Source organism: Dermacentor albipictus, chromosome 10 (assembly GCF_038994185.2).
Source record: "Dermacentor albipictus isolate Rhodes 1998 colony chromosome 10, USDA_Dalb.pri_finalv2, whole genome shotgun sequence".
Lineage (NCBI taxonomy): Eukaryota > Metazoa > Arthropoda > Arachnida > Ixodida > Ixodidae > Dermacentor > Dermacentor albipictus.
The window spans coordinates 11,427,864-11,667,515 of NC_091830.1; the positions used below are offsets into that span (position 1 = coordinate 11,427,864).

Here is a 239,652-nt window from a genome sequence, read left to right on the forward strand (position 1 = left end):
CAATATCCAGCTCCTGGTCAACAACACCCCGGTACCAAGGGTGGACAAGATCAGGATACTGGGTATGTGGATACAACAAAATGGGAGAAACACCGAAACAATTAACCGACTAGAAGCCACGACCAACCAAACATGCAGGCTTCTCAGGAGGATAGCAAACAAAAACGCGGGGATGAAAGAGGCAAACCTACTTAGGCTCGTTCATTCTTTCATCATTAGCAGAATCACCTACGCTATCCCGTACTTAAAAACAACTAAAGCAGAGAGAGACAAGGTAGACATTCTCATCAGGAAAGGTGTCAAAACAGCACTAGGTTTACCAGCATGCACATCAACCGAGATGATTCTGAACCTAGGAGTGTCGAACACCCTAGAGGAAATGTGCGAGGCGAAACTCACGGCACAATATATCAGACTAACTGGCAGCAAAACGGGCCGATCCATCCTCAGAAACCTGGGCTATCAAAACCCAGAATCACGTGATAGGATAACCGTCATCCCCAAAGAAATTGCTAACAAGTTAAGAATAACCCCTATCCCAAGAAACATGCACCCCATACACAACAAGGAACGCAGGAGAAGCAGGGTCCAAAGACTCCAAGGCTCCCTCCTCCAAAAACAAGGGGTAGTGTACACCGATGCGGCAGAATACCCAGAAGGGCATTATGCTGCAGTAGTAGTGAGCGACAAAGGCGAGCTAGTCTCTAGCTGTAGCGTACGACACTCTTCACCAGATGAGGCAGAGATGGCGGCGATTGCCCTGGCAATCACATACCCATCAACTAGAATAGTCATCACCGATTCTAAAACTGCAATCAAAGCCTATGACAAAGGTAAGGTTTCCAAAGAGGCCGGCAAAATTCTGCAAGCAGGCAAGGAGAACGTACCTAACGACCTAATTAGGATAATATGGGCACCCGCTCATAGTGGACTCACAGGGAACGAGATCGCCAATGAGGTCGCCCGAGGACTCACACACCGGGCCCCAGCGCAGGCAGATTACTTCCTGTCCAAAAAGCGAGAGTTAACCACATACAGAGAAATTCTAGAACACTACAGAATGGGGAGGAGAACTCTGCCTCCCCCCCATAGATCTCTCACAAAGCAGGAAGAGGTAATATGGCGAAAACTGCAGACAGGTACCTTCCCAAACCCGTATATTCTGCACAAATGGCATCCTGAGGTGCACTCTCCAAAATGTAAAAACTGTGAAGACATAGCAACGCTAAATCACATGCTTTGGGCTTGCCCAGCACTAAACGGCCTACATGGAAACAGAGAGTCATGGGAATCCTCCCTCCATAGCCAGGAAGAGCAAGCCCAAAAACAGGCCATCCGTCAAGCCCAGGCCGCCGCCGGAAGTCAACTGATTCCGGCCGACGTCTAGGGGGGAGGTAGACGGCGATAGGGAGAGCTGCGTCTCACCCGACCACCCATACTCTCTGACGGGTGTAAATAAAGTGCTATCTCTCTCTCTCTCTCACGTCCGAACGCTCCACAGCGGATGACACATGCGACGGACTCCATGCAGTCGAATTCTCCGGATTAATTTTGACCAAGTGACGCTCGTAATGGCCTGACGTGCTAGGCACAAGTCGGTATCGCCGGCATCACATACGCCCTCTAATGTGTCGAATGAGAGACACGTAAACGAAAAGCACTGTTCTGGTACCACGCTCTTTCGCTATTGCGTCTAATTCAACACACATGAACTACTCCGCAGTTTATCACCCGAGCAGATTCGTATTATGATGGTCACTCGCGATATCTTCCTCACTTTCTGAAGTTCCACTTATGAGTCACGTGAGTGGTCTCTGAAATCTTCTGTGCGCAGGTTGCCGACTACTTCCCGGATGCCGTCGCCGTGTACACATCCAGCGATGATCCTAGCCTGGAGTGCCTCTATGCCAACAGAACAGAATACATACAGAGGCAGAAAGCCGTTTATGTATGGACTTTGAAAGGTCATCGAGGCACGAATAAGTAAGTATTTCGCCGACTCCGCGGTAACGCCCAATGTGAGAAATGAGTAATATCGGGTTTAAGGATTTCTGTTTGCCCAAAGAAAATGTTGGGGTTGGCTATTTTACTTTAGCGTGAATCACTTTTCGTTAGCAGAGGCCACAAGACTGCTGTGATATCGACGTTTTGGTTTGAGAGGACGCCGACTTTGTTATACATGTTCGCTTGCGAAAGGGAAATAAATACATAAAGTCGCAGTTTCGCCAGAAAGGCAAAGTATCAATTGCGATAACAAATTAGTAGACAGACATATGAAGCAGTGGCGTAGCCAGAAATTTTGTTCGGGGGGGGCTAGGCCACTGGCCCAATATATATATATATATATATATTGCTCGGGTGCTCCTATTTAAGTACATGTAGAAGGGGAATTCGTTTTTCCCTGCAACCACGTCACCAAATTTGAGGAGGTTTGTTGCGATTAAAAGAAACGGTTTAATTCTAGTGACTGCTGGTTTCGAATTTTTCATTTAGGTGGTCAATTGTTTAATAAAAATTGGCCAAAATTGAAAATTTTCAGAAAACGAAACTATCAAGTTTAAAACTCCGTGACTTAACAATGAAAAATGACATCACAATTCTGTGAATTGCATCTAATAGTACATCTAGAGCGGACAAAATAGATATGCTACACATGAATCTCAAAAAAATTTAGTATTGTGGAAATACGGCTTTTGCAGAACCCTTGTACACAACGTAACCAATTCACGTAAGATACAAATTGACACAGCAAACTTGTCCGCTTTGGTTGTTATAATAAATGCCGTTTACAGAACCACAATATCTGTTCTTCATGCATAGCTATTAGTTTGTAAACGTCGTGCTTCTATTTTTTCAAACTTTCGAATTTTTCAAAATATTTTAAACAAAATTCAGGCCCTAAATCGAAGTTCTGTTTCCAACAGACACTAGGATTTAACTTTCTCACTCCAATGCAACCAATTTCAATAAAAGCGATTAGCAGGATTATCTCAGAAAAGCGTTTCTGCGTTTTACAAGTATTTGAATAGGCCGCGTCGGATTGGGCCCGAGCTAAAGCTTCCTCTTAAACAATTTATCGAGGGATCAAATACATGAATAATAACTGCATTGTCATTACCAAAGATGCTGCAAACGAATTCTTGAAAGCCACGCACTGTAAATACAAATAAAATATGTATTTCTTCATAAAATATTATACTCGTATGTGCCAAAAATTGTTCCCAACATAACTGACGTCAATGCTTCCATGTTTTTTGTCTATTTATTAAGTTAAGAGAATATCACACGAACTTTAGAACTATATCAGTTCGAAACCAGGAAAGCAGTGCATGCCGCTGATACGACAAATTAAAAGGCAATGAACTGAACAAGTTGAGGACAAATATGTTAATGAAGGTTGCTCAGTGGCTATGGTGTTAGGCTGCTGAGCACGAGGCCGCGGGATCGAATCCCGGCCACGGCGGCCGCATTTCAATGGGGGCGAAATGCGAAAACACCCGTGTACTTAGATTTAGGTGCACGTTAAAGAACCCCAGGTGGTCGAAATTTCCGGAGTCCTCCACTACGGCGTGCCTCATAATCAGAAAGTGGTTTTGGCACGTAAAACCCCATAATTTAAATACGTTAATGAAACTTTGTCATTCAAGAACCGTGCTTACATTCTTGTATATATGCAATGGCCAGTGAAAAATCTCAATGACGCTGTCGTTTGTTCCAATGTATTACGCAGGAGTAGCTGTCCCTTGTCGTGTATCGTGAGTAATTGCACCGAAGTTATAGTCGCGACAGAGAGCACGTATAAAAAGCAGGAGTTCTGCAAGACATATGAGGGCAAGTCAAATGAATGAGCCAACAATGGGGTGCTTTGTTTAAAAGTAGTCTTCATGAGAATTTAGACATTTGTCCTATTGTATAATGAGTCGCGTGATTCCCGTCTTATAAAACTCCTTGGGTTTCAAAAAGTCTGTATCTGGTTCCCTTGAGCTGTTTTTTCGTTTGCCCCAAAATGTAGAAGTCGCAAGGTGACAGGTCTGAGCTGTATGGCGGATGTTGCAGCGTTTCCCACTTGAACTTTGCCAGTTTTGTATTAACCACATAAGCGACGTGGGGACAGGCATTGTCGTGGAACAAGATGACCCCATTCGTCAATTTTCCAAGTTGTTCGTTCTTGATAGCGACACGCTGCCGTTCTGGCGTTTCACAATATCGGAAACAATTGATAGCCTCTCAAGATTTAGCAAATTCTATCAGTAATGGACCCTGTCGATCGAAAAAAAAGAAAGTCAAGAACACTTTTCCAGCGGAAATGATCGCCTTTACGTTCTTTGGGCGTGGTAAATTAGAATGTTTCCACTGTAAGCTTTGCCGTCGTGTTTCAGGCTCGTAGTAGTGGCACCAAGGTTCGTCCCCGATCACAGTTGCAAACAAGAAGTCGTCATCCTCATTGTGATACCCGATCAGATGAGTCAAGGCAGCGCGAAACTTCTCCGTCTTCTCGCGATGGATCAAAATCTTGGGGATCCATTGCGCACCAAAGCGCCGATAACCGAGAAGCTCATGAATTATGGCATGAACCGAACCGTGACTGATGTTCAGACGGTCTGCCAGTTCATCGATGCTTATCCTCCGTTCTTGTTTCAGCAGCTCATGAACCTTTGAAATTGTGGGGGGGGGGGGGGGGGGGTGATTGCACGACGGTTTTGGCCCGGTGTTGGAATGTCCTTGCAATGTCCTTTGAACCGTTTGCTCCAACGCTTCACAGTGGACAATGAAATGAAGTGTTCAACGTACGCGGCAGTCATATGGTGATTAATTTCTGTTCTGGAAACACCTTCAGCTGTCAAAAACTTCGCGACACCGAGCTGTTCAACTTTTGAAGTGTCCATTATGTGACGCAACCATATTCAACCCATGGTATGAGAGCATTAAAGAACATTTATCTTCACGCCTGCGTGTCACTTTTGTAAATGAGACATGCCGTTCTCCTACGCGCATGCCTCGCAGATAATGAACCGAACCATTATTGCGCGGTTAGGGTAGGCTCACTTTCATTTGACTCGCCCTCGTACATTAGAAATCCAAAGATACAATGGGATATACAAATGCGAAAATACGGCTTGATAAAGGACAAGAAAGTGTCACTGGAAACAAAGTTCACTGCATGTATACACAAAACCTCGCAACAAGATATTTAAGTATACGTATAAGTCTCCAATGAGTCTATATGTAAGAAGAAGTAACTGTATATAATGCGTCAAACAAGGCAAATAAACATGTTGCACAATCATAGATTCGCAGAATCCTAGATTCCGCCCTCATTCCATCCACTCGCCCCGATGTATTGCGCGCGACGGAAGGCGGCGCGCTTGCTTCCCGCTTTTTTCCTTTGCGCACACAAGACTGAGCCACCATCGTCGGCTCACCCATTCCACCTCCCCTCCTACGCTTTCACTGGCACATACAGCATGCAGCGCGTGGTCACGATGTTATCACCCTTGGACTTTATACGAAACATGAGGGCGACGGCAGGAGTGCGCCTGGAGTGTCCATATAATTGCTTTCGCAATTTTATAATAAACGTATCCGGCAAGTGAAGCGTCCCGTCGCCCATTACTTTCGGCAAAAGAAGTATCAAAATCGAACTTTCACCATGCGACAATTCGCTGCGCCGCAACAATGTATTTTTTTTTTCTGTGAGGCGGAGGCACCGAAATAAAATAAAACGCATAGGAAAGTATGTTGGCCAGAATCGAATGCCTACTTCGGGCACCTAATGGGGCTACGGAAGGAATACCGAATAAAACGTGAGACGCTTGGTCCACTGAGAACCATACGCATACTGCTCAGTATCCTACAGCGGCGAAACAAAACTTTCCGGAAAGGTTCCGCTCAAGGAATGCGGTGCAATCTTTCGAGTCCCCACAGTGATAGCGGCGAGCGACCATTGTTCTTTTTTTCTCGTCTGCTAGCCAGAAAGCGTCCAAAACTCTGTCCGGTGAAAATCCACTCGGCCAGAGCAAACCGAACGCGCACCGAAGTGCACCTCATGGTGGTCGGGGCCATACGAAAAAAACGTACGCGCTCTGGCTGGCTCTGGCAGCCCGCGGTACGGTAGCGAGAACAAAAAAAAATTGAAGAGGCTCAGTGTGGCCTCGCGAATAAAAGCCAAAGTAGAAAAAATAAATAAGAACGTAGTTACTTTGGCTGGCTTTAGTGTCTTGACATGGATGTTCTGGCGTAGGTTAAAAAAAAATGTTGATATTTTATGATGGGACATGACGGCACAAATGAACCGTCCCAACGCTTCGTCTCATTGGACCTCGCTGCCTGCTTTGTCAACTCGTCTGCTAGTGTGTTGATTTGGCTTGTCTCGTTGTATGTTCCGATGTAAGACTTTAGAAAAGTCAATAGACCTTTGGCGTCAAATGTTTATAACCACATCAAACCCACAAAGTTCCGCAATTGAAAATCTAAAGCACAACTTTGGAAATGTCAATGCACCTTTCACATCAAGAGCTTATGAGATTTACACCCATAAAGTTTCGCAATGGAAATCCATGCGCTCCATAGATTCCGTGGCCTCAGTGAGATGCCGCGGCGAGCCCGCTCACCATCAAAGCGCCCTTGAAACTTTGTGCTCGGATGGGACTGCTTGGCGTTGTGTGACTCCCGGTGTATGGGCGTTGCCATGAAATCCAGCCCAAGTTTGCAATCTTCGCGGTTAAATGTCTTTTCGAGCGTCAAAAAGACATTCTAGACAAAATCCAGAGTGATTTCCGGCGCCGGGGGTCGCTTTGGTCGGCGGTGCATGAACAGCACGAAAAAATTTCGGGGGGGGGCTGAAGCCCCATAAGCCCCCCCACTGGCTACGCCCCTGATATGAAGTAAGGATAGCACTTTTATCGGCCGAATCAATTTGTAAGCATTCGCTTGCTGCCTAAATTAACAAACATGGTGTCAGCGCACACAGGAAGCATGGACACATCGCACTCGATGACCGCGTGCAGTCGAGACGCTGGCGTGAACAAGCGAGGCAGCAGCAGCGAGCGAAGTGACCGCGCTGTCTATCGCTTCAGTGCAAACTGAGCGCCGAGAATACACAGCACGCACAATGCTACGAGCCGTCGACGCAACTGCCCCCAACGCAGATCGCTCTCGACATAGAGGCCGCGCCACCTCGCGCAGCCGCCACATGCACAGTTGCAGCCGGAGTAGAACGCCAACCCCCACTCCTCTAATACCTCCAATTGCCAAGTGTGACTGAAATTCTTGAAAAGAGATGAACCGTCTCATGGGACCTGTGAAATACAATGTTACATTTTTCCACGCTTGGGACGCTATAATAATGTTTACGGAAGTGGGACAACTTTTTTTGTGACGTACTTGTAAACTTGCCGGCTGAGTTCTATTAGAATTTCTCTACCTTCGAGCAGTTGTAGAATATAGAGTGCATAAGTCTAATATCTGCTCCCTGCCATTAGTATCATTCTTATTTTTTTTCTCTGTGTAATGTAATGAAACGTCTCGTGTTTTCCCTGGGAGCTCGAAGACGACGACGACGACTCGTGTTGTGATGGCGAGAGAGCTCGTGCTGTTCGCTCCTACTAGGTTTATAAATAAATACATAAATAAAGCATGTACCATACAAAACGGTTCAGTCGTTCCATTATGAGAGCGTTCCAGCATTTAGGATTGTTCGAGTTGTCAGATTAAGGTAACTCAATCTTGTTCCGCACGCTAGATTGCAATTTCAGAGCAAAAGCTACAGCTCGACATCACCTCGAAGACCTCACAAAGCGAAAGTGTAACGAAGAATGTTCGCGCAGTTACAAAAGCTCAGGCCACAACAGACGAATGCTGGAATTACAGAAAAAGATATTGTCACTTTGTCGTCGGAAATTCAGACTACGAGAGCATCAGCAAGCCATATCTCAATCACTCTTCAGCTTCACTATGATAAAGTTCATAGAACAAACGTGTCCCTAGTACGTTTGTTCTAATCATCGCGGTCCATTGCAGGGGAACTTACAAGGTGGAATTTCGCCCGGGTCCCTCGCCGGACACGGCAGTTGCCATCGTCAACGGCGGTCAGTGCGTTTGTTTACATCGTCACAACTTTCGTGTAGGCTGATATAGAAGTCTAAACCACTGTAGAATAGAATTTATTTACAGGAAGGACAGAGAGGTCGACCCAAACCGCTGTAACTGCACATAAAAGCCTATAACCACAGCGCTTTAACGGAGTACAGGGAATCCTTGAACAACGGGGAGAATTCCTAGAGTGGTATCGTACTCAAACTTACCATTTAGTACTTTCTTTTTTATTGCGATCGTCAAGGTACTAAGAAATGTGGCGTACTGAAATTCGCATCGATGTAAACCATTCCGAATGTATCGCACCCACTGAATTCCCTTTTCTATGTTATGTCAAGACCAATTTCGAGAACCAACTCGACGTGTGCCGTCATGCGTAGTCATGCAGACAGAGAGCTTGATTTCTGACATACAACGGTGACTCAAAATGACTTCCTGCGCTGTCCACAGGAGGACATCACAGCCTTAAATTACAGCCATAATACGTCTATACACAATTGACTTGAGCGTTGTAGATGTACCGAGATTAATCAAAGAAACATACCATTATTTTACACAAATCGAAGCCACAGATGTGCAGACTGCATGGAAACGGTACGGCTATAATTTTGTGGCGTAAGGTTATTATGTATACAATAACAATAACTTTTCTTATACTCACCGTGCAACTACCACTTCTTGTGAGACGCAGTCCTTCTTGCAATAAAATCGTCAGGAAGCGTGAGCACGCATGAACGATGGGGATGAATTATTTCAGTCCTGATTTGTTACACATACCACAAAGTTACAGGTGCACAATTGGCGACAAAAGCTTATGGATCGCAGGCTAAGAGAAAAAAAAAAGCTTAATATATAAGCAGCCTGGGTATGCAGCCGAGTATTCGCATTTATGGCCTGTAACACGTATACCATATGTGAAAGACAATGTTATACAGCTTCCAATTGCCTATACTGTTACACAACTAATTGCAAATTAAACGTTTTCTCAGATCGCGCAGTCTGTAAACTTTTTACACTGACTTCGCAATTGCTTCTGTTTTCATTATTATTGATCCTGTGCATTTTATAACAAGTGGTCCCATAAGGGTGTTTTATTGAAGGTCATCTTCATGAATGCTCTATTCCCATCTGTATGTCTATACAAGTTTATAATCAGTGAATGCATACTCACTTATATTCACCCCAGTCGGCTTAACCGCCATCATTTGCAGAGACAAGTTTTTTTAACGGAGATTCGCGTATTATTCGGTTTTAATGCATATTCGAAAACTTCAAATATCAAAACATTGAACTGAATGCGAATCGGAACACTAGCGTTGTACTATTCGCATTTAATAATTTTGAATACTCCTTCACCGCTATTTATTTTACGTCCTATTTCAGACATCTTTCGTCCGCACCTCGTGAAGTTCCAGTACACTAACAACAAGAACTGCAATATCGCCGCGAATTTTCCTTTCCATGGAGATGGTAAGAAGTCGGAGCCTTCCTTAATTAGCTTTCAGTTATACTAGCATCAGTAGCCGTTTCCATATGGTTTCTTTAAACATGAATTGGTAACGGGTATGCCATGATTGGTAAGTGGCAACGTATGTTCAAGAAGGAGTGTTAGTGCATAGCATTCGATAATGATAATTTATTTGAGATCGAATTCCATCAAGTTGTGCAATTAATCCCTGCAAAAATTGGAACATGTGATTGTAGTCAAGAAAAATATTATAGCAGAGCTATGTGACTTTGATAAATCAGCATTACGGAAAACAAAAGTGATAAATATAAAAATAAGTAAAATGCACCAAGAACCGGCGAAGGTGTAACACGTTACCGCCAAACCTGGTGACGCGCTTCACCATCTTGCCACTTTGGTAACTGTGACTACCGCTGATCACGTGATCTTTCCTGCTCCAACGTCGACGTTGAATGCACCTGGCTTTCACTTCACAGCGCACGTCGGCCGATGCACATTCAAACACACTTGTGCAATTTTCCTAGCTGATATCATAACTTGACTTCACAGAGCGACACGATAGCTTTCGCCCTTTTGAGGCTTGAGGCATTCCACTGGGCCACGAAAACTTTCTGGTCTTCAGTAACATCCTATATTCAAATTCAAATTTATTATCAACATATTTGAACACGGTTTCAATCTGTTGGCCAACCTAAGCTCATGGTGCTTGCCCGCGCGTTGGTCAGGCAGCTAATGTAGCACAACCGCAGAGTATCCCGTGTAGTGACAGAAATGGTTAACGCTATAAAATAGCATTATGCAATCATTTTACTGCAACAATAGGAAGAATAACATAAAAGTGCTTGTCAGCAAACTTTTGAGGTAAATATAACATATCAGACATGCAATAGCTAGTAAACAGCCACATTTTTTTTTCATTACGAACCATAATCCAAGCATTAGAAAACGCATGAGCAAATAGTAATAATAATAGTAATCAATAAATCAAGCGTTTATTCTACTACCCAGAAACAGCCACGGATCCTTCGTAGTGGCGCACGTAAAAAGCAATACGCGAGACAAATTGTACAGATAAGACAAATGGGGTAGACAAAACAATATGAGACAGAGAAACAAGTAGGGAAACAAGAAATGAGAAGGCGGCGTAAAAAGGAGTTAATGATATAACATGATTATCTAAATATAAATAAAACACAAGAAATTAACTCTGAAACATGCCACTGCCGGCAGAATACTGATTACACGTCTTTTTGGAGTCGAGCCATAGGACGTATGTCTGTAATGCAACACTAAGCAGAATAAATATAAAGTTGCTTCTCATCAAATCCTACAAAAATTTTTAATGTGTTGCATCGTTCTCAAACGTCTCACGGCTACTCTTTTTTTTTCAGTATGCATGTTGTGGGTCACCGGTTCAAGCAGGTTCTCGGTGCCGCAGGAGTGCATCGATCATTTCGAAGACATATGCGACACCGAAGTTCCCGACTACAATGAGGACATTTGCATCGGCGATCTTCGATAAGGCTGATTAAATGATGACGAGACGTCTCTGCTGACAAGACGTCTCTGATGACGAGACGTCTCTGTAAAGAATTCGGTGCTTCCAATTTTTTTTTTCGGAAAAAAGATGCCCCAGCTAGCCTTCCAGATTATACCACTAACCTTTTTTGAACTATATGCATCTTCCTGTACGTTAACTCAGCTTTATGTTTTGTGCTTTGTTATCAAGGGTTGATTACGTATGCATGAGTTAAATTGACCGTAAGAATTTCGTGCCTTTGTTTTTGTTAAATGCGTCAGGATTAGTAGTGTCAAAGCGGAAAAAAAAAGTAAAGTTTGTGCAAGTTGTGGGAGCCGGTCACGAGAGGTGATGAGCGAGCTTAGAAGAGAAGAGCGGGTACGGAGCAGACACCGTCATTTATATATATATATATATATATATATATATATATATATATATATATATATATATATATATATATATATATATATATATATATATATATATATATATATATATATATATATATATATATATAGTGCTTCTGACGGTGGCCTGCTTCGGACCATGGTCAGCGGCACTTCCATCCTCGAATCAAGGGACCTCCTGTACAACAGTTTGTAATGTGATGAACACAGTTTAAGCCATGCATCCGGGACCTCAAAGAGGCGCGACGTAATGCTAACGCATCTCGCTCGCTGTTGCCGCTAAATCGCCACTGAGTTGTTTTTCACGGTCTTTATGAAGTCGTATATCGCAGTTTAACACTCGTCATTTCCTTCTCGCAAATTTTAAGCCCACTCCTTTCTGCGCATCTAAGTAAGCTATTCACAAGAACGTTCTGACCTTAAAACTGTTCGTAATACCACCATACCAGCTTACAAAAAAAAAAAAACTTTCCAAATCTGGCCCCTGTCTTCCAGTTATTGTTAATTTATGAATGAACATCGCATCAATTGTCAGATGGACATGCATCCGTCTGACTCACTTTGAAGGCAACATTCCTGAGAACACGACGATGAAGATCTGATGATAGAACCCACATAACGTTAGCATTGAAAGTGTGCTCACCTTGTACTATTGAAAACTACCGCAAGCCATTTGCGCACCGAAGACAGCATTCACTCCCAAAAGAGAGCCTTAATTAGCCCGTCAGAAATTATTTGTTATAGTTCATGGTGCGGCACATCTGTTCGGCGAAAATTCGCAAGGTGGGGGAAGTTTCATGAAAGAAAAAATTGCCATGCGACTAAGAGTATCACGAAGCTACGAAGAAACCGCTATACATCTAGAAATGCTGTGAAAGGCTGGCGCGACTTTCACACCAGTCTGTTATTAGTTACTTCTGAATAGTGCTGTTTTGGGAATGTAATTTTTGTCGTGCGCGGTAACGTCATGATGACTTTGTCGTGTCATTGGCGTTTGGTGTACTTTGGTATGTTCTTTTTTCGTATCAGTTTATTATCATAATAACTTTTCCTCGCTAGTGACCTTTCATGTGCGCCTTGCTTGGAGTCATTTCAACAACAGCAGATGGCATACTCGTGATTGTCCTAGGTCATGCACCGACACCGCATTATGCGTGATTTGTATCGATTTGTAATTTTTATTAGCTGTCTGCGTGTTTGTAGTGTGCATCTAACATCTTTCTTTGACTCTAAGCGATTGTGAAAGCTTTTGACGATTTCTCTTGCTTTCTATTTATATTGTTCTCTCCTCTCATATGTGCTGTGTGTTTAGACACGATGTTGGGATAAACCGGGCTCAAAAGAAGCCAAACTTCCTATGCTGTCGCAGTCAATAATAACAAATAAAAGACATACGGGTACCTCAGAAAGTGTTGCTGTCGAAAACTTTGTTCTAGTTCTGTAATCAGACATGGTATCAAAATTTCCAGGGCGGTTGCTTTACAACATGAGATAACCAGCAGGCTAGCAGATAGCAGAGGGAATTAATCGAAGCGCAGTATCACTAACTACGCGGTACTGGTGTACCGGGTTGAAAGGATGTTCCACGCATGGCAGTACCCGCTTTGGTTCCTCAGTGACTATGGTGTTGAACTGCTGAGCACGGAGGTCGCGGAATCGAATCCCGGCCACGGCGGCCGCGTCGCAATGGGGGCGAAATGCGAAAATACCCGTGTACTTAGATCTAGGTGCACGTTAAAGAACCCCAGGAGGTCAAAATTTTCAGAGTCTTCCACTACGGCGTGCCTCATAATCAGATGATGGTTTTGGCACGTAAAACCCCATAATGTGATTTTTTTCTGATAAGAAAAAAAAATTTCCTAGACCGCCCGAAAACTACCGGTTTCCCCGCGGTCACGATAGTGTCAAAGCGTAACAAATAACATCCCTACAATATCTGAAGCCACAAACAAGAAGGTTAATAAACAAGTTCATATATTACTGGTCAATACACATTTTCGTCGTTCTGTCCTCGAACGTTACGGTTGTTTCTAGTTTCTAAAAACCGCAAGCGGCTCCCATAGAAACCGTGCAAGTCTGGAGTACTAGATGCTTGCCGCATGAGCGGAAAACCACCTGGCAAAGCCTTTCTCTTTCCTCCTCTCTATGATGGATGAATGGATGGATGCTATGAGCGTCCCATTTGGAACTTAGAAGAGCTTGGTCGGTTGCCCCACCAAGCTCTTGTTATTATATTGCCTCATATCCTACCTACGTAAAAAAATAAAAAAAAAAAAAAGAAGACAGGGCGTATTCCCATAACCAAGCTTTCTGAACCCCTAGTGAACTTTGTTGTTGCACGCCTCCGTTGTTTGTCGTTTCCCTACATCCACCGATTAAATCGCCGCTTACTAATTTCTCCTGCGGACATGTTTACTTTCCCCCTGCTCTCGCTGAACCCAAGGGTTTCAAGGAGGCCAGAGATACCTAAACCAACCACTGGGCAGCTATCTTCACATTCTAAAACATGATCCATCCTTTCCCTAGCTTTACCGCAGGATATGATAGGATAGAATATTCTTCTTCGATGGCCTTTACCACACCAAGCACATGCTTCTTCTTCCTTCTTACGTCTCACTTCAAAAGTGCGTGCTCTAAATCATCCTGATCTCGCTTCGAAAAGTAATCACCTTCAATCTGAGTTATAAATTGTTTCTTTCCTGATTTCGTTTTTTTTCCTCTTAACTAGTTACTCGTAGCAGGTTTCTTTTCCATTGCAGCCACCCATGATGTTATCTCAGCCTCTCTGACTTTCCGCTTGACGTTCTTTGTCGCCGTGTTGCTCACCATACAGGCCGCACACTTGCCGTTAAGCTTCCTAGTTCTTTTCCTCCACTGTGAATCAATGTTATTCCTGTACGAATACCTGAACGCTCTTATAGTCTATTTACCTTCTTCCGTATTCCTCAGTCAGTCTTCATAATCAATTTTACTGCTAGCTTCCCTCAATCAAGACTTGTACAGCTCATATCACCCTCCACACTGCAACTTCATTTGTCGCCTTCCCGTGAGCACCCAATGCGAGGCGTCCCGTTGAGCTTTGGTTACCATCGAGTCCTGATTGTACTCCTAATTTCAACCCCTGATCACAACAGACAGACAGACAGACAGACAGACAGACAGACCAATGTTACTAGACTAGGTTCAGTTGTCAAACTCTCCGTAGGCGCCGTACATCGCGGGTGGCCCCTTGTCTTGGTTTGCCGCCAGAGGGCGGGAGCACCGCAAGTAGCTAGCTCTACGCGGGCGCAGCTCTGCGTTGGCGAAGGGGCTCGAGTCCTCAGACTTCGCAACTTACGTACTCAGCAAGTGTTTTCACCGATGCGTCTTTAAATGTTTGTATAGTCTCGCGTTTAGGAGATTGATTTAAAAACTTTACGTAGCTGTGAAAATGCTGCTGCGCTGCCCCAGAGTGCGCTGTGGAGTCCTTAGTCCAGGGCCGCAGCAGCCCCGGCCGTCCACTGCGCTCTATATTAATCAGCTGTTGCTGATGAGTAGCTGTAAGTAGCTGATTAGTAGTTGTAATCAGCTGTTGCTGCTTAGTACTAATTAAATATTAATGCGAACGCATGAGGCGATGTTAGCGCGACCACACGATGGTCCAAGAAAGTCACGGGAGCCCAAGCGAACCAATCGAGGCAGTTCACGAGGCAGGCGCAGTGAATTAGGTGAAGTTAATTAAGGCACAGTTAATTAAAATAGACAGACATGCAAATATGGGAGAGGCCTTTGCCCTGCAGTGGGCGTAACCAGGCTGGTGATGATGATGATGATGAATTAAAATAGAGTTAAGGCCTGGACCTTTGGTGGTGGCAACGAATTACATAAATAGATTAAATAATTTTTTTTATTTAGTGAATTAAGAAGTACACTAACAATTATTGGATAATTTTTAATTAATAATTAATTAACTACGCATTACCTAACTGGGCGGATTTATAATAATTTGAATATCTCAAAGCTACGGCAAACATTACCTTGGTTGTGCCCAGCTACGCGGCATTCGCATATTTTAAAACTCTGGCTGAAGTTAGCTGGGACACACGGTATATACACACTCTCAGCACTTCATTTCGGGATCAAAAAATGAAGCTAGCACTATTTCTTTCATCAGAGCACCGCATTCACAAGTGCAATGTTGAAACCTACGTGAGCTTTGCTCCCTTGCGAGCAGACTTGCACATTCAAAGTAAGTTATCGCTGCAGGAACGGAGCATATATATGCATTCGCGTCACTAAATAAAATTGGATGATACGGCCCGTAAACTCTTCAAAACGCACACGGCATTTAAAACGCATAGGACTGTCGCAAAAATGCACCGAGACCGCAGCAAAACACGCATATATACAACGCGCCAAAACACATAAACAACGGACAGTGCTTCGTCGCCCTGTCCGCGCCGTGCTGACCGAGCAAAGTGCGACAGCAGCGCCACGAGATGCGAGGATCGGTGGTGGGTCCACGCAGTCACGGGAGTTTGAAAACTGAACCTAGTCTAGTAACGTTGAGACAGACAGACAGACAGACGGACGGACGCACGGAACGACCGACCGACCGCCCGACAGACAGACAGACAGACAGACAGACAGACAGACAGACAGACAGACAGACAGACAGACAGACAGACAGACAGACAGACAGACAGACAGACGGATAGATAGATAGATAGATAGATAGATAGATAGATAGATAGATAGATAGATAGATAGATAGATAGATAGATAGATAGATAGATAGATAGATAGATAGATAGATAGATAGATAGATAGATAGATAGATAGATACTGTGGCTTTATTTAGATATCGATATCGGGCGGTCACAACCCTGCGTCCTAGCCGGAATAAAAGAGAAGAAAACGTTGCACACACACAACATATACGTCACAGCGCGGGAGTACTGTGTCCACGAGAGTGTGGCATAGTCAGTTCGAGTCTAGTGGCGGCGTATTGCCATTCACCATTTCAGAGAGTCGTTGCTTAGTTGCTGTCACTTCAGCGTTCGTCTCGTCCGTAAAACCGAGCGCCTGTGCCAGCGTAACGCCCCTTCCTGGAGTCGGCGAGAGGCCGGTACAGCCCAGGATGAGGTTCTCCGCAGTTTCCTCGCCCACGCCACACATCCTGCACGTTGTGCTCTGGAGACCCGAGTCGAAGCGCTGCCGGTAGGCAAGAGTGCGTAGAGCTCCCTCTCGTGCCTCGAAGAGAAGGCTGCTGCCCACGCCATTGTCAAACAGCCGCTCCATTCGAATTTCCTGCTTGGAACTCCTGTCCAACTCAAGCGTCCGCTTCACCTCCATCGTCTGCCTCCACATCTCCCTTTCTCTTCGCGGACCTGGGTACCGGCAGCCAGGGCCCACTTGCTCTCGCTTGTCTCGCTCACAGGGTTGGAGAAAAAGCCGTATCGCTCGCACAGATGTTTCAGGCGCTTGATCCACCTGGTGTGCACCCCACAGCGATGTAGGTGGTCAAAGACTCACCGGGCCCAAGGATGGCATTGCATCAACCGGAGTCTCCCATCGTATGCCACCTTGCTTCGCGCCTCGTGCGCCTCGAAAGTCGACCACCCGAGGTCTACCTGGATGGCCTCGTTGGCAACGTTGCCATGGCTTCGTGGTGCCAGCCTGCCCACCGCACGCTGTGTGTGTTCTAGCCATTCACGCGTCGGTGTGGTCAGACAGATGATGACATTGGCAAAAGTTAGCGCGGGCACATGCACCATCTTCCACAGCTCCCGAACCATGAGGAACCGGTTACATCCCCAGAGGCTTCGCCTCCGGAGGATATTCCCGGCACGTGTCAAGCTCTGTTTAAGGTGGTCTTCGTGCTGTTCTATATAGTCCGCACCATCGCCAAAGTGGACACCGAGGTATCTGTATCTGGCCACCACAGCCAGAGCCTTACCACCTGGCAACTGCAGATCTTCGATGGCAGCAGAGCCAGCGAAGCACACCACGGCCGACTTTTTGGCATTGAAGGTCAGCTTCAGCTGTGCCATACTATTAGCACAGATTGTGAGCAGTGCCTGCAGTTCTTGCGCTGTGTTAGCCAGGAGCAGTATGTCGTCCGCAAACACCAGTGCCGGCATGTTAGACTGTAGCCTTATACCCTCGCTTACAGAGGCCAACGTGAAGCCCAACTTCGATGCTATCAGTTGACGCTCCACTGGGGCTGCGTAGAGCATGTAGAGTTAGGGGGACATTGGACAGCCTTGTTGTAAGCCTTTCTGCAATGGCACTCCCTGGGATGTCACCCCATAGATGCCGGCCCTAGCTGTGTTGTTGGTGTAGAGGCGGCGCAGAATATTCAGCCATATTGGTGACATCTCTAGACTCTCAAGGCGGGTGAAAAGCTCTCCATGTGGTATGCTGTCATAAGCCTTTGACACATCCAATAAAGCGCACATTAGGCCACGTTCTTCCTTCCGCGCAATATCAGTGCACTGGCTAAGCACGAAAAGATTGTCCTCAAGCAACCAACCCCACCGGAAGCCGTTCTGAAGTTTGGTTAGGTTGCAGTTAGTCTCTGCTCAACCGCTCATCCACGTCTTGATTACCTGAGCAAACACTCTGTAAAAGACGCTGGTGACAGTAAGGGGCCGGTAGTCGCGAATCAGGCCTGGGTCTCCACCTCGCTTTGGCACAAGGGTCACCTTTCCCCGAAGCCAATCTCTAGGCACTGGATCTCCTGCCAGGATGCCATTGAAGATATCGGCCAGTTGATGTCTCGTCTGGGGTCCCGGGTGCTTGATGACTCCAGCTGGGATGTTATCGAGACATTGTGCACTGTGAGCGCTAATACAACAGATGACTGTATCAATGGCTTGTCTCGACACCGTCCACAGCCCTAGGTCGCTTGGTTGCATTGGCGAATCTTACCTGCCTCCTGGTCCACCGTAGGGATCATTAGCTGATAGGGTTCGGCTGTGTACAGATAACGGAGGTGCTTTGTTAGGAGGTGCGCTGGAGATCGTACATTTTCTGTCCTGAAGTTTCATCACGGATTTCGGGCTGTGCTGCTTTCCTATCCATGGACGATACGTATGCCCAGAATTTCGCTGTTGCCCCTCGCCCTGCTACTAATATCTCCTGGAGCTTGCGATGATCCACTTCGGCTATCTTGCGCAGTGTCAGTGCCTGCATTTCTCGCTTACACCGAAGGTATTCTAGCCAGTGTTGCTGGACGTCCTCACTGCCTAACGTCTTCACAGCATTGTGGTGTTGCCGGTTCACCAATCTTCGGGCTTTGAAGGCTGCCTGCACTTCGGCGTCTCACCAGCTCTTTCTCCGAAATCACCCATGAGAGCTGACACGCTTTTCATGTTTGCACATGATACGCCAAAGTTCCGAGATGAATGCCTCGTAGGTCTCAGCTACCTTGCGCCGCTCACTATTTACAGGTTGCCGCGACTAGCTCGTGGGCTGCGCTGGGAAGAAACCAAGTCGACACTTGGTGCGGTTTCTTCTTTGGCCGGTGGTGCCACGGCGATGGCACGAAGTCTAGCCGAAGACTGTTGTGGTCGCTGCCCAGACTGTGAAGTCCCTCTTCATCGATGTGCATTGAGTGTAGTAGGCCACTCAGGTCGTCAGAGAGCAGTGCGTAGTCAATGCAAGTGCGGCTTCCACGTGCACACCAGGTGAAAGAACCAGTGCAGTCTTCCATCATGTTCGCTATGTCAAGATGCAGGTATTGTGTCAGAGTTTTTATGAGTGTTTCATTGTGGTCATCATATACATCCAGGTCCTGTATGTGGCCGTTGAAATAACCCAGCAGCAGCACTTGTTTGTTGAGACCCCATCTTGCAACACCCTGTACAGTGCAGCGCATAATGGCAGAATTCTCGGAATGTTGGGGAGGGGATACCCCTAGGTAGACTACGCCCAACATCACTCGAACATCATGTATACGTCCAGACACCCATGTACGATCTGTGCATGAGTCCGACATAGGCGTTAATGTGCTGTCATCTCGCCACAGGAAACCCACCCCACCACCTTTCCGGGACGCACTGTCACGGTTAGACCCAGTCCAGTGCCATCGAGTGTTAACTGGGGTTTGCTCCAGGCCTCGCAGGTGTGTCTCCGCAACACCAAAAAGCGCCATGTCCTCCTCAAGCAACACTTTGTACAGCTCTACCCATTTCGAGAGCCGGCAGCCACCATATAGGTTCAGGGACCCCACTGTCACTTTCTGTACCTGCTTGTGGATTCGCCGCTTAAGACGACATGTGGCTCCAGTTACAAGACCCACTCTCGTGTTTATATTCGTCCCAAAAGTCACCGCTTGTTGCAAGCACCGTCGCATGTCGATGGAGGTGCTTTGGTTCGCATGCTGCTGCAACTGTGCTTTTCTGGGCATTTGGTTGCTCATTGGGGTGGCCCAGTTGGCGTTCAAAACGCGCGCGTCCCAACCCGAAACCGGAAGAAGTTATTAGACCCATCCGTTTGGTGCGCTACAGTCAATTCGACCGCTGGCCTCTATGGGAGTGTCCGCTCTTGTTGAACGTCTTTCTCATATGAGGCGTTGCTTTCTCTATTTGCTGTGCCGGCGCATGCGTATGGCAGCGAGCAGGCTATGGCCGCGGTCTGGAAGCCACTGCGCTGGAGAACCACCCGTTGTGTTGATCTTCACGTTTATCGTTGTGTGTCACCTGGACTGGGCCTGGCACGGAAGTTGCCATGTCGAAGGGGTCCGAAGCTTACATCGTTTTTAAGCACCTCCAACGCCCGCAAAAGTGGGGAAACACTTGGACTGGCTACGTAGAATCGCAAGAGAAGTACGACGAATTCGTGTCTGCTCTAGCCGCCTTCGGCATCTCATTCAAAACCTTGAGAACGAGGCCCTCGCTCAGTGTAAAAGGTTTGTGATGTATCGTATACTGTTATTGGGTCTGTTGTGCGTGTGCTTCCGCCCCTGTTGCAAACGCGCACTCGCGGATCTGCGATCGTGTGATCGTGATCGTCTGATAAAACTCAGCGCGTGCGTTTTAGTGCATCACTGTCGGTAAGAATGTTTTCCGACCAAGACGTTTCGACTAGTTGCGTGGTATTTCTTGGGAAGCTTGGCAGCGCTGATTCCCCACTGTTTATTTCTAGGAATCCTGCGAGTTTTTGCACAGAACACACGCGTGTATAGTGAAAAATCATGACGTCATTTGTTAGGTGGCGCTCATGCATGGTAATTCAAGGAAGTCCGGTTGCGCTTATCAGATAAGAGAAAAACAGTGCTCGCACTCCTTTGCCAAGCTTCGTACGCATGTTTACCATGTCAATCACGTATTATGTTTGTTGGTCTCTAAAATTGCTGATATGACAATGCTTTGAGTGAGTGTAGGGGTGCAACAGCACTCCTTTTGGCAAATAACAAGCCAACCAACAGTAGATCTCTTCGAAATTGAGGTCTGGAAGTTAGCTTTGCATGTTGTTGCATAATGTATCTCCGTCCTTGTAGCACTGAACAGTTCCCGGGTACATTTGTATGCCTGCAAACCTTCCAAATTTTTTTTTAAAGTTTACACCTTTGAGCTAGGTTTGCGATTTTTCAAATGTTGGATCACATTTTACGAAAACTAAGTTCTGTTCATAAACTTGGTAAGGTGGAAGCTTGGGCGAGTTGGTGATTCAATATCGACATGCTTGCACAGCGCAAAAGACGAGGACTGAAGGAAGAACGCAACACAGGCACCTGTGCTGTGTTCTTCCTTCAGTCCTTGTCTTTTGCATTGTGCAAACGTCGATACTGTTCACAAAAATGTTTTGCTAGCTGTACCCTTAATATTGGGTGTCTTGCGATAGTGAAGGCATGCAAGAGCTGTACTTTCCTTGAGCAAGTTCATTTGGACAAGTCTTCAAAGCAGGCAGAACTGGCAATATCAAAGTCACTGAAAAAGTCACTCTACTCTAAACATAATGTGTTGCTTGCTAGTATTTGCCTCGGCCAAATTTGTTGCTGCTTGTGTGCTGTGTTTAAATGTAATTTGTCTTTATTAAAGCATGTGTGTATCCTCGAAAAGTTGCGTGTTCAGAGTATGCTCTTAAAAAAGAGATCTGTTCTGTTCTCCCCTTTGGTGTAATGTCCGTAAAATTTTACAAAATTTGGAGTTTGTAGGTATGCATTTGCTGATGCATAAATAGAAAACATTGAATGAAATTTAGCCAGGTTGTCTGTCAATACAGGGAGGCTCCTGCTGTGCACTCAGCGTGGTGGTGTCTCCATAAAGGAAGATGTGCCGTTCAAGGTTGTGGAGAGTAAGAAGAGAGGCTGCATTTTTCAAAAGTGCAGCGAGGTAAGCCAAAGAAGTTGCAAGCAGTTGCAATATATTGCAGACATGTTGCATTGGCCAACTACTTATATGTTCAAAATGCATCCATAGCAGCACAAAACGTTGCCACTAAGTTGTTGATACATGTCAGCTATTTTGCCAATATTATGTCAGTGGTATAGCCACGAACAAATTAAACACGAGCTTTAAAGTTGAACACCTTTCACAAGTGATCACTTGAGAATATGGTCTTGCACCACTGCTTGTCCAGTTGGCGAACTTGGTATAGGCCTCACACCATGCTTGTGAGCTTATATCATGCTGATATTACATGTATTGAGAAAAGCATAAATGAAAAAATGCATTCTACTTAGCTCTTACTGTTCTTGTTTCAATACACCTTTTTCAAATTCAGCTGTATGCATGCGCCTACGCTCGGTACCAGCTGCAGCCAAGCTGGGCTGCCATTAATTATCGCAGGGCGCATATGTGAAATGAGTGCATAATCCACGGCAATTTTCTCGGGAACTGAGCAGTAATTTCCCATGTGTTCTGTGCTACAATATTGGTTGACAAAACACTTGGCCATTTCTTGGGGAACACTACAAGCAGTTTTTTTGATGGAAACAACACATCGAACTAATGCTCGAGTGATTAGCTCAGCGTTTGCAACAGGCCTCATGACGGACACTTGCTGTGATGTCAATTACACAGGCTAGCATGGAATGTAGGGTGTTTTTGCCGTGGGGTGTGCACTGTCAAGTTACAAAAAATTGTTCCGTGTTACCAGTGAGCCATCATGTGATTCTTGCCGAGTACGGGCCTGTGTTCTGATAACAGCACGGCACTGGCACTGTAAACATTCGAGCCACACTTGCCACCCTATGACTGATTCTGCAGTCCTTGCGCAGTTTTGTTGTTGTGGTATGTATATAGCAGGGTTGTTACTTTTGGCTGACGAATGTGTTACCGCATGCATTGCAAAAACAGCTGTATGATTATGTGGGGCCAAACAAAAAAAACAGGAATGTCGCCACACAGTCCATTGGAATACATTGCACGAGACCAAAGCGACAGACTTGCGATGGTGAATTATACGAAGCTCGAAGCCCCCCCCCCCCCCCTTTTCTTTTTACCAGTGAATAAAGCTTTACTCGCCTTACCCAACGTACCATGCCATATGTGACATCCCGGGAGAGAAACAACACTTACCTTGCAGTGCAGAACCTTTGCAAGTTGTGCATCATGATGAGCTGTTTGCAGTGCCTGCTCTTCATTGAGGGCAAAGATGTGCATGCGTGTGTTAACTGCCTTGTTCGTGTCGAGCCACTCCAATCAACGCACAAGTTTATCCTGAAGAAAGTTCCAGCTGGTGATGCATTTGACAGTCACCCGCACTTCAGTAGTTGGATCAAAGTACTGGCGAAGCTGTTGCAAGAACAAATGCTGGCGTATCTCTAAAGTATCTGCTGAATGCTTTCCTGCCCATCACATTGAGCATGTTGCCTTCACATCAGTTAATGGAAAAAGTGTTATTGCCACACATGAGCAAATACACATGCTATAATATAGGTAGAATAAGAATCTACTTCAACAAAACAAGTGACAAAAAATAATAATAAAAACGCAGGGACGTCGCAAGAGACTTGGTCAAACGCTACCACTGTGTGGATCCGAGAAGTGGCGGGAGCTCATGCATCTTGCCCGTCAAATTGAGCTGAAGTGGTGCCGCTAGAGGGGTCGCTTACTGGAGAAAGGTCCATTGTTCATGAAGGTACACTAGAATTTGGTTACACCAGATGGATGTTTGTGCAGATAAGGCAGTGTTGGTAGACACACTGACGTAGAGTTGAAGGGACTTAACGCTGCCCTACCCCTTTCTATTTCACTGTACCATTACTTGTGTGGCAGGCGTCATATACCTCAACAGCGCACAGGGGGAGAATAAAGGGAAACCAGATGCATTTGTGGTTTTAAGTTTACTGTTAATTCTGATCAGACCACTGTGTGCACCACGATGTGGTATGCACACAGCTTCTCGGCAAGAACGCTAGTGTTAGTGCACACAGTGTTCATGCCAACAGCAGAAGGCAAAAAGCTGGTGTGGTCAGAGTGCGACCCCGAAAAGGGCATCTGTGCAAGAAGTGATGCTTCCTTTCCCCATAAATAAATAAAATGCTAAACATTGTTACTAGATTTGTTCCTGGAGTTGCTGCGAGTTTTCTTAGACGTGGTGAAAAATGACCCGAAGTTGGAAAGTTTGACATCTGAGAAAGGCAGTCCCTCAGCGCAGTATGGAACATTGCTAAGTTACTGATCACCTGTGATAATGAGCCCACAAATCTCTTCCTCCTGGGTTTTCTGGGTGTGCTTAGCTCAAGGGTTATTGAAGCACACTCTTAGAACCATTCAGCACAGAACTTCATGCCCATCTATACCTTTCTTTCTTATTGAGGAGTGTTCTGGAAAATGCATAATAGCATGCTAATAAAAGCAGCATTATATGATGTGCACAATACTTAATACTGCCTCATTAACCCTTGAAGTGCCTTGCCTGAGATAATTCAAGAGCTTGAAAAATCTGTAGACTACTTGTGCCATCTACTTGGAAGTTAGTTTAACTTTTGTGGTATGTTTTGTTTTTCTAGGACAGATGGCGCAACAGAGTTTAATTGACTGTGAGTGTTGCTCACGTCTGTTGTTTTCGACATAGAGAACCACACAAAAAGCCTACACATTCTTTTAACAATGCAGAAATTCAAGACCTTTTTATGAACTTATTCAAAGGACTTAGCGTGTTTACTCGCATAATGATCGCACTTTTTTGTCAAAAAAATTGCCGCAAATTCAGGGGTGCGATCATTACGCTGGTTAAATTTTCCGCGAAACAAAATTTTGAGGACCGAAAACGCGAAACGGCAAGTTTCATGTCAGAATTTTTATGATGGCTATCGTAAACATAAACAAACATAAAAGTTGAGTAAGGCTTACCTTTGTAATAAACGCACACATTACGTAGGCACTACATGAATTGCACATTGCCCTTTTATTTTATTTTTCAAATTGAATAAAGGGCGCCTCACTTTATTCCAAGTCTGAATCTTCGCCGTCATCGCTGTAAGCTTCAATGTCAGAACCGGCAGTGTCGTCGCATCTTCGCATTCCCACAGGAAGTCGTCTTCTGTCCCATCCAACGCGTTGGATATGCCTGTCTTCTTAAAACTCTTCGCCACTACCTCATCGGAGATACCGCTCCAGGCTTCGATGTTCCACAAGCAAAGCACCTACACGGACAGTCTTCTGATTTTGCCGCTCGGCGTCAAATCTTGTTCGCCTGCCGTCATCCACTCTGCGTACAGTCTTCAAACGTTGTCCTTGAACGGTTTGTTCAGTGGCACGTCAAGAGGCTGTAGCAGCGGCGTCAGAACCCCAGGGATGACTGCAATGTCCGTGCATAGCTCCTTAAGCTCAGCTCGAACGCTATCCACAAAATGGCCTCGGAAACTGTCCAACACAAGAAGCGAGGGAAGCAGAAGCACTCCTGGTCTTCGTCCCCAAACATTCTTAATCTAATTGACCATGAGCTCTGCTGTCACCCACCCTTTTACTTGAGTCAGGATGTGGATGCCAGGGGGAAGTTTCGCTTCGGAATAGTCTTCTGTTTCGGTATGACGTATGGTGGAAGCCTCCACCTGTCTGCTATCACTGCAAGCATTACGGTGCCTTGAGCTTCTCAGCGCCAGATGTCTTCATGAGAACAATCCGAGCACCCATCTCATTGACTGTTTTGTTTCGGGGCATGTCGAAAGTCAACGGAGTTTGGTTGGCGTTCCCTATTTGCGAAAAGAGGACGCGGATAGGAGCTGCTGGCACAACGAGATCTGCCACCTCAGTGACAGTCCATTTCGTCGCATGAAGTGAGTCGTCCAACCGGAGCTAGTGCGGAAGTCTTTTGTGACGATTCCCAGCTTCCTGGTCAATGCACACACCTGCATCTAGCATTATTAATGATATTGCACAACCATCTTTGTTCAGGTCCTTCACGTATTCAAGGACCGCCTCCTCAACATGAGGGAACTTGGCTGTTTTGGGCTTGCAGAAAGCTTGGCACTTCCTGTCAGTAGCCATCAGCTGCTCACGCTGTTTTTTCCAGTACTGTATTTGGATTTCATCGAAACTGAAATGACTATTGGCAGCACGGTTGCCGTGCTCCAGCACGTTGTCAACAGCCTTAAGCTTAAACGCGGCCGTAAAACTCGCATGCCGTCCCATGGTGAAACGGCACCAACACAGACAAATAATCACAATGCACACGGCCGCCTTGAAAAATGGCGAAAACGCGGTGTCCGTGGAAATGTGTCGGAACGCATTTGCTGTGGGAAGACAACACGACAACCAACAGGTGGCTGCCACTGTAACAGTGAGAGACATAAAAACAAAAATGGCGAGTGACGGAGCAAGCCGAACGTGATTTTTTTTCCTCGCGAGTACATTACGTGCATTGAAACAGCTTCTTCGGCATCAGTAATGAATAAGATTGTTAAATTGGCAACCATTATAGAGCCAACAAATAATAAAGCCAAGGCAAGTCTGGTTGTAGATCTTTTTTTTATTCTTGAAGTGCAGAAAGTGATGAAGGGAATGAAATGGGCATCTGCTTAAGAATCTGTTTGGTGCATGCAGTCTGCTCGGTAAGCTTTGAAGAGTCGTTTGCGCAGCATTTGACAGATGGTAAGCACGATCATCATCAGCTAGACTTGGCAAACAACATATCGCTGCGGCAAGTTCGGGCTGTGATCATTACGAGGGAAAAAAAAAAACGAATTTTGTTAGGAAAATTCAGGGGTGCGATCATTATGCGAGTGCGATCATTATGCGAGTAAATAGGGTATATTTTGATTACTTGGTCTCTTCAAGGTACAGTGACAGCAATGAGAAGGCCACGACAGCAAAGAGAAAGGCATGTCTTGCAAGGAACCACAATGCTAATTAAAATAATAATTTACACTTTTTATATTAGCTTTTTTTTCAGTTTTGGAATATAATATTTGTAAAATGATCTATTGCATATCCTCATTAAAAAGCATTTGAGTTTAAGGCCTGCTGATGTGTTACTTAGGCAGGAATTGGCTTTGTTGCACTTTACCAAAACACCCAGCACCCACTATGTAAACACAGCAGAGATTCATTGGGAGATAGAGGCTTGAAGTAATAGAATCAAATCAACTCCCTGAAGCGGTAGTAAATATAGCCGAAAACAGTGTCTTCTTTTCATTATTGTAACTTATAATGGTCTATTTCATATGTTCTTTTACTTTGTGTTGGGTGTAGCGTTTAATATTGCATTTGTATTTTGTATCGATCCTGTATTGATTACACAATTAGAAATTGTTCTGTATATTGATTGTCGATCTATGTATCTAATCTATGTTGACTTTGTATATGCACCCCCTCCCCCTGCAGTAATGACGCAGGAATTCTATAAATAACAATAAAAAGAATTATATGCTGCCCAGACAAATGAAGCCTCCACTTGAAACCCACGTTCTGACAAGGGGACTTATTATCAGAGCAGCAACAGTTGTTGCCATAATTCAAAGGGTTGGCCACCGTTGACCACAGTGTGAAAAGGCATATTACTGTCCTGCGAGCCTACGAAGACCTGATCAAGGCACTGAGAGCCTTGCACAAGCCTTAATTAGCCTGATTCTCTGTCTCTTGATCTTTACATGGTTCTTTTAGGTGCCTTGTTTAACGTGGTCGTGTTTATGTTAGCACTGCAAGGCCAGTGCAACGAACCATAAAAGCAAAACAAAGAACTCTCAGTAAACCATCGTTGCGATGAAGCCTTCAGAAAGTGTTTGGGTGACATTTTGTTTAAAGTAGAGAGGCTCTAAATGAGCCATAGTAGGATAAGAGCTTGTAAAATGAGGCGCTTTCCTGTAGTGTAAAACGTATCCCAAAACACGCATGTGCTTGGATGTGGAGATAACATAGCAGAAATTCTGCCAACATCTCTAAGCGGCTGCCTCGCCTGTTGGCTATCAGCTTGCAATGAAGTTAGGCACAGGGAATTGTTGCCAAGTGTACGAGTGATCTTCACAGCACTATTTCCCTCTCCTGTTTGAAACAAAGAAACACACCGGGTCACTATGCTTGATATGTATGTCCTCCCGTACAGATTTTCCACTTTGCAGTTCGTATAGTGTGGTCTGACACTACTGCACTTCGAATAAATGGATCTAAAATGCATTCACTACAATCGTGACCCTATGAAAATTTGAATTCAGCAGTATTTTGGCTCAAATGATTTTGTTGTAGCAAGGGCTTACTGTACCTTAGCTTTTGTGGCGATTGGCCTCATTTTCTGGCATAATGATAATGCATGTCAACTCTGTTCATACACAGGAAGAAGCAACAAGTGAGTTGGCAGCCACCTTGACTGAAGACCCCGAGTCCCCAGGCGCAAGGAAGGGCCTCTGCCCTGCAATGATGTTCGTCAAACAAATTGAGAGGTACCCAGAATTCCGGGTAGGTAACAACACTAATATTCTGAAATATATGAAAACGGTTTCCTATTTAAAAGCCAACTGCAATGAAATTTTGGACTGCATGAAAGAAGCCTAGTTTTAGATTCTACTCAGTTACTAGCACCTCCTGTGCATCATTTCAATTTGTCAGTGGTGTGTATGGGACTTAAGGGAACCAGGGACTAGGATGATGGGTAGATAAAACGGTGTTGGGTGCGGCTGTACGAGCTTATGTCTTGCTGCCACCTTCCACATAGTGTGGTCGTGGTTCTGGCATTTTTATGTCAGCGCTTCCAACCACACACCCTTGGCTACAGCCATGTGTGAATGCTTGGCAAGCAGTAAGTTATGTATCAAACACCCATAACGGGTTATGTAGATATAGAGGCATCTCATCACAAGCCCATAACACAGATAGTTTAGATATGGAGTAGACTCCATGTGAAATTTTACATTTGAAATGCGAGTAAGTACGCCAGAAAAACGTTGCCAATCAACAGGTGCAACTATCCAACAACTTGTTAACCAACAGCTGCACATAAAATCTGCTTAGGTGCTATTTCAAGGCTGTTAATACGAAAATTAGGCCACTACCTGTCCTTCACCTCTTCCAAGATTGCATCCGACACGGCATGCCTTCGTCACATCCCCTTATGCATTACCAACCTTGTGTCTCCCTTCTACCCCTTGTACATCAGCGCTGTAGACTTGTATCGGAGAGGTGGAAGGGAGAGGTGCACGCGAGGCCAGCAATGCATAGGGCGATGCGATGAAGGCGTGCTGTGCAGGGTGCGTGGTAGGTGGGTCAGCCAAAGGTGTGTGGCACATAGGAAGATGCGGTGGCTCGCGTTTTTTTTATTGCAGTAGCGTTCTTGTAACACTTCATGAACATTACGGGGGCTATTTGTCTATTTATTTATCTATGTGTGTTTTTATATAACTGTTCAGGAACACCTTAGACTTCAGAAAACCAAAGGACCAGGCAGGATTTCGTAAAGGCTACTCAACAATAGACCATATTCACACTATCAATCAGGTGATAGAGAAACGTGTGGAGTATAACCAACCCAGATATATAGCTTTCATTGATTACGAGGAAGCGTTTGATTCATTCGAAACCTCAGCAGTCATGCAGGCATTACAGAATCGGGGTGTAGACGAACCATATGTAAAAATACTGAAATATATATATAGCGGCTCCACAGCCGCCGTAGTTCTCCACAAAGAAAGCAACAAAATTCCTATAAAGAAGAGAGTCAACAGGGAGATATGATCTCTCCAATGCTATTCACAGCATGTTTACAGGAGGAATTCAGAGACCTGGACTGGGAGGAATTGGGAGTAAGAGTTAATGGAGAATACCTCAGCAACTTGAAATTTGCTGATGATATTGCCTTGCTTAGTAACTCAGGGGACCAATTTCAGTGCATGCTCACTGACCTGGACAGGCAAAGCAGAAGGGTGGGTCTAAAATTAATCTGCAGAAAACTAAAGTAATGTTTAACAGTCTCGGAAGATAACAGCAGTTTACGATAGGTAGCGAGGCACTGGAAGTGGTAAGGGAATACATCTACTTATGGCAGGTAGTGACCGCGGATCCGGATCATGAGACTGAAATAAGAATGGGCTGGGGTGCATTTGGCAGGCATTCTCAGATCATGAACAGCAGGTTGCCATTATCCCTCAAGAGAAAAGTGTATAATAGCTGTGTCTTACCTGTACTCACCTACGGGGCAGAAACCTGGAGGCTTACGAAAAGGGTCCTACTCAAATTGAGGACGACGCAACGAGCTATGGAAAGAATGATAGGTGTAACATTAAGGGATAAGAAAAGAGCAGATTGGGTGAGGGAACAAACGCGAGTTAATGACATCTTAGTTGAAATGAAGAAAGAGAAACGGGCATGGGCCGGGCATGTGAGGAGGGAAGATAACCGGTGGTCATTAAGGGTTACGGACAGAATTCCTATAGAATGGAAGCATAGCAGGGGGTGACAGATAGGTGGAAAAATGAGATTAAGAAGTTTGCAGGGACAACATGGCTACAATTAGCACATGACCGAAGTACTTGGAGAAGTATGGGAGAGGCCTTTGCCCTGCAGTGGGCATAGCCAGGCTGATGATGATGATGATATAACTGTTCTCCCACCTGCCTGGGTCACTGGGTAGTCCATGGTCGAAGGGCTAGTGCATCGGGCTGCTGTGCTGAAATAACAGGGTCCGAAACCAGCCGTTTGACCCACTTGGGTCACTGAGTATGTGTCAACGTGTACATCCATGCTGCTCTTCAATGAACCCCTTTCACGCCAACGTAGGTCACGGTAGCTGGGGGACTGGGTAGGCACTGCTGTTCGAAGAAGCTCTTTGATGCCGACTTGGAGCACTGGGTGCATGCCACAGGGTTCCTCGCGGTCTTCAGTGAACCTCCTTGATGGCAGCTTGGGTCATTGGGTGCATGCCAGTACGTGTATGCTGCTTTTTAATTAATGTCTTTGACACCAAATTGGATAACTAGGTATGGGCCATTGGGAATGTGCCACTTTACAGTAACAAAAAGATCCCTTAAGTTTCTCCAACGTTGAGCAGAATCGAGTCCCCATCAGAAGGGGTTCCTGAAGGACAACGACTCGACACGTTAGCAGGCTGCGCAATAACACTTCCCCTTTCTGCATTCGTTATGCTCCACTGCACGGAAAATGTGCTTCTCCACATAACAGAACTATACTGCTGCATAGTGGAACATAGGGAATTGATCATTGCATTTCGAGGTGAGATTTTCAAATTCCTGAGCATTTCTGTGGTTACCCAATGAGAAAACTGTCCATCCGTCCTTCCTTCGCGTAAGACGATTGCTTTCAAGATAGAGCCAGCCAGCTGTGGAAGACGACAACGCGCGAGCAGTAGCAAAAAAATTTTGGGGTGGGCCAACTGGAAATCAGGGGGTTGGCGATGTTATGTTTGGGGGTAGGCCAAGTTCGAATTTGACGGTTGGCCAACTTACCGTATTTACTCGAATCTAACGCTCACTTTTCTTCCACTAAAACGGGTTCAAAAATTGCGTGCGTGTTAGAATCGAATACGACCCTTAATCTGCGTTAACATATCACCATCAGCATATCAAAATCGTCGCCTCGTGTGCGCTTTGAGTCTAGCCGCCGTAGCTTTTTCCATGTGCTGCAGTACGGGTGCTTAGGCAATGCTTCCTTTGGCTTAGGTTAGTGCACCGTCCATCTTCCCGTTTTCTGCATTTGCACCATCAGCATGGAAGTGCCGACTACAAAGACATGCCGAGTTCATCATGATGCCGCAATTAAAAGGAAAGCGATCACGTGTGCTGAGGTGGACGGAAATTGGGCCGCATCACGGGCACTCGGAGTTCCCGAAACTTGCGTGCAGGACTGCCGCAAACAGGAGAGGCGTTCTTCGCCGGTGTCTGCTACGGATCGTGCAGCCGTGCGCAGCCCCTATCTTGAAAGCGATCTGCTATGAAGACAAGAGTCTGCGCATTTAGGCACTCCATGCTGTGTTCTTGTTGCTTAGTTTGCCTTGAAGTGAGAGGTCGTACAAAGGTCGATTCCCTCTCACCTGCTACTGCACTTCCTTGCTCCAGCGTTTTGATAAAGTTTTTCCGCGGTCATTGAGTGAGATGTGTTCTTGTTTGCTTGTGCGCTCGTGACACCATGCTTGTTAATTTAGCTAGTAAGCAAATGTTTAGAAGTTTATACAGCCGATAAAACTACTATCCTTACTTTTCGTATAGCTGTCTACTAGTTTGCTATCGTAGTCGATGCTTTGCCTTTCGGGTGAAACTGCAACTTTTTTTATTTATCGCAACTTTAGTGCATTGGAAGTAAATCTTTGTTTTTTTCCCAATTAGAGAAAGTTGTATTTATGTATGAAAGAATGAGGTGTGCGGTACTGTAAAGGAGTTTTCTTTTTTTAGGTAACGGCAAATGGGTGTGCGTTACACTTAAGAACATTCCTTTTTTTTTGGTCGCGAAAAACGGGTGCACGTTACAATCGAGGGCGCATTAAAATCGAGTAAATGCTGTAAATGTGGGGGTAGGCAAACTTGAAATTTGAGTGTGGCCCTACTTGAAATTTTGGGGTGGCTCAATGTTTAATTGAACGCTGCTGAGTGTCCTTTGAGTTATGAACACCCTTGCAGGCAAGTGAGTGCGTTGAGACGCTTGGCACGTTTTCATTGGGCCTTACCAAGGTGCAGTCGGAACGCAGCTGAAAGCTTGTGTGGTCAAAGAAAGCGCGCATAATGAAGGCTTGTGTGAGCGACAGGGAGGGTGACATGGCTTCACTGCGATGCACTCGCCCCTCGTGCAATGATTTGTGCGCTACTGCGGCAGCTGGTGTTCACTTTCGACTTCTCTGCTTCGTCGAAGCGCACTCGTGCCTGCAGTCTCGGCTCAATTGATACAACTGCATTGAAGGGGTTGGATGTGACGAGAAAATTTGTCAATTGTCTACTATAGCCTAAGCATTCTTTGCCACCGGAAAGGCCATGAGTAGACGTTTATACGCTAGGAAAGGCAAGTAAGCAACACTAAGCAAGAACGAAGTCACAGCCAAGCCAAACAATGCTTATGCTCTAGTAGACAATTCTGAGAATTTCTGTAATTTTTTTCCTCGCGAATATCGAATAGCACAATATTCAAAACTACTATTCATAAATCCAAATATTAGGAATTGAACCCCTGACCTTGTGCCCAGCAGCGCAATGAGCCGTTGCATCAAGTGGCAGATAAGAGATAAAAAGAGGTGCACGCATAGCTAAGTATGGCACACATTTAATATAAATGTCAGATAAGTATATACATATGCTCCTTAAATACATACCCTTTCTCTTCCAGGGGTGCATAAAAAAAAGCTTGAGTTTAGAAGGAAGAACTGGAATTGGTCATGTCATGCAATGTACAGAGCAGATGACTGGTCAGATCTCTTAGAGTAATGGAACCGGTGCCAGGAGACAGCATATATAGTTGTAGATTCTCGAGGTTTAGATGGGAGTGATGAAATCGGGAAATTTGTCAAAGCAGAATACAGTGGGATGATGCAAGATAATAGCTAGCTGGAGCTTGCTGGGAGACTCCCTTATCTTGCAGCAGACCTAAATATATTCTAATGATGATCAAAAGAAACGTAAAGCGCATAGAGTGCAAAATGTGTTTCATGCTGGCATTTACACTGCGCTGATTTGTGTTCCCTCTGCCGTAGCAATTTTCAAGCAGGCAGCAAAACTTAGCAAAGTTGTGTAAGGTGTTACATGTTCACGAGCATGAAAAAATGAGCACAAAGTTGGACAAAAACAAAGGCAATGTGACAAACGCTCGTCTTGTCAACTTCCTTGTTTTCTTCCTGCTTTAGGCAATGCGAAGGCAGTGCAATAACTAGGCAGTGCAGTAGTTAGGGTTTATGATACAGAAAGGCAGGCATGCGAAATATGTTCTCAAGAGCAGTGAGAAAGTGTCTTTCATGACGGCCTTTCTATACCCACAAATACTTACCAACTTTCTCTGCCTTCTGTCATTCTGATCATCGTGCATAACTGTTTTGAATTACTTAAACACAGCAGCACATTCATTGTCGCGTTCTTTCCTTAAAGGGACACTAAAGGGAAACAATAAATCAATTTAGATTAATGGAGCATTGTTTCAGAACTCTGCAGGCAGTCATTTCAAAAAAAATAGTTTGATTATTAGATGAGAAAATGAAGGTCCAAGTTTCAGTATTTGAATTTCGCGCCGAAACCTCAGCGCCGGTACGTCAGCGTGACGTCAGGGATTCCAAAGTATGTTTTCGCATTTGGACCGCCTTGGCCGAATAAAGGTTCCGGAAACTTGCCACATTTAATATCTGGTTCCTTTAGAACACAATGTAGTCAATCTGTACCGCCATATGTATTTATTAGGCCCTAGAAGATGCCATCAAAATCCAGGACGTCACAGCCTCCAGGTGCGGGAACTTAAGTAGGCGTCGCCACCCGTATTTCGTTCTTGCGCTTTTTCTGGCTTACCAAACGTCTTATCGTTGTAAGAGTAGTGTTTTTGGTGTTGTAGAAAGGTAATTTACTGATGCAGAAGAAATCATTTTTCACTTTAGTGTCCCTTTAAGGAAACTCCTTTATGTAGATATCAACCTCCATCAGCACTCAGACAAGGCTTGACATCTCGGCTGTATTATTCATTTCCCACGCTATGTACCCCAAGTCTCTCTTTGCTTCGTGCAGGTTTACCTAATGAGCTTCCTTTCTTCCCACTTCCCACAAATATCCCTCGTGGAAAATATATTTTACAAACTGCGTGGAAACGGACCAAACTGATTTGCCACCTTTTTCACTATAGCTGTTTCCAGACTTCGCAACCATTTGGGCTTCCGATAGGTCTGCACTGATTTACGTAGTTCCCAGTCTCTTCATAACAGGCTGCTGTTGGCTTGCTGCTTTGATTACCATGTAAATCATGATCATCAGCCCATACAGTTGAACCCACTTATGACAGTATTCAAGTGCCACAAGAATTCCATTGTTATAACCGATAACTGTTATAACCGGGTTGCATGAAAAAATCTAAATAGGGGGATGGCAGAGCTGATGTGAGAAAACTATAGTGGCGGGGAGGCAAGTGCTCCTCTCCACCACATTCCTCAATCCCGCTTCTGATTGTGTTCACTTGCTTAACTGCTTCCTGGGCGTTCTGATCGTATGAAACAAGCCGCGGCTGTCTGCGTTAAAGAAAGGGACTGCTATAACAACTGCAAAGGGGTGTGATGGTTGACAAGCGATATGCGAGCACTGCTGAGGCATCATTTTGGTGGCCCCAAAAGGGGCCTTTTAAATATTGCGAGAAGGCTGCCACGGCAGCCTGTCAGCTTGAGAAATCCAGAAGAAACGCTGAGGAGATATCGCCACAAGCATCTCGCCACGTACTTCTCACTGGCATGCACGAGAAAAGCTTACGTCTATAAGCCTTGCATGCTTTACGCAAAACTTGCCGATATCCTTCTTCAATGCGCACAGGTGCTCGACGTTGTGCCACAGAAGGTTCGTCGTGAAACTGAAGCTCTGGAGGGACTGAATCATCTGCCAGGCTTCCTGTGAGGACAACATTGAGGCAGCCTGCACTACTGCATCATCGCTGCCTTCGTCGCCATCACTATCTGAAGCAAGCACGTTCGCAACGATTGCATCATTGGTTAGAAACACATAGTTTCCCGTGCGCTTTCTTTTCACCGGCAACGGCGTGCATTGCCTCTGATCATCGGGCGGATCAGCCATCTTCTGTTTCGGCGGCGAGTCAAGCGAAGCTGAGAAACCGCATGGCCAGGAACGATTTCAATGCAGCCAACAAAGACGAATGCGATCGATCAAGTTGTTTGCAGAACAGCGCTCACCAGCGAGCAATAGATAAACATTCCAGCGGCACAGTTGGCATGGTCCATTCATGTTTCAGAGGGCGGGGCGTCGTAGAGCTATGGGTGCAGCCCATTCGTGTTCGCAGGAGTGGAAAGGCGACGGGAAAGAGCCACATGGAGGTGGTTCAAAAATGAGCGCGTGGCGGCTGTTGGAGTGACGGCCCATCGTTGAGTGGCTCAAATTGCTCATTTTTTTTTTCTTTTCAAGAATTTCGCATTTCACTACGTTTTGGCTTGGACACCCAGCAGCCAGACGTCATCGCTATAACTGATAATGCGGCATCAGGGCATTGTAGTAAGCGGGTTATTTCACCATGGAATACGTACAAAAGTTGACAGTGCGGTAGCTTCTTATGGTTATAACGGATATATTGTTAAAACCAGTATCATTATAAGTGGTTTCAACTGCATTTATGTCCACTGGTGATCCAAAGGCTTCTTCCGGGGATCTCCAGTTAGCCCTGCATTATGCTAGCTGATTCCAAGTTACACCTGCAAATTTTCCTAATTTCATCACATTCCTTATTTTCCGGCCGTCTTCAACTGCGCTGCCCTTCTCCTAGCACCCATCCTTTAACTTGGGGCAACACCTTTCACAGTGCAGTGACAAGTTGCGATCGCCTTCATTGTGGACTAGGTTATCGCGCTGTCTTTGACGGTTTTTTGGGAATCTTCTTGTTTGGCCTATGTAATTTCTGCTACATGAGAGTGGGATCCAATAAACTTCATGAGTTCTGCCCAAATTTTTTTGCGACCTATGGTTATGCCATCAGAATGGCTGTGGCCAGCGTCTCATAAAGCCATGTCCATGTTGTAAAGTGCTTTTAATGCTGTTGGTATTCTTTGGAAACTTCACCCTGTTTCTGTATTTCTCAGTGTATCTATGTATATATATGTCCGCAGCTTAACTCTTTCCCACCAACTTGGGTTATTGGGTAGCCTATGGTCAAATGAGTGGAGCATCAGGCTGCTCTGCTGAAAGAACTGGGTTTAACACCATATGGTGTACCAAATTAGGTCACTGGGTATGTAACAGCAAGCACGTGGTGATCTTCAGTGAATCTCTTCGACACCAACTTGAGTCACTTGGTATACCCTACCAAATACTTGCGACTCTTCACTGAACCTCTTTGGGGCCAACTTGGGTCACTGGGTATAGTTCACTGGATGTGTGGTGCCGTTCATAATAAGCAGTATGTAACACATGCCACCAACCACAAGATAGATTGCTAATCGCATTAAAGTCGCCAGTCATCTCTAAAGGATGGATGTGCTACCAATTCCTTTAGGGGTGTTCCTGTCTTTACTGTTGCATACCCAGTGACCTAATTTGGTACACCGGTTGGTGTTAAACCTAGTTTCCTCAGCAGAGCAGCCTGATGCTCATTTGACCATAGGCTACCCAATGACCCAAGTTGGTGGGAAAGAGGTAAGCTGCGGACATATATATGCATAGATACACTGAGAAATACAGAAACAGGGTGAAGTTTCCGAAGAATGCTAACAGCATTAAAAGCACTTTACAACATGGACATGGCTTTATGAGACGCTGGCCACAGCCGATCTGATGGCATAACCATAGTGGACAGAGAAATGTTGTTTTAATGCATTAGCATTCTTAGGGTGCATATGCACTTTCCTAGGGCTATCTATGTCTGTTCATGTCTAACCGTTTTCTCACCTACCTGGGTCCATGGGTAGTCAGTTGTGGAATGGGTAGCGCATCGGGCTGCTGTGCTGAGGTAACAGTGTTCAAGAACAATCATCAGACCAATTTGGGTCACTGTGTTTGTGGCAGTTTGTACATATGTGCATCTCTTCAATGAACCTCTTTCACGCCGACATGGGTCACTGTAGACACGGGACTGGGTAGGTGCTGCTGTTTGAAGAAACTATTTGATGCCATCTTGGGAGTACTGGGTATCTGCCACTCGGTCTGTGCTAGTCTCCAGTGAACCTCTTTGATGCCAACTTGTGTTGCTGGGTATGTGCCAGTAGGTGTGTGCAGCGCTTCAGTGAATGTCTTTCATGCCAACTTGAGTAGCTAGGTATGTGCCACTGAGAATGCGCTACTCTACAATTTCGAAAAAGGTCCCTTAAATTTCCTTGATGCTGAGCAGAATCAAACCCTCATCACAAGGGTTCCTCAATGGCAGCAACCCAACGCATGCGCAAACTGCGCCACAAATACACTGGGTATGTGCCACTTTCAATGAACCTCTTTCAAGCCAATGCTTTAGCGAGCTGCGCCATGAATGCACTCGGTTTGTGCCACGCTTCAATGAACTTCTCATCAACTTGGGTCGCCGATCACATGCCACTGAGTGTGCAGCAAGCGAGGGAACAATTCTCAGCTTTCGCAGGCAGTGGTGTGCCATGCTTCTCGTCTTGGAGGCCGAGCGTGGACTTCTCGGCAGTGCCATTAAATGCTGCAGCGTCTCTAGAAAGAAGCATCAGAGAGAAGCCATGTCGCCGCGTGGCACATTTCTCGGGAGTTCACACGCACCGGTGCACTGTGCATTTCAGAAGCCATATGAAGGCTTTGCAGCAGAGGTGCTAGATGGTGCCTAGTGTTATTAGGGAAGTGCGATAAAGGAGACCCGCTGCAGTACATGCCTTCTACATAACGCATTTCAGTGGGGGCAATACATTGTGTCGCTATATTGGTTCATTGCCAACGCATTACCATCGACAGTCATCATGAGATGGGTTCTGCCGCAATTTTATTTGGTGTATGTAGAATGCCAGTTCTGTGTTTTTTCGTTACCTGAAGGGAGCTGCGGGTGTCAGGGACTGCACATACACATCCAGGACATGATGCCAATGCTACAAGTGTGATTCAAGCTTCCATATTATTGCCATCAGAATAAGATGTGTCAGTATTTAGAAAAACTAGCCTGCAGTATGAAGTTTGGGAGATAAATGCATGAATTAGAGTATTAGAAAATTGTGTTTTCCTTGTACTAGCTTCATGCTGCTATCTAGTGGATGTTTCTCTGTGTGTTAGGTTGGAGTGTTAGTTAACTGATAACTTGCAAACAAAGTTTGAAAATTGCATGACCACGGTTTTGTTGCCAGGCTTGCGTGTCGCCACAATGCATTATGCGTAGCTTAAAGGAAGTGATTATTATGTGAAGTTTCACAAAAACAAGAAGTTTGTGTCGCAGCCTCATATCATAATCATTTCTCATTCTGCCTTTTTCAGGTGCCCTATTTAAGCCAATACAGTACCAGACGGGGACGTGAAGCTGCTGTATCGACAACAATATCACGACTGAAGCTTGCTCTTAAGAAAGAGGCAGCTGGGAAACCTGTGCTCAGGCAGCGTCGCATTTACATCACCATGGATGACCATACGTGCCATCACCACCATGGTAGCGATTCCATTTGTGAAGAACAGCCAGTGAACACAAACGTATTGCAGAACAAGGCGGAGATGGCACAGCCCAATCGGACATCAACCAGAAAGATCGGGAGCTGCTTGACATATTACGTTAAAGAAGTTCTTGTGGCTGATAAGCCGAATCCGAGGATCAGCTCCGACGATTGTTATGCTACAAAACGAAGTATAAATGATCACATTCAGAGAGCCCTTCGAAAGGAAGGGTTTAGTTCCGTTGAGCAAAAAGGTATCACAAGGTGTGTGGAAGAACTGAATGAGAAATCGCCAATGACAAGCCCTCTTTTTTTTACTTATGAGCAGAGAAGGAGGAGGGAGTTGCAGAGACGGAGAATAGAGTTACAGAGTGACAGTGAGCGGCAAGCTGTGCAACTCGACTGCGATGTCTTAGCGACAGTTGCAAGCGAATGTAAAACGGCACTGCTGCATTGCGCCCACACAAATTTCATGAAGAATCTCATGCTCAAATATTTTGAAGTAGTGGTATGTATGGAAGCTGTGTACGACAGAACCAATTATGCCCTGCCAGTTTTTCTTATTTGTTTCAAGACACCAAGCTCTTACGCCGTGGTCGGGGCATTTGTCATTCACTTTGAGATGGCCGACTGCATAGAGGAGATGCTTGATTTGTTGAAGGCCAGTGACTCGGACACTGTCAGTACAAAGTTTTGGGTAGTCAAGCACAGCCAAGCGGATATCCGTGCATTTTCTTCCAGTTTTCCAAGAAGCCATCCTCTTTTGTGCAATTTCCACCGAGAACAAGCATGGAGTGGGTGGCGATCCGAAGAGGCAAGCATTGCAAGCAACATAAGCTTAGTTAAGAAAATGCTGCAGGAAGTGGCATGTAGCAAGAATGAGGATGGACGCAAGTTGGTAGTTGAAGCTTTGGAGCAGTCTCCCTATTGGCAGGAAAATAAGAATCTGCAAGAATTCATATGCCAAAAATGGTTGTTGGTCAGGGAAATATTGGCAAAAATGCACAAATATGCTTTTCGTTTTGACAACACAGACGAGGATTCGGAGACTAAAAGTGGAAAACTACAAGCTTGTTTGACACAAGGTGGTAGTCGCCATGAGGTTCGGGGACTGGTTCGAGTTTTTGCCAAGATGATTTCTCCAGAAAGTGAAGTGCAGGCTTTGCAGGTCAGCACGAACTCTCTTCCTAGCTACCCTCTCCTCCACGACACTTTACCCAAGTTTCTCCATGGCAAAGCTTCTACTGTGACGAAACAAATCATGGAACACCTAACGAGAGCTGCTAACTACAGAAGGTCAGAAATTAAGCCAGGCAAAGAAGAAGGTACATTTTTTGTCCAATCGACTGCTCAGAGTAGCAGCTTTGATGAAGTGAACATCAATGTTCCAAGCTGCACTTGTTCTTACTTTGTACAAAACGCATCGCCGTGCAGGCACTTAGCGGCGGTCTTATTGCTTGACGAGGGTTGGGACTTCTCACGCCTGCCGGCCGCTTACAGGAATGAGCCACATACGAAAGCCCATGCAGATGCTGATTGCGCATCACAGCAAACAGTGTCCAAAGCATCAGAAATGGAAGTTTGTATCAACGTTGAACAGAATGAGCCACATATGACAGCCTATGAATATGCTGATTCCACGTCACAGGAAATAATTAGCGAAGCATCACATATGGAAGTTTTTATTGAGGCTGAGCCAAATGAGCCACATATCACAGCCCAGGAAGATGTTGATTCCATGTCACAGGAAAAAATTAGTGAGGCATCACAAATGGAAGCTTGTATGAAGGCTGAGCCGAATTATCCACACGCTGCAGCCCACGAAGATGCTGATTCCACATTGTGGGAAACGATTAGCAAAGCATCAGGAATGGATGTTTGTATCAAGGTGGAGCCAAATGAGCCAGATATGACGGTCTGTGAAGGCTCTAATTGCACTTCACAGGAAATGATTAGCAAGGCATCAGAAATGGAACTTTGTGTCAAGCTTGAGCCAAATGAGCCACATATGACAGTCTATGAAGGCTCTAATTGCACGTCGCTGGAAATGATTAGCAAGGCATCACAAGTGGAAGTTTGTGTCAAGGTTGAACCTAATGAACTAGATACGAGAGCTCACAAGAATGTCGATTGTGCATCCCAGGAAATGATTAGCAAGGCATTGGAAATGGAAGCTTGCGTCAAGGTCGAACGGGGTGTACAGCCCACAGAATTTCTATTTGAACGTTGTACTGAAAGGCACAAAGTGGAGGTCTTCCGACAGAGTACGTCTCGCACAAAGTCACAAATTGGAGCTCAAATAGAGGAGATAGATTCTCTGCTTTGTTATGTACATGACAATACCGTGTTGCAACGCGTGCTAGACAAGTTCAATCAAGTAGGAGCACTGGTGGAACGAAATGTGCCTGGATGTAGTGCAGTGAGGATAGAGAGAGAGACAGATGAGGGACACAGTAGTAGCAAAAGGAAAGGAGTAACTCCGACAGCATCAATAAAGAAGAAAAAGGATTACAGCAGGCCAGTCCACAGAATGAGGTAACTGTAAGTAAGGACACGTGGAAAATTTGTTTGCATTATGTTGTGCACTCACAATATCATGCATGATTTTCTGCATAATAATTTAAACACGTTGGTCTACATCACATGAAATATTGATTCTGGTCGGCCAACGCAGGTTTTATAGATGCAAGACACTGGGCTCTCTTCTCATGCTGATTTCACTGGAGAATGAATACTTGTGAAAATCCGTGTTATTAGCCTCAAATAGATTTTCTCTTTGCTTTCAAAAATCCAACACATGAACAATGACTATGTTCTTCATGCCCTTGCCTTTGCTCCATCAGACTTCTCCACATTCCTGTCACCTTGTGCTCCAGCATGGAGCTTGTACTGCACAGTGTATGCTGTGTACAGCTATGTTTTTGCTTGTTAAACTGTTCCCAGTGACTGTCATGCTGTGTACCTAGCCATAAGGAAGTAATGGCCGAAAAGTTGTTCATCTTGAAAATGCCACTGTGGCTCATATAAAAACGGAAGTGCTCATTTAACATGCGTGGAAGTCTACCTAGCAGGCAATTGCTGGGAGCCATGTAATGCCAGCATTTGTTTGCTAAATGGTATGTTCCTGTGATGCGCTTAGGCAAAGTAGAATGTACACTGAACTTCAGAATGGCATATTGGTATGCAGATTGTCAAGCTTTGAGGCCACATGTGTGCTCCGCATGTGATGCACTTGCAGTTGGAGGCCATGAGAAACTGAGTGTTCACAGCTCAATCTTAAAGTCCACCAGAAGTCTGTCAAAATATTGCAAGAACAAGTTTGCATTTCAAAGGGTACAGACTGGCATAACACAAATGAATATAGATAGTGGGTGCTTGTATGCTGTCTAACAGAATAAAAAGAACAAAAACAAAGATATGGCATAGGAACAACATTAAGTGCAGGTTATGGTTCTCCCTTGTCTGATGGCACAATTATTAAGTATAGGCAAAATATACACTTTGAAAAGTCAATTGATGGAAAATTATTTAAGTGCTTGTAGACCGTGCTCTGTTAGACTGTTGGTTGTATTAGAATGTAGAGAGTTGAAGTTCCTGGAAGCATGTTGAACTGTACTCTCTTCTGTGTTATTTCTTTCTCCTTTTCTACTTCTTTTTTTTTCGTAATTGACATGTGTCAGTGTGGAAAGGCTAACTTTGGCTCTTTTGTGGATAGTACTACCTGCATTTCCACTGTTTGTAAAATTTCAGTTGCAAGTAAAGGCTTGTTGCATTTTATTTGTTCATCCTTATCTGTCATGTAGCTCAGCATGTAAATTAATATTTGAAAATAATTGTAGCATGCTCTTAACTTTCAGTTCTTCTCTATTTCCATTGTCCTTCTGGAGTTTGAAGTGCATACCAACCTTGTGCTTGGCATGTATTTCTTGCACTGTTCAGAGTAATGCATTATTATCTCACAACAGATAGCAGCTTAGCTTGTAGACAAATTCTTGTATATTATTCTTTATTAATGTACGTCTGTGCAAAACCCCATGTAAGCAACATTATGTCATGCAAATGCATTGTTCATTAGTGTCGTCGAGCGTACCGCACACTTCAGAAGATTCGCGGAAACTGAAACAGTTTACGAATTCAGCTGTTCATACTTGGTTTGTGATAGTAAGAAAACTGAACATCGTTAAGCACTTTATTAGTGTACATCATTGTGACCGTGGCACAGCAAGACTGTAGGGGTGAATATTTTTTATTAGCCAAACTAAGGTACATACACATAACTACAATTATACGTACTATTCTACATACCTTACACTATATTTCCACATAGCCCCCACACCGGTTCAGGCATTTGTTCCATTGCAGCACTAAATTTGAGAAGCCCCTGTGGTAGAATTCATGACGCATGTGGCCTCCCCGAATGCTCATTGTCATGCAAGTCATCGCGGCCTTTTGTGAGCTCAGAACACCACCACCCCCCACTTCTCAAAGTGAGACACCCTTCCCCATACATGGGCTGCATCTCCCTGTGGATTTCTATGGGTGTTCCTCCCTTTCACCATAGAAAACAAATCCCACTTCGTTGCTCGTACACCATGGACGTGTCAAGCACAACTGCCATCTTCACCAAGACAGCAGTACCATGCTACAGTGCTGTGGCATGGCGCTGTCTCCCTTGAATCCATAGGATTCAAGGGAGACTGAGACAAGTTAGAAGGTTGTGTACAGATGCGTCGAGTTGGTAGCGTAGGTCCTTCTAATCATCAAGAGACAGATTAGACTGCTCTGCGTAAAATTCGATAATTTATTATTCGGTTTTCAACATCTGCATTGTTAGCAATCACAGCGTCACCACTTCCTGTGTTTTCTGCTGCCTTTGCTCATTTTAAGTAGAAAGGGTGAGTGATGTCACTCAAGTGAGCAGTCTGATTGCCTCCCCACACAGCGTCATCAGGAATGCTTTAAACAAGCAATGCCATTAAAGCTTATATTTAATAGCATACTTAAACATACTAATTTGCTTACTTGTTATATTAGACATGTCAATGTTTATTGAAACCAATCGCACACTTCTGCTGAGATTGCAAATCATCCGCTACTCGCCTTGGATACAGCTCGGCTAGGGACGGACGGAGCCCACATCGATATCTCGTAGTACCTAGGCGAACACAAATCTTGAGTACAGAAAGTCCCCAGATTTCTCTCTCGCAACCACTACACATCATGCATGCACAGAAAGAGTGGTTGATTCCAAGTTTGATGTGCTCGTCGTCTAGCCTCCACAAGCGAAAGTCCCTGCTTTCTCCCATACCGGAGCCCGAGTGGTCGCGTGATGAATACGTTACACCGTCGTTCTTTTCAAAGCGAAGCAGGGCGAAGCTTTCTTTGCCTCTTTCTTTGACCTTTCCACTGCTGCTGCTGGTGGTGCTGTGGCTGCCTTGCAAGCCACAGAAAAGATGACATGAGAAGGCAGGGAAACGCTAGTACTACAGACACGACAGTAGTTGCAGGTAACCTGAAGGTATGGTACGGTGCGTTTCTGCTATTTCTGAAAAATTGACATCATGCGAATTTGTCAAGCTGACAATTGACATAGGGTGTGCAGACGCAAAGCCACACTGAAGCACCGTAGGGTCCAGGCGAGACTCCGCACACGCCAAATTAACACTTCTGTGCCTGCCGCGTTAGCTTTGCGGCTACGACATTGCTCAAGGTAACGGGTTTTATGCTGACTGCTGCCACATTTTGACGGGAGTGAAATACAAAAACAATTTTAGGTGCACGTTAAAGAACAGTGTGTCAAGCTTTATCCGGAGTCCGCCAACACGGTTTGCCTATAGCCTCATAATTCAATTAAAATTTAACACTTTTGCCACAACGCGATGTGCCATGTGAGGCAATAATAATGCTTAACGCTTTCAGAGATTATGAACAAGGTGCCTAACAATGCCTCAAGCAAACACGTCTTTCCCCGTGTGTGCTACACACAGACAGCAGCCGTGCGGCCAAAGTAGCATTTAACGTCAACTCACAATTCTCTTATTGGACTGAACGCTGAACAAATTAAACATTCCCTGTCAACATCACCGCTAATTATCCATCAAAGCAAACAACACAGAAAGCTTCACTTACACTGATTCCCACATAGCGTGGGATCCTCATATCTTTTTCTCATGTTTTTGCCGAGTGGCGCACTTCACGAGAGCACCTGATTAGCGGTATTAGTGCTACAATTACGAGCACTGAGGCAGATGCGAGACAATGAAAGAGTATGATTGTGGCGCTGGAACATGCTGAAAAATGTCGTACGAGGGTGAATCAGAATGTCTTTGCCCCTATATTTTATTAGCCAAAATAAAGTAAATACATGTAGGTACAAATACACATACTATTCAACGTACCTTACACTATTTTTCCACATAGTCCCCAAACTGGTTTAGACAATTATCCCATCGCAGCACTAAATTTGAGATGCCCCTGCAGTAGAATTCGTCTGGCAAACTGTGGAATCACCGTCGTACTGCTGTCCTGACTTCGTTGCATGCGAATCGCTGTCTTGCCAGGAACTTCTTCAGTAGACTTCTCAAAGCAAAACACCTTTCCTTATACATGGGCAGCATTTTTCTGTGGGTTTTCATGAGCGTTTGTTCCTTGCTCCTTAGAAAACAAATCATACTCATGTTGCTCATATGCTGTAGATGGGAAGCACAACACGCATCTTCAACTGCCCACAGCACCGTGCCGGGGAGCTGCGAGCAGGTAAGGCCGGGCTGGTCCAAGAAACGTCCACCGCTAGGAATGGATATGTTCACTTTGCACTTACAGCCGTAACTTGGCAAAAAAAAGTGTGAAGGCTTTCGTATTCGCCCTCGGGGTTTTATTCTGTGCGCGCGACTGCACGATGTGAAACATGACAAACATGAAACGGAAGTGCATATGTTTTAGCGCAATAGCGTTAAGGGCCTCGTGTTGCGGAAAATCCGGAGTTGGACGTCAGATCGGAAAAGATTTTCGAACCACCCATACCCAGGCCCTCCATGTGGTGTAAGGAAGTTACTAAAATAATTGTATTTCTCAGGCTAAAATACGTAGAAAAATCTTGGTGCGACTTGCGCACAACCTGCAGACGTGATAGCGTCGGATTGTAGTTTGAATATATGAGAAAACAATTGTGTTACGTGAAAACTCATCAAAACCCTTTTCCAGCGTTTCTACCTTTCATATACCGGCCACGGCGTCCGCTATTTGCGCGCGCCGGTGCGTGCTCGGAGTCGACGGAGCGGCGCGCCCGTTTCCTTGAAACACTTGCAGATGGCGCTCGCCACCGCCGCCCACGCAAGGGGCCGCGTTTCTACCAGAAAGACCGCATTCGTGCAGCACTCGCCGCGAGCGTTTCTCGGTAAACATCAAGGTTACACACGCTGCAGTTGCCGGAAACTGAGCACAGTTCAGGTAATCACGGCTGTGAAACTGCCCGTCAAAAAAAAAGCAGTGTATAGAAAATAGCTCGTAATGTCACATATATGCAGTTAATAATATTAGCGCGTCCACTAACCAAAAAAAAAAGCAATTTCGCCTGAAAACTAGTGATAGCGATAGCAAAGTATTAGACAAGTACTCGAAGGTTCGTAGTTTTATCGGCCGCGTAAGTTGGAGCAAACATTCGCATATATTTAACAAGCATGGTGTCAGGAGCGCACAGAGAAACATTAACAATTCTCATTCGGTGACGAACAACACGCTGTTACTGTTCTGGCGTGATGAAAAGCGCCGGCAGTGCGGAGGGAATAAGATCAGGCCACCTCAAGCACTAGGCGCGCGGGAACACTGCGCACATGGACAAACCAGCCATCTGGGCTCGGCCAGCGTTTGCGCACGCCGCAGATTACCTCCAAGGTACGGCGCGTGAGCCGCGTTTGAGCTCATCAGCGCAGCTAGCTGGCAAACTCACCAGAGAAATAGTGGAAGCTGCAGAGATTGAGAATAGGGATTGAGTTAGTTGCCTGTCGGTATGTCTTGCTGGGCTGATTTGTTTGGCCCTTCTCCCCTCCTTTCGTGCGGTGATTACATATATATATCCCGTCTTTTTCCTTCGTCGTCCGTGTGCTTCTGCGCTACTGTGTAAATGATGCCGTACCGACTACCAGGCTAGAGTAGGAGACGCTCACGTGCATCTCATGGCGCACACTCGATCGCGTTACCATCGACATTGGGCGCGCGGGATAACGCTGCTCACCAACCCACCGTCGCTATCGGCTCACCCTAGCACGCTTTCCCTCGCACCCGCAACGTTGATTGGCAACTCCAGAATTGTTTACTTGTGCTGGCAATACTGTCCGAATAAAGTTGGTTTCGATATCAAAGGCCACCGTGGCACTTTTGCTCGGTGCCGTGCTCAAATTTCTCGGTAGATTGTGGCATCGAATCGAGGTGTTTCCTGGAAACCGAAATTTTCCTCGCACCCGATCACCTCGTTTTCATCTGTGTCAAGGATTTCTGCGATAAAATCGCGAAAATAAAATTACGCTGTGTGTGCAAAAGCGCGGCTTGCTCAGCAAGCAGGACCACGCTATTATTTTAATGTATGGAACCTTTCAAGCGTGCCGGATGTGGAAGGAAGCCAAGTGTTTGTGCGGAATGGGCGTCTCTGAAAGTTGCGAGCACATGGACGTGGCATCGATCCACTGCTACAGGTAAGACACATGACTGTTTTCGACCTTCATAGGCAACTCCTCGCTTCGACTCCTATTGCAGTATGTCACGGCACGCCACAGTATATAGGCGGAAACGTCTGTCGTTCTTTCAGAAGGTAAATACGAATATTGTGCAGCTGATGTAACGTGTCCAAGAGCTGTTAAGTTACCATGGTCAGGGTCTTTCGGGATGAAAGCAAATGAGAGTTCCGTTTGCGAGTGGGAGTGCACCTCTCTTTCGATCCAGGAGATGAGGTCGTGTAAGTTCGATGACTGGCGCTTGTTCACGTGCTCGCCGTGGGCAGTGTGTGAGGTGCAGTCCGCGGCCACAGCAGACACTGGCCGCCCGTAGGTCGTCCAGAACGCCGGCGAAATGTGACAAGTGAATAACCACTAATCGGCTCCAGCCGCGTTTCTTCCAACAGATCCCCGAAATTTAGCGATGGTTCGGGCAAAGTAATTTTCGTCAGTGTAAATGGCTGCGAAACGATCGAACCACTTGAAACAGAATTTAGTCGCGCACACCGAGTCGGGAGGCAATTAAACTATTGGCGGCATGCGCAGTTAGAATGCTCTGAAGCTAGGACGATTGCAGCTGGTTCCCAAATTTCATTCGAGCAAATTTATGAACGGACAACTCGCGGCGTTGAATAAACGCGGCGTCTTCTGCTTACACTGCAAGACTAAAGCATGTTATCAAAACCATATATGTCGATTCATGTTGTCCTAAACTTTGCATAACTTCATTCCACTACAGCGGCCGGCATTCGGCGTAAGTTTATGGCGTGTAAAAGGTTGCTAAGCCAGCTGCTGACGAAGCTCGTGCCGTAGCTGTGTCTGTATCACAGAAAGTAAAGCTAAACGGTGTGAGGAAGGAAGTGGTATAAAGCTTCGTGATGCGATCATTTACTGCTCCCACAATGAGCGCGCCCCAGCGTTCGATGGGATGTTAACAGTGAAACAGCAGGGGCTTCGCTTTCCTTATATATATACTGCATGTAACGTTTTTATGGCAGTTTTAAATTCTGTAATCTCCAATCGAACTGTCGCCGGCCGAATAAAAATATTCAGCTGCTATTTAACGGTGAATGCGAGAGAAATATGTTAGCTTGAATGCGTCATGAGCTCGTAGTAAAAAAAAAAAGGAAAGAAAAACGTACTCCGCATATTTGAGGCATTTCCAGCGCCTCAGGGCAAAAATGAACACCGTAGAACACAGAAAACACGGCAGGACATGCAGGGCGCTCGTCTTCAAATATTTTTAATGGCATATATAAAGTTACATCCTATCGAAAGTCAAGTGGCAGTATACTCAAATGCCCTGAAGTACTGCAATTTCATATACAAGCTTTTTTTTTGCGTTAAAGACCCCGTTAAAAAAAATTTCCTTTGGGATTTCAACAAAACAGCGTTTCTCGTGAGCGGCAGTCCTTGTTCTTGTACCTGGAACCAGGTTTCCCTCATTCGTTCTGACCGGTCTGCTGCTTCACAACGTCGATGGCGACATTGTGCAAGAAATCGTTGCTTCTGTATCCAATTGCAAAGTCTGCGTGACCAAAGGTTTTCTGTGGAACCACCTGATGCAAGATAACCCTCGATCCGAGTCTGGCGACCAGTTCTTCGACGTTACGCGAGTCGGCGATCAGATCGCCCTCTGACGAGAACAACGCCCATGGAGTTGTGATGCGTTCCAACGGGTAGGCCGGCGGTTTCGCCTGCGCATGTGTGTGCAAAATAAAGCATGCCGACAACAAGTGCACTATAGTGTATGGTTTAAGGCGATTTCGTGCTTACAGTCGATAAAGATGTGCCCTATTACGACACTGCAGGAGCTGTACGCAAGTAGTGCGGTCATTTCGCAGTGCAGTTGTTCTTGATCCCGTGCCACATTCTACGGAATAACTACTTGTGAACGTCGCGCACGCAAGTGAGTGAGAAAAACTTCATCAGAACAATTCGCGTCCTGCGAACTAGTGGGCAGGGGCACCCGCCTAGGTTACGGCCAAGAGTTCTTGTCTCCCTACGGCTTCTTTGGCCGGCTGGACTGTCCAGAGTTGGCCTTCTAGGTTCGAGCTAAGCAGCGCGGCCTGCCATAGCACGCGGAGGCTGTCGGTGGAGGTCTCGCTCTCATTATCGTGTATTAGTCCGTGGCATTCCCATAGCATGTGTTCTAACGTGGCTCTGGTGCCACAGACTTTGCATCTATAGGTTGTGTATCTCTCTGGATAAATAGCGTGCATTAGTAGCGGACTCTTCTATGATTTGGTTTGTAGTTGTCGCTACTGCACAGCTTGCGATCTGTGGAATTGAGGGCGGGGTGGTGGATAAATGCATCTTACATCTTGTAATGGTTAGTTGTGTTGAACCTGGTCATTCTGTCTTTCCGTTACCACACCTCGGAGGGCCCTGTCGAGGGTTCTACGTTCGTCGCCGCTCGGAAAGACCTCGAGCTGCGTTGTGTGCCGCAGCGTTAAGATTGTCCTGTCCCGTTGAGGCGGGGGTGTGGGCTGGTAACCGTAGAATTTGGATGCATCTGTCTTCCCTCGTTGTTTTCCCTTTTGTGAGTACGTTTAGCGCCTCAGGTGAGATCCGGCCTTTCGCGAAGTTACGTACTGGCGTTTGCGAGTCGCTGATTATATAGTATACGTTGGTTTGTGCGTTCGCGTACGTCAAGTCTGGCATTAGTTGAGCACCTTTGTGCTTTCAGTGTGTGACGTACTATTTTTTGGTGGCGATCGCGAGCGAAGCGCTTTGGCCGCTGGTTGCAGAAACGTCTCATTCCGCTCACCGTGTGGTAAAAAGAGATTGAGGTCTGCAACATCGCCAACGTAATAATTACGTCAAATTTTACGACATATATGTGTAACAATGTTACATTGAATTACATCACAGATAACGATATCTTTCATATGTGACGCTCTATTTTTCACTCTCTTGTCTTCAACTGCTTTCACTGCATTGAACTACACGGAGTATAGGGCTTAGATATGTAGCGCCCTCTACGCAGAGCACAAAGGTGACACAGGCGCACATGGCGCTAAGTTTTAACAATGATGTACTCTGTCAATCGGAAGTTAGCGTCGTGTGTGTGTACGTGTGTGCGTCTATGTGTGCCCGTAAGTATTATGGCGTGCCACTAAAACTAACCGACATGCAACGCTTCTCCATTTAACGAACACTGATATAACGAATTGCCGTATATGCAAAAACGTAAAGTAAAATTTTGTTGTTCAGTCTATTTTTGTGGAGTATACGTCTTCTGTAATGAAGGCGGAAGTGTTGTAATCGACGCGACGTTCAATTCACAAGAATGCCGCTTGGAATTTTTCCCTTGTGTGTGAGCAGCAAACATAGTTCATCCTGTGCATAGATTCATACATGTCGGGGCATGCAACTGTGGAGAAGAAGTAAGAAAGTGCAGGCAGGCCACAAATCGAAACAATGGCAACTGTGTCATGGCATACACAAAAACAACGTCCCGACAGAGCTGAACCTACCTATAAGCACTGCGTGTGGCTGGCAAGAATCTATGGCCTCGATTTTCGAGCGTTCGTTTAAGTATTAAAATTTTCCACCGTTTAAGGTTTAGTTTTATTTTTGCGCATTGGTGTTCCGCTATTTTGATGCTTAGTTCCCGCCCAGCTAGACAAACGCAAGAAACAGTTATGATTGCGTGCTGAGGAGTAATATCACGAAGTGCAGTCCTACTCTTTTTAGACATCATTTGTCATGGTTCTACACCTCAATGCAGTCTGCTCGTTCAAGCTTTATTTAGTTATTGTCTTTATCCAATCAACGTTGAATATCGTCCATAGAATTATTACATGCCTGGAATATGAAGATTGAAGTCCAGCACTCGCATATACAACATCTAAGAGGGCATAGTCCAATACAACGGTACTAGAAACGATAGCAAAATTATTTCTAAGAAATGTCAAGATGCAGTACCACCAATCCTTTTAAAGGGACCATCTTATTCGCATTCAGACTTACATAATTTGAACTCATCGTCAACTTCGTATGAAAGAAAGCTAACGTGTCTCGAAGCAGGCGCATAGAAGTAAAGAAATATTTATGTAGCCTTGTCAGAACTGCGCCCGTAATCAGTCAAGAAATACCGATCTGGTGTTCCCTGTAACATTGACCCGTTATGGGGCTCGTTGGTTAAACTTGGCCCTTGCGCCAGAGGAACCTGCAAATCATCATCGAAACTGGGCCGTACTGTGCGCGGTGAAGAAAACCATAAATTCGGCTTATGAGATCGTCGCATTGAACTATAGTTAGTACGGGTTAATTTCTGTATCACTGCACGGAAAAACAACGGCACAGAGAAGACTCACGAAAACCGATAATACAAGCGCTCGTGCTGTAGATCGTGTCTGTGCTATTTGCTCGGGGTGTGTTGGGGAGATCAGGAAGACTAGCAATAGCTAGTGTCCGTTTAACGCAGACGAGCTTATGCGCAAGAACCTATGGCAGCACGTCTGTTTTCTCAAGCACTAAGAGAAAATATTAATTGCCCCGTTTACCTGATTGTACCGCTCGCGGTTCTCCTTGGCGCCATAATCGTACATAACGAAGTCTTTGGCCTTGTACACCTGTAAATGCAGCAAGTGAAGTGCAGTGGTATATCAACCGGATGTGCTTCATGATCCATTCGCGTGCCCGATATTCTATATCGTCACTTTCAATACTTCTTAGTTTCTTATTAGCTAGTCGTACGCGGCAAGTACATTGGTATCTGCTTGCTTGATCACACATGATCCGATGTCACACATGTATGTTTTTCGCAACCTTTAAGGCCCCACGTTCTAGTTGTAGCATCCGTCAAGAGAACCGGAACCTGGGCAAGGTTGGTGTGCACAAAACGATCTTCAACACAAAACGCTAACGGTCAAGGAACGAAGTGAATGAAAGGTACCGGTGCTCGCCTGCGTAGTTAATAACTCATCCTCTGCTTCCTAAAAAAAATCCCCTTAGCAGATAACTAGATTCCGCTTGCTCTGGTGGGTGGGTAACTAAAAAAGTCGGGCATCAATTACATGAAATATCGCATAAATATTTCAGATAGCTCATTTGCGAATTTGCACCAATTGGTCTTTCAGTTCATTGCTTGGGATCACACGTTGTACGTAGAGAACTCAAACCGCGGAGAAGAGTTAAGCCTCGTCCATTTAAACAAATAACGAGATTAACGTATGTTTCGATATATGTGCCTTGAGATCGCGCTACGAAATTGATTTTTACTGGGTTCAAAATTTTTGCCCGAAGAATATGACTTCAAAATTGACCGACTTCAATCCCGTAGTTGATGACGGTGCCCTAAAGTGAATTAACTAAACTTTCATCTAATTGAGCAGTAGTAATCATCTAGCTGCAAGTTGTGAGTGATCCTACTAATACCATCTTAAAAATCGAAACTGCACCAGGTACCACCAGTAATCAAAATGAATACGTCTAGAATAACGAAAACTTGAACATGTGTTATAAAGCTATGATAAGCGCAAGCATATCCGCTTTAAACGGGCTTATATGTCGTTATCTGAGTTGTATTAATGCCAATATGGTACTATAGAGACTCGGGTAGGAGTTTGTTCGCTTTTTGTGTGCAATGACACCACTGAAAATGTACAAAATGTGAAAAACTATATTGTCAGTTGATGAAGGCTGGCGTACTGTTTTGCGACTTGAATGCACGTGACGCCGGAGTGACGCACAGCCGCGTGACCTTTTGATCCTTGTTCTAAATAATTCCACAGTCATGATATGACACCAGCTGTTCTGTGTATACTGAGCATGTGCGGAAGGTGCTTGAGGCCGATACACTGCTCCAATTATGGCGGCTGAACATGGTCGCACAGCGAAGTCTGCAGCAAAAGCAGCTGTGGCGGTATACCATGTATTTCCTTTCTTAAAATAAGCATCTTGAAAATTGCTTTCTTTCTTTTTTTAACAAAAGTTTTTTTTTTTTTTTAATTTGAGCTTTCCCCTAATTTCGCCAAGTGTTGCAGTTTGCGAATATGCTAGCCGGTGAGCTTGCTATGCATATCCACTTCGAACAGATTCTGAGGCTGGAACCAATTGCAAGCGAAGCGCCGTCGAACATGCTGTAAGGATGCACAAAACACCGTTTATGTATTGACGCACACACAAAAGAATACTTTGATGGCAAACCTACGCTTTGGGGATGAATATCTCGAAACTGGGGCCATCCTTGAAATTACCACGCAGCTATCGTGCATACATCCGGCAAGGTACTCTCCAACCGATGAAGCGAAACTACGTTTGTGAAACAAACCAAAATATTCTATGGCAGGGGAATTTCAACAACTTAAAAATTGCTATTCGAGACAAATAACACAATGTGAGCGCTTGCAGCACATTGAACATTGCTTTTTCGATGCCTGTTTGAAAAAGCAGGCGTGAGGGCAAGATATTGTGTTGAGAATACACACATATATATATATATATATATATATATATATATATATATATATATATATATATATATATATATATATATATATATATATATATATACATATACGCGGCTAAGAGCTTCGCGTCAGCGAAGCTCTTAGCCGCGTATTCTCAAGATACGATCTCAGAATAGCCCACGTGCCATCCAATAAGCTGAGAAATCAGCTTGTGAACGTAAAGGATCCGCTTGAAAGCAAGAATTATCCCGGTGTCATATACAAGATACCATGCGCAGACTGCAGTTGCAGCTACATCGGTGAAACGGGAAAATTCACGAGAAGATTAAAAGAGCACCAAAGGGACGTCTCCAACAAGAAAAAAGTATCGAACGCCCTTGCCGAACACGCCGATAATCGCAGTCACCGCATCGATTGGGAAAACGCTGCTATAATAGCTAAGGAAAAGAATTCGATGACGCGACTCTTGTGAGAATCTTTATTTACTCAAACTACTGACAACAATATCAACAGGACTGATGGAAATCTTCCTGCTAACTACACCCGTTCCCTACGTCACATTTTGGCATAAAAACGACTTGCGGCTCTTGCCCGCTGTTAGTGTGATCAAGGAACCCGTACGGGTCCCGAAACGTCTCTGTGTGTTTTTTCACCTTGACTTGGTCAGTGGCCGTAATTTCTTCATCATGGCGTAGTATATACACGCACTTCTCCAATGGCCGGGCCTGTCTACGACTTGCCATAGTGCAAGTTGGTCGAGGTGCACCTGAAGCAAGTGCCTGGTATTGCTCAATGACAGGCACATGAGGACGTAACGAAGTGCATGTGCAGTAACCTGTCTCGACATTTGTCCCTTTCTTCGTCAGATGGCGCAAGAAGGCAGTTTATTTTAGAGTTACTGTATATGCTACCGTACAGTAACTCTAGTTTATTTGCCACAGTGCTCACATACCCGCAATTTGTGTGCGCCCCTTCGTGTACGTCGGCGGTACCGAGTGCAGGACAGACCTGAACTTGAAACGCGGTTGACTCCTTTAATTCTTCATTCTGGCCAGTTCCTCCGCCGAGAAAACCAGATCATTATGCCTTCTACATACATGCCGCGTGAATTACCCTTAGCAATCATCAGGGCAGATGTCAAAAGGCACGAAGACGGCTGTATGGAAGAGAGAGCAGATGCGAGTAGCCTATGTTATTGCTGAAATTAAGTAAACTTGGGTGACTCGTGAAAATGCGCTGCAAGTAAATGGTTTTTTATAGCAAAACAACGGGTGCCATTAGAAAGGGAAGGGAAGCCTATAGTCGGAGGTCGAAGGGGAATATAGATGGAGTGATGAGTTTAGGGAACGTGAAGACGTAGGAGAGATTTGGCTGACGCAGGACGGGAGTGATAGGAGTTCGCTGGATGATGATTTGGTCAGCGGACTGCCCTGATTTCCACACTAAAACAAGCTGACGATGATGAGGACGAAGAGTTAACACTTTACGGTTTCCTACGAGGGAATACATGTGCTCTTGTCCGTATATAATGTGCCTGCTCCCTCCCCGTCATGTTAATCCCGGTGATCCTTAAGAAGGGCGACATGGCGACTTCGAATCAATGCAAGACACAGGCTTCAGAGGACACATGTATTGAAGACATTGTGGCGTATATACTATTTATTAGTGCAAATAACCATGTTTTACGAAAGATTGAAAGCTTTAATATGACCACTAGTATACCACGCTATTCCTTCCGAGAAATTTGGCGTAGCCGAATAACTTGTGCACGCGTCCACGACGAAACCGACGAAAGAAGTGTAGATGTGAATACTTTTCAACGTCATTAGGACCCGCCGTGGTTGCTCAGTGGCTATGGTGTTGGGCTGCTGAGCACGAGGTCGCGGGATCGAATCCCGGCCACGGCGGCAGCATTTCGATGGGGGTGCAATGCGAAAACACCCGTGTACTTAGATTTAGGTGCACGTTAAAGAACCCCAGGTGGTCGAAATTTCCGCAGTCCTCCACTACGGCGTGCCTCATAATCAGAAAATGGTTTTGGCACGTAAAACCCCATAATTTAATTTTTTTAAGTCGCTGCCAAAACGCTGGAGTGAGAAACGCGGCACCAGCAGCAAGCGAATCGACCTTCGCGCTGCGTCTCGCTTCAACGCGATCTAAGCGGCGAGAACACAGCGCACACGAAGCTATCAGCACTCGGCGAACTCCGTCGCCATCGTAGATCGCTTTCAAAACAAGGCCCGTGAAGGCGTGCCATAGGCAGCCCACACCGGAGTTGAACGTCGCTCCCCTCTTCTCTCCGGTAGCTTGCGCGCGTCTTAAGACGGCGCGCTTCCTTCCCGCTGTTGTCCCTTGCGCGCACGAGATGGCGCCATCATCGTCGGCTCACCCTCGCACACGCACATTCAGCCCACGGCGCGCGGCGACAACGTTATCGCCATTGCAGTTTATACGGAACGTCACCGTGACGTCAATGGCAGAAGTGCGTCTGGAGTGTCTATATAAGTGCTATCGCAATAAAAATCTTTTTTCGGTTTAATAAGTTCCCGTCAAAATTGGTGATTTAGGTAGTTCAATCAGCGCCTTAATCTTACGGGAGTCATCCGGGCCTGTAGAGCCAGTTCATCTTCGGCGGCGCAGCAGGGCGAAGTCGAAGCCAAGACGAAGAACGCCGCCAAGGTGGATGCGAGGCGCCGAACAGCAGCCATGGTCGAAACTCCTGCTCGAAAGTTTCTGCAACAGGATTTATAGGCACTCACGTAATTGACACAGTGGCGCTTTCCAAAAACGCACGCATGTGGGCGCGTGCACTCACGTGTCAAATGCATCCGCTTTCGCGCTATTCTGGAAATGCAGCCGACCCTGTGCCGTATCACACGCGGCACTTCTCGACATCTGGTACGCAGCGAATAATTGGTGTTTTTACGTAGGTATTTACGCATTCTGTCTGCAATCTATGTGTGCGCGCCGCAACTGCCCCATGCGTTAATTCACTGGTGTTTTAGACCCTGACCGGAATTCGGCGCCGAGATCTGTTGTGCAAATCTGTTTCATCTTGCGCTATAATAATTGCTTTAAAGCTTCCCAACGCTGTGTCGCTCAGTCGTTTCCGACACCTGCAGATGTACGTGCTCTCCTTCAGTTTTTGAACGGAAACGACTTTGCACCTCTCTCAATTCACCGCCTACCACAGCGTACAGCGTCATCCGGAGGCTCAATTGATCTTAGCGAAGCAATCGTGTGCTGCGGGTATAATTGCCCCACACTGCCTGGGAGGGCGTCTAGCCTAAAAAGTGGAGGACAGCTGTTCGTCTTCCCGCGTATTTGACAGCAAAATATGCATAAACTGCTGCAGCTACTTTAAACACGTTTCGTTCGGCCCTCGCAATCCGTTCTTTTTATTGTTCGCGCATATCTTTCGTCTTCCGCCGTACCATTGTGATGTTATAGTTTATTTATTTATTTATTCATTCATTCATTTACCCACAGAGCCACGAATGGAAATACACGGGGGGAGATATGGTACAATGAATGGAAAAGAACACACACACACGCACACACACACACACATCTCTTTATTGAATGAAAAGGACAACGTACGCCTGCGTCCGTCAGCTAAAAGATTGATAAATACTCTGGGCACTTGCAGTGTGTGAAAAATAGCAATCTTTATTTATGTAGGTGTCCATGCTCCGGTACAAAACTGCAATTAAGTGGTGACCATGTGGAGCTGGATCCGGCCTTATGGAAACACAGCCGGCTCATCAGTCACAAAGTAGGAGCTGAAGAGAACACTAATGCTGACATTAGACGTCATTGTTAGAACTTTATTGTGGTTAACCAGTGACAAAGGCATTGCACTAACTATTGAAATGGTGTATTAATACGCAGCGCTCATGTGGTGAACAGAAGAGAAAAAGGCGAGAAAGATATTTTTAGGGGAGTCACGAATGCCTTGATCAAGCTGCTTAGTGAAATGCTTATTATTAGTGTAATGTCAGTGCACTCACTTTCTTAAGTCTAACGTTAACTGTAGCTTACAGCTTCTTTCAGTGCAGGTACTTCTTTACTGGAAACAACGTCCGATTTATCAAATAATGTTGGCATTTGGTATAGTTTTACAAGTTTTGCTGTTGTCATTTAGTCTTTTCTGAATATGAAAGATCTCACTGAATGCATGTGTATCAGAGTTTGTCCTCCATCAGGTTTAATGGTACATTTCACGTCCATATAGCCACCACACCTCCAGAACCACAGGATACTCCACATGGCTCATTGCACGTGAGCACCACGACTTCAACTATTTTCATGAGGTACATAACTCATCATTCTGCGCACTCTTGTTACTAGTGCATTCGCCAGCAGCTACTGTATATGTGTCTGTGCATTTGTATCCCCGTGCAGTGGCTAGAGCCAGAATAATTCATATGATGCTCAAAGATGGCACAAACGCTTGGTGCATCACAGACTAGTGCGAGCAAAAGAAGGACATGAAGAAATTCCTTCCTTTTATACCACATAGCACTGCACCTGGCAGGCATGAGATATTTTCACTATGTAAAGACACTTAGCTAAAGCGGTGAAATTGGTATGCGATTTCCTGGTTTTAGTCCCTCCTGACATCGAAGTTAGGCCTCCCCTTGTGCACGAATAAATGTGCAAGCACTCTTTCTGCCTACTATACCAAGTCTAACATTCTGCGTGACAGCATTTTTTGGTATTCTACATTCATTGAAAATGAATTTCTCCACTTAGAAGAAGCCTAAACTTTTACTTTCACACTGTAGGTCACTGTATAAAGCAAAAGCTCTTGAGCCAAAATAAGATTTGTTGCACAAATGTTAACGTGCCTAAACAGGCAATGAAGTGTACTTGATTTTTACGATGCCATTGATGGTACGCTTGCACTATTTCACATGCGCAAACTGAACAGCATATCCAAACAAGGAAATGGCTAGCACATCACAGGTATGTCGAGTCTCGCGCTATATGCAAACTTTAAGCCGTTTACGTTTGGGATTTGGGATGGCTGATGGCATCCCGGCTCATCATTTCACCCTTGTAGTGGCAGCAATGACACTGCATATGAATACAGGAAGAGCAGTTTTATTGGACCGTGATAGTTTACGTGTACCTATCTCCAAGCACAAAGGTGTTTTTGCACCTGTGTCGATATGAAGCCACTTTAGCTGGTGAGCAGTGTGCATGCACATTGCACTGGATTCTTTCCTTTGGGAAGTCATCCTCATATTGTACAATGTAGTGAAGGTGAAAGCCTTTAAACCGAAGTCTGCCCTTGCGTTATTATTTACCTTTAACGTACTGTTGTTAACAGAAATGGTGTCTTACGGTAAGCCAAGACGGCTGTGAACGTTGCAAAGTAGTGTCAGGCAACCTTTGATCATCTTTAGCATAAAACTGTAGAAAGCTGCTTTTTGGTTTATATACATGAAATCAGCTGAAAAGCAAGCTAAACAGGCTAAAGGCTGGCTGATTTTACAGCTCTACATAGCCTTTACTGCTTAGAGTAGGAAAGCCACATTGCTCATGGGACTTATAGCAGTGGCATGCAGATTGACATAGCTATTATCTGTAGTATATTGCGTGTGCATATAACCTTTCTTTGAAAGATATGTTTAGTCATTTTTCTTTAGCATTACTTGTCAGGACATGCATAACCATTTACATTGCTTGGTGTTCAAATAAGACAAGTGAACACTTTCTGCATGGTAACTTTTATTCAATGAAGTATGCAGTGGTGTTAACTTATAGAAGAGTACACAATATCAAAATTATTCAAGTATTTAGGCGGAATGTTCAAAAGATGATAAATGTAAGTGGACTAACAAACTGGACTGATAATGTAAGGCATTTTCAAGATACTTTCTTGATGGCCTAGTTTCTACAAGGTATTCTAGAACGAAAACAGTGCAAACTGACTGGAAAAGGAAATGAGACAGACACAGCACCGACTTGTGACGTCCTAGTGACGCCGCTGTGTGAAAGCGAGTGTACTGATGTTACACGAATAATAAACATGATTTCACTACACAGCTAGATGAAGGCATTCCTGCCTCATTTCAAAATATCCTTCTCACCTTTTCTCTCCTGTTCACCACATAAGCGCTGCGTATTAAGACATCGTCTCAATGTTTCGTGCAATGCCTTTGTCACTGGTTAACCACAATCAAAGTTCTAACAATGAGATGTAATGTCAGGATTTGTGTTCTTTTCAGCTTCTACTTTGCCAGTGGTGAGCCGGCTGTTTCTACAAGGCCGGATCCAGCTCCTCAGCGTGAACACTGAACTTCAGTTCCTTTCAGGAGCATGGGCATCTGCATCAAAAACCTTTCTATCTTTTAAACACAGGTGCCTTGAGTATTTATCAATCTTTTAAATCACAAACACAGGCGTACATTATCCTTTTCACTCAATAAACATCTGTAAAAATCAACAAAAAGCTTTTGAACATGTGTGTGTTTTCTATCCGCAATCACTGAGAATCTTCGGAAACTGCATAATAGAGCTCCTTGCTGTATGCTTTGCCGTAGTGCATAATTGTAACGCGGACAAGCATACGGATTGTATTGCGGTGAAGCATACAAAAAACTTAAAGGGGCTAATGTAACGGGATATAGTGCGACAGTCGCCGCCGGCGCTCGCCGTCACGTCTTCTGTCACAGTACAAACACAAATACGCCTAATGAATGCGCTGGCAGACCTTCAGAGATATTTCGTGCGTGGATGTAGTGATTTGAGCGCTACTGTCGCCCACCTAATTCAGCCCGTATCTAGGATCGTAATGGGAAGTGGTATGCGTTCCTTAATTATATCAGAGTCCTTCCATGTAAGGACTTTGATTATATACAAGCCTACACGCCGCTCGGAATAACTGTGGCCCTGTACCACGTAGTCGATCAGTGTTGTTGTGCAGCTTTCACAGTGGTCTATACACGGCAAATGAAATATTGCATGACCGACGCTCAATTTTCTTGCCCTAACATACAGGACACGAAATATGTTTCAATCCATCGAAGCATTTTCGTAAAAATCGACGCGGTATAATGCTTTGTCAGTGTTGCTGTACAACTGGCACAATGATGTACGGCTAATAAAGTGCTTAGCGACGTTCAATTTCCTTGCTTTCACATGCAGAGTATTAACAGTTTATTTCATATACATATTCCGTTCCCGCGAATCTGTGCAGTATGCTCAACGACGCTAACGAAACGATGAAACGGCACGATGTAATGGTTTGCCTGAAGTCATGCAAGAAGACGCATCACTTCCAAACATATTCCCCTTGGGTCTATCAGAACGCACTGTGCTCGCAACGAACTCGCCTCAAGTACGGCTTCATCGCCGCGCCAACCTCGCATTTCTATCTCGTAACCACTGCACCTAATGCACGAGCAGGGAAAGTGGTTAAATGAATTTTGATGTACTCGTATGTACACGCCGTTAAACGCCTTGCATGACCGTACAGTTATAGAACAAAGAACCAGCTAATAACTCTATCTGGCTGCTGATGCTGATCGCAGGTAAAGTTCATGCCCGGCTAATGGCGCCCTCGTCGACGCTGGAGTTTAACCTGCACGGCTGCTACGCCGTATAAAACTGCCACGCCACCACACCGCAACACAGCTTGCGACCTTGCCAAAAACAAAAAGTGCCAGTAGTGCATTTCTTCGAGGATAGCTAGCGCTACTATTAAGAAACCAAACACGACCCGTATCCTAAACCCGAAAGCGAGATCAATTCTTGAAACAAGTACTGCGTATTGGACTAAACGCTGAAGAAATGAAGCATTCGCCGTCGACATCACAGCTAATTATAAACCATCAAAGCAAACGGCACAGAAAGCTTTGCCTACATCGATTCCCAAAGCACGTGGGATCGCATATATTTTTTCTCACGTTTTTGCTGAGTGGCGCACTTCACGAGAACATCTGATTAGCAGTATTAGTCAGTGCTACGATCACGAGCACTGAGGCAGACGCGAGACAATGAAAGAGCATGATCGCGGCGCTGGAACAAGGTGGAAAGTGACATACAAGGGCGAATCACAAATTATTTGCCCATATTTTTTATTAGCCAACATAACATAAATACAAGTAATTATAACTGTACGCACTATTCTACGTAGCTTATAAGATTTTTCCACATAATTCTCACACCGGTTCAGACAATTGTCCCATCGCAGCACTACATTCGAAATGCCCCTGTAGTAGGATTCGTGCGGATGACTGTGGAACCACCGTCGGACAGCTGTCCGGGCTTCATCGTTGCACGTGATTCGCTGTCTTGCCAGGAACTTCTTCAGCGGACTTCCCAAAGCAAGACATCTTTCCTTATAGGTGGGCTGCATTCTTCTGCGGGTTTCGATGACCGTTCGTCCCTTGCTCCACAGAAAACGAATCACATTTCGTTGCTCGTACGCCAAGGACGCGCGAAGCACAACCGCCATCTTCAACCGCTGACAGCAGCGCCGTGCCGTGGAGCTACCGGCAGATAAGGCCGGGCCGATCCAAGAAAGATCCAGAGCTGGGAATAGATAAACACTTCGCATTTACAGCCGGTACTTTGGAAATAAGGGGCAAGACTTTCCGATTCGCCCTCGTAGTTTCGTTCTCTGCGAGCGCGACTGCACGACGCAGGAACAAACAGACGAAACGGAAGTGCATATCTTTTGCTACGGCACTAAGCAAAACAAAAGACGCGGACATTCGTTTTGTATGCTTTATTATTTCTCTAAACCTTAATTCGTCTATTGACGCAGCAAAGTTAACAAGTAAGTGACGTTGCCTTGAATAATTCTCGAAGTCACGTGTCTTGGAGTAACGTCACAACACTGCCATGTACGTAGGCGCACTTGCGCGACTGACGTCGACTCTGCGGTTGGGAGCGTGGTGCCCGCGAGGGAAAACGGGGTTTGTTTGAAGTTTGAGCTCTTTCTGCGCCGCATCGGGATGTAATACTCAGCAGACACGATCGTTAGCGCACATTCTAGGCACCGGGCTTGTCAGCTCGAAATGGCCCCACCTGGTGAGGTGCCCTTCAAAACGGCTAATTTCGCCGTACAGATGCTGTTCTGTGTATATCTTTATCACTGATTTTAAGATGAAACCCGAACGTCCGCAGATATTATGGGAGATCATGATATTGCTCTTCTGGTATCCGCATATCAGGACGTTGATATAAAAAAAAAAGGTTCCGAAGCAACTGGTAACGTAATGAACACCATTTTTGCGCACCATTTACAGGGGGTAGCCCGTCATTTGATAGCATTGAAGAGGTTGTTTACGATAGATTGGATTATAATATTCTGCTACACTCTACGTTTAGCGGAGCAGCCGAATTGGCGATGATGACGTTCCACGGGGTCGCAGTTGAGAACATCGCGCCACGAAGTTCATGGCCTCAGAGATGTAAAATTTATCGGTGGGCCCCTCCCCCCCACCGTTTCCTTTAGACGTAGTAACATGGGAAAAATTGGCTATGTAGAGCCCGTTATGAAAAAGAAAACGACTATCAGCAAGCGCTATACCCTCACGCACACGTGCTCAAAAGGGTGTTTCTGTGGGCGCCAGCAGAGCCCAGGTAATCACGGCTGTGACATCAGCCAGTTAAAAAAGAAAGAAAAAAGCAGTGTATAGAAAATAACTCGTAATGTCACTTATAGGCAATTAGTAACATTAGCGCGTCCACTAAAAAAAGTTGGTTTCGCCTGAAAGGTGGAGTTTGGATAGCGATATCAAGTATTAGACAGCTACACGAAGTATAAGGTTCGTGCGTTTATTGGCCGTGTAAATTGCAGCAAGCATTCGCTTATAATTAACAAGCATGGTGTCACGCACTCACAGGCAAGCATTAACAGGTCTCACTCGATGGCCATGAACGCTCGCTCCTACTGCTCAGGCGTGATGAAAAGCCCCGGCAGTGTGAAGGGAACGAGAGCAGGCCACCTCAAAGACTAGGCGCGCGCGAACATGGCGCATATGAAGCAAGCAGCCATCTGGGCTCGGCCGGCCTTTGCACCCACCCTAGATTGCTTCCAAGATGCGGTGCGTAAGCCGCGTATGCGCTCATCAGCGCAGACAGCCATGCGCAGCCACCCTTACCAGCTCACCATAGAAATAGTGGAAGGTGCGTAGATTAGGAATAGGGATTGTGTCAGTTGCCCGTCAGACTCCTTATATCGGAGAAAGGAATTTTTTTTACTGCGTTGGCTGCCGTTGTCAATTGATCTTGATGGGTTGATTTGTCTGTGTGTTCCTTCTCCCTTCCTTTTGTGTGTTAACATTATATATATATATATATATTCCAGAAAAAAAGCAGTTCTGGGTCCGGGTAAATATTCACAGTGAAGTAGACGCGCGTATGAAGCGGTTTATTGACGTTTCGGCCGGGGTCCGAAACGTCAATAAACCTATTGGGGTTTGTTAACCGACCGGGGTCCGATTCTGATGAAGGCCGGACCCCGGCCGAAACGTCAATAAACCGCTTCATACGCGCGTCTACTTCACTGTGATATATATTTATATATCTGCTCTCGTGCAATAAACCCTCAGCGATGTGTCCTGTCTTTTTCTTTCGCCGTTCATGCGCTTCTGCGCTACTGTGTAAATAATTCCACTCCAACTACCAGTCGTATACTATAGGAGACGTTCACGCGCATCTCCTGGCGTGCACTCGCTCGCATTACCTTCAGTGTTAGCCCCGCGGGGAAGCGGCGCTCACCAACCCACCGTCGTAATCGGCTCATTTTAGCACGCTTCCCCTGGCACCCACAGCGTAGGTTGGCAACTCCAAAACTGTTTGCTTGTGCTGGCAACACTCTCCAAATTAAAGTGACTGCGATATCAAAGGCCACGGTAGCACTTTTGCTCGGTGCCGTGCTCAAATTTCTCGATTGTGCCATCGAATCGAGGTGTTCCCTGGAAACCTTGCAGCCGATCACCTTGTTTTCATCTGTCTCAAGGATTTCAGTGATAAAACCGCGAAAATAGTTGCGCTGTGTGTGCAAAAGCCCGGCTTGCGCCGCAAGCCAAATCACAGCTTTTTTTTTTTAATATGAAGAGCCTTTCAAGCTTGGTGGATGTTGAATTAGAAGGCGAGCGTTTGTGCGGAACGGGCGTCTCTCAAAGGTGCAAGCACTTGGACGCGACGATGATCCACTGCTACAGGTAAGACACATGGCTGTTTTTGACATTCATAGGCAACTCCGGTGCGCTTCGACTCCTATTGCAGTATGTCACAGCACCTCACGATGTATCGGCAGAAATGTCTGTCGTCCTTCAGAAGGTAAATACGCATATTTTGCAGCTGATATCGAGGCCAAGAGCTCTGCAGTTACTATGGTCTGTGCCTTTCGGGATGAAAGCAACTGAGTTCCGTTAGCAGTGGGGGCGCACCTTTCTCTTTCGTTCGCCGATCCATTCTGATGAGGTCGTGTGAGTTCGATGACTGGCGCTTGTTCGTGCTTGCCGTAGGTAGTGTTCGAAGTACGGCCCACTGGCTTGCCAAAACAGCAGACACTGGCCGCCCGTAGGGAGTCTAGAACCCCGGTGAAAGGTGACAAGTGAATAGCAACTAATTGGCCCAAGTCGCGTTTCTTCCAACAGGTTTCCGAGATTTGCCAGCCGTGGTTGCTTAGTGGCTGTGGTGTTGGGCTCCTGAGCACAAGGTTGCGGGATCGAATCCCGGCGGCGGCGGTCGCATTTCGATGGGAGCGAAAGGCGAAAACACCTGTGTGCTTAGATTTAGGAGCGTGTTAATGAACCCCAGGTCGTCTAAGTTTCCGGAGTCCTCCACTGCGGCGGGCCTCATAATCGGGAAGAGGTTTCGGCACGTAAAACCCCATAAATCAATTTTAATTTGCGAGGTTTAACGATGGTTTGAGCAGAGTAATTTTTATTAGTGTAAACCCATGACTGGGAAACGATCCGCTTGAAACGAAATTTAGTCATGTACAGTGAGTCGGTAGGCAAACTCCTGGCGGCATGCGCAGTTAGAATGCTCCGAAGCTGGAACGGGTGCTGTTTGCAGTTGCTCCAAAATTTTTTCCGAGCCAGCAAGCACAGACATCTCACTGCACTAAATAAAGAAACGGCCTTTTCTGCTTACAGCAAAAGACTCAAGCATGTTATCAAAACCATCTAGGTATGTCGCATCGCGGCGTAATCTGTGTCGTAATCTGCTTCAGATCCTTTCGAGCTGGTTATCATTCACTGCTGCGTGGCTTCGAGGAAAATCACAGCAGCGAGAATATTCTCGTTGCTTGAAGCATTAGTAACACTGAAGCTTGAGCTGAAAACTAAACTAACACAATCAAATTAAGGTTAAACGTACATCGCTAACTTCTTCAAATGCCTGCCTAGGCGTAAGTACACTGCGCGATTTGAAACCTCAGCAGGTATGTAAAATATATAAAGGAACGGAATCGTCTGTTCGCGGGGAAGAAATAAGTCTCGAGTGAAGTGTTTTTGCCACTCTCCAATGCACGTCGTCGGCTTTGTTTAGGAAAACAGTGAAATGATACATTGCTGTCTTTCCTCGTACTGCTATGTCACGGGTACAAAGCGAAAGTCTCGCGAGAGAGAGAGAGAGAGAGAGAACTAAACATTTATTTTTTGAAACGGTAATCCAAGTCAGAACCCGGTTCACCCAAGGTGGGAGGATTCCTTCTTCCAAGAACCCTCTGGCTTGTTCTACCTCCTTGGCCTGGGCGACGAGACTGCGTTGGTGGGCCAGGTCATCAGAGGAAAGCTTGGCCTCCCACGATTCCGTTGTATGGATTTGCGGTGAGTTGGGGCACTCTTCTTGTGCTATGGGGCGGCCTTCTTTTGAGTCGTCTTCAGGAGCTTGTGAGGTAGGGTCTGCAGATGTGTCACGCAGTGGGCAATCCTGGACCATGTGTTGCAGGGTGTCTGGGACATCGCAATGGGGGCATGTGTACGAGTACTGCGTAGGATATAGTCATCATTATTCCATGTAAGTAGCTGTTTGTCTGTAGGCGGCGCAGGATGACTTCTTCCTCTTTGCTCAGATTCTTGTGTGGTGAAGCGTACGTTTTGCTAAGTCGGTGGTGTTACAGAAGCTCCGAGTACTTTAGGGCGATGTCATCAACGTTGGTGGCTGGCCTAGTGTGGGATGGCAGAAAAGCCCAGCTGGTATGCTCGCGAGCAGCGGCATGTGGCGCCTCATTTCTTGTCATGCCCTGATGGCCTGGAACCCAGTTTATGTGGGTGTCGGGGAGCGGGACGCGTGCGATGTGATTTCTAAGTATTTTGAGTGTGGTTTCTGATATGCGTCCTTCTTGATAGTTGTTAGCTGCTGCTTGGAAGTCTGTTAGGATTACTGCTACTTCAGGGCAAGTTGTTATTACTAGAGCGATTGCCGTTTCCTCTGCAGTCTCGGGGGCTCTTGCTGGGATGGTGACAGCTGCAAGTTCTTTGCCTTGGTGATCCGTGACGCTTAGAGGAAAGGCGTTTCGTTTAATAAACCGGGCAGCATCGGTGAACCTCGTATCAGGGTCTCTCCCGTATTTCTGGCTGAGTGCGCTGCGCGGATTCTGCTTTGCCGACGCTCCTTATGGTAAGTCGGATGCAATTGGTATTGTGCCGTGTATACATGCAACGCTGATACAGTCCCGCACCGCAGGTGGGATTCTTGCTTTCTGGTCCGTGTCTGCAATGTAGCTTTCTCTGTAGTTGAGATAGCGCAAAACTGCACGTCCGGTGGGTGTGAGCTTGAGCCGCTCTAGTTGGCTGATTTTATGAGCCTCAACAATCTCTTCCCACGTGTTGTGGACGCTGAGCTTGAGAAGTTTCTCCGTTGATGCCATGGGTCGGATGGTCAAGGCTACTTTGATTGCCTTTCGAATGACAACATTGACTTTCTTGATTTCAGCCGGCTTGAGCGTCAAGTAGGGAGTTCCGTAGGTGACACGGCTAGTTAGGAGAGCTTGAATTATGCTCAGTGTGTCGTGCTCCTTGAGTCCGCTTCTTTGGTTTGTGATCCTCTTGACGAGGTGCGTAACTTGTGACAGTGTGCATTGGAGACGCGGGAGAGTGGCCGCCCCTGATCCGTCCTTGTTGACGTGGAGTCCAAGTAGGCGAAGAGAGTCGACTGTAGGGATCTTGGTTCCGTCGAGCGAGACGCTAGGATCGGGTGCGATACAATTGGGTGGTCTTCCTCGTGTCCGTGCTCTCAGGACCTGAAGCTCCGACTTTTCGGGTGCGCATTGGCGACCGCAGTCTCGGAGGTATCTTTCGATAGTATCGACGGCTTCTTGTAGACTGCGTTCTTGTTGAGGTGCTTTGGCCCAGAGCGCGATGATGGTGTAAAGGGCATGGCATAGGTTTGCGATGGCGTTCAGTTGTTTCGCTAGCTTGATCATTGCGATATTGAAAAGGAGGGGAGAAATAACTGATCCTTATTTGGTTCCTTTGTTGGGTAGCCGAAATTTATCACTGCGTAGGTTGCAGACGCCTACTGTTGCGGTTCGGTGTGTCAAAAAGCTGCTGATGTATTTAGAGATTCCGGCTCCGCAGCCTGTATCTTCGAGGTTGCGGAGGTAGTCAAGCAAATCTTATTTGAGGAGCAGGAGCACGTCCTGCGTGGACAGATGCTATCTGAATCCGAAGATGGTGTGCGGCAAGTGTCCGTTGTCCTCGAGGTATGGTGTTAATTGGTCGTGCACCATGTGCTCGAGGAGTTTACCCACGCAAGATGTGAGGGAAATGGGACGGAGGTTTTCAATGCGAAGGGGTTTGTTGGGTTTGGGGATCATAGTGACATCCGAATGCTTCCAGGCTGCTGGTAGGCCCACCTTTTCCCAACAGTCATTGTAGTACTGTAGCAGTACTGTAGTGACAGATTGCGCGAGGTTGCGCAGGAGCTTATTAATTATTCTGTCCTTGCCTGGACTGGTGTTTCTAGTGAGTTTGGCCAAGGCTGCGTGGAGCTCTGCCTGGGTGAAAGGTCGATCGAGATCTGGGTTTGGTGCACCGTCGTACGTCTTTCGGCTCACTGATGAAGTGGGCTTGTCGCTGCTAAGTTTTTGCTGAAGCTCACGAAGGAAATCATGCTCCGATCCAGCGTGATTGTGGATCAATGTGCGCAGATCTTGCCTCTGTTGCGTTTTGGTGCGATTGATAGTTAAGAGAGCACGTAGGAGATGCCAGGTTTTCTTGGTGCTCAGTGTTCCTTGTATGCTGTCCCAAAAGGTGTGCCAGTTTTGCTCCGCGTAATCTTGGGCCTGTATAGTGAGAACGACGATTCGTTCGTAAGCTTTCTATTGAGCTTTCGTCTCTTCCATCTCTTCAGGAGGCTTCGTTTGGCCTCCCAGAGATGAAGGAGATGCGGGTCGACTGCGGAGGTGTTGGTGTTTAGTTGGATGCTCTTGGTGTGGTTTTCTGCGCTGATGTGAAGGCCACACCAAGAGCATCCAACTAAGTCTCGACAACCATTATATGGGGGGGGGGGGGGGGGGTTAATCCGCGGCGGCTTCGCGATAATTTGGGGACTACCAGGCAAATTTTCAGCCAATGGCGTTATAGAAGGACCCGTTTCACTTGAAGCCTGAACCTAAATCACCGCTATCTGGCAAGCAATAAGGTGGAGTCGCGAACTCGACGCCGTTGGATTTCATGCGGGAGCATCACCGCAGCGGCAGGAATTCGTCTGGAGCGTCCATTTTGATACTATCCCAACAATGTGGTCGGATGAACGATTGGAGTTATCTTAGAAACTGCAATGTGGGGACATTTTTCTTCTATGCGACTTAAGTATTGAGGCATGCAAGCTGCGTCTAAGCGCATAGAACATGCGTTCAATGTATTGGTTGGGCGAAAACCGTGAAATACATGTGCAAATAGGGAACGAATAAGACCAGAATGAGTGAATATTCAACACGAAAAAAATGACAGACAGAACAGAGAGATATAATCAGAATTTAAATGTCGAACCATTTGACCCACCATGTACGTCGACCTTGTCTTCTTTGGCGTCGACACTTGGTTGACTCTTTCTTTCTTAGCCTTTTTTTCTGGATTTGTGCGTAAGTTTGTGTATGTATCTTTGATGCATGACTCTTCCTTTCTTAATTTTTTGACGGATGTCTGCGTATGTTGGGCTGTGTATCTCTGATTTTCGAAGCAAAGGAAAAGCTGTCTAGAGATTTCCTTTCGCCAGTTTGGGCTTCTAAGTTCGCCAGTCATTCTTTCCCTCAAGACGTTTCTACAGCGTTCAGCCACACGGACGCGCTTGTTAAGAATTGCACAGTATTGAATTATTGTCTGCAAATCGTTTGCATGCTGTGTCACCTTTCGTGCTATTTCGTGTCGCCTGTTCAGTGCGAAGAGAATTCAGCCCCGTTTTCACTAGCCGGCTATCAGCTCTACCTTTCAACGTTGCCGCACAGTAACTGCTAAGACAAAGTGTGCACTGCATAGTGTGTCACCTGCACGACGTGCCATCAGAACCATGCAGCCTTTGTTCATTATTAGAACATTACCTTTGTTCTGTCCAGCTACGTGGAATTTGCATATTTTAAAACTCTGGCTAAAGGTAGATTGGACAGCCTCTCTCTCTCTCTCTCTCTCTCTCTCTCTATATATATATATATATATATATATATATATATATATATATATATGCCATGATGTCATGACGGAGAACTCCATGTCAGTTTTTTCTTTTTATGACAGTTGTCTGTAGTCTCCAAATCAGGTGACGCCTGCCGAATAAAACATTCAGTGTCGCTTTTAACGCTAAATGCGTAAGGAAAGCGTTAAACATGTGTTGCACCTCTTTGGGGTCCGGGATCCAAGTTGGAGCCGCTTTCACCACTGCAAAGCATTCTAGGGGAGCTCACTTGACCCATTTCCTGCGTCTTTGCGGAGTCAAGCGCAACTCACGATGGTCGAGACCACCTTCACTTGCTCTATATATACGCCTCTTTATACATATAGATTTTTTCTGCTTTGACACTCGCAATGAACGCATTAAAATATATAGTTTCGGCCCCAGAGCGATGCTCTTGATCTCATTGGACGGTGTTTTAACAGATAAGTTGGTGTGATATGTTGGCGTGGCGTAGCACTGAACCAATCTCCTGCTATAGGTAGAAGGAGCCGGCAGCTTCCAGGCTTCTGACAATGCTGGCGTAGGTAGTCTTCATGCACACAGACACGCTCACACGCTGGGCGTAGACGCGACAAAGTGGTAACCGTGTTTTTTTGTTTGTTTTGTTTGTTATGTTGTACCTTGCGCGTGTTCAGCGCGGACTTGGGGGACCTCGTTTTCATGAATGAAGTTCAGTTGTTAGTCCAGCCACCTTCCTGTCACTTTGTCTATCTCTGCTTCTCGATTTTTTCTACTTTCAAGTTTGCTGGCATTCTCATATTATAACCATGTACCAACTAGCCCAACAAACCACTCTCATGAGCTTTTACCATGGCCGGAGGGCAGAACGTTCGCTCTGTGGTCTGGCTGCACACCGGACCGACTTGCCGAAGCCTTGACGCTTTGCAGCTTTTTCTGTAGCGCAAAAAGCGCGAGCACGTAGAAGAGGAAGCAGACAAACACAGGCGCTAACTTCCAACAACTTATTTCCGAGCCGGACGCCACTTTTGTGCTTGTGCTCATTGCGCAGCAGGAAAAACTGCAAAATGTTACACCAACAAGCCGAAATATCTACACTGAAGCCTTTACGGCGAGTCCGCTTGGCTTTGGCGTTCTTGCAGCCGAGCGTACTGCGAAACTCTAAAGACCCTCTAACCCTTGGCGTATGCGCGCCGTCGGTAGCGGGACAGCGGGACTGTGGTGGCGGCTCTGACCGTGTGAATACATCACAAGTGTCCATATAATCGCTGTCGCAGTAAAAAAGGTAAAAACAAATGTACACGCATATCTTAGGCATTTCCAGCGGCTCAGAGGAAGAACACCGTAGAAGAACAAAGAAAACACGGCAGGACATGAAGGACCTTCGTCTTCAAATACTTTTATCAGAATTTAAAGTTACATTATAACAAAAGTCAAACGGCAATATACTCAAATACCCTGAAATACTGAAACTTTATATGTAAACTTTCTGTGTTAAGCACTCCGAATAAAACGTCTCCTTTGGGACTCCAACAAAACAGCGTTTCTCGTGAGCGGCAGTCCTTCTTCTTGTACCTGGAACCAGGGATCCCTCATTCGCTCTGACCAATCTGCTGCTTCACAACATCGATGGCGACATTGTGCAAAAAGTCGGTGCACTTGTATCCAATAGCAAAGTCTAAGTGACCAAAGGTTTTCTGTGGAACCACCCGATGCAGGATAACCCTCGATCCGAGTCTGGCAACCAGTTCTTCGACATCACGACAGTCGGCGATCTGGTCGCCCTCAGACGAGAACAAGGCCCATGGAGTTGTGATGCGTTCCAGCGGATAGGCCGGTGGTGTCGCCTGCGAATGTGTGTGCAAAATACCGCATGGCGGAATCAGCAAGTGCAGTAGTGTATGTTTTAAGGCGATTTCGTGCTTACAGTCAGCATTCGACATAACTGTATCGCGTTTCACACTTATATAGAAGACAACGCCGAAGAGTCTGGCTAAGCTAGCCTCACTCGACAGAGTTCCGGCGTTAAATGCTGACAGGGTCAGTTTCCATTGGCGGCCTGTCCGGACCCAGAGATTCTTAGCACACCCTGCTGCCTTACAGGTCTGACCGCCGCCTTGGTCAGTTGCTCCGCACCTGCTGAGGACTGAAGGCCGTGGTTTAGTTGTTGTAGTCATTTGGGAGGGGGTGGCCGTGTACTGCACCAGGGAGGCCAATTCCTGTTCTGGGGAGGGAGTGTCTTTGTTGAAGCCAGAGAATTAGTCTTAATTAATCAACTTCTTGAATATAATATTCAAATAAAAAGTGCCAATGAGAAAATTGGTGAGCGGCATGAAAAGTCCCGATAGAGCTCTCGTGAAAGAGGCCCGCAACTACACGCAAGATGTCTCGAGTGGCCAATCGGGCGGAAATTGCGCGCGCATTTTCGGGCTTAGCGACGGCAAACAAGACTACCTTGGTTCTGTCCACCTGTGTGGCATTCGCATATTCTTAAACTCTGACTAAATTTAACTGCGACACCCTGTATATAATAACGTAAAGCAAAATTCTGTTGTTCAGTCTTTATTATTGCTGGCTATGTCTCCTGTAACGAAGCCGAAAGCTGCAATCGATCCAACATTCGGTTCACAGGAATTCTGGTTGGAATTTTTCAGCAAGCATAGTTCATCCCGTGCATATTTCAGCCTTTAGTGATATACAAATGTGGAGACGAAAAGAGGGAGGGCAGACAGGCAGGCCAGGAAGGGAAACAATAACAACTGTGTCATGGCATACATAAAAAAGGAACGTCGCGACACTGTTGAAACCTGCCTATACGCACTGTGTTTCATGGGAGAATCTGCGGCGTCGATTTTCCAGCGTTCTTTTATGTACTATACGAATAAAATTTTGCATCGATTAAGGTTTCGTTTCATTCGGAGGCATCGCTGTATCAATATTTTTATGCTTAGTTCCCGACAAGCTAGACAAACCCAAGAGACTGTTATGATTGCGTGGTTAGCCGCAATATCGCGAAGTAGACTCCTACTGTTTCGACATCCCATTGCATGGTTCTATGTCTTAATGCACTCTGCCTATTCAAGCTTTATTTAGTTATAGTCTATAGCGAATCAATGATCGGTATCGTTCATAGAATCATTACATTTCTGTAATGTTTACAATAATGTCTAGCCCTCGCATATACAACATTTAGGAGTGCGTGGTCGAATACAACGGTATCAGAAACGACAATAGCAACATTATTTCTAACAAATAAGTTAGCAGGTCAAATACCTGTAGTATACGCGTCATATGGACTACAATATACACGATGTGCGTAATGCGAAATGTCAAGATGCAGTACCGCCAATCCTTTTAAACGGAACATCCAATTCGCAGTCAGGCTAACATAACTTGAGCTCATCGTCAACTTCGTAGAAAAAAAAAAGTTGACGAGTCACGAAGGTAGGTGCGTATTAGTAAAAAATAGTTATGGGGCCTTGCCGAAAGTGTGCCCGTAATGAGTGCAGAGATACTGATCTGGTGCTCTTTCGTCAAAATTGGCCCTTGCGCCACAAAAACCTGCAAATCATTAACACGCATTAACCCGTACAGTGCGTGGCGAAGAAACCGATAAATTTGGCTTAGGAGTACGTCGCATTGAACTAGGTAGTACGGGTTCATCACCGTATCACTGCACGGACAAACAACGCCACAGAGAGGACACACGAAAACCGATAATACAAACGCTCGTACTGCCGATCTTCTCTGTGCTCTTCGTTCGGGGTGTGTTGCGGAGATCAGGAACACTAACAATAGCTAGTGTCCGTTTAACCCAGATGAGCTTATGCGCAACAACCTGCGGCAGCACGTCAGTTTTCTCAAGTACTAAGAGAAAATATTATTTGCCCCGTTTACCTGATTGTACCGCTTAAGGTTCTCCTTGGCGCCATGATCGTACATGACGAAGTCTCTGGCTATGTTCACCTGTAAATGAAGCAAGTGAAGTCCAGTAACATATCAACTTGAAATGCTACATGCTTCATTGGCGTGGACGATATTCGATATCATCACTTTCAATACTTTTTCGTTTCTCATTAGTTAGTTGCACGCGGCGAGTACATTGGCATCTCCTTCCTTGATCACACATCAGCCGATATCAAAGATATATGTTTTTTGCAACATTTAAGGTCCCACGTTCTAGTTGTAGCATCCATCAAGAAAACCGAAACCTTGCCAGGGCTGGTGTGCATTCTCCTTGAGCACAAAGCGCTAACGGTCAAGGAACGAAGTGAAGGAAAGGTACCAATGTTCGCCAGCGTAGTGAAGAACTCCCCCTCTGCTTCCTAAAAAAATTCCCCTTGGCAGATAGCTAGACTCCGCTTACTCTGGTGGGTGGGTTACTGAGGAAAGTGGAACTGAATTTTATGAAATATTATATAATTTTTTGATAGCTCATTATAAATTTCAACCAATTAACTTTTCAGTTCAATACTTCGGAACCACATTGTAAATGGAAAACTGAAGCCTCGCAAAACATTTAAGTCACGTCCATTTGAAACAAATCACGATATCAACGCCTGTTTCGATATATCAGTCTTAAGACTGTGCTACGAAATTCATTTTTCCTGGGCCCGAAATTTCTTCCCGAAGAATGTGACTTCAAAATTGGCTGCCTTCAATTCCGTAGTTGCAGTGTGCCCTAGTGTGAATGAACTTTCAGCTAATCGAGCAGTGGTAGTCTTGGACCTGCAAATTGTGAGTTATCCTAACAACACCACCTGAAAAATCGAAACTGCACCAGCTATCACCAGTAGATAAAATGAATACCTTTAGAATAAGGAAATCTTGAACATGTATCATAAAGCTATAATTAGCGCAAGTATTCACTTTAAGCGGACCTATGTGCCGTTATCTGAGTCATGTAAGTACCTTAAGGTGCACTATAGAGACTAGGACAGGAGTTCGTTCGCTTTTTGTGTGCAATGACACCACCGAAAATGTACAAAATGTGAAAAACTACAGTGTGGTCAGTCGACGAAGGCTGGCGCACTGTTTGCCCACTTGGATACACGTGGCGCTGTAGTGCCGCACAGCGGCATGACATGTTGTTCACCTGTGCTCTAAATAGTTCCATAGTCATGATATGACGCCAGCTGCTTTGTATAGGTAGCATGCACAGTAGGAGCGTGGTGAACCGGTACACTGCTCCAATTATGGCGGGTGAACGTGGTCGCACAGCGAAGTCTGCAGCAAAAGCAGCTGGGGCGATTTACAACGTGTTTCTTTTCTTAGACTAAATACATTAAACATCCCTTGACATAATAGTTCTGCGGAGACACGCAACGTGGAGATAAGTAATGATTAAGGGAAAATCAGACATCCACCCGATCGTAGCAATTACTACAAAAGAAACGCAAACGGGTTCCTCGAAAGAAAAGCCTCGCAGTTGAAGAAAAATTCGTCCTGGTCCACCACTACAACCCGGGACCACACCTTTCCGGGCCAGCCGCTGTACCATCTGAGCTAACCAGGCGGCGAGCGGATGGCAGGGCGAAGTCGAATTTGTCAACAACTTGAAGCAAAGGAAAGAATTTGAGATAATAGTTGTGACATAATAAATCCATTGTGGCATTTACCAACTTTCCTATTTTAATAAACATTTTTTAATCTAAACTTTCCACTAATTACTTTACGCCACGTGTTGCAGCTTGCGAATATAGCAGCCGGTGAGTTTGCTATGCACATATCCACTTCGACCGGATTCTGAGCATGCAAGCAATTGCAAGACAAGCACCGTCAAACAAGCTGGCAAAATGCACAAAACACCGTTTTGTGTACTGACGCACACAAAGATACTTAGATGGCCAACGTACGCTTTGGGAATGAATATCGAGGATCTGGGGCCAACCTTGAAATTACGACGAAAGTATCGTGCATGCACCCGGCGAGATACTGTCCAACCAATGAAGCGATACTACATTGGCAAAACGAACAAAAATACTCTATTCCTCACAGGAGAATTTCAGCAACTGAAGGAAAGCTATTCGAGACAAATACCACACTATGAGCTTTTGCAGCACACTGAACACAAACTTTGGGATAATGGGTTGAAAAATTGCCTGTGGTTTAGCTCTGGTTAACCGTAGTCGAATTGCGAAAGCAAGAGCTGCATGGCTGTGCTTGTGGTTTCGAGTCTTGCACGATCTTCCTCTGTTTCCTTGGCACGTCGTCTACCCAGCGTCTCATTCTGACGCTCTCGAGAACTCAAAGAGGTCTCTTCCGCAGTTGAAGAGTCACTCCGGGACGTGGCACGACTTCTTCTAGCAGCATCTTCGTTACGACGCTTCCCGAGTCGTGCGGCGCGTTCTTCTGGCGTCTCTTGAGCGCGTTGTCTCTTCCTCGCTTTGTATTACGTTGTTGCGTCTCTTACGCGCTCTCCATAACGACTAAATTCACTGAGGCGAAGCGCATAAATATATATATACCCCCCCCCCCCCCGCGAGGCGACAGCTCCTCTCCCTCCAACCCAGTGGAGCACATCTGGTGGAGCGAGTGGCGACGGCAGCGGCGTCGACGACGGCGCCATCTTTTGTAGCGCGGCTGAGGCGTTTCTAGGCACGGCACATGGCATACGGCATACGGCTGCCTGCATACGGCATACGGCACGATCAGCCGAAATGGCTCGTTGGCTGGCGCAGCCGAAATATTTCTATATAAAAGCAGGTGTAAGAGCAAGATATTTTCTTGATGCTATAAAACAAACTCTTGAATATAATGCTTGCTGCCAATGTGGTCTACTGCAAAGCGGCTTACCTGGTAGAAGTGCAGGAGGTCTTGTATAGTTGTTCCGATGGGATAGTGGCCTAAGTACATGGGGACTCGTGTCTGAAAAAATGACAGAATAATTCATTTTGAGTTCGAGCACACGGTAAATTACCCTGATCAAACGTCAATAGATGAAAACTCCTTTCAAAACATTTTCATTGTGGCTGTTCTAATGGCGAAACTTCTGAATCGAATTTATTACGAACATTTCAAGAAGACGACCCCCCCAAATTTAATCACATATTGAACATTTTGTCGCCTCTAAAGCAGGATGACATACGAAGTTTCTATGGAGTTCGTTTGGTAAAAGAATAAGCAAAAAAATCGGCTTACATACGGTATTGCTCATTGACCGGCACATGAGAACGAAAGGATATGCACGTGCAGTAACCTGTCTCGACATTTTTCACTTTCTTCGTCAGAGGGTGCAAAAAAGGCAGTTTATATATTTGCCACAGTGCTTGCATAACCGGCAATTCGTGTACGCCCCACCGTTTGCATCGGAGGTACCGGGTGCAAGATAGACCTGTACTTAAAACGCGGTTGATTCCTTTAATTCTTTATTCCGGCAGTTGCTTCGCCAAGGAAACACCGTGATTATGCAGGCTACACGTATGCCGCGGGAATTTCCCTTAGCAGTTATCATGATCGACAGATGTCAAAAGGCATGAAGACGGCTGTGTGGAAGAGAGAGCAGATGGGAGTAGTGTATGTTATTGTTGAGTTTAAGTGAAATTGGGGCGAATCATGAGAAGGCGCAGAAAGTAAATGGGTTATTAGAGCAAAACAACGGGCGCCAACAGAAAGTCAAGGGAAGCCTAGTCGGAAGCCTCAGGGAAATGTAGATGCAGGATGCGTTTAGAGATCGTGAAAGCGTAGCACAAATTTGGCTGATGCAGGACGGGAGTAATAGGAGATCGCCGGAGGATGAGTTCATCAGTGAAGTGCCCTGATTTCCACTATAAAACAGGCTGCCGATGGTGAGCACGAAGAGCTGAAACTTCACGACTTGCTAAGACAGAATGCATGTGCTCTTGTCCTATATACAATGTGCATGCTCACTCCCAGTCATGTTAATCCCGGTGACCATTAAGAAGTGACATGGCGACGGCGCACAGAGACCCCTACTCACGTACGCACGTGCTATGTCGTGCGGCATGCCACAGGTTTATCCTTTCAACGAGACAACCAGGTGCTCGCCACTCAAGTATGTTCCTTCGTAGAGTATTAGAACTGGAATGCAACTCCTCCCATCTCCTTCCCGATTTTGCGGCTAGCGCAATATTATTATACTGCCACAGTCGGCTATACCATCGCTGTATTCATGATTAGATACCATACAACATAGTTTGAATGACAGGCTTCACAGGACACATATATTGAACACACTGTGACGTATAAACGATTTATTAGTGCAAAGATTACTGTTTTACAAAAAAGGTGAAATCCTTAATTTGACTACTGGTATATCGCGCAATTCTAACCGAGAAATTAGGCGTAACCGAATAATTTGTGCATGCGTCTACGAAGAAACCGAGGAAAAAAGTTTATATGTGAATACTTTTCAACGTTGTTAGAAGCATAGCACATGGTATTCATACAGCCCCTCGTTAGCTCGAGTATACTAGCGTATGACACAAACATGATAGTGATAATTGGCGTAATAATATAATTTTTAAAGGCTTCTACAAGCAACTAAAAAAAGAAAATAAACCAACCCCAAAAGTTTTCAAAATCGATGTGAATGGTGCTCGTTTCACCACATGTGTTCCGCTTACCTCGTTCACTTGATAAGGACTGCTGAAGAGCGTCGCAGTGATGGACAATGAGCACACTTCTCCACTCAAAATCTCGCACAATTTGACAAGAAGAACTGAGAGGCCCTCAGACGCCTCCAAGTAGCCAGCCCTGGAGACGGGGTAGAGGGCCTGCGCCACATTCAGATGCGGTAGACAATGTATATCTATATATATATTTTACTTTGACGACAACGTTACAGGGGCTTAAGTGACATGCAATAACGTATGACTAACTACCATGGCTAACAGCGTAACGAAGAATCAAAATCAAAACGATGTTTTCTTTTCTTGGTATTTAGATAGGAGCTGCTGAGCTAAGGCTTCCACTAGTCTTGCACAGCTCATACGTCTTGAAGGGGGCAGCAATTGTCTCGACATGCTTAATAGACTCGCAAAACTAACCCTCCTGACCACTACCACGCAGCGCCGCGGTCGCCCTTAAACTATTTTCTGCCGTGACGAAGACTGACGTACTGACTCGAAAGGAACAAGCCAATAGAGGCCATTACTAATGATCGATAAGTGAAGACAATAATAGGAAGTTTCGGACTAGGAAACCCACGCTGGAGGTGTTCAATCCAGCGACCGCTTTGCCGTTCCGGATAAACCATGGTGTAAACGTCTTTCAGGGCACGTGATTCTCAGCTCGGGTTAGCATCGAGTGGTTGCACTGCATTTGCGGCATCAAAATGAAATTTCGGAACTAGTGCTTGACGAAAAAGAATCATGAAGCATTGCAATACGTGTACTCCTTGCATGTTTCAACCCCTAGGTGAAAGGCAATGATGGCCAACTCATCAAAACTGAGAGCTGGGCTAGTTGGTGTGGTTCGAGCCTAACAAGAAAACTGCGCGCAAAACACGTAGACGAACTAGTGTTAGTGTTAGCTTGTGTTTGTTCTTTCTCTCTCGCTTGTCTTGTTTCTCGCGCAGTTTTTTTTTAAGTTGGAATAATTGCCAATGAGGTCAAAGCGAAACCGACGCAAAGCACATGCCGTCACGAGCCAAGGTAATCCAGACAAAGGTACGCTAGCCGAAATGTTCCCGCTTTAGGATTTAGCTCTCGCATCGACAACCGATCTCGCTCAGTCTTCATAATTCACGTGAGTTGAGAACAAGACGTATGATTTACAGATATACCGAAGAGGCTTGTCTTGCCGGAGCTTACGAAAAGCGAGCCATTCTGAAACGTTCTGCAACGTTCATAACAACGGAGTTTGCATAGCCCACGAAAGTAGTAAAGAAGGACAGAGACGAGTAAAGAGGGCCAACTTGCAACTGATCCTTATTTGTGGACGAGCATCCTATATATGCGCGGCAAACGGGAAAACACACAGAAAAGGGGGATACGCCGAACCTCCACATCATTGATAAGTCCGATCACTTCACGTGCCAACGATTGCACTGCGCTCGGCCAGAAAATATCATTCAGGTCGTGACAGAGCAAACAGAGGGATGGTTACGCAGCTGTCACCTAGATTGTGAATGTGCTCAGCTTCTATTATTTCTTGGCTTAACTGCGACTAAACTCATCGCTCGCGCTCTTTACCTGCGATTCTTACTCGTATCTGTCCACCCTTTCCTACATTTGTGCGCTACGCATTCTCCGACGTTATGAAACACGACCAACTCGCCCAAACCTCTACCCTGGTACACTGCAAAGAACGTTTCCCCACTTCGTTGGGTGCCGCCATCTTTGTTTATGCGAAAGTTAAGGGCACCCACACTACATATCAAAATTTGGGTTAGGGAGGCAAATGTACTCGAACCCATGTAAGAGGTTCATGTTTTAATTAACGATATACATGAGGAACTCACAAAAGCAAGTGAAGAAAATCGCACAGTATTGTTTCAATGGATACCTGGCGACCGCAAAATCCCTGGCGATGTTGCAGGTGATAAGGCAGCTTGAGAAGTGCATGTAAATAACGCCACACATTGTCTCCCTCTAACACAAGGCGTATTGAGCCGCATACTAAGACAGATATCAGCGCGTGGTTGCAAAGTGTCATGGCTTGATCAAAACTCGAAATCTTCAGATTTATCTCACATTGACCCATCACTTCAGCTGATAGTGCGGAATGCACTTTCGACCACACTGATGAAGATGTAGAGCATCATCTCCTAGAATGTCCACGACATGACACACACAGACAACGCATGGCACATGATTTAGTGGCATTATATCGCAGGCCGTTTAAGCTCAGGAAGATCTTAGGCCCTTGGCCAACATACCCATTCCAAAACGAGCGTTACTGGCCCTTCAAAGGTTTCTAGAAGCGAGCAATATTCTCGGAAAGTATTGAGTAGAGTAGTTAAATGTGAAAGCGCGTTCGATCTTTTTCTTTTACCCGACTTTGGTCAATCCAATGCCTGGTTTTTTGTAACTTCATAAGAATATAATCTGTGATATCGTATTCTCTAAGTGACCGGACTCTGTGGTACCTTTAGTGCACATATGTGACTGTACTTTCTGTTGCTGTGTTTCTGAGTTGTCTTTCAGTTTTAGTGTGGCATTAGTCTACTTGTGTGACTTGACTTTGTGTTTTTATGATTTGGAAAGGTCTTTAAGTTATATTGTGACATAGGTGTGCTTATGACTATATTTGTTAGGATTTATTTTTCTTAAATCCCTATGTTAAAAGGAGTAGCCGGCGCCTATTAATGGCGACATCTCCTAAATACCATATAATAAAAAAACGAGGTTCACGTTTGGCGAATGCGTGTTAGAAATGCTATTCGCTAGATGCGGCCCTTGGGTTTGCTATTCAGAAAAGTGCTTAATAAGCGAAATTCCGGGATCGAAACAGAGTATGCAGAAGTTCAAATAGAAAAGAATAAATAAAAAGAAAGCTCAGATTAGGGTTCTTCAATCCGTTTGGCAATCGCAGAAGCAAACGTACATCCTCATGAAGTAGGTGACGTCGATTTTTCGGCGCTCGATTTCGCAAACATTTTTTCCATTCACTGCACTTTGAACGAGTATCAACGTTTTAGCATGTTCAAAAAACGTCAAGCTAGGAGCTGACTCTCTGTGAATATATGAGCTGGGATATATTCTCCAATTCATCGTTTAGCATATCCAGAATAAAAGTTCTTTGGTCCTAAAAGCGGGTGCCAGTCTAAAGTCTAGCGTGGAGTGTGTGTGTGTGTTTTTTTTTCTTTTTTTGTTGTCGTAAACGCCATCGATCATTTACATCCAGGGAACAACCCGCTAGAGCCCTCCATGTATGTAAATGATGTACGGCGTTATAAAAAAACGGCGATTCCAGAGTTTACTTGATTCATTTTTTTGATTAAAACCCGTGGCGTTGTGACATTGATTATCACTTCTGATAATTGGTACATGCAGGCCGTGCGATAGCTGCACTCCACTCCTCAAAGCACTCACCGTGAGTAAAGGTGCGAGGGGTATCACAACCAAAAGTGGCGGCTTCACGTGAGAGAGGTTAGCAACAGGACCGTATGCGAGAACCAAGTCGACCTGTAAGCGCAACAAAAACCGACCTTGTATTTATTGAAAGCCGCTTCCTTCGCCCAGACCGTGGTCAGTTACCAGTGGCATGAGTTTATGCGAGTACTTTAGTGTTATGGGCGTTTTCTAATTGCGGCGGAAGCTATAATACTAGTTAGCAGTAGTGGTTAACAGGTGTGGAAAGCAAAGGAAGTATCTAGAGCCAGCGTTGTCACATAAGCACGTATCTACGCCCTCACGTAGTTAGGTCCCCGTGTCGAAATGTTGGTTAGACATTTCTTTACTGAACGTTCAGCAAAGGCAGCATTATTCAGTAGCTTGAGCACCCATTGCAGCCGTGATAGAATCAACAGCAGCTGTCAGCCGTGGTAGTAGAAGAATTAGTTGTAGTTCAGGAACAGTAGCAGAAACAATTTTAGTTCAATAGTAGTAGTCGTAGTAGTAGTATAATCAGTTGCAGCAGGATAGTTAGTACCATAACGGGGTGCATCATGAGAGCCTAGTGCCTGTTACGTTTTTTTAACGTTTAGATAACCGGCCTTGCTTAGGTGGTGTGTTCTTAATGCGAAGCTATTCGGCGAACCCCCTTAGACTTTAAATCAAACCTTCGACGAAAACTCATCTGGTCGGGATTACTCATAGTCAAGAGTAAAATGGACGCCGAACAAAAACCTTAAAAGAAAAGAATCCAAGACGTTTCGGCTCTAATACGGGGCCTTGTTCACTAGGACAACGTTCACAATTACCAGACTTTCCTGATGGTCGCTGTGCAGCGAGCCGCTGCTTCTGCGGCTTTACTGCTGCTTCGGCCTCACCGAATAGCTGACGCACACGGCGACACTCACGTAGTGAATAGGCTGATATGTGCCTCATCTCTACTTTCCTTGCGAATGTGCCAGGGGCCGTGTCTGCCCTCTATGGTATTACGAAGCAAAACAGGAAACGTTAGGGGAATAGCCTCAATACAGCAAGCATACGCCTTTAAGCGGATAGCTTCTTTATGAAAGGGGAGCTTCCTGTTGAAACAGAACTTTGATTAGGACGATTTGTTTCATGGTCGAATGGGTGAGAAAGTAGCGATCAAAAGCACAGGGACAAAGACACATAGCACACATGACGGGCGCCCGTTATGACTTTGATTTGGACAATTTCTTTCACGGTGAATGGTTGGGAAAGCGGCGCTCAAAAGCACAGAGACACACATACGGTAGTACAGATGATGGGCGCCTCTTCTGACTTTGATTTGTAGGAGTTGTTTCATGGCGAATGGAAAGCAACTCTGAAGAGCACAGGGGCAGATACACCTAGTACACATAACGGGACCCCTTATGAGTTTGGTTTGGTCGAGTTTCTTCATGGTGAATGGTTGGGAAAGCGGCGCTCAAAAGCACTTGGACAAAGACACCTAGAACACATAACGGGACCCCTTATGACTTTGAGAGAGAGATAGAGAGAGATGCAAATGAGAGAAAGCAAGGCGGTTAACCAGAGTAAAAACCTCCGGTTTGCTACCCTGCACTAGGAGAAGGGAATGGGGAAGCAAAGACGGAAAGAAGAGCGGGACAAGAATAAAAGCGTGGGGAAAAAATATAACGAGGGATGGAATGGGGTCATTATAGCCTTTCTAATAAGCCACTGTCACGTAAAAAGGTCAACGAAGCCTTAACCGACTTTCGCTACGACGACAGTTCATGTCGGCATTCCAATACTGACTGTTCTGAAAGTGGCCTGTCGTCAAGTCATGCCAATGCGGCGGCTAGTGGCAGCAGGTGCGCGCTGTATTGAGGAAAGTGGCAAAGTACGTGTTCGATAGTCTCCTCGCCGCCGCAGTGACTGCAAGCCGCGCTGTCGTCCATACGGACTCGGAAGCCGAAAGATCTTGTGTAGGCGGCACCAAGCCACAGTCGGCAAAGTACTGCTGTTTCGAGTCGAGAGAGTCCAGATGGGAGTCGAAGTCGAAGGAATGGGTCCACTCGGTGTAGACGTGTATGCTTCAAGCTTGGTGTGTTCCATGAAGTTTTGATGGCTTCATTTGCAAGCACAAGTATTTTCATTGCAGCGTCTGTTCTTGAGAATGGAAGGAATGGAGTCTTGCAAGCCTTCCTCGTGTGCAGATCGTGCTGCTGCGTGGGCATGTTCATTGCCCATTATGCCACAGTGGCTTGGAATCCACTGTAATGTGATGTGTCCTTGCTCGACGAGGTGGTGCAGCAGTCTTATTTCTATAACTAGTTGTTCGTGGGGTCCTTGGCGTAAGGCAGAAACGAAACAATGAAGAGCAGCCTTGGAGTCACCGAACACGCTCCATTCTTGGGTAGTCCTTCAGAAATTACACGACGTGCACAAAGAATAGCAGCAAGCTCCGCGGCAGTCGTTGTAGCCTGGTGAGATAGTCGAATCTTTATGGTGGAGGGTTTTGCAGGAAAGATCACCGATCCTGCAGACCCATTCACCGTGGTTGAAGCGTCAGTATATAGATGATGATGCTCGTTGTACGTCTCGTACAGCAGGAGTAGTAAAAGCTGCTTGAGTACTGGAGACGAGACTTGCGCTTTTCTTCGTATTCCTGGTCCCATTAGTCGAACCTTTGCTTGAGCCAAGCACCGTGGTGGAATTGGAACTTTCGATGGAGCTGTATACCCTGATAGAACGTATGCACAATAGGACAGGACTGTTTCACAAAAGGAAGCACGTGGTCGATCTTCTGGAGTGAGGCTAGGTGATGGGCAGGGGCTCGAGCAAGGTGTCTTACGTGTGCTCTGAGCGCTTCAGTGACTATATCGGTTTTGGCTGGGAAATCGTGTGCAATGGAAATTGTTTCAGCCATTGACGAGCACTGCGGCAATCCAAGACACACTCTAAGTGCCCGGGCCTGGACGCTTTCGAATGTACGGATATTACTTCTGCAGGTGTTGGTCAGCACAGGCAAGCTGTATCGCAAATACCCAAGAGCGTTCTGCACAGTTGCATCATTGCATGTACTGAAGTACCCCAAAGAAACTTAAACGCATTAGAAATATCCATCAGGCGCTCCTTTAGGTAGGCCACATGAGGACTACAGCAGAGGTCACGATCAATGATTACGCCTAAGAATTGGTGCGTCCTGACATAAGGTATGCTTTGACTGTCGATAGAGACATCATATGATCTCATTGGCTTCCGGCTAAACGCGACCAATGCGCATTTTTCTGGCGAGATCTTGAGGCCTTCTTCATTTAAGTACGCCGATGTTGACGTGGCAGCTTTTTAAAACCTGGCGCATACTTGCGGCCGTGTCACACCAGATGCCCAAGGGTAGATGTCCTCGGCTTACATATATAATTTAACTGTGTTCGGAAGTCGCTCCACGAGACAGATGAGTACAAGGTTGAAAAGCGTGGAACTCAAGACACCGCCTTGTGGAACTCCATGGTGCGTGTAACATTGCGAGGTTGGGCCAGCTTCAGTGTTAAGAAATAGAGATCGCCTATGTAAATAACTGCGTGTCCAACGATATAATGGACCACCTAGGCCCACCGATTCTAATGCTTCAAGTATTGCGTCATGAAGAACGTTGTCGTAGGCTCCGTTTATATCTAAGAACATTGCGACAGATAACCTCTTACACGACTTTTGGTGTTGAACATAGGTTACCAGATCGATAATGTTGTCGATAGAACATCGGTGACGTCGAACACCAGGCATGCCGTCCGGGTAGATTTTGTAATGTTCAAGGCATCACTCAAGTCTGACGAGGATCATTCGCTCCATTACCCAACGCCACTTGCCAGCGCAATTGGTCGGTATGAAGTAATCTCTAAGGGAGACTTGCCAGGCTTAAGAAGCGCTACCAGGCGGCTGATCTTCCAATCTTGAGGAACTTTGCCCTCCTGCCAGGACTCGTTATAGATATTAAGGAGCGCACTTCGTGCCCGTTCACCAAGGTGACATAGCATACTTTAAGATATGTCATCCGGACCAGGCGACGACGACCGATTACATAGGGCCAGCGGCGCGTCAAGCTCTTGCGTCGTGAAAGGCAGATCCATGCGTGAATCTCGTGAACCTGGAATAGAGTTCAATGTAAGCGAACCTGTGCGAGTTGGCTGGCCCGCAATCATAACACAGAAGTCTTCCGCCACATCAATGTCTTATCGGCGCTGGAATAGTGCTAGGACCTGAAACGGGAAACGCTGTTCCGGAACAGAACGTAGACCTCGCACAGTTCACCTTGTTTGAGATAGCGGTTTGCGACGATCTGGCGACGCACAAAATTTCGACCACTGCTGAGCCTCTAGTTTATCCATGCGGCGTTGTATCTTCTTTTGCATTCGCCGGGCTGTTCTTGGATCCTGAATTGAATTAGTGCGTCGATATCTTCTTTCAGCATGATGGCGAATCGCACGAAGCCGCTCCAATTCCAGGTCGAATTCAGAATACCTTGGAGAACACGTGAGTGTGCGCCTGGCTGTCTGCGCCATTTTCTTGATAGCTTGTTGGAGTCCACAAGAGAGGCCTTTGTGACAAGCGTCCTCAATCTGTGATTTAGAGACAGTCCAATCTATTCTTCGCATTGTGGTGGACGTATACGTGTTGGACATTCCCTTGATCTTGAGGTAAGTGGGGATGTGGTCACTTCCGTGGGTTTCAATGTCCAAAAACCACTTAACATGTGTGGCGAGGTGGCGGGAGACGAAAGTCAAATCTAGGCAGCTGCTGTACGTTATTCCCCGCAGAAATGTTGGATTCGCGTCATTCAGCAGGTAGAGACCATTGTTGGAAACGAATGAAGCTAGTCGTCGTCCCGCCGCGTTAACCTTTGAGCTTCCCCAAATGATATGGTGTGCGTTAAAGTCCCCGGTGATAATCCATGGACCAGGTTGTGTTCTTAAGATGTCCTCTAGTCTTTTGGTGTCAAATCGACTTGATGGAGACAGATACACCCCCAAGAGTGCAAAGGTCACTGTCCTATGTTTAAGTTATGCACACGTACTGATTGTCGTCATGAGGTTGCACCGGTTGGACGACGTAATTGACTTCCCGGCGAATAAACGCGACAACCTTGCAACTTTTGATGTCGATTGATGAGAATATTGTCTCGTAGCCGGATAGTCTTATCGGGTGTGATAATCTTGGCTCACAGATGACAATGATTGGAAATCAGTTAGTGAGAACAAATTGACGAAAATCAGCGATGCGATATCGTAGACCTCGCGTTCCACTGAAAAATCGACGCTTCTCTGACCTCCTTACGAAATGACTGGTGATTGTCAGTCATGGTTTCACTCAAGGCTTGCTAGGATGGGGCTCAGCGCGTCGAGCACTTGTAGCCCACTTCGAGCAGATGGAGTGTCAATGCTTGTCAACATGGCGCTGATGCCATTCACAATGGATCGCATTGCCGGAACCATTTGGCCGTCGACTGTTGAAGCCTCACCAACAGAAGCGGGCTTCGGTGGGAGCATCAAGCGTAGAGGCTCTTTAGAAGATTGAGAGCTTGCGAGCCACTCTTCCATGGGGGCCACTCTTCCACGGGGGCAGCCTTTTCCGTCTGAGGCCTCCTTGTGCTCTCGGGCGTTCTATTCGAATATGATGGCGGTTGGCGCTAGTGGTGCACGAACTCCACCCTGTCTTGAGCGTTTCCATCGATGACGACGTCGACGCCGGATATTTTCGGAGGCTTCTCTATGGGTTCAGTTATCTCTGACCATTTGCTTCACAACTTCGAACTCTTTTTTGATTTTTGGGCATTCTTTAGATGTCGCTTCATGGGTGTCTTCACAGTTGCCACACCTAAACTTTGTTGCACGGCAGACATCTACCGTTTGTGAATCCGCCCACCGGGGCCACATTGTGAAGTTTGCACAGGCGCCCTTAACATGCCCGATCTTGAAGCATTTGTGGCATTAAAGCGGCTTTAGGACAAACCGCCGTACGACATCTCGGAAGTGACCGACCTTTACGTGCGAAGGGATGGAATCCCCCTTGAACACTATCTTCACACAACGGCTGTTGCCGAGTCGGCATACGTGCGTGACGACCACTCCTTCGTGTGCCGGTTTGATCAGAATTGACAGGTCTGAGTTCGAAATAGCCAAGTGAACATCGTAGATCACACCTACAGTGCAATCCCCATTCATAGGTATGACTGGTCGTACTTTTATGTTGCCCGAATCTACTATCTGTCGTAGCGTCTCCAGCATGGTTCGACGGGTTGTGTCGACAGCTAGATCATTCTTTCGTGTGTTCAGCCGGACTTCCTTGATTTAATTTGGCGCCTTTCCCTCAAGGAAAACAGAGAGAGCTTGCCTGTTCAATACTCGAAGGTTGACGGAAGAATCCACTCGCATGAAGAGGATGGTGTGCGGCCAGCGTTCGCTGCCTGCCTGCATGGGTGGCGTACTCGCTGGTGACGACTCCTTGATAAGCCTCCTTTTAGCCCTTCGGCTTCTCACCGACACGAAGCTGTCATCGGATGAGTCGTCACCTATGATTGAGTAGACTTCTGTGTTTTCGCTGGTGCTGGACCAGGTGCCTCGTTTTCTTGAGGAGCTTGTCAGTGTAGTTCTCTGGCCAGACGGGCGGGCAATAGGCTCTGCCTCCATGGCCACAGGAGTAGGAGTCTCTCTTGAGCGTTCACTGGTGGTTGACCAGATGCCTTGACTCATAGAAGAGCTTGCAGTTGCAGACTTCTGGCAGCACGAGTCTGCGGAACGTGCCGCGTTCATCGCCTCAAGCCAGGACGCGGAAAGCGAAGGACTGATGAAAATTTGACGGAAACTGGCTAGCTGGGACAGGTGCATTCTAGCAGTGAGTAACTTCGTCCTTCATGGTGAATGGTTGGGAAAGCAGCGCTCAAAAGCAAAGAGACGAAGACACCTTCTACACATAACGGGAACCCTTATGACTGATTTGGACGAGTTCCTTCATGGTGAATGGTGGGGAAAGCGGCGCTCAAAAGCACAGAGACAGAGACGCGTAGTACACATGACGGGCACCCGTCATGTTTTTGATTTGGACGAGTTCTTTCATGGCGAATGGTTGGGAAAGCAGCGTTCAAAAGCACAGCGACAGACACACATAGTAGACATGATGGGCGCCCCTTATGACTTTGATTTGGACGAGTTGTCTCATGGCGAATGGTTGAGAAAGCAGCGCTAAAGAACATAGGGAAAGATAGACATAGTACACATGACGGGCGCCCGTCATGTGTACTATGTCTATCTTTCCCTATGTTCTTTAGCGCTGCTTTCTCAACCGTTCAAACTTCCTGTCGCGCACCGAGAGCTGGGAAGGACTGGGCGGATGTTTATTGAGCTCTGAGAACCTGGTCTTCTTCGCAGTGCTACAAGCCAAGTTGGCAGTTCCAGAGCTCCGGCGCTCCGGCCCTAGCTGCCGCTGACGTGGGTGGAGGTGGTTACGCTGATAATGGACCACTGATACACCTGCTAGGTCGATTTTCCGGGCTTTGGCGCGTCTTCTCATCATTTCCTCGCGGAATGAATTGGCCTGATCCAATAGGGAATAGTGCAATTGAATAGTGGGCCGACTCTCAAAACAGCATCACAGCGAAATTATCCCTTCCCGGCGACTATGAATACATGGTCGTGTTGGTCACGTGGTGAAGGTCCCCACCTCTTGCGGTGCAGGCATGTGGTGACTGCTGCAAAACGCTGTATTTGAGTGGGATTTAATTAACCGTTTCACGAAAAATTCGCTTCACAGAAAGATCTCGTATGCGCGTTGGACCTGCATAATGTTTTCACAATTTCTCGCACATCTCACACATGGTCACCTTGTCGTTGTACTCCGGCCGCGTGGACAGCAAAACCAGAACACTGGTGACCCCCTGCGACAAAGTGACGATTGTCAGCCTCTCTGCACCGGTAGCGTTGATCACGTGATCGACTCCGGCAGCAATGTCGTAGCGTCCCATCTCGTCGAAACTGCGCGTCGGAATTTGAGAATAACGCGGACACATGTTACGCCGCCCTGGACAAGGTAGCCCGTAGCATTATTTTATCTTTCTATCCGGGTGCTAATTCAGGTTCAACCTCGGCAAACATAAGGCAATGCGTTCTTGATATGCTGGAGTGATGCTTAAGAATTTTATATTTCATTAAGGTAGGTAGGTAAATGGGGTTTAATGCCGCAAAAGCGGCTAAGGCTATGCTGCGCCAAACACGAGGTGTTTTGAAATCCAGTTTATGAAGGAAAAGGCTTTGTTAATACTCTATATTTTATGTAAAAAGCCAGTGTCATCTAAAAATTTACGGACGTCACATAATGGGACTAGCGGATCATCACCTAAAATTAGTGCAGGGCATAAAGGTATGTGTAGTTGATATGATTTGTGCAAACGTGCTCGTCTGTGTGTTTCAATATGCGTACATGTGAGTAATATGTGCATAACAGTTAGTGGCTCTTGACATTTCTCGCAAGCTGGTGTGTCTTCTTTAGTAGGTAAATAATTGTGTGTGAGGTGTGTGTGCTCAATGCGTAGTCGTCATAAAATTACTTCGATGAACTGCTCCTGATGATAACATGACTTCCACTCCCCAACTATGCGTTTAGTGGGATGTAGCTTGTTGTCGGCACAACGGTCCCATTCGCGTTGCCATTTTGCCGATAAGGCTTTTCTAGTCGCATGGATGCTATCTTTGTATGGAAGTGTTGTGTTTGTTATTTCTTTGTACGCTGCCATCGATGCAGATCTATCAGCTGCTTCGTTACCCGGTATCCCAACATGGCTTGGAACCCAGCAGGAACAAATTGACAAGCGGATTTGTTAAGCGCCACCATGTTTAGCATGTCTCCTATCAGGGGTTCACACTCAGATTTCAGCTGTAGAGCCTTCAGTGTGCTTAAAGAGTCAGTGTATATGAGTGCATTTTTGGGTTTATCAGTGATAATCTTTTTAACGACACCCCATATAGCGTAAACTTCGGCCGTGAAAACAGAGGCGTGTTGTGGCAATCGAATACTTGTTTCCCAATTTTCCGTTACGCCCCACACACCCACGTGATCTTTTGGTTTAGAGCCATCAGTGTAATATTGCATGCTATTTTGATATTTGTCCTGAAGTGCACGGAATTCTTGTATAATGTCTTCGTGTGGGATGTCTCTTTTCTTTAGGTGTGTTAACGTCCAATCACACAAGTGTGTGAAATCGTACCTCGGGGCCAACCATTGTGGTTTTTTGGCAACCTGGAGCACTTCGTGGGCAATGTCATAATCCCAACAGTATTGCTCATACCGCAGGACAAGTAGCCTAATCATGTTCGGTTTCTTTGTATAGTGTAAGCGTGAGTTACATTGTGTGAGGATCTTGTATCATATGTGTTGCAATGATGACTGAATTCTGAGTACGTAAGAAAAAGTGAGTAATGCTGTGCGTTGCTGTAAGGTGGGTTCATTACACTCGACGTATAAACGTTAAATAGGTGAAGTTCTGTAGGCACCACTTGCCAGTCGCAGTCCAAGGTTATGTACTGGATCAAGTCGTTGGATGTAGGACTGTTTGGCTGAGCCGTAAACCACGGAGCCGTAGTCTAAAAGGCTACGAACAAGAGACCGGTAAACACGTAAAAGGCACGTTCGGTCGGAACCCCGGTGCTTATGAGATAAAACGTTGAGGATATTTAGCGCTTTATTTGCTTTAATCCTTATTGCTTTTATGTGAGTTAGGAAGTTAAGTTTGGTGTCAAAGGTTACTCCTAAAAACGTATGGTCTTGTTTCACCGGCAGTATGGTGTCGTTCAATTTTAGGACTTGATCGCTGTGTAGCCCTCGTTTCTGAGAGAACAAAACAGTAACTGTTTTCTGTGTGGAGAAGCGGAAACCATTTTTGTTAGCCCATTGTGTAAGTTTATTTATTGTCATTTGAAGCTGCCTTTCACAGGTTGGCAAATTTAAGGTGCGGCAAGCCTCTTGGAGATCATCTACGTAAACAGAGTGCATAAGAGACGACGGTATAATCCTATTAACTGAGTTCATTTTTACTATAAGCAGTGTCGTGCTGAGAACACAGCCCTGTGGAACGTAATTTTTCTGCGTAAATGTATGAGAATGTACTGTACCCAGGCGTACCTGAAATGTTCTATTAGACGTAAAAGCAGCTAGGCAATTCAGCATTTTACCAGGGATACCGAGGTCAGAGGTCTCTTAAGATTCCATATCTCCATGTGGTATCATAGGCTTTTTCTAAATCGAAGGAAACTGCAAGACAGTTTTGTTTGCGTAAAATGCATATAGAATTTCATGATCTAGATGGGCAAGATGGTCAGTAGTTGAAACACCCTTTTAATATCCACACTGGTGGGGATCTATGAGGTTTCTTGATTCTAAAATAAATGAGAGTCTTATATTGATAATGTTTTCATATGATTTTACCAAACAGCTTGTGAGGGCAATGGGTCTGTAACTGCTTGCGGATGTTCGGGATTTACCGGCTTTTAGAAATGGATCTACTATTGCTGTTTCCCACTCTTCGGGCATTATACCAGATTCCCAGATTATGTTGAAACATTTAACGAGAGCATCATGTCTGAGATAGATGAGCTAGCATGGCGTAGTGAATACGGTCGTGACCTGGCGCTGTTTTTCCCTGCAGAAAAGACTGTTTATTTCTTGTTGTGTGGGGGGGAATTGTACGCTTCATTTGACGAGCCAGTAGTGGGCAGCTTCTGTTTTTCAGCACACTGCTTGTGCTGTAAACATTCCTTTGTATAATTCCCTGAACTGGATAGATCACAGAAATGTTCGCCAAGTACATCTGCCTGTTCTTGTATTGTTGTTTGTGTGTCTGGACTTGTAAGTAACGGTATTGTCTAAGATGAGTAATCTCCCCGAAACTTTCCAGCCTGTTCCCACATGCGTTTAGACGTGACTGAACTGTTTATGGGCGATATGTATTTCTTCCACGATGATTTTTCTGCCTGCCTTCTGATAAATCGTGCCTTGGCTTTGGCCTGCTTAAAGCATAAAATGTTGGTATAGGTGGGGTCTCTTCGTAACATACCCCAGGCCCTATTTTGAAGCGTTTTTGTTTCTGTGCACTCAGGAGTCCACCAGGGGAATTTTTTTTTTGCGCACAAGGCTGGATGTTTGAGGCATTGCCTTTTCTGCCACTGAAATTAAAACCGCAGTGAACTTCTCATTAATTTCATTTACGCTGAGTTCATTTAAAGAGACTTTGAGTTTTGCATGTTTCATAAAATGCGGCCAGTCGGCAAGATCTATTTTCCAGCGACGTGGCTTAGAGTTTATGGTAGGTAATGTGGATGGTAGCTTGATAAATGCCGACAAATGATCACTTCCATATGAAGTGTTACGGACTTCCCACTTAAAATGAACCCCACACTACACTTTCTGAACCCCACACTTAAATGAACCCCACACTTTCTGAACCCCACACTAGCCTCTGGCTATGGGTTCAGTCAGTGTCTGATAAGTTGTATGGCAAGAGTAGAAATAAAAAGAAAATGAAAAAAAAAATCGCTAAAGACAAACAGTGAGCAGTAGGCTAAATCTAGACAGCTAAATTTGCGTGAGCTTGGTGAAAAAACATGTTGGTGAACCCGAGTTTAAATGACATATGCTGTTAGACAAAATAAAATATTCGATTGCTTGCCCTCTTTCGTCTGTTCTCTCGCTAACCCAGAGGCTACAATGGGCATTAAAATCTCCTACTGAAATAAAAGGCTCCGGCAACTGGTGTATTAGATTTTCAAGTTGTCTAGTAGTAAAATGACTATGGGGTGGGATGTAAAGTGAACAGATGGTGATGGTTGTATGTGATAGAACGGGGACGGCGACAGCTTCGAAAGAAGTAGTCACCTGAACATCTCGAGTAGGGGTGCCGCCTTGAACGACTATGGCGACTCCTCTTGACAAACAGCTAGAGTGTTCGCGATCCCTTCGGACAACGGTGAAACGTTTGAGAATTTTACTATATTCTTGCACCGAGATTCGTTTCTTGAAGACACACTGCAACTGGCGGAAAAGTGTTGATAATGTCTTTGATATCACCTATATTGTGTATAAGAACTCTGCAATTCCAGTGTACAATAAAAAGCCATGGTTGTAAAATGAAAAATGCAGTGATGTTTGCGAACTTAAAAATTAAAGGTTACATGCGATATGGGACAGTACACGTTTAATGGGCGGTAACCGTTCAGGTTGCCTGCCCCTTTTTCTGTATACTTATAAGGACCTTGTTCTTCTTAGAGCGCTCAGAAGAGCGCTGTTCTTTTGGCGTCAGTGACGCCGGGGTTTTGGTATCGACCTCCATCGCCTTCTCTGAGGCGCTGGATGATCAAGAGCCAGGCGCCGAGACACGTGCCTCGGGGTTTAGCATTCTGTTTAGTCTTGGGACCTGCGGAAAAGCTGCCTGCAGGGCCGTCTTGGATGATGGTGTAGCAGCACTAGCTGCTGCCACCGAGGGGGCGGATGGAGTTGCTACAGGACCACTGACTGTGACCCCTGTAGACTCCTGAGACCGATGTGGGTGCTGCCCCCTGCCGCGCCACATTGGCTTAGCTTATTTGAGGTAAGAGTGAAAACCTCTTCCTTGCTTCGAAAAATGAAATCTTCTCTTTTACTGTGAGAGCAATCACTTCCTTCTCCTTCTTCCAACAGGCACATGATCGTGAATACGGTGGATGATCCCCTTGGCAGTTAACACAGCGTGGGGGAGCGTTGCACTTTTCAGATGGGTGATCGTCGGCACTGCATTTCGCGCATGCTTCTTTGCCTCTACATGATTGTGATGCGTGGCCGAGCCTCTGGCACTTAAAACACCGCCTTGGGTTCGGTATGTATGGTCTGACATTTATGTTTAGGTATCCTGCGTCGAGAGAGGTGGGGAGAATGCTAGTACCAAATGTGAGGATCACATGTTTGGTGGGGAGTTGTTCACTGTTTCTTGTGATTGTGATTCCTTGAACTTTGATCACATTTTGTTCTTGGGACCCCTCGAGGAGTTCCTCGTCACTCAAGCTGAGAAAATGTTCCTCAAAGATAATGCCCCTGCAAGTGTTTAATGAGCGATGGGGAGAAATTTTCACTTTGATTTCATCAATACTGGCCAGTTCGGACAGCTTTTGCACTTGTTCTTTGTTCTTCAATTAACAGGTCTCCTCTGGTCATTTTTGAGGTTTTATAGTCATTTCCAATTTTTTCTATGAGGCATTACGCCACCAAGACAGGGGATAGCTTACGCATACTTAGTGTTCCTTCACCATGCAAGACGTGGTAACGTGGACAGTTGTCTGGGTCGGTTCGGAGGGCAAATTGAAAAGGTGCATCGGTGCGGTCTCTTTTCAGAAGCCGATCTGGAAGTCGTGGGAAAGCTTTTGCTATAACATGGTTTCAAAATTCGGTGGCGGTAGTAGCCACCCACCACCGAGCCCAACAAGGGGACGCTACAGGTTGAGTAACCTGCGCACGCCAGCTATGCACCGCCACCATAAGCTAATGCATATAACAAAGACTGGATATACTACACACGGTTAAGCCTTGCCACCAGGAAATTCGGAAGTAAGAAGTGAAAAGAAGACAGGAAAGATGAAAAGGCTAGAAAGAACGACGAAGATTGAAGAGAAGGATAGGAAAAGGTGACTGCCGATTTCCTCCAGGTGGGTCAGTCTGGAGATGCCGTATATGTGAAGCCGAGGTCAAAGAGGTTTGGTAGCTCCGCCGGGGGGCTTTAACAGTCCAAACACCCAGCATTGGCTAAACCCCCAGGATCCCCCTTTCCCCAGACACGGCTAAGCCGCGCATGGTTGCACGCGGGAGGGTCCAACCCTCGTATGCTCGGGTACGTGGTGTCGCAACACACCAAACGCCTGCTTAGGCAGACGGCCTGCAGGGTATAGTTCAATAAGCTAATTTGTAATTAATCATTTGATTTACTAATTACGTATTATCCAAAACAATATTTAATTTATTTCTTTTACGATTCTACTTTGCGTGGCCATAAATAAAGTGAACAAGAACAATCTTCCTTCATTCGGAACAGTGTTTGGGTTTCTTGGGGTTAAAGGAGCAATGGCATGTGTTTTGGAAGTTAAAGAAACTGTAGCACACGCTCTTCGCAAGCGAGAGGATGTCGCTTGGTTAATATAAAGGTCGAGAAACAGTTCCAAGATATTTCAATTTAATACGAAAGCTTGCTTCAGGATAGCAGCCCTATCGTTATCCGCATTATCGCAGCGTGAACGGCCGCAATATGTTTAAAAAAGATGTGTGGCGAGTTGATATTCCATGCTGACGAAGAATTTCGTGATACACAAGCGGTGATAAATAATGACGTCGCGAGCGCAGAGCTAGCAAGTGTAGTTAAGGGGCGCATTTGATCGCAAGTTTGAGGGTGCATTCCTCGAAAAATGGTGTCGTCCACAGAATTCCTTTCAAGTGTATAAGCATTAGAATCTCACCACGTGCAATTTGTAAATTCCAATGTGTGCCGTAAGCTAATTAGGTAGAAAGCTAATAAGAGAAGTTTATTGTTAATTATTCCAGTACGCATTTCGATTTAGCGTGCAGGTAATATCCGCCTCTTCGAGTGGACCAGTTCAAGGACTAGATTAGTGCTATTTGCCTCAGGGAATTCTTAAAAATAGCTTAACTTATTCTGAGAAGCACCCGGTACATCAGAGTTTGTTTCCACGAACCTGTTTTTCGTTATATGCTCGTGTCGTCATTTTCTCTTGTGCCTTGGGTACTGGGCTATTTTTTGTCCGAGTTAACTGTCTCGTCGTTGGGTTTGGTGCGATTATGTCAATCCGCGTCGTAGTCTCACCCCGTAATAATTATGCCATAGCTTCGTCCCCATTATGGATCGTACAAACACACCACGCCTTGCCTGAACTTCCAGTATTCAGGGTCGTTCTTGGAGAGGGTCGTGTGGTTAGAGTAGCGTTCCGCTTCCCTCGTGTTCATCGACCATACGTCGAAGCCAGCGTCGACGAATAGGAAGCCTGCAAATTTTTCATTTCATCCAATAATCCAGCAACATTTTTAAATTGGCAGTTGTGCCCCAAGGCGAAGCATTGAATCCGATAGCAAGATTGAGTGTTGGACTCGACCTCGTCATGTAGTGTTCAACCGAAACGCTTCAACCAGAATAATTTTTCTTCGCTTGCTGCAGTGAACCGACAGTATTGTCGGTTCCATGTTTATTTAACCACTTCTGCTGCCAATTATTTCTACTCAATTTGGAGTTTAGATCCGGCAGATTTTCTGAACATTCAGAAACTTAAAAGGCAGCAAAATAGAATATATATATTTTTCAATTCTTCAATTTATAAAAAACGCGTATTCCATGCGCGGCTCTAACAGTACCTCGAATATGAAAGCGTCAACTATATGACATGTCTACGAACTAGCCAGGCACATGTACAGCCAACTTAAGAGTACGTGCCTGTTGTAATATAATATCGGAAGCACTGAAAGAAGTTAACTCACTATGTCGAAAAGAGCAAACTCCCAGGCGTCCAGCTTACGAATTCTTCCATTAGAACCATTTCAAAGAACTATGCTCACATTTTTCAAGCTTGCAGCGAGAGGTCAATCACAAAATTCAAGCAACAATATTTCATAATTAAATTAAGTCCTGTTGCTTTTGATGCATATCGTGATTCTACAAAGGGTGCATGAAGAGGTCGAGCAGTTTCCAGCGGCCTGCGATGGGTAGTTAAGAAACCATACGTCCGAGCCGCTAAAGAGCGCTGGCAAAAACAGCACGGGGTGGCGGCTGGCCCCGTTCTGCTCCTCCGCAGCCGTTGTGTTGCCCTGGCGTCCATGCGGCACCCTGTCCACTTCCAGGACGTAACCGTCGTCCGTGGTGGCATAGCTGATTTCGCAGGGATAGTCGAAGTATCTGATCAGCTCGCACTGCGATGAGGGTTGGGGGAGAGGAAATCGTGCAGCAACCATCGACGACGACGTTCATTGCAAGCAACAGCAGGAGTCAACGAACGAGTGAGAGAGTGAACGAGAGGGCTAGAGAGAACCAGGAAGAGAAAGAGTGAGAGAAAGCGAACGAACGAGCGACCGCTTTTCCGGCCGAATCAGAACACCGACCACTGAGCATAGGCCGCCAACCACGAGAACGGCCGAAGGAGCTCTAAAGAAACGCTTTGTTTTAAAATATATGTAAAGCAATAGCTCGATTTGTGCACCTGTCTGTGATGACACAGTTATACAGCTTGGAAAATAATTGCTGTGCAAGGACTTACACAAAGGCAATGCAACTCGCACAGTAATAGAGGTTGCGTATTGTCAACATGCACTTGACGACGTTTCGGTGCTGTGTGATTTTTTTACTGTATTTCTGAATATTTGCAGCGCAAGAATTTGTCAGTATTTTGAGCCGACTATCCCAACGCCAAACCATTCCAGGTTGCGCAAGGTGGCCACTTTGCCAGGAGCCCAGGCCAGTAATCAAGTTATTAAACCCGCAAGGCCAGCCAACTCGTAATGAAGGAACTCTTAAATAAAGGTTTAGTTTGCGGCCAACTACGATTATTTGTTGCAATGTATGCGAAACACGGAAAGGCTATAATTACACGATTACTTGCCCCACTCACATGCAATTTGGTTATTAGTAGAGAAAGCCGAATTTTCTTGACAGTAGGAAGCAAAGCTTTGAAGTATGGCACCACGAGAAATGATAAATCTTGAAAATGAGATAGAAGCACCACGTTTGCAAATCCGTAGCTAAAAATGGCTGTGGCTTAGGTAAGGTTAAGCCCAGGATGCGAAGCATACTAGCCTTTATTTTAGTTGTTGAACCACTGTTTAGCCTGGTGAACTGCTGTTGCTTGGCTATATTTGGTTCGGCTAGACGAAGAAACAACTCTGGCATTACTGCTTCGCCTTCAAGAGTGGAACGCGATAGCGTTCCCGTCGACCCGCCAAGGGGTGTAAGACAATGGGCTACAGGGCAGCGACTACGCGCCCCGCATTGGACGCGGTGAGCGTCGAGCAAAGCAGCGTTCGGCGCGGCAACGAAATGTGCGCCTGAGCAAGAGACGCACGCCTTAGAAACAGCTCGTTTCTAAGGCAACACCGCATTCACTAGAGGCGCTTTTGTACCGCTTTGAAGCATCGTACTCGTGGCTCAGTGGTAGCGTCTCCGTCCCACACTCCGGAGACCCTGGTTCGATTCCCACCCAGCCCGTCTTGCAAGAGTTGAGCCAAAGCCACTTCTCCTCTGTCGTGACGTCATGGTGTCACGTGGTTTCATGGTCACCGCCGCGCCTGAGGAGCTGGGTTGAGCTCTCGTAATATGCTTCGCATAAAAAAACGATCTAAAATTCACAGGGTCGCTGTGTAAGCTCTCCATGTTAGAGCAACGGAAGAGTAGGGATGTAATGTGAGTTTACAACACGCGTTAAATTGTAACAATGTTTACGAGCGTTTCGCAAAGCTCGCGCACTACATGTAGTGCGATGTTTCAGAGCCGTGTGCCAGTACGGTCCGCTTGGTGCAGTTTAGAAAACTTCGATATTGAGATTGGTTGCTTACTAACTGAGTTGTTTGTTGCTTTAGTTTGCTTTATAGCGATAGCAATTACAAGGACACTCCAAGCCCTATTCCGCCGTCGTTGCCGGCGTCGGCATCACCGTGATGTTCAGTCTGAACTACAAATGCGATGACATCGTGGCCGCGCTCCTTATGCTGCGGGTGCGAGTTATGGCTTGCGAGGCTGGGCCGAGGATGGCGGTTCCATCTAGCGAGCAAGGCGAGGAGTAAGCGCGCCGTCTTCCGTCGCGCGCTTGACACCGGCGGTGGGGGAGGAATGCGTTCTACGCCGGTGGTGGCTGCGTAGGACGCGGTGGAGCGCCTCTGCGCGCACCCACACTGGCCCTGTCTTGAAAGCGAGACTGAGCCACCATCGTCGGCTCACTCTCGCATGCTTTCACTCGCACATTCAGCACACGGCGCGCGGCGACGATGTTATCGCCATTGCGGTTCATGCAGAACGTCACGGCGACGGCAATGGCAGAAATGCGCCTGGAGTCTCCGCATAGTCAGGGTTGCCAGACGGCTCCAAAAAAATGTAACCAAATGATCTCAATATGTAGCCCAGAAATAACCAGACCCAAATTTTTCGTCAGCGATGAGTAGCCAAAGACAGAGCCAAAACGTTTTATCATGTTCTGCAGGTGTTTTGTAGATGTTGTAGATGGTGTAGAAATCTCACCGCGTATTTCCGGCTCCAATATTAGTTCCGCCGCATGCAACCAGCACAACACTGGCCTCAAGATTGGCGGAAAGAATTTTAGTGAGAGCTGCCACTCACACATGGATTTGGACACCACTCATTGTTACAATGAAACGAAGGATTTCTTTTCTATTTGCTCATGACGTTATTCGTATTTGCTTAACCACATTTTGAGCTAACTTTAGCTTGCGCCTCGCAGTACCTGGGGAATTTTTCTATAACCGTCTGGCAGAATATTGCCAGTCCCAACCTCGAGGATCAGCTTCAGCTTTTCACGATCGCGCGCCCAAGAGGCGGCCCGATCTCCAGGCATTATTATAGGGGTGCCTTTCCTAAGCTTGCCTAACAAGAAAAACATGTTATTTTTCTTCCACTCTCTCTCTTTTTTTTCCAATTTACTTGGAAGCAGCTTGACGATGTTAGCAAATGCTGCTTCTTGGAGGCGCAGTGGACTCTGGAGAAAACTTGAAACCATCTTGAAACTTGAAGCGGCAGTTGGGACTGCAATTCACCATTGGGTGGGAACAAACAGAACGACCTGCTGGCCCATAACAGAAGAGGCGAATTAAAATGCATGGCTTTAATTTCCACCTGCATTACGGCGTGCGCAATAATTCAGGTGGTATTAGTACCCAAAACAGGGTAACTGCGCAATATTTAAACAAGAATTCGCTGGTACGATTCGTGCAACATGAATATGTGTATGTAAGTTTCTATGAATGCAGGCACGAATGCGTCTGTTGCCAAATTTCTGAAGGGGGCTGTGTACCGTACTTTCAGTGCGACTTTTAAAAAAATAAAGAAATTCAGTTCCACTAGGGAACACATAAAATGGATTTATATCGGACGTGCGCGGCTGTCAGGAAATTAAGTACAAAGTGAACCCCGCCATCTATAAAATCAGTTCGTAGAACACTATGTGTACCTTCACAAACTGGCAAGAAGTCTTTGCCCATCCACAACGGCGATGTGTGGAAAAATTATAAAACATAGATGCAACGTTACCGCAAGCACCTGTCACGCATATCGAACGGAATTTTTTCTCATCACAGCTGGAAAATACGCGTGAGCAAAGTACAGTTTAATTACTAGTAAGCCGAACAGAGCGGAATTACTACTATTACTAGTGTACGTGTGTATAAAAAAGTAATGAATAAAGGGAAGATGAGACATCCACCTGTTCGTAGCAATTGCTACAAAGGAAACCCATACGGGTTCCTCGAAAGAAAAGCCTCATAGTTGAAGAAAAACTCGTCCTGGTCCGGGACTCGAACCCGGGACCACCGCCTTTCCGGGGCAGCCGCTCTACCATCTGAGCTAACCAGGCGGCTAGCAGATGGCAGGGCGAAGTCGAATTTGTCGACAACACGAAGCAAAGGCAAGAGTTCTTCAACTATGAGGCTTTTCTTTCGAGGAACCCGTATGGGTTTCCTTTGTAGCAATTGCTACGAACAGATGGATGTCTCATTTTCCCTTTATTCATTACTTCTCTCCACCTTGCGGGTTTCCGCAGAACTACTACGCCAAATAAAAAGTAAGCCATAACCGCGATTACTCGTATGCGCAAAGTTTAAAGGGAAAAAAGTTCACGCAGGAGTACGGTATGAAAACCGACGAGTTATCACCTTGACGTTGGCAAGCCGATCAGTCACCGACCTTTGGTGAGCAATTGCTTTGCCGTCATCACTGTGGACGAACATTGTTTTCCATATATTTACAGAGCCTATCATTCTAATAATATGCAACGTTCAAGAAATACCATGAAACAATCTCAACGTTCACGTGATATGTAGCTGCTTGACGAAAGCGAAGAACAAAAAAAAAGCCTTGTGTAGAGTCCCAGTTGATACTTCCCCCACTGGAGATTTCCACAAAACTGATTAAATATACAATCTAGCCCCATCTGAATTAATTTCCACTGCCACTTGGATCATATAGCTCTAATTGCAGAGTTAAAATGCGACCCAAACTAGCTGAAAATCTTTTCAGCAGTCCCCAAACTCTGCCAGACTAAACTTAACGTCAACGAGAGCTTGCATTTGTCTCATTCTGCATTCGGTTTGTCAAATCAAACTCAACGAAACCTGTCTCAACACGCCTTCGACGGCTGCGTTCGAAAGAGGCAGCTCAAGTGGGGACGAAGCAAGCTCAGACAGAAGGGGGTACATTAGATTTCCGAAACTGCTTTTTCCGTTCCTGATGCTTGGGGATGCTTGATGATACTAGAACAGAAAATTTCATCTTGATCGACAGTCGAGAATATATTGCGTTTTGCTGAGCACGTGCTTAAAGACTCGAACTGTCGCATTTATCGTTTGAAGCGACTTGCGGGGTTTTTTTTTCGTAAGCTTACTGAGTAAATAAATGACATGGTGATTTGCGGCAAAATCAAGCAACAGGCTTTGCGGAATCCTTGATAAACATTGAAGGACCACGGGCGAAAATTACTCACACTGACATGCGTGCGAATACTTGATCCGTTGTGTAAATCCACATAATAGTTTGCTGTATAGCAGCCGGCACGGAACACGTACTCAGCAGTGTCGGCCTCACCGTTTTTCTTACTGAACCCCGCGTGCACCGGATGCACGTGGCGCCGAAACCAAAAAAAGAAAGTTAGGGAGGGGAGTTAACGCTTGAATGACATATAAAAATGGCAGTCATGATTTTATGCCATCCTCCCAGCGCCGACATTACCTAAAAGCATGGCCTTCGAGATTGCCTACAAATCTTTGTAGCAGCAATGAGCTTTGGGTTTGTTTTCGTAAACCGGCGTTCCCGAATTTTGTCAACGTTGGTGCGTCCTCGGGACTCGGAAGTCCTTAATGCAAAAATATCCCAAATACAGTTATGTAGCCTACTCGTATTTTTGACGCCAACACGTATATAAGGCAGCCCTATTTGGCTGTCAATAGTCCAATCTCTCAACCCTGCCCATAATTGCTATCGCAATATAAGGCTTTTTGGTTCATGTGAATTCCCGTCCAAATTGGCGAATTAATGTGTGTTAGAAGAATTTATCAAATACTCTCAAGTTACTTCCCATTCTAAATATTTTTCGGCTAACAGTACGAGCTGTGGATGTAGTGAGTACACATGTCCTTCAGAAAAACATATGTTAATGATGTACAGTAAAACATTCCTTACACAAACGTAACGAGACTTTTGACGGAGTACTAAAGTTCTTATTTAGACATAAGCTAGAAGATATGCTAAGGGGCACTTAAAATATTCTATATACAAAAGTAAGAAGGTAGTCTTTTAACGGTGTATCTAAAACATTCTATATACAAAAGTGAGAGCGAAGTCATTCAACGGTGTGCTTAAAGTAGTCTTTATACGTATGTAAGAAGGAAGTCGTTAACGGTGTATTTAAAATATTCTTTATACAAACGTAACAAAGAAGTATTTTGACAGTGTATGAACAAATGTTACTAGAATGTAAATGTAAATAGACTGTCAGTAAAGTAAACTTTACTGACATTTCTTTACTTTACTACAATTCGTAAATTGCAACACGTGGCTTGAAGTTTCTGCAAGCTAGTTTCTGTAAGCTAGTGGATTATGCATTTCCGCTCTTTGTGCAGGTAATATCCGATCCTTCGAGCAATTCATTTTAAGGACTATAATTGTGCTATCTGCCACATGCAATATTTTAAAAATATATTAGGCCTAAAAAAATGGTTGTGGCTTAGCTAAGGTTAAGTCCAGGATGCGAAGCATACTAGCCTTTATTTTAGTTGTTGAACCACTGTTTAGCCTGGTGAACTGCTGTTGCTTGGCTATATTTGGTTCGGCTAGACGAAGAAACAACTCATGCGTTACTCTGCTTCGCCTTCAAGAGTGGAACGCGACAGCGTTCCCGTCGACCCGCCTAGGGGTGTAAGACAATGGGCTACAGCACAGCGACTACGCGCCCCGCATTGGACGCGGTGAGCGTCGAGCAACGCAGCGTTCGGCGCGGCAACGAAATGTGCGCCTGAGCAAGCGACGCACGCCTGAGCCTTAGAAACAGCTCGTTTCTAAGGCAACACCGCATTCACTAGAGGCGCTTTTGTACCGCTTTGAAGCATCGTACTCGTGGCTCAGTGGTAGGGTCTCCGTCTCACACTCCGGAGACCCTGGTTCGATTCCCATCCAGCCCATCTTGCAAGAGTTGAGCGATAGCTACCTAGAAAATCAGTCTCTGTAGCACGCCGCAACCTTCGCTTCTCATTCCAACGAGCAGCTCTGTCTCCAGGAGGCATCTGACCTCGTAAGTGTCCAGCAGAGGCAAGCGCAGCTGCTTATATACCGCCGCGACGCCACGAGCGACGGCGCGAGTTGGAGCCCCGTTTCTCCTCTGTCGTGACGTCACGGTGTCACGTGGTATTGAAGGCGACACCGCCGCGCCTGAGGAGCTGGGTTGAGCTCTCGTAATATGCTTCGCATAAAAGAAAGAAACATACGGTACACCGCATAGCTTGACCCAGCTGCTGTCGCCGCGGACTTCGCTGTGCGACCATGCTCATCTGACCTAAATAGAAGAGTGTCCTAAAACCGCGCACATGTCGTTTTTAACACGCGGCCTAATTTTGTGCAAAACGAGAGCAAGGTGAAAGCAGTAGTTAACGTTTCGACAAGTGGACTTGTTTTTTTTTTCAAAGTGCAATTGTGGAAACGTTGGCTCCTACTTTCACCTTGCTTTCGTTTTGCTCGTTGTCGTGAATATCCATCTCCCGCATTCCCCGTGGTTTCCCTGTTCTAATTTTCATTAAAGGTATTGTTTCTTAATTACCGGTGGGAGCTGGGGTGGTGTCGCTATTTTGGTGGTGTTACCAGGATAACTCACAATTTGCCGCTACAGGATTAGTACTGTTCGATTATTTAACAATTTAATTTATTCACCTTAGGGTGCATGCTGCAAATGCGCAATTGAAGCCGCTCAATTCAGAAGTGCATTTTCGGGCAGAAATTGCTAGACCCGTAAAAAGACTAGTTGCTAGCACAATCTGAAAACAGATAGAGCAAAACAGGTATTAATCTCGTGATTTGTTTTGAGTGGACGTGACTTGACAGTTCTCTTCGGCTTCAGCTCTCCATTTAAAAAGTGCGTTTCGAAGTACTCAACTGAAAGGCTAATAAATTGGTGGACATTTTTTAAGGAGCTATCTGCAAGATCTACGCGATATTTCATGTGCTTTATGTCAGTCTTTCTGTATAAACCATCCACCAAAGTAAGCGGAATTTATTACCTGCCATGGGCATTTTGTTTAAGGAAGGAGAGGGGTAGTTCTTCACTACGCAGGCCAACACCAATTCCTTTCCTTCACTTCGTTACTTTACTGTTAGCATTTCCTTCCGAGGATGAACGCACACCAACCTGCCCAGGTCGGTGTGCATTGCAGTATGCAGCATATCGGGTTGATAAAAAAGAACACTTGATAAAAATAAGAACATTGGAAGATCTGGACAAGATACGATAAGGTATTTGACGGTCTTTCCTTCGTCTATCGCTGTTATGACGAACTAATCTAGCGCGACATGTCATCAAACATGTGGCTATTATGATGCAACTTCTTTCCGACACCTACAAGTTCCGCAGATGGAAGGCAGCTTTCCTTGCTTCATATTAATGTGCGCAGTTTAACGAATTAAACTGAGTCGATTGATACATTGCTGGATGACCTGAATCATCAGTTTGAATTTTTGTGTTTCACTGAAACGTGGCTCTGTGATAAATCTGCTAATGTGCATTTTCCTAGTTACACGTGTGCTTCTGTGTCACGAAGTGGCAAGAGAGGAGGGGGCGTTGCAATATATGTGCAAAATAATTTTCAGTTTGAAGTAATATCCGAATACTCGCTTGTAGATCATCACTATGAAAGCTTACTGATAAAATGCACCAATTCGATGTTACATGTAATTTACAGACCTGCTTCTGGTAATGCTAATGAGTTCCTTGCATACCTTGAACAGATTTTGCATTACCTGCTATGTATTGGTCTCGCCGTCATTGTTACCGGCGACTTTAACATCAACTTACTCTCAGAGGACAGCAATAAGCAACGTCTTATCGACACATTTTATTCTTTTGGTTGCCAAAGTGTCATTGATGTACCTACTAGGGTGACCAATAAGTCTGAAACTTTGCTAGACCTGTGCTTTACAAATTACCGTGTTGCTCAATCAAATGTTGGTGTATTAACATCACAAATAAGTGATCATTTGCCCATTTTTATGTTTTTCACGCCGCACTGTTCCCATCAAAACCGCTTCAAAGACCATTATCCTTTCTTGTATAGAAAAATAACTGGAGACAAAATTGTATTTTTTCGGCAGCTTGTTGAGGAAGCACCTGGAGTACTGTACTACAAGAGCCTAACCCTGTCGTGGGATATGACACCTTTACAGAAAATGTCAAAGGATTTTATGACTTAGCATTTCCTCTTGTTGAATTTAAGAAGCATAAGAAGTCCAGAAAACCGTGGATTGACGCTCCCTTATGAAGCCCATAAAAGAACGTGATAAGCTGTTTGCCTTGTTCATAAAAACAAAAAACATTCCTTATTTACAGCAATATAAGAAGCTCAAGAAGAAGTTAAATTCCGATTTAAAGCGAGCTCGAGCCATCTACTATGAAAACAAGTTTAAAGATGTTTGCAATAATTCTAGAAAAACTTGAGGATGTGTCAAAAGCCTCACGTCGACAGAAACGACCAATGATATTTCGGAACTCATGATACAGGGTGCGCATTACTCAGGTACGGCACTTGTTGACAAATTTAATGAACATTTTTTAAAAGCCGGGATATCTGAGAACCCCGACACAAGCAACACTGATTGCACGTCATACATTACGCGTTGTGCTGTGTCGTCGATATTCCTCGCTCCCGCTGCTGAATTAGATATTCATAATCACCTGCAGAAAATTAAAAAAATGATAGTGCATGTGGCATAGACGAAATAAAGCCTCAGCCTATAAAAGCGACTTCTCATATCATAGTTCGGCCACTCTCTTACGTATTCAACTCAATTCTTTGCACCGGAACGTTTCTTGATAAACTAAAGATCGCAAGGGTGACAGCAATTTTCAAAGGAGGCGACAAAGGCGACCTTGGCAATTACCGTCCGATCTCAGTCTTGCCGATATTCTCAACAGTTTTTGAACAGGCCATTTATTCTAGGTTTTCTAAGTTTTTTCAACAAAACAACATAATAACTAAGCAGCAGTGTGGCTTTCAAAAACTAAAATCTACTGAAGCGGCCCTATTGGAAACAAAGTATAAAATTATTGCCAACTTCGAGCAAAAACTGTTTACTTTAAGCTTGTTTCTTGATTTCCGTAAAGCATTTGACTCGGTAAAGCATGACATCTTATTAGACAATATGTATAAGCATGGTATTAGAGCAGTAGCTTTAGATCTGGTTGAAAGCTATCTTAAAAATCGCGTTAAATACACTGCCATTAATGACTTCAAATCTGGGATGGGGCATATAACATGCGGCGTTCTTCAGGGGTCAATTATTGGGCTGCTTTCTTTTCTAATTTATGTAAATGATATCGTAATGTACCACCCACTCCACATTTAACATTATATGCAGACGACACCAGCACTTTCTTTTCCGGCATGGAAATAAAATCATTACATGATCAGGCTAACGATTGGCTGCAGGAACTGTCAAAATTAACAGTTTAGAATTAAACATAAAAAACAAAGTATGTTATATTTAGACCTCGTAATAAGCGAGCTCCTGACGAGAACTTTCTTCATTTTCGTAATCAAGTAATCGACCGAGTTAGATCATACAAATTTCTTGGTATTTCTAAGTTTTGAATGTGCATCAGCTTTCGCATTTACGGTGACATCAGAACAGCATTATCTTGGATGTTGCCGATGTTCCGATGTCGCCGCTCGGATGGGCGGGGTGATCCAATGTCGCCATTCTTCTTAACAGAATTGTAACACGATACGTAAGAGCATAAATCCATTGCGAAAGTTTAGGTTATTCTGATGAATTTACCCTCTTAAATTAATCTCTTGTGTCGCGGATAAAAAAAAAACTCTGGAGGCATCTCCTGAAATAAACCAGGCTGCAGCGATCTTTTTAAGAGGCCTGTCACCAGGGCACGAAGCAAATTTAGGTTATGTGCTGAAGTCGTTACGTGCCCTCTAAGGAGTGTCATACCGCAAGAAATATTCAAATTAGTTTATTAATAGCAGAGATACAAATATTTGTAGTGACGCGAATTCACGATTTCCGGAGACGAGTGTCCCCACGAATACAGACACTCTCTCTCCACTTGTCTCGTGTAGCCACATGCACATGAAAATTGGATTTCACCGCTCTTTCTGTGCATGCGTGAGGTGCAGTGGTTACGAGAGAGAGAGATCTGGGGACTTTCTGTCCCTTCACATTTGTCTTTACGTTTGCTCCATTAGTCAGTGTCCGTCCCTTGCCAAGATGGCAACAGAGAACCGAGGGTATCCGTGGCTGGCGCGGCGAAGAAGCCGTATCTGAGGTTAGTTTGTTGTAACGATGGCATAATAAATTCTGATAATCCCAGGGGGTTACGTTTGTAAGTAAGGTGTCTTGCAAAGCATTAGTGCATCGAGCCGATGCCTTGTTCATTGGTGTCGTTGAGCATACCGCACAATTCAGGAGATTCGCGGGAACGGAAACATTTTACGAATTCAACTGTCTGTACTTTGTATGTGATAGTAAGAAAACTGAACTTCGTTAAGCACGTTATTAGCGCACATCATTGTGACCGCTGTACAGCGACACTGGCAAAGCATTACACTGCGTTGATGTTTACGAAACCGCTTCGATGAATTGATACACATATGGTATCCTGTATGTTAAAGTAAGAAAACTGAATGTCGTCATGTAATATTTCGTAGCCGTACATAGACCCTTGTGAAAGCTTTACAGCTACATGGTACATGAAAGCTGTACATGTAAAATATACAGCTGTACAGATTTCATGTATATGAAAGCTACCACGTAGTTGATGTACAGCTTTCATATCACAGCTTTCATCTACAGCTTTCATGAAAGCTGTACATGAAATCTACCACGTAGTTGATGTACAGCTTTCATATCACAGCTTTGATCTACATCTTTCATGAAAGCTGTACTTCAAAGCTTTGGTTTGAAAGCTGTACATCAACTACGTGGTACAGGTTCGTAGTTATTCCGAGGCGTTCGTGCGCTTGGAAATAATCAGTGTCCCTCCACGGAAAGACTCAAATATAATTAAGGAATGCGTACCAATTCCCGTTAACGATTTCAGACACGTAGCGGGCAAGGTTGGCAAAACAAGAGCTCAAATCACTGCAGCCTCGTCCGAAATAGCTATGAAGGCCTGGCAGCACATTTATTAGGTGTATCCGTGATTGTGCAGTGTCGGGAGACGTCACGGCGAACGCCGCGAGTATCGCACTGTATCCCGTGACAGTGACCCCTTTGCATTCCTGGTATGCTTCACCAAACCCCAATGCATTGCGACTAAGCTCACAGTAGGAGCCGGCATTATGCAGCTTCCGAAGCTTCTTCTCTGTGACTGCGGATAGAAAACACACACGTTCAAAAGGTTTTCGTCGATCTTTACATCTCTTTATTGAATGAAAAGGACTACGTACGCCTGTGTCCGTGAGTTAAAAGATTGATGAATACTCTTGGCTCTTGCAATGGCGACCCTGTGGAGCTGGATCCGGCCTTATCGAAACACAGCCGGCTCATCAGTCACAAAGTAGGAGCTGAAGGGAACACTAATGCTAACATTATACCTCATTGTTAGAACTCAAATTCTGGTTAACTAGTGACAAAGGCACTGCAATAAATATTGAAGTGGTGTTTTAATACGCAGCGCTTATGTGGCGCACAGGAGAGCAATAGGCGAGAACAATGTTTTGAGATGAGGTAGGAATGCCTTCATCTGGCTGTCTAGTTAAATGTTTATTATTTGTGTAACATCAGTGCACTCACTTTCTTAAGTCTAACGTTTACTGTAGCTTACAGCTACAGTCGATGCAGGTGCATCTTTGCTGGAACCAACCTTCGATTTATCAAATAATGTTGGCATTCTGTCGATTTAAAGTCCAGGGTTTGACGAAAACTCGTCTGGCGAGGAAAGAACATGGCTGAATAAACGTACACTCGCCAGCTGAAAAAAGATGCCAACTTCGAGACTTGAGGGACGCAACCTGTCGAATCTTCGTCACGGCTGACCGTCCATGCTTTTCGCGAAGGGCAATGAAGTCTAGGGTTTGACGAAAACTCGTCTGGCGAGCAAAGAACATGGCTGAATAAACATAGACTCGCCAAGTGAAAATTCAGTTGGCGAGCGTACGAGTGTAGTTGGCGAGTGGCGAGTGGCCAACTCAGTTGGCGAGTGCACGTTTATTCAGCCACCTCTGCAGTTTTACCAGTTTTGCTCTTGTCCTTTCTGGATCTGGAAGATCTTACTGAATGCATGTGTATCAGAGTTTGTCCTCCATCAAATTTAATGACACATTTCACCTCGAGATAAGCACCACAGCTCGATAACCGCAGGATACTACTCATGGCTCAGTTCACCTGAGCGCTTTGAATGCAACTATTTTCATGAGGTACCTAACTCCTCCTTTTGCGCACTCTTGTTGCTAGTGCATATGTACTCAAACTGCTACTCAACACGTGTCTGTGCATGTGTATCTCCGTGCACTGGCAACTGCCACAATAATTCACATGATGCTCAAAGATGGCACAAACGCTTGGTGCATCACAGATTAGTGCCAGAGAAAGGAGGATATGGGCAATTCCTTCCATTCATACCACATAGCAGTGCACCTGGCAGGCATGAGATATTTCTACTGTGTAAAAGCACTTAGCTAGAGCGATGAAGTTGGTATGCGATTTCCTAGTTTTAGTCCCTCCTGACATCGAAGTTATGCCTCCCCTTGTGCACGAATAAATGCGCTAGCAGTCTCTCTGCCTACTGTACCAAGTGTAACATTCTGGGTGACAGTACTTTTTTGTATTCTTCATTGCATTAGAAAAGTGAATTTCTTCGCATAGAATAATCCTGAACCTTTACTTTCACACTGTAGGTCACTGCTTAAAGCGAAAGCTGTTGAGCCAAAATAAAATTGGCTGCACAAATCTTAACGTGCCTAAACAGGAAATGCAGTGTCCTTGATTTTTACCATGCCATTGGTGGTACGCTTGCACTATTTAGCATGAACAATCTGAACAGCGTCTCCAAACAAGGAAATAGCTTGCGCATCACAGTGATGTCGAGTCTGGCGCTATATGCAAACTTGAAATAGATTATGTTTGCGATGGCTGATGGCATCCTGGCTCTTCATATGACCCTTGTAAGGGCAACAATGGCAATACACATGTATAAAAGAAGAGCAGTTTTATTGCACTGTGGTACTTTATGTGTACCTACCTTCAAGCAGAAAGATGTCCTTGCACGTCGCCTGTGTCAAGTCAAGGCGGCCACATACTTAAGGCGGGAGTGCGATTTGCGTCGTACACATTTAACGGCAGGACGCCAAGAGATACGATCACCCACAATTAACCCCAAATAACGGTGTTGTCGCACCCAGTTTATAGGCGTTTTTTCAAGATGCAGTCGGCTCATTGTTCGATGAGCGCGTTGTTTAGGGTGATATGCTATTGCAGCCGACTTAGCAGGCGATATGAGCAGGTCAATTTCTCCCAAGTACTCCGAAGTAGCGTTGATAGCTCTTTGCAAGCTTGCACGAAGCGGCCGATCTCGAAGATAGCGCAATGCCGGGCCTACCCGCGGCGGAGGTGCAGTTCCCGATGAAGGGGCCCACATACACAGCTTCGCGGGTCATTTTTCACAGATTGGAAGGGTAGTGAGATGTTTCTTACATCTTTTACTTCGGTGTTTGCGTATGTTTATGTGTATATCTCTGATTTTCAAAACAAAGAAAAAGCTGTCTAGAGATTCCCTTTTGCCAGTTTGGGCTTCTAAATTCGCCAGTCATTCTTTCCCTCAAGGCGTCTTCTACAGCCTTCAGCCACTCGTACACATTTGTTTATAATTGCAGCGTATTGTATTTCTGTCTGCAAAATGTGTACATCCTGTGTCGCCTTTAGTGCTATTTCATATTGCCTGTTCAGTGCGAAGAGAATTCAGCCCCGTTTTTGCTATCAGGCTATCAGCTCTACCTTTCAACAATGCTGCAGCGTAACTGCTAAGACAAAGTGTGCAATGCATGGTGTGTCACCGGCACGATGCGCCGTCACCACCGTGCATCGCACACTACGATTTTCTGAGCGCAGGAGGAAGACGAAGTGCTGACAGGAGGAAGACGAAGTGCTTCTCTTGCGGAACACATCTCGCCCGTCTCTGTGTTTTTCTGGACTTCTTACTGCACCTGTGGGGTCTACCGCCCCCTCCATCGCGGTGATGGATGTACAACACCCCGAGGATCCTCCCGGTTCCCGTTCACCCGCGGACATCGGTTCGAGGAAGCGAGGAAGTACGTCAAGTGGTAGCGAGGACACAGAGCTGTACTGCGCATCAGGTTACGAGTCCTCGGAGGACAGCTTTCGACTTGTCCAGTACCGCAAGGCCAAACGAAGAATTATCAACTCATCTTCGGCGTCCAGCTCGAACACTGTGAAAACAGCTCCTCAGCGATGGCCTCACTCCATCCTGTTTGTGCCACAGAACGCTACCGACAACCTGCGCATCCTGAACAGGCAAGCACTCTCCATGTATCTAGAGAACACCGTGCCAAATGAGATCAAGGATGTCAGGATAAATACTAGACGAAACATCCTGGCAATCGATGTGATGAACCCAAGTGCACTGACCATACTACAACATGTAACGCAGCTGGGAAACATCAAGGTCCGATCCATCGTGCCAACGAATGGTGCCACAATAACTGGAGTCATCTATGACATTGACAATGAAATATCTAATGCAGACCTCCCAATTCTCATAAAACCAGCAAGCGAACACAACGTGATTGTGCATGTTGGTCGCCTCGGCAACACACGTTGTGTGAAGATAACCTTCAAAGGCGACTGCCTTCCACCCTACGTGAAGGTCGGCCACTTTCGCCACCAGGTTCGACCATTTATTCCAAGACCAATGCAATGCTTCAATTGTCAGAAGATTGGACATGTGAAGGGTGTTTGCAGAAATTCGGCCGTGTGCCCTCGATGTGCCGAACCCCATTCAGAAGACAACTGCAGCGCAACCACGTTCAAGTGTCCTAACTGTCAAGGTGATCACTGCGCCTCTTCCAAAGACTGTCCCCAGATCAAGAAAGAGTTCACCATTCTTAAGCAAATGGTGAAAGATAACTCTACCCACAAAGAGGCCGCTGAGAAAGTACGGCGAAGACGACGTCACCGACAACGGTCTTCACGGCGGAAAACATCAAGCTTTCAGGAAAAGTCCCCTCGTCAAGCATCATCATCAGCGGACGTTTCCAGCACTCCGATCACCAATGTTGGAAGGGAGCAAACTGCCAGATCTCTCTCCACAAAGGAATGGCCGCCACTTCCGCGTACACGACCGCCAGAAGAGCCGCAGAAGAAGCCGCCCCCAGTACAGCAAGGCGCTGTATCCGAGGAGTCGCGGCAAACAGATGAGCAAGTGATAGCACTTATTAGGCCTTTAATGAATGCCATTCGCGTGCTGCTAAGCAACATGCACACACCGTCTGCCAGAAGTGCGCTTCAAGTACTGGACGCTCTGAGTCCGGTGCTTGCAACCCTTGAGTAGATCATGGCTCCACAGGCACGGTCTTTTAGGGAAGAGGTCCGACAAGCAGCTATTTTCCAGTGGAATGCCCGCGGACTCAGACCGCGCCTTTCGGATTTCCGTCGCTTCGTGTTCGCCAATATGTTTCCCATTATCGTCATTTGCGAGCCGAACTTATCGAACAAAATCAGGCTTTCTGGATATGAATCATTTATGTCGTCAGCTGTTTATGAAAACAGTAAGGTTTTGGTGTTCATTCGCCGTGACCTCACCTACACTCATCAGCCTGTACCACCTAATGACAGTAATCAATATATATGCCTAAACGTAAGGCAAAAGAATCTGGCCTTCACTTTTGTAGGCGCCTACCTATCTCCGTCAAGTCGATTTGATTACAAAAGGCTACGAGACATCCTTTCCTCAACTTCCAATCCCTGGGTCATCACTGGAGATTTCAACGCCCATCATACACTCTGGGGAAGTCCGATCATCAACGCAAGAGGCAGAGCTCTGGTATCTTTCGCCTTCAGTAATGAACTTTGGCTGCTGAATGATGGAAGTCCTACGTTCTTACGTGGCTCCACGTACAGCAGCTGTCTTGACTTGGCTTTCGTCTCGCGAAGCCTAGTCAGACGTGCAGGGTGGTTTGTGGACATAGAGACGCACGGAAGCGACCATATCCCCACGTACATCAAGATCAGAGGATTGACCGCTTCCAAAATACGGGATACGATCCAAAGAGTGGACTGGCCTAAATTTCAGTCTATTATGGAAGAACACTGCGACGCCAATCCATCTTTCGACTTGGAAGAGGCAATCAAGAGCGTGGTGCAAGACACTATGCGTACTCTAACATGCTCCTCGAAACTTAATGATTATGATGTGGAACTAGAACGACTTCGAGCAATCCGACGACGTGCTGAACGAAGATACCGACGTACGATAACAATGGACGATCTACGGACCGCCAGGCGCACGCAAAAGAAGATACAGCGCCGGTTAGACAAGCTCGAATCGCAACGTTGGGCTGCCTTCTGTGAGTCGCTAGATCCACGCAAGCCTTTATCGCAACTATGGAGAACGGTGCGCGGACTGCGGACACTTCCCGTACAGCGATTCCCATTCAAGGCACTTGCCCTCTCTCAAAAGAGATCGGAGATTGACGTGGCAGAGGATTTCTGCGCCAGATTATCCGGCCAACTCACAGCTACCAACATTCCATCGCCTTCGAGCAGCTGTCCGCCACCACGTGATCACCGGTTGGATCTACCATTCTCGATCCACGAACTTAAGGCAGCATTAGCTTTGTGTAGCCGCACATCATCGCCAGGACCTGACGGAATTTCCTACCGAGCTTTGTGTCACCTGGGGGAGCGAGCGAGAGAGGTTCTTCTTGAGGTGTACAATGAATCTTGGAGAAATGGCACGTTACCAACAACCTGGAAGACAAGTCGCCTTGTTCCACTGCTGAAGCCTGGCAAGTCGCCGTTGGAGCTCTCCTCATATCGCCCGATCGCTTTGGCGAGCTGTGTGGGCAAAGTATTGGAGAGGATGATCCTAGGACGCCTGGAGTGGTACTTGGAGTACCACAACACCTACCCAGATGCCATGGCGGGCTTCCGACGCGGTCGATCATCGATCGATAACGTCGTCGACCTGGTCACCTACATTCAACATGAGAAACGCCGTAAGCGTCTCTGCGCATCCTTATTCCTCGACGTTAAAGGGGCGTATGACAACGTTACGCATGAAGCCATCCTCTCTGCTCTCGCAGAGGTAGGAGTGGGTGGTCGGATGTTTCAATGGATACGGAGCTATCTATCCATGCGATCCTTTTTTGTAAGCACCGAGGAAGGCCATACTTCTCTACATTATAGCTACCGCGGCGTCCCCCAGGGCGGTGTACTTAGCCCCGTGTTATTCAATCTAACACTAATTGCTCTCCTTGAGGACGTGCCAACCACAGTCAGGCTATCAATGTACGCGGATGACATCTGCATATGGACATCTGCAGTAACACGCCTACAGCTGCGAGCGAGAATTCAGAAAGCCGCGACACAAACTGCTGTCTACCTCCGTAATCGAGGCCTCGAAATTTCCTCCGAGAAATGCGCACTGGTGCCATTTACGCGCAAACCCATGGCAAACTACAGTGTAACGATAAATGGCCAAGTAATACGACGGGTCCGATCGTACAAGTTTCTAGGTGTCATAATCGACAGGGACTTGTCATGGAGCCCACACATATCTTACGTGAAAAAACGGTTGACAGGCATATGCCACCTGTTCAAATTTTTCGCTGGCAAGACCTGGGGAATGTCGCCTAGTGCCATGTTACAACTGTACAGGGTGCTTTTTCTGGGATTTCTGCGATACAGCTTGCCAGCAATAAACAACACAGGCAAAACGAATCTACGCACTATACAAAGTCTTCAGGGTCAAGTGCTCCGGATCTGTCTAGGCCTGCCTCAGAGTGCTTCAACAGTGGCTACGATAGCAATCGCTAGAGACCACTTTGTCAAGACCCACATTGAAATTGAAGTACTCAGGACCCATATAAGGCATCTAGCCAGGACTCCTCGTCACCATTTAGCCTTTCTACCAGCGGACAGGCCACACACATCTTTCAGCCAAACGATAACTGCATATGATGAATCATTGCCAGCTTGTTTCACTCCGGCTGCGAGACCTTCGATCCCTCCATGGTGCCTCGCTCAGCCGAAAATCAACCTCGCAATACCTGGTATCTCGAAAAAAGCTGATCTGTCATCACCAGCCCTTAGACAGCTCACGCTACTATATTTGTACGAGAACTACCGTGACTCTACGCATATTTACACTGATGGATCTGTCCTTCCAAGCAGCTCCGCGGCGGCAGTCGTCATACCAGCGAAAGCTACAACAATCAAATTTAAGACGACCCACGCGACAACATCGACAGCAGCAGAGCTCGCAGCGCTCTTTACTGCTCTTCATCACATTGGTGATGAACCGCCACACAAATGGACAATATTCTGTGACTCGAAGGCGGCACTGCAGTCTCTACTGTCACCTTTACGACGCGGACCGCACGAACAACTAATATTCCATATTACAGAGACATTACACCATATAAGTGATGCAGGCCACGACATAACCTTTCAGTGGCTTCCAAGTCACTGCGGGATTGTCGGCAATGAACGGGCGGATCACGCTGCCCGCTCAGCCCATACTGAGGAGTGCCACGTCCCCATTCCTCTTTCTAGAACTGACGCTGCACGGAAGCTCCGCCTACTTGCTCGGCAGTGCACCGCGTCGCAATGGAATGAGCCACATTTAAGAAATCCGCGACTGCACTCGCTTGATCCAACATTAAGTCTTCGAGCGCCATCACAGCTTCGCCGTAGAGACGCCACGCTTTTATATCGACTTTGGTTGGGCGTTGCCTTTACTAAAGCCTATGCCTTCCGCATAGGGATGACCGACACCCCAACCTGTGACCACTGCGGCCATGACGAATCAATTGGCCATATTTTGTGCACCTGCCCGCAGTACAGTCCACAGAGGGCATGCCTCAGCCAGGAACTAGACCAACTGGACGACCAACCGCTATCCGAAAAAAGAATTCTGCAACATCGAAAGGACCTACCGTCACAGAAGAAGGCCGTGCAAGCGCTTTTGCGCTTCTTGCGATCTACCGGCCTGTGTGAACGACTTTAACTGGAACGCCTTTTATGTGTGTGTCTCCATGTGTGCGCGTTCGTTTTTTTTTTTGCGTTTCCCTCTCTGTCATTTTTCTAACCCCTATCCCCCATCCCCAGTGTAGGGTAGCAAACCGGAGACTCATATCTGGTTAACCTCCCTGCCTTTCCTCTTCATTCTCTCTCTCTCTCTGAGCGCAGGCTCTTCATGTTCTCCTACACTTTGCGTAATTTCGTTGAACTACAGCGGCCTACATTCGACGTAAGTTTATGTGCCACGTGAAAGGTTACTAAGCCAGCTGCCGACGAAGCACGTGTCGTAGCTGTGTCTACATCGCAGAAAGCAAAGCCAAGCGGTGTGCGGAAACAAGTCGCGCACAGCTTCGTGATGCGTTCATTTATTGCCTCCACAACATGTGCGTGCCGTGTACTGCGGTGCTAAAGGGAAACAGCAGCCGTTTCGCTTCCTGCGAGAGGATGCGACTATAGAGGGCGTTCCAGCTAACTTTAGCCAGATTTTAAAAATATGGAAATGCCACGTAGCTAGACCTACCAAAGGTAACGTTGTTTTATGTCGGTCGATGATGCTCAAACTATGTTTTTTTCATGTCGCCTAAAGAGATAGCTAGTCTTAATGATTTATTAAACTTCACAAATATTACAATTAGATTAAAAATGTCAAGGAGAAAATTGTAGAGAGTGACATGAAAAACTACCGATACAGCTTTCTGTTGCTCAATGCGTGCTACCTCAAAGCGTTTCTCCGATCGTGAAAGAAGCCCAACGAATACCGGCGAAGTGCCTCGAGCGGCCAGTAGCGCGGCAATTTTGCGTGAAAATTTTGCGAAAGTGTGCGAGGGTGAGTCGGCGGTCGCTGTTTAATTTTGCGCACGCACGCAAGGAAGGAAGGTGGGGAGGAAGCACGCTTTCTTCCGTCGCGCGCAAGGCTCTGAGAGAGGGTAAAAAGTGTGGCCGCGTTCTACTCCGGACGGCCTCAGCGACCGCGCGCCCCTGCAGGGGGTGAACATCTCGGAGGCCATCTGCGACGAGGACAGATCCCGCCGTGCGCTCTATTTTCGCGGCTTAGTTCGCGTAGCTGCGAGAGGCAGCACGAAGGTAAATTCGCTCGCGGCTGCTGCCGCGCTTCCTCACTCCAGCATTATCAGAGCTAGTTTGCGCGGTCACCTTGTGAGATGTGTTCATGTTTCCTTCTGTGCGCGTAACACCATGCATGCCTGCTAACTTATTTATTATGCCTCTATATGTTTACAAGCTTATACGGCCGGTCTTACTTCGTATAGATGTCCGCTGATTTGCTGTGGCAATGTTGCAATCATTATGCTTCGCCTTTCGGGCGGAAGTCCGACCTTTCTCCTTACGCTATGCACTAAGCAGACAGAAACTTGAACGCACGGAGGAACGAACTAGGGTCATCCCTACGTTGACGTGACCGGGAGCGTCGCAGGGGTGTTGTAAGCGTCACACCTCGATGCTGCGCACAAGATGACGCCGACGGGAAACCTTCATCGTTAGCGTCCAGTAAAATATTAGGCAACGTTAGTTCACTGCCCGTTCCGCTATAAGAGCAATGCATACACGCAGCGTCTCAGCAGGGACGCTAATGTGTGTGTTTTAATGCATTCGCATTAAAAGTATCAAAGTGGTAAAAAGTGTGTGTGGGCGGTGTGGGGAATAGCCGGTTCATGTTAGAGTATATAGGGGATATGTATAGTGCAACTCACGTTGGCATTCTCCGGAGTACCGCCATTTGCACTTCGCTCACCGGTGAAGCACGGCGTGTGTTGAGTGAGGTCCCGAACACTTTGCTTTGCAAAGTGGTGAACGCGGTTAAATAATAAATCCGGGAACTCAAAGAAGTGCGACGTGATGCTGACGCATTTCTCTCGCATTAATCGATGCATCGCTGCTGAATGTGTGCGTGGGGGAGTGGGGAGGAGTAGGTGGGCCAGAGAGAGAAAGAGAAGTGATAAAAGAATGCAGAGAGATTAAGCAAGCCGAACCCGGTTTGCTTACCCACGCCGCCTGTACCATGGGCGGAAGGCAGAACGTTCGCTCCGTGGTCTGGCTGCACACCACGCCGACTCAGCAAAACCTTGACGGCGCGCCCACTTGGCTTTATCGCTTTTGCAGCCAATTTACTCCGAAATATTAAAGACCCTGTAACCCTCAGCGTATGCGCTCCGGTGGTAGCGGGATGGCGTGACTACGGCGGCGCCGTTGACTGCGTGAATGCATCACGAGCTTTCGTATAATTGCTCTCACAGTAAAAAAGAGAAAGTAAAAAGAAAACGTACACCACGTATCTGAAGCATTTCCAGCGCCTCAGATGAAAAAGAAGCGCCGTAGAAGAACACAGAAACCACGGCAGAACATGAAAGACGCTCGTCTTCAAATACTTTTACTAGCATTTAAAATTACAACCTATCGTAAGTCAAGCGGCAATATACTCAAATACCCTGAAGTACTGAAATTTCATATGTAAGCTTTCCGTGTACAGCACTCGGAATAAAACATTTCCTTTGGGACTCCAACAAAACAGCGTTTCTCGTGAGCGGCAGTCCTTTTTCTTGTACTTGGAACCAGAGATCCCTCACTCGCTCTGTCCAATCTGCTGCTTCACAACGTCGATGGCGACATTGTGCAAAAAGTCGTTGCTTCTGTATCCAATGGCAAAGTCTGCGTGACCGAAGTCCTTCTGTGGAACCACGCGATGCAGGATAACCCTCGATCCGAGTCTGGCGACCAGTCCTTTGACGTCACGCGGGTCGGCGCCCTGGTCGCCGTCTGACGAGAACAAGGCCCACGGAGTTGTGATGCGTTCCAGCGGATAGGACGGCGGTGTCGCCTGCGAATGTGTGTGGAAAATAGGGCATGCCAACATCAACAAGTGCACTAGTGAATGTTTCAAAGCAATTTCGTGCTTACAGGCTGCATTCGACATAACTGTGCCCCGTTTCACACTTGTGTAGAAGACAACGCCGCAGGAGATGCGCGCAAGTAGTGCGGTCATAAATGTCTTACTCCGCGCGTTCCACGGTGCAGTTGCTCTCGACCCCGCGACACTTTCCAATGAATAACTAATGCATATATCACAACTTGCGAACGTCGCGCAAGTCAAGCCTCGCATTGTTTGAGCACCTTCGGGCTTTCAGTATGTGATGTACTACTTTTTGGTGGCGTTTCGCGAGTGGTGCGCGGCGGCCGTTGGTCGCAGGAACGTGTCATTCCGCTCGCCGTGTGGTAAAAATAGATTGAGGTCTGCGACATCTTCAGTGGCGTCACATTTTGCGACATAAGGGTGTCGCAATGTTACATGGAATTACGTAATAGATAACGATATCTTTCTTTCATATGCGACGCGCTATTTTTCAGTCTCTTGTCTTCAACCGATTTTACTGCATTGAACTGCGCGGAGTACGGCGGGCTTACATGTTGCGCTCTCTGCGCAGGACACAAAACACGCAAAATGCCTCGACCGGTCAGTCGCGCGGAAGTTCTGTGTGCATTTACGGGCTTCTTTCGCTCTCGGAAAAACACTTTTGTGTAGCGCGTATTAACCAACAGAAACCTGTGCCGGAAGTTTCTCATGCCGCTCTACAATTTTCTCATTAACATTTTTATCTAATTATAATATCTGAGTAGTTGATTAGTTAAGACTAATTATCTAATTAGGCGGAATGAACAAAATAGTTTCAGTATCTCCAAGCGACGGCAAACAACATTACCTTGGTTCTGTTCAGCTTCGCGGCAATCGAATATTTTTAAACTCTGACTAAATCTAGCGGGGACACCCTATACAATAACGTAAAGTAAAATTATTTTGTTTAGTTTTTGTTATTGCTGGGTATGTCTACTGTAACGAAGCCGAAAGCTGTAATCGATGCAACGTTCGGTTCACAAGAATTTCGGTTGGAATTTTTCAGCAAGCATAGTTCATCCCGTGCATATATATTCAGCCTTTAGTGATATACAACTGTGGAGACGAAGTGAGGGAGGGCAGGCAGGCCACGAAGCGAAACAATAACAACTGTGTGATGGCATGCATAAAAGAAAAACGTCGCGACAAAGTTGAACCTGCCTATACGCACTGTGTGTGGCATGGAAAGATCTGTGGCGTCGATTTTCGAGCGTTAATTTAAGTACTATAGGAATAAACTTTTGCATCAAATAGGGTTTCGTTTTATTCGTAGGCATCGCTGTTTCAAGATTTCTACGCTTATAGTTCCCACCCTTCTAGACAAACACAAGAGACAGTTATTACTGCGTGGTTAGGCGCAATATCACGACTGTATCGACATCCCATGGCATGGTACCACTCCTTTATGCAGTCTGCCCTTTCAAGCTTTATGTAGTGTTAGTCTATAGCCAATAAGCGTTCGGTATCGTCCATAAAATCATTCCATTCCTCGAAGGTGAACAATAATGTCCAGCACTCGCAAATACAACATATAAGAGTGCCTAGTTGAATACAACGATGCCGGAAACAACGATAACAACATTACTTCTAAAAATAACTTGGCAAGTCAAATATCTGGAGCATACGCGTCATATAGACTACAATATACACGAGGTGCGTAATGCGATATGTCAAGATGCAGTACCGCCAATCCTTTTAAAGGGAACATCCAATTTGCAGTCAGCCTAACAAAACTTGAAGTCGTCGTCAACTTCGTAGGAAAAAAAAATAAGGCTGACGTGTCACTGAGGTAGGCGCATATTAGTAAAAAAATATTTATATGGGCTTGTCAAAAGTGTGCCCGTAATGAGTCCAGAAATACTGATCTGATGTTTCCTTTACCATTGGCCCGCCGTGGTGCTCTTTCATCAAACCTAACCCGTCGTGGTTGCTTAGTGGCTGTGGTGTTGGCTTGCTAAGCACGAGGACGCGGCATCGAATCCCGGCCATGGCGGCCGCATTTCGATGGGGGCGAAATGCGAAACACCCGTGTACTTGGATTTAGGTGCACGTTAAAGAACACCAGGCGGTCCAAATTTACGGAGTCCCCCACTACGGCGTGCCTCGTAATCAGAAAGTGGTTTTGGCACGTAAAGCCTCATAATTTAATTAATTTTTTTTCGTCAGACTTAGCGCTTGCGCCAGAAGAACGTGCAAATCATCACCAAGCATTTAACCGTACAGTGTGCGGTGAAGAAACCCATAAATTTGACTTAGAGGTACGCCGAATTGAACCCGTTGGCACGGGTTCATTGCCGTATCACTGCACGGACAAACAACGCCACCGAGAGGACACACGAAAACCGATAGTACGAACACTCGTATTGTCGATCTTCTCTGTGCTATTTGTTCGCTGAGTGTTGGGGAGATCAGGAATACTAACAATAGCTAGTGTCCGTTTAACGCAGACGAGCTTATGCGCAAGAACGTAAGGCAGCACGTCTGTTTTCTCAAGTACCAAGAGAAAATATTAATTGCCTCGTTTACCTGATTGTACCGCTCAACGTTCTCCATGGGGCCATGATCGTACATGACAAATTCTTTGGCCTTGTACACCTGCAAATGCAGCAATGATGTCCAGAGACATATCAACGGGAAATGCTACATATTTCATTTCTTTCACGATATTCGATATCATCACTTTAAATACTTTCATGCGAAGCATATTACGAGAGCTCAACCCAGCTCCTCAGGCGCGGCGGTGTCGCCTTCAATACCACGTGACACCGTGACGTCACGACATAGGAGAAACGGGGCTCCAACTCGCGCCGTCGCTCGCGGCGGTATATAAGCAGCTGCGCTTGCCTCTGCTAAGACACTCACGAGATGAGATGCCTCCTGGAGACAGAGCTGCTCGTTGGAATGAGAAGCGAAGGTTGCGGCGTGCTACAGAGACTGATTTTCTAGGTGGCTTTAGCTCAACTCTTGCAAGATGCGCTGGGTGGGAATCGAACCAGGGTCTCCGGAGTGTGAGAGGGAGACGCTACCACTGAGCCACGAGTACGATGCTTCAAAGCTGTACAAAAGCGCCCCTAGTGAATGCGGTGCTGCATTAGAAACGAGGTGTTTCTAAGGCTCAGGCGTGCGTCGCTTGCTCAGGCGCACATTTCGTTGCCGCGCCGAACGCTGCGTTGCTCGACGCTCACCGCGTCCAATGCGGGGCGCGTAGTCGCTGCGCCGTAACCCATTGTCTTTACACCCCTTGGCGGGTCGACGGGAATGCTGTCGCGTTCCACTCTTGAAGGCGAAGCAGAGTAACGCATGAGTTGTTTCTTCGTCTAGCCGAACCAAATATAGCCAAGCAACAGCAGTTCACCAGGCTAAACAGTGGTTCAACAACTAAAATAAAGGCTAGTATGCTTCGCATCCTGGGCTTAACCTTAGCTAAGCCACAGCCATTTTTTCGTTTCTCATTGGTTAGTTTACGCGGCAAATGCATTGGCATTTACTTGCTTGATCACAGATCAGCCGATATCACAGATGTATCACAGATGTATGTTTTTTTGGAACCTTTAAAGTCCCACGTTCTAGTTGTAGCATCCGCCAAGAGAACCGAAACCTTGGCAAGGTTGGTGTGCATTCACCTTGAGCACAAAGCGCTAACGGTCAAGGAACGGTGTGAAGGAAAGGCACCGATGTTCGCCTGCGTAGTAAAGAACTCCCCCTCTGTTTCCTAAAAAAAATTCCCCTTGGCAGATAGCTAGATTCCGCTTACTCCGGGGGTTGGGTTACTGAAGAAAGGCGGACATCGATTACATGAAATATCACATAATTTTTTTCGGATAGCTCATCAACAAGCTTCCACCAATTAGCTCTTCAGTTCTGTGCTTGGGAACCCACGTTTTAAATGGCGAACCTATGCCGCACAGAACAGTAAGGTCACATCCATTTAAAACAAATCACGTTATTAACGCCTGTTTAGATATATCTGTCTTAATAGTGTGCTACGAAATTAATTTTTGCTGGGCCCGAAATGTTTGCCTGCAAAATGTGACTTCGAAATTGACTGGCTTCAATTCCGTAGTTGCAGCATGCATCCTAGAGTGAATGAACTTTCAGCTCATCGAGTAGTGGTAATCTTGCATCTGCAAATTGTGAGTTATCCTAATAATACCATCTGAAAAATTCTAACAGCACCAGTTACCACCCGTAGTTAAAATTAATATCTTCAGACTAACGAAAACTTGAACACGTGTCATAAAGCTATGATAAGCGCAAGCATCCGCGTTTAGCGGGCCTAGGTGTCGTTATCTGAGTCGTGTAAGTACATTAAGGTGCACTATAGAAACTGTAACAGGAGTTCGTTCGCTTTGTGTGTGCAATGACACCACTGAAAATGTACATGTCAAAAACTACAATGTTGTCAGTCGATGAAGACTGGTGCATTGTTTGGATACACGTGGCGCTGTAGTGCCGCACAGCGGCATGACCTGTTGTTCACCTGTGCTCTAAATAGTTCCATAGTTATGGTATGACACCAAGTGTTCTGTATAGGTAACATGCACGGCAGGAGCGTGGTGAACCGGTACACTGCTCGAATTATGGCGGGTGAACGTGGTCGCACAGCGAAGTCTGCAGAAAAAGCAGCTGGGGCGATATACAACGTGTTGATTTTCTTAGACTAAATACATTAAACATCCCTTGACATAATAGTTCTGCGGAGACCCGCAACGTGGAGATGAGTAATGACTAAGGGAAAATCAGACATCCACCCGATCGTAGCAATTACTACAAAGGAAACGCAAACGGGTTCCTCGAAAGAAAAGCCTAGCAGTTGAAGAAAAATTCGTCCTGGTCTACCACTAGAACCCGGGACCACGCCTGTCGGGGGCAGCCGCTCTACCGTCTGAGCTAACCAGGCGGCGAGCGGATGGCAGGGCGAAGTCGAATTTGTCAACAACTTGAAGCAAAGGAAAGAATTTGAGATAATAGTTGTGACATAATAAATCCTTTGTGGCATTTACCAACTTTCCTATTTTAATAAATATTTTTTTTTAAATCTAAACTTTCCGCTAATTACTTTACGCCACGTGTTGCAGCTTGCGAATATAGTAGTCGGTGAGTTTGCTATGCACATATACACTTCGACCGGATTCGGAGCATGCAACCAATTCCAAGACAAGCACCGTCAAACATGCTGGCAAAATGCACAAAACACCGTTTTGTGTACTGACGCACACAAAGATACTTAGATGGGCAGCGTACGCTTTGGGAATGAATATCTAGAATCCGGAGCGAACCTTGAAATTACCACGAAAGTATCGCGCACACATCCGGCGAGATACTGTCCAACCGATGAAGCGAAACTACGTTTGCAAAACAAACCAATATATTCTATTTCTTACTGGAGAATTGCAGCAACTGAAGAAAAGCTATTGTAGACAAATAGCACACTATGAGCTTTTGCAGCACACTGAACACAGCCTTTGGGATTACTGATTGAAAAATTGCCTGTGTTTTAGCTCTGGTTAACCCTAGTTGAATTGCGAAAACAAGAGCTGCATGGCTACACTTGTGGTCTCGAGTCTTCTTGCACGTTCTTCATCCGTTTCCTCAGCACGTCGTCTACCCAGCGTCTCATTCTGACGCTCTCGAGAACTCAAAGCGGTCTCTTCCGCAGTTGAAGAGTCACTCCGGAGACGTGGCACGACTTCTTCTAGCAGCATCTTCGTTATGACGCTTCTCGAGTCGTGCGGCGCGTTCTGCTGGCGTCTCTTGAGCGCGTTGGCTCTTCCTCGCTTAGTTTTGTCGTTGTTGCGTCTTTTTCGCGCTCTACATAACGACTACATGCACTGAGGCGAAGCGCATATATATATATATATATATATATATATATATATATATATATATATACACACACACACACCCCGTGAGGCGACACCTCCTCTCCCTCCACCCCTGCGGAGCACATCTGGTGGAGCGAGTGGCGACGGCAGCGGCGTCGACGGCGGCACCACCTTTTGTAGCGCGGCTGCGGCGTTTCTAGGCAACGGCAGCTCACGGTCGTTCGTCGGCCACGGCATATGGCATACGGCATACGGCTGTCTGCATAAGGCATACGGCGCGACCAGCCGAAATGGCTCGCTGGCTGGCGTAGTAAAGCTTTCTGTTTGAAAGCAGGCGTAAGAGAGAGAGAGTGAACTTTAATAAGCACCAGCAGTTTAGTCGGCTAGCTGGCCTAGGCCTCCCACGATGGGACCTCGAGGTCTTGCCTCTTCGCCGCTTGGTAGGCCCGCTGCGTCGCCCAGAGTTGGTCGTCGAGGTGGGAGCTGCGCAGGGCGGCGTGCCATCTCGACGAGAGGGTCACGGGATTAAGGTCTTGGTATTGGTGTTTGCACTCCCATAGCATGTGGGGGAGTGTTGCCGATTCAGTTTTACAGACCTTGCACGTCTGGCTCGGGTAGATGTCGGGGTATATAGTGTGATAGCGTGTGAGGGAGGGGTATGTATTCGTCTGTAACAGGCGAAGGGTGGTTGCCTGTGCCCTGTTTAACTTGTGGTGAGGGGTGGGGAAGGTTCTTCTTGCGAGGTAAAATGACTTTACAAGGTCACTGTATCTTGTAAGGCGGTCGCGTCCGGCGGGTGCACCTGCACCGTCTCCGGCACGGTTGACTAGTCCTCGTGCTACGGAGTGTGTAACCTCGTTGAGGTTGGTGAGGTGCGGGTGGACAACGCCGGCGTGTGCTGGGATCCATACGAGGGTGATTTGATTTTCAGACGAATGCGGGGCTTGTCGTAAGATACGGAGTGATTGATGAGAAATACGACCTTTGATGTAGTTGTTGACTGCTGCGCGAGAATCGCTCACTACGGTGTGACAAGCTGGGTCAAGAGTGGCCAGTGCGATGGCCACTTCCTCGGCCGTCTCGGCATTTTGGGTAATGACGCTGGCAGCATGTCGGAGCAAGCCGCCTGCTGTGGTAACCGCCGCAAAGCGCCGTCCATCTTGGTACTCAGCTGCGTCGACGAAGGTGACGCCCGCGGTGTTGGCGTAAGCTTTGATGAGGGAAGTAGCTCGTGCCTTCCTGCGTTCTTTGTTGTAGTCTGGGTGCATGTTTCTCGGAATAGGGTCGGCGTGTATTCATTGCTGAATGTCGCGTGGTATTGGGTGTTTGTCTCCATGTTGACGGCGGTAGGTGATATTAAGCTTGTTTAGAATGCTGCGGCCCGTTTCCGTGAGAATAAGCCGCTCTAGTTGAGATCGACGTTGGGCCTCGATTAACTCGTCTAGCGTGTTGTGGATACCTAATTGTAGTAGAAGTTCCGTGCTGGTGTGGTTGGGTAGTCCCAAGGCCTGCTTATCCTCTAATGATGATGTCCAGTTTAGTCTTCTCAGCTTTGTACCAGTTGAGAAAGGGCGCAACATAAGTAATCTGACAGACGATACAAGATTGGACAAGGCGGATGAGGCTATCTTCCTTCATACCCCTCGTCGGTTGGTCACTCGCTTCAGCAGTCTGGATTTATTGGCGGTCTGTCGAAGGATCTTCGAGATAGCCGTAGAGTTAGCTCCGTTGGCCTCTATGGTCATACCAAGAACACGGATGCAAGGGACCACGGGTAGAGGTCTGCCATCCCTCAGGTTGAGCTCTTTTCCTCGTATTGGCGTTTAGTTGTGGAGCCCCGCGGGGGGCGTCCACGGAGTGTGGGGCGGTATAGGAGAAGCTCCGACTTTTCAGGGGAACAGCGGAGTCCAGTGCCTTCAAGATAATTTTCTACGACGTCAATGGCGTCTTGTAGGGCAGTTTCGATTTGGCCGTCATTGCCCTTTGCAGCCCAGATTGTAATGTCATCGGCGTATATGATGTGTTCAATGCCGTCGAGTTTTTGTAGTTCTTGTGCTAATCCAAGCATAACCAGATTAAACAGTATTGGGGAAATGACAGAGCCTTGCGGTGTGCCCGTGCTGCCGAGGGAGAGTTCCTCTGATCGAATGTCTCCGACCGACAGGAAGGCCTTCCGATTGGATAGAAAGTCACTTACGTAGTTGTAAGTGCGTTCTCCAAGATTGAGCAAGGAGATGCGCTCAAGGATGGTGGAGTGCCTTATATTATCGAAGGCGCGCTCGAGGTCGAGGCCCAAGATCGCCTTCGTGTGACGGGATTTGCCATCTAGAATTTGATGCTGAAGTTGGAGCATAGCGTCTTGGGTGGAAAGATGCTGTCTAAAGCCAATTATCGAGTGGGGATAAGCACATGTGTCTTCGAGGTTAGTGTTTACACGGGTTAGGAGTGCGTGCTCCATGACCTTGCCTACACATGAAGTTAGTGATATGGGCCGGAGATTGGCGAGGCTAGATGGCTTACCGGGTTTGGGGATGAGACTTACTTTGGCTGTTCTTCATGTCGGGGGAATGGATCCCTGGCGCCAGCAGGTGTTGATGTATTCGGTGAGTTGTTGCACCAAGGGGTCATCTAGATTTCTTAGTGTTTTATTCGTAACACCATCTGGGCCAGGTGCCGAACGGCTGTTCAGCTTATGTAGGGCAGCATGAATCTCTGCCACGCTGACATCTTCATCAAGGGCAGAGTTGGAGGTCCCTGTGTATGGGCCGTGAGGTTGAGTGGGCCCAGATGGGATGTGCTTTTGACATAAGCTATTCTTAACATGGTCCTGGCCATGCGTCTTGCTCTCTGTGAATAAAAGCTTGGTGAGGCGATCTTCTTTATGTGAGCGGGTGGTGGTGCTATCAATCAAATGTTTGAGGATTTTCCACGAGCGGGGGTGGTGGAGTTGCCCGTCTAGAGAGTGACAGAGCTCTGTCCATTGCTGTTGACTTAGAACTCTGCAGTGTGCTTCAATTGAGTCTTCTATTGAGCAGTTCCTTCCATCTATAGAGGATGGATGATTTGGCCTCGATAAGGTGGGCGAGTCGACTGTCCATGAGCTCAGTCGGGGCGTCTGTTGTGACAATGCGGGTGGCCGATTTAGTATCAGACAGTAGATCGCATGACCATGATTCTATGTCGGTAATGGGAGTGTCCGTCATTGCTGTTACACGGCGTTTACGGAACGCATCCCAGTCCGTCCAAGTAAAGTCCCTCGTTCTTCTCATAACGGCTGTTAGGTGTGGGAGAGTAATTTCGATGATGCAGTGATCACTCCCGAGGTCGTGTTGGATGTTACGCCAATGGGCGTTGTCTGCGTTTTTGGTGAAATTGAGGTCTGGCGTCGTGTCTCGTTCAGTAGAAGTGCCGAGGCGAGTGGGGAAGGCTGGGTCAGTAATGAGTGTAAGCCCGAGATCATGGGAGTCTTGCCATAAGTTACGACCTGCAGCAGAGCTGTGTCTGTAACCCCATCCTGTGTGCGGGAGATTGAAGTCACCTCCGATGATAAGGGGGCTGCTGCCTGCGATGTTAAGAGCAAGATATTTTCTTGAGGCTATAAAACAAACTTTTGAATGTAATGCTTGCTGCCGATGTGGTCTACTGCAAAGCGGCTTACCTGGTAGAAGTGCAGGACGTTTTGTATAGTTGATCCGATGGGAAAGTGGCCCAAGTACATGGGGACTCGTGTCTGAACAAATGACAGAATAATTCATTTTAAGTTCGAGCGGACGGTAACTTACCCTAATCAAACGTCAATAGAAAAAAATTCCTTTCAAAAGATTTTCACTGTGGCTCTTCTAATGGCGAAACGTCTGAATCGAATTTATTACGAATATATCAAAAGACGACCCCCGAAAATTTGATGACACATTGAATATTTTGTCGCTTCTAAAGCATCATGACATATGAAGTTTGTATGGAGTTCATTTGGTAAAAAAAATGGCTGTGGCTTAGCTAAGGTTAAGCCCAGGATGCGAAGCATACTAGCCTTTATTTTAGTTGTTGAACCACTGTTTAGCCTGGTGAACTGCTGTTGCTTGGCTATATTTGGTTCGGCTATACGAAGAAACAACTCATGCGTTACTCTGCTTCGCCTTCAAGAGTGGAACGCGACAGCGTTCCCGTCAACCCGCCAAGGGGTGTAAGACAATGGGCTAAGGCGCAGTGACTACGCGCCCCGCATTGGACGCGGTGAGCGTCGAGCAACGCAGCGTTCGGCGCGGCAACGAAATGTGCGCCTGAGCAAGCGACGCACGCCTGAGCCTTAGAAACAGCTCGTTTCTAAGGCAACACCGCATTCACTAGAGGCGCTTTTGTACCGCTTTGAAGCATCGTACTCGTGGCTCAGTGGTAGCGTCTCCCCGTCTCACACACCAGAGACCCTGGTTCGATTCCCACCCAGCCTATCTTGCAAGAGTTGAGCCAAAGCCACCTAGAAACAAGCGCAGCTGCTTATATACCGCCGCGAGCGACGGCGCGAGTTGGAGCCCCATTTCTCCTCTGTAGTGACGTCACGGTGTCACGTGGTATGGCATAGGTTCAAAGGTCATTGAAGGCGACACCGCCGCGCCTGAGGAGCTGGGTTGAGCTCTCGTAATATGCTTCGCATAAAATAAGCAAAATGAATCGGCTTACGGTATTGCTCACTGACCGGTTCATGAGAATGGAAGGATGTGATCGTGCAGTAACCTGTGTCGACATTTTCCACTTTCTTCGTCAGAGGGTGCAAAAAAAGCAGTTAGTTTGCCACGGTCCTCGCATAACCAGCAATTCGTGTACGCCTCTTCCTGTACGTCGGCGGTAACGCGTGCAAGATAGACCTGAACTTAAAACGCATGAAGACGCATGAAGCCGTCGAAAGGCATGAAGACGGCTGGATGGAAGAGAGAGCAGATGTGAGTATTCTATGTTATTGTTAAGTTTAAGTGAAATTGGGGTGAATCATGAGAAGGTGCAGAACGTAAATGGGTTATTAGAGCAAAACAACGGGTGCCAACAGAAAGTTAATGGAAGCCTAGTCGGAAGCCTCAGGGGAATGTAGATGCAGGATGCGTTTAGAGATCGTGAAAGCGTAGCACAAATTTGGCTGATGCAGGACGGGAGTAATAGGAGATCGCCGGATGATGAGTAAATCTGGGAAGTGCCTTGATTTCCACTATAAAACAGGCTGACGATAGTAAGGGCGAAGAACTAACACTTCATGATTTCCTACAACGAAATACATCTGTTCTTGTCCCGTGTGCAATGCGCCTGCTCCCTCCCCATCATGTTAATCCCGATGATCCTTAGGAAGTGACAAGGCGATGGGGCAAGGAGCCCCCTACTCATGTACGCACGCGCTATGTCGCACGGCATGCCGCAGATTTATCCTTTCATCGAGACAACCATGTGCTCGCCACGCAAGTATATATGTTCTTAGAGTATTAGTACTGGAATGCAACTCCCCCACCTCCTTCCCGTGTTTGTGGCAAGCGCAATTTTATTATACTGACACAGTCGGCTATACCATCGCTGTATTCGCGATTAGATACCATACGACGCTTTTTGAATCAATGCAAATTTCAAGCTTCACAGGACACATATATTTAACGCATTGTGACTGATAAACTATTTATTATTGCAAAGATTCCTGTTTTACAAAAGGGTGGAAGATTTAATTTGACCACTGGTATACCGCGCAATTCTAACCGAGAAATTTGGCGTAGCCGAATAATTTGTGCATGCGTCTACGAAGATACCAAGGAAAAAAGTGTATACGTGAATACTTTTCAACGTTGTTAGAATCATAGCACATGGTTGTCATACAGCCCATCGTTAGGTCGAGTATACTAGCGTATAATACAAACAGTGATAATTGGCGTAATAATACAATTGTTAAAGGCTCCTACAGGCATCTAGAAAAATAAAACAAGCTAACGCCAACAGTTTCCAAATCAGTGTAAATGGCGCCCGTTTGACCACATGTGTTCCGCTTACCTCGTTCAGTTGATAAGGGCTGCTGGCGTGCGTTATAGTGGCGGCCAATGAGCACACTTCGCCAGTCAAAATCTTGCACAATTGGGCAAAAAGAACTGAGAGGCCCTCAGACGCCCCCAAGTAGCCAGCCCTGGAGACGGGGTAGAGGGCCTGCGCCACATTCAGATGCGGTAGACAATGTATTTAACTTTGACGACAACGTTACTGGGGCTTAAGGGACATGCAAAAACGTATGACTAAATACCATGGCTAACAGCATAACGAAGAATAAAAATCCAAACGTTGTTTTCCTTTCTTTGTATTTAGATAGGAGCTGCTGAGCTAAGGCTTACACTAATCTTGTAGAGCTCAGACGGCTTGAAGGGGGCAGTAATTGTCTCGACAGACTTAACAGACTCGCCCAACTAACCCTCCGGACCACTACCACGTAGCGCCGCGGTGGCCATTAAACTAAATATTTTCTTCCATGACGTAGACTGACGTACTGACTCGAAAGGAACAAGCCAATGCGGGCAATTAGCAATCAACACAAGGCGTATTGAGTCGCATACTAAGACAGATATCAGCCCGTAGGTTGCAAAGTGACGTGGTTTGATCAGAACTCGAAATCTTCAGTTTTATCACACATTGACTCATCACTTCAACTTAAAATCCCGTCCATGTTAAATACAACCAGAGCCTTTGAAACGCTGATTCACAGTCTGCGGCTCGGTAGCGCGTACGCAAAACACTTTCTTAAATAAGTTTCAAGAGCTGATAGTGCGGAATGCACTTTCGGCCACACTGATGGAGATGTACAGCATCCTCTGCTACAATGTCCGCGACGCGACACACACAGACAACGCATGGCACATGATTTAGTGGCATTACATCGCAGGCCGTTCAGGCTCAGGAAGATCTTAGGTCCTTGGCCAACATACCCATTCCAAAACGAGCGTTACTGTCCCTTCAAAGATCTCTAGAAGCGAGCAATATTCTCGGAAATTATTGAGTAGAGTTTAAATGTGAAAGCACATTCTATCTTTTTTCTTTTACCCGAATTTCGCCAATCCAATACCTGTTTCTTTTTTGTAACTACACATGAATGTAAGCCGTGATTTCTTATTCGCTAAGTGACCGGACTTTATGCTTACTTTAGTGCACATATGTGACTGTACTTTGTGTTGCTTCGGCCACGGCGGCCGCATTTCTATGGGGCGAAAACACCCGTGTACTTACATTTAGGTGCACGTTAAAAAACCCCAGGTGGTCAAAATTTCCGGAGTCCTCCACTACGGCGTGCCTCATAATCAGAAAGTGGTTTTGGCACGTAAAACTCCATAATTTAATTTTTTTGTGTATGTGTTGCTGTGTATCTTAGTTGTCTTTCAGTTTTAGTGTGGCATTAATTTACTTACTTGACTGGACTTTGTGTTTGTATTATTTCAAGCAGTCTTTCAGTTATATTGTGACATTAGTGTGCTTATGTTACTGGAATTTCGGTTGTTATTATTTCAATATTTTTCTTAGGATTTATTCTTTATTCTTTAATCTTTACGTGAAAAGGAGCAGCCGGCGCCAATTAAAGGCGACATCTCCTAAATACCATACAATAAAGAAAAGAAGTTCAGGTTTGGCGAATGCGTGTTAGAAATGATATTCCCTAGACGCGGCTCTTCGGTTACCCTGTCACAAAAGTGCTTAGTAAGCCGAGTTCCAGGATCGAAACAGCTTATACAGAAGTTCAAATCGAAAAAAAATAGAAAGAAATCTCAGATTAGGCTTCTTCAATCTGTTTGTCCATCGCAGAAACAAATGTACATCCTCATGAAGTAGGTTACGTCAATTCCTTGGTGATCGATTTCGCAAAACGTGTTTTCCACGCACTGCACTTTTCTATCAACGTTTTAGCCGTTTCAGCAAACATCGAGCTAGGAGCTGATTCTCTGTGAATATTTGAGCTGGATTATATTCTCCAATACATCGTTTAGCATTTCCAGAATAAAGGTTCTTTGGCTAAAAACCAGATGCCGGTCTAAAATCTGGCGTGGAGTGCTTTTTTTTGTCGTAAACCCAGGTACGCTTATCACGCCATGGATCATTTACATCCAGGGAACAGCCCGCTAGAGCTCTCCACGGATTTAAATCATGTACGGCGTGATAAACAACAACCCAGCGATTCCAGAGAATATCTGATTCATTATTAGACTAAATGCCGTGACGTTCTGACATTTATTATCACTTCTCATAATCGGTACGTGCAGGCCGTGCGATAGCTGCACTCCCCTCCTCAAAGCACTTACCGTGAGTAAAGGTGCGAAGGGTACCACAAGCGAAAATGGAGGCGTAATATAAGAGAGGTTAGCAACAGGACCATATGCGACAACCAGGTCGACCTGTAAGCGCAACAAAAACCGACCTTGTATTTATTGAAAGCCGCTTCCTTCTCCCTGACCGCGCTCAGTTACCCATAGCATGAATTTCTGTGGGTACTTTAGTGTTATGGGCGTTTTAAAATTGCAGCGGCAACTATAACACTAGTTAGCAGTAGTGGTTAACAGCGGTAGAAAACAAAGGAAGCATCCAGAGCCAGCGTTGTCACATAAGCACGTGTCTACGCCCTGAGGAAGTTACGTCCCATTGTCGGAACGTTGGCTAGACGCTTCTCCACTGAACTTTGAGCAAAGGCAGCAGTATTGGGTAGCCTCAGCAGCATTTGCAGCCGTGATAGAATCAATAGCAGCCGCCAGCCGTGGTAGTGGAAGAATTAGTTGTAGTTCAGTAACAGTAGCGCAAGCAATTTCAGTTCAATAGTAGTACTAGTCATAGTTGCCGCACGATAGGTAGTATCATCACGGGATACATCATGAGAACCTAGTGCCTGTTACGTTTTTTACACGTTTATATTCGCGGCATTCTTTATGTGGAGCCTTATTAATGCGAAGCTATTCGGCGAACCCTCCTCCACATTGAAATCAACATTTCCACGAAAAGTCGTCTGGTTGGGATTGCTCATAGTCAAGGGTATTACGGACGCCCAGCAAAAACATTAAAAGAAAAGAATCCAAGATGTTTCGCCTCTCATACCGGGACCTTGTTCACAATGACCAGACCTTCCTGATGGTGGCTGGTTATGCGAGGAGCTGCTTCTGCGCCTTTACTGCTCGCCGAATAGCTCATGCACACGACGACACTCACGTAGCCTATCTGCTGATATGCGCCTCATCTGCACTTTCCTTACAAATTTGCTAGGGGCCAGGTCTGCACTCTATCGAATTACGATGCAAAACAAGAAACGTTAGGGGAATAGCCTCAATACAGCAAGCATACGCCTTCAGGCGGATAACTTCTTTATGAAAGGGAAGCTTTCCGCTCAAGCAGAAGTTTCATTAAAACGATTTGTTTCATGGTCGAATGGTTGAGAAAGTAGCGCTCAAAAACACAGGCCCAGAGACCCATAGTACAAATGACTGGCGCCCGTCATGACTTTCATTTGTACGAGTTGCTTCGTGATGAACGGTTGAGACAGTTGGCACTTAAATTGAGGACGACGCAACGAGCTATGGAAAGAAGAATGATGGGTGTAACGTTAAGGGATAGGAAAAGAGCAGATTGGGTTAGGGAACAAACGCGAGTTAATGACATCTTAGTTGAAATCAAGAAAAAGAAATTGGCATGGGCAGGACATGTAATGAGGAGGGAAGATAACCGATGGTCATTAAGGGTTACGGACTGGATTCCAAGGGAAGGGAAGCGTAGCAGAGGGCGGCAGAAAGTTAGGTTGGCGGATGAGATTTAGAAGTTTGCAGAGAGACATGGCCACAATTAGTACATGACCGGGGTTGTTGAAGAAGTATGGGAGAGGCCTTTGCCCTGCAGTGGGCGTAATCAGGCTGATGGTGATGATGATGGATGGTTGATAAAACAGCGCTCAAAAGAAAAGGGACAGCGACACATAGCACACATGACGGGCGCCCGTCATGAGTTTCATTTGGACGAGTTGCTGCACAGTGAACGTTTGGGAAAGCAGTGCTCAAAAGCACAGGAACAGAGACACATAGTACACATAACGGGTGCCCCTCATGAATTCAATTTAAACCAGTTCTGTCATGTTGAATGGTTGGGAAAGCAGCGCTCGAGCGCACAGGGACACAGACACCCAGTACACATGATGGGCGTCCGTTGTGGCTTTGATTTCGACGAGTTTCTTCATGGTGAACGGTTGAGCAAGCAGCGCTCAAAACCACAGGGACAGATACACATTGTACACATGACGGGCGCCCATCATGGATTTGATGAGGACCAGTTCTGTCATGCTGAACCGTTATGAAAGCAGCGCTAAAACCCACAGGGAGAGATACACATAGTACACGTGACGGGCGCCCGTCGTGGCTTTGATCTGTACGAGTTGGTTCATGGCGGATGGTTGGGAAAGCGGTGCTCAAACGCACAGCGACAGAGACACATAGAACATGACGGGCGCCCGTCATGTGTACTATTTGTATCTATCCCTGTGTTCTTTAGCGCTGCTTTCTCAACTGTTCAAGCCTCCTGTCGCGTAACCGATGGATGGGCAGGACTGGACGGATATTTATTGAGGTCTGAGAACCTGCTCTTCTTCACAGTGCTACAAGCCAAACTGGCAGTTCTAGAGCTGCTGCGCTCCAGCCCTAGCTGCCGTTGGAAATAGTGGTCATCGAGGGGGTTAAGATGATAATGGACCACTGATACACCTGCTAGGACGACTTTGCCGGCCTCTGGCGCCTCTGCTTGTCATATTCTCGCAGAATGAAGTGGTCTGATGCTATAGGGAAAAGGGCAATGAAGAAGTGTGCCGACTCAGAAGACAGCATCATAGCGAAATTATCCATTCCCGGAACTGTGAATCCGTGGTCGCGTTGGTCACCTGGTGAACGTCCTCGCCTCTTGCGAGGCAGTCACGTGGTCACTGCTGCAAAGCGCTGTGTAGAAGTTAGATATTTGTATGGGATTTGATTACCCGCCTACGAAAAATTCGCTTCACATGAACATTTCACATACGCGTGAGATCTGCAAAATTTGTTTACAGTTTGTCGCACATCGACCACGTGGTCACCTTGTCGTTGTACTCCGGTCGCGTGGACAGCAAAACCAGAGTAGTGGTGACCCCCTGCGAAAAAGCGACGATTGTCAGCTTCTCCGCACCGGTAGCGTTGAGCACGTGATCGACTCCGGCAGCAACGTCGTAGCGTCCCATCTCGTCGAAACTGCGCGTCGGGATTGGGAATAGCGTGAACACAGTTACGCCGTCCTTCACAAGGTAGCCGGCCTATACCCATACCTACGAAACATTGTGCCATGAGCAGCTGTCCCTTGCAGGTTTTCTATATCCCCCCCCCTTTCTTATGATGTTTCTTCAATAAAACAATTTACAGTGCTTGTATCCGGGTCCTAATTCTGATTCCAGCGCGGTAAGCATAAGCCACTACCTATTCAGTAGCGTTGGAGTGATGTTCATTAATTTTATAGTTGAGTAAGCCAATGTGTAAATAATTCATTTCTTAATTACAGTTTATCTCATGCAAAATTTTATTGCTTTCTTTTACTATTGTACTCTGCGCGGTCAGAAATAAAGTGAACAGGTACACTCTTCCTTCATTAGGAACTGTGTTTCGGTTTCTTGGGTTTAAAGGAGCAATGACATGTGTTTTAGAAGTTGAAGAAACTGTACACATGCTCTTCGAAAGCGAGAGGATGGCACTTGGCTGATATAAAGGTCAAGAAACAGTTGCAAGATATTTGAATTTAATACGAAAGATTGCTTTAGAATGGCAGCCCGATCGTCATACGCATTATCGCAGCGTGAACGGCCTCATAATTAAAAAAATATATGTGGCGAGTTGGTATTCCATGCTGACGAAGAATTGCGTAATACGCAAGTGATGATAAATAATGACGACGCGAGCGCAGAGCTGTCAGGGGGAGTTAGGGGGTGCATTTGACCGCAAGTTTGATGGTGCATTCCTAGAAAAATGTCATCCACGGAATTCTTTTCAAGGCTATATGCATTGCAATCTCACCGGCTGCAATTTGCAAATGCGATTGTGTGCCGTAGGCTAATTAGGTAAAAAAAGCTAATTAATGAATTTTCTTGCTAATTATTCCAATACGCATTTCTATTTAGCGTACAGGTAATGTCCGCCTCTTCGAGTGGACCAATTCTGGGATTAGATTAGTGCTATTTGCCACAGGCGATTCTTAAAAATAGCTTTGTCTTCTGAGAACCACCCGATATATCGGAGTTTGTTTGCACGAACCTGTTTTTCGTTCTATTCTCATGTCCGCCTTTTCTCTTGTCCCTTGGGTACTGGGCTATTTTTTGCCAGAGTGAACTGCCTCGTACCTGGATTCGCTGCGATTAGGTCAATCCGCATCGTAGTCTAACCCCACAGTAATAATGCTAGCCTCGTTCCAATTATGGATCGTACAAACACACCGCGCCTTGCCTGAACTTCCAGTATTCAGGGTCGTTCTTGGAGAGGGTCGTGTGGTTAGAGTAGCGTTCCGCTTCCCTCGAATTCATCGACCATACGTCGAAGCCAGCGTCGGCGAACAGGAAGCCTGCAAATTTTCATTACTTTGTCCATTATTCAAGTAACAATTGTTTAATTGTCATTTTCGCCCGAAGGCGAAACATCGAATGCTTTAGGAAAGTTTAGCGTTTGACTCGACCTCCTCATGCAAGTTTCGATTGAAACGCTTTAAACAACATCATTTTCCTTCGCTTGCTGCAATGAACCGACAGTATGTCGGTTCAGCTCTTATTATACCACATGTGCTGCCACTTATTTCTGCTTTATTGAGAACTTAGTTTCACAACATTTTTTGAACATTCTGAAACTTATACACACACACACACACATATATATATATATATATATATATATATATATATATATATATATATATATATATATATATATATATATATATATATCAATTTTTCAATGAGTTTGGTCAAGTAAATAACAAACGCGTAGTCCGTGCGCGACTCTCTAACAGTACCTCGGCTATGACAAAGTCACCTATAAGCCATGTCTACGAACTTGGAAGGCATATGTACAGCCAGTCGAAGAATACGTGCCTGTTGTTAAACACAGTCGGAAGCACTAAAAGAAGTGAACCCGCTATGTCACCCCCCCTCCCCCCCCCCCCCAAAAGAAACAAAAGCAAACTGCCAGGCGTCTAGTGTACGGAACCTTCCATTGAAGGTCTTTTAAAGAACTTTGCACATATTTTTCAAACTTGCCGCAACGGGTCAATCACAAGTTTCAAATTGCGTGTGGCACGTTTTAAGCGTCACTGTTTCATGATTAAGTCCTGTTCCTTTCGATGCCTATCATGACCTATACAATTCTACAAAGCGCGCCTGAAGAGATCGAGCACTTGCCTGGGCTCTGCGAAGGGAAGTTAATGAACCATATGTCCGAGGCACTAGTGAACACCGGCACAAAGAGCACGGGGTGGCGGCTGGCCCCGTTCTGCTCCTCCGCAGCCGTTGCGTTACCCTGACGTCCGCGTGGCACCCTGTCCACTTCCAGCACGTAACCGTCGTCCGTGGTGACGTAGCTGATTTCGCAGGGATAGTCGAAGTATCTGATCAGCTCGCACTGCGATGGGGATTGGGGGAGAGGAAATCGTGCAGCAACTATCGACGACTATTGTCATTGTAAGCAACAGCAGGAGTGAACGAACGATCGTGAGAGAGTGAACGAGAGGGCTAGAGAGAGCCAGGTAGAGAGAGAGTGAGAGAAAGCGAACGATCGAGCGCTTTTTCTACCGAATAACATCGACCACTGAGCTTAGGCCGCAAACCACGAGAACGGCCGAAAGAGCTCAAATAAGAACGCTCCGTTTTAAAATACAAGTAACACAATACTCGATTTGTGACCTCTTTGTGCTCACAGAGTTATACAGCTTGGAAAACAGTCGCTGTGCCAGGACATACCCGTAGATAATTAAACTCACACAGTAATAAATGTTCCTAAAGGGCAAAAGGCACTTGACGACGTTTCGGTGCTTTGTGACTTTTTTACTGTATTTGTGAATACTCGCAGCGCAAGAATTTGTCAGTACTTTGAAGCAACTAGCCCAACGTCAAGCCATTCCGAGTGGCGCAAGGTGGCCAGCTTGCCGGGAGACCAGGCCAGTAATCAAGTAATTACGCCCGCAAAGCCTGCCAACTCGTAAAGAAGGAACCCTTAAAAGAAAGGTTTAGTTTGCGGCCAACCAACTCCGATTATCTATTCAAGTGTATGCGAAACGCGGAAAGGCTATATTCACATGACCACTTATGAATGAATGAATGAAGTAACTTTATTTTGGTCCAGAGAAGACGCAGGGGAGACCCCGCGCCACCCGGCTAGTCCCACGTAGGGACCGCCAAGCCGAGCTTGACGGCCCGGTCGCGGGCACTCTGGACGGCCAGGGTTTGGTCGCTGAGTTCGGGGCTGCCCAAGAGCGCAGCCCACCTATCCTCGCTGAAGGAGGAGCCGATGGCTTCACACCCCCACAACACATGGTCCAATGTTGCCCTTAGTCCACCTTACTGTTCCACACTTTGAATATTTAAGCCTGAGAAGATTTACCATAAAAGGCATGCGCTGTTGATGTCTTGTTTCATGACATTTGTTTGCGGACTCTCTCAAAATTCCGTGCGATAACAATTCGAGAATAAAAGACAAGGTATGAGCAACTTTGGCAATATAACCCGCATATACCGCATGTCCATAACAAGGCGTGACATACACATATACCTAAGTATGTATGGAAATTTTCTCTCACGGACAACTCCACCGGCGCTGGCGCGGGCTTTTCTGCGACACGGGGCCCTTAACGCTATTGCAAACGCTTTGTACATGTCGGAATTCCGCTTAAATGTCGTAGGCAATGAGCTAGCGCAAATACAGCGGTCGAAGCGCACGAAGAGCGATAGTACGACGTAAACTTCGCTTTGCGAACACGTTCTATGCGCTCAGTGCAATTCCACTATGCAAGCCTTATGCTCCTATTCGAGACGTGGCCTCTGAGACTGCACAACTTCGGAGGCCACACTAATGAATACGCCGGGAAGGGGTCTATCTACGAGCAGCTAAATAGACGACGGCAGCCAGGCGTCTGACTTCCGCTCACGCTGCTTTCGAAGGAAACCTGCAGAGCAGTTTTTTTTTTATATTTTTTAAACGACAGCTGGATCGCGTGACTTGACGCTCTGTTCTGTCAGGGCTCGTCAGACCGGAAGCCGTAGACGGTTTGCGGACAGTCCGGGACTGCATAATCGAAGAGGCCCGCGGATTATCCCTTTTGTAATTAAATCTCGTTACATTTGGCGGAGGTTACTCGAATACAACTGCGCTGCATTACACAATCCCATTACACAGTGCACTGCATTTTTCCGGGCGCACTAATGGGACACATCGCACGCTGTTCTTTAGCGCTGGGTGCCGTTCACATTTCCAGCTAGTTTGCATATTTCATTGCGATTGCCGTTCCTGAAATCACCGTTAGCAAGGTCGTGCTGTCATCTACGCGCATGTGCGGTCCAGGCGTGGAGGATTAGGTCTCCACCGTCGCGCAGCACACTTGCCTGCAAAAGCAACGATGCCAAGTGCCGTCACCCCGGACTCGATCGCGTTTGCTGGATCCAGGGCAGCGTTCTGGCTTCCGCCGATGCATGGAATGAGCCTTTCGCGCAAACACATTAGCGTTCCTGCTGACATACACTCGTATCAGTGGAACGGAGATTAACGTGAAGCTAAATCTGTATAATACTTTACTGCGGCGCTCGTAATTGTTAATAGTTTTCATTGGGCCTCGTCTAGTGTCTGCTATGTATACGCCACTGGCCGCAGTCTTATCGCGCTAGCGTTATAAAATCCCTTCAGCGCAATATAAACCCTTTTATCGCTTTCCGTAGGACTGTCCATTTTATCGCTGTAGCAATTATACGGCACCAAGGGTGAGCTTTCGACGTCACGAGATGTTCCGTGTATATTTAGGTATATGTATGCTATGAGTTTACTTATGCTATATGTGCAAGAAAGGTGCTGAACAATTCGACCGCAAAAGTTGCTGAGATCAGGTCTTAAGTTCTTGATTGAATTAGACTTCAGGTTTCTTCAGAGTGCAGCGCGCGAACGACAGTCAAGAAAAATTTCTTCCGCATTTCAACCTTGTGAATCACTGAAGTGCATTGGGCGAACCAGCAAGACATATATGAAGATGGCGTGCTTAAGAATAGTGTTATGGTGTCTAATGAATGATGGGTTTGTAATGCTTTCGGACGGGTAAGGGCAGACGTTTCCAGCAAGTCACACGTTTGAATTAATGAAATATAGGGGCTTTGCTTTGGTTTTCCTTTGTTTGTTAACGAAAGAAAATGTAAAAACGCAAAACACCTATATTCTACACATGACGCGACGTGGGCACTGGCAACGTCACATACCGGACGCGAGAAGCAATGCTATTGTCTTCGTTCCTCGGCGACAAACCATCCGATGGACACGCGCCAATCTCAGAGGCTCCCGCGAGCGAATGAAACCTCCTGGAAGCCTCTCGTAAAACTTCGCGGCCAGCACGACACCCGCGAACGAAAATTTCCCAGCGCGCGCATTCGGTCAGATACGATACGAAAGAACGCGTTCTGCTCCTAAGTCGCAGTTTTGCCCGAAAGGCGAGCCATCGATAGCGATAACAAATTAGTAGACAGCTGTGCGAAGAGAGTAGTTTTATCAGCCGTATAAACTTGCAAACATTGGCTAGCTAAATTAACAAGCGTAGTTTTACGCGTGAATAAGCAAACATGAACACACCTTATTCGATGACCGCGCACACTCGCTGCCAAAGCGCCGGCGTGAGAAACGCGGCACCAGCAGCAAGCGAATTGACCTTCGTGATGCGCCTCGCTTCAACGCAAACTAAGCGTCGAGAACACAGCGCACACGAAGCTATCAGCACTCGGCGAACCCTGTCGCCATCGCAGATCGCTTTCAAAGCAAGGCCCGCAAAGGCGCGCCATACGCAGCCGACGCCGGAGTTGAACGTCGCTCCTGGCCCCGGTATCTTGCGCGCGTCTTATGGAGCAATTCTCGGTGTTGCTCTTGCAATTAGATACGCCGTCCGTGTTCCTGAGGAAGTGCATATATTGACGGACTCGCAACAGGCATGCCGGGAGTTCCTATCGGGACATGGCATCCCGAGAGTGGCGCACGAAAGTCTCAAACAGATGCCGCAAAATGCACCAACCACACCTCCCCGCATCCACTTACTCTGGACCCCTGGTCATACCTCGCTGCCGGGTAACGAACGCGCGCATGCGGTTGCCCGAGAAATTTCCCACCGGGCGGCTAGGCATGGTGAGGCGACTAGTTCAGAGACGGGGGGGATCCCTTGCTCCGTTAAAAAGACATACTCCATCATTATACACGCAATCGTCGCACCCACGCCGCACCACCACCGTCCTTCTCGCGAGAAGAAGCAGTGTCATTACGCCAGTTACAAACCGCTACTTTTCCAAATCGTGTCTCTCTCAATAAATTCTACCCACACTGTTATGCAGATCGATGCAGCTCGCCCACAATCTTCCACGTCACGACTGAGTGCACTGCAAATTTCTTTCCTCCCTTGCCAACTCTCCTTTACCCCCTACGCTACAAAGAGCTGTGGGACGGTGCTCTCCGTGACGAACCTCCAGAGGTCCTCCGAGCTGTAATACAATGGGCTCGAAACATCGCCGGAATCATCTTAGGGACCCTGGACTGAGGGTTCCTCCCACACTGCTCTCTCCGTTCAAATATTAATAATAAGGATCTTTTACTCTCTCTCTCTTGCGCGCGTCGGAAGACGGCGCGCTTCCTTCCCGCTGTTGTCCCTTGCGCGCGCGAGATGGAGCCACCATCGTCGACTCACCCTCGCACACGCACATTCAGCACACGGCGCGCGGCGACAACGTTATCGCCATTGCAGTTTATACGGAACGTCACCGCGACGTCAATGGCAGAAATGCGCCTGGAGTGTCCATATAAGTGCTATCGCAATGAAAAGCTTTTCGCTATGATAAATTCCCGTCGAAATTGGCGAATTAAGCAGTTCAGTCATCGCCGTCTTACGGGAGTCAGCCGGGCCTGTAGAGCCAGTTCATCTTCGGCGGCGCAGCAGGTCGAAGTCGAAGCCAAGACGAAGAACGCTGCCAAGATGGATGCAAGGCCCCGAATAGCAGCCATGGTCGAAACTACTGCTCGAAAGTTTCTGCTACAGGATTTATAGGCGCTCACGTAAGCGACCCAGTGACCCTTTCCAAAAAATGCGCACATGTGGGCGTCTCTCGCATGCGTCCGGTTTCGCGCTCATTCGATATGCAGCCGACTCTATGCCGTATCACACGCGGCACTTCTCGACATCTACAGCTGGTGCGCAGCGAATAATGCGTATTTTTACGTAGGTATTTATTCATTCTGTCTGCACTCCATGTGTGCATGCCGCAACCGCCTCATGCGTTTATGCACTGGTGTTTTAGACCCCTACCGGCGTTCAGGCCTGAGATCTGTTGTGCAAGTCTGTTTCGTTTTGCGCTATATTATTCGCTTTAAAGCTGCCGAACGCTGTGTCGCTCAGTCGTTTCCAACACCTGCAGATGTCTGTGCTCTGCTTCAGTTTTTGAACGGAAACGACTCTGCACATCTCTCAGTTCGCTGCCTACCACAGCGTCATCCGGAGGCTGAATTGCTTTTAGCGAAGCAGTGTGCAACGAAACGCAATGGAGTTCTGCAGATGTATTTGCCCCTCACTGCCTGGCATGACGTTTAGCCTAAAGAAGTGAGGGACAGCTGTGCATCTTCCCGCGTATTTGACAGCAATATATGCATACACTGCTGCGACTACTTTAAACACGTTTCGTTCGACCCTCGCAATCCGTTCTCTTCTGTTTTTTTTTATTTTTATTTATTTTATAAATATAACCACCGTGTTGGCCGAAGGCCGTTACATGGTGGTTGCAAGACAAACGAAACAAGATAGCAGTGCTGCCGCAGCCTAGAACAGCCCAAATAAAACATATACACAGGAAAAGACACAATACAAATCAAGATGAAGCAAAAGACAAATAACAATAGAGTGGTATCAAATGTACTACAGTCGCTGGAGTAATCATGTGTAATACAACTAGGAACATAAGTTAGACAAATTACCATTATTAAAGCAGCAGCTATGTACTTCTAGCCGAGGAAAAAAGTTTTGTTAGTGTGGTTTCAAATTTATTTAGACGGTCTACTGTTAGTAATTCATGTTCCTCTATTGTTCCGAGGAAAAACGAGTACTTATGTGCATCCATTCGTGCTGAAATGGGTTGAATTTTCTCTAGGTTGCTGCTTCGTACTGTTCAAGACAGACGCTGTTTTATGTACTGCTGTGTATTAAGGTTAAACCAGCTATGGCGAATCAGATAATGAAATATTAGTCTAGCTATCTTTCTGTGTTCTGAAAGTGGAGGTAGGTTGAGCTTCCTGGGCATTTAAGTTACGGAGTCGGTTGAACGGTATTTTGTCATGATGAATGTTGCCGCTCTTCTTTGAAGTTCTTCAATTCCATCTACCAGGTTTTTTAAACGGATTCCACACGACGCTCGCGTACTCTAATGTGGGACGAACAAGCGTTAATTATGAAGCTAATTTAGTTTGTTGGGGAGCAAGTTTTAACTTTCGCCTCGAGTACCAGTGCTTTTTTCCAGCTGATGAGCATATGTTCTTTATGAGTGCTTTCCAGTTGAGGTCGCTCGATATAGTAATTCCAAGGTACTTAATGTGATTTTCATGGCTTATGACCTTACCATCTATCCCATAATCGAAGGAGTGTATATTTTTTATCTTGTTCGTTACCCTTAAATACATAGTCTTGCTGTAATTTATTTTCATTTTCCACTTATTGCACCAGTCACTAATACTTCTTAATGCGGAATTTAAGGCGATCTGGTCATTGCGGCTGGATACTGTGGTATACATTAAGTAGTCGTCCGCAAGAAGTCGAACTTTGATAACGGGGTTAATCTGTGCTGCAGTGTCATTTATATAACTGAGAAAAAGGACAGGGCCCAGCACCGATCCCTGAGGGACTCCTGACGTTACAGGCAACACTGCGTATTTCGCACCTATCACTTCCACAAACTGTGTTCTTACTAAATATCACTGAATCCATTTGACAATGTTAATGTTAATGCCGAGACTAAGCAGTTTATCAAGAATTTCTGGTTGTGGAACGCGGTCGACCGCTTTTGAGAAATCGAGGCAAACGGCATCTAACTGACCTATCTTGTTAAATACGCTTGAAAAATCATGTGTGGTTTCAGCGAGTTGGGTAACCGTTGATGATTTTTGCCTAAAAGCATGTTGATTACGAACAAGGATATTAGCATTTTTGAAGTAATTGAACAAGCTTTTTGATATTACATGCTCCATAATCTTGCAGCATGTGGAGGTAATTGGAATGGGCCTATAATTTTCGATGCTGTGTCTGTCGCCGGATTTATAGATAGGGACAACTCTAGCTGTCAGCCAGTCAGATGGTAATTTGTGCTGGTTTAGGGACGCCGTAAAAATGATGGAGATACTTAGATATCCATTACGCATATCGTTTTCAAATTTCATTTGGGATACCATCAGGACTAGCTGATTTTTTTGTGTCTATGTTAAGGAGTAGTGCAAATATTCCCTTCTCAGCGAAAATAACGTCTGGCATAAGCAACCTACCCTCGACGCGATTCTCGTCAAGGTCAGCGGAAGGTGGCTCCGGTGGAGCGAACACAGAATGAAGATATTCATTATATTTTTCAGCAATTTGTGTACAGTCGTTAATTATATTGCTATTAATACAAACACATCGTATGTGTTCGGGCGACGGGGCAAGGTGACGCCAAAAAAGTTGTGGTGAATCTCTCATGAAAGTGGGTCACGTCGGCGAGGAGAAGTGTTCCTTTGCCGTCACGAGCATGTGCTTAAGGTTTTGGGAAAGCTGCAAAATCTCCATTTTGTTCTCTTTATTCCTACTTCTGCGTCTTATTCTTCGTTTAAGCTGTATTATATTGCGGTTATCCAAGGATTGCGCTTTTTACTGCCTTGATTCGTTTTGGCACGAACTTTTACAGACAGTAGTTCACCGTATTCCTAAATCTATTCCACAAGATGTTGACGTCAGTCGCCCCATCGAACGAGTACAGTGACATTTCAAGGCAGTCCAAGATGCTAACATCTTCGGCATTACTATAATCTCTTATACAGATACTTGGTCTCTTTGAATTCTTTGTCGGGAGGGCTTCTTTTACACAAATCAAAACCAGTTTACGATCAGAAATTCCGTCTTTGATGGTAACGCTACAATATGGTACATTGCTTAAAATGAGCACGAGATCAAGTAAGGATTCCGAGGTCTGTGTAACTCTAGTACTATCAGGAACTATTTGCGTGAGGTCGTAACTGAAAATGAAGTTTAACAAACCTTCACAATGTTCAAGATCTGTTGTGCCCACTGCAACACCAGCCCAATATATTGTTCGCGTATATCTTTCGTCTTCCGCCGTGACATGGTTATATTTATTCATTTATTTATTTACTTATTTACTTATTTATTTATTTATTTATTTATCACTTTACCCACAGCGCTGCGAATGGCAATACACGGGGCGGGGGGATATGGTACAATGAAGAGAAAGAAAATATAGGCGAATTGTCATGTGCATAAAACATTGCGATAACACACACATGAAAACAAACACTAGCACAATAAACTATAGGAATAGAAAGCAATAATTTCAGCATAAACATAAACATACGTCACAGAGCCTGGGAATCACGTAGTAATTAGAGCATAGAATACATTCTTTGTGTTCGATAGAATTCACTTTCACATTAATTACATTGCCCACGTAAATGCGCTACTAAAGCAACAAGAAAAAGTTATCATTTCTAGTGGAAGTGGCAACTTCTCGTGGTAGTTACACGAAAAGTTACACGAGAACCCGTGGTAGTTACGTGGTAGTCTCGTGACATATTAAATCTTACAGTTTTACGCCTTATCTCTTCGGTTTTGTTAACATGGTCTCGTCGTAAAGAAACATAATCAGGAGGAAGTAAGTTCGTTTCACGCCGTATACCTGTTTGAGAATGAAAAATGTCATGCAGAAATTTCAGTCTTAGCATTTTCCTACGTTTACCAAATGAAATCCAGCCAAGGTTCTCCTTAGTACGCGTTACACTGAAGTGTCTCGCGTAATTTGCGAAAACGTATCGAACCCCTAAATTTCGCACTCTTCCTATTCTCTGAATGTCATTTTTTAGCCAGGAATGCCACACGGTACAGGCATATTCAAGCGTGGACCTAATATGGAATGGGAACAATAGCTGTTTAATTTGTGAAGGAAACCGCTTGGTATTTCAACGCAGGAAGCCTCGACCTCCGGCATGCTTTGTCTTCAATTTTTTCAATGTGGCGGGGCCATGATAAATCGGGGGTAAACCCATACTATCGAACAGTCCCTATTCTATTACTTTATTATTCTTATTGCAATGGTGGTCGCCCCTGTTGCGATACAGTCTCCGAGCTCATGCGTTCTATACATGGAGTGTAGCAACAAGCAGCACATGTGCACAACATTTCAGCCTATGCATTAACATGATAAACTCAGAATTCATTAAGACAACTAATTCATCAAGACAACAAAGCCCTGGTGTTTAACACATGAAAAAAAAAAGTACTCAAGGCAGTCCAGTCAATGATGCCCAGTCAGAGCCTTCTTCACTCACTACGTATCGCACACCTGTGAAATGAGTCTAGAACCAGTTTGGGTGAGTGTGCTCTTGAATGAGGATGCCCACCTATGGCGCTATGACACAAATTAGCGTGGAACGCGGGACTCAATATTATAATAGCGCGCAAACGACCAAATAGGCACGTGACCCACGATCCCATGGACACGCACGATAAGCTCAGTCCCAAACCCGTGTAGTCCGGACAGTTTAGGGACGTGCGTGACGAAGCACACGAAGGCCTTCAGCGGCTCCGCTGCCTCTGCGCTTCGGGAAGAGCAGCCCTCCCCAACGAGGGGAATAAAAGGCAGGCGCCGAACTTCCCCCGGATTCGGTCGAGTGGAGGCCGTACATTCTTCCCAATAAAAAGGTTTGAGTAGGACGGATTTCATTATTTGCAAATGATTTTTCTCCAAAGCTTCCGGGATGTCCCGAAAGCCTCTGTGTTTCTGTGTTGTAGCCGAATTCCAGGCAGAATTTCACAAAGAAGGCAAAAAACAAAAACGAACAAAGACACGGCATAGTAACATGATTAAGTGCAAATTATGGTTCTCGCATGTGTGATGGCACAATTTTTAAATATAGGCAAAATACATTTGAAATGTAAACTGACGGAATTTTTCTTCGTTTTAAGAGCTGGTAGATCGTGCATTGTTGGACTATTGGTTGTAGTAGAACGTAAACAGTTGAAGCTCCTGGGAGCACGTCGAACTGTACTCTCTTGTGTGTTCTTTCTTTCTCCTCTTCTACTTCTTTTTCTTAATTGGCATGTGTCAGTGTGGAAAGGCTGACTGACTTTGGATCTTGCGTGGATAGTACTACCTGCCTTTTGCACTGTTATTAAAATTTCACTTGCAAGTAGATGGATGGATGGATGGATGGATGGATGGATGGATGGATGGATGGATGGATGGATGGATGGATGGATGGATGGATGGATGGATGGATGGATGGATGGATGGATGGATGGATGGATGGATGGATGGATGGATGGATGGATGGATGGATGGATGGATGGATGGATGGATGGATGGATGGATGGATGGATGGATGGATGGATGGATGGATGGATGGATGGATGGATGGATGGATGGATGGATGGATGGATGGATGGATGGATGGATGGATGGATGGATGGATGGATGGATGGATGGATGGATGGATGGATGGATGGATGGATGGATGGATGGATGGATGGATGGATGGATGGATGGATGGATGGATGGATGGATGGATGGATGGATGGATGGATGGATGGATGGATGGATGGATGGATGGATGGATGGATGGATGGATGGATGGATGGATGGATGGATGGATGGATGGATGGATGGATGGATGGATGGATGGATGGATGGATGGATGGATGGATGGATGGATGGATGGATGGATGGATGGATGGATGGATGGATGGATGGATGGATGGATGGATGGATGGATGGATGGATGGATGGATGGATGGATGGATGGACGGACGGACGGACGGACGGACGGACGGACGGACGGACGGACGGACGGACGGACGGACGGACGGACGGACGGATGGATGGATGGATGGATGGATGGATGGATGGATGGATGGATGGATGGATCAGGGACTACCAGGCAAATTTTCAGCCAATGGCGTTATAGAAGGACCCGTTTCACTTGAAGCCTGAACCTAAATCACCGCTATCTGGTAAGCAATAAGGTGGAGTCGCGAGCTCGACGCCCTTGGATTTCATGCGGGAGCATCACCGCAGCGGCAGGAATTCGTCTGGAGCGTCCATTTTGCTACTAACTATCCCAACAATGTGGTCGGATGAACGATTGGAGTTATCTTAGAAACTACAATGTGGGGACATTTTTCTTCTATGCGACTTAAGAATTGAGGCATGCAAGCTGCGTCTAAGCGCATAGAACATGCGTTCAGCGTATTGGTTGGGCGAAAACCGTGAAATACCTGTGCAAATAGGGAACGAATAAGATCAGAATGACTGAATATTCAACACGAAAAAAAATGACAGACAGAACAGAGAGATATAATCAGAATTTAAATGTCGAATCATTTGAACCACCATGTACGTCGACCTTGTCTTATTTGGCGTCGACACTTGGTTGACTCTTTCTTTCTTAGCGTTTTTTTCTGGATTTGTGCGTAAGTTTGTGTATGTATCTTTGATGCATGACTCTTCCTTTCTTAATTTTTTGATGGATGTCTGCGTATGTTTGTCTGTGTATCTCTGATTTTCGAAACAAAGGAATAGCTGTCTAGAGATTTCCTTTTGCCAGTTTGGGCTTCTAAGTTCGCCAGTCATTCTTTCCCTCAAGACGTTTCTACAGCGTTCAGCCACACGGACGCGCTTGTTAAGAATTGCACAGTATTGAATTATTGTCTGCAAATCGTTTGTATGCTGTGTCACCTTTCGTGCTATTTCGTGTCGCCTGTTCAGTGCGAAGAGAATTCAGCCCCGTTTTCACTTGCCGGCTATCAGCTCTACCTTTCAACGTTGCCGCACAGCAACTGCTAAGACAAAGTGTGCACTGCATAGTGTGTCACCTTCGCGACGGGCCGTGAGAACCATGCAGCTCCCTGGACGATTGTCTCACTGCAGACATTTCATGTTGTCCTATACTTAACGTAACTTCGTTCCACTTACAACTGCCTATATTCGACATAAGCTCATGGGTCGCGTAAAAGGTTACTAAGCCAGCTGTCGACAAAGTAAATGTGGTAGCTGTGTCTCTATCGCAGAAAACAAAGCTAAGCGGTGTGCAGAAAAAAGTCATACAAAGCTTCGTGATTCGATCATTTATTGTCCCCACAACATTCGCGTGTCCCCACCGTCCATCGAGGTGCTAAAGTAAAGCAGCAGGTGAAGTGCTAAAGTGAATGTGCTAAAGTGCGAGGTGCTAAAATGAAGTTTCGCTTCCTGTGAGACGACACGACTGTGTATACAGGGTGTCCCAGCTAACTTTAGCCAGAGTTTAAAAATATAGACTTGCCACGTAGCAGGGCAGAACGAAGGTAACGTTATTTGCCGTCGCTTGGAGATACTTAGATTATATATTCATTGAGCCTAATTAGATAAATAATTTATGAGGTCTTACGTGCCAAAACCACTTTCTGATTATGAGGCGCGCCGTAGTGGAGGACTCCGAAAATTTCGACCACCTGGGGTTCTTTAACGTGCACCTAAATCTAACTACACGGGTGTTTTCGAATTTCGCCCCCATCGAAATGCGGCCGCCGTGGCCGGGATTCGATCCCGCGAGCTTGTGCTCAGCAGCCCAACACCATAGTCACTGAGCAACCACGGCGGGTCCTAATTAGATAATTAGTCCTAATTCATTAATAAATTTCTGAAATATTATAATTAGATTAGATGTGTCAAGGAAAAAACTGTAGAGAGCGACATGAAAAACCCCCGATACCGCTTTCTGTTGCTCTATACATCCTACATAAAAGTGTTTTTCCGAGCTTGGAAGAAGCCCACAAATACACGCGAAGTGCCTCGAGCGGCCAGTAGCGCGGCAATTTTGCGTACATTTGCGGGCTTCTTTCACGCTCGGAAAAACCCGTTTATGTAGCACGTATTGAGCAAGAAAAAGCTGTATCAGGAGTTTTTCATGTCGCTCTACAAGTTTCTCTTTGACACTCTTCATCTAAATATAATATTTGATAATTAAGATAATACAACGAGGCGTAATGAAAAAAATATAGTTGATGTAGCTCCAAGCGACGGCAAATATTACCTTTGTTCTGTCCAGCTACGTGGAATTTGCACATTTTAAAACTCTGGCTAAAGGTAGATTGGACAGCCTCTCTCTCTCTCTCTCTGTATATATATATATATATATATATATATATATATATATATATATATATATATATATATATATATATATGCCATGATGTCGTGACGGAGAACTGCATGTCAGTTTTTTCTTTTTATGGCAGTTTGCAGTCTCCAAATCAGGTGACGCCTGCCGAATAAAACTTTCAGTGTCGCTTTTAACGCTCAATGCGAGAGGAACGCGTTAGGCATATGTTGCACCTCTTTGGGGTCCGGGATCCAAGTTTGAGCCGCTTTCACCACTGCAAAGCATTGTAGGGGAGCTCACTTGACCCCCATTTGCTGCCTCTTTGCGGAGTCAAGCGCAACTAACGATGGTCGGGACCACCTTCACTTGCTCTGGTTATACGCCTCTACCACGTGACCGGGATTTTCGGATTTAGAAACGCGGGGTAGTGACCACATCCCCACCTATTTGAAGATCGAAGGTTTGACTATCTCCAAGTCTTCCAGAACCGTCCAGTGCACCGATTGGCCTAAATTCAAAATAATAATGGAAGACTTTTGTCGTGACGGCACCTCCTATAACCTACAGGGCGCAATAAAGGATGCCATACAGACAACCACGCATTTGCTTTCGAAGAGTTCTTCCCGCACCGATTTCGACATCGAACTAGCGAAACTTCGAGCGACTCGCCGTCGTGCGGAACGAAGATATAGACGCACGAAGTCAAATTATGATTTGTGTCGGAATTATGAGCTGTGTCGGAAAAACAATGGAAAGAATGATTTTAACACGTCTGGAATGGTACTTAGAGTACTATGAAATCTACCCAGATGCTATGTCCGGCTTCAGACGTGGCCGTTCGTCAACAGACAACGTTGTTGACTTGATAACATTTGTGCAACACCAAAAGGCCCGTAAGCGACTATCTGCTGCTCTGTTTCTAGACGTTAAAGGGGTTTATGATAATGTCACCCATGAAGCCATCCTTAGCACGTTAGAAGCCGTCGGACTTGGTGGTAAGATGTATATGTGGGTGTGCAGCTACTTACAGAGGAGACCATTCTATGTAGACACAGAAAATGGCCCGACATCCGAGCATTACGGCAGCCGAGGAGTCCCTCAAGGCGGAGTGCTTAGGCCGACTCTTTTCAATCTCACCCTCTGTGGATTAGTTGACAACCTGCCAAGCACCGTACGCCTTTCCATCTATGCGGACGACATCTGCATTTGGACATCAAGCGTGACACGACTACAGCTTCGCGCTCGGCTTCAGAAGGCTGCCACAATAACATCTTGCTACCTTCGTGAACAAGGACTCGAAATTTCATGCGGAAAGTGCGCAATGGTGGCATTCACGAGGAAGCCAATGTCTGGTTACGGCGTATCTATTAACGGACGACTTATACCATACAGCAGAAGTCACAGATTCTTGGGAGTCGTAATTGACAGAGACCTGTGTTGGACTCCGCACGTCAATTACGTAAAAAAGCGGCTGACTGCTATCTGTCACCTGTTCAGCTTCCTTGCAGGAAAAAGTTGGGGAGTATCTGTACACGCTATGTTACAGCTGTACATGACGTTGTTCGTTGTATTCCTGCGATACAGCCTGCCTGCAATATCCAACACCTGCAAGTCTAACCTGCGTGCCAGCTGTACATGGCGTTGTTCGTTGGATTCCTGCGATACAGCCTGCCTGCAATATCCAACACCTGCAAGTCTAACCTGCGTGCGATACAGTGTATTCAAGCCCAAGCCCTTAAAGGGAAGCTGAAGCGGTTTTCAATTTCCATGAATTGCTGGGATTGGGAAGAACAGACCTAATAATTTACGGTTCCGAAATTTTTTTCTTCGTTTTGTTAATATAAGGGCGGAAATCGCTTTCTAAATCACCCCCGGGGACACGCCCCCATCGCTTCCCGGAGCGCCGGGTGAGGAGGTTTTCAGAGGAGAGAACCGGCGAGAGTGACGTCACTGGCGGGGACCGAGCTGCCGGACCGGCGTGCTGGCATGCGCTGCATGCCTCTTTCCGTCCTGCGCTTTACTGAACGACGCTACGAGAGATTTGCCGCCGCCGCCGCTCACGTTTGTTTTGCGATTTTCGTAAACTGTTCTTTCCTTCTGTGCTGCGTGAGTGCCTACAGCCAAGGGCGCCCAACATGCCCTCGTTCTGTGCAGCAATCGGATGCACGAACACACGCGGGCGAGACGATGTGGTGTTTCACAGGTTCCCGAAGCACAAGAAGCTTGCAGCGCAGTGCTGTGAGGAGAGATAAGTTCGTGCCGACGAAATCAACTGTGCTGTGCTCGGACCGTTTCCGCGATAGCCGGATAGCCTTACGACAAATGCGGAAACGCGTTGTTGCTAGCGTTGCTATACTCCGTTTCATACATCAGGTGCAACGCTGTGGAGGCTTGAGATACTTCTTGCAGTGGCTGCGTTCGCACTTAGAAAAAGTTCGGTGTTTCTTGACCCGATTTTTGAGAAAACTTTTGATATATAAGCTCAGTTCTGAATGAAAAAAAAAGAATTTACCCATAGAAACAATCCGTGTACTTATACGGCTGCTAACACGTTCTTTTAAATCAATTTTCTTTTCGGCATTCTTTAATTGCAGCCCGTCGCGGCAGCTTCACGTGCATGCTCGCGCGAGCAAATGCCGCTGGCACGCTGCGAACGATAGACGGAAACGCGCGCAGTAATAAATTTTGGTAACCGGACTTCGTGCGTAGCTTCCACAGCGTTGCACCTGAGGTATAAATTGGAGTATAGGCTTGCCTAGTGACATTCGACGTACGGTTGCAGTTATCATGTTTACCACACGGCGGTACTAAAACTGCCTAATATCTTTATGTGAACACTAGCATGGAGCGCGCGTACCGATTCTTGATCGAGCCACAATCGCAATGTCGTCGAACCATATTCTGAATATTGCACATATAATCCCCCTGACCATCTCGATCTGGATGTGTATGCTAAGCAACTTCCATGATTGTACCTCGCAGCACTGCATGTGCGCGCTTTGAAACGCGGCACTTATGTTCGCGATCGTGTATCAACGCTCAGAAAACCACGGGACTTCAGACAAGAAGCGGCAAGGTGCTTGACATCGGGGAATTGTACCCGTGTTTACAATATAATGAGAAGTTAGTGCTTCGGCATTCTTCCAGCAGCAAGTTCCCAGTGACACTTTAGCGCATTTTTTCTCCCGTCATTGGAACGTGCAGCTACATGAAAAAAAAAAAGCATACGTAACAGCTAAGATTTCCAGCGCGCGAGAAGGTGTACACATCGCTCTCGCTTTTGGCACACTCAACATCGTCGTTGCCGCCGTTGCCGCCATCGTTTTCCGTATCGGCTGTCGGTTCGAACATGTACGGCGAAAATACAAGCTGTCCGAGACAGCGAGAACGTTCCATAATGCTTACAACTCAGCTATGCAGCCAGAACAGAACAGCGTGCTACGCTCTCAAACGGCGGCGCCGACCGGCGACTGCCGCCACTGACGTCACAGCGGCTCCGACCAATCACGGGCAACAGCGGCGTTCGCGCGATACCCTGAGGCGCTGGTGCGCGTTTTCATGAAAAAACAGCCGCTTGCGCTTGTTTCCGCCCTTTTTGAACGAGATATTCGTGTTCGGGGGACTCAAAACCGTAGAATGCCGCAGAGAACTCATTTTTTTTTTTCGAAAAGTGTTTCAGCTTCCCTTTAAGATATGTCTTGGGTTACCACGCAGTGCGTCAACTGCTGAAACCATTGCCCTTGCGCAGGACTACCCAATCACTACGCACATTACCGTTGAGACAATGCGCATGCATCTCAGGCATAATACCAGGACCCCTTCGCACCACTTGGCGAGCCTCACAGCTGCAAGGCCCTGCTCGACATTTAGCGGCATTGTCAGTGCACATCGTGCGTCGTTTACGTCAGGGTACGCACCTGCGGCCAAGCCAGCGTTTCCTCCGTGGTGTTTGAGCCGTCCACAAGTACATCTAATGATTCCAGGACTACAGAAGAAGACAAATCTACCGGCCTCTGCTCTAAAACAGTTGACCTTACTTCTTTTGCATGAAAAGTACAGCAACCACGTGCACATCTATACCGATGGATCAACTACGTCGTGCAGTTCCGGTGATGCCGTGGTGGTACCAACGCGACGAATGACACTGCGCTTCAAGACATCGCATGTCACGACCTCAACGGCGGCAGAACTAACGGCCCTGCGTCGAGCACTGGAATTCATTGAATCTGAAAGAGCTAGAAAATGGGCTGTGTTCTGTGATTCAAAACCGGCATTACAGTGCACGCAGTCAGTTCTCCGACACGGATGCCATGACCAACTGACATACGAAATCGCGAAACCTTACCATCATGTCCAACAAAAAGGTCACGAGGTCGTTTTTCAATGGGTACCTGGTCATTGTGGAATCAGTGGCAATGATTCCGCCGATAACGCTGCTCGTACAGCACATCATGAAGAGCAGAGCGTTCCAATTCCGCTTTCGAGGACAGACGCCGCTAGGCAGCTTCGACACCTGGCACGCAACCTCACACTGACCGAGTGGAACTCGCCAAATTTACGACTTACACGACTGCATCGACTCAACCCCTCCCTGCAACTACGGCCTCCATTCGGACTTCCTCGACGTGAAACTACGCTTCTCTGTCGCCTTTGGTTAGGAGTTGCCTTCACAAAGGCATACTCTTCGTTAATTGGAGTGACTGACAGTGGAGCATGCGAGGTCTGTGGCACGGAAGAAAACATCGACCACCTGCTGTGCCACTGTCCACGATACACCCCTGAGAGACAAGAACTTGCCAAAGCTTTTCGAAAACTGGACAATCGGCCGCTTTCTGTGCAGGTGCTGCTGGAACACCGCCCCCATCGCCCGTCGGCCCATAAAGCGGTGAAGGCACTTTTGTGCTTCTTAAGGACAACGGGCTTGTGCGACCATTTGCGACTGTCAATGCAATTTCTGTAAGGCCACACACGTCATCGAACTCACTGCAATTTCCTTCCCTCCTCTCTCTCCCTGTTATCTTTGTTTCCCCCTTTCCCATTCCCCCTGTGTAGGGTAGCCAACCGGACGTGATTCTGGTTAACCTCCCTGCCTTCTTCTTATCTCTTTCCCTCCCCTCTTATACATATAGACTTTTTCTGCCTTGACACTCGCAATGAACGCATTAAAGAAAAACCAGTTTCGGCCCCAGAGCGATGCTCTTGATCTCATTGGACGGTTTTTTAACAGATAAGTTGGTGTGATGTGTTGGCGTGGCGTAGCACTGAAGCGATCTCCTGCTATAGGTAGAAGGAGCCGGCAGCTTCCAGGCTTCTGACAATGCTGGCGTAGGTAGTCTTCATGCACACAGACACGCTCACACGCTGGGCGTAGACGGGATAAAGTGGTGACCGTGTTTTTTTGTTTGTTATGTTGTGCCTTGCTCATGTTCAGTGCTGACTTGGGGGATGTCGTTTTCATGAATGAAGTTCAGTTGTTAGTCCAGCCACCTTCCTGTCACTTTGTCTATCTCTGCTTCTCGATTTTTTCTACTTTCAAGTTTGCTGGCATTCTCATATTATAACCATGTACCAACTAGCCCAACAAACCACTCTCATGTGCATATACCATGGCCGGAAGGCAGAACGTTCGCTCCGTGGTCTGGCTGCACACCGTGCCGACTTGCCGAAGCATTGACGTTTTGCAGCTTTTTCTGTAGCGCAAAAAGCACGAGTACGTAGAAGAGGAAGCAGACAAACACAGGCGCTAACTTCCAGCAACAACTTATTTCCGAGCCGGACGCCACTTTTGTGCTTGTGCTTATTTCGCAGCGGGAAAAACTGCAAAACGTTACACCAACAAGCCGAAATATCTACACTGAAGCCTTTACAGTCAGTCCGCTTGGCTTTGGCATTTTTGCAGCCAAGTGTACTGCGAAACTCTAAAGATCCTCTAACCCTTAGCGTATGCGCGCCGTCGGTAGCGGGATAGCGTGACTGCGGTGGCGGCTCTGACCGTGCGAATACATCACAAGTGTCCGTATAATTGCTGTCGCAGTAAAAAAGGTAAAAATATGTACAGTGCATATCTTAGGCATTTCCAGCGCCTCAGAGGAAGAAGAAACACCGTAGAAGAGCAAAGAGGAAACGGCAGGACATGAAGGACCCTCGTCTTCAAATACTTTTACCAGCATTTAAAATTACATCCTATCAAGGTTGACGACTGGGCGTGTTGGTATAGCATATTGGAGGTTGGAATGCGCAACAGTTTGACGATACACACAGAAGAGACACCCACCACAGAGCGCTACTTGCAACTATCGTTTTATTCCCTTGTCAGTGGAATAAATACAGGAAGATACTCAGGGGGGAGGGCGGTAGCGACAAAAAAAAACAAAAAAACTAAAATAGTTTTGACAAATATTGCCATCTACCAATGCCAAGCCGGCTTTGTCATGCGATCGTTTTCGCTGCACTCATCAAAAAAAACCCGGATACGAAATTTCCGATTAGCGCTTGAGGAAATCTAATTCCTTTGCACTAAGGGAAACTGAGGGCCTGCTCACGCACATACTACCCAAACGCGCAATCTCAGCAGCTTCGATTATCTCCCGCGTTATTTGGCTGCCATCTTTGCTCACAATATTACAATTCTTGAATAAGGGCCGACATCCGCAATCTCTACAATGTATCCCAAGGTGTCCGGCGACTCTTCTTGAAATGTTATAATCATGTTCCTTTAATCTTTCGTTTAAACATCGTCCAGTCTGTCCGATGTACTTTCTGCCGCACTGAAGTGGAATGGAATATACCACTCCCTCAGCGCAGTCGACGAACTTCTTTCTGTGTTGTGTTTCACAACCTCGTTTCTGTGTGGCACCTGGGTTAACCTTTGCACACATGCTCAGCAATTTCTCCGGTGCGGAAAACACCACTTTTACCTCGCATCTTTTACCAATTTTCTTTACTCGGTGCGCGATCGAATGAATGTACGGCATCACCACTATTTTTTGTCGTGTAAAGAAAATTGGTAAAAGATGCGAGGTAAAAGTGGTGTTGACGTCACGTGAGTCACTAGTGATCACCTCATTCGATGTTGTGATGATGAGCAGGTTGTTGCTTTTCAAAAGTAATTTCGTTTGATATGCAGGTCGGCAAGTTACGAGAGTGCACGGTTGGGTGAGAGCCGTAATGACGTCACGTGAGTCACTCGTGATCACCTCATTTGACTTTGTGATAATGAGCAGGTTGTTGCTCTTCAAAAGCCACTTCGTTTGATACGCATGTCGGCAGGTTAGGAGAGTGCATGGTTGGGTGAGAACCATGATGAAGTCATGGGAGTCACTAGTGATCACGTCATTGGCTGTGTGATAGTGAGCCGGTTATTACCCTTTATAAGCCACTTCGTTTGATATGCATGCCGGCAGTTTAGGATAGTGCATGCGTGAGAAGCGTGGTGATGTCACGTTAGTCACTATTGATCACGTCACTTAAATCATTTATAGGGAGCATGTTTTTGAGCTTTGAAAGCGATTTCCTTTGATATGTTAGTAGGCAGGTTAGGAGAGGTGCGACGGCGGTGGCGTCGAGCGAGTCACAAGTGAGCTAATTATGTCACTCAAGGATAAGCTGTTACATTCTCAGAACCATTTCATTTGGTACGCATGACGGAAGCATAAGAGTGCATACATAATACAAGATTAGTGAGGTATATTGAATCGCTTAGTGGTTATGCCAAGTGCCTGAGTTAATGGTGAGCAAGTTTTTACCCTTGCGAACAATGTCGATCGATATGCAAGACGATAGGGAAGGAAATCGCATGTCATGATCGCAACCCAAGTCGCGTAATATCCGTCACGATTGTGCCTCACCTATGTGAGTCTCTTGTCACTCGGAAATGCGACTTCAAAAGGAGGAAATGAGCGAGCGGTATAACACACGGAAGTGTTTCTGAAGCAACCATGACAACACCGGTAGCGTGGAAACTGAGCTCCTATAGTGCTGATGCCAATATAGCGATCACATCAATGAATAGACGGCATTCATGACTCCTGTTACGAGCTCTTCTGCAAGAATGATTGGTTTCTCAATCAATTTCCAACAGTATTAAATTGACTGGCACTGGGATTAAAATGTGCGGCACTTGGATTAATATGGCTGGCGCAGGGATTAAATGAGTTGGCACGCGGATTAATTCGGATGGCGCTGGGATTAAATGTGGTGGCGCCTGGATTAAATTATTCGCACTGGGATTAAAAATGCTGGCGCTCAGATTAAATTGGCTGGCACCTGGATTATTTTCAAAGGCGTTTGGATTAAACTGAGCGGGAAAACCTGTATTATGTCAAGGGATGTTTAAAGTATTTAGTCTAAGAAAAGAAACACGTGGTATATCGCCCCAGCTGCTTTTGCTGCAGACTTCGCTGTGCGACCACGTTCACCCGCCATAATTGGAGCAGTGTACCGGTTCACCACGCTCCTGCCGTGCATGCTACCTATACAAAGCAGCTGGCGTCATATCATGACTATGGAACTATTTAGAGCACAGGTGAACAACAGGTCATGCCGCTGTGCGGCACTACAGCGCCACGTGTATCCAAACAATGCACCAGTCTTCATCGACTGACAACATTGTAGTTTTTGACATGTACATTTTCAGTGGTGTCATTGCACACAAAAAGCGAACGAACTCCTGTCCTAGTCTCTATAGTGCACCTTAAGGTACTTACACGACTCAGATAACGACACATAGGTCCGCTTAAAGTGGATGCTTGCGCTTATTATAGCTTTATGACACATGTTCAAGATTTCCTTATTCTAAAGGTATTCATTTTATTTACTGGTGATAGCTGGTGCAGTTTCGATTTTTCAGGTGGTGTTGTTAGGATAACAAACAATTTGCAGGTCCAAGACTACCACTGCTCGATTAGCTGAAAGTTCATTCACACTAGGGCACACTGCAACTACGGAATTGAAGCCTGCCAATTTTGAAGTCACATTCTTCGGGAAAAAATTTCGGGCCCAGCAAAAATGAATTTCGTAGCACAGTCTTAAGACTGATATATCGAAACAGGCGTTGATATCGTGATTTGTTTTAAAAGTTCGTGACTTAACTGTTTTGCGAGGCTTCAGTTTTCCATTTACAACGTGGTTCCGAAGTATTGAACTGAAAAGTTAATTGGTGGAAATTTATTAATGAGCTATCAAAAATTATACAATATTTCATAAAACTGAGTTCCTTTTTCTTCAGTAACCAACCCACCAGAGTAAGCGGAGTCTAGCTATCTGCCAAGGGGAATTTTTTTAGGAAGCAGAGGGGGAGTTCTTCATTACGCTGGTGAACATTGGTACCTTTCCTTCACTTCGTTCCTTGACCGTTAGCGCTTTGTGCTCAAGGTGAATGCACACCAGCCTTGGCAAGGTTTCGGTTCTCTTGATGGATGCTACAACTAGAACGTGGGACTTAAATGTTGCAAAAAACATATATCTGTGATATGGGCGGATGTGTGATCAAGGAAGGAGATGCCAATGCACTCGCCGCGTGCAACTAACTAATGAGAAACGAAAAAGTATTGAAAGTGATGATATCGAATATCGTGCACACCAATGAAGCATGTAGCATTTCAAGTTGATATGTTACTGGTCTTCACTTGCTGCATTTACAGGTGAACATAGTCAAAGACTTCGTCATGTACGATCATGGCGCCAAGGAGAACCTTAAGCGGTACAATCAGGTAAACGGCGCAACTGATATTTTCTCTTCGTACTTGACAAAACTGACGTGCTGCCATAGGTTGTTGCGCATAAGCTCGTCTGCGTTAAACGGACACTAGCTATTGTTAGTGTTCCTGATCTTCGCAACACACCCCGAACGAAGAGCACAGAGAAGATCGTGAGTACGAGCGTTTGTATTGTCGGTTTTCGTCTGTCCTGTCTCTGGCGTTGTTTGTCCGTGCAATGATACGGTGATGAACCCGTACTAACTAGTTCAATGCGACGTACTCCTAAGCCAAATTTATCGGTTTCTTCACCACGCACTGTACGGGTTAATGCGTGTTGATGATTTGCAGGTTTTTCTGGCGCAAGGGCCAAGTTTGACGAAAGAGCACCAGATCAGTATCTCTGCACTCGTTACGGGCACACTTTCGGCAAGGCCCCATAACTATTTTTTACTAATACGCACGTACCTTCGTGACTCACCAACTATTTTTTTCTACGAAGTTGACGATGAGTTCAGGTTATGTTGCCCTGACTGCGAATTGGATGTTCCGTTTAGAAGGATTGGCGGTACTGCATCTTGACATTTCGCATTACGCACATCGTGTATATTGTAGTCGATATGACGCGTATACTACAGGTATTTAACCTGCTAACTTATTTGTTAGAAATAATGTTGCTATTGTCGTTTCTGATACCGTTGTATTCGACAACGCATTCCTAAATGTTGTATATGCGAGGGCTGGACATTATAGTTAACATTCCAGAAATGTAATGATTCTATGAACGATACCGATCATTGATTCGCTATGGACTATAACTAAATAAAGCTTGAATAGGCAGAGTGCATTGAGGCATAGAACCATGCCATGGGATGTCGAAACAGTAGGAGTCTACTTCGCGATATTGCGGCTAACCACGCAATCATAACAGTCTCTTGGGTTTGTCTAGCTGGTCGGGAGCTAAGCGTAAAAATATCGATACAGCGATGCCTGCGAATGAAACCAAACCTTAATCGATGTAAAATTTTATTCGTATAGTGCATAGAAGAACGCTCTAAAATCGACGCCGCAGATTCTTCCATGCAACACGCAGTGCATATAGGTAGTTTCAACTTTGTCGCGACGTTTCTTTTTTATGTATGCCATGACACAGTTCTTATTGTTTCACTTCCTGGCCTGCCTGCCTGCCTGCCTGCCCTCCCTCACTTCGTCTCCACATTTGTATATCACGAAAGGCTGAACTATGCACGGGATCAACTGTGCTTGCTGAAAAATTCGAACCAGAATTCTTGTGAACCGAATGCTGGATCGCTTACAGCTTTCGGCTTCGTTACAGGAGACATAGCCAGCAATAATAAAGACTAAACAACAGAGGGTGTCCCAGTTAAATTTAGTCAAAGTTTAAGAATATGCGAATGCCACGCAGCTGGACAGAACCAAGGTAGTCTTGTTTGCCGTCGCTAAGCCCGAAAATGCACGCAGAATTGCCGCCCGATTAGCCGCTCTAGACATCTTGCGTGTATTTGCGGGCCTCTTTCACGAAAGCTGTATCGGGACTTTTTCATGCCGCTCACCAATTTTCTCATTGGCACTTTTTATTTAAATGTAATATTCAAGAAGTTGATTAATTAAGACTAATTCTTTAGCTTCAACAAAGACACTCCCTCCCCAGAACAGGAATTGGCCTCCGTGAGGCTAGCTTAGCCAGACTCTTCGGCGTTGTCTTCTATATAACTATGAAACGGGACACAGTTATGTCGAATGCTGACTGTAAGCACGAAATCGCCTTAAAACATACACCAGTGCACTTTTTGATGTCGGCATGCCTTCTTTTGCACATGCATGCGCAGACGAATAAAGAAAATCGCGCACCGAGTTAAGAAAATTGGTAAAAGATGCCAGGTAAAAGTGGTGTTTTCCGCAAAGGAGAAATTGCTGAGCATGTGTGCAAAGGTTAACCCAGGTGCCACACAGCAACGAGGTTGTGAAACGCAACACAGAAATAAGTTCGTCGACTGCGCTGAGGGAGTGGTATATTCCATTCCACTTCAGTGCAGCAGGAAGTACATCGGACAGACTGGACGATGTTTAAACGAAAGATTAAAGCAACATGATTATAACGTTTCAAGAACAGTCGCCGGACTCCTTGGGATACATTGTAGAGGTTGCGTATGTCGGTCCTTATTCAGGAATTGTAAGATTGTGAGCAAAGATGGCAGCCAAATAACGCGGGAGATAATCGAAGCTGCTGAGATTGCGCGTTTGGGTAGTATGTGCGTGAGCACGCCTTCAGTTTCCCTTAGTGCAAAGGAATTAGATTTCCTCAAGCGCTAATCGGAAATTTCGTATCCGGGGTTTTTTGTGATGAGTGCAGCGAAAACGATCGCATGACAAAGCCGGCTTGGCATTGGTAGATGGCAATATTTGTCAAAACTATTTTAGTTTGTTTGTTTGTTTTTTTTGTCGCTACCGCCCTCCCCCCTGAGTATCTTCCTGTATTTATTCCACTGACAAGGGAATAAAACGATAGTTGCAAGTAGCGCTCTGTGGTGTGTGTCTCTTCTGTGTGTATCGTCAAACTCTTGTGCATTCTAACCTCCAATATACATCCTATCAAAAGTCAAACGGCAACATACTCAAATACCCTCAAGTACTGAAACTTTATATGTAAACTTTCTGTGTTAAGCACTCCGAATAAAACGTCTCCTTTGGGATTCCAACAAAACAGCGTTTCTCGTGAGCAGCAGTCCTTGTTCTTGTACCTGGAACCAAGGATCCCTCATTTGCTCTGACCGATCTGCTGCTTCACAACATCGATGGCAACATTGTGCAAAAAATCGGTGCAGTTATATCCAATAGCAAAGTCGAAGTGACCAAAGGTTTTCTGTGGAACCACCCGATGCAGGATAACCCTCGATCCGAGTCTGGCAACCAGTTCTTCGACATCACGAGAGTCGGCGACCTGGTCGCCCTCTGACGAGAAGATAGCCCATGGAGTTGTGATGCGTTGCAAGGGATAGGCCGGTGGTTTCGTCTGTGCATGGATGTGCAAAAGAAGGCATGCCGACATCAAAAAGTGCACTAGTGTATGTTTTAAGGCGATTTCGTGCTTACAGTCAGCATTCGACATAACTGTGTCTCGTCTCATACTTATATAGAAGACAACACCGAACAGTCTGGCTAAGCTAGCCTCACGGAGGCCAATTCCTGTTCTGGGGAGGGAGTGTCTTTGGTGAAGCTAGAGAATTAGTCTTAATTAATCAACTTCTTGAATATTATATTTAGATAAAAAGTGCCAATGAGAAAATTGGTGAGCGGCATGAAAAAGTCCCGATACAGCTTTCGTGAAAGAGGCCCGCAAATACACGCAAGATGTCTAGAGCGGCTAATCGGGCGGCAATTCTGCGTGCATTTTCGGGCTTAGCGACGGCAAACAAGACTACCTTGGTTCTGTCCAGCTGCGTGGCATTCGCATATTCTTAAACTTTGACTAAATTTAACTGGGACACCCTCTGTTGTTTAGTCTTTATTATTGCTGGCTATGTCTCCTGTAACGAAGCCGAAAGCTGTAAGCGATCCAGCATTCGGTTCACAAGAATTCTGGTTCGAATTTTTCAGCAAGCACAGTTGATCCCGTGCATAGTTCAGCCTTTCGTGATATACAAATGTGGAGACGAAGTGAGGGAGGGCAGGCAGGCAGGCAGGCCAGGAAGTGAAACAATAAGAACTGTGTCATGGCATACATAAAAAAGAAACGTCGCGACAAAGTTGAAACTACCTATATGCACTGCGTGTTGCATGGAAGAATCTGCGGCGTCGATTTTAGAGCGTTCTTCTATGCACTATACGAATAAAATTTTACATCGATTAAGGTTTGATTTCATTCGCAGGCATTCCTGTATCGATATTTTTACGCTTAGCTCCCGACCAGCTAGACAAACACAAGAGACTGTTATGATTGCGTGGTTAGCCGCAATATCGCGAAGTAGACTCCTACTGTTTCAACATCCCATGGCATGGTTCTATGCCTCAATGCACTCTGCCTATTCAAGCTTTATTTAGTTATAGTCCATAGCGAATCAATGATCGGTATCGTTCATAGAATCATTACATTTCTGGAATGTTAACAATAATGTCTAGCCCTCGCATATACAACATTTAGGAGTGCGTGGTCGAATACAACGTTATCAGAAACGACAATAGCAACATTATTTCTAACAAATAAGTTAGCAGGTCAAATACCTGTAGTATACGCGTCATGTGGACTACAATATACACGATGTGCGTAATGCGAAATGTCAAGATGCAGTACCGCCAATCCTTTTAAACGGAACATCCTATTCGCAGTCAGGCTAACATAACTTGAACTGATCGTCAACTTCGTAGAAAAAAAAAGTTGCCGAGTCACGAACGTAGGTGCGTATTAGTAAAAAATAGTTATGGGGCCTTGCCGAAAGTGTGCCCGTAACGAGTGCAGAGATACTGATCTGGTGCTCTTTCGTCAAACTTGGCCCTTGCGCCAGAAAAACCTGCAAATCATCAACACGCATTAACCCGTACAGTGCGTGGTGAAGAAACCGATAAATTTGGCTTAGGAGTACGTCGCATTGAACTAGTTAGTACGGTTTCATCACCGTATCACTGCACGGACAAACAACGCCGCAGAGAGGACACACGAAAACCGATAATACAAACGCTCGTACTGCCGATCTTCTCTGTGCTGTTCGTTCGGGGTGTGTTGCGGAGATCAGGAACACTAACAATAGCTAGTGTCCGTTTAACCCAGATGAGCTTATGCGCAACAACCTGCGGCAGCACGTCAGTTTTCTCAAGTACTAATAGAAAATATCAGTTGCGCCGTTTACCTGATTGTACCGCTTAAGGTTCTCCTTGGCGCCATGATCGTACATGACGAAGTCTCTGGCTATGTTCACCTCTAAATGAAGCAAGTGAAGCCCAGTAACATATCAACTTGAAATGCTACATGCTTCATTGGCGCGGACGATATTCGATATCATCACTTTCAATACTTTTTCGTTTCTTATTAGTTAGTTGCACGCGGCGAGTACATTGGCATCTCCTTCCTTGATCACACATCAGCCGATATCAAAGATATATGTTTTTTGCAACATTTAAGGTCCCACGTTCTAGTTGTAGCATCCATCAAGAGAACCGAAACCTTGCCAGGGCTGGTGTGCATTCACCTTGAGCACAAAGCGCTAACGGTCAAGGAACGAAGTGAAAAGGTACCAATGTTCGCCAGCGTAGTGAAGAACTCCCCCTCTGCTTCCTAAAAAAATTCCACTTGGAAGATAGCTAGACTCCGCTTACTCTGGTGGGTGGGTTACTGAAGAAAGTGGAACTCAATTTTATGAAATATTGTATAATTTTTTGATAGCTCATTGATAAATTTCCACCAATTAACTTTTCAGTTCAATGCTTCGGAACCACATTGTAAATGGAAAACTGAAGCCTCACAAAACAGTTAAGTCACGTCCATCTAAAACAAATCACGATATCAACGCCTGTTTCGATATATCAGTCTTAAGACTGTGCTACGAAATTCATTTTTGCTGGGCCCGAAATTTTTTCCCGAAGAATGTGACTTCAAAATTGGCTGGCTTCAATTCCGTAGTTGCAGTGTGCCCTAGTGTGAATGAACTTTCAGCTAATCGAGCAGTGGTAGTCTTGGACCTGCAAATTGTTTGTTATCCTAACAACACCACCTGAAAAATCGAAACTGCACCAGCTATCACCAGTAAATAAAATGAATACCTTTAGAATAAGGAAATCTTGAACATGTGTCATAAAGCTATAATAAGCGCAAGCATCCACTTTAAGCGGACCTATGTGTCGTTATCTGAGTCGTGTAAGTACCTTAAGGTGCACTATAGAGACTAGGACAGGAGTTCGTTCGCTTTTTGTGTGCAATGACACCACTGAAAATGTACATGTCAAAAACTACAATGTTGTCAGTCGATGAAGACTGGTGCATTGTTTGGATACACGTGGCGCTGTAGTGCCGCACAGCGGCATGACCTGTTGTTCACCTGTGCTCTAAATAGTTCCATAGTCATGATATGACGCCAGCTGCTTTGTATAGGTAGCATGCACGGCAGGAGCGTGGTGAACCGGTACACTGCTCCAATTATGGCGGGTGAACGTGGTCGCACAGCGAAGTCTGCAGCAAAAGCAGCTGGGGCGATATACCACGTGTTTCTTTTCTTAGACTAAATACTTTAAACATCCCTTGACATAATAGTTCTGCGGAGACCCGCAACGTGGAGATAAGTAATGATTAAGGGAAAATCAGTCATCCACCCGTTCGTAGCAATTACTACAAAAGAAACGCAAACGGGTTCCTCGAAAGAAAAGCCTCGCAGTTGAAGAAAAATTCGTCCTGTTCCGGGACTCGAACCCGGGACCACGCCTTTCCGGGGCAGCCGCTCTACCATCTGAGCTAACCAGGCGGCGAGCGGATGGCAGGGCGAAGTCGAATTTGTCAACAACTTGAAGCAAAGGAAAGAATTTGAGATAATAGTTGTGACATAATAAATCCGTTGTGGCATTTACCAACTTTCCTATTTTCATAAACATTTTTTAATCTAAACTTTCCACTAATTACTTGACGCCACGTGTTGCAGCTTGCGAATATAGCAGCCGGTGAGTTTGCTATGCACATATCCACTTCGACCGGATTCTGAGCATGCAAGCAATTGCAAGACAAGCACCGTCAAACATGCTGGCAAAATGCACAAAACACCGTTTTGTGTACTGACGCACACAAAGATACTTAGACGGCCAGCGTACGACTTGGGAATGAATATCGAGGATCTGGGGCCAACCTTGAAATTACCACGAAAGTATCGTGCATGCATCCGGTGAGATACTGTCCAACCAATGAAGCGACACTACGTTGGCAAAACGAACAAAAATACTCTATTTCTTACAGGAGAATTTCAGCAACAGAAGAAAAGCTATTCTAGACAAATACCACACTATGAGCTTTTGCAGCACACTGAACACAAACTTTGGGATAATGGGTTGAATAATTGCCTGTGGTTTAGCTCTGGTTAACCCTAGTCGAATTGCGAAAGCAAGAGCTGCATGGCTACGATTGTGGTTTCGAGTCTTCCACGTTCTCCCTGTTTCCTTGGCACGTCGTCTACCCAGCGTCTCATTCTGACGCTCTCGAGAACTCAAAGCGGTCTCTTCCGCAGTTGCAGAGTCACTCCGGGACGTGGCACGACTTCTTCTAGCAGCATCTTCGTTACGACGCTTCCCGAGTCGTGGGGGCGCGTTCTTGTGGCGTCTCTTGAGCGCGTTGTCTCTTAATCGCTTCGTTTTGTCGTTGTTGCGTCTCTTTCGCGCTCTCCATAACGACTAAATTCACTGAGGCGAAGCGCATGTATATATATAACCTCCGCGAGGCGACACCTCCTCTCCCTCCACCCCTGCGGAGCACATCTGGTGGAGCGAGTGGCGACGGCAGCGGCGTCGACGACAGCGCCATCTTTTGTAGCGCGGCTGAGGCGTTTCTAGGCACGGCATATGGCATACGGCACACGGCTGCCTGCATACGGCATACGGCGCGATCAGCCGAAATGGCTCGTTGGCTGACGTAGCCGAAATATCTCTATTTAAAAGCAGGTGTGAGAGCAAGATATTTTCTTCAGGCTATAAAGCAAACTTTTGAATGTAATGCTTGCTGCCAATGTGGTCTACTGCAGAGCGGCTTACCTGGTAGAAGTGCAGGAGGTTTTGTATAGTTGTTCCGATGGGAAAGTGGCCCAAGTACATGGGGACTCGTGTCTGACCAAATGACAGAATAATTCATTTTGAGTTCGAGCGTACGGTAACTTACCCTAATGAAACGTCAATAGAAAAAATTCCTTTCAAAAGATTTTCACTCTGGCTCTTCTAATGGCGAGACGTCTGAATCGAATTTATTACGAATATTTCAAAAGACGACCCCGAAAATTTGATGACACAATGAATATTTTGTCGCTTCTAAAGCATCATGACATATGAAGTTTGCATGGAGTTCATTTGGTAAAAAAAATAAGCAAAAAAAAATCGGCTTACGGTATTCCTCACTGACCGGCTCATGAGAATGGAAGGATGTGATCGTGCAGTAACCTGTGTCGACATTTTCCACTTCCTTCGTCAGAGGGTGCAAAAAAGGCAGTTAGTTTGCTACGGTGCTCGCATAACCGGCAATTCGTGTACGCCCCTTCCTGTACGTCGGCGGTAACGCGTGCAAGATAGACCTGAACTTAAAACGCGGTTGCTTCCTTTAATTCTTTATTCCGGCAAGTTCTTTTGCAAGTAAACAGCATGATTATGCAGGCTACACATATGTCGCGGGTATTTCCCTTAGCAGTTATCATGATCGACACATGTCAAAAGGCACGAAGACGGCTGTATGGAAGAGAGAGCAGATGTGAGTAGTCTATGTTATTGTTGAGTTTAAGTGAAATTGGGGCGAATCATGAGAAGGCGCAGCAAGTAAATGGTTTATTAGAGCAAAACAACGGGCTCCAACAGAAAGTTAAGGGAAGCCTAATCGTAAGCCTCAGGGGAATGTAGATGGAGGATGCGTTTATAGATCGTGAAAGCGTAGCGCAAATTTGGCTGATGCAGGACGGGAGTAATAGGAGATCGCCGGATGATGAGTAAATCTGGGAAGTGCCTTGATTTCCACCATAAAACAGGCTGACGATAGTAAGGACGAAGAGCTAACACTTCATGATTTCGTACAACGAAATACATCTGTTCTTGTCCCGTGTGCAATGTGCCTGCTCCCTCCCCATCATGTTAATCCCGATGATCCTTAAGAAGTGACAAGGCGACGGGGCAAGGAGCCCCCTACTCACATACGCACGTGCTATGTCGCGCGGCATGCCGCAGATTTATCCTTTCATCGAGACAACCAGGTGCTCGCCACGCAAGTATATATGTTCTTAGTGTATTAGAACTGGAATGCAACTCCCCCACCTCCTTCCCGTGTTTGTGAGAAGCGCAAATTTATTATACTGCCACAGTCGGCTATACCATCGCCGTATTCGCGATTAGATACCATACAACGCTTTTTGAATCAATGCAAATCTCAAGCTTCACAGGACACATATATTTAACGCATTGTGACTGATAAACTATTTATTATTGCAAAGATTCCTGTTTTACAAAAGGGTGGGAGATTTAATCTGACCACTGGTATACCGCACAATTCTAACCGAGAAATTTGGCGTAGCCGAATAATTTGTGCATGCGTCTACGAAGATACCAAGGAAAAAAAGTGTGTACGTGAATACTTTTCAACGTTGTTAGAAGCATAGCACATGGTTGTCATACAGCCCATCGTTAGCTCGGGTATACTAGCGTATAATACAAATAGTGATAATTGGCGTAATAATACAATTGTTAAAGGCTCCTACAGGCATCTAGAAAAATAAAACAAGCTAACGCCAACAGTTTCCAAAATCAGTGTGAATGGTGCTCGTTTGACCACATGTGTTCCGCTTACCTCGTTCAGTTGATAAGGGCTGCTGACGAGCGTTATAGTGGCGGCCAATGAGCATACTTCGCCAGTCAAAATCTTGCACAATTGGGCAAAAAGAACTGAGAGGCCCTCAGACGCCCCCAAGTAGCCAGCCCTGGAGACGGGGTAGAGGGCCTGCGCCACATTAAGATGCGGTAGACAATGTATTTAACTTTGACGACAACGTTACAGGGGATTACGGGACATGCAAAAATGTATGACTAAGTACCATGGCTAACAGCATAACGAAGAATCAAAATCAACACCTTGTTTTCTTTTCTTTATATTTAGATAGGAGCTGCTGAGCTAAGGCTTACACTAATCTTGTAGAGCTCAGACGGCTTGAAGGCGGCAGTAATTGTCTCGACAGGCTTAACAGACTCGCCCAACTAACCCTCCGGACCACTACCACGTAGCGCCGCGGTGGCCGTTAAACTAAATATTTTCTGCCGTGACGTAGATTGACGTACTGACTTCAAAGGAAGCAAGCCAATGCGGGAAATTAGCAATGATGGATAAGGGAGGACAATAATAGGTAGTTTTGGACCAGGAAACCCAAGCTGGAGGTTTTCCATCCAGCGACCGCTTCACCTTTCCGGGTGTACCTTGGTGCGGTCGCCTATTACTACATGTGATTCCCGGCGCGCGTTAACATCGCGTGCTTGCACTGCATTTGCGGAAACAAAATGAAATTTTAGAACTACTGTTTCACGAAGAAAATCACGAATTATTACAATACGCGTACTTGTTGCATGTTTCAGCCCCTAGCTGAAAGACAATCATTGCCCACTCATGAAAACTGAGAGCTGGGCTAGTTGGTGTGGTTCCATCTTGACAAGAAAACTGCGCGAAAAAGACGCAGACGAGCTAGTGTTAGTGTTAACTAGGATTTGTTCTTTCTCTCTAGCTCGTCTTCGTCTTCCTCGCGCAGTTTTTTGCTAAGGTAGAATAACTGCCAATGCTGTCAACGCGAAACCAACGCAAATCACATGCCGTCACGAGCCAAGGCAATCCAGACAAAGGTACGCGAGACCAAATCTTCCCACTTTAGGGCTGAGTTCTCGCATCGTCAACCGATCTCGCTCAATATTTGTAAGTCACGTGAGATGAGAACAAATCATATGATTTACAGATGTACCGGAGAGGCTTGTCTCGGCGGAGCTTACTGCAAAGTTCATAACGGCGGAGTTTGCGTAGCGCACAAAAATAGTAGGTTAAGGATAGAGAAGAGTAAGGAGGGCTAACTTCCATCTGATCCTTATTTGCGGACGAGCATACTACATATGCGCGGTGAACAGGAAAGCACACAGAAAAGGGGGATATGCAGAACCTGCACATCATTGATATGTCATATAATTTCACGTGCCCACGGTTGTCCTGCGCTCGGCCAGGAAATCTCACTCAGGTCGTGACAGAGCGAAGAAAGGGATGGTTACCCACCTGTCACTTAGATTGTGAATGTGCTCCACTTCTATTATTTCTCGGCTTAACTGCGATTAAACTCTTCACTTGCGCTCTTTACATATGATTTTTACTCGTGCCTGTCCTCCCTTTCCTACTTTCGTGCGTTACGCATTCTCCGACGTTACGAACCACGACCCACTCGCAACAGCCTCTACCCTGGTATACTGCAAAGAACATTTCTCCACTTCGTTGGGTGCCACCATGTTTGTTTATGCGAAAGATAAGGGCACCCACACTACATATCAAAATTTGGGTTAGGGATGCAAGTGTACGCGAACTCATGCAAGAGGTTCACGTTTCAGTCAGCGAGATACTTAAGGAACTCACAAAACCAAGTGAATAGAATCGCACAGTAATGTTCCAATGGACACCTGGCCACTGCCGTATCCCTGGGGCTGATGAGGCAGCCAGACAAGTGCATCTAAATAACGCCACACATGGTCTCCCTCTAACACAAGGCGTATTGAGCCGCATACTAAGACAGATATCAGCCCGTGGTTGCAAAGTGATGTGGTTTGATCAGAACTCGAAATCTTCAGTTTCATCACACATTGACCCATCACTTCAACTTAAAATCCCGTCCATGTTAAATACAACCAGAGCCTTTGAAACGCTGATTCACAGTCTGCGGCTCCGTAGCGCGTATGCAAAACACTTTCTTAAAGAAGTTTCAAGAGCTGATAGTGCGGAATGCACTTTCGGCCACACTGATGGAGATGTACAGCATCTTCTGCTACAATGTCCGCGACGCGACACACACAGACAACGCATGGCACATGATTTAGTGGCATTACATCGCAGGCCGTTCAGGCTCAGGAAGATCTTAGGTCCTTGGCCAACATACCCATTCCAAAACGAGCGTTACTGTCCCTTCAGAGGTTTCTAGAAGCGAGCAATATTTTCGGAAATTATTGAGTAGAGTTTAAATGTGAAAGCGCATTCGATCTTTTTTCTTTTACCCAAATTTCGCCAATCCAATACCTGTCTCTTTTTTGTAACTATACGTGAATATAATCCGTGATTTCTTATTCGCTAAGTGACCGGACTTTATGCTTACTTTAGTGCATATATGTGACTGTACTTTGTGTTGCTGTGTATCTTAGTTGTCTTTCAGTTTTAGTGTGGCATTAATTTACTTACTTGACTGGACTTTGTGTTTTTATTATTTAAAGCAGTCTTTCAGTTATATTGTGACATTAGTGTGCTTATGTTACTGGAATTTCGGTTGTTATTATTTCAATACTTTCCTTAGGATTTATTCTTTTTTCTTTAATCTTTATGTGAAAAGGAGCAGCCGGCGCCAATTAAAGGCGAGATCTCCTAAACACCATACAATAAAGAAAAGAAGTTCACGTTTGGCAAATGCGTGTTAGAAATGATATTCCCTAGACGCGGCTCTTCGGTTACCCTGTCACAAAAGTGCTTAGTAAGCCAAATTCGAAGATCGAAACAGCTTATACAGAAGTTCAAGTCGAAAAAAAATACAAAGAAATCTAAGATTAGGGTTCTTCAATCTGTTTGGCCATCGCAGAAGCAAACGAACATCCTCATGAAGTAGGTTACGTCGATTCTTCGGCGATCGATTATGCAAAACGTGTTTTCCATGCACTACACTTTTGTATCAACGTTTTAGCAGTTTCAGCGAACGTCGAGCTAGGAGCTGATTCTCTGTGAATATGTGAGCTGGGATATATTCTCCAATACATCGTTTAGCATTTCCAGAATAAAGGTTCTCTGGCTAAAAACCGGATGCCGGTCTAAAATCTGGCATGGAGTGTTTTTTTTTTTTGTCGTAAACCCAGGTACGCTTATCACGCCATGGATGATTTACATTCAGGGAACAGCCCGCTAGAGCTCTCCATGGATTTAAATAATGTACGGCGTGATAAAAAAACAAAACGGCGGTTCCAGAGAATATCTGATTCATTATTAGACTATATGCCGTGTCGTTGTGACATTTATTATCACTTCTGATAATTGGTACGTGCAGGCCATGTGATAGCTGCGCTCCACTTTTCAAAGCACTCACCGGGAGTAAAGGTGCGATGGGTATCACAACCGAAAGTGGCGGCTTCACGTGAGAGAGGTTAGCAACAGGACCGTATGCGACAACCAGGTCGACCTGTAAGTGCAACAAAAACCGACCTTGTATTTATTGAAAGCCGCTTCCTTCTCCCTGACCGCGCTCATTTACCCGTGGCATGAATTTCTGCGGACACTTTGTGTTATGGGCGTTTTAAAATTGCCGCGCCAGCTATAACACTAGTTAGCAGTAGTGGTTAACAGTGGTACAAAACAAAGGAAGCATCCAGAGCCAGCGTTGTCACATAAGCACGTGTCTACGCCCTGAGGAAGTTACGTCCCCTTGTCGAAACGTTGGCTAGACGCTTCTCCACTGAACTTTGAGCAAAGGCAGCAGTATTTGGTAGCTTCAGCAGCAATTGCAGCCGTGATAGAATCAATAGCAGCCGCCAGACGTGGTAGTGGAAGAATTAGTTGTAGTTCAGTAACAGTAGCGCAAGCAATTTCAATTCAATAGTAGTACTAGTCATAGTTGCCGCACGATAGGTGGTATCATCACGGGATACATCATGAGAACCTAGTGCCTGTTACGTTTTTTTACACGTTTAGATTCGCGGCATTCTTTATGTGGAGCCTTATTAATGCGAAGCTATTCGGCGAACCCTCCTCGACATTGAAATCAACACTTCCACGAAAAGTCGCCTGGTCGGGAATGCTCATAGTCAAGGGTATTACGGACGCCCAGCAAAAACATTAAAAGAAAAGAATCTAAGACGTGTCGCCTCTCATACCGGGACCTTGTTCACAATGACCAGACCGTCCTGATGGTGGCTGGTTATGCGAGGCGCTGCTTCTGCGCCTTTACTGCTCGCCGATTAGCTCACGCACACGACGACACTCATGTAGCCTATCTGCTGATATGCGCCTCATCTGCACTTTCCTTACAAATTCGCTAGGGGCCAGGTCTGCAGTCTATCGAATTACGATGCAAAACAAGAAACGTTAGGGGAATAGCCTCAATAAAGCAAGCATACGCCTTCAGGCGGATAACTTCTTTATGAAAGGGCAGCTTTCCGTTCAAGCAGAAGTTTCATTAAAACGAGTTGTTTATATGGTCGAATGGTTGAGAAAGTAGCGCTCAAAAACACAAGCCCAGAGACCCATAGTGCAAATGACTGGCGCCCGTCGTGACTTTCATTTGTACGAGTTGCTTCGTGATGAATGGTTGAGACAGTTCGGACTTAAATTGAGGACGACGCAACGAGCTATGGAAAGAAGAATGATGGGTGTAACGTTAAGGGATAAGAAAAGAGCAGATTGGGTAAGGGAACAAACGCGAGTTAATGACATCGTAGTTGAAATCAAGGAAAAGAAATGGGCATGGGCAGGACATGTAATGAGGAGGGAAGATAACCGATGGTCATTAAGGGTTGCGGACTGGATTCCAAGGGAAGGGAAGCGTAGCAGGGGGTGGCAGAAAGTTAGGTGGGCGGATGAGATTAAGAAGTTTGCAGAGCGACATGGCCACAATCAGTACATGACCGGGGTTGTTGGAGAAGTATGGGAGAGGCCTTTGCCCTGCAGTGGGCGTAACCAGGCTGATGATGATGATGATGACGGATGGTTGATAAAACAGCGCTCAAAAGAAAAGGGACAGCGACACATTGTACACATGACGGGCGCCCATCATGAATTTGATGAAGACCAGTTCTGTCATGCTGAACCGTTATGAAAGCAGCGCTAAAACCCATAGGGAGAGATACACATAGTACACGTGACGGGCGCCCGTCGTGGCTTTGATCTGTACGAGTTGGTTCATAGCGGATGGTTGGGAAAGCAGTGCTCAAACGCACAGCGACAGAGACACATAGAACATGACGGGCGCCCGTCATGTGTACTATTTGTATCTGTCCCTGTGTTCTTTAGCGCTGAATTCTCAACCGTTCAAACTTCCTGTCGTGTAACCAAGGGATAGGAAGGCCTGGACGGATATTTATTGAGGACTGAAAACCTGCTCTTCTTCGCAGTGCTACAAGCCAAACTGGCAGTTCTAGAGCTGCTGCGCTTCAGCCCTAGCTGCCGTTGGAAATAGTGGCCATCGAGGTGGTTAAGATGATAATGGACCACTGATACACCTGCTAGGACGACTTTCCCGGCCTTTGGCGCCTCTGCTCGTCATATTCTCGCAGAATGAAATGGTCTGATCCTATAGGGAAAAGGGCAATGGAGAAGTGTGCCGACACAGAAGACAGCATCATAGCGAAATTATCCATTCCCGGAACTGTGAATCCGTGGTCGCGTTGGTCACCTGGTGAACGTCCTCGCCTCTTGCGGGGCAGTCACGTGGTCACTGCTGCAAAGCTCTGTGTAGAAGTTAGATATTTGTATGGGATTTGATTACGCGCCTACGAAAAATTCGCTTCACATGAACATTTCACATACGCGTGAGATCTGCATAATTTGTTTACAGTTTGTCGCACATCGACCACGTGGTTACCTTGTCGTTGTACTCCGGTCGCGTGGACAGCAAAACAAGAATGCTGGTGACGCCCTGCGACAAGCCGACGAGCGTCAGCCTCTCCGCACCGGTAGCGTTGAGCACGTGATCGACTCCGGCAGCAACGTCGTAGCGTCCGATCTCGTCGAAACTGCGCGTCGGGATTGGGAATAACGTGAACACAGTTACGCCGCCCTTCACAAGGCAGCCGGCCTATACCCATACCTACGAAACATTGTGCCATGAGCAGCTGTCCCTTGCAAGTTTTCTATACCGCACCCCCCTTTATGATGTTTCTTCATTAAAACAGTGAATAACGCATGTATACGGGTCCTAATTCTGCTTCAAGCGCGGCAAGCATAAGGCAATGCCTAAATGGTAGCGTTCTTGATGTGCTGGAGTGATGTTTAAGAATTTTATGGTTCAGTAAGCGCCCTTGTAATTAATTGTTTGATTTACCAGTTACGTTTTATCTAAAACAACATTTCATTGCTTTCTTGTACGATTGTACACTGCGTGGTCAGAAATAAAGTGAACAGGTATAATCTATAATCGCGCTACCATACTCCCCTTGAAGATGCATTACCAACAAGCCCACATTGCAACCCTCGTGGTATAATCTTCTTTCATTAGGAACAGTGTGCAGGTTTCCTTGGGTTTAAGGAGCAATGAAACGTGTCTTGGAAGTTTAATAAACTGCACCATGCGCTCTTTGCAAGCGAAAGGATGGCACTTGGGTAATATGAAGGTCGAAAAACTCTTGCAAGATATTTCACTATAATACGAAAGCTTGCTTCAGAATAGCAGCCCTGTCGTCATGCGCATTATCGCAGCGTGAACGGTTTCGAAAGCAAAAAATATATGTGCGCCGAGTTGGTATTCCAAGCTGATGAAGAACTGCGTAATACACAAGTGATGATAAATAATGACGACGCGAGCGCAGAGCTAGCAAGTGGAGTTAAGGGGTGCATTTGATCGCAAGTTTGGTGGTGCATTTCTCGAAAAATGGTGTCGTCCACAGAATTCTTTTCAAGGGTATATGCATTAGAATCTCACCAGCTGCAATTTGTAAATTCCAATGTGTGCCGCATGCTAATTAGGTAAAAAGATAATTTGTGAATTTCCTTGTTATTATTGCAATACGTATTTGTGTTTAGCGTGCAAGCAATGTCCCCCCTCAGCGAATGGACCAGTCCAAGGAATAGAATTCTGTTATTTGCCACAGGCGATTCTTAAAAATAGCTTACGGTATTCTGAGAAGTACCCATTATATTCGAGTTTTTTCCACGAACCTGTTCTTGCTTCTATGCTCGTGTCCTTGTTTTCTGTTGTCCCTTGGGTATCAGGGCTATATTTCGCCAGAGTGAACTGTCTAGTCGTTGGATTCGGTGCGATTAGGTCAATCCACGTCGTAGTCGAACCCCGTAATAATAATCTTATATCCTCGGCCCCATTATGGATCGTAGAAACACATCGTGACTTGCCTGAAGTTCCAGTATTGAGGGTCGTCCTTGGACAGGGTCGTGTGGTTAGAGTACCGTTCCACTTCCCTCGAGTTCATTGACCATACGTCTAAGCCAGCGTCGGCGAACAGGAAGCCTGCAAAATTTCGTTACATCGTCCATTAATGAAGTAACAATTCTTTAATTGGCATTTTCGCCCGACGGCGAAACATTGAATGCGATAGGATGGTTTAGCGTTGGACTCGACCTCCTCATGCAGTATTCGACCGAAGCGCTTTAAACACATCATTTTTCTTCGCTTGACGCAGTGAACCGACAGTATGTTGTTCAGGCACGTACTCAAGGGCCCCCCCCCCCCTCCGAAACTAAGTGGCATAACCCCCCCCCCCCCCGAACCCGCGCCGCCTCTCCTCACACACATTCCTAAAGCGCCACCAAATCAAACTTGAGACTTCACAGCTAATCGGCGGTCAAAATTTTGCTGCCTCTTTCACTCCTTTTAGATGGCAGTAGTTTGGCATCTCTTGGCGTCTGAAGGCCAGTTTTCTCATCGATTCGGTGCCCGCGCGACTAACTCGAGATGCGTTCAGTTGTCATCATCTATTGCAACGTGCACGCGCACCACTGTTCCATGGTTATTTGAACCTTCTTTGTTTATACTGATCCACGGACCAGGAAAGCGATTGAATTCGTAGTCGGCTGGTCTGCATGCTCGTGGAACGAGTTGCGGCCGGAGACAAAGCCAGTTGCGTTGCCAACAATGCCAGTCGCATGCTTGGTTGCTTAAGGCGCAATTTCTCTGTGACACCACCCTCATTAAAATTTTTACTCCATAAATCGCTCATACGCGCAAAGCTGGAATATGCATCCTCGGTGCGGGATCCCGGTCTTGAGTGTATCATTCAAACTTTGGAATCAGTGCAAAATCGCAGCGCAAGATCATACTTCACAACTACTCTCGTCTGTGTAGTGCGCCCACCATGAAAGCTACTTTGAACCTTTCTCTTCTTTCCTTACGAAAAAAAGTGCCCCGGTTATCACTCTGTTACAAAATTTGTCATAATTGCCATCCTAAATAAGTCCTTATATCAGAGCTAGAGTTCATTTTATCCCGTGGAGATCACCTTCATAAAGCGGGCGTCCCGTTTTCTCCAACTCGTATTTTTACTCATTCAATCCTAAGACAAATGAGGATTGAAACTGCCTGCCCACCTCAATTGCCGCAATTACCGACACTGACGTGCTCAAATCTCTTATTGAAGTTATTGTTTATTTTCAGTAATTTGCATTTTGCTGCAACATAGTTAACTGTTGTTTCTGTTTTTGTTTTCTGTATTGCCGAATTTCTGTGGTATAACATTTGTTTTTCATGCATTCCACTCCCTTCTGTAATGCCCACGGGTGCGGAAGGTATCTAAATATATAAATAAACTTTTCCTTTTGCTTCATTATTTCTTCGAGTGACGGCTCGCCGCGACGCTGGCATATCCTCGGAACCATATACCCGCGAAATAGATTAGATAAGATGGAAAACAAAATCTCGCGAAACAGCGTCCATGATCAAACCCTGCAATAACCGTTAAACCCATAAGGAATATGAATGTCACCCGTTAACTCGTCTGGTTTTTCTCTACTTGCACAGCACTTTGCATGCAAAGGTTGCAACTGGAAAAAAGAGTCGCAAGGAGTTGAGAAACTAAGCGATCTACTCAGGGAGAGAGCTGAAGCACCAGCCAAACAGGAACGAAAAACAAAAATTAACAAATTTACCCTTGGCTTGTGAAATTATTTATGGATGAACATCTTTTTATTTAAATAGGAAGTAGAGAAAACGCCGCCGAAAGTGAAGAAGAATTCCGTGGGTGTTGAATGGCGCTTCTACAGCTATCAGTCTAACCTTTTGACGTAGCCACTTCTCTGCTATGCTTATGTGGGTGTTTTTCTAACCTTCCGCGGTGGGCGCAGTACGTCTAGAAACGCAGCGTCCTGCGCTCTACGCGGTTGTACGGCACTGGCAGCCACGCATCGTTACGCAACTTTCCAAGTAAAGATACGAGTCTCTTTTGGCACTTAACTTGGTAGAGCAATAAACGAGGGATCCCAAAGAGCTCTTATTGTTCCGCAAATATATATTTCTCTGTATTTCTCCAGAGAAAATTTTAAAAACGCTGCTAGAAATCCTTATTTTACACTTTCGCTTGTTTACTTGTTCTTGCCAGTGTTCTTCCTGCGCTTCTTTCCTGCACGAGTCCACTTGATGTGGTTCCTTGTTTGTCAATAAAGGAGATGTCTATCTCGCAGGCGTATACCTGTGAAATACACGTTATTTCATTTTTCCTTTCCGGGTTTACGTGTTCTTATGGCGAACGGTGGGCATTATTCACATTTGCCCTAGCAAAAGTAGCCTCCCCCCCCCCCACTCATTTGTACAGAAATGTTACCTTGGGTTGGCCCCCCCACTCCCGAAAAGAAATCTTGGGTACGTGCCTGATGTTGGTTGAGTGCTTACTTAACCACTTCTGCTGCCAATCATTTCTACTCTATTGGGAGTATAGTTCCGCCACATTTTTTTGAACATTCAGAATCTTAAAAGGCAGCAGTATAGAATATCTATATCTTTAAATTATTCATTGAGTTTGGTCGCGCTTATAACAAACATGTACTCCATGCACGGCTCTCTAACAGTACCTCGGATATGAAAACGTCAACTATATGACATGTCTACGAACTAGGCAGGCATATGTATATCCAGTTTAAGAGTACGTGCCTGTTGTAAGATAAAATCGGAAACACTAAAGGAAGTGAACCCTCTATGTCAAAGAGAGAAAACTCCCAGACGTCTAGCGTATGAAATCTTCCATTGAAAGTATTTCAAAGAACTTTGCACATATATTTCGAACTTGTAGCAACGGGCCAATCACAAGTGTCAAGTTGCGTGCAGTAAGATTCCAGCCTCACTATTTCACAAATAAATTAAGTCCTGTTGCATTCGATGCCCATCATGATTCTGCAAATGGTACATGAAGAGGTCGAGCACTTGCCTGGGGCCTGCGAAGGGTAGTTAAGAAACCATACGTCCGAGCCGCTAAAGAGCGGCGGCACAAACAGCACGGGGTGGCGACGGGTCCCGTTCTGCTCCTCCGCAGCCGCTGCGTCACCCTGCCGTCCATGTGGCACCCTGTCCACTTCCAGGACGTAACCGTCGTCCGTGGTGGCGTAGCTGATTTCGCAGGGGTAGTCGAGAGAGAGAGAAACTTTTATTTATAAACGATTTACGTGCAGTGGTCGGAGACCCTTTAGTCCAAGGCCCCGCTGGCCTCGGCCGCCCGCTTGACCTGTGTTATGTAGGACTGTTGTCCCGCCAGGTCTGAGCTGGTTAGCTGTGCCTCCCATTGCTCCATTGTGTGGTGTGTTTTATCAAACGGGTGTGATTCACAATCCCAAGTAATGTGTTGTAGTGTTGGTATGCCTCCGCACCACGGGCAGTCGGGCCTGTAGCGAGTGGGGAACATGGCATTCTGTAATTTAAGGTGGGGGAATACCCCAGTCTGAATTTTGCGCCAGCTGGCGGCTTCCTCTCCACTGAGTTGTGGATGAGGGGGAGGGTACTTTTTTCTAGTTGCACGCTGATGAGCGAGAATCTCCCGGGCATTCGTTGGATAGGGGTCATTGCAGTGGCTACCTGGGACCGTGCCAGTCGAGTCGGCCCGGTTAATAATACCTCGGGCTAGCGAATCGGCCAGTTCGTTCCCCTCAAGGCCTGTATGACCTGGACACCATAGGATCCGGTGATGATGGGCGAATTTCGTCGGTATTATTGAGTGACATGTTTTGGTCACGTGGCCCTTGAGAAAAAGGCGACATGCTTCTTGTGAATCTGTTATTATGGTGACGCTCTTTTGCGTGCGTTCCGCGTGAGCGAGGGCCATTGCCACGGCGAAAGTTTCGGCAGCCGCGGGAGTACCTGCCCTAACGGAAGCCGTAAATGGTTGCCGTGCTTTCGTGTCGATGATTGCCACTGCGTACCTCCTGATGTTCATTTGGGCATCACTGGCGTTCGAGTGCACGTTCGAATACGCGGCTGCGTCTGTGTATATTGTGTTGTACGTGGGATTATTTTCATACATTGTTCTAATATGTTGTACACGTGCTTTTCGCCTTGCTTTATTGTATTCAGGGTGCATGTTTTTGGGTATGGGTGCGACTGTTATTCGAGCTCGTGTTGAGGGTGGTAGTGGTAATAACTGTTCGCTGATAAATTGTGGGTGTGGGGAAATACGTACCCTTGTCAGTAGGGCCCGTCCTGCGTGAGTGTAGCTCAAGCGTTCCCTCTGGGAGATTAGTGTGGCTTGTTTTAGTTCTTCGAATGTGTTGTGTACTCCTAAGGCTAGCAGGCGATCTGTGGGCGTCCCCTTGGGTAGTCCGAGGGCCGCTTTATATGCTGATCTTATTATAATGTCGACCTGCCTTTCCTCCTCGCGACTAAGGAAGTGGTAGGGCAGGCCGTACGTGACTCGGCTTATTACTAGTGCTTGGACGAGCCTCAGCGTGTCGTGTTCTTGCATGCCCACTTTCCTATAAGTTACACGACGGATCATTTGCGCAATGTTATTTGCGGTGGTTTTCAATGTTTTGATGGTGTGGGATGCGTTTCCGCTGCTTTGGAGCCAGAAACCCATAATACGCATCGCCTTAACTTCTTGGACCGTGTGTCCTTCCACAACGATGTTGACAGGCCCGTTGGATATGTAGCCCCTCGAGTGTACCCGAATGACCTGCGATTTTTCGGGGGCACATTTGAGGCCACTACTCCTCGAGAATTTGTCTACTTCCTCGGCTGCTTGCTGTAGCACTTGTTCTTTGTGTCCCATAGAGCCCCTTGCTGCCCATAGCGTTATGTCGTCTGCGTACAGTGTGTAACCCAAATCGGGGATTTGGTCCAGCTGTCGCGCCAGGCGACACATCGCCATATTGAACAGCAAAGGTGAGATTATTGCCCCTTGGGGTGTTCCTCTACTGGGCATATTGAACTTTTGGGAAGTGATTTGACCGATTCCTATCGTGGCGGTGCGGTTGGCGAGAAAAGCCCGCACGTAGTTGTACGTTCGTTCTCCACATCCCGTCAATTCGAGTTCCTCCAATATTGTTTTGTGCGAAACGTTATCAAATGCGCCCTTGAGGTCTAGTGCGAGCACTAGCCTTTCCTCTCCGCGGGCGATGTTAGCTATAACTTCTTCTCTGATCAGTAAGAATGCGTCTTGACAGGATAGCCCCGTACGGAACCCTATCATGGTGTTTGGAAACCATCTTATTTCTTCGAGGTACCGCTGCAGTCTTGTTTGTACTACTCGTTCGTACAGTTTACCCAGGCAGGACGTGAGAGAAATGGGCCTCAGAGCGCCTATTGAGGGGGTCTTTTTAGGTTTGGGGATCATGATAATTTTAGCGTGTTTCCATTCCGGGGGCAATTGGCCTTTGAGCCAGCTCTCGCCGTTGAATACTTCTGTGATTTTAGTCAGGACTCCAGCGTCCAGGTTCCGAAGCATCGCGTTCGTGATGGCATCAGGGCCAGGAGCCGAGTTTTTGGCGGCTGCTTGAGCTGCCTCAAAGACTTCTGCATATGTGAAAGGTTCATCTAATTTGGAATTCGCCTTTCCAAGGTATGGTCGCGTCTCGTTTGGGGCGTCTGTGTTTAATGGTGGTCCTATGTATCGTTCTTTCAGTTTCTCTAGTAGTTCCGCGTCTGTGCCTGGAAAACTGTCCGATATGATTTGGAGTCGTTTGTTGTTTTCCGTGCGTGTGCTATCCGGGTCAAGCATTCCACTAAGTATGCGCCACGCGCCAGCCGTTCCCAAGGTCCCCGAGAGGGACCCGCAGAACGTAGCCCAATCGTTTTTCGCTAATTCGTCAGCGTGTCGTTGCGCCTCCTCCGCCAGAAGTGTTATGCGGGCACGTAGCTGTTTGTTAAGGCGTTGCTTTTTCCAACGCTTAACTAATCTGTGTCTTTCGTCCCACAAGTTTACTAGGTGGGAATCGACCACGGGGGCGTCCGACGTACGCTCGATGGTTTTGGTAGTGTCCTTGTGTGTTGACTGGATGAGTTTTGTCCATTCTTGTATGTTGTCGGGAGTCGTTGCTGTGTCCAGGTTCCGTTGGAGCTCCCTGTATTTTGACCAGTCGGTTAATTTCGTTGTGCCAATCGTTCTACGTAATTTGGGGGTCGAGAGTGAAATACGAATCAGATCATGATCACTTCCCAAGTTTTCGTTTAGCGATGTCCACTGTGCGTCTTTGATGTTTAGCGTGTACGCGCGATCGGGTGTTGTGTCCCTGCTCACGCTGTTACCTGTGCGTGTGGGCGTGCCTATGTGGTTTGCTGTCTGCATCCCGAGGTTCTCAACCGATTGCTCAAGTAGGGCTCCTTTAGGGGATGTGGACGCGTAGCCCCACATTGTATGTGGCGCGTTGAAATCGCCTAATATCACCGTCCTGTCCTTGGTTCCCGCTATGGTCTTAGTGTCCGATAAAATTTGGGGTAGGTCCAGACCTTTGCTTTTAGGAGGGCTGTAAATGTTTGTTATGATGCTGTGTGCTTTGCCTCTTTTCCGCGGTAGCACGCTGATAGTTACGGAATTTGTTTCCCCGGTACGTTGGGGGAGGAATATCATTTGTGCCGTGATTGTCTTGCTCACCAGCGTGGCAACTTTAGGACTTTGGGGGTCGCTCAGAACATAATAGCCCTGTAGTCGTGCCGGTTTGGGCCCAACCTCCTGAAGGCATATTATGTCCGGAGCTACCTGAGAGCTTTTAATAAATTGCTGGAGGGCTGCCGCCTTTCTAGCGAAGGATCGGCAGTTCCATTGCCAGATCTCTAATCGTTCCGGGTTGTTTGGTTTTGTTTTATCTTTAAGTGTAGTAGCCATGGTTCCCACTCGTTATTTATGCTTTTGACATCTCGGTGTCCGAGCCGTCCGTATCAATTATGCGGTGGGCCGTCTTGGTCTTGGCCGATCCGGCGCCGACTGCTATGGCGCGTTTCTTAGTGGTTGTGGTTTTGGCTGCGGTCTTTAGCTGCTCCGTCACTTGTTGTTTGTGCTTCTCGAATTCTACCAGCATTTGTGATTGGAAATCGAGGAGTTTCTGATTCACAAGGGTTATCATCTCTTGCATTAGTGATTTAGAGGTTTCTGCCAATAATAGTTGGATTTGGGCCATTGCGGGTGGCGCTTCGGTATTCGGTGTTTGTGGTGTTGGTGATTTTGGTTCACTACGTGCGAGAGTGTTCGTATATGAGGTGATTTGCGTCGGTTCTGTGGCCGATTGTCTACGATCTGATTCAACGAGAAGTTGCTCCAGCTGGGCATCAGCAACACCTTCAGCGAGCTCGCCGAGGCTCTGCTGGGTACGCAAACCGCGAGACTCAGAGGCAACCCTACGGGACGAGCGCTCCTGAGGAGGTTGGGTCGGGATACGAGCGGACTGGCAGACAGATACGCGGACGTACCGGACCACCTCAGAAAAACCATTAATGTGGGACCACTGCCAAAAAATATGGATCCCAACTTACACGAAAACAGGCGAAATGCTAGGGCCGAATATGTTGAGAGAACGCTAGCCCAGCTAGACAATACAGTATACACGGACGCCGCCGTATATCCACACGGAAGAGAACGCGTAGCCGCGACGGTAGTGGTTAATAGGGAAGGAAACCCGATCACGTATGCCACAGCAAAGGTCGCTGGCACAGCGGAGGCCGAGGAGATTGCCGTAGCGCTGGCGGCAGCGGAAGGTTATAGAACAGGCCGATCTCTCAACATACTGACGGACTCAAAAGAGGTGTGCAGAAACTACACGAGAGGCAGAATCAGCAAAACTGCCCTCAGAATACTCAGCGGAGCCACCTCCGCCGAGAAGGAAAAGCCCCGACACAAACTAATCTGGATCCCGGGTCACGTAGGCATAGTGGGGAACGAAAGGGCAGACAGCCTAGCTCGAGGTGAAGCGTTCCGAGCTGGGTGGTCGAATGCCCCGGAGACCCACCTACAGGCTTGCGAGGGGGGATACGCAGAGACCCTAAACTTACATAGAGGAACTAGAATTAGATATCCGCCACCACACAAAGACCTCTCAAAGGAGGAAGCGACCAGCTGGCGCAGACTGCAGACAAACTCCTTCCCCAACTTACACGTGCTTAATAAGATGTTTCCGACGCAATACAGGGCCACCTGCCCTTGGTGCGGTGCCAAACCTACACTTTACCACATCACCTGGGAGTGCGAACGCAACAAAGCATTCCACAAAGACGAACACCCGAGTGCGGAGCAATGGGAGAGTCGGCTCACCAGCAGCGAGCTCACGGCCCAAAGGGCCCTAGTGCAGCACGCGAGCGATGCAGCGCGACTCAGTGGAGCCCTGGAATAGGGGCCCACCCTTGCTGAAGAGAAGTCTCCAGTCGCCAGCGCCAAGAAGATGAAGACGACGGAGACCTCATAACCGCGAAACTCTCGAAAGACTCAAAAGTTTTCCCTCCCTCCCTCCCTCAAGCTGTTGTATTTTTCGTGTGAGGCGTTCCTCTAACTCCTTAATTTTCTCGTCGGATCGCTGTCGTTTGCGTTCCTCGTCTCGAAGTTGTGCGCGTAGCTGAGCGTTTTCCTGTTTAAGTATTTCATAACCGGTATCTCGCTGTGTGTTTGGTGTGTGTTGTGAAGCATTGGGAGATACAACCGTGGCCCAGCTCACCTGAGGCTTTTGTGACTGCTGGTGCTGCGGGGGCACTGGCGCTTGTGCGGCCCTGGTCAGCTCCCTGGATGGGCTCCTACTTCTTTTGCCGTTAGGAGATGTGGATTTGTGGCGATGGCTCTCTTCCTCGTTCTCTGAGCTGAACCATCGCAGTTTCTTCTGGCCCACTCGCTCTCGTGAGCGGGACTGACGATTGGTGTTCTTGGAACGAATGTTCTTTAGTTTCTGTGGACACTGGTTGCTGCCAGTCTCGTGGCCTGCCGCCCCGCACACGGCGCATTTGAGCACACACTCGTGTCCAAGGGCGGGGGGATCCTTCAGGCCGCATTTTTTGCAGATGTTGATCGGGTGGGGGCACACATCCGGTCGGTGTCCCGCTTGGAAACATTCCGTGCATATTTGAACAGTGGGCTTGTATGGATGGAGTCGCATCTCTCCTCCCATGTAATAAATACATTTGGGAAGGGAGCCACCGGTGAACGTGATGAGCGCCGTGGATGACTTGCCTAGCATCCGAGCTCGTTCGATTTGAACTCCGTGTGTCCGTACTCGCATGTTGGCTAGTAAATGTTCCATGGGTGTGTCCGCTGGAATGCCATGAACCACACCTCGATAGCAGTTGTCGGGGTCAGCAACGTATGTGTTGAATTGGTGCACGCGTCCGCTCAATTCGAGTAGCGTGATGCGGCGGAGTACGTTGGCCACTTCCGTGCTGCTCACCGATAGAATTATAATGTTCGATCCGGGGCGAGTGCGGAGGATGAAATCCATTCCTGTGATTCTCTCTCGCTTCACGGGTCCATCTTGAGTTCGACAGAGATGGTCTTGGATTGGTTGGCTTGCCTTGAGAATGGCACTCGCCAAGGTTGGTATTAGTATGTCTTTGATAGTTAATCCCTTTGTGGGACGCATGATGATTTTTACATCATCCTTTGGTAGTGATGGCAGAGGTTTGCGCTTTGGATGGTGGAAGCGATTTCCTTGGTTCTCAGCCACACCATATGGATGGTCGTCGCGTTCCCCTCTCGCGAAGTTTGCCTGACTAGGTGAGCCGCGTTGCTTCTGAGATGGGGTTTCCTTGCCTTTTTCGTTCTTCTTACGTAGTTTCTTAGCCCTTTGTGATTCCACAATGTGCCAACTACCGCCAGTGCGGTCGGCCTTTGTCTGGTCGGTTTCGGTGAGGTTCTTGTCGAACTCGTGTTCCATCTCAGTGGATGAAGATTGTTCGTTATAATCATTCAGTGATTGCCCTGAGGCGGAGCACATTGGTGCCGGTGTTGTGCCGGTAGCCGTCGTTGGCTCTTGAGATGCCTTCTCAGACATTTTCTCTATCGTTGAGGCGGCGGCGGTCTCATAGACCACGCCTAGGCGTAGCGAACGCCGTGCGTTTCTGTGAGCGTTCTTGCCGCGTTTGTTACCTGACGCAGCTGCGCCCGCTTCGGATCTTCAAACTTCGATATTAAGGTAAAAAATTCACCTACCGGTTTGAAAATGATGTCTGGGTGTAGATCTCGTCGAGTATAGTCCAATCGATATCTTGGCTGTTGTCCTACGGTCATTAGAACGGCGTAAATCGGGTTTCGGTGGAGCCGATGTGAGGCACGTCTGCTCCGTCTGGCCCCCACTGGCGTTCCTCGGGGTAGTCGAAGTATCTGATCAGCTCGCACTGCGATGAGGGTTGGGAGAGAGGAAATCGTGCAGCAACAATCTACGACGACGCTCATTGTAAGCAACAGCAGGAGTGAGCGAACGAGTGAGAGACTGAACGAGAGGGCTAGAGAGAGCCAGGCAGAGAGAGAGAGTGAGAGGAAGCGAACGAACGTGCGCTTTTTCTGCCGAAGCAGAACACCGACCACTGAGCATAGGCCACCAATCACGAGAACGGCCGAAAGAGCTCAAATAAAAACGCTTCATTTTAAAATATATTTAACACAATACTAGATTTGTGACCTCCTTGTGCTCACAGAGATACACAGCGTGGAAAATAATTGCTGTGCCAGGACTTAAACAAAGGTAATGCAACTCGCACAGTAATAAATGATGCGTATGGTCAAAATGCACTTGACGGCATTTCGGTGCTTTTAGATTTTTTGGGCTGTATTTCTGAATATTTGCAGCGCAAGAATTTGTCAGTACCTTGAACCGCGACTAGCCCAACGCCAAACCACTCCGAGTTGCGCAAGGTGGGCAGCTTACCTGGAGGCCAGACCAGTAATCAAGTTATTAAACCCGCAAAGCCAGCCAAGTCGTAATGAAGGAACTCTTAAAAGAATGATTTGTTCAGATGCATGCCAAAAGCGGAAAGGCTATAAATACGCGACCACTTGCACCACTTCCGTGCAATTTGGTTATTAGCAGAGAAAGCCGAATTTCATTGATTGTATGAAGCGAAGTTCTGATTGATGGCCCCTCGAAAAATGAGAAATGTGGAAAATCACTGAGACTGGCGGGCAACATTTGCAAATCCCTAACTATTCATATAAAATTTACAGGATAGCTGTGTAAACTGCGCATGTTTGATCAACAGAAGAGTAGGGATGTAATGTGAGTTTACAACATACGTTAAAGTGTCTCAATGCTGACGAGCGTTTCGCGAAGCTCCCGCGCTACAAGTAAGGGGATGTTTCAGAGCCGTGTGCAACACACCAGTACGGTCCACATTAGATGTCCCCACAGGTGCAGTTTATAATACTTGGATATTGAGATGACTTGTCCTCTGGCTTAGAGGAAGTCATAAATGGTGCGCTAGAGGCTGCCACACATTCGCTTCAGGGAACGTATACACGCACCGAATACGACTTTGAAGTGGAGAAGCTTCGTGCAATTCGTCGCCGTGCAGAGCGAAGATACAGGCGCATGAAGTCTGTACATGATTTGGGGTTGGCCGGAAGGACTCAAAAGAAAATTCAGCGTCGCATGGACAAGCGTGCATCGCAAAGAAGGATGTCATTCTACGAGTCATTGGATCCATGAGAACCTTTGTCTCACACATGGAGAACTGTTCGTGGTCTCCGTGGAACCCCTCAGCAGCGCCACCCTTTTAAGTCTTTGGCCCTTCACCAATAATGCAGCGAGATTGACATCGCGGAAGCTTTCTGCAGGAGGATTGCTGGCGAAACTAGTTCCGCTGGAACATCGACACTCCACCACTCACCGATTTCACGCGACCCCCGCATGGACATTCCTTTCTTCGTGGACGAACTCGAAGCTGCACTTGCCTTGTGCACGCGTTAATCTTCACCAGGACTCGACGGTATAACCGACCGTGCCCTATGTAATCTTGGCGAAGATGCTCAGAAAGTGCTCCTTCTCTTGTTCAGCAGCTCCTGGCAGACTGGTACGGCTCCCCAAGAATGGATGACCAGTCACCTAATTCCGCTGCCCAAGCTTGGCAAGTCGCCTGTAGACATTGCATCATACCGACCAATTGCGCTTGCCAGTTGCATCGGAAAACTAATGGAGAGGATGGTTCTAGCATGGCTAGACTGGCACGTCGAACATTTCCAGGTATATCCAAATGCAGTGGCCGGTTTCAGGCGTGGCCATTATTTCATAGACAACGTTATCGACTTGCTGACGTACGTCGAACACCAGAAGTCCCGCAAAAAAATTATCTGTTGCCCTGTTTCTGGTTGTTAAAAAAGCGTACGATAACGTAACGCACGGGGCGATGTTCAACACGTTAGATGCAGTAGGACTTGGCGGCAAGGTCTATTTCTGGATAAGTAGCTATTTGCATAAGAGATCCTTTTTCGTACTTACCGAGGATGGCCCGACCTCCCACCATTACAGTAACCGTAGGGTGCCTCAGGGCAGAGTACTGAGCCCAACGCTCTTCAGTATAGCACTCACTGGACTCGCCGACATCCTGCCGTGCACCGTTAAGCTCTCCATCTATGCAGACGACATTCGCATTTGGACGTCGGGTGTGACACGACCGGAGCTTCGCGCGCGGCTTCAGAAGGCAGCCACTTCGACATCATCCTACCTTCGAGAACAAGAAGTTCATATATCATGTGAAAAGTGTGGAGTGGTGGCGTTTACCAGGAAATCAATGTCTCAATACGTGATATCCGTCGACAGACAACTGTTCTTATACAGCACAAGTCACAAATTCTCGGGGGTGGTCATTCACAGAAATCTCTCTTGGACCCCTCATGTGAATTATGTTAGAAAACGCTTGACAGGAATTTGCCATATGTTTAATTTCCTAGCAGGAAAGACCTGGGGAGTGCCAACACAATCTATGCTGCAACTGTACAATGTCCTCTTTATTGGATTCCTGCGGTACAGCTTACCGGTCGTGTCCAACCCCTGCAGAACTAACCTGAATATAATCTAAAGCATCCAAGCCCTCAAGATATACCATGGTCTACCGCGGAGTGCGTCAATGACTGAAGTTATTGCAGTCGCTCAAGATTCCACTCTTAGAACACACATTACCATTGAAACAATGCGTGTGCACATGAGACACTTCGCTCGAACCCCTACTCACCACCTCGCAAGTCTCCCAGTAGATAGGCCCCACACGAGATTCAGTGCTACTGTCTTCACGCACCGGGCCTCTCTCAGGCCAGGTTATGCACCTGCAGCGAGATCTTCTATTCCTCCATGGTGTGTGAGCCATACTCAATTAAACCTTACAATTCCAGGCCTTCATGAAACGTCTAACTTGCCGTCATCAGCATTAAATCAACTAACTTTATTTCTCTTCTACGAGAAATACAGTGACTGCACACACGTTTATACTTATGGATCAACTACATCAACCAGTTCCGGTGGCGCTGTAGTTATACCAACAATGAGAATAACCCAGTGGTTCAAGACTTCCCATGTCACCACATCTACAGCTGCAGAGCTCGCGGCTCTGCAGTTGCTGACTCCGAGACTGCATAATCGAAGGGTCCCACTGATTATCTATTTTGTAATTAAATCTCATTACACTTGGTGGAGGTTCCTGGATTACATTACACATTCCTATTGCACAGTGCATCGCATTTTCCAGGCCCACCAATGGGACACATCAGACGTTGTTCTTTGGCGCTGGGTGCCGTGCACATTTTCCAGCTAAGTTTTCATTTTTCATGGGGATTGGCGTTCCAGAAATCACAGTTGGCACCGTCGGGCTGTCATCGACGTGGATGTGCGGCCCACGCGTGGTGGATTAGGTTTCCACAACCGAGCAGCGCGTTTGCCTGCAAAAGCCAGGACGCCAATGGCCGTCACTTGGCACTCAATCGCTTTTGCCGTATCCAGAGCAGCGTTCTGACTTCCGCTGCTGCATGTCATGAGCCTTGTGCGCAAACGCATTAGCTTTCTTACTGAGCAGCGGTGTTCGTATGCAGTGCCGCGGTGCATGCACTCGTATCAGTGGAACGGAGATGAACGTGAAACTAAATCGATATAATACTTTACTGTGGCGCCCATTATTGTCAACAGTTTTCATTCGACCTCGTCTCCTGTCTGCTATGTATACGCTGCCGGGCTCAGTCTTATCGCGCTAAAATCTAAAGTTCCTTCAGCGCAATGATACACCTTGCTATCGCTTTCGCTGGAAATGCCAATATTTATCGCTGCAGCAATTATACGACCCCCCAGGTGAGCTTTCGACGTCCCGTGATGTTCCGTGTATCTTTAACTATATGTATGCTATAACTTTCTTTATGCTACATGTGCAAAATAGATGCTCAGCAATTCATCCGCCAACATTGCTGAGATCAGGTCTTAAGTTCTTGACTGAATTATTACTCAGGTTTCTTCAGAGTGCCGCGCTCAAACAGTCATGAAACGTTTCTTCGAGGTTTCCACTTTTTGAATCACTGAAGTGCATCGGGCGAACCAGCAAGACTATGAAGATGGCATGCATAAAGATAGTGTTCTGGTGTCTAAAGCATGATGGGATGTGTAATGCTTTTGGACGGGTAAGGGTTAATTGACATCACTAACAAGTAAAACGTTTCAAATAATGAAATATAGATGTCATTCTTTGGTTATGCTTTTGTTGTTAATGAAACAACATGTATAAAAATCACAGGGTCTCTTAAGATCTCTCTTAAGAGGTGAACGTCAAAAGCCTACTCTTCCTCCTCTTATCATTCGCCTCTTTCTCGTTGCCTCTTCTCTTTCTCTTCTTTCTTTTAGTCATTGCTGCTCACTATTAGGAATTTTTAGTCGTTTGTGTACAACTGTGGTCATACAAGCCGTTGCTGGACATGTTTGTCATATCGCAGTCATTAGTATTCATTACAAGCGACTTCGGTCATTATTAGTCATTACTGGTCATTACTAAGTATCTTTAGCCAATTCTCATGAATTGTAGTGTTACAAGTTGTCATTAGATATATTAGTCATTTCGTAGTTACTAGCAGTCATTATTAGTCATTACTGCTCACTGCTAAGCATGCTTAATCATTTGTAATCAATTGTGGTCCTTACAAGCCGTCGTTGGACATGTTGGTCATATCATAGCCATCAGTAGTCATTACAAATCAGTTCAGTCATTATTAGTCATTACTTGTCATTACTAAGCATTTTAGCCATTTGTAATCAATTGTGGTCAGTACAAGCCGTCGTTAGACATATTGGTCATTTCGTAATCATTAGCAGTGACTTTAGTCATTACTATTCATCACTAGACATTTCTCGTCGTTTCTAATCAGTTGTGATACCTAAAAGCACAGCCTTCAAGATTGCCTACATATCTTTGTAGCAGCAATGAGCTTTGGGTTTGTTTTCATAAACCGGCGTTCCCGAATTTTGTCAACGTTGGCGCGTCCTGGGAACTCGGAAGTCCTTAACACAAAAATATCCCAAATACAGGCATGTAGCCAACTCGTATTTTCGACGCCAACCCCTTATAAGTAGCCCAATTTGGCTGTCGGTAGTCCAATCTCTCAAACCTGCCCATAATTGCTATCGCAATAAAAGGCTTTTTGGTGCAATAGGTTCCCGTTGAAATTGGCGAATTAGGCAGTTCAATCATCGCCGTCTTACGGGAGTCATCCGGGCCTGTAGATCCAGTTCATCTTCGGCGGTGTAGCAGGTCCAAGTCGAAGCCCAGGCGATGAACGCCGCCAAGATGGGTGCAAGGCGCCGAATAGCAGCCATGGTCGAATCTCCTGTCCAGAAGATTCTGCAACAGGATTTATAGGCCCTCACGTATACGACGCAGTGACCCTTTCCAATAATGCGCACATGTGGGTGCCATCGTCGGCTGCATTTCCAGAGGAGCGCAGATCCGGAAGCATTCGACATGTGTACTATGCCGTACCGCACACGGTTCTTCTCGACATCTACAGCTGATACGCCGTGAATAATTTGGGTTTTCCGCATTGCTTATGAACTCTGTCTGCACTCTATGTGTGCGCGCTGTAACCACCTCATACGTTGGTGACATTCGCTACATACGCACTCATACATTCATCGGAGCTTTAGCCCCCGATCGGCGTTCGGCAACGTGATCTGTTGCAGAAATCTGTCGAAATTTGCGGTGAAATAGCCGCTTTAAATTTTTTTGAAGGCTGCGTCACTCAGTAGTTTCCGGCTCCTGCAGATGTCTGTGCTCTGCTTCAATTCTTTAAGGCAAACTACTCTGCACCTCTCTCAATCCACCACCTAATAAAGCGTCACCCGGAGGCTGAATTGCTCTTAGCGAAGCAATGTGCAACGAAACGCAATGCATTTCTGCTGATATATTTGCAACATATCTGCAACGACACGAGTAGCACGTGTACAGAACATATCAGCCTATGCATAACACATGACAAACTCAGAATTCATTAAGTTTGAACACGTGACAAAGTAAAGGATTCATAAAGACATTGAAGCGCTGGTGTTTACCACATTAAAACACAAGTGCTCAAGGCAGCCCGGTCAATGATGCCCAGTCACAGCCGTCTGCACTCACTATGTATCGCACACCTGTGAAATGAGCGTGGAACCAGTTTGAGTTAGTGTACTCATGAATGAGGATGCCCTTCTATGGCGCCAGGCGGTCGATGCTGCGCACGTCTGACGGCCACTAATTAGCGTGGAATGCGAGAGTCAGTATTTTAATAGCACGTAACCGACGAAGTAGGCACATGGTTCTTATTAGACTTTTCCGCGCACAAAGACCGGACGTCGAACGAAGAAGGGACACACAACATGCGCAAACTTCAACTGGCTTTTAGTGTGACAGCGACATATATATACGCTTCCACAATCAGGAAAAAAACAGGAATGCAAGAAAACAAACAAAAACACGCGCGAGAACTGCAAAGCCACATGTGTCGAAGAAACCAAAACTTGTCACTGTTATACCTTTTCATCATCCAGAAACCTCACTTCCTTATCGCTCAATGCTACAGACGGGGCACTCACACACCTCTGATCATGACGAAGAATTTATCTGGCCTTGACTATCTCCCATGGCTAACCGATTTATGTGAGAAAATAATATCGTGTGCATCTGTTGAAGATAGGATAAGAACCATTGCATGACTTGCAGTGTTCTGCCATGTGGCCTTCGTTGCCTTGTTTTACCTTGCGGCGATGTTCTGATAGCCTGTCGTTTACGCATGGGCTGGTTTGGCCGATATAACACTTGCAGCACAACAAAGGAAACCGATACACTACGTCTTCTTTGCATGTAACGAACTTGCTTGATGCTTTATCATGCATTTTGGTGTCTCATTCTTAATTGAGCAGCTTTTCCTGCAAAGTCTTGGGGAGCCGAGAACATGACTTTGACGTCAGAGCGAGATCCTACCTGCTTTAGGTGATGTGAAATCTTATGGAAGTATGAAATGACCGTTTTATCTTTTCTTCTGTCTTCTTTGCTATTTCTGCGGCGCGTTGTGCAGTTTCCAGCCTTGCCTCATTTTTATTTTTGTGGTACATGCTTTCAGCGACTGCTACAACAAGCTGTTTTGGGAAACCTGCCTCTCTCAACCTCAATACCTGCGAGTGAAAACTTTGCTTCATTAGGTGATGATATGACTTTTCAAGCGCTTTCGACAAACCTAATTGCCAACATAATTATCCTATCTTTAACAGATGCACAATATTATTTTCTCACATAAATTGGTTAACCAGGGAGATGGTCGAGGCCAGAGAAATTCTTCGGCATGATCAGAGTTGTGAGTGCCCCGTCTATAGCAGTGAGTGATAAGGAAGTAAGGCTTCTGGATGGTGAAAAAGTATGACAGTGACAAATTTTGGTTTCTCCGGCACATGTGGCTATGAAGCTTTCGCACATGTTTTTGTTTGTTTTCTTGCGTTCCTGTTTTTTTTTCCTGATTGTGGAAGCGTTTATATCTTTCGCTGTCACAATAAAAGTCAGTTGACGTTTGCGCATGTTGTGTGTCTCTTCTTCGTTCATCGTCCTGTCTTTGTGTGCGCAAAAGTCTAATAAGAACCATGTACAGCCAACTCGCCCAAAACGTAGCGCTTTTGAAGTAGGTACGTGACCCACGATGCCATGGACAAGCGCGATATGCTCATTCTCCAACCCGTGAAGTCCGGACAGTTTAGGGACGTGCGTGGCCAAGCACACGAAGGCCTTCAGTGGCTACGTCCCTCTACGCTTCGGGATGAGCAGCCCTCACCAACGGAGGGAATAAAAGGCATACGCCAAAATTCCCCCGGATTCGGTCGTGTGGACGCCGTACATTCCTCCCAATTAAAAAAGTTGGAGTAGGACTGATTTCATTATTTGCTTTTCTCCAAAGCTTCCGGGACGTCCCGAAAGAAACAGTTCCGGTACTGCAGCCGAATTTTAGGGTGTAAATTTAAAGCAATTGAAGTTGTCGCACAATATTTTATGTCGGCGTCGGCGGAGTTGTCCGGCAGAGAAAATTTCCATATGTATCTAGGTATACCTATATGCCACGCCTTGCTATATGACACGCGGTATATACGGGTTATATTGCCCTAACATTCTATTACAAAAGTTGCTCATACCTTATTTTGCATTCTTGACAAACTTATTGTTCTGAAATTTGAGAATGACAGCCCACAAAGAAATGTCATGAAAGAAAATACAGGCAGCGCGTACTTTCTCAGACTTACATATTAAAACTGCGAAACAATGACAGAAACCTGAAAATGATGGCGATTTTTTTGGCACAGCTGTGCACTAACTCCGGGATCGGCGCATGCAAGAGCCCGAGTTTCTATGAGAAAGCTCGCCCTCGTACACAGCTTTCGCCGCCAGCGTTTCCCGGTAAACATTACGGTTACATAAGCTGCAGTTGCGCAGAAGCGTGAGAAGCAGTCAGGGATGTCTGAATGCTGTCGCGTTATACTCTTAAAAGCGAAACTTAAGCATCCTCCACGTTTTTTACAGATTATGCAAAATGTTCAAACGTAAAAACTGTCCCATTATTTGTACTTTTGGAAAGAGCGCAAATGCAAACGCCGACGAAAGGAAGAAAAAATCACCGACGATTACGATATGGTATGGTATGAAGGACTTTATTTAGGTCCTGAGGGATCAGTCTGGGTCTGATGCGGGCCACTCCCACGTCGAGACAGAGAGGCTGAGCCCCTCTGCCGCCTCACGGGCCCTCTGGACAGCCCTGAGTTGTTCCAACAGCACTTCACTGTACAGCGTCCGCTGCCACCACTGTTCGCCTCGAGGACCATCACCGGCCAATGCCAAGCAGCGCGAAAGCATGTGTTCTAAATCGAGAAAAGCCTCACGCTTACTACAATAGACTGAAACCCCGCAGTCCACCATCATCATCAGCAGCCTGGTTACGCCCACTGCAGGGCAAAGGCCTCTCCCATACTTCTCCAACAACCCCGGTCATGTACTAATTGTGGCCATGTCGTCCCTGCAAACTTCTTAGCCTCATCCGCCCACCTAAATTTCTGCCGCCCCCTGCTACGCTTCCCTTCCCTTGGAATCCAGTCCGTAACCCTTAATGACCATCGGTTATCTTCCCTCCTCATTACATGTCCTGCCCATGCCCATTTCTTTTTCTTGATTTCAACTAAGATGTCATTAACTCGCGTTTGTTCCCTCACCCAATCTGCTCTCTTCTTATCCCCTTAACGTTACACTCATCATTCTTCTTTCCATAGCTCGTTGCGTCGTCCTCAATTTGAGTAGAACCCTCTTCGTTACCCTCCAAAAGGGTTCTACTCAAATTGAGGACGACGCAACGAGCTATGGAAAGAAGAATTTAGAAAATACCAAAATTCCCCATGCATCTCTAGCATTGGTGCTGAGAAACGCAGTACAATCTCTAATTGTCTTTTTTTTTAAATAATAGCTACTTAACAAGCCCTTACCAGATGTCAAAATTTACGACGTCACGGGAAACTGGTAAGGCAGTATTGAGGCTACGTCGTCATTCGTTTTTGGTTTGTGCATAAATTCCTCCTTCCCAAGCCTCAACCCACAGGAAGAACGTAATCTAAGAGCGCAGCTTAATATTTGTTTCTATTCTTTCCCAGCAACTGTAGCTTGTGCGATAGTATAACAAAACTTTTTGATAAGCAAGCAACGTTCAAGCAGTGATGGAACAAATTATAGTGCCAGTAACGTCATGAGACAGGAATATGGGGCTTTGAATTACACAGGAAACAGGTGTATTTCGCATTCAACTTTAGATAAACAGGATCAAAGGACGTTATGAAGGTAATCTATTGCGGAGCTTAGACAACTGGCCGTCTGCTTGGGCATAAGACAACGAATGCCAAGTGAATAAAAACGCAGTATGAGGTTAACAAATATCCTAATAAAAAAGTGGCAGCATCACCTGCGAAGTGAAGCATTGATAGCAATATAGCAAATTATTAGGGCTTCAAGTGGTGGGCATCGAGGCTTCGAGCACAGATTCCGAGAGCGAAAGAAAGAAATGGCACCGAGTTGCCTCAAGTGCGCATGCGAAGATGCGTAGCATGGAACCAGTTATAAGGGATAGAGTAGGTCAGAATAGCGAGTCCAGATTAGCGTGGTTCAGGGAAAACCTATCGGGGCAGTGATGATAAAGGCCAAGGAACACGTGTGGAACACAGTGTTCCTTGGCACAGTGTTCCAATGTTATTGAGGGGAGTAATTGGCCTGCATCATGGATGGGGGGCAGGAATCGCTACGTGAACAGCAAAAGTTGTCAGGAAAAAATCAGGCAAGTTCCAGTGGACGCGTCGATCGCAGTGTGCAAGAGAGAGAGAGAAAGCAAGGACAGGAAAGCCAGGGATGTCAATCAGAAGATCACCCGGTTTGCTACCCTACACTGGGGGTGGGCGAAAGGGGAATACAAAGAGGAAAGAATGGAGAGAGTAAGCGCTGAGTGAGTGTAGGGGGATGCACCGGGACACTATAGAGGATCTCTTCGGTGCACTTCAAGTATTGTACTAGTGCACGAATCGCCTTTCGTGCCAGTGTCGGTTGTGGCCACGGTCCAAGTACCTCTGACTCGGAGTATGGTCTTGAGCCCAGTCGCTTTAAGGTTGCCCGCAGAGAGAGACGTTGTACATCGTAGCGAAGGCAGGTACACAATAAGTGCTCGATGGTCTCCTCACACCTGCGGGAGTCGCACACTGGGCTCTCGGCCATTCCCATACGATAGGAGCAGTGTTCAAGGTGCCAGTGGTGGAAAGGCGGAACCCGAAATTGAAGGGGCAGTGCTTGCAGTAAACATGAATATTTGGACACTAGCTAAAGCAACGAATTTAACAGCCGTTGACATAACCCGTGATGTGCACCGAGCAGGCCGTGACGGCGCTTTCTTTTTTGCGGGGTGGGATACATTCCTGGCATGGCCGGTAGCTTATTTTGGTAGGACCCAGGTATTCAATAAGTAGATTAAGTACTGGATGTGGTGACACACTAGCAAGAAGCAAAGTTAAAACACAAAGAGATAAGAAACGGCGCAGATAGATTAAGCACTGATGCGATTTGTTGCGTAAGTATGCAGGGTGGTCGTAAGCAGGATAATTAGCCGGGTATTCAAACTGAGCTGTAAGGCTACATGCTGCGCACTTCGGTGATTACAGTTGTGAGCTAGGTGCGGTCCACGGCTGTGAAAATCGTAAATGTAAACTGATTACAAATTTAGATTATTAGAGGCGCAAAGTGTGTTAGGCTCACTGCAACGATTTTCTTGTCCGCTAAATAAAATATAGTATTTCTAAGTGTATCGATGCACGTGTGGCAAAGTTTGGGCCAAATTTTCAAGCTTGCAATGCGCCAAAATTGTTGTTCAAAATGTTGTTCAATTTTATCGCTCTTGTTGCTTGGTAGGCGCAGTGATCGCTTTTGCCTGTTATAGAGATAGGCACTAGCTTCGAGAAAAAAAGAACTTTTGTGAGCTATAGCGCCATATTTCTCAATCCCTCTTGGTTAGCTCTTGACCGTAATGCCCTCCATTAAAACTTCTTTCTGAGCGAGTTGGTGCATACTTGACATAAAAACTGTTTACAGCGCAAACAAATGCAACCACAAAGTATAAGGGACAGGACACAAGCGCTGATCCTGTCCCTTATACTTTGTGGATGCATGTGCTTGCGCTGTAAACAGTTTTTATGTCACGTAATGCCCTACTTTTATTTTTTCTAAATTGCTGCTAAAGGCATTCACACTATAACTCTGGGACACATCCAAAACTACGGTTCTATCATAGCATGACATTTATGGATTGTTTGCAGTTTCCACGTTTGTTTCTTCTTTTCTAGCGATGTGTTCAAATCGAGGTCTCGCGAGCGAGAGATATCTGTGAATAAATGATGAGCCTCTTCTCTACCATGGAGTCACGCGATTGTCGCTTCGCGCACGGATCAACGACAGACGATGCCTCTGATTTCTCTTTTCCAGTGACGTCTTAGATCGGCAGACACACCTTCCACGCTCAAGCAACTGGGGACGCCAAACGGGAGGTCTGCTCACCGCTCTTCCCTCACGTTGAGCGCGAGTCCTTCGTGCACGTTCGAGCAGGTCGCAAGCCGTAAGCACAGTCAAATTAGAAAAAAAAAAGCCGCTGTCATCTGCAGCGCGCCACCGTTTCCATAGTCGCGGCCACACCAAGCACTGACAGCCGTAACATTCTGTTGAAGAACGGCGAAGGAATCGCGCCTAACTACGTCGTACTCTATTTTCGTTTATTGGAAAAGGAGCAATTAGGCCTGCGCCAACGTCATCTTTCATCCGTGTAAGTATAAATTAACAGGGGGAGCTTCTTCTGGTTGAGTCTTATCGAAATGTTCTTGATATCTTGTTTTAATATTGTTACGTGTATTCAAATAGAAAAAGAATACAGCTCTCAGGACCCAGCAATATAATATAAATGCCCTGTTAAAACATTCTGTGAGGCTTACGCCCCAACACGCAACATAAGAACGACGTAGTAGTATTAATGCAAATAATCTAAATAACGAAAAACAGAAAACCAACAAAATATATATATATATATATATATATATATATATATTTATATATATATATATATATATATATATATATATATATATATATATATATATATATATATATATATATATATATATATATATATATAATAAATAACAAATGCTTAATATATAAGCGCATAGCAAGAAACAACCGCACTTCTAAAATAGTTCCTGTTTATAAGCTTTGCGGAACATGATTTGGCGCCTGTTGATGATCTTATATCGTCTGCAACAGTTTAATTTTGGGCTTCCCATTTTATGCGTTTATGAACTCTGTAGACAACTCTTCTGTGTACCGAAACCTATGGGCTCAGGTGTCGGGACCAGTGCGCTACCGATTACTACGCTCAGATTTAGTAGTGACTGTAAATTGATAGTTTGGGTGGCTGCGAAATTTTCATGCATCCAAGAGACCCAAGAGACCTTCCCGTAAGCGTCATGATGAAGTAGAGTGCTGGCGTTCAGGTCTTGCAGTGAGAAATGTCAGATACACTTATGTCGTTATGTCGTCGGTGGACTTACTCTTTGTCGTTCAAATCTCAAGCCTCAAGCACTACGCGAACACAGTGTCTGAGGGAAATTGACTCGCTCACTGGCACTTTTTCTTTCGGATCTCCGTCGTACTGGCACAATGCGATCACGTGTGTGTCTCGCAATGTCGCCATTGGCTGTACGACGCTGCAGGTAGGTATAAGCCAAGCATAATGTTACCGGCAAAGTTCGTGAAGTCGCTGCAGCAGGCGACCGCAAACCTTCAGAATATACCAGCGTACACGTGACTATTAGGCAGTGCCTGTAGTCATGGGGCGCATTGTCGCCGATTTTACCGCCACCTAGAGTCCACTGGTCTCCATCACGGACCGACGTCAGAAAACGCCGGCAGAAAATCTAACCTATGGAGCACTTCTACGGTCGAATAGCAGTGCTGCTGAAAAGTGAGTACTACCACGTACGTTGCTGTTTCCGGCTTTTGTCATGTCATTGTCATTTGTCACATTGTCATTTGTCTCATTTGTCACATTGTCATCTGTCTCATTTATCATAAGTCATTGCCACCATGTCAAATGCCATTTTAAAGCACTGAGCAACTCTTCACGAATTGTTTCACAGAAACCCACAATACGGGTGGATAAAGAAAACAAGGTTCTCCAGTAGGATTCATGCTACTCTTGCGACGGACACACATAGAAGGCACGACTCAAGTTTCAATACTGATTATTTGTCACTCGTACACGTTTGCGTTTCTTACAATAATGTTCTTTATTTACGTAGCACGTAATGTAAACGTGTACTTGCATTGCTCCCGGTCTACGATACTGTAAACTTGCGTGCGTGTTCTCAGACAATGCCAGTTAGTTTTCTTTTACTTACGTAACTGCGTGTTTATACGTTTGTATATATCTTTGCGTGTTCCTGTACTATCGTTTGTCAATTCCCGTACACGTGTCCGAAATTTTGTATCTGACCTTGCTCTTTCATTGGATTTGCTGTTTTATCGAAGCTGTTTGTGATTTCCTTAATTCTATCAGGAAAAGAAAGGCAACCGGTGCCACTCGAAGGTGGCAAGTTCTCGATTGAGACCGCGTCATTAAAATATAGAACGGATCTCTATGACGCGCTTCGTGCACGTCTATCTACATTTTTCATCAGTCCGTCTCTCAATTGAGCACTCTAGTAGCAATGTCAAACACACTAAGCCAAAAGTATATTCAGCTGAAGTTCTTCCAATAATACTTAAAGGTGCATGCATTCAGCGAAAGGTGACAACACCACCTCCTCTGCTCGAAACCAAAGTCAGTGTACCTTGACTCCCCGCAATGAGGAATATATATGGATGTTCGTATAGTACGAACAAGAATTCTGGAATCGGGTTGGGTGGTCTCTGTTCAGGGATGCTACCCTGAGATCTGAACTTACTTGAGCCATTGATTTCACCGATCAGACATTCTTGATACACCTTATAATGTCTTGCCCCCTCTTCGCGTTGTGCTGCCAATGTCAGTTTATGAGCAACGACTCCCAGATCTGCGCCGCAACGCCTCAGTGAAAAGCGTCCACCTCAGCGCAGTTCGGTACACGTTAAACCGATTCTTACAGAACGTGCTAACTGCAGTTTATTGAGTCAAGTGACTCGTTGATGTTCTTGTAAACAGTATTCCTCAACTGTGAGATAGACGCAAACACCATCACCATTTCGATGCTAAGCACTTGCGATGCTGTTGACGAGCTGGGCTTGGTAAAAATCGGCGTTGGTGCACATTTTTAGATCGGCAAGGTTTATTGAAGGCTGCATTTTTATATCCTCGTCCCTCACTAAGTAACATACAGCAGAGGTATACAGATCCGCCTCTAACTTCGAAGTTAACGTAGCTTTCTTTTCTTGCGGGTGTAACGTATTTTACGGTGAGAAAAGTCTGTTCGGTGAAATTACAATTGGAGGGAGCTGCTGACTGCGAACTTAGCTCTTTGTGTGTAGAACTGTTTAGGAGAAGAAAAACTAACACTCGCCTTAAGCTAGCATGTCTCTGCAAATATGTTTTTTTTTTCAAATTTCCGCATTCTGTTTTTGTTTTTTCTCAACTGCGAAGTTTTCTTTTCGAGGAGCCCGTTCGATATGTCTTTGTAGAACCGCGCTGTGTTCAAGGGCATGCCAATGTTTCACCTCATAAAACTTCATTATTTGACAGACTTTCGAATAACTAATTTGCTTAACACTGTCCTTTACGTCTGTGGACCAGGGTAGGAAATATGCAAAGAAAGTCTTTCGAGCTTTGCCTTTTGTCTAAACACCCGGATGACATTGCAGGCTGCTGTGGCATGGTCGAGAATCGTTTCACCCTCTCCACTTCTCACCGACAAGTAGCGCCGCAGCTGAAGGAAGCAACTGACTGTTTCATGATAAGAAATTTCAAGCCGTACCGCCGCTTGTTGCGCTTCTTCGGGTGCTTCTTCGTACAGGGCCTCACCGAAGATGCCTACCCGAGGGCCCGTGTAACGTGGTGGACATCTTACACTCTCTATTCTCTGGCGTGGTTTTCGTCGATGGCCTACATAGAAAGCGAGTATATGGCAGCAGCCGTCTACGGTATCATGACCGGCGAGTTGGTCCAGTCCGTCGCGGCATTTCTGAAGATCTCCGTGGTGACGAACGTCTTCATCAACATCGCCTCCATGACGCTCGGCACCAGGCGTCTGCTGGAGTTCTTCCGCAACTGCGCAAGGTACGAGAAGTCCGCGAAATTTCGGTCCCCGACGGCGCGCGGATCTCGGAGGCCACGCTGTCACATCAGGCTAATCAGGACCGTCGGTCTTACGGCTGTCGTCACGGCGTACGGCACCATATTAGCGGTGTACTACGGGCCTCGAGGAACTCGAGCTCACTGGAGCGCGTTCAGCAAGGCCGTTGGCGTGGCGTCGCTGGCGGTGAGCATGTTCTACGAGTGGATCGTGTACCTCACGCTGAGTTCCACCTGCGAAGTGCTCGCCCTGTACGCACGCGACCAGAGGGCCGTCTTCGAGGAGAGCCGCCGCGAGGACGCCACCGCCTCTCCCGGGCCTGTCGCCGAGACGGAGACGACCGGTCCCAGACCGTCGCCCTCGTGGACGGTCGAATCGGTACGCGTCAACTTGACCCGGATCAGAGAGCTCAAGACGTCCATCAACGACATCTGGGGCGTGGCACTCGTCTTCAGTGCGGTGACCACGCTGCTCGCGAAATGCTCCGCTCTGCATCAACTCATCAATTCGGGTGGCCACGGCGTTGCCGGGCTCCTGATGTCCCTCCAGGCGATACACAGCGCGACGCGGTTCTACGAGCTCGCCTTCATCAGCCAATCCTTGCGTGACGAAGTGAGTTGTTCCTTTGCCGCGATCGCCGGCAACGCGTAAGCCCGGGATATCCCAAGTGTACTTCCGGTGATGTTCTCTCCGTATGGTGAAAATTAACCATCCGGAATGCTTCCATTCGTTGAACATTGTCATGTATCTTCAGTTGCAGGCTAACATTACCATTGAAGTGTTTCGGTGCATTCTTTGTCTAATACTCATATCAAGGGGTCTTTAAGGTATTGATGGGGAGTACAGCAAATATTCCTGCTTTAATAAAAACGAGAACCCACGTGACCCGCAACGCCCATGATCATGTGAAATTGAACATAAAACGCGATCCACGTAATCATGTGGAAACGCTGGGCATATGTAAATTGTGAAACTCGTCAGCTTTTTAATAGAGTGCATACAATACATTGCACAGGTTTTCAGATTGTCTTATTTTAATAATATTGTAACGTATATTGTAGACGGAGTCTCACAAAATAGACGCTGCTCTTTAATTGCGGGCCAGAAGAAGAATGTGCAGCTCACGCGCTTCATCGTCTTTCATGGCGCCGACCATTGCGCGCACCATTCTCATCTAAAATTGTCATAATACAATTACGATCGCCGAACAGCTGAATGTAGCCCTTTAATTCACTTCAAGCATAAATTTGACGAAAAATTCGTACTGGAGATATTCCTCCGTCATAAAAGTCACAAAATTATGCACTAGCTAGGCCATTTCAGAGAGATCTCTGTTATTCAGTATTCCGCACTGGCATGACATGTTTTGCAGATGCGGCTACAAGCTCTAATGTTCAATTATTTGGAGTTTATTTTACGAGCCAATATTGGCAGCGAACTTCCAGAAAGGAGGCCTTCTAATGTGTTCATTGTCTTTGACATCATCCATGCAAGTAAGCCTGAAAAAGATATGCAGTGTTCTACATCATGGAACGACACTTTTATTTCGCAACGTACACTGTTATGTTATTCAATTTCATGTTGATTTTTATTTGTATCTAACTTATATTCTGTACTAAAGAATTTCGATACCCTCTAGTTAGTGCTTGTGTAAGCGTAGCATAAGCCCGTGACCAGCAGTCATGCTAAAGACTCAGATGAAATGCTCAAGTTGTATATAAAATCGGAACTTATGAATATTTGAATTAATAATTCCTTTATTCATTCTAGGCTAACGACGTAAAGGAATCTGCCAAGGCTGCGACCATGCTAGAAGCCGATGATTCGTACAGCAAGCAGGTGAGACTTCTGCATACTAAACCTGCTGCAAGTCAAGCCTTCTTATTCAGTGCGACGTGCTCTATCATCTGTGGTCAACTTCTCAAGCAAAGGCTCAATCTAATTTCTCACATATACTGCCCTGTGGCAATGGTGCTGTTGCTGGCGCTGGGTTGATTTCAAGCTGTACAGACTAGCAGAGTTTCAAGTACCCGAATTGAGAACAGATGTACGTGGCCACGGCTTCGCCTATAACGCGTAGTCAACGCTATAGGTAATCTAGGGCACGTATCAGCAAAGCAGCCAACAAAGCGACTATAAACATCGCCACGGGAACGTTGCGCTCAGCGTGGCTCAACGTAGAAATGTCCGAACGATGACTTGATGGTCTCGCATTGCACCGTTGCGGGAAGTGGGGAAATTCTCGAGTTCGATTCGCAACAGCGGAAATCACATTCCGGTGGTGGCGGACTGCGAAAACGCTCGTGTGCTTTGATTTATGCGCACGTTAAGGAACCTACACGTTATTGCAATTATTACGGAGCCCCTGCACTACGGCGTCAGACAAAACCCGTCGGTTGCTTCAGGACGTTAAACCCCGTGATTTTAATTTGTAGACGTGGAGTGCAGGTGAGTGCGTGTTATTGCTGCAACCGACTACGCGAAGTCCGCTTATAACTGTCGGAAATTTAAGGAGCTGCCGGGGCTGATGCCTGATATCAGTCTTCCAAGTTCCTCAAATATAGCCAAGTAAAAGGGGTGATTCGTGTTTTCTAACTAGCAGGCCCCAAAGTACTCCCTTTGTCGAGAAGCAGCCATGTGTCCAGGACACTCCTCTACACGCCCGGGGGTGCTGTTCTGGACAATGGGAAATTCCGCCATAATGTGAAATTTTGTAACGCATGCACTTTGAGCCAACTAAAGAGGTCGTAACAGCCCTCTGGGCCTCTAATATTGGTTCGAAATGTGGCCTTTGCAGAATTTGACAACATGGCAGAATTTCAGTGTACAGAATAGGCACTACGTATCAAAACCATGGGGTCGATGGATGGATCTTATCAACATCCCCTTTAAAGTGGCGTTGTAGCTTGTTTTACTTTCTACCTGCGTATATTACCGGTCCATAAGATCCGTGGTTCCTGTTATGGAACCACCGATGTTCAAATACCATTATCGCCTCAATGTGAAATTAGATTTCACCCTGTGTTCCCTACCTTTACGCCACCCACACCCCATCTGTGCCGAGCACAGCGCAGTCACATGGTGATAGGCGGGAACTCAGCTCGAGCATTTTGGCCTGGAAACTTTTGGAACCTAGTATACGCATGCTTCTTGCAGGTACTCTTCTTGCAAGACAGCATCGATCCGGATGAGATGTGCCTCAGTGGCGCAGCCTTCTTTCGGCTCGGTAAACCTCTCATAATTTCGGTAAGCCAAAGCACTTCGAATCAGCGTGGCGCTTTTGAAAAGAGGGACGGGAGAGGGAGAGAGACATTTAAAAAGAAAGAAACCCAAGGTCTACCAGACCCACGACCGGTTTGCTAGCATATAAACTAGGAGAAGATGGTTAAGGGATTGCGAGAAACAAAGAAAAAACACTGAGAGTTTCGCTTCGCACGGGGATGCCCGTCAAAACTATAGTCGCTCACTGAGGCATGTCGACTGGTTTCTGGTCTTGCGGCTCATGTGGCCGCGATACAAGTACGTTTGTCACCCGTAAGTGATCTCTAGTCCAGGGGAGGTATTCTGTGAGTGTCCACCTGGTGGGCATGTCCTGAACTGCTGATTGGCTGTGGCGCCTCGCTGTCGCGGATGCGCAACCCAGCGCAGCCAATCAGAACTTCAACAAAAGACGAAATGGACATGTCCACTAGATGGACTCTCTACAGAATACCAGAATACCTCCCTAGGTGCTATGACGTGGAGTGCAGTAAAAGGCACTGGTCGGTGTAGCAGAGACAGATGACGAGGAGATGTTCGATACATCTCACGCCCAGAACTGTCGCATGAAGGTGTGTCACCGATCCTGATGCGAAATCATTTGGTCTCTGTGAATACCACGCGCAGCCTCGAGCGACACAATAAAAGGGAGGGGGGAGGCATGAAGATTTCAGTGCGAATTGGGCGCCACCTTAAAGCTGAAATTGCATTTGCTAGTCAAGTCGAGGATTAACTGTACAGTGATGGTTTGGTGTCCCTGTGGGTTCTTTGGCCACACTAAAGCGTACAAGAGCCAGCTGTCTCATTTTAAGTTCTCTGCCACGGGTTTGCTCCGTTAGTGCGTCCTCTCGAGTAAGTCACGTATGTACGCGCTACAAGTAACGTTACGAGAGCTTCCTCTGCTGTCGGGGTCTCCAGTATTCTGCAAACTTTAATGCGTTTGCAAAAAGGCTACGACAAAGAAGGTTTTGTTGTGTACAAATATTTACATAAAAACAACTAATTAATGTGTCATATTGGACGTGTTGGTACATATTTGAAAAGGCGGCAGCGCTAAAAAGAAAGAGACGGACGGAGACAGGACGGCACAACTTCTAACAACATGATTGTGAAAGGTTCACTGAAATATTTGTGCTGTCCGAGCCAGCGGTTATCATCTGCGCATGCGTAAGTATGCCAGCTCTTTGTCTGCCAGGGTAATGGAGGCCATGCCGATACATCCCTCCCCAAGTATAGATTCTGCGATGTCCCGTGTCAGACGCGTTTTACTCCTCTTGATAACGGAAGCGTTTTCAAGGTTGGGCGAACTGTTCTTGCAAGTCAGAAAATTAATTGCCAGCAAACCTTCAAAATATTTTGCTTCTCGCGCATGTTTTGCGCTGTTTGCACGCTCCCTTAACCTATCGTTAACACATCTCCCAGTTTGAGTTTGAGTTTATTCAGCCACATGGCAGGTACATGAAAGTGCACATGGACGTGGTTAGGTGTGATGGGAAAAAAGCTGCATCTAACAGCTTGACTGGCCCCATCACCCGGAAAACAACATTTCATTACAAGATTACAGGCAGCGGAGAGCGACAATACAGAAGGAACACACATGTGGCCCGTCGCAGCAAAAGTGAAATAAAACTCTGAAATATATAAAAAAAAACATTAAACAACAACGCAAGAGATAATTGCATGACATTAATTAACCATCAAAAAAGTGACCTGATATTACATGAATAGGACATTCAGGACATTCTATGTAGTATATCAGTATTGCACAAATTACGTAAACTTGCAGTTGTTAATTTCCATTTGTTCAGTAAACTCGGAAGGCAGAAATGTAATGTTTGCAGTCCATGATTAGTACGAGGACATGGTACATACCAATTCTCTGTGTGTCGGGTGAGGCGACTGGCTGGATTTGGTTGCAAATCGGCCAACGTATGTAAGAGGGTACCTCCTCTGCGTATTTCTGATTTAAAAGTTGTCAAGAGCTTGTATTCGTAATAACTGTTCACTCTAAAAATTCTATACTTTATACATAATGAAGGTGTTTGTGCGTTATACGATACACCTTCAATACATCTCGGGGCATTTTTTTTGAAGCACGGCCAGATTATGTAATGGTGCTTTAGAGCCTGTGGACCAAACCAGATGACAATAGCGTAAATGCGAAGAAAAAAAAGCTTTATATAATAATAGTTTTTGTTTTACAGGTAATATATTGTGACACCGACGCAACACGCCTAAAGCTCTGCAAAGTTTATGGCTAATGTGTTCCGTATGGTGATTCCGTGCCATATGCTCATGGAAGAGAACACCGAGAGTTTTAACAGTTTGGGAAAATTCAATATCGTTATTATTAAGGGTTAGCTTGAGAGTCGTTTCGTATAATTTGTATTTCGCACGGAACATTACAGCCTTGGTTTTAGAGCAGTTAATATATAGTGAATTTGCTATAGTCCATGCATATATTTTATTTAGCACTTCATTTGCAGACACGATGAGGTCATCAGCCATTTCCCCAGAAAAAAAATAGACTGGTATCATCCGCGTACATTACATAATCTACAGAGCTGTCAATTTGTACAATATTGGTAATAAAAATATTCACTAACAGGGGACCCAATATGCTTCCTTGAGGTACCCCATTTTTAACTTTCATGGGTGATGATAGCTCTCGGTTGACTGAGACGCACTGTTGCCGATTAGATAAGTATCTTTTGGTTAAAGTTAAAATGACACCACGGACTCCATAACATTGCAGTTTTTCTAACATAGTAGAATGATTTATCCTGTCAAATGCCTTGGAGAAATCTAGGAATATTCCTAGGGTAAGTTTCTTTGCTTCTGGACAACGTACACTTTTCCACACCTTAAAAGAATTTCATAGACCCCTACCCTCCCCAGCCCCAACCCCCCGAACGATGGGAGACCTTGTTGTCCAACCCCGACCTACCGGCCCAGCTCGCGCTGGCGGCTAGGGGCCAGGAACTGCTGGATGCATATGGGACCCAAGAAGAAGGTTCCACCCCGTCTGGTGCCAGCGCGCACCAACCTTTACTAAAGACTGAATAAAAGTTGACTCTCTCTCGCTCTCTCTCTCTCTCTCTCTTTCTGCGCGTTCAACAAAAGACCGCCTGTGATTTGTGCCACAGGAACGCTGCTGGGTCGCCGCCGGATCGGTCAACCTGCAAAGCTTTTACAGCTCGTAGGGGGCAGAGAACACGACTTGCACGTCGTAACGCTAGGCCACCTTTTTCAGACTGTGATAGCGTATGAATGTAAGGCATCACAGCTACCTTCTACCTATGCTGTGCGTAGGCAGAAGGTAGCTGCTGTCAGAATCATGTTGTTGGAAGATCAGAGCTCGTCCTTGTCGTTTTGTCTCCGTTCGTGTCTTCCTTTTTAGCGCTGCCACCTTTTCAAACACCTAATATTTACCTTCTGTCTCATCGTCAACATCGTCAACACTTATGCAAGGCTCTGCCACATTTGTGTAGTGAGAAAATAGCCGACGAAGCTTTTTTTAGCATCCTGTGTTCCGACCGTCCTTGCGCTGTTCTACGAGTCTAAACAGCGCGACAGAAGCAGGTCAATGGATTACACAAGACAACAGCTGTCCTGTGTCCTGCAGTATGTCGTGCTGTTAAACCCCAATGCGCGCAATCGGAGTGGCCCAACCATCGGTTCTCTCGTGCCGTTAGTTCATGTTTGTAAAACCCTCTTTGCCTCTCTGTCTCTTTCTTTCTACGTATATTTGTCTCTCTTCCTTTATTTCGAATTTTTTCAGATGATGGGCGCAGTCATCACCTACACGGTCATCCTAACTCAGACAGGACAAAGTTTGACCCAAGAAACAAACGAGAACGTCACGTCCACTGCACCCTGAAGAGCAGTCTCGCTCAGAAACAACAAACATGACGCGGCTTCTTAAAAGAAGACCTTGTAGTTAGCCGGCACGCCAGGCGCTTCTCAATAAACTGCCTAACGCACACTTATTGAGTTTCCTCAGGCAAAATTTTCGCGCACTTAGTTTGTTTGTCTTTTCCCGATGACTGTTTACCACTGGCTAACAACGGTTATAAGGTTATCGCTCAGCACAAGACGCGCCTTCGTGTATTGGAACTTTCTCGAATGTTGTCACCCATTCTTAGCGAAGGCTCCTTGTCTAATCAAACTGCATGCGCCGCAGGAATAGTGATGCACATTCTGTAACATCCACGAGCACCATCGATTGCGCTGGAATGCACGATGAATCACGTACAAACTGCCGATGCATATCAGATTTCGACAACTGACGATTTTGCTCTCCACTATCATTGTGTTCTCCGTGTTACTTGTTGCTAGACACAAGTTCGCCCAATAAAAAGTTAGGTTCGTGACTCATGGTCTGCCGTGACTGGTTCTTCACGCTTAGAACGACAGAAAGCTGAGCTAGTTGGTAAGGATCCATTATGCAAAAAAGAAGTGAGGCATGCAGACAGGACAGAATAAAAGGAGCGGGTAAAAGGCAAAAAACGAACAGATATTTGTCCAATGAAGCACAATAAGAACAACAGTTTTACTGACTGTCGTATGGGTGTGGTGTATAAAATTCCCCTTAGCTGTGGCCAGTTCTACGTAGGGCAAACGGGACGGTGTATCAATCAGAGGCTAGTGGAACATAAAAGGTCGTTAACCGGTGGATCGCCTTCTAATCTTTCGCTACATTGCCGAGATTGTAACTGCACGCCAGAGTTAGATGAATGCGCCATATTGTACAGGCATAAGAATGAAGATACGTGTCTTATGGTAGACGCATGGCATATCTATAATGGTGGAAGTGCGTGCGTGAGTCAGCCTTCGATTGCTTTACATAAGGAAGAGATTAAGTGTCTTAAAAGTTATCTCTCACGTAGACCGGCACGTGTACCCGACTGACACGTGGTGTTACCATTCCTGAGCATGCGCAAATGAGTTTTGTGTCGTCTTTCTTTTTGCGCCTCAGTGCTCCCTTCAGTTGATAGTCGGCGTTTGTGTTGGGGGGGGGGGGGGGGGGGTCCACTTTACTCGTGTCCTGTCTGCACGCCTCACTTCTTTTTTGCATAATGGTTCTTCACAAATTGTGACAATATTAAAGCAAAGTTTCTTTACCTACCCCCACCCCCACCCCATCTTCTCGCGCATTTCCTGTCTTTCCGTAGGTCGGTCTCCTGTCCAGTAAAACGGGTCGATCATGGAGGCAGTGTAACAGTAAACTTTGTGACCCCGAAAATCCTGTAGTCATAACTTGGCCGGTCCCGGTGGCTGTATAGTCGGAGCTGGTAGCTTTGTGGGCTGATCATCACATCAGTGCACCAAATTGACACGTGTACATGCTTATCTTTCTCGGGTGACCACGTTTCACCGCTTAACAAATGTTATCACGCAGAGGAGGACGCGCCTGCATGTATAGGAAGTTTCTGGAATGTTATCGATGGTTCCACCCGCTGTCTGTCACCGAACCTTGTGTAATCTGGGCCGCTATCTTATACACGTTCGAAAAGCCGGCGTTCGATTTCGCCTCATGCGATTGGGCTACATTGGCCTAGGCCGTGATATCGGCGCAGCCTGGACAATCGCGCGGGAAGAAATCGAACGTCGGCTTTTCGAACATGTACAAGATAGCGGCCCTGACTGCATGTATGCGCGACGCGAATAGTGTAGAACTTCGTGGAAGGCACGCGGGTCCCAGCGATTAGTCTGGAACATTCGACGATTGATGTATAAAAGCCGACGCGCTTTACCCGTTGATCAGATTTTCGACGATCGCCGACTGTATTCGCCGCTATCGCTGCGCTATAAGTGTAGCCTGTTTTTGTGAGCACAGGTTCGCCCAATAAAAGTTTTGTCTTTCACATTATTGCTACGGTGTTCTTCAACGTCACCACCACGTGACAATATGTGCCCTCGCAGGAGCTGGAATGGGGTTTTTAGCGGGATCCGACCCAATAGGCATTTCAATCGGGATAATCATGATAATGTCATCGCGTTACGGTCGCTCAGGTGTATGTAACATGTGCACTACTTTCCTTAGCTCTTCCTCCGGGTTTGGTTTCGGTGTCTCAGCGAATGCTGTTGCATACTTCTATGCACATATACGTTTCTGCCTCGCAATGCTTCCTTCACCGCTCGCAAGATGTCTTGGCCTGCAAGTCGCTGCTTCCTCGTCCCTTATTAAGCATGAACTACTTTTAGCTCCCCTCGTCGGTGACCTTCAAGTTACCTTGAGCCAAAAGCCAGAGCCTTTATCCGGGCACTCAAACGAGAACATCCACGCAACCAGTCAGAACTTAAGAAAATATGGTATCCGGCCCCTATCCTTCTGTATTGGGCCGCATTACATACGCTAGCTACTGCCCAAACAAGTTACAAAAAAATATTGCTTTCGAGCTCTCCCTAATTTTTCTTCGCGATATCGCTCAAACAGCAACTTCTAATGCGCTGCAACTTTATGTGTCATCTCCAATAGGGACGTTCAAAAGGCAGATGCAGGTCACCATACACTTGATTGTCACCTTTTGGCGCCGATACAGGGTCGCCTGCTCAACGCCAGCGGTACCCGAGTTCCGCGGCGCGGGTACTGCGCCGGCTCGACAGATGGCGCCACGCTGCGCGACCACGCCGGCAGCGTCCGGCGCGCCGCGGATTACTGTTTGGCCGAGACGACACTTCCAATGAGGCCCAGTTCAAAACAGGCGGTCGTGTGCGGTAGGGTGGTGTGGTGTGCCGTTGCGAACATGCCCTATAACCATTTTAAAGCTGTAGCTAGTACAATCTCCAACCAATCTGCTTTGCCGGTAGCCATTTAGTGCTTGCAATTATTGTCGAATACGGGAGAGCCATAATTTTTATGCCATCTGAACTTGCGTTTGCATTTAAGTAGAAGGCAAAACAGTTACATAAATTGCCTATAAAATGGAATTACATGCATCATACCTCTCTTTGCATAACACTTAATTCAAACGGTTCAAGAAAGGTTCGCTTTAGTGGATTCTAACAAGTGAGTTGGATCACAGGCTGCGGGTATGTGTCTTGTTCCGCCTCGCGGTTACGCGTCGTTTTGTTTATCTGCACCGCGCTATGCTTTTGAACTGTGACGAACCTTCCTAAATTTTTTATTTTGAAAGGAGGTGCCCGTGCGGGCCACTTGCCAGCATGTCTTGCTAAACTGTATCCACCCACAGCCAACAACAGTCAACAACACCCACCTCGTCGTCTTGCTGTGAGCTTCTGCAAGTCATGCAATAAACAATCTTATCAGTGATTACATTCGTCCAAAACGCCGTGGGTTTAAAGAAAAACGGCACCTACAATATTTGAAGTGGAAGTACTAGGTCTTTGGCACACACAGCTCGATGCAGCTGTTTCAGCATATCAAACATAAGCCCAATGTAGTGAAGATTTTCATTATGAGAGAGAGGAGGGGCTGCAATGAATACTGTAGAGCTCTTGGGTAGTTTCTGCCAACGGCCGCTCTTCTCCTTCGTGGTTGGCAGTTGAAGCTCCAACGTGCATGCATTGTGTCGCGGACGTGGCATCCTAGTGGCGCTGGTCGAGGTGCTGGCCAGTCTTCGCCAAGATGACAGTGTACGTGATGAGGGATCCCGTCATCTGGGAAGTGTAGAATGAGAGAGAAATACAGGCAGTTGTAATGAAAAACGAAAGTACAAGCCTTAAGCTTGTCTACCCAGTTCCCGGCACACGCTAAAGTTCATCTATCGGCCTTCCGATTCATAAACTGGTAAGACGCAGAGAAGCTTCCATTATCATTGGACGAAATTTGCTGAATTTTAAAAAAAATACTAATTTCTGTGACATTGGCTCCGTGGTTGCCTAATACGAACATTTCCGGGTTAAAGAATTGTTTGAATAACGACGGTAAGGGTGGGCAGGCTACATTCCTTGTAGCTGTTACGAACGAATTTGTTATTTGCACCAGCCGATATGTGCGTGCGTGTGTGTGTGGGGGGGGGGGGGTATTTTTAACATGCCTTCCACCATCTTCGAGGAACGGGGACTGAGGCAAACACGACACGACTGCCTACTATCTAATAAATATACTGCCTAACAAATACAAAGATGTCGTAAACTTGCGTATGCATATCGCGCCGATGAAGTTGTAAGTTCAGCGCTGCGGTGTCATTGCCTCGATTTCCGTTTTCCGCGTGCGCGTTGTTGTTGTTGTGTTTTTCGTTCGTCAAACACGATGGAACGCATATAAATTCCCCACGAGGGACCTTTAAGAGTATAATAAATTATAAATATGATAATGATGATGCACCACAAGCCCAAGCCACTCGCAGCATGGGAATGGGTAGAGCGGATGAGGAGGGCATGGTCTCCAGGACCGGAGGACATGGGATGAATTCGGGTGCTCGCCACAGTCACAAGGGGGGGGAAGCATCCTCGGGCAAGGACCCGAGGAGGTGATGCTCTTGGGTTGGTGTAAGCAGTATTCCAGTCTGCACCCGACAGGCGAGTGCGCCTTGTTCACGGTGAGCACGTTGCTGCGCTTGGGGTTGAAGCCGAGCAGTAATGAAGCCATGCACATTTTACCAGATTTCCTTCTTTTTTTTTTTTGCTCAGTCAAGCTTTCTAGAAAGACGTCCTCATAATCGGCGGCGACATCTGCGCCACTGATGTTCCAGTTTATATTTGTCAGCGCTGCCTTTCGAGAGGCATCGCTAAGCCATCGTGAGCTATGTTATCGGGATATCCCTGCAACTTCGCAGTTCTTTGTAACATCACGGTTATAAGGTTATTTGTAACGTACGGCTGGTTATAACCTTGCGGCTCCTTGTAGAGCCACGCTGGCGAAGCTTTGTGAACGAAAATAGAGATTGCGGCGAATTTGCCGGCTCGCAGGAGCACAGGGTGGGAATAGTACACAGTGGCTCAAATGAATGCCGATCTTGAGGATTGCCACATAAACATTCATTCGGTTGTATGACTAGGCTTGCGACACAAATCTTACATGCGCTTTATAATGCCTTCACCGCAATACGCTTCGCAGTGTGGTAAAACATACATATACAAGTATTACGGTGAAGGTAAGTGACAATTGGCGCAAGTGCATATATACAACGCATCACGATGTAGTAACCTTTGGCACCGCCTCCGGGATACCAATGGGGCGACGGATGTACCAAAGCTGGAACACAGACGCCACCATGATTTGGGGAGCTAGCCGAGAGACAGCCATTCATTGTGTGCCAATACGTCGGCGCGGCGTGCTCAGGGTTCAGCGGCCCCAACCAACTTTGTTCCAGCCTAATAATCAGAAAGTGGTTTTGGCACGTAAAATCCCATAATTTTAAAAGTGTCCAGAAGATATCTTGAGGTACTTTGTGCTCGTAACTTTCTCGGTTTATAGCTATATCGCCCGTTGACATTTCCTTCTTTAAGAGAAAGCGTTAGCCACAACTTCGAGGCGTGTGCGCGTTTAACGGCATACATTTATTGCCATTTGTTGGGCGTGTTGGTAAACTGAAAGCATATTTAGCGCCAGCAAACAAGGACGGAAGGGAGACGACACCACAATGCGCTAAATATGCTTACATTTATTATTCATCAGCGAAGCAGCGTAACCAAATTTTCTCTTTCTCTAGTCAAACTGCGGAGAGATTTTAGAGGGTGATTTTATCTTTTCTTTTTTTTTGCAATTGGTTTGCTTTTCCTGTTTCTTATATTATTCATTTTTCTGTTTTGGAGATCAGTAAAAAGTAAGGGCTTACTTGATGTCTAAAGTTGCTGTCAACCTCCCCATGATGATGATGATCATGACGAGTCAAATTTAATGACATGATGGCCAGTTGCGCCCAAAGAACATCAAGAACATGATTATGAGCCGTCGACGCTTATGCGGGTCCCAATCATACATGTGGCACGTCTGTAAAATGGTCTAAAATTCTACGGCACTCATCACTAGCCTATTTTTTTTTATTTCCACTGCAGGGCGAAGGCTTCTCCCGGTGATTCGGTGGAAAGAGGCAGTAATTGAGTAGTGCCGTGGCCTCCGCGATTCGCAACGGCGCGCCGCCGGAGCCGATCGCAGAGGCCACGGTAGTGCGAAGCCCGACTCCCTTGCTAAGTCGCCTATGCAGCTAGCGACTGCGAAACGGCGATTTAACTAGATTTTGGTCCACATTGAGAGTGTTTTGCGCATTTAACACCCAGGCAGAGAGCTATGAATTTCTCCGCTTATAGGGCGCGCCGTCGAATATGTATTCTGTGGCCGAACGGCCGAACTGCCAAGCGCTTGCTGGCTGATGGAGGAAACTGCAGCAACCTCGACAGCTCCGCGGGCTACGAAGAAACGCCGCAATCGACGCTACTGTTGTGCTGTAAGTTGCCATGAACGTGAAGGACTGAATAACAACGTTCAGTTTTACCGATTTCCCTCGCGATCGTATGAAGCGGGAAGGCGAGAGCGCTGGATATGGGCCGGTCAACGTGTTGGGTAATCGAATTACTTGCATTCCCCACAACACAGCGGCTTGCATGAGAAAGTGCGATAATGTTCATCATCATCATCATCATCAGCCTGGTTACGCCCACTGCAGGGCAAAGGCCTCTCCCATGCTTCTCCAACAACCCCGGTCATGTACTAATTGTGGCCATGTTGTGCCTGCAAACTTAATCTCATCCGCCCACCTAACTTTCTGCCGCACCCTGCTACGCTTCCCTTCCCTTGGGATCCAGTCCGTAACCCTTAATGACCATCGGTTGTCTTCCCTCCTCATTACATGTCCTGCCCATGCTCATTTCTTTTTCTTGATTTCAACTAAGATGTCATTAACTCGCGTTTGTTCCATCACCCAATCTGCTCTTTTCTTATCCCTTAACGTTACACCTATCATTCATATTTGTTGTTCTGCTCTAATTGCGCTACGTAGCCGTGACGGAGGACCGCGGCAACCGAACGAAAAGTCAAGAATATGCAGCCGCCACTTCGTTGGCAACAGAAAAAGAAAAAACGTTGCGAACCATTCTGTGTATGTGCCGTCGATATTCCACCTGTTAACAGACGTCCGTCTCCGCTCGAATCAACAAGTGGAACGGAGAGATTTGGCTGGGCAGTTTAACCAAACATTTTGGTTGGTTTATGAATTCAAAATCCTGTTCGAGAGCATCGTTGTATCGCGAGTTCATTTCTAGTTTCGGTGTTTTGTATGTCCTACGCCGATACAACAAGCACGTTTCGCAATGTGCTGAGCCTGCTCGGCTGCGTCTTTCACATGTGAGCAATCAAGTTGCTGTAGGAGCACTGGATGAGTAATCGCGAAGTAACGCACGTGCGTAAAAAAAATTTCGCGTTTATTTACATTTATGTGTGCGCATGTTTTGCTTGAAGCGCCTGCGAAAAGTTCAAAGGTACTGCGTGATGATGTAGCTCCTGCGAGACAGAAAGACATGGCGCGCAGGCACTGTAGGAAGCTTACTTTCGTTTTGTTCGCACGCTGTTTGCTGCCTTGGAAAACGTTTTCTGTTTGCTGCCCTGAAAAAGGCTATGGAATGATTTACTCCCTGTAAATGCGAGAAAAAACATTACGATAAAGTGCATAAAAATATAGGAGATACTTAAGCCTTGTGTTCGGGACAGTTTCAATATGAACCAATTTGAAATGCTTAGATTTTTATCCTGATATGCCTATAAACAAACCTGATACTCTCTGTACTTGCGAGTTGCAGCACGCCGAAAAAACACATGAGACTTCTTTTATATTGCACACGTACTTCGCCCTGCTCAGCTTCCTCCGTTTCCGAAGCGTGGATGGGCGGAAGAAGCTTTGCAGGTCCTTGAACTTCAGGAAACCGTGTCTCAACACAACCGAAAGAGGAGGGTCCATTGTGGCCTATGCACCCTCGCTTGCGGACAGCTTTTTTTGCACTACTCAGTTTGTACCAAGGCTGCGATGGAGGTGCTGGTGACAGGTTTTTCCACAGCGCCCCCTGGGCAGAGTCTGAGGTCTATTACCCTTGCCTTCCGCTAGCTTATTCTAACTTACTCCTGCAAATGTTAAATATTTAATTGTCCTCGTTTTGTCATGCTGTCGTAACCTATGAACCAAGCACCAACCTACCACAGTTTACAATTCTTGTAATCGTACTCACGCCTACGAAACGTCACCATCGACACGAAGAAGTGACTCATCAGCAGCTGGTCGTCTGTGGGTGGCTTCCAGGCGTAGCTTGGCAGAGGGTTGGCAGCAGACGACATTCAATAAGAGACAGCGGACATCGTCAAGATGGCGACCATCAATTTCACGTCTGTATAGCACACTTTCCCATACAATACTTATCTTACAAAAAAAACTATCTCGCCAATCTCTCCATTATTCCAAGAGTGCTGGCAACATTCCCCGAGCATCTGGCGCTTACAGCGCCATCTGTCCCACGTCCAACAGTCGCATATGGCTTATCGGTGGCACCTGTTGAAGTCATGGTTATATGAAAGTTATCGAAGTAATGGTTATCTTGAAAGTGAGGTCGGTTTTGTCTCCAAGTAGGTGAGCAGCAGAAGAGCCAATCGACGCCTCCGAGCTGTATTTCTCCGTTCCTTTGTCTGTAATGAATGCATTCATGGCAGACCAAAACTTCCAGACTTTCTTCTTCTCAACGCTCACGCCAGTTGGGAAGAAAAACACTGACGACGAGTGCTGTCTGGTGGGATGGTTTTATTCCGTGACTCGATTGGACAGAAAGAGTGGTCATTTATTATTCGTAGGCCCTGACATGCCTGAAATCCTTTTCTTCCGGTGAAGCATTTTTTACACCGTACTTGCATTTATTTGGCGAAAAAAGTTTCGCAACCTTTAGTTTTCTAAAGGTCACGCTGGTGGTAGGTTTCAATCCTGCAGTGAACAAAATGCAAACAGGACCATCGCTCTCTCTTCTGCTGCCTTTCGCAAGTCTAATACTGGTTAGTACATTACGATCTGTCGTGCACTCTTACCACTATCATCAACATCATCAGCCTGTTATGTCCACTGCAGGACTGATGATGATGATGATGATGATGTTGATGTGTACCACTATAACGATGATTATTTTTGTTTACCACTACAAGTAACAGATAACGAAGCCAGACCAAACTAGCGGAATTGTCATGTTTAACTGAAACGCCGAAATGATAAGGAGAAAGGGAAATCCAAGTGTAAGAGAAAGACAACTCGCTACGGACGCGGACCGAACCCACATCACCGGGATACGTACGCGGTGCTTTTGAAGCACCACACGTGTCACTTATGCTGCTAGGTCAAACGTCGCAGTGGGTAGCAGCATATAGGAGGCGAACGAGCGAATCGCAGCAAGTATCAAAACATACAGGTGGCTTCCTCCCACGTGACCGTCTCATGCACCGTGACGTCACGACGCAGTTACCTTCTGGGAAACGAAACCGAAGCTGGCTGCAAGAAACCTATTTTACTGCTATTTAACGACGACAAAGATTGAATATTAGCGCTGTCATCCAAGATTTTCTCTTAGGATGAATGAGGTTCAAACTCCGAACACAAACTGTTCAAGCCTCTTTTTCCGTATCCCAAGTTGAATTTGAATTGCCTTTATTTGTATTGTTTTGGTAGAATTTTCATATTTACAAAATCATGCAGGCTCTAATATCTTACCTTTCAAATCTAACTTAGCTAGTACGATATTTCGCACTCTTATCCGACATTTTACTTCGACCTGTCCGATTCGAGGCCAGTCCCCCAGGGTGGGTACGTGCCAGTGTATCCCAAGCATCTACATTTTGCTGCTACTTAGGCGTCGTTTCCTAGGCCTATTCATGGCCTATCTTCCAGCGTGAGTTGGGCCATTTCACCGAGGAACAACAACGATTTATATCTTATGTGCATACAAGCAAGTTTATACTTGTGTTACTGCCTTTTTCCTGCGTCTTTTTGTCTCTTTTTTTTTGTGTGGTGGCGCTCGGTACAAGCACGCAACATTGCAGCGGACGTCACCCACCTGCCCCCAAGATGGCCAACGAACCGACGGCGTTTCAGCAGCTGCCAGTGTCTACGGTCATCCTCTCCAATCGCGCATGCAGGTGCGATACATGTGATCATGCTTCAATACTAAATTGTTTGGGGTGCTCTGAAGTTTTCCCTATTTTTTCTAGGGATTCGATATCCCGTAACTCTATTTAAAGCAACAAGATGAAGAGTCCAATATTTCCCGCTAGTAATCCTTTCAGGAACAGTAAGAATGTAAATGTGGCTTAGCAATTTTAAATAGCTGCATATTGTTTTTAGCCCTGTATGTTCTTTCACGCAATTCTAATTAGTAAACAATTGTTATTTATCTTGGATGAGCATTCTCATTCTGCTGTGTAGGCCTTCGCCTGCCCGTTCTCCCGGTTATATAGGCTGTCTGGCTGCTCCGAGGGCGTGCCGAAAGTTCTCACTGCGTTGTGCAAGTTATTCATTGGCGGGGCCCGCTCCCTGGGAATCACGTTAAACCTCTTCAGCAGCCCGCACCGACTAAACCAATAATCCATCGTTCCATTGTCACTTGGGACGATGCTTGGACCATGGACAGTTAGTGGCGTTGAACGAACGCCCTTCAGCGACATTCAAGGCTCATTAGTACGGACTTGAGCTCAAAATGCTAGGACAACTTCTTTTACAGCGTAACCTGTTATACGCTCATCCCAACAGCTGTTTCGGTAGGTGATGGTGTCCACCCCCACCGCCGCCGCCGGTTTCCATAGCAGCTATCGCCGGAAATGAGAAAAAAAAATGGCCAGGCTTAGCTTGGTTAAGCCAAGAATACGTTGCATATTGCGCGAGTTGGGGCCCAGTTTTTCCTCCGGCTGTCGTGACGTCACGTCACGTGGTTGCGCTAAAGGTGAATGGTGGCTGCCCGGCCGCGCCCAAGGGCTGAACTGAGTGATTGCAATATGCAACGCATAAAAATAGAAGCAACTTAATAACAAACATAGCAAACTTAAAAGAGAATAGACCCACATATGAGACGCGCAGCAATGAACAATGGCTCATACCCTGAATGGTGGCTGCCCGGCTGCGCCCAAGGGCTGAGATGAGTGATTGCAACATGCAACGCATAAAAATACACAGTTTCCGCCGAGATTGAACCCTGCGCGCTGCGTCGGAGTCGGCTACTCCACCACTGAGCCACGCCAGTACTCGCTAGCATTCCACGGGAAAATGCCCCATAAACGCGTCGTACCTAAGCCGAGTTATAGGAACAGCAACCGCGCATATAATGTAATCGAGAGTTTCAATTTGACACCCATCTCGGGTCGCCGAATCAGTTGCAAGACCTACCGAATCTCTTTGTAACCAATGTACGTCGCTCAGTGTCCTGTTATCTGCTGGCGCCGAAGGCTACGGCAGCCACGTGATATTTATTTCTGCTAATCTTGCACCAAGAAGCGGAACGAGGAGTCGATAAAGAACCCCCGTGTAAATGGCGTGAAAGTTTCAATTTGAATTTGATTTTCTATTAGACAAAGTAATGTCGTACAAAAACCATGTTAAGAAGCATCTGAATCCTTAGCATTACGCTAGTATGGATCCATGTAGGAAGGAATAGTAACAATATAAACATACGGGCGGGAGACACCTTCATACATCAAATTAGCAACACATCAGATTCACAGGGAGTTGCTGGCCCGTTTGAGTTCCAACTTTTCACAAATCGAAATGGGTGGTGTGTTTTGTTGAATGTTACGCTAGGACGTGGCAGGTGTTTAATTTTTATTGTATTTTTCGTTATAGACAAAAAAGCAGTCGTTAGTGCACCTATGAGCACCGTAACGCGGTAATATCCAGTTCATTTTTAGTCTCCGCTTACTCGCCCCGTGTGTTATCGAGTATGACATGCGCATACGACACAACTTCGATATTGCAAAGGAAGAGAAAACCGGGTTGGAGGGGATTCACAGGAGCGTGCTTTATATGGGCGGCGCGACAACACCACGGAAAACAAGTGAACTGACAAGACACGAGCTGCTACCACCAGTGAATTTCCTATTGAAAAGCAAAAGCTTGTGTACTGCGGCACCAGCGAAAAGCAATGCTATGACAACCAAAGTGCACTCAAACGTTTTATTTTCGATAAACGAACGCAGTATTCACGAAAGTGCATGTCCTGTCAATTCACTTCTTTGTCATTGTCTTATCTTACTACCTAAAGCGGCATTGATTGATTGATTGATTGATTGATTGATTGATTGATTGATTGATTGATTGATTGATTGATTGATTGATTGATTGATTGATTGATTGATTGATTGATTGTGAAAGTCACTGTAAAGTGCGCTCCGGAACCGGATCAATCAAGAACGGTGGTGATCATTATGGCCTTGGTCGAACAAAAGCGAAGTCGACCTGGAAGTGTGCATAGCCTCGCGAAATTATATCGGTGCCAGCAGATCACAAGTGACAAATGACAAAGTGAGTCTAATCAAAACAGCGGCTTCACCCTGGCATGCTGGACGTCTTTCAAATAACGGCGACGCTAGGCTTGCCACTTAGTTGACAAAGTTGAAGTTCCCGATTCCTCGAGGTCACGTGCAAGAGTGCGAGGCAAAGAAGAAGAAAGCTACTTTGACTGCAATGAGTCACGCAGGGCAGGGTAATCCTCACGGAGGCTTTTCTACAAGGCTTTTCCGGAATCCCGAGAAGCCCGACAGTGAAGCGGGCACCCCGCTGTCACCAAAGTTCACCTGGCTGCCCGCAGCGATTCACCAGCAAAGTCTGAGCACCAAGACCGGCTACAGAATCGCAACCAAGGACCAGAGCTACTCAACTCCCGACGCTTCTTCGATTCCCCTTCACCGAAAGCCACCTAATCGTTCTGGAAAAAATGACGAAGGCGTCAACGCAAGTCAAAGTGCCCTTCACAGTCCTCACAGTTTGGAACAAGGCTCTGTGGCCCTAAGGAAGGCGAAGAATGACATCACCTCTGATGCACTCTCCCTGTTCCCGGAACGACAAGCGCCATCGCTAATGCAGCCTTTGAAGAAAGGAGAATACGAGCTGGCGTCTTCGCCGTCTCCACTACGCCGACGCAACACGCAGAGCCAGCATCTCAACCACGACGGCGAGGTGACATTGTGGACCACCGGGCCTCCTGCGACCCTTACCGCAGCCACCACTGGCAACACCAGCTGGCATGAACTACAGGCGGTGGTCTCCAAGCATCAGCCGTCGTACTTAATGGCAGCGCCACCGGTCGACGGCGAATCCCCGGGCATTCCTCGAGCGCAACTGATTCCATTACAAGCGAACCACTTTCCAATCACAGAAGAGCAAAGGCCCCACTACTCGGCAACTCACTCGAAGTCAGCGCCCGATGTCGCCGAAGGACCCCTCTCCTCGCCTGTGTTGGAAGCGCCAAACCAGTCGAGGACGACTGTGCAGAACCCGACTGGCCGTGTAACTTGCGTGCATGTCTGGGCGTTCTGCATTGTGGCGGCGGCAACGCTAGTCATACCCCTAGGAATGCTCATCCTTTCCTACCTGGCTACGCCGAACTCGAACGTAAGCAGCGTCAGTCCCCAACCTCTAACGCCTCCAACCCCGGGATCTAGCAACACAAGGACAAATGCTGCACCCTCGCTCACCTTGCCGGCAGGGCTGCCCCTGCCCACTGCGGACCCGTGGGCGGGTGTTCCGGTCAGCTGCAGACGGGGACCGCAAATCGGCGACGACGTCCGATCTGTGTCGCCGCAGACCCCGCCACCGGTTTCACGCGTGCATCGTCGCAATTTCTTCTGCCTGTACAACAACACCAGGTTCTTCAGGGGCAGCAAATATGATTTCTTACCACAGAACTTGCCCTTGACCTTCTGCAAGTACGTCATCTACTGGTCATTCGGGATCAGCAACGGCGTTCCGTTCAGTCGGACACCGCAATTCGACCAAACGTACGGCCTCAGCAAGCTTAGGTACACCGTGAACAGATCTGGCGCACCGGACGTGAAGATTGCACTGGCCCTTGGCGGATACAGCTCGGACCACCCTCAGTTCTCGCTTATGGGCCGAGATAACAGAGCTCTGTCTCGCTTCGTCCACGGCACGATGGAGCTCGTCAAGTCCCACATCCTCGACGGGGTAGTCATCCACTGGCGGGAACCTGAACGCGGGTGCCAAATCCAGGCAGATGAAGACGCTTCGGCACTGAACGCCGTGTTCTTGGCCCTCCGCCGAGTCTTCCAGCTGAACGGCTTTCCCGGACTGCTCTCCGCCATCGTGCCGACGGAGGTGTCCAGTACGAACGCCATCGTCGGTAAGGTTGTCGACGTTGTCGACTACATGTTTTTGGACGTGCGACAGCTGAGACCCCCATCACTTCCCACGTACGCATTGTGCGGACCACTAGCATTAGAGATAGTAGCGAAAATTGTGAACCTTCCGGGTTACATTGGAAGCGAGTCCAAGTTCTGCCCGGTGCTCAGCGTCGCTCCATGGCTGGTGGAAGCCACGCCTGGATTATCGGGCAGCACGATGCCAACGCTAACCAGACTGAGCCCCACGTCGCAATTGGGAGGGGATCCTGGAGTGAGCAGTGCTATAAGGATGTGCGGACCACCGAACCCGTGTGAAGTGCCTAAACCAGCGCCACACAACCAAGAATACTGTCTTGCAGTGGGCGGTTCGGCAAGCCGTGACCATCTCCTGATCCACATGTTCCACAGCGAGGTGACGTTGCGGCAGATTTTTTACCGCGACTTGCCCGCGAGCAATCCCGCGCGCTGTGCCCTCCTATACGACCTCGATATGGATAATTACGCGCAGCAGTGTCCCCAAAACTTTCCTGACTACTGGCTTATTACATACTTGCATGCGTCAATTGCTGGAAAAGGTTCGATGTTTGTCAATACGTCGATGACTTCTTGCTGACATCAACTGGAAAGCTTAGTGCAAGTAATGAACTTCGCCAATGGAATAAAACCTTGACGCTACTTGGGTTCTAAATTGATTTATCTGTTGAACCATGCCAAATCCGAGCTTTATCGCGGTAGCAGCACAATTTGAGCTAAGAATGGGATCGCTTTCATTTCCATTTAACAGAGCGTAGAAGCAAGCCCACATAAATGAAATTTACCTCATGCGTGCGTCAGTGGGCGGAGCAAGGAAAAGCATTAAAGTGTTACTGATACGTAAGGAGCGGTACTGATTAGGAGTGCACTGATCATAACGAAATTGTCTGAGAAAGACGACAGCGCCTCCTCCTCCAGCAGCACTCGCCTTATGAATTGGGACTTGTGCTCTACGTATTGCTCTTTGGGCACTGGTTCGGGATTCACTAAAGCAGCTGAATACAGCACGCTTCTGTATTTTAATGCGAATAGCATTCTTTGCCTACTTCAACCGTTTTGAGCCTGTCTATCTATCTATCTATCTATCTGTCTGTCTGTCTGTCTGTCTGTCTGTCTGTCTGTCTGTCTGTCTGTCTGTCTGTCTGTCTGTCTGTCTGTCTGTCTGTCTGTCTGTCTGTCTGTCTGTCTGTCTGTCTGTCTGTCTGTCTGTCTGTCTGTCTGTCTGTCTGTCTGTCTGTCTGTCTGTCTGTCTGTCTGTCTGTCTGTCTGTCTGTCTGTCTGTCTGTCTGTCTGTCTGTCTGTCTGTCTGTCTGTCTGTCTGTCTGTCTGTCTGTCTGTCTGTCTGTCTGTCTGTCTGTCTGTCTGTCTGTCTGTCTGTCTGTCTGTCTGTCTGTCTGTCTGTCTGTCTGTCTGTCTGTCTGTCTGTCTGTCTGTCTGTCTGTCTGTCTGTCTGTCTGTCTGTCTGTCTGTCTGTCTGTCTGTCTGTCTGTCTGTCTGTCTGTCTGTCTGTCTGTCTGTCTGTCTGTCTGTCTGTCTGTCTGTCTGTCTGTCTGTCTGTCTGTCTGTCTGTCTGTCTGTCTGTCTGTCTGTCTGTCTGTCTGTCTGTCTGTCTGTCTGTCTGTCTGTCTGTCTGTCTGTCTGTCTGTCTGTCTGTCTGTCTGTCTGTCTGTCTGTCTGTCTGTCTGTCTGTCTGTCTGTCTGTCTGTCTGTCTGTCTGTCTGTCTGTCTGTCTGTCTGTCTGTCTGTCTGTCTGTCTGTCTGTCTGTCTGTCTATCTATCTATCTATATATCTATCTATCTATCTATCTATCTATCTATCTATCTATCTATCTATCTATCTATCTATCTATAGTGACCCTTACGCCGACCCTGTGCCCCAAGTTGTATACCTGCTTGGGGCACCGGATATGGACTCGTAGTCGTGATGCGGTCACGTTAGATGCAACGCCGTCACTCCAGCTTTGGCATCCGACGCTCGCCATACCGTTGTCACGCTATGGCCGTCATACAGTCACCATGCAATTCGTCGCCACGCAGCCACAGTGATGCATGTCGTCGTGGTGGTTCAATCGCCATCATTCCAGCTTCGTGATCTGACTGTCGTAATGCTCTCATCGTCACGCCTTCAATTCCGAACCAGTGGTCCAAGTTGCATAATGCCACTGGGTTAAGGGTCGTGTTAAGTGTCGCGATGCCTTCGTGGTCGTTTCGTCGCCCTCGTTGCAGCTTCGTCATCCGACATTCGTTATTCCGTCGTTGTCCAGTTGTCAATTGCTTTATCATTGTCATCACGTAAGCAACATCATCCTGTTTTCATCATGGCATCGTCGCCATACCGCCTCCGTCGTTTCACGACGTCAACCTTTCTTCGTCATTCTATTGTAATCATACTGTCGTCATTGAACTGTGCTTATGCAGTCATCGTCAGACAGTCGCCATCATGTCTCCACTGTCAAATACCGTCGTCGCAATGTCGTCCTGGTGCTGCCGTCATCGTCACTGCAGCTTCATCTTACTCTCGTCATGCTATCGTTTGTCATGCAGGTTTTCTGTTACAGTCATCGTCGCGCCATTGTCATAATACAGTCGTCATCTGCCCACATTCCGTTGCCAGGCCATCGTCGTCCACGCATCGTCATCATGCATTCCTTATCATACATAGAGTTTCTCACTATTGCACCTAGAGGGTAATCTGGCGCCACCGTCTATGGGAGTTTCTTAAGGGGGCACCGTGCCGTCATGGGAATGACGGTATATGTGTCTGCGAGGCTCGTGTTGGCTGGTGTTGTAAGAGGTTTCGTCTAAAACATGGATATGGCTACGCATATAACGCATTCTCAAAGTAAAATCTTCATTAAATGTTTCAATTCACGCATATTACATCTTTACTCACCCACGATGCACGACCAAGCGAAGAAAAGCAAGAACAGACGACCAACTGTTTCAAAGCGAGCGCGAACCTTGTCGTCTGTCCTCCAACTTTAGCTACCCGCTGATACTTTTTACGTAACATGTAGTCGTACACACAATAACAAGTTCTCATAGTTAAACAAAACATGTTTTCGCGTAATGATAAAGCTAAAGCAGCTTTTCACGTGCTGTTCTAGTAGAAAATGAATCATTGTGACAGACGGAACGGTACTTGCCAAGCGCGTCTTCAAGGTGTCCTGTCTCCACGAGAACGATGCCAATCCGAATCCACAATATACCGGCATTCCCATGCATACCACAGCGCAGCAGCGCCAGATTTCCCTCTAGGTAATGTAGTGAGAAACTCTGTGGTCACACCACTTTCGTCAATCCATCGACGTCATTACTTGTTCGTCATTCTGCTGAATCAGGCTCTCGTCATTCAGTCGCGAATATATGCTGCTGTCGTCATGCCATCACCGTCGTTACGTCATCACACAGACTTTATCATGCATCCGTTGTCGTATACCACCGTCGTCATTCCCGCTTCTCCGTCCGGTTATCGTCATGCCGTTGTTCTCACGCTATCACCACATCATACGGCCGCCGTCGTCACGTTATTACTGTTATACCATCATCATATTCTTAAAAAATGAAATCTCATCAGAAGCGCGGTACTCCGAAAGCAAGCCCAGGCCATCCAGAGGGCCCAGGAAAGAGCGGAGCGTCACGGCGTTCTGTCCTTTACGTGGGCGCGGCCAGTGGCTACAATGGCCTCCCGTTAGGAGGTCCTGACAGTAGCTCCTCGGGATTAAATAAAGTTCGTTGTCTGTCTGTCTGTCTGTCCGTCCGTCCGTCCGTCCGTCCTCCTTCCTTTTTTGCTCTTCCGAGCTGCGCTACAAGCCTAAAACAGTCATGACATACCAACTCGCCCAAACTGCCACGCTTTTGCCGCAGATGCGTAGAACGCCGTCATTCTGGAAAGTAGTGACAGTCTCGCATCAACTCGAATTAAGCCACAAGAACGCAGCGTGCGGCGGACTGTGCCCCCGTCGCAGATGGCTTTCAATAGACAAGAACGGCACCGAGAGCGGCGCTGCTGCGCCGGCGTTGAGAGCGCCGCATGCGGAGCAAAATTCTATTAGCGGTGGCACCCCTCTCCCATCTCTCGTTCGCGCCGCCTTGATTGCCTCCTGCACTGCGCGTGTTTGGGCACGTTTCGCGCCGCGCGCGGTGTGTGCGCGTGGACATTTCCTTCGAAGGGCGGTGTACAGTCTCTCTCACATTTAGGGGAAAACTCGAAGCGCAGCAGCTCGCGCAGATGCTCGAGGGGCGGGATCTCGAACGGCGTCGTCTGCTACGGCGGCGCACGCTGGCCGCATTGTCGAGAAACGTTCTACTGTCAGGTGCAGGGCGCTGATCACATCGTTACTGCGTGAAAGGAGCCGGTATTCTTTGCTAAGCGTTGCGCGACGCCTACTGATACGCCTCGAATGTAAGTTCATCGCTGCATGGCAGTCATAGACGACGTACTGATTCCATACATTCTTGACGGCCCGTTTCTGGAAGGCGACTATATATTCTAACGCGATAGGACGCCGATCCACACTGCTCGTGCTGTGCAAGAACTGCTAGAAGAGCGCGCAGTCACTCTCTTGGAGCGGCCGCCTCAATCCCCGGGCGCCAACATCATTTAAAATGTCTGGGGCTCGTTGAAAGTATCGCTGGCGCAACATCCCCACTATCAGTCGCCCGAGGATAGGCTTCGATCCACCATCGTCAGCGACTGAGACGTGCTGCGAATGAACACATCCCTGATCAAGTCATTCTACACTTCACTGCCTTCCAGGATGAGCGCTGTCATCGCTGCCGCTGGGGACATGACGAGATACTAACTGAAGTTCCGAGCGTGACGTGTCCAATTCTCCACCGGCGGGCAGGGTCTGTCTGGTGTAGCGAATGATTGTCGAGAAAAATCACTTCCAGCTCATTGTCTGAACCTAGAGAGAGAGAGAAAAAACATTTATTCGGACCATCGAGGTGGTTGTCTGAACCTAAAACTTTCATTTAATCGTGTCCGTTTGTTTCATCGTGTTCGACTCCCATTGTTGAGTGCTTTGTTTTCCTTTCGAGTCAAACAAAGACTGAGCACGTTGCGCGCACATCTTGGTGCGTTTTGTCGCTGCTCATTGCGGTAGCACACACAGTGAAGAAATATACGTGCACACGCTCAGTACTCCGGCCTTTCGAAAGAACAAATGAACCATGCTGTCAAAAGAAGTTTGTGGAACTCCATTATCGCCAATGAAGGATGAGAGTTTGGCGACGCACAACGTTTAGTAAAGAATATCAGCTCAGTTCCCGCAGTACCGATGAAATCGGTGCACTGCCCCTGGCAGTACCACGCTTCCCGAAAATGCGGCCAGCGCGCGCGCCGCCGTAGCAGACGACGCAGATCACGACACCGCCCCTCAAGCGTGTGCGCCTGCTCAAGCTGCTGCCGCCGCACGACTCCATTGCTTGCCGCATCGCGATGCAATACGTTCCGAGTTTTCCCCTTAGTGTGAAACAAACTGCACACGCTATATTTGCTTATAAGAAGATCGGTACGCTTGACGATTATTTTTATGGCTGCAATGCGGCGAAAGGGCAGCGTCTGCTTAATCATGTAAGTGACGCTGAGCAGGTAATTGGAAACGACATCGTATGTGCCGCCGGAAAGATCGTCAGCACATACGATGCGGCACCTACGAGCTAAAGTCATTTTTGCAGTTTCTCACATTATGTTTGCTACAAATCCGTGTTGTCTCTGATGGCGACAACGGACTTCTATCGACACTGTGCGGAAATAAACAAGACATATCGCTGCATAGCACAAGTACGACATGCGCACACAACTTTAACTAGTACGTCCCCTACAATATTGAATAGAGGCAGCAATGTAGACAGCTTGGCCATTTTTTAACAGTACTCAAGAGACGGAAGTTCAAAGTATTATTAATCATTCCTGCTTCAGCAATGCCGGCGCGACCAAGACGCGGGTGTGTATCGACCAGTAACCCGATCGATCGGTGCAGTGGTTAAGCGGGAATGAACTACGGTCATGTTCAATGCATCATGCAAATATTCAATTTCTCGGCACGCGCGAACTTCGGCCACTGCTAGCGCATACAAGAGACGTGGTTTCCATTCTTGGGCAGCGCACACACAAACGAAACACGAGAAAGAAGACAGGACAAGCGCTCGTTGAACTTAATGTTTTTATATGAATAAAAGGATTATGTACCGAGTAATTATTAAATTCACGTGGGTTACATATAGAAACCGTCATACACTCAGGAGTGATCAATGAACGAGCTCGCTTCGTTTGCCATTTGTTTACTCCGCTCGGCGCACCGCAGTAATCCATGTCTGTCGTCTGCTTTTTTCGTACCATTTTCTTGTGAATCGGCAGAATTTCACTGGTGGCATCAACCCTTTCATGTTTACATTGCTGTCGTGACAGTTAACAACACAATAATAATTTCCGGTCATCCGAAGAGGCGCCGTCGCAAACAAGAGACGTTTCGCGCGCAGCGCGAACCGAACGCGGGCGCGACCGTGAAGGGAAGCGGCGACGGAAACCCCCGCTGGAGATGAAATCGCTCCGCCAGGGGAGAAACGAGCGCTGGCGTCTAGGATGAAACTTGGCGTGCGGTCGTCTATATACGGCGGCCTGGATGGGCGGGCGCGGCCGCCCAGGCTACAAAACCCCTTAAACGTCGCAAAGTAGCGACACTCTCCGCCTTCACTCCTCCTCGTTTATCCTATCTTTCACGCTCCGTCCTCGACCGTAGCGCCGCCTACACCGCTCGAATTACACCGCTGATGTGGTGTAATGAATGGGCGTTGTTTATTAACGCTGAGAAAACCGTATTTCTTCGTATTACTCGTAAAATAAAGCACTAGATTTTTCTGATGCACTGGCTTCTTCAGCACTGCGTGAGACTAACTGCAAATACGTAGGTATTACTTCGACTTCCACATTGTTGTGGAACATGCACATTAATGATATTCGTTCTTCTGCTTTCCGAAAACTCTGTTTCCTAAGACACAAACTGAAAAATGCCCCTCTTAATGTAAAAGTACTGTGTGTGAGGCCGAAGCTAGAGTATGCATGTATATCATCGCATACTTACATTAAGTCAAATGTCAGGCGTCCTGAAAAAAATACAGATAAAGGCAGGTAGCCTAATATTTCATAAATTCGCAAAGCTGGACTCTCCCTCTGAAGTTATGTCAGGAAATTCTATACCTACTCTTGAATCACGCCGAAAGCAGCTGGGGCTTGGAATTCCTTTCCCTCCTTCTCAACCAGCTTGAAAGGAAACCATCGACTTACATAACGCCTACAATAACATGGCACACAAGGCAGTATCATCCTGGCTCAGTAACACGCTATTATGTTCGAACTGATACGTTAAAATTTTCCCCGAACTATATTAGACTGGAACGGCGCTTCACAGACACACTGTGACTAAAAATTATATAAATTTGGACTTGCTTGTTGCTGATTTGTTCACTTCTTGTTCGTCTATTCTATTGCCCCTCTGCTTCGACCGAAGGGTCTGCAGTATGTACTAAATAAATAAATAAATATAATTGCTATCGCAATAAGAAATATCGCTTAATCGCTGCTAGACTTATGTCGGCATCCGCTATGCAGTAAGCAGCAAGCAAAACGAAAGAGTATCGCGTCGCTGACGGTACTTTATTCGCGGCTTGTCACGGAATACAAGCTACCGGCGTTGCATATGGTATCTTAATTCTAGTAAAATGTACACGTCGCAAGGTGTTGGTTTATTGTGAAGCGACGTAAGCGAAGTTCAGGCGCGTGCATTGTGTACACGACTAGTGGTATAATTCAGTGCTACGTGAATATTGAGGCAGAACAAGCGGATCGCAGAGCGTGATCACGCGCTGGAACATTGTAGAAAATGGCATAGTTTCGGTACCTGCGCACGTGACCGCACGACCGTGGGAACAAGCAGACGAAGCGGAAGTACATCTCTCTTGCTTCGGTGTGAAGTAAAACAAAATATACGCAGACATTCCGTTTGTGTGTTTTATTATTTCTCTAAACTTCAATTCATCAAAAGCAACAGATCGCACAGATAACAGATGTTGTCTTGAATAATTTTCGAAGTCACGTGTCACCACGACCGACGTCACACTGCGGACACGGTTACATAGGCGCAGGAGCCCGACTACGTCACCGTCCCTCTCCGGACGGATTCGCCGCGAGTGAAGAGGGAAACGGCGTTCGGATTGAAATATCAGGCCTTTTTGGCAGCGCATAGTGATGTAATTCTTTGCGAACAAGATCGTTGGCTCGCATTGTATGCTCTGTGCTTGTCAGCTAAATATGGCCAGAACTGATGAGGAGCCCTTTAATGGCGAAACGCGCCTATGCCGCGGGTCGGCCCGGTATTGCGCTATATTCTGGATCGGCCCACGCATGGGGAGTTTTGTGTCTACACACGGACACGATCCTGGGAGAACCAGCCCTTAACTTCACTGTAAAATTGGTTACGTCTTTGTGTTTGTTAAATAATTCATTAATGACGACCACGAACGCCGGAGCAGTGGCGCGAGCTTGTGGTAGCGCCAACGAGCCAGGTGCGGAAGAAGATGACGACGCTGGAGTCATTCCTGATGATGATGATAGTTTTGTGTCTACAAAGGCACCACCACCACAAGCGACGTACGTCACGGACGCACTAATTAATTAATTAATTAATGACGACTACGAACGCGGGAGCAATGGCGCGAGCGTGACGACACCGATGATGATAGTGCCGTTGTCAGATGGGAAGAGAACTTGGCACCCGGAGGTGCCACGTTCCAGAGCTTACGTGTACTCATCAACCCAACATCATCCGATACGTTGACCCCGGTACTCCCCCTCTAACCGGGCTTACTGGGCGGGAGGCTTTGGTTCGGGCCAATGGTCCTTGGATAAGGGGGGTGCTGGCTGCAGCACAACTGAGTTACTGCACTCAAGATACAAACAGTCATGTCGGTCTTACAGGACACACACTGACCCTCGGACTGCCTTGACGCAAAAAAGGTCAAGGAATACAACCGTGGAGACCACCAAAGCCATCCGCGGAGCAGCGCGACTACACTAGGTTGCGCCACGACCAGTTCCGGCTCTGGGTTCCACTGAGCCAAACAAAACCCCGTAGATCGACTGGCACACACGGCTGAGTCGAGCGACCTCAGGAGCATGCACCATAACTTAATGGAGAACTTTCCACTTGACTCGTCAAAAATAGCGGCAGGACGAGCTCACACTTCGAGAAACTTTTTGTCGCCCAAGCGATACCGCTCCCGGTTGAGATGGAACCAGACCTCCTTCCGTGCTTTCACAAGCACTTGGTGAATGCCCGGCGCCCGCGCCCCGAAAATTGCACCACAGCGTGCCAACCAAGCTTGGTATGAGCACTCGGAGAGAAGCACGAACTAGTTGATGGCCTGATTAGGCAAAGGGTGCAAAAATCGAACCGTCTGATATGGAACACCTGGCAGCTTAAAGAGACATGCAGTCCTTTGGAGAAGAGCTGCAGGGAGCAAACACTGCGTAAAGATACGAACCGAGTCCTCACGATCGCCACAATCGGGGTAGACTCCACGAGCCGGGAGGGCTGTGAAGGGCCTGTAGCTCGACGGCAGGCACCCTCACGGCAGGCACCCTCGCGCCAGGTGGTACATGAACGTAGCTCGCCTAGCTACCAGTTTGGCCTGTGGAAGAACAGGTGGTGCCTTTGGCAATACAGGGGGGGGGGGGGGGGGGGGAGAGACCTAAGGTGAAGATATTGTTTTGAGTTTATACAAGCGCCACCACCAAAAGCCGCGACTTGATGCAGTATATATGTCCTCATCCTTCTAGGCCGTCCGCCAAGCGCAAGTGACTTACTAAACTAAATTAATGTTTCGGTGTAAATTGCGCTATAAAATGCGTAAGTTACGACTTACACACAGACTGCAGACATGAAAGCTTCGAATTGTTATTGGAATATACGAGAAAACATAATTCTGTTACGCGGAAACTAAAACACAAACCCCTCTTCCAGCTGCCGTTTTTTGGGTGAGCATGCCACGAAACATCCCGACCAACTAGAGTCTACCATCTTCGCCGCAAAACTACAGATGTGTACGCGTTTTGAGCTATTTTTTGGCTGTATCGGTTTTCAATGGACGAAGAGCGGCAGAAGCCTCTGTGGCTCGGCGCGGTCCAAACAGCAGCCGCTGTCGGGTGCGCGCACCAGTGACACACACGCGGTCCACCGCTGAAGGGGGCACGTGAGCGTAAGCGATGTCTGGCAAGTGTACGTGTAAAACCGGGCGGCCTTGCAGCAAATGTCTTAAATTCTGGTGTGTTAGGATGCCGAAACCACAATCTGATAACGAGACACGCCGTAGCGGGTGGACTTCGGACCAATTGGCTGGTGCTTTTTTTTTTCTTTTTTTTTTAGGGCGCGGCTAAGGCGTGGTACGCGAGTGCTTTTGCATTTCGCCCTCATCGAAATGCGGCCGCTCCGTGACCGAAGATCGTGCTTGTATACAGGGTGTCCCACCTAACTTTTTAGCCAGAGTTCGAAAATATGCAAATGGGAATCGTGCTTATATACAGGGTGTCCCAGCTAACTTTGTAACCAGCGTTCAAAAACGCTCTACAATTTTCTCATTCACACTTTTCATCTAATCATAATACTTGAGAAGTTGAATGCTTCATCATCATCAGCAGCAGCAGCAGCCTGGTTAAGCCCACTGCAGGGCAAAGGCCTCTCCCAATACTTCTCCGACTACCCCGGTCATGTACTAATTGTGGCCATGTTGTCCCTGCAAACTTCTTAATCACATCCGCCCACCTAACTTTCTGCCGCCCTCTGCTACGCTTCCCTTCCCTTGGAATCCATTCCGTAACTCTCAATGACCATCGGTTATCTTCCCTCCTCATTACGTGTCCTACCCATGCCCAGTTCTTTTTCTTGATTTCAACTAAGATATCATTAACTCGCGTTTGCTCCCTTACCCAATCTGCTCTTTTCTTATCCCTTAACGTTACACCTATCATTCTTCTTTCCATAAGCTGAATACTTAATTAAGACTAATTATCTAATTAGGTGGAATGAAAAAGCAA

General features: G+C 46.4%; 6 protein-coding genes and 1 non-coding gene across 19 annotated transcripts; 2 read left to right on the top strand and 5 right to left on the bottom strand.

Moving 5' to 3' along the window:
- The first annotated feature begins 20,001 nt into the window (after nucleotides 1–20,001).
- LOC135917860 (uncharacterized) lies at nucleotides 20,002–42,892 on the top strand. 3 transcript variants are annotated; one of them, XM_070527851.1, is made up of 5 exons: nucleotides 20,369–20,384; nucleotides 21,701–21,810; nucleotides 23,417–23,560; nucleotides 28,195–28,317; nucleotides 38,946–42,892. In XM_070527851.1, the coding sequence occupies exons 3-5, from the start codon at nucleotides 23,555–23,557 to the stop codon at nucleotides 41,652–41,654; spliced, it is 2,838 nt and encodes a 945-aa protein (XP_070383952.1). In that variant the 5' UTR covers nucleotides 20,369–20,384; nucleotides 21,701–21,810; nucleotides 23,417–23,554; the 3' UTR covers nucleotides 41,655–42,892. The 3 variants fall into 3 exon arrangements, with proteins under 3 accessions (XP_065307530.2, XP_065307533.2, XP_070383952.1); XM_065451458.2 differs by lacking the exon at nucleotides 23,417–23,560 and having other exon boundaries at nucleotides 20,002–20,384; XM_065451461.2 differs by lacking the exon at nucleotides 23,417–23,560 and having other exon boundaries at nucleotides 20,002–20,384; nucleotides 28,195–28,301; nucleotides 38,946–39,078.
- Nucleotides 42,893–47,704: 4,812 nt separating this feature from the next.
- LOC135917927 (uncharacterized) lies at nucleotides 47,705–214,593 on the top strand. 10 transcript variants are annotated; one of them, XM_070528116.1, is made up of 9 exons: nucleotides 47,708–47,805; nucleotides 49,635–49,732; nucleotides 161,064–161,114; nucleotides 203,163–203,496; nucleotides 204,593–204,690; nucleotides 206,562–207,604; nucleotides 208,763–208,831; nucleotides 210,149–210,238; nucleotides 214,032–214,593. In XM_070528116.1, exons 5-9 carry the CDS (start codon nucleotides 204,651–204,653, stop codon nucleotides 214,128–214,130), a joined length of 1,341 nt encoding a protein of 446 aa, XP_070384217.1. In that variant the 5' UTR covers nucleotides 47,708–47,805; nucleotides 49,635–49,732; nucleotides 161,064–161,114; nucleotides 203,163–203,496; nucleotides 204,593–204,650; the 3' UTR covers nucleotides 214,131–214,593. The 10 variants fall into 10 exon arrangements, with proteins under 10 accessions (XP_070384219.1, XP_070384217.1, XP_070384216.1 ...); XM_070528115.1 differs by lacking the exon at nucleotides 49,635–49,732 and adding an exon at nucleotides 82,808–82,847 and having other exon boundaries at nucleotides 47,715–47,805; XM_070528122.1 differs by lacking the exon at nucleotides 49,635–49,732 and adding an exon at nucleotides 204,866–204,946 and having other exon boundaries at nucleotides 47,723–47,805.
- LOC139051065 (gastric triacylglycerol lipase-like) lies at nucleotides 72,246–87,040 on the bottom strand. 2 transcript variants are annotated; one of them, XM_070528124.1, is made up of 6 exons: nucleotides 87,003–87,040; nucleotides 82,847–82,939; nucleotides 79,436–79,585; nucleotides 77,646–77,717; nucleotides 74,748–74,816; nucleotides 72,246–72,697 (listed from the first exon to the last, which is right to left on the bottom strand). In XM_070528124.1, exons 4-6 carry the CDS (start codon nucleotides 77,703–77,705, stop codon nucleotides 72,443–72,445), a joined length of 384 nt encoding a protein of 127 aa, XP_070384225.1. In that variant the 5' UTR covers nucleotides 77,706–77,717; nucleotides 79,436–79,585; nucleotides 82,847–82,939; nucleotides 87,003–87,040; the 3' UTR covers nucleotides 72,246–72,442. The 2 variants fall into 2 exon arrangements, 1 of the variants encoding a protein (XP_070384225.1); XR_011509215.1 differs by lacking the exons at nucleotides 77,646–77,717; nucleotides 79,436–79,585; nucleotides 82,847–82,939; nucleotides 87,003–87,040 and adding an exon at nucleotides 76,952–77,258.
- Nucleotides 90,672–101,454, bottom strand: LOC135917908 (lipase member M-like). Its single transcript, XM_065451528.2, has 4 exons — nucleotides 101,344–101,454; nucleotides 98,557–98,806; nucleotides 97,776–97,890; nucleotides 90,672–90,855 (listed from the first exon to the last, which is right to left on the bottom strand). Exons 1-4 carry the CDS (start codon nucleotides 101,452–101,454, stop codon nucleotides 90,672–90,674), a joined length of 660 nt encoding a protein of 219 aa, XP_065307600.2.
- On the bottom strand, nucleotides 102,394–102,468 carry TRNAS-GGA (transfer RNA serine (anticodon GGA)). Its single transcript has one exon. It is a non-coding gene; the product is annotated as a tRNA-Ser (tRNA).
- On the bottom strand, nucleotides 120,933–180,717 carry LOC135917906 (gastric triacylglycerol lipase-like). The gene is made up of 14 exons (XM_070527596.1): nucleotides 180,641–180,717; nucleotides 179,157–179,307; nucleotides 176,667–176,759; nucleotides 173,159–173,308; nucleotides 171,373–171,444; nucleotides 140,734–140,953; nucleotides 139,790–139,904; nucleotides 138,400–138,550; nucleotides 135,608–135,700; nucleotides 133,326–133,475; nucleotides 130,966–131,037; nucleotides 130,792–130,869; nucleotides 124,009–124,077; nucleotides 120,933–121,410 (listed from the first exon to the last, which is right to left on the bottom strand). Exons 1-14 carry the CDS (start codon nucleotides 180,715–180,717, stop codon nucleotides 121,156–121,158), a joined length of 1,746 nt encoding a protein of 581 aa, XP_070383697.1. The 3' UTR covers nucleotides 120,933–121,155.
- LOC139050664 (uncharacterized) lies at nucleotides 183,672–190,762 on the bottom strand. Its single transcript, XM_070527259.1, has 2 exons — nucleotides 189,359–190,762; nucleotides 183,672–183,839 (listed from the first exon to the last, which is right to left on the bottom strand). The coding sequence occupies exons 1-2, from the start codon at nucleotides 190,679–190,681 to the stop codon at nucleotides 183,774–183,776; spliced, it is 1,389 nt and encodes a 462-aa protein (XP_070383360.1). The 5' UTR covers nucleotides 190,682–190,762; the 3' UTR covers nucleotides 183,672–183,773.
- Nucleotides 214,594–239,652: the final 25,059 nt, after the last annotated feature.

Excerpts from the sequence above, each read along its gene's own strand:
- LOC135917860 (XM_065451458.2), top strand. The coding sequence starts at position 20,204 with ATGTCGAAGGGGTCCGAAGCTTACATCGTTTTTAAGCACCTCCAACGC. Across the intron at positions 20,385-21,700 it reads GCCCTCGCTCAGTGTAAAAG|GGAGGCTCCTGCTGTGCACT; the intron begins GTTTGTGATGTA and ends CTGTCAATACAG. Across the intron at positions 28,318-38,945 it reads AGAGGTACCCAGAATTCCGG|GTGCCCTATTTAAGCCAATA; the intron begins GTAGGTAACAAC and ends TGCCTTTTTCAG.
- LOC139051065 (XM_070528124.1), bottom strand. The coding sequence starts at position 77,705 with ATGTACTTAGGCCACTATCCCATCGGAACAACTATACAAGACCTCCTG. Across the intron at positions 74,817-77,645 it reads ACCTCCTGCACTTCTACCAG|GTGAACATAGCCAGAGACTT; the intron begins GTAAGCCGCTTT and ends CTTCATTTACAG. Across the intron at positions 72,698-74,747 it reads ACCTTAAGCGGTACAATCAG|GCGACACCACCGGCCTATCC; the intron begins GTAAACGGGGCA and ends ACACATTCGCAG.
- LOC135917908 (XM_065451528.2), bottom strand. The coding sequence starts at position 101,454 with ATGCCTGGAGATCGGGCCGCCTCTTGGGCGCGCGATCGTGAAAAGCTG. Across the intron at positions 97,891-98,556 it reads GACCTCTTCATGCACCCTTT|GCTTCCTATTCGTCGACGCT; the intron begins GTAGAATCACGA and ends AAAAATTTGCAG. Across the intron at positions 90,856-97,775 it reads CCTGAATACTGGAAGTTCAG|TTTCGACGAGATGGGACGCT; the intron begins GCAAGGCGTGGT and ends TCCGACGCGCAG.
- LOC135917906 (XM_070527596.1), bottom strand. The coding sequence starts at position 180,717 with ATGAACTCGAGGGAAGTGGAACGGTACTCTAACCACACGACCCTGTCC. Across the intron at positions 171,445-173,158 it reads GCCCTTATCAACTGAACGAG|ACACGAGTCCCCATGTACTT; the intron begins GTAAGCGGAACA and ends TCATTTGGTCAG. Across the intron at positions 138,551-139,789 it reads CCTGAATACTGGAAGTTCAG|TTTCGACGAGATGGGACGCT; the intron begins GCAAGGCGCGGT and ends CCCGACGCGCAG.
- LOC139050664 (XM_070527259.1), bottom strand. The coding sequence starts at position 190,681 with ATGTCTGAGAAGGCATCTCAAGAGCCAACGACGGCTACCGGCACAACA. Across the intron at positions 183,840-189,358 it reads AGCAGTCACAAAAGCCTCAG|CTACGCCACCACGGACGACG; the intron begins GTGAGCTGGGCC and ends CTGCGAAATCAG.
- LOC135917927 (XM_070528118.1), top strand. The coding sequence starts at position 204,651 with ATGGAGCACTTCTACGGTCGAATAGCAGTGCTGCTGAAAA. Across the intron at positions 204,691-206,561 it reads AATAGCAGTGCTGCTGAAAA|GCTGCTGTGGCATGGTCGAG; the intron begins GTGAGTACTACC and ends ATGACATTGCAG. Across the intron at positions 210,239-214,031 it reads GTAAACCTCTCATAATTTCG|ATGATGGGCGCAGTCATCAC; the intron begins GTAAGCCAAAGC and ends GAATTTTTTCAG.